The sequence below is a fragment of the Solea solea genome, chromosome 5 (assembly GCF_958295425.1).
Source record: "Solea solea chromosome 5, fSolSol10.1, whole genome shotgun sequence".
In the NCBI taxonomy this organism is placed as follows: Eukaryota; Metazoa; Chordata; class Actinopteri; order Pleuronectiformes; family Soleidae; genus Solea; species Solea solea.
Genome location: NC_081138.1, coordinates 25,257,034 through 25,514,808, shown reverse-complemented (window position 1 = coordinate 25,514,808; position 257,775 = coordinate 25,257,034). Strand labels below are relative to the sequence as shown.

General features: G+C 40.6%; 6 protein-coding genes across 12 annotated transcripts; 5 read left to right on the top strand and 1 right to left on the bottom strand.

Annotated features, from left to right (window-relative positions):
* The first annotated feature begins 906 nt into the window (after positions 1 to 906).
* qser1 (glutamine and serine rich 1) lies at positions 907 to 13,700 on the top strand. The gene is made up of 13 exons (XM_058629290.1): positions 907 to 1,350; positions 3,994 to 4,103; positions 4,379 to 4,516; positions 4,717 to 8,043; positions 8,346 to 8,662; positions 8,771 to 8,887; positions 8,983 to 9,116; positions 9,191 to 9,378; positions 9,932 to 10,069; positions 10,164 to 10,261; positions 10,425 to 10,571; positions 11,240 to 11,335; positions 12,370 to 13,700. The coding sequence occupies exons 1-13, from the start codon at positions 1,241 to 1,243 to the stop codon at positions 12,508 to 12,510; spliced, it is 5,061 nt and encodes a 1,686-aa protein (XP_058485273.1). The 5' UTR covers positions 907 to 1,240; the 3' UTR covers positions 12,511 to 13,700.
* A 4,486-nt stretch (positions 13,701 to 18,186) lies between these two features.
* depdc7a (DEP domain containing 7, paralog a) lies at positions 18,187 to 27,502 on the top strand. The gene is made up of 9 exons (XM_058629134.1): positions 18,187 to 18,287; positions 22,048 to 22,504; positions 24,256 to 24,383; positions 24,522 to 24,714; positions 25,053 to 25,273; positions 25,417 to 25,559; positions 25,638 to 25,763; positions 26,525 to 26,603; positions 26,701 to 27,502. The coding sequence occupies exons 2-9, from the start codon at positions 22,050 to 22,052 to the stop codon at positions 26,922 to 26,924; spliced, it is 1,569 nt and encodes a 522-aa protein (XP_058485117.1). The 5' UTR covers positions 18,187 to 18,287; positions 22,048 to 22,049; the 3' UTR covers positions 26,925 to 27,502.
* Positions 27,503 to 28,254: 752 nt separating this feature from the next.
* cstf3 (cleavage stimulation factor, 3' pre-RNA, subunit 3) lies at positions 28,255 to 38,623 on the bottom strand. Its single transcript, XM_058629133.1, has 20 exons — positions 38,412 to 38,623; positions 37,682 to 37,786; positions 37,431 to 37,526; positions 33,957 to 33,989; positions 33,364 to 33,461; positions 33,215 to 33,281; positions 33,086 to 33,120; positions 32,874 to 33,000; positions 32,695 to 32,772; positions 32,419 to 32,581; positions 31,763 to 31,872; positions 31,553 to 31,669; positions 31,243 to 31,461; positions 31,047 to 31,149; positions 30,889 to 30,958; positions 30,596 to 30,791; positions 30,354 to 30,504; positions 30,164 to 30,258; positions 29,978 to 30,038; positions 28,255 to 28,856 (listed from the first exon to the last, which is right to left on the bottom strand). Exons 1-20 carry the CDS (start codon positions 38,436 to 38,438, stop codon positions 28,651 to 28,653), a joined length of 2,157 nt encoding a protein of 718 aa, XP_058485116.1. The 5' UTR covers positions 38,439 to 38,623; the 3' UTR covers positions 28,255 to 28,650.
* A 3,562-nt stretch (positions 38,624 to 42,185) lies between these two features.
* On the top strand, positions 42,186 to 82,241 carry hipk3b (homeodomain interacting protein kinase 3b). Of its 3 annotated transcripts, none has more exons than XM_058628739.1 (16): positions 42,186 to 42,210; positions 53,236 to 54,547; positions 64,260 to 64,383; positions 69,242 to 69,361; positions 70,050 to 70,136; positions 70,900 to 71,084; positions 71,187 to 71,346; positions 72,625 to 72,748; positions 72,835 to 72,956; positions 73,103 to 73,227; positions 73,497 to 73,664; positions 73,846 to 74,172; positions 74,268 to 74,414; positions 74,741 to 75,000; positions 76,414 to 76,553; positions 77,219 to 82,241. In XM_058628739.1, the coding sequence occupies exons 1-16, from the start codon at positions 42,201 to 42,203 to the stop codon at positions 77,687 to 77,689; spliced, it is 3,882 nt and encodes a 1,293-aa protein (XP_058484722.1). In that variant the 5' UTR covers positions 42,186 to 42,200; the 3' UTR covers positions 77,690 to 82,241. The 3 variants fall into 3 exon arrangements, with proteins under 3 accessions (XP_058484722.1, XP_058484723.1, XP_058484721.1); XM_058628738.1 differs by lacking the exon at positions 42,186 to 42,210 and adding an exon at positions 42,741 to 43,093; XM_058628740.1 differs by lacking the exons at positions 42,186 to 42,210; positions 76,414 to 76,553; positions 77,219 to 82,241 and adding exons at positions 42,740 to 43,093; positions 75,224 to 75,454.
* Positions 82,242 to 84,333: 2,092 nt separating this feature from the next.
* kiaa1549lb (KIAA1549-like b) lies at positions 84,334 to 154,983 on the top strand. 4 transcript variants are annotated; one of them, XM_058629095.1, is made up of 23 exons: positions 84,334 to 84,722; positions 109,776 to 110,147; positions 113,283 to 113,798; positions 113,886 to 114,001; positions 119,011 to 119,230; positions 119,400 to 119,533; positions 120,215 to 120,383; positions 126,070 to 126,183; positions 126,631 to 126,690; positions 128,027 to 128,178; positions 129,564 to 129,735; positions 130,916 to 131,079; positions 132,356 to 132,391; positions 134,068 to 134,258; positions 137,419 to 137,549; positions 138,315 to 138,439; positions 139,422 to 139,651; positions 141,566 to 141,698; positions 149,590 to 149,964; positions 150,046 to 150,140; positions 150,653 to 150,801; positions 150,895 to 151,046; positions 152,206 to 154,983. In XM_058629095.1, the coding sequence occupies exons 1-23, from the start codon at positions 84,509 to 84,511 to the stop codon at positions 152,467 to 152,469; spliced, it is 4,284 nt and encodes a 1,427-aa protein (XP_058485078.1). In that variant the 5' UTR covers positions 84,334 to 84,508; the 3' UTR covers positions 152,470 to 154,983. The 4 variants fall into 4 exon arrangements, with proteins under 4 accessions (XP_058485078.1, XP_058485077.1, XP_058485080.1 ...); XM_058629094.1 differs by having other exon boundaries at positions 149,575 to 149,964; XM_058629097.1 differs by lacking the exon at positions 126,070 to 126,183.
* Positions 154,984 to 155,247: 264 nt separating this feature from the next.
* On the top strand, positions 155,248 to 249,815 carry spon1a (spondin 1a). Of its 2 annotated transcripts, XM_058630242.1 has the most exons (19): positions 155,248 to 155,348; positions 155,826 to 156,027; positions 156,260 to 156,349; positions 191,555 to 191,728; positions 193,442 to 193,548; positions 198,998 to 199,131; positions 207,851 to 207,924; positions 208,369 to 208,491; positions 212,138 to 212,286; positions 235,654 to 235,718; positions 238,890 to 239,091; positions 242,449 to 242,589; positions 243,879 to 243,954; positions 244,274 to 244,456; positions 245,329 to 245,499; positions 245,591 to 245,758; positions 246,579 to 246,743; positions 247,684 to 247,950; positions 248,863 to 249,815. In XM_058630242.1, the coding sequence occupies exons 4-19, from the start codon at positions 191,566 to 191,568 to the stop codon at positions 249,024 to 249,026; spliced, it is 2,352 nt and encodes a 783-aa protein (XP_058486225.1). In that variant the 5' UTR covers positions 155,248 to 155,348; positions 155,826 to 156,027; positions 156,260 to 156,349; positions 191,555 to 191,565; the 3' UTR covers positions 249,027 to 249,815. The 2 variants fall into 2 exon arrangements, with proteins under 2 accessions (XP_058486225.1, XP_058486224.1); XM_058630241.1 differs by lacking the exons at positions 155,248 to 155,348; positions 155,826 to 156,027; positions 156,260 to 156,349 and having other exon boundaries at positions 191,223 to 191,728.
* The last annotated feature ends 7,960 nt before the right edge of the window (positions 249,816 to 257,775 follow it).

Here is a 257,775-nt window from a genome sequence, read left to right as displayed (position 1 = left end):
CAGTGCCAAGTGACTCGTGTCTATATTACATCTACTGCTGTTAATAAATCAATTAGATGTTATAATTTTATTAGAATTATATACATTTCTACTAATACCAGACTATCCATGTCTTCATCTGATTATTGCTTATTCAGAATATGACCTTTTTCAGATTGATGATGGCAGTGTTTTATTATTTAATGTAATATTGTCTTACTGTGTCATCTTTGCTGCACATGTAGGAAAAACACATTACGATCATTTACGCAATGATTCCTTGATTAGATACTGTTCTGTATGTCTCAACATGTCTGTTTTAAACTGTTGAATTTTCTGCACTGATTTGAAGTGATTTGATTTTTTTTTTCACTATTCTGTTTCTATTCAGTTTCAATTTAATTTTACCATGAGATAAAAGTTAAAAAAAAATAACCTACTTATGATACATACAGTGCTTAACAACAAATATTTTAGAAATCTTCCACAAACTTGTTTAAAATATATTTTTTTTAAATGTGATTGTTATTTGTTTGGCAAACAAAACTGGCTTCGTCTGTTTTTTGTGAAGATAAGCAAAGATAAGATAAGAATACATTTGAGATCACATTTGTTGAATCATCTGTCGGGCCAGATACTGATGCTGGCGGGCCGCTTTTGGCCCACAACTGGCCACTTTCGGCCCACAGGCCACCCATTGCTGCCCACTTCTTTACCCCATCAGTCTGAATGTAGCCTTACTAAAGTGACACACAAGCCTGATTTGTGAATCAGAAGTGACAACTGGACTTCTGTGTTCACACAGGTTTTAACCAAAAAAATAAACAAATAAATCAAATAAAAACAGTCACATCAACGGAAAAATCGGATGTGAGTCACTTAAGCCTGCAAATGTGAACGCAGTGGTTTTTTGGTGGAGGGAAGGAAAAGTAGAAAACTTGCAGCCAAAGTCTGCGGTGCATCCTGGGAAACCAAATTAACATGGGTATGTGAAACCATGCAGGGCTTTCGCGGATCCATATGACGGGAGATGAACAAAAATTAACGGAGAAGCTCAGAGGGAGCGAAAAGGGGGGGCAGATTTTTATCACATAAATCGCAGTCTTAAGGTGGCTTTTGCCGAACTACTCCTGCTGCTGCGACAACGGGACTGACTGACTGACTACTCTGCTCGCTTGCTCGGTGGCTAGGACCCGGACCCTGCTACGATGTGTGCCCGCTGCTCCACGAAGCTCCGTCGTGGAAGTGGATCTTTCACCGGATGATGGACAGGACGTACCCGACTTCCAGCTTCGCGGACTCGCTGGCTCCACCAGCACAGACCGTCGCTTCTTGGGCCTATGACCGCAGCACAGCTAGTATCAAACCAAGGTAAGAGATGCAGGAGAGGGTGGGTCGCCTTCACAAGGAAATGTCGGTGATGTCGGGAAGGGCCTGTCTTTCCTCTTGGAGAAAAGTGCAGAATCTTCGTATAGTTGTTTGCGTGGAAATCTGATGGGAGTTGTCAGTGTTTTCTTAGCTCACTTGCTTGTCTCCCACCTTGCTAGTTTACGTTAGCACACCGTCTCCCCACCTAAGCATGGCCACGGACACTTAACTACGAACCACAGAGCCGTGTGGAATTGTGCCTGTAACCATTTTAACCAAATACTTAGTTAACAAGTACCACTTTACCGGCTAGTTTTCTCGACCCACAGGTGCTCACCAAAGCCAAAACAAAGATAGGTAACTGCTAGCTACCAAAGCTAATCACTTATCAATTCTCTGGAATTCAGCCACTGATATTGAGGCGACGTGTCGAAGTCTTTGCGTTTTCTGTGCCATGGTTTTTGTTTTAAAACTTCCAGGACGTAAAAGTAATTTTTAAAAACTAACAGCTGTAAGTAAGTGAGTGTGGTGTGTGTGTAATAGAAGGCTCCAACTGTGGCTAAGGCAAAGTTTGTGTTGTACTGTACTGTGTATTACAGTAATATATTGATAGATGGTTAGAATGCTCGCTTAAAATAACTTGTGAAAATGTACCCTCTGTATTAACCATGCCCAAATACTTATCCCTTTTAAAGCACCAAGATAAAAGATGGAGAAGCTAAATTAAATTAAGTCAACACACAGTATAGTCACTCAGTCGGTTCACTTGTTCCATGACCAAAGCAAATTTCCTATCCAAACAAAAATGTTTTCATATGCTGATCAGGTGGCAGCGATTAATATCATCATAATATCATATCATTTCTGTGCTGATTGCTGGTTCAAAAAAGCTAAGACTATCACAACCTAAATAAGTTGATTAATGTGGCGTTTGTAATAAATAAATCAGTGACTGACATTTCATCTGGAATATTTCACTGTTACCCTTTGACCCGAGGACTATATGAATTGGCTGCAGTCTGTCAATATTATGCTCGGTATTTACACTAGTTGCACTAGTTTTCACAATGTAATAATCGGTTAACAGAGCAGAGTTTAAAATAATTCAATTCATACTCACAAATGACACTTGTAGACTGTCATTCTGTGCAAGTCTTTTTAAGTCATTTTCTCTCCGGATGCCTAAAGAAAAAAGCCGGAGCAGTCAAATTAACTACACTACTGAAAGACAAAACACGTGCTATTATGAATAACAGTGGACAGTAATGATGTTTACTCGGGAAAATTAGATTGTTGCAGGTTGAGGACAAACTCATTAAGTCACAATTGTAGTCATTTAAATATCACTTGTGGCTCTTAATTGCGATTCATAAAAAAAAAAAAAAGCAAATAGATGTCAGATATTCAAAGACTGAGTGAAAGTTGGGGAAAAACATAATTGGTGGTTTAAACTAATTTATTGGTAGATCACAGCAAACACTGAAACAGGAACTGTCAGGTAATACACTTGAATTGCGTATTAGTATTTGATAAAATACGAAGTGCCAGCAGTCAGCAAATCTTAACCAAATTGAATTGATGCATTGTGCATGGTTAAATTAATTGCCGATTGTTGTTGTCACTTTTTTCAGCCTTCTTAACAACTTCCCCTTCAATGGAACAGGGAAGTGGTCTCAGACTTTGGACCACACTCTATTGTGCATATTGGGCTTTTGTTGTTGTATGATATGCTTTTTTTTTTTTTCAGCGCTTAACAGTTCATAGTTGCATAAGAGAAAATTACTGGTTCATGTGTCATTTGTAGGGACCAGAAATGAAGGCAGATGACTCCCTTTGGGCACCATGTTCTCCATCCGCAGATGTTTGACTTTTGGCTAAACACTCAAATGTTGTCCACTAACTTCAGAACTATCCCCAAGATTAAATCCTTTCATTCTTGGTCAAATCTGGAGAAAGTTATCCATGCTTTAATTTAATCTTATTTAGATTTCTGTAACTTCAGGGCTAAGCCAGAAAAACGTACGCCTTCAGCTAGTTTAAAACGCAGCTTTTAACCAAGACTAGTAGACATGACAATATTAGCCTCACTTCACTAGTTACCTATTCATCGTAGAATTGATTACTTTTTAAAGCCTTTATGGATTAGCTCCAAACTACATTCCTGATATGTTCCTCCTCTATGAGCCTGCATGCAGCCTCAGCTCCTTGGACAGGGATATTCTGATGATTCCATTGTCCCACTTCATGATAAATGGTGACCAGGCTTTAGCGGTCAGGGCCTCCCATCTATGGAACTCCCTGCCTAATGATCTGAGGCTTGCTTTTAAATCAACTCTGAAAACACATCTTTTATGAATAAGCATTTTATTATCAATAGCATATTGCCTTATTATCTAATTGTAAGCAGGCTTTATCTTGTTTTATTGTATTTATATGTGATTTTATTTATGTTTTTGAATTTCTTCCAGGAGAATATAATTCATTCATTGTCTATACCACTTTCCTTTTGTGCGAAAAAATAATTACATAAAGCATTTATAGTGTTATCTTGTTTACATGTTCATACATAGTTGTGTGTCCCTCTGCTTGTAAAGAAGAGTGCTTATGCATGTTCGCTCATGTGTGTTTGTGTGTGTGTTACTTCAGTCCCAGTTATGGCGCAGCACATCTTGATACAGAGGTTCTCCAGCGGCAAAGCTACACCTCCACCCACCAGCTTCCCACCTACACTACATCACACCCTTCTGCTGCAGCAGGTGAGTTATCATCCCTTCTTTGTTATTTGCACTGGCATCCAGTCTTGCAGATCTTTTTGGTTTTCTGTGCCATCACTCAGAAAGGCAGTGAATAAATTCAAGCTATTATGCATTTTCATGGAGTTACTTGGAGTGATCCAAAGATTTGGGCAGATATGTTAAACCATCACAAATTAAAACAAACCGTCTTCATGAGCACTGTAACATTAGGGGTTTAATTTATTTACGTGTGACAAAGGATCATTTGTCTGTTTCTGTGATCATCTCTTTATCAGGAACACTTGACTCAAACAGCAACAGTTCTGAGACCTCAATCATGAGCTTCCTGTCAGCCATGGAATCCAGAAGCCTTCAGGCTGGTCCTGTTAGTGCTTCGCTGCTCTCACCGTTCAGACCACCTTCATGGCCTGCTGGTGAGGACAAATCTACCCATTTACATCTTTGTCTGTCTTTACATACGTACATTACATAATGTATTAACAAATACATGATGTAAAATGAGCATAATGGTTTATCACAATTACTTGCATGCTGTGTTAACACATTTTTATTTTAGTTTATTTTTATTTTGGAGGATATGTAATTTATACTGTTTTTTTTCAATGCCACACAGGTACAAACTCCACCACCACAGAGCTGTACTTGACTGGTGCCCTGCCTTCTGCTGCCACTTTCCCCTCTCCTGCTTCTCTGTCGACCTATCAGCACACTGGTGCCTACCCCCCAAGGAGTTATGCTACCAACCCTTCCTTGGCTCTCCAGGATCCAGCCTTCAGCACTTCCACCAATGGCCTGTTTTCTCACCATGACCCTCTCCTGCATCTCAAATCTAGTCAGACTGTGCTTCCCACTGCCCTGGCCTTCAATCATTTGTCTGCCCCTGTTTTGGGCTCCACTTTGCCTGTCCAGTCCTCCACTTACCGCTCAGCCCAGGAGTCTGCCCCCCATCTCCTACAACCACAGTTCAGTCTGCTCCCTTCTACCTTGCCTGTCCCTCATGGTGCCCCGCAGCCCTACGCAGCAACAGTATTTTCAGGCTCTATTGAAAGAGCTCTTCAACGTGAATGTAGTGTGATCAAACACCACCAGAGGCCTTCTAGTAGCCACACAGCCTCAGAGCAGATGCCCAATTCAGAGCACTCCTTACCTGGGTACTTTGGCTCTGGCAGTGAAGCTGATGTGTCCTACCAACAGGACCCTTCCCATCAGACTCCAGTGTCTTGTAGTCCTTCCACAGGAATAGATTCATCTCAAGGGGTCAACGGTGCTCCACAACCCAAAACAGACTCAGTTACTCAAACATATTCGACCACTTCAGTGCCAAAGGCGAAAGACTGCCCTGCCAAACTACCTCCACATCAATCTGGGGGTGAAGAGAGTGGCAGTCACACTCAGATCCTAACAGGAGCGTCTCCTGAGCGGTATTCCTCCCCACAACAGAATCATAATTCAGTGATTTCTAATCAGCACTCCCTCCACTTGCCTAGCCTAATGTCCAGCAGTCTGTCCCAAACCTATGTCACTCCTCACACACAGTCTTCACCCTCTAGTTCCACCACAGACAAGCTGTCGTCCCTTTATAAGTCTCTGCCTTCTCTCTCTAGCCAGTCAGCGACTGTTAGTCAAACTCTTGTCTACTCCACCAGCTCCGGCCTGAGCCAGGAGCAAGAGGCCCAGTACAGAGCCCAAGTCCAGGGCTTGTGTCAGGGGAATCTCTCTAACAGTTACCCCACATCCCACTCTCAGGGTCCTCCAAATGTGACATTTACGTCTCAATCACAGGGGCAAGCCTCAGTGACTCAATCTCAGAGCTATGCCACAGGACAATCCCTTAACCAATCCCTCAACTCTGCTTACCCACCCACATGTGTTCGGAGTTTGCCTGCATCCAATTCTGCACAGAACTACAACCTCATGCAAGCCCCAGTGGGAGGTAAAACACATGATGCACTGCAACAGACACAGGCCCAAAAATATGTTTTCCCTGCACCACAGCCTACCTACTCTTCAGCTGCTCAAGCCTTACGAAACAATGCCCGATCCTCAATACAGGACATAAAGCCAACATATAGCAAACACAAACTAGAGGAGCTTCCCATGCAGGACCTAGAGGCTCTCCAGCAGGCGTCCATGGAGGCCTCTGCGGCAGATAATAACTTGGCGTCACACAATGTCATCTATGTTGTTTCGAAAATGGAAGAGCATCACAAAACACAAAGTGTTATCCGAAGCAATTCGCGTTCTGATGACCACCTCATGGGCCTGGCTCATACACAGACAGAACAGGTGAAGGATGAAAGAATGGGTTTGCTGAGCCAACAGCATATTCATCTAAGCGGTGCTAATGGTCTGGATATTGCAAGCATAAAACCGGCAAACTCCAATATTATATCTTCACATGTACCTCTGAGCTCAGAGCAGCTCAAGCAGCACCATCTCCAGCTCAAATCTCCTGAGCCGCATCAACAGAACCACCAGAATCACAGTCAGTCCCAGAGCCAGACCTCGGTACCCCACACTCAGTTTATCACCGTCCCGAGCACTCAGGTTCTCCTTGAGCCCAATCAGATGATTCTGCTTCAGCAGCCCATTATCCACCATGGTCAAAACCCTTCAAAGGTGGTGTCGGTGCAAAGTAGTCAACCGCCACATGGTCTGGGCCCTGCTAATGTCCAGTATCTTCAGATGGATCGGGAACTGCTTGGTCCCACTGTAACTGAGAACCACAGTCAGCATGGTGCAGTGGTGTCTGAACAGAGCTCAGGATGCACTGATTCTTCCAAACATCATTACAGCCACTCAGCAAATCAGCAGTCAAATGATGCCAAGAACCACTTCGCTCTCAACTCCATTTGCTTCCCCGAATCCATGCTACTTGGAGACGAGAGAAACATTTTGTCAAATGTCGATGACATTCTGGCGGCCACGGTCGCGGCCTGTGGCGTGACACCGCAAGACTTTGTCAAAGCTACATCTTCTGCCGAGGCTGAAATGGCTGTGATGGCAAGTCCTGTGGATTCTAAAGGGCACTTCCAAACTGTGGATATAAGCAACATCTCGCCCAATTTCTCCTCTCCACAGCAAATCATCACCAACACCAACTCCCACACCATGGTCATGACACTAAATGGACCTCAGATGGCCACAGACCATCAGGGTCAGTCTGTCCACCACAGCAGCAGTTCTGAAATCAACTCAAATGGAGATGGAGGACGCTCTGAGAATGATTATCACTTAGCTGGGCAGGTGTATGACCCCTCAGGTCTACAGAGCAGAGGCAAAGTGAATGCCAAGTGTATTAAAACAGAGGACAGCCTTATGGAGTGCCCTGATGGAGAAGACTTTCCCAAAAAAAAGGCTCGCTCCAAGTCCTTGACCAAACCAGGTGGTATTGAGGAGGACGGAGGGCAGGCCAGAGCAGCCAAACGCGGCACGCAAGTAAAACGGCTAAACTCCAGGGGTAGTGACGTCGGCTCGCCATCTGCATCACATGGTGTATATGATGGTTGTCCACAGCAAGAGAGAATGAGGCAGAAGATCCGTGAAGTGGAAGAGAAACAGCCAGAGGTCAAAACCGGCTTCATGGGCTCCTTCCTAGATTTCATCAAATCTGGCCCCAAACAGCAGTACTCTCCAAGTCCCACACGAACTATCAATCGACCCAAGAAGCTGATCAGCCCGTCCAGACCTCCGCCGTGTCCTTTGCCATCTTTGCCGCCCAAACTGCAGACTCTGCCAGGGCCCTTGATTTCCCAGGAGTGTCCGGGAGCGAGTTCTCAGCACAAACGTCTGGATGAAGACCTGCAAAAGAACTTGGAGACGCTGCCGACATTCAGCTCGGATGAAGAGGAGAACACTGGGAAGAACCAGGCCCTGAGGAACAGCATCAGCTCAGCTCTCTCAGCTCTGGACGAGGCTTCAGAAAGGAAAACCAGAACAGGTAACAACACACAGAGAGTGTTATCCCGCAGTTGTTGAAACTTGTGAGTCATTATCTAAAAATGAGTTTGTTATAAGAAAACAGGTTGTCTATTTGCACTCCTTGTCTTTTTCAGAGTGTTTTGTTTTTATTCTAAACTCAAAAGGCAAATTGTATGATTGGCTGCATCATAGTTTCATCATGTGTTTCCAATAACCCTTTTTCTGTCTTTGCCGTCTGATTTACTCTGTACATGTGCAAAATGAATTAGTCTTTCATCCAACACATTCATACTGTATACCACATCTGCAACCCTTCTCCAGATAACCCAATCCCTGGTTTGATGATGAAACAAGACCAAGTTGCCAACGTGCCACATGCTGTCAAAGAGACATGTTTCCCACAGGTGATCAATAATCCACAAACAACAGCGACAGCCACAGTCACGGTCACGGGAGGCTCTGTGTTTGCTTCCAAAGACAACTCCAAAGAGATCGCGCTAGGCCAGATGGCTATGCAGCTGATGAGTGTGGCCATCGAGGGACTGACTGACGAGGAGCTGTCTGACAGCGGAGGGGAGGGAATGTACCGGGAGAGGGACGAGTTTGTTGTCAGGAATGAGGACATTGAAAACTTAAAGGTACTACTCTGCTTTTTGTGTTGCTGTTTTAAAAAGCAAAATGTTCATTCGTGCACAAAAACATAAGCCACGTACGTACTGAAGCATCTTCTGTGCATGTGTGTCCAGGTGACGATGAGGACGGGGATTGAGCCTCCGGCCATCTGGAAAGTCCAGAAGGCTCTGCTGCAGAAGTTTGTGCCTGAAATTAGAGATGGAAAGAGAGTCTTCTCAGCCACAAACAGTGTGAGTAAAGGAAAACCAGTCAATACCCATGTATGTAGGATTTCAGGCATTTCTGTTAATTGTCAAAAAAGTTACGTTTTCACTTGTGTGTGTAGTATCTTGGATACTTTGGGGATGCGAAGACCATGTACCATCGGGTTTACGTGAAGTTCTTGGACACGGTCAACAAAAGGGAGTATGTACGAGTTTGTAGTCGGAAGCCACGATGCAAGCCCATGAACTCACTAAGGTACGCTAATAGACTTAAAGACACGGGTGCATTATGCATTCAGTGGTGTAACTCTTTTTGACTCTACCACTTAGGGGGGTTCAGGTGAAGACTTTGCTGGGTTTGACAGCCAACCCCTCGTCCGTCACCCCGAGTCAAAAGCCCCGACCCAAATACCTGAAGACGAGGGCTGAGCCGCCACCCAAGAAGAGGAGGAAATGGAAGGAGGAGTTCTCACCGACCGCCTCAGGATCATCTGCAGAGGAAGGTGGTGAAGAAAGTGGTAAAGAAGCCTTTTGACTTCCTCATTAAACAGTGTGTAAATTCTGCTGCGAGTCTCTCAACAGACCTAGTTTGATTATGTCATGGGATCACTGGTGTTGTTGTCATGTTCGGCTGTGAGTTTGTGCTTTGCCGTGAGAGAGACAGAACAATATTTCCTTGTTCACTTTTATGTCGAGTACTTTCCCCAGAGTTTATTAAAAGACAACTAAAATGAATTGGTCTGTCACCTTGTATAAAGGTCCTTTTTTATTGGATTTTAAGCATGTCTGAAATTCGGCTCTCTGGGTCAATTATAACTAAAATGCAACCCTGTTTTGTGAGTTTTCAAACTAAATCAGTGTTGTGAGTATTACTGAAAGTCCTTGTGTTGGAAGTTGATGTAGTTTAATACAATTTGAATTTGAAAATATTTGAATATATACAGTATATTCTTCTTCTAATCATTTCCAGTAGGACGTACCCTGAGAGGTGCAATGCTGCCCTCCACAGCTCACAGTTTTAAAGCTCTAAATGCTCTCTGAATCTTTAAATTCTCTGGTACGCCCTCCCAGATTTAAACCCTTCTGGGCCGTCTGCTTCGCGGTTCCTCAACACGCGGACCATGAAGGAGACGTTCAAGAGTTTTGTGGAACTGCTCATCAGCGTTGCCTTAGATGAAGATGTGATGACGGCACTTGAGAGGGCAAGCGGTGAGCGGATTTACTGTTTTTGGTCAATTACCTGCTCTCCTTTCGAGGGGCCTAACGATAACATCGGGGCTAAATCTGACTCGTCACATTTTAGATGAGTTGCTGCTACCACATATGAAACGAGTGGACGGGATGATCACTGACAACCGGAAGCGTCTGCTTCAAAAACTGCACATTGGTCAAGTCCTAAAGGTGGGTGTGCCTGAGTAACTATTAAATATATGAAATGTTTTTAAAAGAATCTCATTCATTTCTTTCTTTCAAATGCTTCCAACATTTTTAATCCTTTTTAATATGTTTACTGTAAGGATTTAAAGATGATGTTTGAAGCAATTTTTTTGATCTGGACCTTCAGACGGCTTTAGACAGCTTCCCAGAGATCTCGGTGGTCACTGAACTGAAGAAGGACGGAGAGACGCCAGCCTTCAAGGTGCGTCTCAGTGGGAAGGCCTACAACAAGAAGACCATGAAGCCCTACAAGATGAACAACAAAGTGCCACAAGTAAGTAATATCACGTAGTCGCCCGGTTTTAGAGCTGGGAATAATGCGTCTCATGTGTTCTCATCACAAGTTGTACTGCTCCCAGGATGTCAATTTGTATCTGGCATCGGAGTGTGCCTCTTTGTGGATTTTAAAGGGATAGTTTTAGCGTTGTTGTATGATCACGCTGCCAGCAGGCACTGCATAAAATCTGCACCTTTTTAAGTCTAAGATATCTTAAGAATGTTTGCTGCTCGACAGCCTTTTCCAGCTGGAAAGTGAACTTTATAAAACACTTGTTTTCCTGTGCCAAAGTCCATAGAGAAACTCAACATTGTTAGCTTGCAGGCACGAAGGAGCTGCTGATCTACTGTTGCCTTGATTGTGTTTGTGTCACTGAGGTGAAGTGAAATAACTTACTTAGAACCTGCTGATGAAGACAGCAGTGGATCAACAACTCTGTTGATCCACTGCTGTAAAAACACTTAAAAACCTGACCTACTCCTTTAATACCAGATGTGAACATGTCAGTGTTGTACTTTTCTGTCAGCAGAGGGTGCAGTTCCTCCACTTGTCCCTCTATGTGTTCAACACTGACATCACTGTCCCTTTTTCCTCTTTCAGTGTCAGTACTTCATTGACTGATTTTAAAGAAAGGTTTCTCAGACTTTGCTTTTCCCCTTTTTCAGGAGTACACAGTGGACCAGCAGAAAACTCAATGGTTCTCTCTGTACCACTCTTTGCAGCATTACAAGTACCACACATACCTCATGTGTAAGGACGAGGTGAGTGTTGCTTTGCAGCTACTACGTAAAGGAGCTGTGTGTACGATTTTTGATGCATTCATCGTTTAAAAATATGTTCGACACATTCGGTCACGTCGGTCCGTTGTGGCGGCGCGCTCAGTTCCAGCGACTCTCATCTGATCTACAATAAAGATCCTTTTCTTAATGACGCTGAGTGAATAGTGCACGTCACAGCAAAAACAAACCGTGAAAATGATCTCTCTTCACTGGTACAGCACATCTTGTTCATGTTTCAGTCAAAACACTGGAATAAAACACTAGTGTTTTATCCCAAAATACGGGCAGCACTGACAGATGTAATCTTTATACTGGAGAGTCCCAGTATTAGTTGAATACAGAGGAGAGTTTGAGTATTTTAAATGATGTTTTATGATAAATAAAAAAAGGAAAAAGGGAAACTATATAAAACATTGCAGAAGCTGCAGACACACACCTGCTCACACAGAGCTGTGTGAGACGCTGCAGATCTGCAGGTCTGATTTTATTTATTTTATTTTATTTTTTGCAAAAAAAGAAGGGATGAGACGTTATCCACCCACTGTTGTTACCGAAGCAGTGAGTAATGAGTGAGTTGTACTTTGCGTCAGAATGGAATCTGCTAGTATCAACAAACGACCGTCTGCCAGCACAACACAGACTCCCAACAATGCAATATAAAACATTCTATCAAGCGCAGCCTGCCAAGCTTGTTGCTTTAGTTACGTCTGTGTAGATTCTCATTCATCCAGGTCGTAATTGTCCAAAAGTCACTGAATCAGTTCAAGGAAACTACAAGTCAAATTGCTCCTGTTACAGTGATTTAGTTTTCTCTGTAATGTGCATCTTTGTCCATGAGTAAGATTCACCTGGTTGATTGTTTTTGCTGAAGACGGGATTCACGCTCACGGCTGTCAAGAGTAACCATGAGGCTGCGATTCATTTATTTCACATGTCTCATGGGAACAACTAAAAAAATGCTGTCTTTGTTGTATTAAAAGATAAATGCTTGACTCTCTGTGCTTCTGCCCTGGCAGATCGCATCTCTCCGTGTGCAGGCAGGTGATCTGGGGCAGGAGGAGACTGTACAGAAGTGTCTGCAGAACGGCGCTTGGGTAGAGGGGCTGTTTGATCGCTTCGGAGAGCTAATAAATCAGGTGCAGCAGGCCTGCCAATGATTCGTCCCTGTGTGGGCTGGTTTTAAAAGAAAACGAAAGGATAAAAACACTAAAAGAAAAATAATAATAATAATAATAAGAAGAAGATGCCTCCAGCTCAAAGTAGCAGCAGAACCATTGAATGAATGAACTCCTCCTTCCGGCCGTGCAGAGATTTCACTCGGCGACCTGTCGCTTGTCTCGTCTTGAGGACGTTGTGGGGGCTTGTGGTGTGAAAGTGACAACAGGCGAACAGTGGTACAGCGGTAAAGTCTTACCGGCTGTGCCGCTGCTTCCCAGCAGGGAAATCCTAACCTTAATAACAAAGAACAATGACTTGTCTGGGACATCTTCACGTCATGCTTCTCCTCGCCTTTGTGGCTTTTGTAGTTACAAGCCCACTTTTATGGGCCTTTTTCATAGATTTCTAAAAAAAAATAAATAATTAAATCTTTTTTGTTTTTAGTTAAATATCAGATTATAACCAGTGAGTATTCACCACTTAGAAAAAGCCATTGGCATAGAAAGTAGAGCACAGCAAATAAAAAAAAAAAATGCAGAAATCTACATTTATAACGAGCTGTCATCAATCATTTTGACACGTAGGTTAAAAGAGTCGATATAAAAACACAAACAAAAAAAGAAGTCTACACATATATATAACTGTAGTTGTATACTGTTTTATAAGCCATCCATTTTGTAATGGAATGACAACTTATATATATATATATATATAATGTACATTTTGTATAAAAAGACAGACATGGAGGTGTAAACTGCAGCAAAATGTATTAACTATATACTGTAACTATATTTTGGTTTAAAATTTTTATGCCTCAAACACCTCTTTGCTTATAAGAGGAGATCCTGAGAGAAAGGTGCAGATCCATTTCTGCTTTTTTTTATTAATCAAATATTATTACCATGATTTATCTGAGGGTAAGATCACGAAAAAAAAAACACTTACACTGTCTTTATACTCCTTTACAAACATAGCCCACATTTTTTGACAAATAGATATATATTTTTCACAGAAGTAAATATTATGCTCTCTTGTTAATTAGTTTTTAAAGACACTTTTCCATTCTTTCTTTTCTTTTTCACAGTGCTTAAAAATTTGACTCTTTGTAAGTCAGTTACCAGTTTTATGTAATCAAAAGTGATGTTTATCTAAAGATGCAGTTTGTAAATAAAGAGTCGCATGTATTTAACACTTGTTTTTGGCACGTTTTGTTGTCTGAAATGCGGAAATCTATTATGTTAAGTGTGTAAGGAAACGCGGTTTATTGAAATACTGGCACCAGTCATTTCACAAAGTACAAAGAACATCTGCTGGCTGTCGCCTCTGTTTATGTTTTGGTTTGGTCATTTGGTCTGTTGCACTGCCCACTAACACACCTACAGTAGTAGCACTGCTAACATTTCGGCTGCCAGCAGAGAGCAGCGTTGAGAATACTGAACAATATTGGACCTCATAGGCCTTGGTACTTTTAAAAATGTCTCAAAACAAAACAGAGAACACTGATGACACTCTTGTTAGTGTGGACATTTAACATGTATACTCTGTTTACGGTCCTTTATTGTCGCTCGTCGTCAATTCTCGTCATGTAAGAATTCTCGGGTGCTGCTCGAGAAGCAATCTCCACCTATTGCTGACGCACTAAAATGATCTAAATCCATGGTTCTCAAACTGTGGCGCCCCGGTGCTGATAATGATTCTCTATGATTTACGCCAAACGTTCTGAAAACACAGTGTTCCATCCAATATTGGAGATCATATATCCACTCTTTTCAAACTGCGGTACGTGTACTGCCAGTGGTACACGAGATTTCCTCTGGTGGTACTTGGAGGAAAATCAGAAAAAGTGTTCTACTGAATATCGGTGTAGAAAATGAAACAAATGACAATAAGTTGAGTAATAGAAATTAGAGTCCATCTTAATCTAATTTCACTATACCAGTGTGTGTGTGAAGCATATGTGAGGAAGAGTAGTGTGATGAGAGAGCAGATCTGCCTCCTGTGAAAAGTCTATAGCTGACTTTGCTTGGAACTATTTACACCACTGTATTTTAAAGTTGGTGATAACGGTGCTGGAGAATATTTTCTCAGGTGGTCCCTGGAGAACCACTGACCTAAATAGTTTCAATGTTCAGAAGAAAGTCATCACTCCATCATCACTCCATCACTAATGTTTCTCCTCCATGAGCCTTGATGATTTTGCCCTCGGACATCCCAGGAAAAACTCCACTCGGTGCTGATCAGATCAGTATTCACCGTCTTCCCCTCACATGCTCTGACATAATTTAACATCAGCTTTGCCGCTGATCTCAAGCATGTGATCCACAACTCAAAAATAGTGGCATCGTTCCAAAGAAACGCAGTGTGTCTGCTCTGCTCTGCTCACAGAGGCCAGGTCATGTTACACTTCACCTGCTTGTCGGAGTGTGCGGTTGATATTGGCCCTTGGTGCTTATGGGAGGCGAGAAACTTCGCCGTGACCGTCGCCTACCATGTTCTCATGGCCAAACTATTCACTCTGTGCCATCTGAAAGGGACTCGGGGCTGTGGAATAAAATATAATTGTCCCGCCAGACGAGTCACAATGCAAGACATCGCTGGACAAAAGTGTCTCTGTGCTGCGGCGACACTTCTCTGAGGAAAACCACTGTCCTCTTGTCCTTTGGCCATGGAGTGGTGTGGGGGTGGAGGACGACGACCAGTCAGGCAAGCGTTTGAGATTCCAGTACGGGCACGACTGCAGAAGACAGATACTGAGCGTCTGCCTCGCAGATGAGAAAGCATATGAATTTTAATGAGCTGCATTGTTCCATATGTGGGAGACGGAGAGGGCGCTTGAGGCAGCGTGAGAATGTGAGAAGGGCACAGACGCTAGATGACTAAAAATTGGCCCTTTTCAATTTGAAGTAGCCACCAGTAAACCTAATGTACAGTGTTATGTTATGATGGTGTAGATTTTAATGCTGTTATTATCAGTTATAGTATTATCCTTATTTAACTCATTATAAATCTTTATCTTTTTTTCAGTAGTATGTTTAAAGATACAATATGTAAGATTTCTGCATTAAAATTTCCAACGTTTCCATCACTTTTAAATCCACAGAAATCCTTGTTTATATCGAAGGCAACGTTCATTGTAATGACGTCATCCACTTTGCTGTCTCTGCTAAAACATCCACCTCCCAGCTGGCTCACTTCTCCCTCTGCAATGGTGTCAAGTATAATTCCCATGAGCCTTCACTGCTCCTTCACATCATCTAATTAGGTCTCTTGTTATTGTTTCGATTGAGACGGAGAAAGAGAGGAAGAGAGAGAGACACAGAAGAGAGGCATAAATGACATACTATGCCTTTAACAGGGTTACAGACCAGCAAATAGGAATAAAATGCCCAATACTAAAATACACCCCCATGAAATATTAGAGCATTCCAAACTACCAAGATTTGCATGTTGTAAATTAAAAAACAACACTAGAGTGGGCCATTTTCAGGGGCCCCCTGTCAGCTACAGGCCCCGGCCTGCAGGAGATTTCCCTGCTTCTCCTTCCCTGTTAAAACGGACCTGCTGGATTAAATTCTTTAATATATTTGTCATCGGAATTTATCGTCGGGTGTAAACAAACCAACGTCACATGATGATTAGTGCAGAGAGGAAAGGACTTTCCAGGCGATATGTGTGATACCGGGAAAAGTAAATATTGCTTTGACCTTGTGGAGTAGAATGTGTGCTTGTGTTACCTCGAGTCCTCTCTCCCGCTGTCTTTCTCTTGTTTCCTTTTTCTTTCTCTCTGTGTTGGTGTCGAGCTTTTCATTCTGAAATGACAGCTTCAGCTTTTTTTCATGCGTTTACAAAATAGCACCTGATCGCATGTGCTCTCGTCTGAGGAGTCGCTCGACCTGTTTCAACCAGAGGCCTCTGAGTGCAACTGAAACCTGAGGGCACTGTTACCTTTGTTTTGTACAGACACTGTAAACTATGACAGCGGTGACAGAAAAGAAACAAAACACTGGTGTTATATCTCAATTTCTGCCTCCACTTCACTCAATTTAAAGCAGAGGTCTCAAACTCGCGGCGCCCCCAATCTGACAAGTTATAATGAGTTATTTCTGTAGGTTTTTTTAATATGTAGATTCATTTTGCATCATAAACGCTTTTATTTTGTGGACTGTTTATCGTTCCGCATCAAAACAAACACTTTTATTTTGAAATAATGTGAAACATCATCATAAATGTTATAAAAATTATATGTTTTTTCTCAAGAAATGTGACTTTTTTTCACTGGACTGGCCCCCTACTGACCCCTGTCATAAAGGGATATTTCAACTCACGCAGTACAGATTCAAGATAGATACAGAATTGAGTGTGTAAATGTTCCTTTAAAGTTGTACACATGCAGGCAGATGTGCTGTTTCACAAGCGAAACCTGCTCAAGTGCAGTTGGACACTAAGGGACAAAGGAGAAGGATGTTTCTGTCTCCTTCTGCTCGCATGTTTTCACCTTCACTTGTTGGGAAACAGCATTTTTCAGACCGGTTTGTCCCATTCACAGGCCTCGCCCTTTGCATCGTGATTATAATCGCTGTCTTCCTTTCTGTTGTTCAGCAAGTGAGCAACAGTGTCTTCACAGTGTCAACATACTCCTTTTCCACTGTCAGATTAAACCTTAAGGAAGAAGAAGAAGCAGCAGGTTCACAGTATCTGTCCTGCTGCAGCTCACACACTAGTGTAAAGATGTGGGATATCATCAGGGCCAGTTTTGACAGCTGAAGTTATTTTCTTCTCTTCTCTTCTCTTCTCTTCATTGTGTGTTTTCAAGGTTGTAACTTAACAAATATTTACTTGAGATGAAAGGATAAATAATTAGGAACCTTGCTCGAGTTACATCACTGTATAGGTACTCCAGTATAATGTAGTATTATACAGCCACTGCAACTTTTAAAACCCATTTGTCAACAAGCCTTTAACTAAACCATTTCAATATCACTGTAATTTTAATACACATATAAATATATATATATATATAAACACACAATTCATTATGAAACATTTGAGAAGTTAATTTATATTTAATAATTTTCTTACTTGTTCATGTTCTCATGTCATCAATGTACCATGTGCATGCATTTTTATTTAGCTATCTTTTTTATTTTTTGGTTTTATTTGTTCTTGTTAAGTACAGAAGGGGATTAGGGCCATCTATGTATATATATATATATATATATATTTATATATATACGTTTGGTCCTAATCCTCTCAGCACTTTTTGACATTGTTCAGAAAAGTACCATACAAATAAAGTTTTATTGATGTTGTAAGTTAGCAAGAGTAGTATTTTTCATATACAGACACAACCTTTTGGTTGCTTCGGGTCTATTTTACTTTGTTCATATCATCGATTTTAATTGTTATCTTTTAAATGTCTCCTTATGATGTTGTTGTTTTGTCTCTGAGTTTATGAACGATGCTCTATAATGACAATAATGTTCATATAAATAGCCTCAGCTGTGTCCACTCTCAGATAAACAGTGATAGAGCCTCATTATTTCATCATTATTCTAATTATTAACACCTTGTTAAAGTCAGCAGCAGCATTAGCATTAGCATTAACGTTAGCGGTGGTGGGCGGTGATTGACATGAATAATGCAGGAAAGTGGGCGGGGACAGTTTCGGCTCTGACTCCGTGCGTCACGCTGTGAATTGGAGACCAAAGACCGGGACTGAGAGAGGATTCACTCTGTCCTCACTCAGTGGAGGAAGTCTTCCTGCACCGAGCACCAGGTAGGCGAAAAAACAATATAATCTGTACTATTATTATTATTATTATTATCACAAGTGCTGGAATACGGATGTTAATGTGTTGTGAAAATAATGGTTTTTGAAGTTAGAAGCTGAGGTTTTTCAAGCTCGTGTGGTGGAATTGTCTGAAACTATGTTTATGTTAATTACAAACAACCAGTTTGTTAAGGCTTTTCTGAAGTTCCCATTAAAATTAAGGGAGATAATGTAATCATTGTGTTTTATAAAAAACAAGTTTTTAAGTGACAAATATTATAAAGTCTTCATAAACTGTTAAAAGGATTGCTATAGGATTATAAGAGCACATGTGTGACAATGAGTGCAGAGTCAGCAGCCTGCATTACTGCTGTGTTTATGTTAAAACACAGTGGGATGGAATAATTGTGTATATATACAGTATATGCCACCACCATACAACAGTAATAGATAAAACATAATAAATAAATCACACAGGTTATGAGGGTTTGAATCCATACGTGACAACTACATGGTTTATGGAAGTTCCATCTATCATCTCACCAGTCTGAGCGTGTCAGAGGAATGAAGGTTCATGAATGTGTATGAGCCACAGGCATATTAACAACCTGCAACTACCACTTTTAATGGCTGGGAAGGATTGAACCTGTGCTACGGCTTTATTAGTTTCAGGATTCAAGATTTTCTTTTGCTTTACATCATTACATCATTAATTAGATTTAAAAAAAATACTGGATAACAGACTGCCATTGTGTGTGCAGGTTATCTCCAGGTTGAAACCTTTGTGCATATCTCGTCAGAGAGTTCACAGAGGGAAAGGTTCCCTTGGGAGTGTGAGTGTGAGTGTGTTTGTGTGTGTGTTGTCTGCCCTGCTCCCTCTGAGGTTATTTACCCACACCGATGTGTGCAAACACACTGTTGTCCTTGACTAGTAACGCACCAATGTGTCGTCCCACAGTGAGTTAACAGTGAAGGAGAGACATGGCCTCACTTTTGAAAAAGTGGCCTCACATCTCAGCGTGGCACAAGAAACAAGAGGCGACGGAGCAGAGCAGAGCAGGGTTCCCAGGATTTTTATGTGACCCTCACCTGACCTACTCCACTTTTTTTTAACTTTAAATAAGAATTAACGATATTGATCAGATCCGGATTTATTGTGAGTTCGGCTAATCCTGGACCCCTGATGGGATTCTCCAGATGGCCCAGTCCTAACAATTACATCAAGGATTTAGTTGTTTTTTTTTAAGTTCTAGTAATTGTTGAAAATGGTTTTATTTCTGTAGTATAGTATAGTACCTTTGCAGTTAGTTTTAGTGAGTGATGTTTATATAATATGAAGGATTTTAAGGCATTTTTTTAATGAATTGTATCATCAGCCTGGTACATTTTTGAAGTCTAGAAGTCGTGACATCTAATGATGACGGTGCAGATTGGAAAAAATGAAGGACTCAGCTCACCTTAACCTTTCCCAAGTGCGTTTAGGGAACTACGGTGACCTTCACATACCAGAAAGAACGTTGCTCTTCTTTGTAGGGCTGCAACTATCGATTATTTTTTTCAATAAATCAAGTAATTGTTTGGTCAAACCTGGAAATGAAGATGCTCTCAAATGTTTTAATGATTTCATTGTTATATGGAGCAAAGAAAACAGAAAATATTCACTTAAACATCAGAGAACTTGTTTTAATTCTTAGAAAAAGAATGAATCATGGCGTCACAAAATGGGGGCCTTCGTAAAAACAAGGCCCTTGCCTAAAGTCCATATAAAAGGCTATGAAAAAGGATTTAGTTTAAAGTGATTATACACATATACAAGCATACTTATGGGTAGAATCATCAATTTCTGCCAAAGAAAACCTATTGTTATGCACTGGAACTTGCAAACTGTTGAAATGTGTTTTCTTTGAACAACTGCTGTGGTCTCCGTTGTTCTTCCCTGATATGCAAATTCCCCGTTCAGGACAGTTTTCTTCTCCAGAGGGACGCACAGTTTGACTTAGAAGTATCTCATTAATCAGCAGATCTCCAAACAATCCTCCACACACTCATGTCTTCTCCCAGGGTGCTGTTGTTGTGTTTTTGTTGTTGTTTTTTTTTTTAAACGGAGTGGGTGAACATATGCCTGCTGCTCCAGTGTCTCCCCAGGTGTTTTGTTGTCCTGTTGTACAGATGGGTCAGTAATTGTATTTGTCATGTTGTGCTATCATAACACGGAGCCTTGCCGCCGCTGTCAGACTCTGATTTATGGCCCCTGGCCTCAGTGAAGCTCTCAGATCCTCCCCGAGCATTTGCTCAACAGGCTTTAAACGCCTCCTGTTGTGAGTTGAAAGCCACAGTAACATGTCGCTCTAAGGCCACGTCTGCTTTCCTTCGCTGGTCTGGCTTGCGGGCAAATGACACAAAAATTGAAATACACTGGGAAATGAGTGGATGGGGTGTTGACCGCATGAACCATGTATAGCTTTTTGTGGCTGTGCAGTATTACACAGCCCACTGGAGGAGAACACAGCAGGAACACATGAGGAAATCTCTTATGAGAGGAGGCTCACAATATGAGCATTGTCTCTGTTTCCTTGTGTGATCGAGTGTTGCAGGCTGTTGAGAGAGTACATGTCTGAATGGCCTGTGAATTGCATTGATTGAAGAGATATTAAACCTATCTGCAATCTGTAATTCTTACAGGGAACCACTGGCTTAGAAGATAGAACGGTCAAGTTGTCTGAAAACTACAACACAGAACATCTGTAGTCGTTACCATAGTGTTATAAACACGATTTATTATATTATTCTGACTGCTTGGAATGATTGACACCAAACAACCTTGCCTACCTGTGCACACTGGAGTCTTTGCAACAAGCCAAGACAGGCAAACACTACTAATGCACTACTACTACTACAGCGTCCACATATTTTACTGGGTGGAGTTTTACTGAGAAATTTCATGAAATTTAATCACAACAAGGGCCACACAGTCTTTTCTTTTGTATTTAAACGCGTAATCTAAGAAGACAAATGCATCCGTTTAACAACAAGCCTTAATGCTCCATATTTCGTCCTCTGCTGTTAAGACTGCAGCAGTTCTCATGTTAATTCAGTTAAATTCGGCTTATTAAGCGTCTGAATACTGTACACACATTAAGCATGTTTCAGAAGAGGATTTGGGTTTGGCTACTGCCCCCATGGGATGCACTGATGCAGGACCTTTGGTTGTTACGCCCACATACATTAATTCAAATTCACATTACAATTATGTGACATTACACAGAGGACAGGGAGTGTCTGTTTGCTCAGGGCGAAAAATGCAAGTCTCCAAAGTGTCTGAGAAAGCACTCGGACAAAAGACAAAGCCGAGCTAGTCTTTGTGAAATAACTAGTGGGTCAACATACGGATTAGTGTTGTACAGTTTTGTTTTTAAATTGTACATGTGATTATGTCATTTGAATAATGGTTTGATTTTAAAAACAAACAAACAGCTAATAGAAAAAGATCTATTAAAAAAAAATCTCATATCACCCGTGTGAAAGAAACCCCACAAATGTAGTAAATTTGAAAGCAAATAAGTAAATATTGGTTACTGATTATAAAATATGCAATAAAGCGTGATGTTGAATAGCTGATTGTGTATTCTTGCAGCAACTTGTAGGTAAACCTGACCAGTTTTTTCAGAATCTTTTTAATTGTTCATCTTGTTTATTGCCATTTTCATGGCTTCGGCTTTCTGCTCCCTTTTCAATCCACTGACTTGCTCTCTTCCTCCTCCATTAGGCATGGCTGGGAAGCCTTTCCGGGCCACCTACATCTGGAGGAGCATCATTTCTAATCTCCACACTCATGTCGAGGTCAAACGCAGGCGCCACAACCTCAAGTCCTACCAGGACTGCTTCTTGGGCTCCGAGGCCGTGGACGTGGTGTTGGCACACATCACACTGAACCGCTTCTTTGGCGACGATGCGGTTCCTCGCTACAAGGCCGCTCGCCTCTGTCAGGCCCTGATGGAATCGAGGGTGTTTGAGCCAGTGGGCGTTAAAGTCTTTGGGAAGGAAAAGAAGCGAGTGACATTTGAGGACAGTAGCTGCAGTTTGTACCGGTTCCTGAGCCCAACGACCGGCTCGTCGTCGTCACTGGCCGACACCAACTCCCAATCCACTAACACCATCGAAAGCGGCTATGACTCGCCGAGCATGAACAGGAACAAGAACAGTTACAGTCCGTCACGTGAAAGGTGCAGATTCATGTCACGGCATCTCCAGATCTCACTTTTGATTTACTTTGTTCTCCTTAATCCCAAATTCAACCTGGCTTTGCTGTGAGAGGCTCTGAAAACAAGTGAAGCATGACATGAGGCTCTTGAACCTCCAGCTTGTAGTCATATCTTTGCACCACAATGGTGGCATGGCTTGAAAAAAATCGGTGTTGATAATATGACCATACCCCATATTACCCCACATAAAACATAAAATACGAACTATCCCTTTAAAGTTAAAAGTCAACAGTAGTACCAAAATGAAGGTATTACAGACAGAAACTCCCTGAAGTACTTGCAATAACTTCATGGTTCTCAAACTGTGGTACACGAGCTTCCTCTGGTCAGAAATACTGTTCTCCTGTATATACTGGGATATACTGAGGAATTTTGACTAGAGTGAGAGGAAAATTAAACAAATGACTGACTTTCCGTAGCTGACTTTTGCTCGGCCTATTTACACCACTGTAATTTAACTTTAGTGATAATTGTGTTACTTCAAGAGCTCAATATTTTCTCAGGAGGTACTTGGTTTAAAAAGTTTGAAAAGCACTCCACTAACTTAAACTAACTTAAGTTAATTGGTGAGAGGAGTAACAACCACTCTGTTAGCACCAGCAGCTGGCTAGCCTAGCCTAGCCTGACCTAGCTTAGCTCAGCACAAAGACAGTCAGGAAAGAGCTTTGAACCAGCTTTCTAATTAAAGGGATAGTTTAATGTTTGTTGTATTAGCAGTGTGTAAGGTACACAATGCTGATAAGAGCATTGAAAAAGAACTTGAAAAATATCCCTTAAACACGAATGTAGAACAGATAAACATTCATTTGTGTTTTATTGTAAGTTATGTTTATTTTTTTAACATTGACAGCCTTAGTTATATAGTATTTGCTGAAGGAAAGGGCTGTCTGACAGCATGTTGAACTGCTGAAAATATTATGAATATAGTGCAAAGTTAGAATGTTATACTGTACATTTGTCCAGTAAGCGCTACCATATCTTTGCTCTGCTGTTCCTTTCTTCCTCTCTCAACAGTCAATACCACTTCAAAAACACTGAAATGTACCTTAAACTTATTTTATTTTGTTATTTTGTTATTTGTTTCTACGCCATATTGTGCTATAGAATATCTTAGACAATAATGTGTTGAACAATCCTTTTGAATTCCAGTTTAGTTTCTTTTCTAAGCGAAGCTTTCTGGCTGCTGGTTGCTCCCGATTAGACGCGACAATTGTACTGAAATCTTGTTTAACCCTCAGCAAGAAGGCGAATAGCAGTATTTCCCAAAAACGCCAAACTGTTCAGGTGGTTCTCCTTGACTTTTAGGCCGTTACGTAAAGTGAGGGAGGTCGTTGAGCACTTAGCAAAGACAGGCAGGATGCTCGACTGATGAGGTGCTAACATATGGCCAGCTCATTGAGCTTCTTCCCTTTTGATGCAGAGTTGTAGTGAGAGTGACGGCACCAGACTGCACCACGGAACAAGTCTGATGCCTGCAGTGGCAGATGGCAGAGAAGAGCCTCGTGCTCTAACAGTTTAGACGAGTAAAAGAGCAATAGGAACAGAAAAGACATCAGAATAATGTGCGCTTTGAACTGTTCTATTCTTAAAATGACGCATTTATTTGGCGCTTTGGATTATGAAACGACTGCAATCATAGCAGTACCTGAATCACAGGTACTAGAGAGCATCCTTAATTTTCCGCTGATTGCTGTTATTATGTGACTCTTCAGAAAAGAGGCGCTGAGCTACTCCACCCATTCCTTGGTGAAAAGAGAAAACTCACTGGACGACGTGCTGGGAAATCTCAACCTGAGCTCGACCATCACTCCTCAAATGAACCTCGGCCTCTCTCGGGAGCGTAAGTGCGGGAAAGTTACGTAAAAACAGGACAGGCTACATGTTTTCATGCCTGGTCACTCTTTATTCAGTATGTCTATGTTAACATATGTGTGTGTAACTGTGGCCCTTATGATATGTGTGTGTGTTATTATTCCAGTTGTGGATGAGGTGTGGCACCAGCAGGCAGTGTTCAGGCTGCTGCAGCTGATAGAGCTCCCCCTACTGGAGAACTTATTGGAGGGCAAGGACACATCGCGGCCTCCGCTGCACGGCATGGACAGCGACCCAGACCTTTTGTACACATCAAGCTACCTGGACCGAGAAGTCCTCAAAGCCTTCAGCGAAGCACAGTAAGGGATTGTTAATGGCTATCTAAGTTAATAATTAAAACAAGTGAATATTGTCTGATTTCTTTGCTCGATACAACTACTGACAAAACAAGAGACAAGCAACAGGTTTTAGAAAGACCTCATTTTGAAGTTTGGAAAACACTGGTAGACATTTTTAGCATTTTCTGGCCTAGTTTGAACCAAAAATATGCATACACTGTATATGATACATTTGGGAAATCAAAAAAGGTTCTCTTTAAATATCAAAAGCTTATCTGAAAGTCCTTGAGTTCTTCTTTCCGTCAGTCACAAGACTTAGTTCTGTGTTTAAAACAACTGCATTTTCCCTTTTACCCAAGGGCAGATGAGTGGCTGTCAAGGGCGGTGGACTGTCTGGAGTTGCTGCCTGATGAACTGGTGGTTGAAGTCAGTCGAGGATTGGCCGCTTGCACAAACGACTTAGAACAGTGCAAGAGGCTCCTTTATGAGGTCCTGGCACAGCATTACAGGCAGACACAACAACCGCCGCTGCTCAGCAACCACGTGTTCGACATTCACTCTGGCATCTCAGAGTTGCTCGGTAAGGGGTGATGTTGATGTTTCTGATGCACATAGTCAGGTTTTATAAGCTTTATTTACATACATACAGTTGCTGTTAATGTCATTTTTCCTTCCTCGAGTTCACCATTGTTCATTCTTGCGTTTTCCTTGGTCTGTTGTCAGTGAACGGCCATCAAGAGCAAGCTCTGGAAGCACTGCAGCTGAGCCTGAAGCTGCAGGACTCGCGCAGCAGGGAGGAGCTACGCAGACTTCTGAGATTCATGGCCACTGCAGCCAAGGTCCAGGAGGTGAAACTGCACAAAGAGGCGAGTACTCGTATGTGTGAGTGTGTGTGTGTTTGTGTGTATTTTCTCCTTGTTAACGCCAAATGCTTTCCTTTGCAGATTGAGAACAAAATGGCGGTGAAAAGGTCTTTCTCCAGTGCCATCGTCTACAGCAGACGACTCTCCAAAGGAAAGGTGGATCTGATGGTTTTGTTCATGGTGGATAATCACTGTGATCTTTTTAAGGTAAGTGTTCCGAATGTGAGCCAGGTTAAAGATTAGATTAAAGAGATAACAGACAACTGTGTTTCCATCAACTTTGATCCAGTTAAATTCCACTTTAATTTGTTAATTAAAGTGCATAACTTTTGCTGACCTGATTGAGGGAGCCAGTGTTGTAATGTAACATGTACAAATTTCACGTATCTGTACTTTACTTTTTTATTTATATTTCAAGAAGGTTTTACTTTTACTTTTACTCCACTACATTGACAGAGTTGGTAATGTCTGTATTTATATAGAGCTTTCTAGTCTTGATGACCTGCTTTAGTTTTGCCATTCACACACTTCAACATGGGGTAAAGTGTCTCGCTCAAGGACACATAGAGACTAGCAGGGCCAGTAATTGAACCCACAACCTTCCAGTTGAAAGACAACCTTCCCCCTACCACTTAACCACCGATGGTTCAATCCTAACTCCTCACGTTTTTAATACTTTTACTTTTACTTCTAAAAGTACATTTTATATATAAAAAAAAAATACTTTTGATACTTAAGTACTAATACTTGATACTTGGTACTTTTCACTTCAACTTCTACCAAAATCATTTCTGGTAAGATACTTTTACTCAAGTATCCATTTAAGGTGCTTTTTTTCAACAGTAGAGTGTGTGAACTCATTTGAAAATGGCTTGAATCTAACGGACATTTGTTTGTATTTAAAATGTCCCACACTTCACCTTTAAGTCAAAGAAAAATAACATCTTTTGTTGTCGTCTTCCAACCAGATTCCGGTTTCGTTGCACAAGTTGGTCAGCGACAGAATAATCAATATCACCAAAGGCAAAGATCCAGACATGATGACAGGTGTCCACTTTTGTTTCTTCCCTTTGTTAATAAACCCCTTTCCCGTAGATAACTTAAATTTGAATATCCATCTCGCTCTCTCTCGCCCTTACCGCAGGCTCGACATACTGCACACGATTGAGTGCCCAGGTCTACTCAGAAAATGCAGAAAAAACCACCAAAGAAGAACTTCGGTCACTTTTGCGCACGGTCTACGAGAACCCGACACTCTCCATTAGAGAGAAGAGGCGGCTGCTGGGACAGTTTTATAAAGGACACCCGGAGATTTTTGTCCAGTACTTTGGAAACAGATTGTCCACTATAAACATGTTACTACAGTAAAAAAAACTTGAATAATAATGTAAAAAAAGACAAAAGCTAATGTTGTGATTTGTGATATAGTATTTGCTCGTGTGCAAATATTTTAAACTACTGAAGAAGAATGTGAATTTTATTTGTAGAGGCTCTCGATAAGCTGCAATATTTAAGGACATGTTGTCATATTTGTTTGAAGGTATTTCTTTGGTGCAGGACACTAACATGAAATTTCAGTTGTATGTGAAACTTTTACACGTTGACAAAATGAATCATGTGTTATTGAGTTTTTATTATTATTATTATTATTATTAATATAATTATTATTATTATACGCTGGAGCCAGTGAGGTTACAGTAAGTCTGCGTAGTTAGTAGATCACAGACTGGGGAACAATGAAATGGATATTTGGACATTTCAAATCCTGATGATGTGCTGTCGTCGACAATCAGAGGGAAATCATGACAGTCTTCCTTCTGGGCTTTTTTGTTTGTTCTGGTTTTCTTTTCTTTTGACTGAAACCTTAGAATATTTGAGCTTCTGTTTTAAATAAGGTTTTTGTTACACCTAATCTGGGAATAAATGCCTCACAAGCTGTGAACGTGGCTGCTCTAATAGTCAGATACTGGTCCTTATGAATGGATTGGACATCAAATACAGAAGATGAAGTGTACTAGGTCTCATAGCCGCTCAGACTGTAGTTTTGTGAATAATCTTGAGCTCACTCCACTTTATCTTTTTCTCATGCTTCGTCGTTGTTCTCCAGCAAAAACACAGAGTAGGCTTTCATCCACACACGCTGAAAGCCTTCATTTATTCCCTAACAGCAACAAATCAGTCCAAATAAGAAAATGAGTTTTAGTGAGTGATGTTTATATAATATGAAGGATTTTAAGGCATTTTTTAATGAATTGTATCATCAGCCTGGTACATTTTCGAAGAAGGACACTGAAGGTACTTCTCTCTCTCTGAGATATTGTGTTCAGTTGGTATTGACGGTAGAAAGCGAAATGAGGGGAAAAAAAGCTGATTACTTTCCTTGATGGAAGCTTGACTACAAAATCATATTAAGGAAAGAATCAAGTTATTCTCTAATGTTTGTCATTCAGAAGCTATTACATAAAAGACATAAGACATCACTTGTTATAGTCTGGATGCTTTGTCTCTGATTGATTCAGACTTCATTATGTAACGTTGTGCATTTACTGTTCTCTGCCCAATGAATTGACTCGGAGTGGATCTGGACCAGTGTCCATATACTGCCACCTACTGGCAATGATAAGGCCCAACATTACTGCTACACAAGTCTTGTGAAGTGAAAACACACACACACACACACACAAAAAGACAAACATGCTTTGTTTTCTTTTCCACTTTTATTGAAATGAGCAGTTTTCCTCCAGATATCTAAAAAAAGCTTTAATTCCACTTTGCCACCGTTGGAAGATCACAAGGCCAAAACCGAGCTGATTGAATTACGTGAATTAAAACATTATCTTACAGTTTAATGGGCAGTCTTTAAAAATAAAAAACTGTAAACAAAACCAAAACCACAAGAACACATACAGTCTGTCTTGTACGTCTGTGTGAGCGCGTGTACTGTGTGTGTGTGTGTGTGTGTGTACGGTATAGAAATCAACAGACGCATAATCTGCGAGAAACACTCAGGAATATGGACACGCATGTTCAACACCGTATGACTGGCAGCTGTTGGGGATTACATTCTCGTGGGGTTCACTCGGGGGTGCTTTAGTTACGTTAACCGGATCCTCTTCTGTTGGCGCGCGCGGTAGATGTCGTGTATGGGCGGAGCGACGGCTCCTTTATCGTCCTCCTCGTCGGAGTCTGCGTTTGACCTCTTGACTGTCTTGGCAACAGCGTGGTTCTCCGTGGCTCCGTTGCCCTCGCCCGCTGCTTCCGGCAGTTTGCCAGTGATCAGCTCTACGGCAGCGTCGACGGCTACGGACACAAGAAATGCTTTCGTTAAATCTCATTTTAACACAGTGTGTCTACTTTGAACCACTGGTTTGCCAATTTGGGGGGCTTTACTGGCAGAAACTGAATATACTAGTCATACGTTTGTTAGTGTACGTGTATAATCGCTTTAAAATAGAACAATACAAGCCTTTTATATGTAGTTTAGGCCAGGGCCTTGCTTCATGAAGACAGCCATCTTGCGCTACCACGTTTCAGCAGTGTGTTTTTACGTGGAAATTAACGCTTGTGAAAGGGTAGGGGTGAGTGTAGGAGTCTCACCATTAGATGTCACTAATTCTTACACACAAGACCTTGGTTGCCAAGTCTGGAAAAGCTAGCAATAGCAGGCAACCGCCTCCACTTGTAGGACTTCGTATCAGCGCTTCAAAGCCAAAAAGTCGTCTTGAAAAGGAACTGTGAATTTTTAGGATGCGCTTTCTTCCCGCTAACTGCTGGCCGTCATCTCAGCCTCTTTGTCTTGGGCGCACACAGGTGGGCAGACCACTTAGTGACGATCAGAAAAGCCAGTCGATCGTTTGATGTAGTCGGACTTTCACATACTTATTCCTATATATTATATATATATATTATAATATATAGATTTTAACAAACTTATAACCTATTTTCAATGTTTTAATCCCGACGGGACGATCCAGTCGAGACATTAGCATTTAATCAAACCATTTCAGTGAGGAGATTGCAGGGATTTGGAATCTCACAGAAACCTTGCGTGTTTTAACGCAACTTCAGAATATAAACAGACATGGAGGCGGACTGTCAGCGGTGCCAATTATTAGCTGCGATGTTTTGTGCTGAGCAATCTGTGGACGAAGTCACAGCTGAGAAGACGGAATCAATTTAGCTTGTACAAGTTAATGGTTCTAAACAAACGTACGCAACATCTGTTTCCCGATCAACTCACTCTCATTGGTGATTGCGCCCCAATCGCTGTTTAAGTCATGACATAAAATATGACACCCACGATTGTTGGGAAGGGTCAGATCGGGACCGAAATCTGGCCAATTATCCTCTAATGTGAGGCAGACTTTAGACACAAATGATGGACACGTCTTTACACTTAAATGCTGACAAAAGCAACTTACTCTCAGGAAGTGTGCATCTCCTAAAGGATTCCATGAGCTCATCCACTTGAACAAAGGGACCCTGCAACAAACAGAGGTGAAACATATTAAAGTTATAACATGATTCTCTTTTTAATTTGAATTTCTGTTGTTTATTTACATGTATTGTTTTCATTTCTTGTGTACTTGTGAACTGCAGCTACTCACAGTAAAGCACGTAGGAGGAGGGAGGAGCTTCATGAGAATGACAGCAGCTGGGGGAACGGGGAAAACTCCACCAGGGACAGGGTGTAGACCTGGAGCTGTGGAGAGGAACACAAGCAGCTACATCAAAGATAAGTCCTACTATTTAATTCACACTGATAATCCTGTGTGATTTTCATGAGCTACTACATACGGGCAAGGTGACGTGGTTGGAAGGGGATCATCTGATTGGTGTCGGGTTTGGGGTACTCAGGTTTCCGGTCAGCTTCATCCTTCTGCGCAGGTGCAGAAGGCGTCACCACAGTCTCGGGGAGCAGAGCTGCCAGTTTGGAACGAGACACATCCTACAAAACACGCACGAGAAGAACGGTTCAAATATCAGTTTGTGGTTAAAGAAAAGCCCCACGTGTCCTCCATGTTGGGCCAAATACGCACCTTGTATCCCAGGGCCTTGAGTTCACTGCTCGAGCACGGATACAGGTCCATAAACTTGTACCTATCTACAAGCAAGGCCGTCTCCTTGCCTTCATACTCGTCCTTAAAGGCAGCAAAACGCCTGCGCTCCACTTTCAGGATACTAGCCAGATCTCCTATGTTGCTCTCGAAGGCCAGAAAGCGAGCCCAGATCTCACTGAAGGACCGAAAAAAGAAGAATGAGAAGTTGACAAACAATCGTTTACAGATGTCACATGATGACCAAAAAAATGAAAGCGATTAAGTGACGATACCCTGATTTTTCCGGTGACAAGCTTCCTGAGGTGAGGACACGTTCAAACAGAACCCTGGTGTTGTTGTCCTCTGGAGAGAGGAGACAGTAAAATTAAGAAAGGGTTTCGCTTTGAGTTTCTATTAAGACTCTTTCTAAATAAAAAAAAAAACAACCTACCATTAAGGTGAGAGAGGTAATCAATGTAAGCCAGTATGTACTCTGGAATGTCACCGTATTTCTTCAAACCCAGCTCAAAGATCTTGAAGGCCACAGATTTATCCTGTCGGGGAAAAAAAGGCGTTTGTACGACTGGTTTTTGTCACACAGATAGTACACGTATGACCATGTGTGTGTGTGTGTGTGTCTTCTTCACCTTGCTGCAGTAGTACTCCATCAGCGCCGCCGTCACGTACACATGGTGACGCGTGCGCAGGTCCTCGCGGGCCTTCTTGAAGATGGTACGACCCGACTTGATGCCCTCCGCCCTCCTCGCGAACTTCATGTACTGGATGTAGACCAGCGTGGGGTCAATGTCCTCAATGGCCAACAGCTTATTATAGATGCTGTGGACCTTCTCGTATTTCATGCGACTCTGTGGGGGACAGCAGAGATGGGAGGAGAAGCCACATTACACCCGAGCGTGAAGACAAACACGGCTGTTTCAGAGGCGACTGGTCACTCACTTCCTCATAGTCCGCGAATGAAAAGTACAGAAGCATATTCTTCTTCAGGAGTGTCCCGATGGCACGCTCGTAGATGTTGGCCGCCTCGTCGCTGAACAGCTTGGAATTATTCATATCCTGCAATTTGAGCAAAAATAGACTTGGTATAATTGAATTGATTCGCGAATGAAAGGACACAAAAATGTGAGTCTGACGCTTTTGATCTCTTACTCCTTTCTCTGCCAGTAGTTTGCTGGACTGCTCCAGGTACTGTGCGGCCTCGTACCATACGTCGGGATGGTGACCGAGAACCAGCAGGCACTGCTCGTAGGCGAACATCACTGCAACACGCGGAGCACAGCGGCAACAGGTGACATCGGATCTTCATGATAAGGAGAACCTCTGCCCTCTAGTGGCTGCAGTTCCACAGGAGCGAGGACTCTCTCCATTTATTATTATTATTACACCAACAATTAGATGTAATTGCTGCAATAATGAGCCGTTTGCCTTGACTTATTAGGAAAGCAGATGTGTGACTGGTCACATCAGCGATCAGTTCACGTGAATCAGGACAGCGGGACACCCTCAGCCATCGTTACTTTGTTTATTTACACCAGATTCTCTGACTCTGTTCTGTCAAAATGGCTGCTGGGCAAAGGGCCCGTTCATATTTCAATGTTTGATTACTATTAATAATAGTAATATTTATTATAATTTAATATAAGTTTAATGGGCTTTAACATCGACCTGGAACTCACTACGCCAAACCACCAGTGACTGTCTTTATCATTCTCGCGACTTTGAGTTTGAGCGCTATCTAAATAAATTGCATTATTAGATACACAGTCCAAGATAGAGTGACGTGTCTTTAGCACATTAGTAGTCACCTCTCTTCGTGATGAGAGTTTGGTCTTCTGTGCGCAGCGGGTTGCTCTTTTCCCACTGGATGTACTTCTTCCACATTTCCACTTGCTGGGCTTCCTGTGGCGAGTTCTGAGGCGGTACTGACGGCGCGTTCCTGTCCAACCCCTTCATCACAGTTTCGTACTCCTGAATCACACACACACACACACAACAGAGTCCACAGTCTCGTCGTTAAATATACAGCACACAGACTCACAATAGTGTGTAATCTTTGTGACTCAGTGTGTGGATGATCTCACTTTAGCGACTCTCCTGGCGTTCATGTAGTCCCTGCTTCGATCCTCAATCATCTTTTTGGCCAAGTGCACGTTGATCCCCTGGTTATGATGGAACAGAGGAGTCAGCCCGCCCACATCCTCATACATTGACACAGATACAACTCTACAAGACCTTTGAAGCCTGTGTGGGCACAGCTCACCTCCTCGTATTTGCTATAATCTCTCCAGAGCTGCTCGATATTGATCATGGGGTTCACGCAGCCTCTCTGGTAAACCCTCCGTACTGCGGTGATCCGCTGGTTCTCTGCGTATGAGCCCACAGCTTCACTGATAAAAAAAAAGACAAACGCGTTAATTGTAAGTCAGCAAACGGCTTTACAGTCTCACAACTATCACAAATATAAATACTTACACTCCTTTGAGGAAGTTGACATAGTCCACCCAAATCTGTCAAAGGAACGAGAGGCTTTTTTTTTTAGGTGACAGTCGATAAAAGAAGCTCACACACACAAGGACAAATGTATTGCTTAGATCTGCGTACCTGGTAAGACATTATTTCCATGCCAATTTTATCCAGGGCAAAGTCGTACGCCTGAGCCATCTTCTCTCTGAAGGTACAACACAATAACAAAGGTTATCATGTTTCAGTAGAGCAGGGGAGCCAACATACTTCACAGAATGTGCGCTTACTTGTAGCTGGGCAGCTTCCCTTTGGTCTCTCGGACGTATGAGAGGTAGCATTTCCACAGGTCAATGTGCAACACTTTCATTAGGCATCTCTGAAACAACTACAGGGCCGAGAGAAGGGAATAAGTTAAACAGAACCTTTCACTGTATATTATACACATCAGCCTCGCATCCCCAGTTCCAAAAATGATGGCTCAAATTTACCTGTAGATCATAAACAACAGATAAAAGATGCAGGGACGCCTATATGTACTTTTAAATACATATAATAGCATATGGGCAGCAGTATCCATAAGATAAATCAGATGGACCAGATTTTGGAGCTTATTTAAGCTTCAAATTTTACTTTTTAAGTTAAATAAATACATATAAGATATATGTGCATAGTTTGGCAAAAAAAGGAAAGAAAAACACAAAATATTTCAGTATGTTTAGGTTAAAAAATAAACAAATGTGTGAACAAAGCCTGTTATTAACTCCCATAATTGTAAGACATTTTTAAAACGTGTTGGCGAGTGTTTAAAATGGCTCCTCCTAACAAAATAGATTAAAGGTTAACAGTAAAGTCAGTTTTGGAGAGTGTGTTGGAAACTTACCTTTTCTACCTTGTCATAGTTTTTTGCCTTGATCTGCAAATAAGAGTGTAAACGCAACGTTAATTCAAAAGTCTCCTCCGCATTTTACGGCACATTTGTCAACATGCACTCATGCAAATGGCACCACTCATACACACAGTCACACACGTGTACAATCAACAAAGTGAAATTCACACAAGAATGACAAATTAACTTCAAATAAAGGGGGTTTATTTTCTTTGCAGGTTTTGCACCACAAGACTCAGTGAAGACACCAGTGACCACGTGTTACAGGATAAAGCACCAACTTAAAAAATATGATCAGAATGCAGAATTTAAATGTCAACTTTGAGGGGAAAAAAACAGCTGGAAAATTAACATCTGACACACAAATCACTTCCTGTGACTTAGCAAATGTTGCAGAATCATCATATATCCTAACGCTGATGGGTTAAAGCAACAGTCTAGCACAGTGTCCTGCAGTACAGACATTAATGGTAATTGTTTGTGTTTACCACCCGAGTCTATGCTTTGGTAACAGTGAGGAATAAACAACAGTAAACATGCAAAATCTCAGTTACAGTTGCCATGTTACAAAAATATCCCAATATCAGAGAAACGTATGTGTAAAAACATGGTAGGGTTGGTTCTTTTGGTAATTATTGAAGCAAATGAACAGACATGTGATAGTTTAAGGTGCCATTGTGTTGTCATGTCTCAAAGAGCCACATGACCTTATCTGTAAAATTTGGATAGGTGCTGTTTGTGTGAAACTAAAAAACAACTTGCATCTACAATTAGAAACACATATCAGATAATAGCTCAGAAACCAAAGTATTAAGTGACTATAGTTAATTTTTGGGGGGAGGATAAATACCAAACTGTGTCACACAGATGAACCTCCTAAAATGTCATTTTCAAGCTGTGATCTGAAAGTCAGGTCAGCTATTACAGCAAAAGCTGGACAGCAACAGAGGTATATCATGATTAAAATTTAAAAAGCTATAGATTCCTACCAGGAATAAAAACTCAACAACACACTTGTTATTGTGTTAGCACATTATGAAATGATTCTTTAATGTGATTTGAAAAAAAAGAACTTCACACAATTATGGCTAAACGTATGCAACTACATCCTGGGCGTGAAAAGCAGGAAAATGGAAAAAAAACATTCTCAGGCCAAATCAGTTTCTTAAGACTAATAGTAAACCCATCGAAGGAGATCCACTTTGTTAGGAAGTCTGATCAGAAAGTGATGTCCAAATTTCTTGCAAAGAGAAACACCTTTCTACACTACTGCTAAGTTTAAATAAGTGTGTATTATTCCTACATTCAGAGTGAGAGTATAGTTTAAATGTGTAGTAGGAATCACAATGTTGTATATTGAAGACCGCTCCTTTTTGGAATCTAAGCCGATTCGAGTCACTTCTCCTTTTCTCTTGTTTTTGTAAGACAACAGTGAAGTGGTCTGAAAGCCTGACTGCAAATGAAACTCACATTGCAACGAACAGGGCCCAAAATAAAGGCACCAGTAAACAAGTGCCATATCATTCACTCTTGTTAAAAATAACGTGAATAAAATGTAGTCACTCGTGCAACACTTCATGACATGACATACTAACACTGAACAGTTCAAATGGGGACCTATTAAAGGAGAAGCTCATCCACATACTTACCAGATAAGACATGTTAACCACTAGTTCCTCACTAACTCATGCCCATGATATTTTTACCCAGATGATAACCATCCGTTTCTAATCTCTACCACAATTTTGAAGGACACTAGGGGGTTGCGTCTTTCTGCAAACAGAAATATGCAGAGAAAATAAAATCACATCTTAGGTTGTTTGGGGGAATACATTGTGGTTTTAAGTTAAATGGGAAGGGATTATGGATAAAAAAGAGAATAGATTTTAAAAAAAGATTTTTGGTGATTTGGGATTAAGACTATTTACAATATATTTAGGGATTAAACTGTGATCCACATTATGTGATTTATTCACCAGTCATCAACTATTCCTAGCAGTGATCTGATCTACATTCATGAGCAAAATGTCAATTAAAAGGGACACAAACTCAGCAAAACACAATGTATGCACAACTCTTTAATTTGTTTGCACTACATATCAATCAGAATTACGGCTCTTAGCTCCCTGCGACATCACATCACCTAAAAAGCTTGCATGAGTGTGTCTTGAATGTCTTCAATTTGTATATTTTAACATTGTTAAAAGACATTGCACTGATTATAAAGGAAAAAAAATCATTCTTAATTAGGTAGACTGCTTTTAATCTGCCATTTAAAAAAAAAAAAAAAAAACTTGCCTGTAACACTGACGTTTTATATAATCCACACACTAATAGCTATAATAACTACCCTGTACTTCAATGCTTGGCATCATCTTTGTTAGTCACTTGGAGTCTGACACTGATGCCTCAATGGTACCATTACTGCCATCTGCAGACCAGAGGAAGTTATTGAGGGCTGTTCATGAGAAGCCTAATCCTTTTGAAAAGAGCCCAGTGTTTTCCTTTTTTTTTACTTAATTACGCACGTCTATGTTTTAAAATGTTAGACTGGAATTTGTCTTGCTCTGCGTCATCAAAGTAGGAAAAGGCTGGGGAGGGAACATGGCGACAGGGATTGATCCGCAACAAACAACAGCCAGTGAAACAAATCAACATGGAGGTAATCATTTTCCAGACAGAAGCTGGACGTTTACCAAGAAGCGCTATTCTGATGCTTGATGCAAGCAATGTGTTTAACACCGATTGCAAAATAGAAGTGTGGAAAGCATTAGAAATGCATAGAACCTGGGCTTCAGCAACAAAAATGATAATGTGCAAGGGACAAATAAGTCATCCCTTCAGAAGCTGACTGGATAACATCAAAGCCTGTGGGTGGCATCAAGGAAAATAGTTCACTGGTCATATATTTATGAGAAGAGGGGAGGGCTGTTTCAAGGAAAGAAAGGGCCACACAATAAAAGTATTTCTTTATAAAATTACCCGAAAGAAATGACACAGGAGGCAATAAATAGACACAACAAGTGAATAAAAGGCTAATGCACTCCAATACCATTAAAATAGTTTTAATACTGTTGCAGACCAAACATGCAACAAATTCACTTTACCTCATTTAAATATGGCGCAGAAAAAAAGTTGTTTTTTTTTTGTAAATCCTGGAAACAAGAATTTTCTGGAAAAAGAAATGGTTAGAGCTAAACCCCTTTGTGTGTGTGTGTTTAAAGGCACAATTCTTAGTGAATCAAACTGGAACCTTCCCATTCATTGTTCTCAACCATTGATATTAAACTGGCAACTGTGTCCAGGTTAAAGCGGAGTAGTCAGGTCCAGTGCTTCAAAGCAAGAATTGTGACATTAAACTTCATTTGAAGTAAGAGACATTTTGTTTGTGTGAAAATCACATTGTTGATCATTTAAGGAAAAAATTCCCAGCCATGCACACCAAAGACAAAAGAAAAAAGTTTTAACCTCAGCTTCAATGAATAGTTTCCAGAATCTGCCAGAACTTGGGAACTGCGTGACAAGGCGCTCATATGTCTTCCTTGCTTTATCTATGGGTTGGTTCTAAAGAAGGAAAACACATATATACATACCAAACTACTTTAAATATGAGGAAGCAACCAAGCAATGTTGTGTATTAGACTGTAAACATATCTAACCCTCCCACCCCTTATGCCCAGTTTACTTAACCCCAGGAAGGCAGCTCTGTGTCACTAAACCTGTGCTTCTCGAATCAGAATGCTCCACGCGTCAAGGTCATATGGGTTTTCTTCCAACTTCTTCTCTGCCTTCTTCACCTTCTCGGGGATGTATTCTGCTGCTGCCTGCAAACACACAGAGCCACAGGACAAAAGAGTTATGCTATTGGCTGCACACAATGTGTGCGGTGCTTAGGTTGTGGTCTACAGAGCGCCCACGCGTGCTAAAAACGTAAGGATTGATTTACTATAATGTAATTATCGGCGGTACCACTGCAGTACGTCTAAAAACAAAAACCACACGTGACTGTTTGATGGGTTATGTCTTCGAGGGCCACTAGGGTTTTTACAGCTAGCATGATCGAAAAGCAGCAATCGTCGATAATACTGCGATCGATTAAGGCACATGACTAACGTATAATGTGTGCTACCAAGCTGAAATGCTGCTCACGTTGTGTTGAATCATGGGTCGTAAAGCTTGTCGCATTGGACGCCAGAAAAGTAGCAACAATGCTACAACTACCCAGTCAATATGGCGCACGACAAGCTAAACTTTCAGCTTTGCGGGAACCCGAAACAAAACATGAATAGTACACATGACTGAATAGTGTTGGCCGATACGTAATAAAACCATTATATCAACCGTAGCACTATTTAGTTAGTAACATTACACGAGTACTGTATACATTTAATCGATACTCGCGTATCAATCAGAGTTAGCTTGCGCCCCATAAGAATCGCATGTAACTACCTGGTCGGCTGCTCCCTCGGTGGACATGGCTGGAAGAGTAATCTAGGTTAGAAATGTTATATCAAATGTGAAAACGATGAATATCAACGTGATAGTGGGGTTTTTTAAACGACTAAGTAATCGGCATAGCTTCAAAAGGGTCGATCACATTGCCCTCATCTGACTAGCTTCTCGATGGCTGCCGCTGGCCGATGCCTCAAAATGGCGTGAATCTCGACTTCCGCTCCGTTAGCCGCAAAAAACAATGACGCTTCCGGTGTCAGAACTTCAAAAATAAAACATCAGTCGCCTAAAAATATTATCATGACACATTCAATATCTATACCGTTACTGAGATGTATTTATTTTAATATTTAATATATATTTTATTTATATATATAAAACAATTAATTAAACGATATGTTGAATTTACACAAGTGGGTACGCACATTTACATTCGTCTGCGCGCACTCACCGATTGTTGAACCTACCTGTTGAAACACCTGTGGGCTATATATATATATATATATATATATATATATATATATATATATATATATTTATATTTATTTTTTTTGGCAAATATGCTACTGTTTACATTACCCATACAGGTTCATCACTTAAAAAAAACCTCAGTAAATCATTTTAATTACAGTAGTTCTCACGTATTATGCATAATCAAGGATATTAGACATACCAACCAAAGACATACCTTTGTTTCTACCACAGACATAACGTTTATTTGTACGTTACACGTCATATAAATCCCTCGAATGGCCTTTTCCTTTAGCTTTCCTGACAGTTCAGTAGCTTATCGCAGCTGGAGCCACATGTTGACCTCATAATTAAGACGCAATAAAGACATTCGGCCTTTCAACTTCCTCATTTAAAAATGACCTTGCCATTAAAGCGTTGAGGGTATCTTCTATATTTTATCTTATACAAGACAATTCACTGTCCTTACTTTATCATATCTATTATCTATAAATAACGGAAAAAAATAAATTCAATACGGAAAAAATGACAGTAAAATGTGTTGTACAATAGTGTTTAAGTCACTATTGGATTCATAAGTAACTGCATCTTTGTGAATGATGTTATCGTGTCTACAACCCCAGTTACCACAGAAAAAGACTACTCCAGTGGACTGCACAATGTTGGTCGCTATATTGGCCAACAGGGGGAGACAAATAACCTAAAGATGGCCACCGAGAGCGCGCGCTAGTAAGTATCAGGTCAACAACCCGAATCAGACAAGAGCAAAAGACCACAGAGCTGAGCCAATCTCTTTCTCATATAACCCCCTCTATGAAAATTAATGTGGATACTGTACTATTTCAGAACTCTGCTGATATCCTTTCCTTTGACAAATATGTCTACTGCTATTAAATGCATTATGTTTGCAATATATAGTGCAATATAACTGTAACATGTGCAATATACTCCCATGAACGCTGCAGTGCATACACATGTGTGTTTTATTTTGTTGTATTTTAGGGTTTTTTACTCTATATATTGTGTGTGTATAGACTTATTTCCTCATTATTTATTTTTATTGTGCTGACTCAAGCAAAACCTGCACAAAAAATCCTAGGCACATAACTATACTGCAACAGCATGCATACACATGGCAAATACAATCTTGAAGATTATTAAAGAATGTACCTGTCAATGTACCTGTCTAAAATGAAGGGGTGAAAGGACACACACACATACAAGCTCTCCAGGAAGCAAAAAAGAGTTCTGGGGGGGTGGGGAGGGGGTGATTTATGTGAGCTACACCTCTGCTTCCACTACCCCAGCTGTGTTTACTCACAGTGTTACAGGTTAGGTTCACACCTGCTTCACAACTGACCAGGACTGGTGATGTGTTGTGTGTAACTGAGGCGGGGGACTGTTAGGGATTAGGAAAGACAAAGGCTTTTTGCTGGATTAGGTTACAGCCAATCTTTTCACAGCAGGAGCATTTGAACAGCTTTCTTTGTCAGGTCGATGCCCCCTCAGTAGACTCTCTTGACCAATAATTTCCCTTAAAGAACACTGTGACACACATGGCTAAAGAAGAAAAGAAATGAACTGCTACAGATTGTATTTCTTGATGTAATTATGCAATTAGCAACTGGGCAACTATATAATTAAACTGCTGGTATTTTTTACACGTGTCAAGAGTTATATTTCATTTTGTGAACACCTTTGTTGAACCAATTAACACTTATCATCACTTTAGAAGCTATTTTCAGTTCTGCACATACCTGTGAAATACATTTCACAATTTCCTCATTACCTCCACCTGTAATGAGGGATTTCTTAATAATATCAAGCTTTGTCAACTCTGTATTCCTGTGCAGAAATATAAATTGTAATAAAAATAAATTATACAATATGTTGATTGCTGTTTTCCAAATCTCTAAATGACAGCCTAAAATATCCTCTTTATGTCCCCAACTAAGTATATTTTGTTTTATTTAACATAATAGCATTACTACAGTATTTTATCTTATTTAGTCTAATCAGTTCTGTATTCTAACATATTCTGTTTCCATTCTTATTTTGTTTTCATTATAATTTACTCTTCTGCTGCTATGCCAAATCAGAATTACCTCTTCAGGCGCTCATATGGGAGTATTTTTCAATTTAAATTTTAGGCTCAAAACAGATCATTTATTTTAATATAACAAAGCAAAACACTCAAAACAGTTAATCAATTCTCAAAAAAATTGGTTTTAGATTACCCAAAGAACGTTGTTGTGTTGTTTGTGTAATATCAGCTTTGCGACTCTAACTCCTCTGATCATAGCAACAATTCCTGTATATTTATTACCATTAATACACCTACTTTCACATTTGACAAATCTTTTCAAAATAAAAAATATTTTCACCACATGCTAAATATACAGCTTGTTACAGAGGATGTTTATAGAAGATACCAGGGGAATTTAAGATACCTTGAACTGGAACGAAATTAGGGATTGTCATAATTTAGTTTCAGATATTCGCAATGTGGGTGGTTAGCACTGTTGCCTTTGCAGCAAGAAGATCGAGGGCCAATGGTCTTTCTGCAGCTAGTATGCATGTTCTCCATGTCTCGTGTGTGTGTGGGTTTTCTCCAGGTTCTCCGGTTTCCTCCCACAGTCCATACACATGCATCTTTGGGGATTAGGCAAATTAGACACTCTAAATTGACCATAGCGCGAGTGTGAATGGTTGTTTGTCTATATGTGGCCCTGTGATGGACTGGCCACCTGTCCAGGGTGCACCCCGCCTTTCGCCCTATGTCAGCTGGGATTGGCACCAGCGAACCACACGACCCTTATGTGGAGGATGACGCAGTAGAAGGTGAATGAATGAATGAAGTGGAACAATGGCTATGGTCAGTGTAGGAGCCAGAGTTAAGTTAGTTTTAGTTCAGGGTTAGGTCGGGTGGTTGGTGTAAGATTGGACACTTTTGACACTCATTTATGAACAGTTGAAGTAGTTAACAGTTGGCCTTAAGCCTTTGATTAAATATTCTTACAAGGACTGGAACGTGGCGTTGTGGCCCTTCTGATATATTTTGTTCTTTAGATAAATGGACATTTTGATATCTTTGATGGCTATGATAGATAATGGGATTAGAAGATATGTACTGAAAAATATCTAGCAGTTAGATGGATGTGTCCATTGTAGAAGCTGTAAGTTTGGTGTAACAAGGTGGTTTTTCGACCTCTTGTCTTACTTTTGGAAGATCGTCATTCACAACCCGGAACATTCCCTTGATGTGTTGTTGATCCTTGAGAAGCTTGGATACATGTGGAGAGAAATGTAACTTGGATGTACGGATGTAAGTGGAAATAAATGTGCAAACCCTTCACACAACTCTCTCACCTTTGTGATTGATGAATTAAAACAATACCTACGAGTCAAGCCAGTTGGAAATAAGTGTACTTTCGCCATTACAGTCAGAGTTAAACTGCACAGAAATTGATGGATGTATCTCTAACTGGTAATACTTTAGTTGCAGTAATTCACAATGTGAATGTTCAGTATACAGTTGTATATATACATATACATATATACATATATGTGTATGTATGTATAAATAATAACAAGAAAGCAGGAAAACTGGGAAACTAATTTAAGATACCAGTAGTGACAAACCTAATTTTTAGACAAAATAACTGTTGATACATATTCAGACTTGTTATTAATTGTCATACAGTCTTAATTTATTTTAACAAAAGAATTGCTTGCCCACCAATTGGTGTTGCACATTAAGGTGTTGGTGCCTGTTCTGAGTCCTGAACCCTCGCTCGACGGATCGACTAGTCAAGTCTGGTCAATGCCGTCAGTTCACAAACATTTGCTCGCAGTTGTTAGAGAAAAAGGGACATGTTAGAGGCTGACAGGGCCGTACAACAGCACGTCTAGACAGGGTAACGGACACCCTTTCGGAGATGGGCCACATCGCCCTCAGAGGACGCAGACGCATGTGAAGAGTGAAGCCACAGCCTGGGCTCGGTGTGGTGTCCGTGGACGCTCATATGCGGGAGTTATTTAATGTTTGAAATGTGGGAGATGGTGGCGTTACCGAGAGCGAGCTCTCCCTTCCTGTCGTCTAGGACAAGATGGCAGCAATGCAGGCGAACTGTGCATGGTATGGATTTATAAGTCCGTAACATGTTCAGAGAAGCCCTGGATCTCACTTATAGTGACTCTACGTGAAGGTGAGTGGTCGCACGCAGGCTGTCAACGGTGTCGTTTATTTGGCTAAAACCCCATTACACGATAGTTTAACCGTGACGTAATATAAAGTCATAACTTGGTTACAAACTTAGCTAGCTCTCCCAGCCCGTAAATAATCCAGCAAGAGCTTCGTTTGTGGGAAGATATGTCAGCACATTGGTTAATTAAAACATTAAATACGATGTTGTATGCATTTGTCATGAGAACGAGAAGTGGCTAGGTTGGTGTTGATTCGTATCGCGAGTGTCTGTTGTGTTTGTTGGGTTAGTTGTTTTTCTGCTCGGCGACCAGTCTGTTTTTTTTGGTCAGCAAATGTCGCTTTAGGTTTGTTAAAAGTAAAAGAACATTAACCACAAATGAACAACATGGACCAAGTGGACTGAATTCATTCACTTGTGTTACTTTATATACAGTATGTCGGATAGCACTAGCTTCGTACGTGACTTCCGGGAGTGACTATAGCTTAACGAAACGTAGCGGAGGGACGAGCACAGCCTGCGAAAACTTAAATATGTTTGAATTAATACAAATAATAATTGTACCCGAGGAAGCACCAACGTTGCATTGTTTCAGAAACCATCAAAGTAAGATTTAAACGAGTAGCATAAGCACACAGGCAGGATTCTGTTGGTAAAAAAATATCAGAAAATGACCATTCAGTGGTCCCACGGGAAACACATTTACAGCATTGTATTCACAATATATATTCATTGTCATGGTTTGTATGGTGCAAACAGTATAAAGAATTGCACAGATGAATGCACTGTATTGCACTGTTTTGTGGATTAACATGAAATATAGTGCATGTGACTGGCTGAGATAATTGAAATGAAACTGATTACATTTGAGGGAACATATTCAGTGGCTCATCTACGTGTGTTTGTGGTGGTTATGTGAAAACGGCATTTTTAATGAGTTACCTTAAGGATCATACTCTCTGATTAAGCAAAAATCAGATGATGACATGTGGTCTGTTGTGATTTTGGATATATGTGCGTATTAATCTGATTGTAATGCCTAGGGCTGAAACAATTAATCGTTACTAAATTAATCTATAAAGTATTTGATAATCAATTACTTGGTTTTGGTGTTATTTTTTTAAAGAATTAAAACAAGTTTTCTGATTTTTTTTCCAGCTTCTTCTTTAATGTTTTCTGATTTCTTTGCTCCATATAACAAAGAAATCATTAAAACAGAATCATTTTGGTTTGTAATAATCGACAGGTTAATTGATGATGAAAATAATTGTCACTTGCAGCCCTAGTAAAGTCCTATTTGATTTTTCATAGCAGTTAATGAAGTCATAATCAGACTGTGCTCTGTCACATGTACAGGAAGGCTCCTTAATAAACTCATGACTTGTAAAAGTCATAATGAAAGTAAGGTAAATATATTGATTATTGGTTGCCATGTTAACATAGTCTGTGGTCTGAGTGCCTGTTGAAACATTGTCACCTGTTGTGGTCCCTGTGGCTGGTGTCACATGCTTTTAAAGTTCGACGAATGTCAAGTTAATCATACTAAATGTAGCAGTAATGGTCTTTTTCCACCATGAACATGCTGGTTTCCTGTTGAGGAGGAGCTACATGGTTAATAGTTGAGCTCCAATTTGAGGGTTTGGACATTACCCCCACCCACTAACAAAACAGAAGTCGACCATGCATAATTGTAGGTAATATAGTCTGCAGTACTGCAGTACCTGTTATTTTTACGTCGGACAACGGTTACTTTTGACTTCCTAATAAAGACCTACCAGCTTACATGTTTGCTATATGATTGTAGTGTATGCCTGAGTACACTATACTATATACAGTGTGTACCGTAATGTAGTTGCCATGACAGACTAGAATGGAATAGAATAAGCTTTATTGTCATTGTTGGCGCAGCATACAACAAATTAGATCACCCCCCCCCCCCCCCCCCCCCCCCAGACTAGCTGGTATTCAAATATCACTGCCCATTGTGTCAAAGAACATTCATGGTAGTAAAGGTATCTCCAGTTAGTAGTGTAAATACTGCGTAGCTTCAGAGACAACACCAGTGTGATTTACAGCACTGCTTAATTTGTGTAATTACTCTTGCGTATGCTGTGCGTCATCAGTGTTGGATCAGTAAAAAGGCCATGAAAGCAAGGTTGTGGGTTATATTGATTTGAGTAATGTCAGATGAACATCAGTGCAGTGAGGCAAATAAATGGACATTTATATTTTCCCCTCTACAGTGATATGGCATAATGGCAGTATAAGTGAGCAGTGCTGGACGTTGACTGAGGTGGGGAGGCAGCAGAACTTGTGAATGTGAAGTCATGTGGTGTCATGCTGGACAGATTTGCTATACTTGGGCCAGCTTGTTATCTGTGTTTTTCTGTGGCCAACTTAAAGACCAGTTTGGGAGTGTTGTCTTCTTGAGGCGTGCATACAGACATGAGACTGGAAACAAAATGCAATGACTGAGCGCTCATGGGAAGAACAACATGGTGAGAAAATATTGTGTGGTAATTTGCATTAATCACTGAATAGATGCGTGGAACGTTTTAATATACATCTGTTCTGGCACACAGCATACAGCAGTTCAGAAACTGGTGTGAAAAAATGATCTGCATTTAGATGAAAGGACGCATTCTGCTTCTGTTCATAACCTGTTTAATGAGAAATGTTGGTTTCTGCGAATGTGTAATCAAAGCTTCAATCAGTGTGTATATGCATGGAGTATTTCATTGTGTTTAACTTGGTGATAGCCGTTAAAACATGTGACAGATGTAATAGATTTGTGGCTTTTTGAGAGAAAATAAGTTATACAATGAATTCTATGTTATTTATTTGCCAACTACCAAATATTAAGCAACACACATATGTATATAAAGAATCAGAAGGTCTGAGAATAATTGGTTCTTATAAGTAGAATTCACTTCTGAATAATTGTCATCTTTAAGGCACAAAGACTAGCAAGTACATTTTTTTTTTTTCCTCGGGATAATGTAAAATATCCTAAATGGTTTTGTCTTTTGAATTCCTGTCGGGTCATAGTCACATGAAACACAAAATGGTTGTAAAGAAAAAAAATGTCAATGTCACACACACAAAACATGGACAAACAAATATTTATACATTATCTTTTTAAATACGGTGTCTCACTGTGTGAAGATATAGTTGCAGTCATTACAGCCGAGAACATGGAACTAAATTGGATGAGTTGCAAGAACAACTGCTTTTGGGCAAAGTTCACTCCTTGTTTTAGATTGACCACATTCTGACAGAGAGACAGCATCATGTGGCCACATTCTGTGCTTCATGAGCTAATAGCTATGAAGCTAAACGCCTCATTTAGAAAGGCCCATGCATTGCTGTTACCATCTCGCTTTAAAACAGCTTACCTACTTTAATTCTGACACAGTTGTTCTCAAGACTGACCAACCTAAAAATGGAAAAACACCCCATCATTGTCACTACCATCTGCTACAAGATGTCTACGCAAAGAGAAAAGCACTTCTGTCACATTTGATAGGTTAGGACATGGATATGGGTTTTTGCTAATTTAGTATCAGTAGAACTTGAAGGACGTTATAAAATTTGATGGGGAAAAAGTTTCCAGGCTGCTGTCTTAGAGGATAACCATAAATTCAGTTCGAAATAACACTTCATGCTTAAAAAAACAGCAGGCTTTTTTAATCTAACGGCATCAAACTCCTATTCACAAAACACAAGCGAAGCACAGAGGTTATTGGACTGTAATAATAAACATCCTCTGTGTCCCTTAGAATAATTAAAATTAAAATCATGTGACGGCAAAATGAGTTTGGTAGATGCTCTACCAAAAAGAGGTAGAGCATCTGCCCAGACTTTGTCTCGCAGTTAATTGAATGACCTAGTTTTGGTTGAGGCATAGTGAGACAGCTGAGATGCACAAAGAAGCATTCAAATCATTTGAAGTATTTACTTGATTGACTGGAATGGTGTTTATGAAGCACTCTGAATAGATAAGAGGGGGGGAAAAAAGCCATTTTAAAGTTTTGGGAACGTTTTATTTTACTAGCAAATTATAAAACATTGTTAGGTGGCTCCAGAAGTACTACAACGATTGATTTTTAAAGCATGTACATTGTGGATTAGCTGTTGCAACTAAGCTGTTATGCAGCCATGCTAATGCGTGGATGTTGTCATCCTAGAAAACCAACACTGTTCTTAAATGAATTATTAAATAATTCTAACTATGATTTGCCCCACTATAGAAGTGGCATGCACTTTGTGATGAATAAAGTAACGGCTTTATTGGTTCGGGTTCCATTGAACCCCCCATTGAATCAGTTTATGCACGCAGGGACTGTAAAAATGTATAGATTATGTTTCGTTGCTTCTCCTCTGATGGTCAAACTAATTATGACAGATGAGTCCATCTTGTGGGGCAAAGAGGGGCCGATTAAGTTAGTAAGTCATTAAGTCAGTGTTTAACCATGGGCCTATTCAAATAAGTGAATTCATGAGAATATCTTATTTTATTTGTAAGGCGGTGCTGACTGAAATTGAGCAAATCGTGATCTTAATTCTGACTCAAAACAAGTCATGGTTCTTCTTCTTCTTATTATTATTATTATTATTATTATTAGTATCAGTATCATGAGGCTTCAATTATGGTCAGATTTTTTTGGCACATTTGACGAAATCCTTTTTGAAGATTAGTATTTTTATTTTCAATCCACATGGATATTTTCTTGTATTTTCTATAGAATTTTCTTTTTCTATTTTTTACCAGAATTTCATGATGTGGGGTTTTCACTTGAGCTGGTTCAGACCTCTAACAATTGTGTGAATGCTTTATGCCTTTGTTATGCTGTAGAACACAGAACATTTATAGCTCACAAGTCCCAGAGTGTAAGCTGAACTGAGAATAACAACACTGTGTTTCTCTGTGAAGCCAAGTTACGTGGCCTTGACTCACTTACTTACATGTGTGGTGTTTATTTTATTTTCTATCTCTCACATTATCCATGCTTTGGCTTCACCCAAGAACTAATTAAACAAATTATGGAAAAACATATGCAGGCTACTATTTGTAAATTGTGAAATTATATTGATGTACATTTATTTTCTACATTGTCATCAACATGTAAATGGAAAGACTTGACTGTAGATTTAGATTTGCCTATTATGAATATTGAGGTGAATAATCTACTTAAAGCTGCTATCAGTAATGTTGTTTGTCTTATTTCTTATAATTTGCTGCTGTTAGCATTCGGCTCGCTCCCTCCTATCTACATCATCTAATTAATGCCAAATACCGCCGTTGCTGCTCCCCCTAATACTCCACGTACATCAGTTTTTATTACTGTGTTAACATACAGCACTGAATAGAGTAGAATGGACGCAAATAAACACTCCCTGAACAGGAAATCACTGGCAACAGGAGGAAGCTCCGACAGCTTTTAACTAAAATGTAATAATGTTACATTGGTTCTATGTTAAGCCATAATCAACCTAGTCAAAACAGGTTGACAGACTTAATTCCTAAGTCTGTCAACCTGTTTGGGATTGAGTGTGGCTCAGAGAGCACAGATGTCCCTGGTACACACAGATATTTATGAGCTAGCTTACAGAGAGCTTCAGTTACTTTGTGCAGCCCATGTCTCTCTACCATTGATGCAGCTTGCTATCGGCAGAGAGAAGTCTCCCTCATGTTCGCATGCATCTCCAAGATGCTGTCGCTGCTGTGGCTGCATCTTGGAGATGCCAAAGTCACCTGATTTGCACTGGTCCCCCTCTTGCACTGTCACTGTCATATGATATGATAGGAAACCTTACAAGCACTCCCGGCTGGATCTTAGGGGTGCTATTTCAAATGGTCTATGAGACGGCAGCATGATTTTCAAATAGGTCATTACAGCTTGACTGTGAACTTAACATGCCACATTTGAAAAAATACTAAATTTCGAATAAAAAGTGAGGGCCTAACCTCATAAGCACAGCTGAGTGCTTGTGCCTCTTTGTGGAGTTGTGGCCCTTGATAATATAAAATGTTGTGGGATACTTATTAAATATTTCCAAGATTTACTTGTAGACTCCTGCGACTGAGGGTCTGTACACATTAGAACAAGTTTAGTAGAATCTGCAAAAGTTTTTCATTGTATCAGCATTTTATCCGTACCGAACTGTCATTTTGGTAGCCCTAACATGCTATTTTTGTAAAATGGGTCCCAGAGTGAAAAATACATGCATACTACAGCGCTTGGAGTCATTTTGCTTTGTTTGTTTGTGTGAAGACATTACTTGTAACTCTAACTAACCTTGAATAACTTAAGTATTAAGTATTTAATTTACAGCTTCCTTAATTTTGTGTGTTTTCCCCTCTCCCACAACCTGCTGTGACTTTCCACACATTTGTCCTCTCACCTTTTACAATTATCTCTCTCTCTCTCTCTCTCTCTCTCTGTCTTTTGGTTCATCAGTCAGCACCATTTGCTCACTGTCAACAGGTGTATAGTGTTTATTTTCTTCTCAATTTAATTTTGAGTAGGCCAGGGTCAAAAGTTCAGCTGTGAGCAATTACTTAGCAGCTCAATGTTTCTGGAAAGGTTCTGCAGCTTTGAACAATGTAATGCAACACCGTGGCTGCAGCCTCGTGGTTGACCAAGGGAGTATCTGGCTCCAGTTGGTAATAATAGCAGCAGCTGCCATTCGTTTGGCTTTGGAACCACAAAGTCTGCCTCCTTCATATCAGACTGACAGACTTATACTTACCGTGTAGTTATTGTATTTAAATGACTACGGAAATTAACTGTTATACCAGTTAATTCTAGATAGGGCTCAGGCAGTGAAGCTGTGTGTCCCTCTGGTTTTCCTCAGTGTTGTTTTTCCTCTGAGGAAATCCAACTTTCCAAGCTTAAAAATAAACCAAACTTTGCACATAGGTCAAGTCTCTTGCTAAACTTTCTCAGCTGCAAACATCAGCCTGTGGTCCAAACCTTTTAAAAATTCACAAAAAATCATTGCTTTGTGTTACAGCTTTGCAAATTATGAAGTCCATCACGCTATATTTGTTGTACTGTACAAATATTTACACATTTTTATTTATTTTTACCTTGATTTACAACAGTAGTTTTCCATAACTGATAGTCATGCTTTTCACCAGTTAACATGCATCTGACTAACGGTCAAGTGCTCCACCCGAAGGTGCAGAGGCTGCTTAATTTTAGTTTCCCCCCTGCACTTTCACTACTTCTTCTGTATGTTTTCAATATGAAAATTGATTTTAATCTGTGTTTTGGAACAGAAATGTCTGTTCTGTCAACAACTGTCATCTCACAAATTAAAGCTACAGTGCATAACTTATGGTGTTTTTAAGTGTATGGAATTAACCCTAACCCTAACTCATTTCATCAACAGACCTTAATAATTCATAATGTTAAAATGCACATAGAAACGCAAATGCTCATTGCTTCTTCACAGCTTTACCAAATGGACTATGTGCAGATTTCTTATCCCTGAAGTAATATATTTAAGAAGTTTACTGGCTTAAGTTAAAGTTGTTTGAAACACACTAGCTCAACGATCAAAACAAAAATTGAGGTCATCCTGTTTATGAAACTCCTGTTTATTTTGACAAAGCAGGACATTCTCACATTCTGCTCATGATGAATAATACAGGCCTTTGCTTGGCTCTAAATTACAGGCAACGTGCCGTAATTGAAGGTTCGTAAACAGCTGCCCCAACAATAATTAACTGAATCCCAGCATTCACAGTGCAAGAGGTGGGCTACTGTCTAATTCAGTGCTTACAAAGTAAAGTAGACAAAGATTCACTAACATACTAACTAAGGTAATATAATGACTCTCCACTACATATAACCTAAATCTTTTTTGAGTATTGACTGTGTCCATGTTAGCAGGAAGAACATGCAAGGCCCACACAGAAAAGGCCCAAACAGCTACCATAACAGGAACATGAAAAAAGGGTTATTTTCTTCCATGCAGCATTAAATTGACATAAGGCATAAAGCACAAGGTAAAAATAGTAAAACACTTTGTGGGAATGTAGTAGCAGGGTTGTACAGGTCATTCAATCTTTTAACCAATAGTCAGTTAATCATGTATATAACAGAAACATCCATATTTTTCTCAGCTCAGGTTCAGAGCCAAGGCCGCTTCACTATCAGTCAATTCATATATTAATTTCTATTTGGTTCAATTCTTAACAGCAATTAACCCACTTATGATTAATAATCAAATCCCTGTGTGGAAGGCTTTTAGTTCAACTAATTTCAATTCAATACTGTTCAGTTTTAATTAACTTCCATTCAGAATACTTAATTTGTCCCCAAGGGTTAATTTAAGGCAAGCAGGTCTGCAAGCGGTACACAGAACACTCATACACATATGAAGACAAGAATATAATTCTAGCAAATGTGACTGGCTTTCAGGCCACCTCAGTATAACCAAGAATATGTCCCAACATGAAACATTGATTAATTGCTTCAAACCCCATTCCCATTGGTCAAAAAACGTGTTAAATACCTAGTTTAAACCGGTATTTAAGCAGTGGGAATGTGTTCACATGGCGTTAAAATAGTAGCCACTGTAGCTTTATCACCTAAAGCTATGGCTTCTCTTTTTCTTAAAAAGTGTACTCTGTTGAAGGAGAATCCACTGAGGCACTAACAGACCAGACCGGACTCACCTGTGGGTGCTTTTAGATAGAGTTTTAGAAACTCTGGCTTTTTTAATGAATTTGGTAAGTAAGGCATTAAAATGATGGTGGTATTATATAAGTAGGACCAACATAGCACAAAGAATGGTTACAGCATTCTAGATTTTTTTTTAGGTTGCTAAACTTGGTTGTGTAAATGCACTACTGATTGAACTATGGTGGTCTTTTGCGCTACTTGTATTTCAGTAATGAAAGAGGGTCATGTTCTCCGATATGGCAAACAGGTGGTGTGTCTGTTAACTTAAGTTTATTAAGAATTCTGAAATGTGTCGTCACTTCACTGATCCTTTTGCATTATATACAGTTCAGAGCATGGATCGTTTCATTCCACCCTCAAACACACAAGCACTAAGAGAAGAGGGAAGACTAAAGCACAGTTTCAGTAATAGGACAAGTGGGCCTGATGATGTTTTGTGTCTTTAATTTTCTTTCTCTATCTGTCTCTTTATCATCTCTCCATCTCTATTGGTTGCCTAGAGACCTGCAGTAGGATGCATGGAAATGGCAGGAAAAGGTCAGACAAACCTTTGAGAAGTTAGTCATCAGCTGTGTGGAGGTGTTGGTGGGATTGTAGAGGATAGGCCAGGATGGTGAAGGTTTTCACAGACACTCCACTGACCACGTGTGATCCATGTGACACACCATATGTCAGGGCGAGAGGTTGAGTGTTCGCAAAACACTACTAGCTCCGGTTTCGTCAAGATGGAATAATCAAAACAATAGCTTTGGTCGTGTCGGGTTGTGTTGTGTTGTCAGTCGTGCTCCAACTGGTTTGCAGCTGTCTTGCTTTACTAGTGCAATGTTGCTGTTAACTCTGTCTGGACATAAAACAAATCACTTCCTGTGTGCGGTGCACTAATCACCATTTTGTGAAATAATTTGATAAAGGATTAAATTGAACAGATATTTTTTATATTTAAAAGTTACACAGTACAGTTTTAAGCAAAATAATAGATTGATATGGTAAGAAAGTAATTAACAGTTTACAATGCAGTACTTTAACTGTAACACTATAGCATGGTTTCAGCCAGCAATTGGAGGATAGAGGATAGAGAACCATGTAAATGCACATTTGAAACCAGACATCCAGTAGGCAATAGTTAGGCCATCAAAATATGAAGTAAAATTATTCTAGCCACCTAGAGCTGGGTATTTAATTTTTTCAAATCTCAGGAAAAGCATCATATTTCTTAGCTAACAGGGTGCCAAAGATGCAGAAGGCATCCAAAGATGCAGAAGGCATCCAAAGAAACCATCATAGAGTTAGTGTACCTTGTAATCCTTGTTTCTTAAACTAGTAATTTAAGTCAAATGGCGTGACCACATTTTTGACCATATTTTTTATTAATGTCACCATTCTGTGTAATATGTTAAATGTTCCAGGATCCAGACTAATTATCTGTTTGTTTATTGTCTTTATATACAGGTATGGCCTCACAAGTCTTGGTCTACCCACCACACATTTATCAAACCCAGACAAGTGCCTTTAGCAGTGTGAAGAAACTCAAAGTTGAGCCCAGCAGCTGTGTGTACCATGACAGTGCACACCCGCGGACTTATCTGAACAGCAGAACCCTTGGCATCGTGCACCCAACAAAACAAACCCACCCATTTGTGAACCAAGACTTCGCAGTGGGTGTGAAAGTGCGTAGAGGACGAGAGTACCCTGTGCAGACGGTGGTGGTGCGTGGCGTACAAAGACAACAGCCTAGTAAAAGAGGAGGAGGAGGAGGACCAGGCCCAGCTGCAGCCCAGCAACGGCTGGACGCAAGGGTTGTCCGCTTCCAGGGCAAGGAGCAGCAGCAGACAGACGTAGCAAGTGGGGGCAGCAGTGGAGCAACAGGGGCAGGAGGAGGGGGACGGGGAGAGGGCTGCAGTGGAGGAGGCAAGGGAGGTGGGGAGGAGGAGAGTGACGGAGAAGAGAACTGTGGAGCTTTGAACTCAGCTGACAGCTCTCAGCGATGTGGGCTGAAACGTAAAAGTGAGGAGCTGGATAATCGAGGGAGCACCATGCAGATTGTGGAGGAACTGTCAATGTTGCCTGCCATGTTGCAAACGACCAATGTGGGGAACACAGCCGTGACTGCGCCTGCGGCTGTGGGGGCTGGAGGGGGCCCCTCCAAACAGGGCACAGGCCCTGGGGGTGTAGGTGCAGCAGGAGGCACAGGAGGAGGGGATGGGGACTATCAGGTAGTACCGCATGAAGTCCTTTGTTCTATAAAGAATACTTATGAGGTGCTGGATTTTTTGGGACGTGGCACATTTGGACAGGTTGTAAAGTGCTGGAAACGGGGCACAGGGGAGGTTGTGGCTGTGAAGATCCTGAAAAACCATCCTTCATACGCACGGCAGGGTCAAATCGAAGTCGGCATCCTTGCTCGTCTGAGTGGGGAGAATGCAGATGAGCACAACCTGGTGCGAGCCTTTGAATGCTTCCAGCACCGCAGTCACACCTGCCTGGTGTTTGAGATGCTTGAGCAGAACTTGTACGATTTCCTGAAACAGAATAAGTTCAGCCCCCTGTCCCTGAAAGTCATCAGACCCGTGCTACAGCAGGTGGCGACAGCTCTGAGAAAGCTGAAGAGTATGGGTCTAATTCATGCAGACCTCAAGCCAGAGAACATAATGCTGGTGGACCCAGTGAGGCAACCCTACAGGGTGAAGGTGATCGATTTTGGCTCTGCCAGTCACGTGTCCAAAGCGGTGTGCTCCACTTACCTCCAGTCTCGGTACTATAGGTGAGTACAAAAGAGGAGAAACCTCTGTTTTCTGTTTTTTTTTTTTTTTTTTTTTTTAGAAAGGCAAATTTGAGTTGTGTGCATGTCAAACAAATTTTACTTTCTGTTGGTGTCCAGACCTCCACGGTCAGGTTTAAAATAAATGTCCTTCCTCAAGCAAAAACAAGGGAATGTTTCCCATACTTCACAACATCCTGCCTAGTTAGAACCCACATACCACAGCATGATTCCGGCCCTGCAGTGTTTACTAGCAGGATGCACACTCACTGTTTTGCTTGGGAAAAATATTCTGTTTTACACCACTAAGAAAAACAAAGTTCATACATTATTCATGAATATTTTTGGTATGATATGCAAACAGGACAAACCTACTTTGGTCTTAGGACTTGAGATATTTTACAGATGAAATGGATAGACAAATGTAAGACTAAAGAAACCAACACCATGCCATTCCGCACACAAATGTACACAGTCTCTATATACAGATACAATACCTAATGGATGTGCACAAGCAAAACTTGCAGGATAGATTACATAGGTACTATGGTAGGAGTGTTCTCCTTTGTCTAACAAAACTGGCCTGAAATATTATCAGCTGTACAGTAAAAGACCGGAGTGATATGGTTCATTCTTCTGTTAGTATCTTTACTTATTCTGCATAGAGACTTGGAGATCAATAAAAGGTATAATATCATTTTGCATTTATAGACTCAATATACAATAATGGTTTGTGTGTTTGTGTATGTGTGTGTATATATATATATATATATATATATATATACACACACATATACACACAAACACTAAAATTTCCTTCATTAGAGTAGGTGTGAACATGCTCATAGTTGGTACAAACCTTGGGGTGTTGTAGTTCTTTTCCCTCATTGTGGTATTAAAATGTTATACATGAACCATTTCTAGTTAAACCAAGGGTTCATTTCTCATGGCAGTACAAGCTTGGCATAAAAATGGCATGACTATTAGTCAAATTCATCTCTAGCCAGCTGGCGAACCTTCACTTGAGTGAGTGACTCATGTTATAACCGACTCACAAGGCTCATATCGTTATTCCCCACTTGGACCTTTCCATAAACACAAGGAATAAACTGCAGTTGTCGATCTTTGTACCACAGAGATGCACTCATGATTCCCCTGCCACTTGATTTATTGTGAAAGGTTGAAATCCATGCAATCAGACAATGCCACATCTACACTGTGCTACATTGAGTTAATGGAAAAAGAACAATATTTAACTAACCAGTGTTTTTTTAGCTGGTTGCAGTGGTTGCATGGTTTCATTGAACTCTTCTGTCTGACGTAATGGATCGGATCCACTTCCCTTTTAACCAGACAGCCTGTTTACCCTCGGCCTGCTATGTCAACTGCGGTCATAGTGTCTCTTTTTCCTCATTCACGCCTATGTTGACACATAAAAAATTATATTGTGTGAGGCTGTGAGCCCTGTCAAAGTATCTTGGATTTGAATGTTAAGATAAATGCATTACTGTGGAGAGTATGCTACATCCTAAACATTTTAGTTTGGGCCGTGTTGGCTGTCAGCTTTATGACAGAAGGAATGAGAATAAGATATTTAAAAAAATGAACTGTTAAGTGATTAACAAACAACAATAGCATTACAAAAGAAATGGTGACAGCCAAAGTAAAGGAGAAATAGAAGTAAGCTTGTTTACAAGGGTGTCATGTTCCCATCACTGCAAGTTAAGAGCTTTAACTGATTAAAAGTTGGAAGTATTGACTTATCACTGTCATCAAGGTTAACCAGAAACCTTACATTTTCTTTACTGAAGATGTACACTGAGGTTTGGTCCTTCTCCTGAAATTGTCCGTAATTGAGAACGCACACAAGATGGTCTTAAAGGGCACAGAAAAAGGAAGTCACTCCCGATATTTTCTATAAATTCTCCTGCCAGCTCTGTAGTTAATTTCTGGATAATATCCAAGTGAACACACAAGGACATAGATGGGGAAAAATACTGATTATTCACAGGGAACGAATGCATGAGTTGTGTGCCTCGTGCATAGTGAAGAGACCCCTCATCTGGATGTTCTGGACCTTGTATATCTCCTGCTGTGTTCATTATATTTGAAAGGCAAACTCATGTCTTGTGTCTGAGTTTTGTAATGTCTGCAGATTAGTCACAGTTTGGTATGCTGCATGAAGAATATCAGACCTTAAAGGGTGAGAAGTTAAGACTTGGTTTTCTTGTACAAGTTGTATGATGATACCCGTTTCACTAAAAAGCATTTATATGGTGGTTGAATACTGCCTGTATGTTGAGCCAGTGAAGTGGTTTGGTCAACAGGAAATGAACATACTGTCCCTGAAAATGGACTAAACTACACAAACTGATGTGCTTCTCGATTTGCATGTGCTGCAGCTTTTTCCATGTATAATAGAAACCAATATCTGCTTTGACTCATAGCTATATGAAAACAATGGGAACACATTTGTTACATACTTCAGTTATTGTATCCTCTATTCACTCCACACATTCACCTACCAATATTGTTGTCAATTCACTTTGTTTGAGGAAGATGCTTAAAATAGCACTATCGTACTTTGTTCTAATTTAGTGGAGGAGGAAGTGAACAGCGCAGCTGCTTCTGCTCTTTGTCAGAACAGTGTGACATGAGCTTTGTTCACCGGCAGTGTCTAATAATGTTTGCATGTGTGAGTGTGTTTTATTAAAAATCAAACATCTCTGCAATTCCTGACATGTAAGTTCAGAAGCGGTAGGTATCTGAGTGGAAATTGTTTGTTTTTTCATTCTGGTCTTTTAATAAGCAAACAACTGAATAATGAAATGTGTGTTTATGTGATTTTAAAATTCTGGGCCCATGCTGATATATAAAAGAACTATTTTGCCGAGAGCAATACTGACATTTTATTTTTATTTTTATTTTGTTGCAGAAATCTTCATTATAAAAGAAAATAACTTTAAATAATCTTAGAAGTATTTTAGCCTGACACCATCTATAAATAATCACAAATTTAATCATACAAGTCTATGAAATGAGGTTTAATAACATAGTCCAGATAACCGTCAGTGTTTGTACTGTCATCTAATCTCATCTGTTTTGATGATAAACGGAAAGCGATGTTCAGCCACTAAATCCGTGCATCTCTTGTTTTTAACTTTTGCCTGGAACTGGTCACAGATGAGAAATAACATCCTAAACAAGGGGCAACACATTTGAACCTGAAGTCAAAATAAAGACATTATGTTTTTCATACTTTTCAGATGAACCTCAAAACAAAGGTTTTCACCATGCACCACTCTGGTTTCACACTGAATGCGTGTGCGGCACGTCTCTTTTTATTGAGGGACTTGTTTTAAGGATATTGTCCGCATGAGATGCAATTCTTAGGTGCGTCTCACGTGAGTGAGCTGCATGGCTTTTCTTGGGAATGGACCTCACGCAAATTCTCTGTCTTTACAGTTTCACTGTCTAGGTTTGTCACACATGTCACAAACGCAGCATGTTCTGTTCCTGTTTCAAAGTTACAAAAACACACTGGCATTTAATTTTCATGATTCCTTTTTCTTTCTTTCAAGAAAGATTTATTGCAAAATATTTGCAGGACAGAAGCGTCATATATCAGAAGCAGATGCAGAACTCACTTGTGTCCCACATACAGCAGCAGTAAACACATCCATTTCTTAATCCATATCTCCTAAAACTGTTTCATTTTACAATAATATTCTGAAAATGATAAAATATATACGGTTAGAAGTTAATATCTTGATGTATTTAATGTGTTTCTCTTGTCAGCACAAAGATTTGTTTACCAATTACTAATGAAATGGAAAAACCAAGTGCCAAAATGTAGTCCCTCTGTGGGTTGTAGCCCCTCACAGACCAGAGAATGCAAAGCATACAGTGTGGGGACAGCGTTGCTGAGGCTGACGGTCAGAGGTTGCCTAAAATAGCTCCTCGGAAACTGGCCAGTGTGCTTTGACTTCTATAGATGGTGAGGCAAATAGACAGCCAGAATGAAATAAGGATGGCTTGAAATACTAGGTCGCTCACACTTGTTCAAGGTCAACTAGCTCTCATGTCAGCTGTTTTGATTTTAAATGTCCATCAGTGTTTGTGTGCACTTGGTTATGTGCACAGCCTTGAATGTTGGTTGGGCAGCAGCCTCCATTGGCTGTTGGAAAGCCTCAATCAGCCACACAAATACGTTTGTCAGTAACGCCCTCTGCTTTCACACTTTAAAAGCATTTGGACAGTGGCCACATTTAATTTGCTGTCTGTATTTGCAAAGTCAGCTGGAAGTCTCTCTCTCTCTCTCTCTCTCTCTCTCTCTCTCTCTCTCTCTCTCTCTCTCTCTCTCTCTCTCTCTCTCTCTCTCTCTCTGCTATCAACTCCAACTCAACTTCATTTGCAAATGTTAAAATGTCAGGTTTCACGTCGGTGCATGTCAGCTACCTTACCAAAGCAGTTTACTTAATGCTCTGTTAACTCATAAAAAAAAATTATACAAACATGCTGTCAAATTAGATTTTTATTATATGCCATAGAAACATTACAGGTATTTGTTTGTTTTCATGCAGTTGAAAAATTTTGAAGGTTATTTCCCAGTTTGTTCAACTGGTCACAGACCTTTGATTAAATCATTAACTGTATCTTCTCTCCGCACAGGCAGCATTCAAAATGTTTGTTGCTGGTATGAAGCCAAGAAAGTTGGCTCACTTATTGATCATTCATGGAATGTCTTTATGACGGAGCATGTTGCCTCCTCCTCTCAAAGCTGTAAATATGTTCATACATTACATTAAAAGTGTTCAAATTGAACTCAGTGAGTGCTTGACTTTTGCCAGTTAGGAGGTACAAATAATATTAAGAAGAATACCAATACAATGGGCAGCTGCAGTTCAGGAATGTAGTGTGCTATGACATGATTTCTAGAGTGTAAATGAAGCCTGTCTGAATCCCTAACACTACCAAGCAGATCAAACCAAAAAAGGAAATCAAAAATGTAGAAAATCCCTCAAATGCATCAAATCTATGAGTCAGTATTTTGTCTTGGGGATGAAGTATTTAAGGAGTTCTTGAATGATCTCACCTTGAAAATGACCATAGACCATAGACCATAGACATTTTGTCGTGAAGGCTGTTAACACTGATTAACAGACTCAGATTCTGTTTTCTTTCTTTCATTTTTTTTTAATAAACTGAACCTAGCTAAACAGCCCATGCTCGGTGTTAACACATCAAGTGGATTACATCTGTAAATCGTGTCCAAAGCCTTGTATCATTAATCTGAGGTCCAGCCAGATCAGAGTGCAAGTGCTGCCTTTGTGTTCCACTGAATAATGCACGATGCTCTGAGAGTGTGAGGATTTACATTTCCTCGGAAGAGATGTATAGCAAGGCTCCAGTTTTCCAACATGGAGTCACCGTGTTGTCCGTCTGCCGTTGTGGCTGAGAGAACTGCAGTGTAGACCAGCCGTGTTTAGTAGGAGCTGACTGAAAGGACTTTTTAAAGACTGGTTTATACTTAAACTAACTTTTGCAGAGGGCCTACGCCGTCGTGAGCATCGAAACCATACTTGTGTGATGGTATGTCTGTTACTCTGCAATTAAGCAGTCAAAACCCTAATGGGTTGTGTAGTTTCCATGACACGGTGTACCTCACACAACAATGGCGCCTGAAACTGAGCTCATTGTGTTGAAGATGGAGCTAAAAATGTTGAGCAAGAACTTCTTGTTCTGAAATGACTACATTAAAGAAAAGAGAGAGACGCTAGTGTTTACATTTCAAGTGTAGGCTTGGGTGTGCAGAAGCCAGAATTGTAAATCCATTCTGGACACCTGCATATTAACAAACACTGACATTTTGGCAAACCTGTTTATCTTATCTGCAATCAGAGAATATAAATTTATCTCAATTGAACTGTACAGATTAAATGTTGACAATTTACTTATGCAGTACAGATTATATTATGGAGATTACAGTATCTATATAGGGTTTATTTATCCCAGTCCTGTCCGAGCAATGCCATGATAAAAGATATATTAAAGGAACCCAACTTGTTTCCAATTTTTGTTTACTGTCACCACGCAATGTCACACAATAGTACATTCTGTATGTAAAAGTCACCATGCTTCATCTTTGGCTCTAAATGTTCTGTATCTTAATTTCTTAATGGGTGATTAACAAAGAACAATAATGAGAAGGAACAAAATAGTGAGATGGATGGTAGCAAGACATCAGCTTGGTTGTACTTGCTTTCTTTGGTTAGTGCCCACCTACAGAGGTTTAGTAAAATGTCGTGGAGCACCTGTAAGTTAAAAAAAGGCAACCATATCTGCCTGTTAAGTTAGTAGTTTATGATTGTTGCTCCGCATAATACCTACAGTTTGAGAGAGTTGCACTTTGTAATTTGTAAGAGATAGAGTAGTTTAATTAAAGACAAGCCAGCAGCCAGTACAGTATGTTGTTCTCATCTCAGTCATATTGCTCTTGATTGGCCTTACTCAAATGTAAAGTTGCATGTTGCACGCTGTCCGTCTGTATCTGTGATTTAAAAAAAGCAGTGAGCAGTGAAATGGGGAATGTTTTGAAAAAGAATCTGACAATGGTGCCGGAAGGCAAAGAAAGCTCTTTGAAGATGTGTCATTTTTTTCTTCTCTCTTGCCTCTGAAGGTGCTTTTTTTTTTTCCAGCATTCACTAGTGAGGCTCTATAGAAACCTTTGAATATGGTGATGTTGTTGACAACTCATGTACGACTACTCATGGTAATTCATTTCCGACCTTTATAGAGTGATAGAGAGTATTGACACTCGACCATATTGTCTTGTGACTGAGGGAACAACATATTAAAGCACACACAAGGATTCAGTGAAGGGTGGAAATATTGATGTTCCATTGATATGCCTTGGTTGATGAGAAAAAGCACTGTTGTGGTACTTCCAGGAATCTAACTAGAGTCTTATTGAGATCTGATTATAGACCTCTCAACTCAGTGTGAACTGGCCCTAATCCTACCCCTTGAAAAATAGAACCTTTTATTTATTGTATTTAATAATTAAAACAAAACAAGCTTTGTAAATATGAATATATTCCTGTTTCTTTGCTCTGTATAACCAATAAATCATTAAAACTGAATCATTTTATCTTGTGGACAAAACAAGACATTTGGGAATGTCATAATGTTGCGGTTTGGGAAACACCCATTACCATTTTGTGGACCAAACAACTATTCAATCACTTGAGAAAATAATCAACAGATTAATTGATTATGGAAACAAAATCTTTTTTCCAGCCCTTATTTATTGTATTCCTGATAGTGTTTGAAGGAGTGGAGGAGTATACATGCACTGAGCAAGCACCAGAATACTAATCTGTCACCTTGTTTTTGTTGTACCTGTTTGTTTCCTGTGTAAGGCGTGCACGTGTCATCTGCCCAACATCATCTGTCTCACCCCGTACGTCATATCCTCAGAATGGAACATAGATTTGGTTTCACAGGAGGGCGGTGAGGCTTAAGTTGCGTTGATAAGGACAAAGCTGTGCAACTATGACAACCATTCCCCCCTCTGACCAAGCGAGAGAGACATGAGAGAGGCATGCTGTTTTCTGTTTGGCTTAATTTATCTACGTGTGTGTGGGTTGACATGTTGCCCTGCCACTGTGCAGGCAGCAGGTATGGACAGAAGCAGATAAAGAACACAACAGCATAACAGGCATCGCTGCATAGCTCCAACCATAGGATGGCTTTTCACTATATCCTATATCTCTATATCAGTCTTGTGACCTGATGAATATAGGATTGTGTCACGTGGCTTCACTCTCTCCCGTCACTTCACCAGGGGAAAAACCTGTTTCTTATAAATAGGACATGTTTGTGGGGCTGGAATGGTTAGCATAACTTCCTGGTTGGTTCTATGTTGCAATGTTGCCCACTGCACCAGCTGTTTTGACCATGTGATATAAATCGTCTTTAACTTATTTTAAACACGTCTATGCCTCGCTGTTGCTGTCCATATGTAGCTTCTGTCCCATTATGGCTCTTAAAAACACACACCATAATTTTACATACATCATATAGGAACATTTGAGGTTGCCTTAGTTGGGTATATCCAGCTTTGTGAATGGACATCCTTGATAGCTTATTTAGAGTCTGATGAGGAATTGGCCTGTGGGGCAGTGGCCAATATTTTGAGGCGTCAGTAGAAATCTGAATCAAGACTCATCCGTCTTCGATTGCTGTTGACTGTTTGGAATCTGACTCGCAACGTGAGGCACAAGAATGGATTTGGTATTGGGCTGTCGGTGCATATGAATACACAACTAAAAAAACGCGGATAGTCACTGCATTTTAGTAATTTTTTTTTTTTTTTTTTTTCCCTTTTTGCTGTCCACATAGACTGTTTAACTTTGTACAACAAAAACCTGCTGAAACAAGATGGGTCACAGAAGGTTCTTCAAAAGCTTGTCTTTTCTATAATAATAGTGAAAAGCTCCTCAATCTTCTAAGTTTCTTTGTAATTTTTGGCTTTAGCAGTGCTGGAATTGCAGATATATTACTATTTTAATAATACAGTATAATTAAAAAAACAGTCATCATTGTTGCAGTATCTAAATATTATTCAAACACGTTACATAAACTCACATGCCACATTTGCACTGTGGATGCCTTGCAAGTTGTTTCTTTAGCACATCCACTCATATTTTTTTTTTGTTCATGATGTGTTTTATTCAAAGTTTTTTTTCTTAACATACACATTAGGAGATAAAAGAAAAGGGGCCACAAGGGAAATTAACAAGAATCACAATAGTACATACATACAAACAAAAGACGCAAACAATAATTTTATGTTCCCGTTACTATGGCCGTTATGCATCAACACACCAAAGCAAAATTGTATGTTAAGACCTAGTTTGCAATCGATGTGAATCCAATTTAGACTTTCTTAAATCATTTCTGTCTTAAACTCTTTATGGCCATCTTTCACAATATTATTTAATTTCTCAATTATCTTATTGCTGCTTTAAGACATTTTTCTCCATTTGCAGCAGTCTGACACCCCATTGACTTTAATTAGCCTAGAGGCTGCTCCTGCACAGAAAGACTAGTTTCAGACAGAAGAACTGTGGATATTCGGTGCCGTCAAGACACTGACACCATTTATAGGCTGTGTGATGTGTTTTTGACACAAGTTGTTGGTACTCTTGTCAGAAAGACACGTCTTACCATTATTGGATTTGACAAGCCTGCGTCACCATTTGTCATCCCTGTGTCATGGTCTTACGGTGCTATTATAGGTGAAGAAATGGTGGCTGTGCTTGTTGTTCCCCATTTGGCCCAGAGCTCGTACAACAGCCTGTCAGAACTCTGATCCCCGCCTGGCTGACCTGCTTACCTAGTGAATCAGACTGCTGATGCTCGGTGACTCCAGTGGATGCACAACTTTGGCTTATTATAAGTCAATCAGCCCTTTTTGCACATGTACCACTCCATTCCATTGGAATGACTGGCTATCATCAGGAATTCCATGTATATCAAGTGGTAGAATTAAAAGAAATTGATTTAAATTGTTCTTGATGCAGTCATTTTGTGTCCAATTAATATAATCATCACATTTCAGATCAACATCACCTTTAATATACTTAAAAGCTAAATGCTGTAGTTCTCTTGCTGTTCTCTAACACTTATGTGTGTTTTATCTGTTCCACAGGGCTCCAGAGATTATTTTGGGATTGCCGTTTTGTGAAGCCATAGACATGTGGTCCCTAGGCTGTGTGATTGCAGAACTTTTTCTGGGCTGGCCCCTATACCCTGGGGCTCTGGAGTATGACCAGGTAAAGATGAAAACCTTTTCAACACTCGCTTTTGAGCTGCTTTTTTGGGGGGAGAATTCAACTCTCCTGTGTGCATCCTTCTATCCTTTCCTCTCAAGTCCACATTCTACTTCTAGCATTTTATAGTTCTTTCACTTTCTGTGACTCATTCTCTCCTCTCCACAACATTTCCACATCAAAAACATTTTTACAGTGGGCTTTCCCCTCATTTTGCAAGTTAAACTCTACCACCTCTTCTCTGTATATGTCATCCTTACACCATTTTCCTCATATCCTTCTTTATGCTGCCTATGTGAATGTGAAAGCAGCTTTAACACCTTCAAAGTTATTTTTCTGGCATTTGCTCTGTCTCTTTTCTCTCTCCTGTCTTTCGTTACCCCACCATTCTTTCCAATCACAGCAGCCCTCTGAGGAGAGTTTGCATGCAATCCAGCTTTCTAATACAGGCCTGCTTTACAGGCCACTGACTCAGACATTGCTCCCGCTGTTAAAGGTTTCAGGATTTGTCATTCATGGCTACTTCAGTCAACAGCTCCCAAAAGAAATGTTGCAAAAAAGTCGGTAGAAAACAGAAGCCGACAAAGGCAGCAGAATATATGCCAGGTGGCTTGAGGCACCAGGACAAGATTGCAACAGAAAAATCTGTTTTGTATTTTTAAACTGCCTAATGCCATCTAAAGGGTACTGAAGGGATTTTCTGTATGAGGCTAGCATTAAAAGCGGGAAGACAAAGCCTCTGAGGTTTAGGGAAAAAACATTTGGGTGTAATTACATGCAGATTGTTCGAATGAAAAGACAGACACTCAGCTGACTTACAGTAATAAATAAATGGAGTAGAATCTTTGGTGACATACCCACCCAGCTGGTGTCTACAGCAGCAGAAAGGCATGTACTTGTGATTGATGTAATGTCTATTAAGAACTATTGCATGCCTGCCCCTTCCCAGTGGAGCAGTGTCTTCCCTGGACTAGACTGATCTGGGCTTATGTTGAGTGGCTTTGCTCTGCCCTAAAGCCCTATCTACTCAAAGCCTGCCAAAAGAGCCTCAGTCAGATCCCCTGCTGTCCTATGCAACACCCCTACAATACAGTACCTAGCCCCTCTGCACACTCCACTCATACCAAAGTATTTTTACGGTCTGGCATCATTTTTCATCCTCACTAGTACTGAGACAGGGCAGATAATTCAACACCTCCGAAAGAGATTTGACTTGAGCTCTGCAACGCTGTTCTAAATTTAATAAATCTGTTATTGCGAGAGGCAGTCAGCATGTCGCAAAGGAGCTTTAAAGATATCTGGGGGGAGCCTCCTCAATTTAGAAAGAGTGTGACAGATGAACGGATGGGGTCAGAAGGGCAGAGGGGATAAAGTCTGTGTCTGAAACAAATGAATAAACAAATAAAAAAAGCTGTTCATTGTCATAACAATGAATGAAAAATGTACAGTTTTCTATGTCAAGACCCTGTCAAGAATAGTTCTATATTGATTAAAAAGAATCGGTTCATTATCATGCAATTGTACATTGAGATATTTTAGTGTATTAATATTTTCTTACATCCCTAATGTAGATGCTGCCTACTACTTACTACAGCTTTGAATAACTTGCTATCCAATATTGTGTGTTGACGAAAATACCTGTGGTGATTCATAAGCTCAGTATTTTATCTGCAATGACTGAACTTGTAGCACATCCTGGGCCCATCGTGGCCTTTATGGCTTGACAAATGTGAAATGACCTCACCTTTAACCACCAACACCGAGGTTCTCTATTAGAACTGTCCTATTTACTGGAAACCAGCTGGTGGGCACATGGCACCAATGTCATTTAGTTTCTGGTGCTTCCATTCTGATTTTGAGAAGCATTTCTGAACTCTGACTCAACATGTCCACTTATCTTCCCTCACTGCTACCCACTGAAAATAGGTTTCTCCCACAGAACTTCAAAACAGGAACCTTAAATTTTTCACCACCTCCGAATAAATAACCCAGCGACTGTATGCCGCTAAACAGCTAGGCGGCTAACTGTCGGTGTGTGGTGTCATCCAGGGGCCACAGGGTGATGTGGATGGAGCTGACTGAGCTCCTGCACAACACAACCCCCCCCCCCCCCCCCCCCTTTTCTTCTTCTTATCTTTCTGCATGGGGTCTTGTTCCATCCCACACAGCATATTGTATTTATAACCCTGGCTCTTGCTCTTCCCTCGCCTTACCTCATCCCCGGGTCACTTAATCTTTTTCTTCACTAGTGCAGCAGGAAGGTTGCTCCCCTCTTTGACGTGGCAATCTCGGCCAGTGTCTCCTTATTAGTGGCTATAATAGCTTTCAAGCCTTAGTCATAGCAGTGTCTCCACCCATTTTTTTTTTTTGGGGGGGGGGGGCCACTTTATAAGTGTTCGTCCCATTGACTTCGACTAAGCATCCATCATGAGAAATCTGATCACTAATGGAAAGCATTAAATAAGTATATGGCATTAATGTGCATCCTAGATGCATCTCACTTTCCACATTAAAACATTATTTTAGACGGAATCACCCTTCCATTTTCAGTGTTTTTGTGCATCCGTCCGTGTGTTATGTGTGTTATGATGTGAGCAAACTTAGTATGATTTGAGTGAGAGAGGAGCCTGGGAGGGAGCAAGTTGGAATAAGATGAATCGACTATGGGCCCAGAGATATTTAAAAATATTTTCGGTTAATCTTGAAATGTTAGTGGGTCAGAGGATGTCAGCTTTGCAGGTGGTCTTTAATGTGGCCTGGAGTCGCACATAAAAAATAACTTTGACCACTTTCCCAGACAAACTTGAATGTTTTAGCGATCGGAATTGGAGTTCACACCTGAACTTAGAGCTTTCCACTTGTGATAAGATCCTTCAGGATGGACATTTGAATAGTATAAAGGCAGTAAAGGCTGGTTGTGATGATAACCAAATCCTCTTTGAAGTATTTTTATGTTTGTTCACATTGGCTTGGCCAGTTTACTTGACAGTAAGTTGCTTTTATCTATTATGGCTACGTTCCGTACTCTGCTAGGGCTGATAATTTACACGACAACACATGAAAGCAACACTTGACACAGCTTTGTTTCGATCAGTAGAAAATTGGGGCAATGTTAGCCGAGCTAAGGATGGATGATGTGAACGCATCGGGTTCAAACGCCAAAGCCAGAATGTCTGTAGGGTTTGGGTCAAGTGTGGTTGATTTTCTCTGACTCAGTGAAGTTCAGACAGATGTCTTGAGCTGTGCTCTAGTTGATGGGATCAGTTGAACCCAAAAAGGTTAAAGGTTAGATGGAGTAAAAGATTAACAGAAGGAATTGTCCTGCTTGTGAGCTGATACAAACATTACAAACGTACATTATTTTTTAACCATATCTATACTTGTATCCGTCACATTAAAGGATAGCTTTAAATGCATGTTTTCTTATTTGGACTGCCATAAAATAAAGACCGTCCTCCCCTCCGCTTTGCTCTGAAGCAGGCCCAGGCTCGCTAGATGATTGTTTTGTGAAGCAGTAGCTTTGCACCAGTGATCTCAACAGTCTGCGAGACCCGCCTTCTAGGGTAAATAAGGGTTTTCCCATCACAAGAATTCTCCCACCCACACATTGGCTTCGCTTTTCTTGTTTATTGCTGTTTGTGTGTAGTTGTTGCTGAGTAGATATCGAAAAAGTGGTCGTTCAGGGTAAACCTTCTTGAAATTGTCCATAATGCTTGTCTACATAATGAATAGTAGTGAATGAATGAACAGATTCTGGTTCATATAAATCACTTTTATACAAGCAAAATGATCACATGTAATGCTTATACATTTAGGGATAAGGAGTAGACATAAGACAAACGCATGTCTGCTTTACATGTACACGTGTGCACTGTAAACGGAAGGGGAGTTATCTATTATCTACTCATGAATAATATTCATAGATAATATCAACTGGCTGCTCTCTCAGCGTGTGTGTGTGGGTCTTTTCTGTGTCTGCTTCTGTGTCCTTAACACTTGGGCGTGATTGACGTCAGCGAGGCCTTCTCACTGCTCTCCTCTCTCATAAACCTGTGTTTGACACTCCTGCCCTACAGCGTTTGACTGACATACAGCGTTTACCAAGGAAAGCACTTGGCATTGAGTCCACTGGAACACTGTTATCAGAGTTAATATGAGAAGACCCTGACACCTTGCATGGATCATAAACACAAGCTGTGCTCAGCACAAGGTCGTCGAGTCTTGCCGTTTGTCAGGAATGTGACATGTCTAAGGCATCTGTAGCCGTCCACACGGTGATCACGTTGATGCATATCCACACGCAGTAACCTGTTGGAGAGACGTCACTACAGAGAAGAGTGTCAAAACAATGTGGTGATATGATGCAGAAACTACAAGTAACTGTGAAGATGCGAAGATACACAATATCTGTCCTGAGCTCCTCTAATCAGATAAGCACAAACAGGTTCAGGAGATGACCCGAGGCCATCTCTCCACCTTTGAAACTCTGTAGATGTTGACATTTTTGTTGCGTTTATTGTCCAACGCTCTTTTAGTCTGAGCAAACTTTTAGGTTTCTTTTCAGTTAAGATGGATGGACCTGCAGCAGGGTGGATGTGGTGGAACTGCCAATAATGTAATCTGATTGGTCACCGCTTTCTGTCATGCCACAGATTTATTTGTAATGAGACCCCAGGGAAGGTGCAGAAATGTGGTTCCTCCCAGATCGCTTGATTTATATGATGCTGGAAGGCTATTTTGGCATTATTGATAAATAATGCCCAAAGATTAACCTTACACTCAGCCTTTTCCTTTACTTCATGTTTTTCGTCTTCTGTTAAATTTCTCTCTCCCTCCCCCTTTTCTCCTGTTTGTCGAACAGATTCGCTACATCTCTCAGACACAAGGTTCGCCAGGAGAACATTTACTGAATGCGGCGACAAAGACGGCACGGTTCTTCTGCAGAGAGTCTGATTCGCCTTACGCAGCATGGAGAATAAAGGTGAGCAGTAATTTCATACTGAAGAAAAAAAAAAAGAGGTTAAGAGTAACTCTAATCAACTAATCTTTGCCCCTTGTTTTGCTTCATTAAAACCTAACGTGAAAAGTCGTCGTCAACTCTAACTCAATCAACAAATCGATTTATGATTTATCGCCTAATGTTTTTTTTCTCGAGCCCGCTAGGCAATGCTGTATTAAACAGGACCTGTCTTTCCAGTGCTCTCTCCTCTTGGCCTCTTGTATTGTGTTTGCTGTGAGTTTTGACGGCAGACAAGAGGGGACAGAATTACTTGCTTGCGTCGGTTGTAGTGTAGCCTGTTGTTGAATGCTTTTCCAGACTGTATTTTTTTACTTCCCCCCCCAAATAATTTTTTCTTTGATGGCTATCCAGATGTGAAGAGGAGTTTAACATATACATAGAAAAGATTTTCAGGAAAACACACAGACCCTGAATAAAGTTGGATCAAGTCAAATAAAGAATTTAATCTGGAAAGTGCTTATTACAATGATTGGCTTGAGTTTTTACAGTGGCATTTTCTAATGAGCAAATCTACAAGCTGAGGCAATGCATTTTGCGAGTATGGGTTCTGTTAACGTTATGAAAATAAACTATTATTACTCTGCACTGGAACTGCTTTACTGAATTCATTTCTTGGCTCATCACTTATCTGTTTACTTTTTTTCTGTAGTCGACAGAGGAGCACGAGGCAGAGACAGGAATGAAATCAAAGGAAGCCAGGAAGTACATCTTCAGCTGCTTGGATGACGTAGCGCACGTATGTTTTATCCACTTGCACCACAGTTAACTTAACGTCACTTCAAAGGAAGTTCAACATCAGATTTTGAGAGGATGTAGTTTCCTAGGTCTTGAATGGAGCCTTTATGAACGTAACAGAACAGAAGTTACACAATTAATAACTGGGAAGGAAAATGGTGCGTGTATGCAAAGCCTCACCTTTAGTTAAATGCTAAACCTAAGCTAAAAAAAAAAAAGAGTCAGGTTTCACTCACTGTTGTCATGAAAAATGACCACAGGTGGAAATTCCCCAGTTAGCCACAAAAGCTGATTCAGGTCTGTACTTTTTGGAAGTGAGAAGAGATTCTTGGAAATTCATTATTCATGATGCAATTTCTTATAAAGTATAGGTGACACATTTTCATTATTTGACTATTGCACTCATGTATCATATACTGGGTCCATCAGTGAGCTTTTTTAAAGTGAGACTTCATTGTTTACGTTGGTCTTTAGCTGTGGTGCGCGTGAAGGCTCATAGTGGCTTCTTCTTTTTTTTGTGGATGGTGAGGTGGCATTTTTCTGTTAAAGGTCAGTCACTGCAGGAAGTGAACAAAATGCAGTTGTTGTGATTGCTTTTATCTTGAAAGTGTAATCCAAGCTGCTGAGAGGAAATCCGTGCATAGTTGTGTTCCCTCTTCAACAGGCGGCACACTAAAGACTGCCAACTGTTTGTACACACACTGACCATGCATAAATACCGTATACGTCAACAACCTCAAACTATAAAAATGTGTGTATTCCAGGTGAATTTGGTAATGAATCTGGAAGGTAGTGACTTGCTAGCAGAGAAGGCAGACCGCAGGGAGTTTGTGGGCCTGTTGAAGAGGATGCTGTTGATTGATGCGGAGGAGAGGATTGCACCCGCCGATGCGCTCAGCCACCCCTTTGTGACAATGCAACATCTTCTCGACTTCCCACACAGCAACCAGTGAGTCCAGTCTGCCACCCATTTTTTTTTTCCCCCCACAAGTTGTCGTCTTGACCTTCCCACATAACTCCAGTTGTCCATGCGTTTCTTTTCCGCCCACAGTGTGAAGTCATGTTTCCACATCATGGATGTGTGCTGGACTCGTCCCAGTGCATACGAGGCGGCCAACAGAAATAAAGGCCCTTTTGTCAGACCTGTGACTTCAAATGCTGCTGCCTCGGTCAACCATCCCTTCAGCAAGATGAGCGGAGTCCACGCTCAAGTAAGTGTTAGCTTCAACATCTTCAAGTTTTTATTACACTTTTAATGACCTGTTCCAAAAAAGAAAAAAAAGCTATTTTCAAAGAAATTCATTACATTTATTCTATTTCGTTCTCTGAACTTGAAATTGTAAAGATGAGAATAATCACAGCTCATGTAGGTCACTGACGTGTGCCTCGTGTTTTGTTCAGTTCATCTGCTCCTGTGATAAAGTGATCAAGTAGACAATTTCCTTGCCTTTATTGCTTTTGTGAATGCTGACTTCCCTGTCTTATTGTGTCTTAGTACTGCTGTCATGGCAACAAAATCACGTCATGTTTCTGAGGTCATGGCAACAGTGCATATATCAGCGTTGTTGCCGAGCAGAAAAAAGGGAGATGACCCTTTTTGGGGATTAGGTTCTTATAATGCAAAACCCCCTTTTGCATTGCAAAAGCCTTTTCAAAAGGATGAGAACATGACCGTGTGTGTATATAATAATATACTGCTGACCACATTTGTGTTTCATCAGTCCATATGTGAGGATAATGTCCAAAACATTGGCCTTGCACAATAAAATGGCTATAATTTCTGTTTCAAAGAAGTAGTATAGCAAAGGTTAAATTGTTCTGTTCTGAAGGGTTTTACAGGAAAGCAGCTTTTTTTTTTTTCAGTAATATCCTCTGAAGGGTTGCTTTGTGTTTACAGTTGTGTGTATGGCGCCAGGTCACATGCAGGAACTGTGGCAGAACAGTATAGCTCCACTTCTCATTATTTAATAAATGTGATTATTGCCGGACGGAAGAGCACGAGAAGCATCAGTGGTGCAATGGAGGCACATGCTTGGCTGTGCCTTGTTAATTCCACAGGCCTGTTTTCGAGACACTATTTGAGAACCGTTTTGTAATTCAGCTTTATGAAACATCTTATCTGGGTGAGCCCTGATAAATTCATCACTGGGAGGATGTTGTTTACCCAAGAGCTGCCGGGCGTGTTTGTACTAAAAAGGTGTCAAATCATATGTAACACCAGAGTGAGTTGATTAATGAGAAAGTGTGCTGTCAACATGTCTTTAGTCTGAACCTTGGACTTGTTCTAGAGCTCTAGAGTGTTCGAGATCACAGCTGATGATGAGCCAAGTGAGCTGCTCTTTTTCAGCCAGGGTTTTGTCTTAACTTAAGTGACTAACCCACATAACTCACTGCTCTCGTGGCACAGGTGTCGCCATCTGCTGGCTCTTTAAAGTCACTGCTGAGTTTTTTTCCCTCAACAATCAACTCTCTTTCTTGTTTTTTTTTAGGGTTTAGCCCCGCCAGCCCAGTCAGTGATGCACCCGGGGATAACACTGCAGACAGGAAATGGTCAGTTTGGATGCAATGACTCATTTCAACAAGCACTCATTCTGTGTCCCCCATCCCTTCAAGGTACGGCGTATTCATCTTGTCACTTAATTATCATTCATTCCGGTTGTCAGGACTTTAATTTAATGTCTTGTGCGTTTGCCTTGAAGGAATCCCCACCAACACAGCGAAACCAGCTGGCTACTCTGTTCGAATGGAGACCTCTGTGCCTCTGGTCACTCAAGCACCGCCCATCCAACCCATACAAATCAGACCTGGTGTCATCACACAGGTAGACATTTAAACAAGGATAGGAATGGTTCTGAAGAGGAAACAATGTACTATCACTGTGAATTGAATCTTTCCTGTACGAGCTGATGAAAGCATCACTCAGAGGGAAATTACCACATCTAATTACTTATTATGCACTCCCAACAGGCCTGGTCCAACCGTGCTCAGCAGATACTGGTGCCCACTTGGCAGCAGGTGACATCAGTGCCACCACCACCAACCACGTTGGCGTCTGACACAGTGACGGGCTCACAGAGATTGGGTGACTGGGGGTAAGCCTTTTGTTTATGTTTTTGTTGATAAGTTGTCTGTGTCCTGGCACAATATGGGTCTTTTTTATCTGTGCTTTATAACCTTCGTTATGCACACCCTGGGAAATGGCCGTAGCGCTCTGAGACAGTGCACAGCTTGCATGCTCCCGTGAATGTTAATGACAGATGACTCATACGTGTCCTTTGGGACCGGTGACTGAGGCCGTTTTTGCCAGTAATGGTGCGAAAGCTTTTGGCTCAATTGGCGCTGTTCTGTTTTCTTAATGCAGGAAAGTACGTCCCCATGGTAACCATTACAGCTCCATGATTGCACACCCTCAGCCATTCTTAACCAACCAAATGACCATGTCCACCCACCAGCCGATCAACATAGGCATTGCACATGTGGTGTGGCCGCAGCCAACTGCCAACAAGAGAGCCAAGCCTTGTGTGAACAGGTATGACACACCGGCTTTGCCTTATGCAACTAAGACAGATATCATTTTTAAAGCCAATTTTCAGATGAGTATTCGTTGTGTAATAGATTAATGGAGCATTACCTCATGACTGCATACTAATTGCACAGCCCTAAAATGCGTTTCCCCCTTTTTTCTGACCACGATGCTTTCTCTTCTGCAGGGGCAGCAACTTCTCCCAAAACACAAACATCCAAAATTTAACATGCCAGTCCCCAAAGATGGCTGATACAGCAAAGAATGTGGAGGTAGAGGAGGAGAAAGCCAGATGCCCAGATGAAGGGCGTGCTGTTGGAGTGGAGCAAGGAACAGAGCATGTGGATGAGGACGACGAGAACTGCTGTAAAGTTGAACCAGACTGTGAGGAGATTTCCGTTTCGCAGGAGCAGCGGCAAGCCATGGTGATCTCTGAACTTGCCAGCCCGACTGTTAGTGTCATCAGTATCAGCAGTGATGAGGAGGAGAGTGCACAAAGACACTCGATGGGAGAGTGAGTACTAAAGTTCCCTCAAGTGATATTTAAACTTGGCTCTCCAACACCAGTGTCTTATGCTTTGGTTTTATGTTCCTCTCTCCTGCACACAGATGTAAGGGTAGTGCAGATTGTGAGGCGTGTCAGAGCACTGTCAGTATGGAGAGAGTCTGCTCCCTCAGCAGTCCAGACAGCACGCTCAGCACCAGCTCTTCTGCCTCAGCTCAGTCCAGCGCCTCACCTTGCAAACACCCCAACAGGTACACTTAACATTTTAATTTGAACACATTGCGTTACCATTGCGTTCTTTTTTACTCAAGTTGTGACTGATAAGACCAGGAAGCATTATGCGTTACTAATTGTTTCCAAATATCCTGTTACTTTTTTAAATAAAACAGAGCCACCAGCGTTTCCAAACGTATTCGTTTTAGGAAGACAGCAGGCATAACTGTTGCAGATATGATGAGTTTTAAAATAAAACATTGCAGTGTGGCTGTACCCTCGTAAAAGTTTCCACATTAGTTGCTCCAGCACATTCAAAAGAGACATCTGTGACTTTCCCACTCACTGGTCTGCCCTCTTGCAGCATGTCAGACGATGAACAGGAGAGCGGTTGTGACACCGTGGACAGCTCGCCTGCCTCAAACGCCTCTGGCCATAGCAACAGTCCCTTCTCAGAGCGACGCTACATTGCTGACAACAACCAGAATTGTGAGCCCCGTGTTGCATGCGTTGCCCCGGAGACTGAGCCTGGCAAGCCGACAGTCCGCACCGTTGTGGTGCCACCGATGAGGGTGCAGAACAACATCAACAACGTTGCTGTCATCGAAATGCCTGGCAACACAGGTAAAGCCGAACATATGATACACAAATACATGCAAGTGTTGAATAGAGATTATAATTTGATCTTTGTTATACAATGATAGTGTTCAGCAACTTACTAGACCAAGGTTCACTCGAATCCTTTGCTCAGTTGTACACACTGGTGGTATTATCCTCTGAGAAGTGCATGGGTGGGTCATGCTAACGCAAAATCCAGTCACTGCTGCTGCTGCTGTATGCTCCACAGGTCACATGGTCTGGGATTACACTGTATTAGTAGGCCACAGAGGTTCTCACAGGTGATTATGGGTGACCTGCCCTAACATATCTGCTCTGATCTTTGGAGTGGATATGTGTTTGCTGTCAACACTTTTTTTGTTTACTCTGGCTCCAGACTCTGAGAGCATCTGCATCTGTGTGAATGTGCACTTCTTAAAGCTACCCTCACACATACGTAACTGCCCCGAGACCTTTCATGTCCGGAATAAAAAATGCCAAGCAAGGATGTAAATCACCTGGTTGACACATCTGAATTCCCCCCCCCCCCCCAGGTGTTTAAGGTGATTTATGTAAAAGATGTAGCTTTGTTTAAGTTGTCACTGCACTCTCAATTCAAAACATTGCATGAACGTGGTTTGAGTAAATTGTCAGATTTGACAAATTAGGTGAATAATAACGCTTTGCTGCTAGCTGCTCACTCTGCTGGCATCCAGTGTGTTTAGCTGCTACGAGCTGTACGAGCGATAACAAAACAAAAACAGATTTTGGTGAATATAGTGTCACAATGTCATGTCATCAGGGAGAAATCTCTGATGACATATCATGGGCATTTTATGTCTTAGTATGACACATTTCTTACATATGTCACCTTTAAAATGGGAGTTATGCATGCTGTACTTTACTCTGTTGTCAGTGGGAAACCACAGCAACTTTCTCAGCAACAGCGTCACTTAAGACCAACCTTTTTATAGGTCTTTTAAAGTGGAGGGGTTTAACTGAAAACCCTCCGAAAAATCATACAGTCATATTACCTTTCATGTTAAAGGCAGCGCCCTCCCCAACCCCCAAATGATTGCATTCAAAGCCTCACAAAGAAGGACACATCTTGCTATTATTGGGCTCCTGGCTGTATTTTTAGGAGATGGACTGACCCCACTATAAACCACCCTCCATGTCGTCCAAACATTTCTATTTATAATCTTTTAGATCATATTCACAGTTGCCATTATGTTCAAAGTTGTGGGTTTGATCAAATGCTGTTTAAATCACCGACAAGCCTACAAATCCCCCTGCCACAAATGTTACAATCTCTGCGAGTGTAGTTGGATCAGCTCTGTGGTTGCTTCCTTTTTTTCACCTGCTATTTATAAAGTGGTTGATAAATTGGACACCAAATGATCTCCCCCGTGACTCTCATCACATGACCTCCTTCCTCAGTCTTGGAATCGTCATGCCAGTTCAGAGGGCGAGGCATTCCTGGGCGACAACATCACCACTCCACCCCCCTCCTCAACCGACCGCAGAAGATCAACCCTGCATTCCAGCCCCAGCAACATCCGCCTTTAGGGTTTGGGCAGGTGAGCACATGAAGCCTCTCTCTCATGTCACACATGGCCACAAACAAGTACACAAGTGCACGTTAAGATACGCCACTTCCTGCACTCTGTTGCTGTTTATCGGTCTCTGCTCCACAGCAGAATATACAGTACAGTAAAAGTAAAGCATTATACTAATCTACTAATCTCTCAAGATAAAAAAGTTGAACCAGGTGTCGATTTCTTCAATTCTATAGTTCTACAATATTATTGGATTTAGGGATTGCCTTCAGAATTCCAAACATGGATGAATGAAGCTCGTTATCAAGTAAAGTCATTGTATTCTGAAGTTTCAAAACGTCTTCAAAGTCCAAAGAGCAATTGACAAAGTGATTGTGCAGCACAGCAGCAGCACAAATGCTCTACATTGAGCATAATTACTCGTGTTTGTTGCTCACAAATTTAACAGAAATGCACAAGAAAGTGTGTAGCCATGTTTAACGGTGAATACATTTTACTGCAATAAGACTAAGTTACAGTTACTGTGTTGACAGTAAAGATAAAAACATCATTTGTAATGTTATTCATACAAAAAGAAGAATTTTAAGATATGTAAACGTGGTGATTGTTCATTAGAGGTACAACATAGATGTGAAAATGATAAGTGTGATGAGCCAGAAGTTGTTTTTTTCTCCTCTCTCCTTCAGGTGCAACATTTCAGTTCCTGCCATCAGGAATGGAATGGCAATTTTGCCCATCGGAGGCCACAGGCCTACATCCCTCCCACCATGCATGGGCACACATTCACCCTGTCCCACAGCAGCCCAAACCACACTACGGGCCCCCATCCTCATCTTGGGGGCCACCCGCACTCCCAGCACACCTTACTGTCCTATCCCCCGTCTGGTCCTCTGGTCACAGCTGCGCCCATGGCCCACCTCCTGGCTTCGCCGGGGTCCTCTCGCCCCGTCCTTCAGCCCACCTACGGCATCTCCCACCCGGCAGGCATCGTGCATCAGGTTACAGTGGGCATCAACCCTCGGCTGCTATCCTCCCCCACCTTGCACCACCAGGGCCCATTCAAGCCCCTCTTTCCCCCGCACTCCTACATCGCCTCGCCTGCCTACGCCGGTTTCCCGCTCAGCCCCACCAAAATAAACCAGTACCCTTACATCTGAGCGTGTATGCCCAGGTTCCCTTCATATCACCCGAGGGCTAAGTTAGCAGGGGCGAATCCTATCTCAAACCACACAAACCGCATGGTTTTCATTTTCCAAAAACCATGGCACAACCACAGAGGAAAAAAAAAAAAAGAGCAAGCTATTTTTTGAATCATGTAGACTTGGGTGTAATTGAACTTCAAGCTTTAAAAATAAGAGTTCACATAGTGGAGATGATTTGGGCAAGAAAGAAAAAAAGAAAAAAAGGAAAAAGAAGGAAATAATGTATGAGTGATTGAATGGAAGGATGAATGGTAGTTAAACTCACACTTAATGTGTTTTGCACATTTGATATATCTTTGCATTGGATCTTCTACAAATACTCCTCAAAACAGGTAAATAATTGGGGTGGTGTTGAATAGTTAGACTTTGCACCCCGTGACCCAGCTATTTTTCTATATTGCCTTCTTACATGTGCAAGACACATCCATATTTGTAAAGCCATCCCAGTCGCTAGCTCTAGATCGACAGATGCACACATGTCCACGTATGTGTATGTTGTACTGCGTTTGAAGTATTTGTACCTTTTTCGGTGTCCTTTTCGGTGTGTTTTAGCAATGTCAAGTGAAGTTAAACCGATTTAAATCGGGTTCGTTCCTCACGCTGCATGTGGTCTTGCATGAGCAAAAAAAAAAAGAAACAAAAAAAAGAAAATGTACACGGAAAGATGCATCAACGTTGCTCTTATTGTTTGTGTCACAAGACTCGCTGCATTGTATAACTGTCCCCCCACCCAGCCATAGTGCCTTACATATTTGAGGTTGTTAATGTTACTACTTATATATGACTATATACATGACTATTAATGTACTGGACTGCAGCACTTGAAGTTCCAATCGGTCGATGCATTCTATGTGTGAGTATATATATGCACACGTGTATATGTTCCATGCATAGCCTGCATGGATGTGATGTATCGCGGATAGCGGTGCTTAATCTTTTCCGAGTCGGTGTATATTTCGGTGTGTAGTGAGTAAACTCCTCTGTTCTCCCTCAAGAAGAACAGCATGCTTTGCTGTCGCGAATGCTTGCTGTGTCATTTTACAAAAAGAAAAGTCGTTTTCCTTTTATCTCCCCCCCAACCTTCTCCCCCGAATGAACTAGTGTACAAAGTGCAAGTACTGAGTATTGCTTAATATTTGATAATCACTTTCTATTTAGTGAAACTCTTACTACTACTAACAGTATTTGTACTGTTTTATGAAACTGCAATACAATCTAAATAGTCATTAATTATTATTATTATTATGATTTTCTTTTTCTTTTCTCGTCTTTGTAATTTCATTTTTTTGAGTGTTTTCACTTTGTTTCTTAGGTGTTTTTTAGAAGTGTGGTGGGCATGGCTTTGATTAGGAAAGAGTGGGAGGGGCGAGGGGTGGGGCCTAAAAAAATGCAAAAGTTATGGTATGGAATTGTTTTTCTAAGCCTGAGCAAACCATGCAGTATTTGATATACACACATTATATGGACATATATTATAGAGGTAGACTATTTAGTACAGATGCTTGATAAGGTGTGAGTTAATTGTGTGCAATTCTCTCATTTATGCATGTGTGACAAAGTTAACTTTTTCCCTTTACATTATACCATTTGTTAAAGGCTTAAGACTTATCGGTGTCGACTGCTTATTTTATACATTCCGTCAGGGAGGATATATAGACGTATATATGTGTGTGTGTGTTTATATATATATATATATACGTATATATATTCTGTGTGTGCATTTTGTGTTCATTTGACTATAGTTCCGTGTGTTTTCAGTTTTCGTGTGCGTGTTTTTGATTTTTCAAATGAAGTTGCTTGTGCAGCACCAAAGACTGTAATTCATTTCCTGAGCAAGGTAGCTATTATTCTGTTTGCATAGACCTCAGTTATACTGTTAGTGATAGAGAATGGGGTTATATAAATTAAAAACAAAGCAACAGCAAAAATGTATTTGTATTTAAAAAAAAAAAAAAAAAAAACGAAAAAAAAAGGCTGAGGTTTTTTTTGTCTAGTTTGTCGGGCAATTAATAAAAAGTCGTACCATTTCTTTCTTGAATGTATCATAGATAAGCTGCTATATGATGATTGCCACTTCAATAGCTGTGAAATTAGGCGATTTCTCTTGAGTTTCGACTTTAGTGTTGCGATCTTTGTGTAGGTCCCTAATTATCTGAAATAGAAGTGGTTTTTTGATTTGTTTGTGTTTTGCGTTTTAAAACTTTTTCGGAGTGTCATTGTAACTACTGTATTGCTGACGATGAACTTTAGTTGCATTTGTTGTTTCTCGGGGTGTGTGTGTGTGTGTGTGTGTGTGTGTGTTCTTTTTGTTGTTTCTGCATCAGTATTTTATCCTTATTAACCTTTTGGGCTCATCACTGCATAATAATGATGTATCGATGTAACTTAATTTTTGTTTTTTTTTGTAAGTATGTATGTTTTCATATTGATGTTTTGTATACATCTAAAGCTGTAGCTTGCAGGATTGATTTAACTTTTTCCTCGTACGTTATACAACGCACCACCAGTACGTACTCTTTATTTCATGTGTTGTTAGGAGCACTGTGAGATGCCTGAAGAAAAAAAAAAAGAAAGAAAAGAATTGTATTCATTTGAAAACGTTGTCTGTAACGTTTTCACCAATCGCACATTAGCGCACTCGCCACTAAGCACCTCATACAGGAAGTTAGGCTTATTAAAGGGGTTTTGGCTCATTATTAGACTGTACGTCCAAATATAAATTAAGCCCAAATAGTTCTGTTTAATTGATACTTTCTTTTGTTCAATGTTATATCCGGCTACAATTTGAGTTTCCACAGTTTCTCACGCTAAACTGCCTTGTGTATCGGATCGCTCTCCCCTTTACGAGTGTCTCATATCGAAAACCGTTTGTCGCGATGCAAAGTTTCTTACCGAAGTGAAGACAGTGTGAGCAGCACTGTGTTGTACGTGCCTTGAGATTTCAGAAAGTGAGGATTGGAGACGGGGTGACCGTTTTAATTGGAGGAGGATAGGCATAGAGTCCGATTACAGTCCGTTATCGTGTCCTAGAAACACCCACTCAACTTAGAATTGAACAACACACACAGATATAGAAACACGGCTCGTATACACGATGGACACACACATACACACAAACTGATGATACGACACTCACTGATCTTTGGATAGTCAAGTCTGGCTGAACAGATGCAATACTTTACATTGTGCGGTCATTGCACCACCAAGTGTTCTTAGATGATCTCCACGCTTTTACGTTCAACTTGCATGTTCACACGTTCACAGGCTCGTGGGCAGGTTTTCCATTTTGTGCTGTTCAGAGTTTGAGCAGGAGTAACCGGAGCACAGTTGACAACACTGGCTTTTTCTTTTTTTTAACAAACACAAACAAACAAACACAAACAGAGGAGCCATGTTTTATACCAGTGGGTGTTGATCTGTTTTGCATGCTCGCTGCTCTGTCCAGGGGATTATCGTGGTTTCTCCGCACAGGTCAGTCACGAGTGCAAAAAACCACCACCACCACATTTAAACACTGACATTGATTAAATTATTGACATGTTTTTTTTATTCGATCGCTTTGTTCTCACCTGTATGCTTTACCGATCGTACTCGAGTATGAGTTGGGAAGAGGAAGCTTATGATGACAAGGCATGAACTTGGCAGATTAGTGCTTGAACTAGTTCCCCCAGTAATAAGCATGTGAAATGTAATCTGTGTTTGGATTCCTCCAAAGGTATTCACCAGCAATGCGCCTGCATAAACTCTCCAATTGCTTGTTATAGAGAAAAAAAAAGAATGGATGCAAGAAAAGAGATATCTTTAAACTGTTTTTCATTTAGTTTCTAAGGATCCGTGTAACATTTAACAGGTAAAAACGGTCATTTTGTCAAATGATTACGATTAAAGTTATGATTTTGTTAGAGAAAAGAGATTAAAAAAAATCCTCTGCTGCGGTATTATCCTTTTAGAGATGTTAATTCAGGGTCTGTATTATTCTACACGTGCTACTGTGTACTGCTCTTTGTTTTTTGGATTAGATGAGGTTTGTTTTTCGCTCGAGCGCTTGCTTTCGGTTCTGCGGTCATCTTTATCAATTTCCGAGTTAATTCACACTGCAAGTTATGGAATCGTCCCGTTGAGATTGCTCATCAAATAGACTTGATCATGAAATCTGAACTGTTACTGTTTTAATACCTGTAGATTTTGTGGCTTTTGTTTTGTTTTGTTAACTTTTTTTTTGCTTTTTTTATTTTGTGCTACACTAGTTTGCCATGTAGCAATTGCACTGTGCAATATTTACAGTATGAGGACTGGGAAAACTAACTCTATGGATGTGATGTCTCTTTACAGTTTGCGATAGTGTTTCCTCTCTAGTTCTCAGTGATTTAGGTGTGACCAAGCCTTCTCTACTTTGTCACATTAAGCGGGTTTTCCAGGTGACTCTTTTGGTGAGTGTCAAAATAAGACTTTATGGTGTATTATTGTTAAGATTCACTTTGAATTAAAAAAAAATCTATTGATGCAACTCTCTCTGACTTTGTCTCTTTTCATACTTCACTTTCACACAGGTGTGGTTCTTTTTCTTTCCTTCTGTGTTACGACAGATTGATTTGTAATGTTTACAATTATTATTCCAATATGTGAATGGTTCTAATAATCTTCCAGTTTTTCTGGATCCAGAACATGTCTTTTTTTTGTTTTACCACAAGCATGAGCATGTTTCCTGGTGATTTTCTGAGTCTGGAGTGACACCCTGTGGTGATGGAGAGGTACAGCAGCCACAGTTGTATTCACACAATGTGATATAATGTGTAAGTAGTCATTGATGTAACCTCAGTATTGTTCGAAGAGGTAAAATGCTGCACAACCGTGTTCCATTTTGAATTTCAATCCCAACAAGCCACCTCTACTTTTTGAGTTCACAAGTTTACATCCATTTGGAATGCAGTCTTGGATATTAAAGGGCCACTTCTCCCAAAAAATACAGTTTATTTTATTAATTTCCAGAGATAAATGTGTTATTCGGGTCTCATTCCCACAACAACGTAGGACATTGGGATTTAAAAAATAAATACAATTGACAAAGTCAAATTTGAAAAGTCAAAGTCACTTCCTCCAAAGAAAATAAACCTACTTACTGCGTTCCTGTCAAGTTTTATGAGTACAATTCAAACTATTACCACTAATAAACAGAGAGAAAACATCAAATCCGTTAAGATAATTATTTACTAATAATAATTATGAGTATAAAATGGTATATAAAATTGTACATTAAACCTGCTGGATTTTTCCAGATTTCCAGGTTTTTGTTTTTATTTGAATTACTACATGCAAGGCAATGAAATGAGGAAAAGGGTCATTTTTAAACGTAAAGTAAATATTGTATTGTCCTGTCTGTCAAAGAATTGATTTTAAAGTATTGCTGCTAGTCTATACTAACCCTAACCAGGAAACTGACCTGTTTGCCACTGCATTTAAATAAAAGTAGATAGATGAAACCACAAGATAAAGTAAGGTACTTTTTATTAATCCTCTTTAGCAGAAATGATATATTGACACAGCAGCAAAGTGCAATAAAAGATAAATAAGAAGCGACAGCAAATGAAAGGATAAATAATACCAACAAATTAATCAGGATAAATGTTTCCTGGGTTCATCATTTTCTGCAGAAGTGTAATGCTGCCCTCCACAGTTCCAAGTTCTTCATCACAGTTCTTCTCATCCTCTCATCTCCTTTCTCAGGTTCATCCTCTTCTCATTGTTCTTCATCGCAGCTCAAAGTCCTCCATCAAATTGCCGCCCAATGACAGAATTAAATTATTCTGACATAAATAGATTTAGATATATCTATCTATATATATATATATATATATATATATGTGTGTATATATATATATATATATATAAAACCTTATACAAGATGTAATCTTCATTTTATGGGTCAAGATTGAATTATATTTGGGTGGTGCGGGGTCAAAAAGTGTCTCTTCTGATACTAGAGGTTGCAGACCCCTAAGTTAAGGCTTAGGCACTTAGGGTAAGGAGTTAAGGAATGCATTATGTCAATGAAGTGTCCTCACTAAGATATAAAAACAAGTGTGTGTGTTCTTGAACGTGTGTAGGTACTATACAAAGCGGCCTGTGAGTGCAACTACACTTGCTTCATCAGTCGTCATGTGCTCTCCCTCCAGCAGGGGGCGCCCTGCGCACTGGTCGCTCGGCGTTGACAGTTTAATAGCAGAGGCTGATTCACTCACTTTGACCGCGAGGGAGGAAGGTTTCAGCAGCAGCAGCATCAGCAGCAGCAGTAGCAGCAGCAGCGGTATCAGCAGCAGCAGCAGCAGTGGTAAATCAGTCACTCAGCGTCACCTGAGGACATCACGTGTCTGTCCTCCACCTGGACAGAGACAGAGACAGCTCTGAATGAATAAATGTGTGTGTGTGCTGAATGTCAAACCTGTGGCACAGTGTGTGTGTGTGTGTGTGTGTGTGTGTGTGTGCGTGTGTGCGCGCCACGCATTGGTGATGATGGGTGGTTCGAGCCCAGCGGAGCGATAGGGCGCATTTCTTAATTTCCCCTTCAACGCCGCACCGAGGAGCCCCCTGCTCCTCCTCCTCTCCTCCCTCCTCCCACGCTCTTCCACTCCAGCTCTGGACACACGACGAGACCGCGGGACCTGCTGTGTTTCCCCCCCCTCCCGCACACACACCTCCCGCCGTCCCCCGTTCACGCACGAGGATTGATCCAATGTATTATTTACGACCGAAACTTCAGCAACTTATCCACTGGATATGGCTCCCGGTTTGAGGAGTGGATGCGCGGGTCGCCACAGAGCGGAGCCCGGCGGCGGCTGCGGCGGCGGCTGCACGGAGGATGCTGCCGCAGGAGAGTGGAGGTGTTTGAGGGGCAGGTGTCGGGCAGGAGCCGCCGTGGAGCTCAGACACTGTCTCCTCACTGTGGGGATGCTGTCGCTGCTTGTCCGGTGCGCGGTGGCCGCAGCTGAGGGTAAGAACGTCGAGGAGTGCAGTGTGTGTGTGTGTGTGTGTGTGTGTGCGCGTGGGTGCGCGCGCGCTGCAGAACCCCACACATAAACTATCTGGGATTTACTGTGAAGAGTTAGAGGCATTTTATTGCTGCTGTTTGTGTTGCACTGAGTCACAGGGTGGAAAGATGAAGCAGTGCATGAAAATCTTCATCTTTTTATAGAGAGGAAAAAAACACAGACCTGTGTGTGATTTATGTCCCATAATGACACTAATAATAATAATATAAAATGACACCTGGTATCTTTCTTTCATCTCACGTGACCACTGTAGTTTTGCAGACATGTGCATGCTCACTCTCTCTTAATTCTGCTCGTATGACATCATTTTCTTAAGGACACATTGGATCACATTGGACTCAGTAATGGACCAATAGTGTGGTTGATGATCACAGGGATGAGTGATAAGCCTCCGTGCATGTGCGTGTGTGTGTGTGTGTGTGTGTCCTTCCTGTGGCTGTTAAATGCAGGAGGGAGGCTGCATTGGAAAAATTGCGCAGCCTTTACTCCAGGATTAATTCCCACACTGACCTGCACTGACATGATTTGTTGATGATGGTGTTAAAGGCTGGAGTGTTCAGCGTTTGCTTCTGTGTGATGTAACTCTCTCTCTCTCTCTCACACACACACACACACACACTCACATCCACCTACTATAGTGTTTGCACCTGAGCCTGAAGCCAGTCCTCTCTTTTGTCTCTGCTTCTCTTCCTCATGCAGATGCTCTCTCATTATCGCTTACTGTTGGAGATTGTGTCGACATTACAACTGACCACGCAAAACAAAAGACTTTTGTGTCATTTAATCTTTCCCGTCGTGCATTTCCTTTCCTCGAGGTTGCATGCCCATGACATCATTACCATTATTATTAGTATTGGACCACGTTATTATTGTGTGTAATGAGCTGCAGTGACACATGGGGGAGTTTATTCTGGGAATGCAGTGGAACCGCGGGGCAGTCTGTGTTCCTGAGCATCTGGGTCAGCACAAATGACACACATATACTGTAGCTCACTGTAGGACGCTCTGTCTGTCTGTCTGTCTGTCTGTCTGTCTCTGCAGATGGGCCATGAGATTTTGGTCCAGCAAACTGTTCAGCCATGAACCCACGAGGATTCACGCTCGACTCAAAATTAGACATTTGGCTGCGGCGCCTACACCTCTAACAGATTTTTTTTACACCTAACACCTAACCATCGGCCCTCCAGTCAACACACGGTGGTGTAGTGGCTGTGTTGTCTCATCTCTGCTGATGCACTGCTGCTGTAGAGCAGAGTCTCCTCCTCTTCCTCCTATCAGCACATCCTAAACACACAAGCCGCAGCAGCAGCATCAGCAGCATCAGCACCTGAGCTGTAACATAGGACATATGCTGTGGATGAACCGCACCAGTAAACACAGGCTAATGCATTTGTTATTTGGTCAAAGGATCAGGAACTGTAAAAACCCCCAAAACATGACTGTAATCTGTTGTATAGAAAGAGGAACGGGTGCTTTTGGGGCTTTTAAATCACTACAGATGTAAAACCAAATGATTTAGATGAGTGTGAGTGATATTCAAAGGTTAGGTAAGATTGAATCAGTGTAAGGCTAATACAAAGAAGGGAATAAGTTCGACAGAGAATTGGATTAAATACAGAAAATTGGAGTAAGTCAATCAAAGCAAAATGGAAATGGAAAGGAGATGCCAGGAATTAGAGGTAAATGATATTAAAAAAGGGTCTACTTTTAAAAAAACTGCAGTGGACAGAGCTTTTATACAACCATCAAAAAAGAAACAGAAATGTAAACTAACTAGAGAAAGTACTCGGAGAGCGCAAACCTGCGAGACTGCTCAGTTTACCACAGAAATCACTTTAAAAGCAGTTTATCTGCGTCGTATACCCTAAAGAATTTTTCCGACGCACAATGAAAACACAAAGTGCTCAGTTACTTTTACTGACTGTTGCCATTGATTGCGTTTTTTACTGCCACCGCAATCCTCATCAACTTTAAATGAGTCCAGTGAGTCCTGTACAGTGGACTTTACATCTGTCTGAATCCTGATGTTTCACTCTTCTTCAGAAACTCTAATAGTATTTAATAAATTAAAACCTCATTCAGCCGTAAAAAAACATACTAGGGCTGAAACAGTTACTAATCGATTACTAAATGAATCGTATAACTCATGAGATAATCGATTAATCGGCTTCTTAAATGTGATTATTATTGTGCAAATATCACATTTCTATTAAAGTGTGTTTTTTTCTGCCAGGCAAGAAGTTTAAAACCACATTTAAAACTGGTTTCTTCTGCTTTTACCCAGGAGTAGCCGTGCTATAAATATGTCTTTGGTCACAGGTAAAACCAAAAACCACAAAAACATAGGAGTGTCATAAAATTGGTAATTCATGTAAAAAAAAAAAAAACCCGTAATTCTCTGTATAGACGTTTATCTCAAAACTCTGGACACTGTCTGTGTGTCTGTCCTGGAGATATCTGGCCTCACGACTGCATGTGAAATTATATAGAGAGATCATGACATCATCTCCAGGATAAAGAGAGAGAGAGAAGCACAATCAAATGTTGTTTTTTTCCTGTGACGTCAGCTCTGTTAATTGCTGCGACCAGAACCTGACGATGCTTCTGAGTGCTGACAGTGTTGTTTTGGTTGGTGTTAACCACACACACACACACACACACACACCTCGCTGTAGATTCTCTCCCTGGGCTTTAGCCCGTCATCACTCTCTGCTCCTCACTGACAGGAGTCGTGACTCTAAGATTCAAAAGCCGTCCCCTCTTGGCTGTGCAATCTCATAACATATGATGTTATATTTAATGTGCATTAAATGACCAGTGAGCTGCACTCGACCCCCGCTATCTTTTTTAGACTGCCTCTGTTTTTTTGTTGTTGTTTTTTTTCGGTATCCTGCAGTTTTCTTCCCCTCTGTCGAGGTCCGCCTTCTCCGGGGTCGCGGTGGTTAATGTTAAAAAACAACTTCCAGGAATTGGTTTTTAAAACCCACCAACAACCGTGACTCACCCTTGGTCTGATGACCTGTCTGCATCAGCTCTGGGTTTTTCGGGGAGGAAATTGAGGACATGAATTTTCTGTTTATTGTTTATTTGCCCCGTTTCACCTCACTGCGGAGATTTAATGTACCACAGTTAATTATGTTGTGGGTAACCGTGTCAGGAGGGCTTTGCCTCTGCGTGTGTGTGTGTGTGTACGTGTGGGTGTGCATTAGGTGATTTCTCCTAAGATGGAGCTCTAGCTCTGCCCGTTTGAATCTGGTCTTCAGGGGGAAAAAAACATTGACATTATACTTTTCTAGCACTCTTGTCTTTTTAGCAAGAAGCCCCCGGGTTCACGACCTGGTCTTTCTACATGACGGTCCAAAAAAATTTGCGCAGATTCACCTGTCCTCACCATTCGCTGCCAAAGTTCCCGCTGCATGAATTTAATACAAATAAACTTTTCTTTACTCAGTAACGGATGTGATTTAAAATGTAGCAAAGTACAAAAACACTCAAGTACACAAAAAACCTACTCAGTTACAGTAACGCGAGTTCATGTCATTCATGACTTTCCACGTCTGCGAACACGACACAACAGACAACACTACATTTGTAGAATTGTAAAATACCAAATGTTTTTCCTCTTGGTTTTTCTTTTTCACACCAATGAAATGGTGATTATCACCATTATATCATCTCAAAAGTGCTAAAAAAAATGCACCACGAGGCGTTAAAACGTGTCATTTTTGATTTGCACATATGTAGACATAAGTAGATATGTAACAGAATTGACAGAAACATGCGTCGGAATATGAATCCTGACGACTATTGCAATCTCGTCACTTAAGTCATGTGAACGCTCAGTCAGTCAGATGTTTTCGTTGATTATTACATAAATCTTCTATTCACAGCCCTCCATCTGTTTTCTGCTGCATGTCGTGCAGATGTTTCACAGGAAGACTGTGTGTCTGCTCTGTTCCACACTTTGATGTAGGTGACGGACGTGAGAGATCGCTAGCTGATAATTAAAATGATGTTTGTGCCTGGTAGTACACGAGCATCCGTTATTATATGCACACTTGCTATCATTCTACTCCTTTCAGTCACATGTTACAGGAAGTCAAAAGGTCCGCAGTCCTCTCTCCTTCCCCAGCGTCGACAACAGTGCGTCTAACAACACATACAGTAGATGCAGTGGATAGAAACCAGGCTTCTAATTAGTATCGTGGACCATCTGCCGCACATTATCGCTCACATAGCTCAGCGCAATCAGGGAATATTGTGTTTGTTGTCTTGTGTGCGCGCGTTTACGAGCTATATCTCCACGTTTCCCTCCAGTGTCGCTCTCTGCCTTTATGTCTCTGTTCCATCCTCCGTGGATGTAAGACTTTCTGCTGCTGCTGCTGCTGCTGCTGATTTATTGGGACACACTGTATATAACAACTGTTTATCATCACACTGCAGAGGAAAGTCACACGGGTGTCCAGTCTGAGGAGCAGCTCGGTGCTATACCTTCTTCTTTTAGAATGAAAACACGGGAGCGATTAGTGCTGTAAATCTCTCCAGAACGTGTTTGACCTTCCAAATAAAGATAAAATGTGACCCTGTCGGCTAATCTACTGGGTGACTTAATTAATGTTACATTTAATCTATCTGGACTGTGTACAACTTTTAACTACTTGAAAGTACACTTTGGTCAGTCGGACCCAAGCGTTCTCTCTGCCTCTTATAGAACCCCCCCACCCACCTGTGACCCTTGAAGGAAAATCAGTACAGCTCATAGGTGGATGAACAGATGAATTACTGGATGTGGCTCTCAGTGAGTTATTCCACAGATTCACCTTCAATGATTCACTAGGCTTTGACTCAAGAATAATTTCAATTATTTATGTGCAAGTTAAAAAATTCAAGATTTTTACCAGAAATGAGTGGGGTTTGGTGGTGGGGGGTGGGGGGGGGGGGCTTTTGATCCCTGCTGTGCATGAACAAGAGAGACATGAGGGTCAGGAGCAGGTTCTACAGTCTCTATTTAATGGCGTCCCTGTCCTTTAAAATGTTACATAATCATAAATGGCTCCTGATGATGTAATGCCGGTATATTTTAGCCATAGCCTGGTTTTAAAAAGAGGTCATTTTGAATGTAAATGACAAATTGCTTCATGTATGACGTCAGTTAAAGACTTTCCTGAGTCGTTTAAGTTTGAATCAGTAACCCACGTGTCCATTTTATAAACAATGATCCCATTTAGAGTGAAACAGACAAGTGCGGTATCCAAGCCCCATTTGTCCTCCCGGTTTTAATTGCACCGTTGTCATATACACATCTTTATATCATCACTGTGGCCTCCACTTCATTAAAAGACCACACTTAGTGGCAGCGAAACATGTCGTTTTACATTGTTGGTCGTCTGTGACCCCATTTTCTGTGACCACAACTACTTTTTTTTGTCATGTAAATGTGAGCAGAGAGAGAATGTTTTCAGAGCTCTAATTGGATTACACAGAAATAGAAGCCTGGCTATGGGATCAGTAATAATGCTTTGCTCTGACAATAATGGGATCAAACAAAGAGCCCTTGTTGCTAACTTTTTGTCGAGCGTGTGTATTTTTTCCTGCGGTGACATGATGAACAGATTAAATCAACGGCAGAGAAATATTCTTATTGATAATGTCATGTTAATTTGGGGCCATATCATCCGTCCCCATATTAATTTAACAAAGCGTTAGGGATGTCCTTAAGGCTCCAGAGGTCTAATGGTAATGAGCAGTGAATGACTGAAGCTTTGTCAGTGTTGGGCCGAGTGTAGTGTGTTTCAGACCAAATGTGTGTCACAGCCTTTGTTTTGTTATTACTTCATTTGAAAGGAATACTTCACCGATAATAGGGGTAGTATTTTTGAAAAACGGGGCTTCCCAACCTCAGATTCCCCTGAGTTAAGAAATATCTTCATTCTTTTCTTTGTTACGTGCCCACCAGTGACACTCGGTCCTGTTAGCGTAACTGTTAGCAAAGATGGCGGACACTGTTTACATTATGGAAAGTGGGTCTAAAAAGTTCAGAATTAGCGTTGCAGTTTCAAGCCTCGGACCAAGTGTCAGTGGTGGGCGCGTAACAAAAAAAAGAATGAAAATATTTCTCGACTCAGGGGAAACTGCGGTTGGGAAGCACCATTTTTCAAAAATGCTAACCAATACCCCTATTCTAGTAATTCTAGTAAAGCTAAATGAAAGTGTCTCCACAGAGAAAACCTGAGAGAAAGCTCACACTGACTGACTGCATCTTTGAAAAAGATGTTAATGTGCATAGACAATGTAAATACTTTCAATTTATTTTCTATATGGTATGACCAGTTTTGTATAAAGTACCTTAAAGGGATACTTGAGTAAAAGTATTATCAGAAAATGACTTGAGTTGAAGTTGAAGTCACTTTTTTGTAATATTACTTAAGTAAAAGTCTTTAAGTATAAGAAATTTACTATACTTCAGTATCAAAAGTAATTTTCTGGTATAAAATGTACTTAGGTTTTAAAGTAAAAGTAAAAATGAGGAGTTAATATTGAGCCATGGTAGCTCAGTGGTAGGGCGAGTTGTCTTTCAACTGGAAGGTTTCCTGGTTCTGCTAGAGTCTATATGTGTCCTTGAGCAAGACACTTGGAGCGTGTGAATGGCAAAACTATAGTGTAAAGCAGCTCATCAAGACTAGAAAAGCTCTCTCTCTCTCTATATATATATATATACTCTTCTTCTTCTGATTTTATTTGGTAGTAACGAGTAACAAAGATCGTTAGAGGAATACATACAGTAACGAAGTATTTGTACTTCATTCTATTACAACACTGGGCATGACATTGAAGAGCATTCATAAATCTGTATTATGTTGCGTTTGTTTGATTTATGCTCTTACTTGAAATGAGACGACGGGCGGTTCCCCACTGGCCAATTCATTACTGGGATGATCTGAGTGTTTAGCTCCGCTGCCTCTGGAGAGCTTATAGACCAATCTGTAGCTAAAGTCTATCCAAATTTCACAGCTATTTTTCCCTCCCTTTCATCCTCCTTAGATTTCCTTTTAATTTGTCCTCAGAGACTGTTCCAGCATGTGTGTGTGTGTATATATATATACGTATATATATATGTTACATTTGTGTGATCGAAAGTTGCCACTCTCAGCACTTGTGTAACCTGCCGCAGTGAAGGAACACCACTTTATGGATCTGCTGGGTGTCGGAGTTTGTTCCTTAAAATCAAGTTTGTTGAATCAATCACGACTGGACGGCGCAATAAATCACATTTTGCCGAGGTGACCCACAGAGCTCAATAATTAATTTATAACGAGGAATGAATGATGATGAAGTTTTTATTTATCACCAAACGAACAAACCGTATAAAAGCTTATTTTACTGCACACATAATAGCAGTGAAAATGTGTCAGTTTTCTGGCATAGACGCTGACTTTGTCAGGACCAGTAGTCCTCATGGAGACCAAAACCTGGTCCTAATGAGGCAGAGGTTAGGGTTAAGAATGAGCTAGTTATGGTTGGAATAGAGAATATCAGTGTATATGTGTTTCTGTGAGTGGTTGTTTCTTTGATGCCTGTGGCGACCCAAACGTTCGCTGGATAATGAAGGTCATGCATGTGTCCACATGATTAGATCACGGCACTTAGCGCTTTACATACGTCTCAGTAATATTATATATTGTCACCTAGGAGACTCCTAGTCTCTCCTTGACATTGGATGTCATTACAGGGACACGCATGACGACCATAATGATGTGCAAATACAGTCAAGTCAGAGTAGGGATGGGGAACATGCTGTTTATACAGAATACCCAAGAAGTTAGTCTGTAATACTCTGTATCAGTACATATGTGTGTGTAAAAAATATCATAAACATATAAAAATATACACACACAAAAAAGATTTTGCCCTTTAATATTTCAAAGCATATTGTGAAATTTACAATCTAGTACATGTAAGTAAAGTGTAATAGGGATAGGATGAGTCCCATGTACAGCCCTAATCTTCACCATACCACCTTATTTCACATTTCATTTTATGTAATGACCCTTTATCTTGTTTTGTAGCTATTATTTTCCCCACAAAAAACTTACAAAAGTGCGTTAATGGTGAATGATACAGTCGTTTTCGTCAAATCCCCAAAAATATAATATAAACAACTTTTATTTATGCTTGAGAAATCATTGAGCTTGTGACCTTTATTTACAAAGGTATTGAGTGAAAAATACTCAAGAATCAAGAATCAAGAATCAAGAAGTTTTATTGTCATTATGAGACATAATGAAATTTTTGCAGAGAATCCCGGCTTTAGGTACACATAAAATAGCAAAAATAACGAACGAAGGACTTGACATTTAAATAGACATAACGAAAGGCATTTAAATAGACACAACAAGAGACTTAACACTTAATGAGACACAACAAAATGGCTACAGATGTAGCTCCAGTATGTCAAACAAGCACTGATTGGGAATCGATATTGAATGTGTTCCCCTCCACTACACCAGGTGGCGATACATCCCCTTTCAGCTTGTTATCATTAGGCATTTTCTATCTTAGAGGTGATAGAGCATAAATTTGGTCTCCTCTTCAGTCCAACAAATGTACCAGGCTGATTCTCGACATGTTTTTGTCTTTTGTGGGACTGCGTCTTCTATTATTTCGGGGTCTAAATCGGGGTGGGAATTGTGGCACATGGTCAGAGCACTCAGGCTAATCTCTGGTATCTCTGGTTTGACTGAATGCATGGTTGAGGATTTTTCGGAGAGCTGTGGTGCCGGAAGTGACATACTGAGAGCCGGCCGCCAAAGAAAAGCCGGTGCCGGTGCCGGCAACTATTCCCCAAGCTAGAAGTCCCAAAGTTTTCACTACAGTAGAGGATTTTGAGAGAAATCTCAGAAAAGTGGAAGAAGACACTTATAAGAGGAAGTTGGAGAGGATAAGATCAACTTTTCTGAAATGTTCAAAGGGAAATTAATTTTAAGGCTGTGCTGTATTTTTTCCCCATGAGTCAGCTGTACTAAAGGAGAGAGCAGCTATACGGAATTCAGAGAGAACCCGTAATAATGTTTAACGGTGTGTGTTGTCTCTCATAAAAATAATTAATTACAAGAAGTTGACACACGGGGAGAATATATGACAAATTAAACCCCGCTGTCACAAAAGTCAATTATTTAAATTTCCTGTTACAGTTCCTTCTAAAGAAAAAGCCGAGAAAACAGAAGACGATATTAAATTTTTAATCCTGTTTTCTCGCGTAAAGACGGTACAGGACTTGTGTTTAGCGAAACACTTTAACTCGCATGGCACCATAGAGGCACATCAGCAACATTTCCCCATGTTGATATGAACGATTTTGATTATTTCTCAGTCGAAAAGAAACCTGCGTCCTCGCCAATCTGGATGAACCGCCACGACGGCACCCGTGGGGACATCCGTCCTCTTTAAAAGCATGTGTGTGCTCAACGTTAAGCTTAACACATCTGCAGCACTGCAGTGGGCCAACGTGAGTGGATTCATAATCGCAGCCAAAATACCAAATGAGGACTGTTAAGCTCTGGCGTTAAATTATGAATAGTTTGCCAATAAAATCTGAATTAGAGGACTTTTTTTATATAGCAGTCCGTACCGTCCTACAGTTTGCAAAAATGTGTCCACCCTCGTCTTGGATGCTGACCAGCAGAATCAGTGAACAAAATAAAAAAAAACCTGTGAAAAACACCCTCCCTTCTTTTCCCTACATTAAGCATTTAATTATCCTTTCAAAAGTACTCTCTGCAGATCCATCAAGTGCACTTGTAAACTTTGGGACTCAGCACAAGTGTTGATGTGCAGTTCTTTTTGTCCCATTCTGACACAGAGGAGGTGCACACTCACTAAAGGTCTGCATCACAGAGACACATCACAAGAAACGCAACACCAGCAAAACCGTTTGCTTTCCTATGATGGAGAGCAAGTGCCACATGCTCTAAAAAAATCGGACTTCTAACATGCATGTAAACGCACTGTATTGGCGCTTTTCCATTACACAGTCCCCACGTACCTCGCCTCGCCTCGACTCTACATGGTTTGCTATGGTTTTCCATTGGGCGGAGTCATCATAGCACGGCTACATGAGACTTCTGTGATGTTTTATACGCGACACACACACACACACACAAACTAGTGACTTGTAAAGCAGTTGTTTTCTGCCTACTGAATCATTGGAATCAGTTCATTAAAATACAGCGGAAAGGGTTGTGAGGAGGCTCGCTGCTCGCATATATATGCTATATTATTGAGACATTGCCTTGCTTAATGTAGGAGATTAACGCATTAACGTCCAGGATTTTTAAGTCTTTGTTACTGATCTACAATTCGGCATTGTTCGGTTGGATTCCAGCATCGCCCGTTGCGCTCATGATTCTTCCAGTCGTCTGCAGTTTCCCAACCTCACATATAGCATTGGCTCAACTTGCTTGGAATCTTGTCAGAGCAGTTACTTAAAAAAGGTACCAGGTACTATCCCTAATGGAAAAGTAAAAAAAAAACCTACCCAGTTGCGCCATGCCGGGACCTGCACGGCACAATAATTGTTTTTTTTTCTTTGTTTTCAGTCAGACGCCAACCATCGCACCATCTCAATAGAGCAATGTTTTGCACACTGCCGTTGCGGCCGTCTGCCTTGACATAATCACTTCCCGTGTGACATGACGTGAGATCATGTGGAGCCGATAGTCTTCATCTACACAGAATCTGAAGGTGCTATCCATGCTCCAGCCGTAAAAGCAGGCGAGTCGTGTGTTGCGGCACTAAGGTGTGGATGCAGTCACTTTTCTGTGTTTCTATGCAGAATCATACAGACTTTTAAATGAGTTCTCCCTGAGACAGTCGTGTGCATCAGCAGCATCATTCACTGGATCCCGTGGCCTTGGAAAGATGTATTAAAATGCAGCAACGTGCAGGTTTACACGCCGACACGTTTACATGGTCGGCAGCGTTCTCACATTAACCCGATTAAGACTCTGTTGCCGCATCAGCAGCATTTTCTATTGACTGTAATTGGAACAAGGTCATACTTTGAATACGCAATAATCAGATTGAGACATGTGGAGTATCTGATTTTAGTCACATCATATAAATCAGGTTAGAACTTGCTATCTTGAGTTTTCACAGCAGTGGACGTAATGTTTCCTCGTCTTTGTACATTTAATTCATACATAATCCTTTTGGGTTCATATAAAGTGTATTTATTTTTTTACTGTATTTATTCCCAATACCTTTTTGAATCTTGCACCTGGCGAATACTCCATATTACAAAAAAAAACTAACACTAAAACTAATAAAAAACTAGCAAACCCTCTCTAAAAAACAATTAAAACTAATCAAAATGTCTTCAGAACAAAGCTAATAGTCAGATTATTGGTGTTTTTGTGAACATAATCAAGGATTGGTTATGGTTTCACACTCAATCACGTGAATTGGACTGGGGGGCAATAGAATATTGTCTTTGTCTTTTACAGGCCCACACATCCCCCCCGAATGTCATCATAACGCCAGTGTTACCTTTAACTGAAGTAATCCCCGTCCACTATGCCTCAACAGATGCAGCTGTTGTTAAACCCCCGGGATTACGTCAACATCTCAATCATCACAAAATCTCATGATTGTCGTGACCCGCCACAGTTCATAAAGCTGTTTGTTCGCCACAATTCAAGACCGACGTTATTATTATTATTATTTATTTTTTTTGTTTGTCTCCTTTCAGGACAAAATTGGATCGTTCATTGATTTCGCCTCTTCCCATTACAGTAAGCTTCTCTGTGTGAAACTGTTATCAGAAAGAAAGAAAAAATCTGTTTTCATGTTTCACTCAGAGATTGATTCTTTAGTCTGTCAGGTCTCACCTTTGGTGCTATTTCCTCACACGTTTCCCAAACTTTTAATTCACTTAACGTCCCTGAAGTGATGACTGTATCTTTTTCCATTTGAATCCATTTTGCCTGATATTAATAGATACACCAAAAATAATGTGTCTAGATGTGATTCATTCAAGGGGGGGGGGGGGGGGGGAGTGGGGGGTTTTAAAGGATGTTGTTTCTTTTCACATTTGCAGATGTTGCAAGAAAGGTTGCCGCAAGAAAATGACGGGTACTTAACTGTTGTTATGATACACAAAATATAAAAAGTAAACGTGTCAGCATATAAGCAGCACAAGCCTGTTTACCTGAAGCCTGTCTGAGCTGCTGCGATCAATAAAGACATGAGTAAACGCATACTGTGCACACACCACAGAGCAAAAATGACTTTTCAAAAACGTATACAGTTACTGCACATTATTTAGCATCAGTCTCACTATTGTTCTTTTGTGATGTCTCCTCCACTGACTCGGGACGGAGCTAATAGCTAAGCTAACAGCTGAGTCGGCAGATTTGGTGATTACTTTTACATCTATGCATCAGATGCTTTGGTGTCAACACTTTTCACAGCAAAACAACATAATCATTATTTTGTTACTTTTCGGCCAAGAGGCCATTCAGAGTCAATCTAATGCTGCCTTCACGTGCTATCGGAATTATGGTAAATACGAGTTTCCCGACGTGCAAAATGCACATGAACGTCCCCTCATGTCGTGAGTTCTAGTGGGAAATTGGTGGATCATTTTAAATTTAATATGAGTGACACACAAGCTCCTGAGTGAGAATAACCTTTGACATTTCAAGATGGCGAAGAGTAAGATAAGATTTGTCATGAATGGTAAATGATTCTGGCAAATGATTTCTGATAGCATGTGAAGGCAGCATAAGGCCTAGTATTATTGATTTATTTATTATTTCTCAGGGTCTTTTATCTGTTCATCCTCTTGGAGATTCTGTTTGTTTATACAAGCAGCCTCTTACTTCAAACTGTCTGCTGTACATCTAGGGTTGCGTATTTTGAACTGGACTGAAATTTTGAGGTTTGATTTTGATTTTATCTCCATCAAGCTTGTACAGATATCTTCATTTTGGATAAAGAGTGTTACAGTTTGACTGTATAGCCTACACTCCTTACTAGAGCTCTTTGTTTTCTCAACTGTTTTCTACTCAAATGTACAGTATGTTTAGAAAATGACATGTAATTGCAAATAACTTTTAAAAAAGCAATTTTTTTTGATACATTTGAAGACAATTGAAATGAATGAAATCCCCCAATAAGCAGGGTTAGCGCTGTTGTATAGTTCTGGCAATCAGAAATGAACTGATTATAATATGCCACATAGTCTGAATATGTACAAATTGAGCGTTCTTTTCCTCTTTGAAAATGCAGTGGAAGGATGTTACATGGCCGCCGTCGCGCGGCAGCTGCAGTGTGCAGTGTGCAGTGTTGCTGTTGTGTTGTGGTGGATTTGGGAAATAGCAGAGGTCTTTGTCTGAGCGCTCATCCATCATTCTGCCTGCCGGAGCTGGTAGTGATGGCTGTGTTCGCTTCGTCTGTGTGGAATGTCAAGGTTGAATGTGTGATTCCGGGGACGTGTTTAACATGAACCGTGTCTGTGGTCTGTGGTGAAACTGTTTTCACCTGCACTCACTGTATGTGTAATACTTCCTTTACTCTTCTTCTTCTCTGTATACTGATGTTCCTACAACAGGAGATGCTTCAGCAGGTTTACAGTTCAGTTTGTATTGCAGTGTCTTAATCTTGGTTTCAGTCCAGAAAAAACGTTACCATTTCCAATTCTGCCCTGTATTTTGTCTTTATTTAGATTTAATTATGATAATAATGATACTATTCTAATAATTAGACTAAAGTAAATGCATACGCGAGATAACAATATTCTCAGCATAGCTGCTATTTGCGTTTTCCCTTGAATGCATGTCATTTTGCAGCAAATATTCATATCTTATTATGAATTATCTTCGAATTAATTATTTTCTTATCTGCCTTCCATGTTTATGACACAGTAAAATAACTACAATTATTGATTTATTTCCCTGTACACTAGTTGAGTGGAATGTGGGCGTCGAAGCTTAACAGGAGGATAAAGATCAGCTGTAGGAAGATCTTGTTTATAATTATTATTGTGGACAACTCTGCTGCAGTATGTCTTCATTGCGTCCTCGAAGAGACGAGCAGTTCGCGATCGTCTCCTTTTGCGTCACGTTTATGTTCTGTCATGTGCATCTTGTGACGACTTATGAATCATTTTTTGTTGTTACAGGGTTGGAGATGGAGGCGGGAGAATTTAGGTTAATTTGTTTTATCAACAAAAAAAAAAAATGAGATCATTAGCAGCTTCCTGTGTTTTAAATTGATGCTCTCTAGTGTTGAATTTTTCTAATGACTGAAAGAATAACAGACTAAAGGCCTTTTAAACTGTTTATATTTACAAATTAGTCAATGTAATTAGCTGATATCCTTCTTTGTCGGTGATATAATTAAAGGTCAGCATGTTTATTTATTAGTTTAGAGTTCATTTGTTCTGGTTTACATTTGCGATAGGAGGCAACAGAGGTTCCTGGTCTGAATGTTGCGTAAGCAGTTGTCGTTGAATGTATGTATATTAAAATACCACACAATTTGACAATAATGTTGTACTTTTAAAAAAGAAAATCACTCACTGCTGTGGGGTCAACGACAACTCACTCACAGTTACAGTCGACACGCTGTCACTCAGGATTAGTTTCCACTTTCTCTAAAGTTTCCCAGAGGGAACAATTAGGAAGTCAGAGGTGAAGACATGAACAGTTAGTTCCCACAGTGACAATAATATTAAGCCTGTTGTTTCCAGACTGACTCAGGCCGGACTTTCATGTTGGACAGTAACGCACTGTATTTACTAAAGGACTGTTTCGAGATTCAAGCCTAATTTACAGTATTACCAAAAAACAGCTGCTCAGTTTGACAAGGTATCGATTTGGAAGGTGATCCGTATTCATACGGCTACTGTTATGTGGTAATAACAACATCATCTTAATCTGGCATCAGCCTTTTCAGTTATGCTGCTCACAAACAGCCAGACAGACAAATCAAATACCAGCAAAAACAGAAAGAGTAATTACAGAGAAGTGATTTCCAGTCCAAAAATACATTTCAACTGAGTGAGCTCTAGTGTTACAGTGTTACCATCCAACTATATTAGATATTTGAAAGAGAAATCCTGGATATACAAATAGCATGAACTTAAAGTTAAATGACCTGATGATTGACATGAAAAAAAGCTTTTCTCATTAATGATGTCACACAGGAGCTCAGTGGCTTGGAAGGTCCAGTCATTGGACCATTGGAGATGCTTAACCCAGCGTTACTTATGTACGATCCCCATTATTGTCCATCTTCCAGATGTTTGGTCACTAAAATGTGGTTGATGGACATTGTTTTGTATTTTGTTTCAGGGATGATCAGGAATGTGCTTTAAAGAAATGTGAAAAAAGTGAAATGAAAACTAGGTCTGCAACTAATGATTCTATGTGATATATTATTGATTAATCTGTCCATTATTTTCTCAATTAATCCCAAAAACCCATTTACTGGCATAAATATGTACAGTATATAGTATCATCAGATGCAGAGATGAAACACGTGGTCTTAACTTGACGCAAAGACACATATAGGAGTGGACCTTCACTGACCTTGTATATGGTCCCATCTGCTGTCGCTATCACTGTGTGATGACCTCCTTTGACCCCCGCCTGTCACTCCGCACCCACCGTCATAATCCTGAGGCCCATCACGGCCGCAGCACGCAGCTAAACTCTTAACACTCATCCCTTACCTGTTCTGATTTGCACGGCCCCAGGAGACGGCAACAAGCTCCAGATTGAAATAGTCCATTCCCTCCTCTCCTTCTCTCCGTCTCCAACACACACACACACACACACACTGTGTCTGTACGTGTGTTAGGTTATACCAGGACAAAAAGTTACTTGAAGAAGCAATGGCATCTATACAATCCTTGCAGACAAAGATTAAAATATCAGTTAAATATGCATATATTTAAAGCTGTGGCGCCAATTATTTCGGTCTAATGACTTAATTCTGCCCTGTTTGTGCGTTGTCTGCAGTAATAATCTAACATTATTTGCTTCGTCGCTTTCTTTGTCTGAACTAAGCGATGATATCAAACCTGACTGAGGTAGCGTTTGTGTGTTTATCCCATCAAACTGCTTCACTTATCACTCAAAATCAACTCAAATGACCTTGGGGCCACTGAGAGCGTAGTCTGCTTAGGAGGGGCTGGTGAAGTGTGTAAAAAAACAACAACTAGGGCATAAAATGTAATAAAATCATAATAACGATTTTTCATAGGAATTTCAAAATCAAAGTGTATTTACGACACAAAATTCATCTGTAAATAAAGAAAGAGACGCTTGATATTAAGTGGAGGGCCGGGTGAAATTGATTGGTGGGCTGCAAGTGGCCTGCGGGCCGCAAGTTTGCCACCTTTGCCTTGTGTTTTGAGCAGTAGAATTCACCTCTGAGTCTTCTGAGGGTGCTTTTTTTCCCCCCCAACCTATTTGTGTCCGTCTTCCTCTTACTAACACAATGCTGCTGTCGCCTCTGTCGTTCTCAGCATAAAACAAATGACTTCCTGTGTGCAGCACGGGAATGTTGCCGGGGCAACCCAAGATTTTGAAAAAAAAACAAACCCCAAACCCTGCTGTACTGAGACGCACAGAGTGAGTCATGTGGAGCTTAATTGGCTTAATCAGCACTGCTGGAACTAATTGGACAGTGGTTTTGAATGTAATAGAAATTAATTTTTCATTTTTCAAAGGTCACACACAACAGTATTTTTGAATTTGTTGAGTTATAAACCCTTTTTTCCCGAAACGTGAATGATTGAAGACATTGTGCATGTGCTGTGTTGACATGTTTGTCTCCTTTTGGCCCTGACCGATCACTGACCATAGTTGCCTCTGGGAGAAGTGCCCAAGTGAAATATGACTTATTTGTGGTGATTTGTTTGTGATAACGTGCAGAAAAAACCCACTGAATCTCACCGCGTTTTTGTATTTCACATTCTAGAGAGTAGAGGGGGGGCAATTTCTCCAGAATGTACTAAAACATCTTTTTCAGGAAAAGGACGTGTTTAATGAATGATAACAGTTTTTTATTTAGCCGAGCCAGTTCCAGACTTGTGGTATGAGTCATGTTGGCTCAGTGGAATGATTTACTCAGACACATATTTAACTTTGCCAACGAGGTTATGTTTTTCTCCGGCTTTGTTTGTCCGTCTGATTGTGAGCGGCGGAACTCACAAAGTAAAGGACAGATTTTGATGAAATTTTCCGGGGGACAATTGGACTCTTATCAACACTGTGGGAAACTATCAGAAACTATCAGATGAATTATGGTTCGATTTTATTCAGCTGCTTTAGTTTCAGCGTCCAACTTTTCGTGGCTGGCTCAAAAAGTAAACACAGAAAAATTTAAAGTGGAGTAAAACGTTGCAGAGCCTCTATCGCCCCCCTGTGTACTTCTAAAGGAATTACCTGGCTGCTACTCAAGTGTTACTTATCCGACGGTTGTTTAGGGGAGTGGTGTTGGCAAGAGTACGCGCTTTCATTCTCACACCATGATGTCATGTTCGTGACAAGCTTAAAACTGTGATAGAAATACGAGTGTGAATGTCAAGGTTTATTTTTAGCACTTCTGAAACTTTTTTGTGGACTCGTCTCGGTGTTTTCAGCCACAGCAGCGCCGCGTGATGCTGTAAAACGCACGGCTCTGTGTGCAGGGAGCGAGAGCTGTGTGTACGAATGTCATTGTGGGACTATAAACACGTCGTAACTGCTCCAGAACCGTCCTGAATAATAATCTGATATCTAGAATCTGTCTACACCTCCCTCTTTCCCTTTCTGTGCCCCCTTTTTCCTTTCACCGCAACCGGTCTAGGCAGATGGCTGCACATTTTGGAGTCTGGTTGTGTCAGAGGTTTCTTCCTGTTAACCCTTAGTGCTCATGTGGCATGGATCTATGCCGCAGGTGCACCCATGGTGAATCGCCGTGGGAATAAGACACAACTCCTTATATGGACATCCTGTGTGTGTGTGTGTGTGTGTGTTCATGGGTCGCATATTCAGGCTTTAAAAAACATTTGTTTTTTTTCTGTTTTCTTCTGTGTTCTGAGTCCAAGTTATGATTCATTTTAGTAGTGATATAAAGTAGCAGTATTTGTGCAGAAGTCACAAAATAGACGTGTTTTTCTTTAATTTTTGTTCAAAAAAACAAGCCAAGCAAAGTTTGAACTGTGACGTATTTTTCAAATTTAAACATTTTTAGCACTTTTTGCTTTTTATGGGTGGTGAAAATGTTTTTTTTTTCATCAGATTGCCTAGGTTTGGCTGAAAAAAGGATATAAGACACTCTATATTTTCACATTCTTATACCCTCTGTATGTGTTTAAACATAGCAACATAGGTCTCTGCCTTGAGACAATGTATGTTGCGTGATTTGGCGCGACACAAATTGAACTGAATTAAATCGATCTTGCGTCCAGGTTTATATACGTATACAGTACATACATCCACATCCACTACTCATTCCACCGTGAGTGCTCGTGAAGTGGTTTCTGCCAGCTGTCATCAAACTCTTTCTCTCATCCCTTTAGTGTGTCGAACACTCTAAGGCAACAGACTGGTTTGGACACATTCTAGACACTTTCCGTCTTCCATGTGCATCCACGGTTTCATGTGCTTCTCTTCTGCGTGACATGACGGGAAATGTCATACACCTGTATGTCATCCGTTTTCATCATCTTATTCCTTGTTTTTCTAGCCCTGGGTGTTATTTTAATTCTGAAGGAGCAACTCAATCAATCCCCCCCCCCCCCAGGGATTTATATTCTGATTCTGATTTGTGCTGATGCATGCACCTCGTAGCCATAACCCAACAATTATGCTCCGACGGCGTAACAAATATTCTGATGAGGAAATAAATAGCCCAACAGAGTTTTTTTACCCCCCTAAACAGAATTACACTCTTTGTTTTTTTTTTGCTTAAACTACATCCACACAGCTGACGTGATTACTGCAGCACGGCAGACGTGCAGCTCTCACTCACATTCTGGTCACACTGCGGTGCGTCTCTCTCTCTCGCGCGCGCTCTGTCTCTTTTACAGCTTGTCGCCTGTGCTTCTGCTGAGCGTACACGACATTTAGCTTCACAGATCATATCACATTTTACTCTTTTCTTTTCCGCATCGAGTGATTTTGACCGACACTGGACCGATCACGGATATTAGGTTGTGAATCTGTGATGTTTTAACACGTTTTACTGTGAAGAAATCTTCGTTTTCACACCTGTTTCAAATGTTTCTCTAAGAAAAAATGAGCCAGCGTAAAAATCAGCAGCACAATAATAAATGTGGTGTTTCCTGACGTAGACGGGACATTTTGCACAGTAGGAGAAACGGATGTAAAAGAGTTATCACTTTAGATGATCTCTGCGGCTTCTTAAATGTATTAAATTCAGTGTTTTTGAGCCTTTATGTGACTGGAAATCATGAACATAGCACAGAGATATGTGAAAAGTGCTGACTTGTTGGAGTGCTCACATAAAATCAAAAAGAGACGACTGGTTCATGTGGTTCAGCAGAAAACTCCAGCGATATCCGTATTTGCTGAATTACTGCAGAAGGTTAATATCGGGGAGTTCATATGATGATGATGCTCGGGGAAATTAATTCGATTTGGCTCCTTTCCCATTTTCACCCAAAAGGGCTTGAGCCAGCAGTTATACGATCCCTCACATGGGAGTGGAGTGAACATGTCTCCTCTAACCTTCCAAAACAGCTCGCTAAAAGCCCCGAATGGTGGCTCTCTGGTGTGTTTTACCGTCTGCGGCGGCAAACATGGAAACACTTGATTAAAGCATTATCCTCATATACCATTGAGTGATGCGGATAATGTGAAGAAATATGTGATGTTGAGCCATTTAGAAATTGCAGGAGTGCCGTTCCTGTTTTTAGCCACATAGCACTCCATCAATATGAATCTTTTAAATCATTGCTCTTTTTAGCCTTAAAATGAAATCACTATAATCTAACATCACACTGTGGTTCATCCAGCTTATACACAGGTGCAAGGACAGCGGGAAAAAAGCCTCAGTGAGCAGTAATATGAGTGGACATCAGGCAATAACATACACACCACGACTGCGGCATCCGCAGCTGCGTCGGGACAGAAGTCGCCGTGTCATCATGTCCGGCTGAAATGGATGTAGAGCCGCGTAGTGTCATCAGAGACAGGAGGGAAGGACAGTGAAACGCTTCCAGTATTTTTGTTTATTTTTACTCCCCAGTTCTGGACGTCCTCGCCTATCTGTACATTTTCACATCCTTTTGGATTGAACGGTGTAGACTTACTCCAGATGCAATTACAGAGGTCACTTCCAACCCCACCGTACGAGCTGTCAGGCATACGGCGTCCACTCAAGTGTCGTGTGCTATTATCTATTTTCATCTTAATGGAAACACAACTTACAAAACTGACATTGTGGAAGAAGGAAGTAGGAAGTGATTGAGACCGTTAACTCCTCAGGAAAAGCTTATAGTGATTTGAAATGGATTAGAGGGGTTTGTATCTGCTGGGCCGTGTTCCAGACAGCTCATGCATGTTTCAGCCCACGAGACTTTTTAAATACATAAAGACATTTTAAAAAAACACTGTCCAATGGATGAATGTGACGTCCTCTTTTCCACCCAAGCTGTCATCTGAATGGTAGTTACATAGTAGTAGTTAATGTAGTTAATTAACACCTAAGCATCAAATTTGTTTTGCTGATTTTAACCATAAAAGGGCCAGAAAATTTCCTTTTTTCCAGAATAACTCTCAATATCTGGCATGTTAAAACAGTCTATTAACAATTTAAAATGAAGAAAAATATTATTGAGAAAAAAAACACTGTCGTACACGAACACCAGTTTTGGTGTGTCAAATTTGAAAGGTGAACAGTGTAAAACATATTTAATATAATGTTTGTTTGAGTCTCACTGTGTAAAAACAGGCCAAAAATAAAATGGAAACTATATACAGGCGTTTTTCCAACTTTTTCCTCTCGACAAAGATGCTGATTCGCCGCACCGTAACAACGACGGCTTTGATGCGCAACTTCTCAGCTGTCAGAAACGGGATGGGATTTTTTCCCGATAGCACAAACCATCGCGTAATTGCGGTAATGCAAAGTGTTGTAGTGCAAACGTGTTAAAGGGTTAATAATATAATTTATTTGCCTGAAAAAAGAGATTTCTCAATGTTAATGTCCAAGTCAAGCTGACAAACCAATAAAAACATGGTCTATAATGGGTCTATATTTGTTCATATAAGTAATTGTACTGTATATATAGTCATTTTGCTAAATATTTAAGCCTATTTCAAAAAACTGAAGACAATATTTTATATCAACTTAATGAATGCAGTCACATTTGCGTTAACACTGCTTAAGTCCAACTTGAGTTCCAAAAACAATCAGTATTTGTGTAAGATCAGAGTCTTCTGCAACACTGTGTACTGTGTGTGCAACACATGTGACCAAACACTCGTTTTAATGAAATGTCTGTCCTCTCAGACGTCTTTGAAACTTCCTACTGAAGCTCTGATTTATTCTTTTAATAGAACAACAACAGCTCGAAGCGGCTTTATGCGCATAAGCAGCCAAAAGCAGGAGGGACTTCTGAGGCTCTTCCCGAGGAGCCGGGGTCCAAGCGTCTCCAATTTGTTTGTCTGTGCCCAGGGATCCTTCCACCTCACTCCTGAAATGTGCTCCCTGTTTTTTACAAAGAGAAAACAAAAACAGCTCAAAGCAAAAAGGGGAGATACTGTGTATAATGTGAGAGCATCAGCAGCAGCAGCATCAGCAGCAGCAGCAGTGTCGTGTAGCTCAGAGATAGTTCTGGCTGCAGAGGCAAAAAACAAGTGTGGAAATGAGATCTTGCACAGTGATGTCACTTCATCATGTCTTCCACAAACCAAACATTACTGATCATACATGCTATCGGTTTCTAAAGGCAACTATATAATTGTTTTCATTTTATTATCCTGAGTCCAGTGTTTCTACCTTTGCATCCAACTTGACTGATGACAACATCATTTCAGATTACTCTCATAAAGGAGCAAAGAAACCTGAAAATATTCACAACTGAAGGAATTATACACTGTATGTTATCACAACAGTGCAATGTACAAACATTATATCAACATGCTGTATCTTGCATAGAGGTAGACAATGTAATTGGTAGGATTAATAATTAATATGGTCCATTATTGCAATTTTCTTTTAAATAATTGGCTTTTATTGTTTAATTAATCCACCAAATATTAATTATTTATGCAAGTTAACACATTTTGGTCTCGGGAATCTTGAGAAATGCTACTTGTTAAAACTTTATGAATAAATCGTTTATTATAAGTTTTATTTTTGGTTACTTGTTTCACCTTTTTAATATTGTTCTTACTTTAAATATGTAAGTGCACTACAAGTGCGGACCCAGATTGGATCTGGGTCGACTAAGAGTGGTTCTACTCTTTACTTAAATGAAGCAATTGTATGCATCGTTTGTTGGACGATGGATGGATGATGGATCAGATGAAGGACAAAAAATGAAAAGCAGTCAAACATATCGGCCAAAAATGTCAGCTGCCCTTCTTTTTAAAGAACAGTATTGGCATCGACTGTAGAAAAACCCACATCAGTCAACGTCTACTATTGAATTTCTGTAATATTTCTATTGAGGAAAATGATATTTCTACATTATATCTTCTCTCCTCTCTGTTTTTTACACCTTTCCCTCTCTCGTCCATGATTGAAATCACCTCCATATGCTCAGCTTTGTTAGAGCAGGTGGAAAACCGCAGGTGGACCCGAACCCCTCCCCCTCAGACTGGCCGTGGTCCCGCGCACTCAAATTCATGTCGCCACGCTAAGCAGCGGAGGGAGGGGGGGGCGCTCTGCAGGAAGTTATCTTTCATGTCTGTGACCAGGTGGTTTGCCTGAGTCACCTCACAGTGGCCTTGAAGCAGGACACAGATCCTTTGTTGTGTTGTGAAGCTCTTTTCTCCCCCCCCCCCCCCCCCCCAGCCTACTCATGGTTTCATATCGTCAGGTTTTTAGGAATGGATTAGGAAATGTTTGCGGTGCACTTTAGCACTTTGCTGATTTACCGAAAGGAGCTGAATGAAGTCGGAACACGAGGACGGCACAAAGGGGCTCTCTGTGAGGAACGAGTACTTGTTAAGAAAGAAAATCACCCGTTTGAAAACAAATTATACGGAGCTTAATTTCAGTGTTCTGGGATACTGGTGACATTTGAAGAGAACACGAGCCTCGATTGGATCCATAGGTGTTACATTCTGTTTCAGTTTTTCCATTTAGTGTTCTGCAAATATCTGCAGTCGGGTGCCTTCAGAATGCTTTACGGTGCCAGCTGTGTGAGCTCACTCTGCCCCGGGCTAGTCATCGTGTGTGCAGTTCAGAAAACACGGACTCAAGGGCCCTCACATTTCTGCAGAGTGTCCTGGACAAGTTTACAGCTTAGGATCCAATGTATCAAAGCAAAGAAAATGGTACAAGTAAATACTGTAGATATAGTCTGTGTGTGTGTGTGTGTGTGTGATTCCCTCGCCTCTTTAAGCTTAAACATACATAAGTTTCTCTTCTGTTGAAGGAGTTGTATATGAGAAGCACTAGATGCATGCGCTTCAGCAGCCGGGGGAACATGCCGAGGGGGAGGACGATGTGACACGACTGCAAAGTTTTTATAAATGGATAAAAGAAGCCCTTTATGGATGGCGTTGAGGACGTGCTGAGAATAAAAGGAAAGCAGAGCACATGACAAGACTCCTTGTTGGCTGTCTTGGTGCACAGACCTCCTCCACCATCTCGGTTACCTTCATGCTACCTTTTTTCGGGGAATCATAATCTCTGCAAAGGTCAAGGAAGCTTTAACGCGAGGCCATTGTGTTGCGTAGAAGTAGCGCTGCCTTCTCTGTCTCCTCTCTTATCTTCAGCACACAGCTGACGTCTCCTGAATAATTCCATTTGTCCTACTTTCAAGATTGTTCCTCTCTCTCTCTTTTGGGAATTCACGACTGTCTGCGCTGGTGTGCTATCAGAGAGATGTGTTTACACTCCTTTAACGTGGTGTCTGAAGAGTGTTTGTAATATGCTTTCACCTTGGCTAACAGAGGATGGGACATTAGCTGAGTAAAACTTTATGCCTCAAAGTAAAGTTGACGCAGAACAGGCAGGTGTGTATCAGGTGGACCTATACTTATAATCTAGCACGAGGCATCAGTGGAGAGAAAACAATATCTGACAGAACCAGATCTTGGGTTTCAACCAGGGTGCTTTTTAAGTTTCTCTTGATATACCTGACTCTCTGAATGTCATTCTGCCACTTTCCATCGCATTGCAACAGTAATTTGCCAGTGCTTAAATGCCAATGGGAATTAGTATTTTAAGCTCTAAGATGATGATTTCTTTTTCTTTTTTTTGAGTAGCATTGATATTAGAAGTGTCAATCCACTGTGACTTCACTCCCCTGGAGCTAAAATCACTCTTGTTCTCCGTAGTCTGTGGTGTGGGTTTTGAGTGTTTTACAAAGTGAAACAAACTGAAGTTTACTACGGGGAAAGGCTGTCTAAGTGTGCGACATACGGCACTATTCTAGCACTGGAACAGTATAAAAACCGGCTGCATTCATTTTATAGCAACAGAGCTAAGCAGAAGTGCTACGAGATGCATTAAACGGACCTCGTAACTCTCATCACTTCTGCAAACACACTTGCACTCCACCAACCGAACGCCTGCTTCTGTTGGTCAATATTTTTTATAGATTTTTATCTGTGGTCAACCTTGGTTGTTGCCATCTTGTGGTAATAGATGCACAATTGAAGAGGTAGTCATGAGCACAGTTCTGTATTTCCTAAATATTGCCTTGAATTTTTATTTTTTATTTATAGAGAAAACCACAATTTGAATTTTGAAAATAAGTTGCTAATCATGTCATGTCATCTCCCTGTGTTTTCCATTAACAGAAAAATCCACCTATGATGCCTCTGGCTCCTCGTCTCTCCTGAGTGACCCCGCTGCCACAGCTGCTCCTGCTCACCCATCGACTGGCCTGTCCGTGGCGGAGGAGGTGCCTTTCTTAGCCGCCCGCTCAGATGGTGACTCAGAGGTGGCGGGAGGAGGTTTATCAGGGCAGCCTGCCTTTTCTTCTGTCTTAACTGTCATGGCGGGAACTGTCAAACATCCTGTGATCCTTGATCAAAGTAGAACCTCGCCGACGATCACCAAGGACGAGACCCACACCACCAAATGGCCTTCACATAGTTCCAGCGGCTCCGGCTCAGAGATGTCTTCTTCTTCGTCGTCTTATGTGCGAGATAGAATCCCCGCCAGCTCAGGTCTGACTCCCAGCATGCCTCACCAGCACACTTCACCACGTCAGGCTGTTACTTTGTTGTCCCCATCACATGTGTCCGTCTTCATGGACATAAAAAAGAATGAGAATGTCTCATCCTTTTCATCATCAACAGCCTCCCCTCCTTCACTATCATTATTTCCATCACCAGCTCCATCAACCTCCTCCGTGTTATTATCTCTACTCTCTCTGTCACCTTCCACTGAGCTGATGAACAAAGCTCCGTCTTCTCAGGGTCAGAGGACTGTGTTGAGCGCTGCACGTCCAACAGAATCCGTTACATTCTCACCAGCAATGCCTCTTAGTAGCACAGACAGTTCGACAGCAACTGCAGAATACACAACTCATTCAGAACAGGGATGGCGACGCACATCAACCGAATCATCACACATCAGCAATAGATTAGCAGAACAACAACTTTACGCAGCCACTGATAAAATCCATGGAGTTGCATATTCAAAAGTAATGACGACACCGGCAATCAGCTCATACAGAACATCGTATTCTTCTTCTAACACTGTGCATGATCCTTTTAAGATTTTACTCAAACCCACTGAGATGCACAACTCGGGTATGAACTCTGTGTCAGCCAGTAATTTGAAAATTAGCACCTTGGTTCGCTCCAATCAAGAGAGTCAAGCTGTTGAAATGCAGCAGGAATTGTCACAGGAGCCCACGTCAGCACTGTCGTCTGCCCCTCCTAATGGCTATTCCGTTTCCAGTGATGTCGCACAGCAGATGGTAGATCGAACGGCACATGCAGAAAAGACGGATAGTCAGACTTTTGTTCACAAACGGGCCGGACATGCAGTCACATCACACACTGTAAATCCAACTGTATCACCAGCAATGACTCTCAAACCCACTGCATCTTTTTTAACAGTTTCCTCTGGTGCAACCGGACCCGGTGCAAAATCTCTCTCAGAAAGTGCAATCACAAACCCGACGCCTATCGACTCTGGCATGGTGTCCTTGGAGCATTCATCTAATCGTGGTGATTTACTGATGGCACCAGGTCACGGCCACCCTGCAGTTTCTGTCATCAATATAAAAAATAAACTAGCGGGAGCTGAGCTTAAATCTATTTCCACCCAAGCTCACCAGAATAACTCACTCTCGCACACGACGAAGACGCGGCCTGAATCCACCGCTGGTTTGATCGCCAGAGCGGGAACAACCTTCTTCACAACAGGGTCACTTAATGTGCAGAGTAATGTCACCGCAAACCTTCGACAATTTGTTACACAGAAAACGTCGCCCCGTGGCATAATTCCGAAGCATATAGGATGGACCGCGCTAAAAATATTCTCCTCTGACAGTGGGACTGTGTCTCTTTCTGGTTCAGCGTTGCCAGCTGGGTCAGCAAAATATATGACCTATAAAAGTGTGCATGGACATTTTTCACAGCCCTATCGACCTACATACCCATTGCCGTTGATTCGCAGCCACAGCCCGGATCACAGCGCAGGTGAAGGCCTGACTGGCAGTAGTGAGGTTAATTCTGCAGACCAGACTGAAGCGCCATTAACGTCTAAAAAACCTGTTCAAGCCACACCTTTTCTTAATTTCCTCCATGAATTTTATACAACATCTGGTCTAATGCCATACGACGATAAATCTCAGCAGACGCTGTCCTCAGGTGAAGTCTCTCCTTACGATAAAAAATCGGAGGGCGCCGGCCTCAGTAAACCTTTGACATTCAAGGTGCAAACTAATGCAGGGAATAATAAATCGTCTCCGTCCTCCACTCTTCACATGTTGTACGGAAAGAGCTCTGCAGAGACTTTAGTTTCTCCTTTATTTAACGGAAAGGAAGAGTCTCCTCTAATCAAAAGCACCGTGTTTTACACGAGGAGTGTTCCTTTAGGGCGGTCCACAACACAGTTCCCGTCTTTAATGACTACAGAAGATGCTTTAATGATGAATAAAGGTGGTTTGAACAAAGCATCTCCCACTGAACTCTCCCTTTCTCAAGTAACTTTTGATGGTGGATTAGGCGCTTCGATAAGTCTTTCCCGAAAAAACGGTGTGACAGTGATGGGCCCTCATGAGAGGTCTTCTTCTTCTTGGTCAGAAATCACCACAACACTGAGGACAAACTCCTCTCAGCGCGCTCAGGGACCCGCCGTCATTGTGAGTAGTAATAAATCAAAGCTTTATTTAGGCACAGAGACGGCCAGTCCTTCCACTGCTTCCTCTGCAGCAGCCACTTCCTCCAGTGATGGACAAAACAGCATTGAGACGGTGAGACCTATTCTCAGCTTTGGCACAAAATTAATGGCGCCATATAAAAGGTGGAAAGCCACCAAGCCGGCGTCTTTTCAAAGCAGCACTTTTGACTCAGGAATGACACCCAGTGGCTTTGATAGGGCAAATTCTAATTTAATACCAGATGGCACATCATATGAACACCCAAATCTGGAAGACAGACAAGAGCATAGAATGCATATATTGAATTCAAACGATCCAACACTCGTCGCCAGTGATCCCTATTCAGTTCATCCAACTGTTGGAGGATATCCATCGCTTACATATGGTAAAGGAACATCTGATTATAAAGAACAGAGCATGACGTTGTCACTAGCTGATTTAAAATTTGGTGCTGCTGTCAGTTTACGGCAAATAGGGACGGCAAACACTGGTGCTCCACCAGTTTGGGGTCCAGATACATCTGCTCCCCTCACTCACATATCTAGTGACTCTGTAACTTCTTCACGAGACGCTCTGCTTGCATTTGCGTACAAGAGCGTGGCCACGAGACTTCCAAACACACCTGTGCACAGTTTCACTGACACCGACCATGTGCGTGACACAAGGGATTCAGAACTGAACGAGTTCACCTCACCAAGAGAGCGGATGCTATCATCATCAGATGCTTCTTCACCATCACTCTTCTCCGCTTTTCACCTCACCACCTCTCAAGCTTCATCATTACTGTCTCCATCATCATCATCAACATCAAGTTCAGCTGATGTGACATTGTCATCCAAACCAACCGTCTTCTCTGCCATTGAATCAACTCCTCCACCACCCCCACCTGACTCCCTTTCATACAGTGTGATTTTAACAGATTCTGAGTGCCCAAAGTGTACGACTGACGTGTCTGTTGTCCTTACAGAGGCAGGGACAGACAAGCTTAACACGGGCACGTCCAGAGCAGTTGCACTCCCTTTCCTCAAAGAAAAAGAGGTCCATCTGTCCCCCTCTCAGTCAGCGAGAACAACACTTTCTGCTGGGCCCTCTGAAAGGACATCTCAGGTACCGCCTCTGCGACCGGACACCACAACAGCCTCCGTGAAGCTCGCCTCCACAAGCGTAGCTTCAACCGCTACAACTAAAAACACAACCACCTCCATGCCTTCCCTAAACGTTACCACTGGAAGCACGCAGTCCACCACCGCTACCACACAACCGCCAGCACCCGTGACCAGGAGGGTTATCACCACCACCACCACCACCACCACCACCACCACAAACATCAGGACTCAAACCAGCAGAAGAGCATTCACTCCTCTCATCTTCAGAACAAGCCCACCCAGGGCAGCCACGACTGCCTTCATCTCCCCGTTCACCACCACCACAGAGGCTCCGCCGCAGCAGTGCAACATCACAGAGAGACTGTGGGTGAAAACAGGTAAACCAGATGTTCTAATATCACCGTGAATGAAAAAAAGTGAACTTACATTATTTTAACGTCTTATTGTAACTGTGTATTTGTTAGTCGTCTCGATCTATGTGAGAAGAAACAGGCTGGACAGCATCCAGAGGCAGAACCTTCGGAGGGGACTCAGCCAGGGCCTCCGGAAAGCTCTGAATGACACTTCTGCTCAAGCACAGGTTAGACTTTATTATTACTGTTAAAGCGACAAGTTCTGTGGGTCTGGAAAAGCCAACAGTATCAGGCTACACTGATACATTCCACCTCCTCATGTTGGCCCTTTTGTCAAAGGCTCTGTCCCCAAAACACTACTAGTCATTGTCTATAATAAGACCAGGGATTTTGGCTGCACTTTTCTGACATTTTTCCGCGATTTGCTTGCTAACTTCTGGTCATCAGCTCTATTTCAGCAGTGAATGCTTTTCCAGCTTTTTACGTGCTATCACATTTTGGAAAGGATTCTCTTTGACAACTGCAGAACAGGAGAGGACGTGTTGGGAACTTGATTATCGGAGCTATCTATTCAATCTTAACCCGAGCAAGTGCCTACAGCTAATTACTGAAGATATCACAGTCATGGGCTGCAGGGTGTGTGCAGGTTGCCAGGTTAGTTAATGACAGACAGGTTCAACACCATCATTCTGGCTGTAATCACTGAAGAAAAAACATAATCTGTTTATCCATATGCATAGACCTAAAATGAGAACAACACTAAAACAGTTAATGGTCCGTAATGTAGTTTATCAGCGTGGGGTAAATTAGAAACTTAAACCAATAAGGACCCCCATGTAGGCTACATGAAAAGAGATGAGGACTAATATAGAAATTAGGTTGACTGAAAGTGTCCCAGAAAGCAGTGGGTGAAGTCACATATTTGTGAAACTCCAAAACTATAGACATAGGACTGTAGCTGTGAGTGTGTGTTCCTCCGTTTGCCTTGCGTTTACAATCAGCTTTGAAGTGAATCTGTACAAAGTCTTATCGCAGGAGTCAACACGACACATTTAATTGAACAAAAACTTAGGAAACCAATCTACTTTCAACATTCCCCCCCCTCCTAATAACACAAACACACCCTGTGCACACACACAAAAATAATCCTTGTGTCTGTAGATTTAGCCATTCTGTGCCAAAAATGGCTCCCACTGGGCCAAATCCATTCCGTAAGCCTCTCATACCTCTCAGTGTGCGTCAACAGCAGCTCTTACTTATAAGAAGATGTGAACGTACAGTCAATGTGATGTAGAAATGTACACGTGTTACTGTCTTAGACCGAGAAAGGAGGATTTCTTACACGGAGAGACGTTAGACTTGACGTAAATGGATGCTGCAGACAACTGAACTGAACTGAATTTGGTTGAAAAAGGACACATCTGACTGCTTTTGTTGAGAAATAAGAGAATCTCTCCTTATCTTAAGGGGCATGTAGTGTCTTCAGAGTGTTCCAATCATGAGCAAGTGTTTATTACTTGTGTGTGCGCATATTTCTGTGGATCTGTGTGTGTGTGTGTGTGTTTCCTTGCATGTTGGCGATTTAGTGAAACACCCCAACGTGTTTCATTTCCCAGTGTGGAAGCATCAAATAACAGGAGAGAGGGTGAGGTGTACTCGTCCTGCCTGTGTGAAGGTCAGTGATCTCACATGTTCAATGTGAGGCACTCTGTAGTCTCTGAAGGTGTCTTGCTTCAGTGCACTCCTGTCACCCGTTTCAACATCGCATGGGTTCCTTTTAGCAGCCCCGCACTCTCGTCCAATGGGGAGCAAGCTGTTCGCAAGGGTAATTGCTTCTGTGTTTAATTATAGGGTTATAAATGGTTGGGAGGAGAGTGATGTGCCACACTCATGCTTAAAAAGACGATGAGAAATGGACTAAATGAGCTGGAGCTGGAAGACAAACACAAGTTTGAACCTGTTAAAAAAATAATACATGTACTGCTGTAATGTTTTGTTTTTTTTACTTTGGGCTCTCCGGTGACTTTACGCTGTTTGAATGTCAAAGTGAGATCTGGTGGGCTAATCTGTTGGCAGTCTTTCATAGTGGGTCTGTTACCAATCTTTGGCTTGGTGGAAATGCAATCTCTTAATAACACCTTCACATGGGTGAAGCCTGAAGAGATAATAAAGGGCTCTTTTTACGGAGCTCATGAGAAGGCTGAATTGTGCTGAGGCAGAGCGGTGACTCGCAGCTACTCAGAGACTGTAGCCTCTCAGTTTGGCCATCGGACCCCTCGTCAACTTGGGCTTCTTCCTGATGGGTTTAGATAACAGACCTGAATAGTTTCATCCCTCTCTCACACCCACACCCACAGACACACGTGTGTATTATCTTTTTTTAAATTGTGAATACACGCTCCCAGAACAAACCTCGTATATGTAAGAGGTAATAGTAGGTTGCACTTGCAGATATACTGTACGTCCAACCCCACAACACAGCAGTCACAGTCAATTGTGGAACTGGGAATTTTGGCTGCACTTTCTCTGCCATTCACTTATTTCTGGCAAACGTCTCCGCTTCAGTGTTTAGCTGAATAATCGACCCCAATGGTATGTTTTAAAACCTATCAATATTGGTGGAACAGGCATGGTTGTTGCATAATAGCGTAAATTAAGGAACAATCGCTATATTTAACTCATTTTTCGTTTAACTACCATTAAACTAACCAAAACATTCCACTTTAATTTAAAACTTTTACTCATATTATTCATTTCATAGACCTAGATTTGTTTAGCCTAAAAGACAAAACTTGACCATAGAAAGTCACACACGCAGTTTAACCACATTTATTATCATTTTGTGGTTACAGTTCAACAAAATACACAGATTTCACATTTGTCCATGAAATTGAGAACTCAGGGAGACCGGACACCTTTGAGTCCAAAGTGAAGGAACACAAGCCTCTTTGTCCGAAACTCTCTGTCTGTCTGTCTCATGTCTCCTTCATCTCTTACTTTGCTCTCTTCTCTCTCTCTCTCCCTTTCTCTCTCACTGTATATCTGTGTTACACAATCACCATCTCCTGGTCCTTATGAACTCATTAGCAGATAGTAACACTAAGTGCTGCATCAATCTATTACAATTTAATTTAATGTCTTGTCGTTCAGCTCGTTTGAAATGATGACTGAGTGACACACCGTTAAAGGGATAGTTCAGGTTTTTTGACGTACTGACACATGGCTAAGTGATACATGTCACCTGGGCTGGGAATCAGCTTGAGACACAGACAAACATTCTCTCTGAACACTTAATACCGACTTTGTAAACAGAAAATTGTCTGATAGATACATGCTGTAGCCAGAATACAGCCCCAGTTGTAGAGAAATGTTTTTAAACGGCATCTACTGCAAATGATTAAGTCCATCTCTCAGAGTTTCTTAAAATATTATACACATTCAATTTATTTCCTCCCAAATGTTTTATTCGATTGAATCTAAGCTTGCTTCATTTCCACGTTACACTGCACACACGGGAAAGATTTTTGAAAGATCAGAAGTTAAGCCCAAAGTGCTTCAGCATAAATGATTTTAAACAGTAATCTAAACATGTATTGGAATTCAGTGCTAAATACAGCTTTCATCTTCATTAAAAAAATAAAATATCCTATCCATGGTTGATGAAGAGCAAATAATTAAACACAGAAAGGTTTTATGCCTTCATTTAATGCCTGTTTCTGTCCGACACTGCTGAGATGTGCTAAGCCAGCAACTTTTATTTATGTCCTCCTCCATCTTTTATTGATTGAGCTGCTGCCTTATTGAATTATGCAGAATAACAAACGGGATAACCAAATAAAACTCACAAAATTGCCACTAAATCAAAGTTTTAGCTAAAGCAATCTGTGCTGAAGTCACAAGCCATCTTCCACTTGAGCGTTTTACTTTAGCTATAACAGAGAGCACAGTGTGTGGCGAAGAGTGATTTCCATGCTGGAGAGCAGTGTCTTGGGCCGGACTGCAGTGTGAATGCAGAGATCATAAATACACAGCCATACAGTGTACAAACATACAGTGTTGTGTTTGTCAGGCTTGTTTTGTAGCTACAACCTGCATTAAAATACAAATTTTTACATTTTTTTTTGTTTTAAATAGAGGTATATGTTGAAGTTATGAATAGGCAGTGTGTTACAATGGGTTACAGATTTGGGGATTAGGCAAATTAGACACTCTAAATTGACCGTAGGTGTGGAAGTGGATGGTTGTTTATCTCTATATATGGCCCTGTGATGGACTGGCGACCTGTCCAGGGTGTACCCCGCCTTTCGCCCTATGTCAGCTTGGACTGGCACCAGCGCCCCTGTGACCCTCATGTGGAGGATAAAGTATAAAAATAGTGCCAACGAAAATGGCTCTTCAAATATGTTTGAAAACTTGTTTTCTCTGCTGTCCCCATTCACGGCTAAATGATACTTCAATCATGTTCTGGTTCTTCCATCTGAATATTTGTCCACTGTATGTCACACATTTTGTGACCCTCCACAAGCAAACTAACAAGTCAGCCCAGCACAAATGTGTATTTTTTTTTTTTACAGAATATGCAAGTTGTAATTTCAAAGAAGCCACTCAATGTTTCAAATCACAGTATTGGGGGTCTTAAAACATAAACTTTGTATTTGAAAGGCTACTGCTGCTGCTGGGAGGCTCCTCAGTGTTACTGCTGCCTGCCTCGAGAAGCTGCGTGTGTTTTCACTGTTGAGTGAACATGGAAAAGGAAAAAACGCATTGCTGAAGAACTAAATCGCGGCTGTTACAGCGCAAATCTTTGGCTGTACTCCTTAACGAAGACAGAGGCTTCTGGTCATGCCGACGCCTGCTATGCTAGCGGACTTTATCGCTAACACGTTAGCATTTAAGCTAGCAGACTTTATCGCTAACACGTTATCATTTAAGCTAAGCTAGCGGGCTTTATCGCTAATACGCTAGCATTTAAGCTAGTGGACGTTATCGCTAACACGTTAGCATTTAAGCTAAGCTAGCGGGCTTTATCGTTAATACGCTAGCATTTAAGCTAGCGGGGTTCATCGTTACAAACTTTCTCCAGAGCTTTACACAACAAACGGAAGGATTATTTAGCGGCCGAAAGAGCGGGAAGGACATGTTAGTTTTACCTAAATCACACCCATTACTCCACAACCGCCCCCCCCCCCAAATATCCCTTTACAAATACAAGTAATTATCTATTTTTACTCCTCAGGTGGAGACTGTGTTCGGCTCTCCCAACATGACTGTGGCTTATCACGTGACTGGAGGGGATATGGTCTACTACCCCTCAGTTGTGCTGGAAGGCTTGAACTCCTATGGCCGTGATAAGCTGATTGCTGACCTGCGACAGTATCTCCCCATGGTAACAGCCCTGCCCCTCCCAGCTGCATTATGGAGACCCAGCGCAGCTACAGGCTTCCAGCTGAAAACAGGTCAGCCATCCGTTGAGCTAAGATGGTGCAGGAGAAAAATTGAGTGGAAACTAGGTTTGAGATGTAAAAATAAAATAAAATGTAGCGACATCTGACGATGAAATGACAGTACTGCATTGCAAGTTAAGACAAAAAAAAAGAGAGGAACACACTTGTTCTTGTGTTGCAGTGCTGCAGTTTGTGGGAGCAGGTGATAATCCTCGCTCCTGTAGATTCTCTCAGATGATGGAACGGCGGCTGGAGAAGGTGTTTTCAGAAGCGCAGGCCAAAGTGCTCAGCACTAACAGCAGGCTCTCTGTTCAGGTACTGTCATGTTGGTCTTCGCCTTATTCTGGTGTCATTGTACTTCAATAGATTTCCATCAAAGCATTTAGCAGACTCTTTTATCCAAAGCGTAGTCTTGGAAAGAAATCCACTCGATAGGAACAGTGGAATGACAGAGGGTGCAGTAGTAGATCATGTATAAAAACAAAGCAACAAGTCACTTAGAGTTGAGGACAATAGGTCGACATTAGAATAGGTAGAACATCAACACATATGCTCCTCGACACGTCAACCCTGCCCTGTGTTTTTGACTTGACAGCTACAAATGGTTGCAAATCGTGTGCATTTTCCGTGTAAAACTCTCCCATCGGGCGTTTGGCTTTTAAACAAGACCTCCTTCCAGCGATGTTAATTAATTATGTTTAGTGAGGCAGTGTTTGTATTAATTTTAATCAGCTACCACTTCAAAGTGCACACTGTATTAAAGCTAATTCGACGGTTGTGCACGGGTGGAAGAAACAACAAAAAACTGATACTTTGATACTGCTTCTTGGTGAAGTCAGTCTTTAATAGTAACTGAGTTTCTTTCCATTTCATTTTGTTCCACAATATTTCCCCTATTATTACAGAGTTGCACATTACAGAAATGAAATGTGTTGTGTGTTTTTCTCTATTTTCTCATCTTTCTCTGAGCCTGTGCTCTACTTGTTTTTCTCCCAGATGCTGAGTGTCACCCAAGCAGCAGGCTCTCCTGCTGTGTCATTGGTCTACACTGTGAGTAATGGCACTGTCTTCCTTAATGGCACCACTGCCTCGAATCTCCTCGGTCAGCTGTCAGCTGAACTGGTCGGCTACTTCCTCTTTTATCCGCCACTTATCATCGCTGAGCGTAAGTAACAATTTGCATTCTGAAGTACATCTGTTAGTCAGGAATAATTGAACGACGTTACAAAGGGAGACAACAGAAGTAGATCTTGTGTCTCGGGAGTCATTTGTTTTGCCGGATACAAATTAGATTCAACAGACATTTTGTGTAATGCTTTTCTTTTTCTATTTATATTTTAAAGCGAAATAGAAACTTGGTACAATTTTCCATCTTTCCTTTTTACACACACAAAAAAGTGAATTATTTATTGGTTTTATGAGTGCAAAGTGAAAAAACCTTAATAACCGCGGTTGATTTGCGGTGAAAGTGGTTGTTTTATGAGCTTTTCTTTTTTGGTTTACATGGGCTGTGTTTTTAACAAAGCCGTCTGACTGATTTCCAGTCTCTCAGTTAGTTCAGCTGCTTTTATGATCACAGGACAATCAGACACAACCTGCTAAAGCACTTACATACTGTCATTCATGCAGTGTCAAGTCAATCATCATAATCTCAAAACATGCCTTTATTAATAATTTATTTTTCTCTAAATAGAACCAGAATTGACCAAATAGACGTCACGCTGCATTGAAGACCTAAAACTAGTGATAAAGACCATAAACTCTTCAGTAAATGTTTACTGATGCTATAATTCCAATCAGACTTTATAGACTTTAATATAAGCACTTCTTTCTTGAAGTGGAGTCAGTTCAGTCGGAGTGGGCAACATGATCTTAAAATAATATCATATTCCGTCATGATATCACAATAAAAATGTTAGTGATGATAGATAGTTCACAGAATTTCAAAATAAAAGTGTCTGCGTTGATATGGAACAATATACAGTTCATGATAAAAAATGTATTTGTGATGCAAAATTAATCTTTTACTCGAAGAAACATACAGAAATAACTCCCTTATAACTTGACATCATGTGGCCCGAGGGCCGTGGGTTTGAGACCACTAGTCTATGGATTCGATAGACCCCTTGACAACCTGACCAATAGCTACATATTCCAAAAAATAGGTACCAAAACCTGTATAATACCTTAATCATACACTTGTATATCAATTACACCATCTATATTGATACTGATCATGTCGCCCAGCTGTTGTTAAGCATTTTGCCACTATTGTTATCGTTTAATGACGGACCCATTCAAACATTATCAATTGAGCCAAGACAAAAGGGCGAGACGAAAGCCGTGTCTTTCGTCTCGCCCTCCTTTGCGGTTATGCGCAGTCTGAAGCTCCGTCTATGTTGGAGGTATCCTCCAAGAAAAAAAACAAATGAAAAGCGACAGCGAACCAGCAGGAGTCTAAAGAGCGAGCCCAGCTGTGTCCCAGTGTGCAGCCTGGTTCTATCCCCACCAGTGTATCTGGGGAAGGATGTGTATATACTGCTCAGCAGAGGGAAGACGTGGCAGATGCAGAACTCTGACTTATAATGAGGCGTCATTTGTATTGTGCTTCGCCGTTCCCTTGAGGGGAAGAGTCACAGATTGCTTGACCTTGTTCACAGTGCATTCAGAGTAAACATTCGGCAGCAGCTGAAATAGAGTTTCAAATGTCACATGAATCCGTTTGCTTACGCCGCCATGGTGGCGGGAAAAGCTGCTGCCGACAGTGCCAGCTCAAGCAATATATCGCAGATCTTAACAGAGTGAATATATCCAACCGGGTGCTTTTCACGAGTATGGAAACAGCCAGAGTGGACTTAATTCTGACCTTGTTTTCCCTCGTCTGACTCAGGAGAAGGCTTATATTTTGCAATAACAGCTTGTAAAATAAACAAGATATAGAAGTTCATTAGCTTTGGATTCTGTACCTTGTAGAATCTGTCACCTCTGGATTTCCATCGCTTCATCTTCTATGCTGGCTATCTTCATGTTTTTACGGCATTAATCCAACTCTACCTTCTCTTGGGATCTGTGGTGATTTGGTCAAATGTTTGCTTGTCTCTGGTATACTGGGGCACAACAGCAATGCACCACCTTTACTTTGCAATAGAAAAAGCTGGTGAGTAAACAAGTTGCCTGACAAATTGCTTTGTATATATCAGGCATGTCCATAGTCCGGCCAGCAGTCCAATCACAACCCTCGGTCAGATTTTGTATGGTCTGCTGCTTCAGTTTTATAATGCATTGTTTATGGCCTGCGAGAGAGTGGGGCAGACAATGTCTCATGTCATCTGCTTTAGCTCGGCTGGTAAAGAGTTGTGCTTTGAAACCCAGGCATAACAGACAGATACACGCATTCACACCTACTATTGTGTTATTTGACTCTAGATGTGAAAGAAAGGCAGAATCTTTTTGGCTTAGATTTGGTCACATTGCCATTTAGAAATGATTATGAAACAGTGCATTTGTATGTTACTTTTACTGTTAAAAAAAGGTCTGAAGGGACCATTGGTCCCTGGAAATCTTCACATTATCAAATCTGGCCCTGGTGTATACCTTACGTCTGTGGTTTTGAACAGCGCGGCTTCTTGCCAAAATTACAGTATTTTACTTCCGAGTGTTACATGATGGGATTGCGTGACGTCAGCTACCGGGGATCTGAAAAGGATTAACTCCATTTGCACACAGTATCCTCCCAGAAATGTCCTGGGAGCAGGATTGATGTCCAACAGGAACCAAACTACCCATTTAGTACATGTACTGTACAGTAGTTTCCTTGTGATTGTGAAAACAAAAGCCACAGGAACTTGACTTTCAGACGGGGACATTTATTTATCCGCCATTGTTTTAAAGCGATTGCAATCAACAGCGTCCATGTATTCACCCAAACAGAATGCAACGTTGATGTGTGATGTGATGTGATTGTCCTGAAGCTCCCACAGATAGTTGTCAGATTAAAATCAATCTGCCTTGTACAGTGGCCTTTCAGCGCGTTGACTCCGGTCATCTCTGCTGAGTTTGTTTCAGGGCACATCTGATGGAACAGATTAGATTGTATAATCAATATAGTTGTGTCCTTTCTTAAGATTTACCACACCGTGTGTGTGTGTGTGTGTGTTGAGCTCTGAATGATTCCAAAATGCAGCTGGGCTAAGGCATAATTTTGTGCCTGAATGCACCTGAAGCTGCTGATGTTGCTACGCTAATGTGCTGCTCATGCTATCCCTCCTAGGTAGACACGGCGTTCCATGTCACATTTTCGAAAGTGTCGTGAATAATAAAACCATGTGTACCATTGAGCACAAGGAGGCTAAATCAAAATCTCTAAAAAGATGCTTCAGGTCTAAGCGGCAGGCAGCCATTAGCCTGGTTGTGGGTTAAGAAATTGTTCTCAAACCAGCTGCAGTGCTTGAATTCCTCCAGAGGTTGATCTTCCGTGTTTGGTGGCTATGCTAAAATCCTGCTCAGGGTCAAAGCAGCTGCCAGATAAACCAGGCTTTTCCCTGGATCACAACATATTTTTCAAAGCAGTAGTTACGGCCAGAGGATTAACTGGATCTTATCAAACCCCGGGGTTCCTTTCCAGGACCGCATTCCGTGGAGTTTACAACCGGGGATTCATGTTCAGCCGAGGGCTGTTCACACAGGAGGAGGAGGAGGAGGAGGAGGATAGATAATATCTGTCTGACACACTCCACACAGTTTAAGCACCTGCTCAAAACAGAAATGTCTTTCCTCAGTTTGCTTCTGTTCATTGCAGCAAAAACTGCAATCGCAGCTGTTAGGATAATTTAAAGGTCTAGTTTGTAACTTAGCAACTTGTAACTTGTAGTTTAGGACAGTTTATTGCCAGAAAATAGCTTTAAAATAACAATGATTTGATTTTTATTGCCTTAAAATAAGTCTGTATTGTATGTATTTTAGGCAAGGGCCACAGTCTTGAGCTGACATTTCACTTTTTAGAAGAGTAAGCTACTCTTGGAGGAAGAACAGCCTCTCCAGTACATGAACGCTGTTGTAGTTCGATCATACAAAAGTCCTCAGTTTGTTACAGTCTGCACTTTCACCAGGAGAAGACTAACTTTGGACAGTGGATGAGTGTGATCTGTGTGTGTGTCTTGTTCAGCACCATGGACAGTGCCAAAGCACTTTGACTGGTCCTAGCAGCCAGTCCTGAACACAAGCCATTCTATGATTACACGTAACTCGATTGATTCATTGATTGGTTACACATGTTACAGGAGACTACTGTGATTATGCACAACAGGGCAGCAGTGGACCAGGTTAAGTCTTCATCGGGTGCGATTAATAGCAGCCACGTTATATGTGCATGAGATGCGTGGAGGGAAGTATTTCTTTGAAGAACACTGTTCTCTGTCAGGCCGAACAACGCCCCCTTAGCTGCGATATGATCACAACATATCACAGTCTGTCATAAGCTTTTGCTTAATTGACTGATAAACAGCGAGACCGAGTATATCTGACGACAGATTATCGCTCCTTCAGAGTCTGAGACGGCTCTGTTGTGCAGATACTGAGATCCACACATTTGTGTCTTCTATCTTAAAAGAAAAAAGGGAGGCTGCGTCTCTTAACTGAAGAACGCAGCTCCTGAGGGTGTCACCGAGGTCAGATCGCAGTTTTGTTTTACACACTGCTTAAGTCAGGATAAATAGATTCTCTGCCAGTGAACACTGAATTAAAGCTCACTCCGTTTTGTGATTGAATCAAATCAGAAAGTAGAGTTACCTTCGGGCTGCGGGATGATGTGGAAAACAAAGGAATATGACGAGATGCAAAGAGACTCCAGCAGAGAGCTAAAATCCCTCCACAGAAGACGACACAGAAGGACAGGAGAGAACCAGCGTGTGACGGTGATTCTGTTTGTTTTGTAGCCTCACCGCTGGTGATATTACACGTGAGGTGTAAGCATATGCCGGCAGCGGCTGTCTCCTCACTTCAAAGCCAATTACCTCAGTAAATAATTAACAGTGGGGGATTCTCGCGTCACCTTTAGCTCTGCTCTGACAGAAAAGGCCCGACATCTCACACCGCCACGGAGTGCCGGTTTGTAGCACTGACTTCCCCGTCTTCCTGTGGTGCCGGTGGAGGACGGACTGTGCTGACATCAGCTCTTTCACTCCGCCGCCTCCTCTGCTCTTCAACATTTTCTGCCGGGTGGATTATAAGTGAGGCTGCTGGCAAAGTCTCATTTTTAGACTTATAACAGCAATGGAAAAATACAACCTTAAACAAATGTGACGTAGGAAGTTTTGTTTTAATATAAGTTTGTGTGTTTGTGGCGCGGACGACAGGTGTTGTGAATGGTTCGGTTCAGATGCACGTCATGTGTAATACGTGACATTTTGATTGATTCGAACGCCTTGGAGAGAAAATGTTGTGTTTGCATTTCAATACTTTTGGCTGCATTTGTCTTTCTGTCAAATGCTTAGTTTGAGTTGAGCAGTGAGCGATGGGGACAGATGTGAGTAAAAAAAGCAGTGTTTTTTTTTTGTTTTTTGTTTTTTTACTTTACAGTAGAACAGTTTTACTAATGGAGGTGAGGAAAAAACAGACCCACAGCAGTAACTATGAGTCCTGTACCTTTTCTGTTGAGATCTGAAGGATGCGCCTGTGCACAGTTTGTAGAAAGAGGGGCTGGTCAGATCAGGTGGTTGATTAATGCACATTGATGCAGATTGACTCCCATAATGTGTTGCAAGGTCGATAGCCATGTTATTTTATTTGTTACCGCGTAAGATGTTAAATTGCAGGGCTGCTGCCTCCTTCCTGTGCTAAGGCTCTTTCTCTAGCTTGTCTGTTTTCAGGAGCCAGTAATACAGCATCTCTCTGCACTCTGCGCCAGCCTCCATTTAAAGCGCAAACAGCCAAATGTGAATTACACTGCATTTTGAAAACACGATCAGGTAAAATTTTGGATTCAAGTTTTTTTTTGTTTGTTTTTTTTTAAATGTAGAGAGAACTTGATTTATTTTTATTTTTTGTCTTTCGGCTGTTCTCTTTCACCTCAGTAGATGATTTGCACGTCAGATTTTTATCCAGACGCAACCCTTCCATTTATACACACTAGATGTTACCCCTCTGTGGCTGAGGTCAATTTACAGTGTTCAATTAACAAGGAACAATGGGGATTGGGTACCCCAGCCTTGACCTGGTGAGGACTTGAACCGGCTACCCTTCAGTCACCTTAACTTGGCTTCCCTAAATGTTGTATTCAACTGTTTAGTTTCAGCTTTCAATATTTTCTTTCAAACTGTAGTGTGGTGTGATCTCATTTTTCTTGCTACAGGAAAATAAAATGATGGTAGATACTGTTGATAAGAAAAATTGACGTTTTTTTGCTCTCTTTGCAGCACTGGAGTATCACAATCTGAACACCTCCGTTGCAACCCGAGACTTCTGGGTTATTACAGGTAGGATTGTATTCATTGGTAAAAGCGCTTGACCCTCTTGTGCTACAGTGACCTGCATATAAAGGAACAGTCTTGAACATATTTAGTGGTTAGTGTATGACAGACATGTTTTAAACCTATTCAGTTATGAATTGTATTTTTTAAATGCACAACACTGTCTTGTATCCTATATAATGACAAACAAAGCTGTTTTTCTATTTTATTCTAATCTCATACAGGGCACTGTGTTTTAATGCCTATATTCTACTATAAACTGTAGTGAGGAGTAGCTTTCAAAGTCACCCACTCTGCTGTGTTGTATAATGGATGGGCCTTTCACTTCAGGCCATGTAGCTCTTAACCCTGCACTCACCGCAATGAGAGGCCGAGTCAGTCCAAGGTCATCCCTTAATGAGATTTATTCACACAAAGCAAGACGTACAACCAGTACTTCTGTTTTTCAGCCGTTGATAAAAAACAGTTTAAGCTGCGCTGGGTGATGTTTGGCCACGGTGGGATAGAAAATTAATATACAGTAGTTGATCAACACTGAAGTTTTTTCTCTCACATATCCACCAGACACAAAGACCAACAATAGCAGCTTCTCTAAACATCATGCTTGGTTTACATGTGACATAGTAATCTTTTCTCATTCGGCAAAAATTGTCGATTCTTTTGTCTTTCCTCCAACAAAGTGACAATGTTTAAATGTAACTGTAGTTTGTAGTAATTTTCCTGAAAGTTTCCTGGAGATCAAAGACTGTGATTTGACCTCTGGGATTTTTTTTTAATCTTATCAGCATCAGCCAGCATCAGTGCACAGATGTGTAGTTGTGTGCTATCTAAAAAAAGGTAGAATGCAAATGTATGAGTACATGTTAGATCATTCAGAAAGATGAAAAACAGTTTTGTGCAGTTTTATAACGAAAGATACAAATAATATGTGCGTTTGTGCTGATATTCGATATCTTCAGTGTTGTATGCCTTGTATTTGTTACAGTATTATGAGGGCTTACAATGAGTAGGATATGAAGAGGAACTTCAAGCAAATAAGACAGTGGGCCATCTTAGCCCATGACGGCCTTTTGACGAAGGATGAAAAACACACTTCAAATATAATTAAACAGCCCTGTATGAACTAGTTAGCTTTAAACATACAATAGACAACACAGTACTATTTAAAATGACTGATATGCCGTTAATATCCATGCACACTTACTGTAGATTCTGTGTCCCCCTGCCACGTTTCTAATTCTGCCTCTCTCCTCTCTTTGTGTGCTCTCGTTCCTAGCGAATCATTTATCGTCCCTTTTTAACAGCCATCTGGCCGTCCTCTCTCTTTTGTCTACATTTGCAGTGATCCAGGATGTGGATAACGTCAGCCTGGAGGGACAATACCAGAGCTTTGCCAATTTAATGGAGCAGCGGCTGGCAGAGTTGTTTGTGTTGGCAGGCCAGCAGGGCACTCGCTTTAGACGAGCCACGGCCGTAGGAAGCTACACTGTCCAGGTAAGAAGTTCCCGTCAGGACATGCCAGATCTGAGAATTTGTGACAACAATCTCTCGTTTTAGATTCTTACGGAATGCTAGCCAGACGTCTTCTTAACACATTAGTCCAACTTATAATTGTTGGCGTGTTGATACACAGGCTTGTGTGATTAGTTGTGGTCACCCTGAGGTTGAATGTTTTTTTCTAAGTAACTAAGAAGGCACCATTATCCCCACAACACACCCCTGTGTGAATGCAAGTTATTGTACATTTGTACCTGCTTTTGTGGAGTCTAAAAACTGTGAAGTCTAGAAAGGCGACAGGAGCCTGTGTCGTTTACGGCTGCTTCATCAGCCTTCATCCTCAACAGAAGCTTTTACATCATGTAGTGCAGTGGTTCTCAAACGTTTTTATACCAAGTACCAACTGAGAATATCCTGAGCTCTCGAAGTCACACCATTATCGCCAACGTTAAAGTACAGTGGCGTAAATAGGCCGTGCAAAGTCAGCTACAGAGGATTCACAGGAGGCAGATTTATTCCCAATCAGATAATCCTCCTCTTCCTCCTCACATGTACTTCACACACTGGTATAGTGAAATTAGATAAGTGAAAAAGATGATTTTGTTGATGATTTGTTACTTATTTCACTCTCTATGCACTCTGGTCAAAGTTCAAGTTGTACCACCAGAGGAAGTTCAGTGGTTTACGTACCACAGGTTGAGAACCATGGATGTTGAGTGTTTTTCCGTGTACAACCTTACACTTAACACAGATTCTTAACAAGCTACTAGGTTACAGTAACACCTGTACAGTATGTTAAACATTAAGTTAATATATATATATATATATATATATATATATATATATATATATATATATATGTTAAAATAAATAACTATGTATATAAAAATGAATGTAGTCTTCCAGATGCAAAAGATGTTCACAGATGTCACCTGCAACCAGGCTCTTATTGGTGCTTTACATCTATTTTCTTCAAAACATGAACCCAATTTAAAAAAATCAAGTCCTGAAACTAGTTTACACACAGACTTCCATTCAAAATTGCAACCAGTAAAGTCACCCGCTGGTGACTAACTGCTATTTCCACCCTACTTTCTGTGGTTCACTTTTCAAACCAGAAGACTTTTATGTGTCACACAACTATTGATCTCTCAAAACATTGCTGTCCCTGTTCTCTGCCTGTGTACATTTGAACAATGCGATGATAACAAAGTGGTAAATCACTGGGTACCTTCATTAATAACTGACAATCACTGTCTAAGGCAGCAGGAGGCAGTGAGTCAGCACCGCTAGACGGTGTAACTAACAAATCGGCTGTCAGATATGTACATTGCACTGTCGTTTATGGAAACAATGTGTTCACTGTTTCTTCTCCCAATCAGATGGTGAGCATCCGGAGGGTGTCGGGGTTGAGGAATCCCGCAGAAATGACCTACTATGTTCAGCAACATGGTTTGCCTCTACTGGGGACGTCGGCTGCCAAGGTCCTGAACACGGTGGACTCTCAGACGATCGCCCTCACACTGGGATACTTTGTCCAACTGCAAGCGGAACGTAAGCACAGCATGCAAAGCAACAAAAAAAAAAAAAACGCACGATGGAACCGGTGAAGAGAAAAGAAGAAAAAGCTCTTTGCTCTCTCTGAAAATGCTCCCTGCTGCAGGACAGTGCTTGTTTGGGCTGCAGTGCTGCCCACTGCCTTTGTGAAGAGGGGAGAGAATGAGATGTTGAGGATGGGAGGGAGGGAGGGAGAGAGGGAGAGAGGGAGAGTGTGCTGCATTCTCTCACAGATTGTTTGCCTACAACAGCTGAATCAGGCTTGCAGTATATCAGGTGGATCTGTCGGTCGTGTCACACGGCGTGGGCGTAACGGATGCCTCTGCACATTTCAGCAGGACAAGCACATTATACTTCTGTAGAACAAGTCAACCGGCAATTAGTCTTTTTTAGAGTTAAAAGTTAGGGGTTGGTAATTCTATAAAAGCAATAGCAGCCGACACAAAAAGAACAATTGAGCTAGCCTGATCCCGTCAAAGCTTCATCCCCCGAAACACTGGAAGTCATTGTGTGCAGTGGAAATTGGAATTTTGGCCGCCCTTTTCGCTGCCGTTGTTCTGTGACTTGTTCTTAAATGTCTATCTGGCTATCGTGTGTCTCAGCAGAATGCCGCTCAGGTCAGGCCAGTTAGGGACAAACAGCAAATCAGTCAATGTGGTCCGAATGAAATGACGGATGTACTTATTACAGTTTGGCAAAGCTGCTATGGCCAGCACCATGGTTATTTAAGATATAATATATAACAATTCTAATAACACTAATGTTATTTTGATATTTGTGTACTGACATTAGCCAACGCTCTTGCATAGAAATCCATATCTCTATTCAAGGTAACAGATGATTTCATTTTAAACGCCTTTTAATGATGTCGTCCGATGAACCGTCTCTGCTGTAACGTCTACGCTAAACTCTACTAGGAAACATCCAGAAGGAATTCTTCAGTTCTACTATTTAGCCTCATTATTTTGTTTTTCTCTTTAAGTGTATTTGTCACTAATGTATCACAACTAATCGTAGTCGAACAACAGTTCCCATGGTCTTATGCTGCTTGTTATTGTTTTGCTTGAGAGACCCCTACTGGCAGAAATGGTGTATTGCGCTGTTAAGATAAAAGCTACAAACACTAGCTTTAGTTGGATGTTGTGAAATTCAAAAAAGGAAGTTGTTTGTTTTTCAGCTGTGGTCAAGAACCCTCCTAACAACCTCTGGATCATCGCTGCAGTGTTGGCCCCCATCTCTGTTGTGACACTCATCATCATCATCATCACAGCCGTGTTGTGCAGGAAGAACAAAAATGACTTCAAAGCTGATGCCATCGGAAACCTCAACCCCCGGGCAAAGGTTTGTGTCATTTTTTTTAATCTGCTTGCCCATCAGGAAGATGACAGTCATAAAGAGCTGTATAGATTATTCTGTTTTTCATATTAAAATGTAATGATTTGTTGGCTAGACAAAAATATTGTTCTCTTGTTTTCTGATTCTTTATTACATTATGAACTTTATGAAAATGATTATTAGTTGTTGCCTTGAAGTGGGCATATATATTTGCTTATTTTAACCATAAGAGGGCCAAAAAATGTCCTGTGAGTAAGTGCTATTGCTATTTCCAGAGTAAAAACAAAATGTTTTATTTAAATAAAAACTGAAGTACTACACGAACAAGCTAAATTAGAAATTTTGACATTTTTAAAATTGCATTTGTTTGAGTCTTTGTCTCAATGTCCAAAAACAGGCCAAAAAATGGAAACCATGTACGGGCGTTTTTCCAACTCTCTCCTCTCTGGTGACTAAGACACTGATTCTCTGGCATGAAATTACCGTAATAACCACATGTACAAACCATTGCATAATTACGGTAATGCAAAGGGATGTGGTACACTCGTTGTTAAAGGGTTAAAAATGCGCAAGTGAATTGTTATATGCAATTACAGTATCACTACTTTTCTTAACTTATAATAGTAATGGTTAATAGTTAATAGTAATGACTACGTTTCTGCAGTGACCACTGACTGAACAGATTCTTATCAACAGGTATGGGGGTTTATGGCACATAAGGAATTGAATACATCTGATTTTTTTTATAATATAAAAAATAAAATAATAATAATAAACAAACCGACAACTGCGTCTATGACGAGTAAGACGTTTTCAGTAGTAAACGAAAGATGAGTAGATATTGTGTTCGTTGAGACTGACGAAAGTGCAGCAATATCTGTGGGGAGTCATATACAATATAATTGTATCCATTTGTTTTCTTTTTATGTTCTGTATTTGCTAATTGCTCCTGTATGACCTGTTTTGATGCGCGGTAAGATTCATAGTCTGACAGAACAACACACACACACACAGTCAGGCTTACACAGCTATTCTTCTTAGGACTTGAAGTGTAACCTTGATCATAACCAGTTAACGCCTAACCCTAAACTCAAGCAGCTCCTCAGAAATCAGGTTCTGCCTCATTGTGACCAAGTTTTGGTCTCCATCAGGACTACTGGTCCTGACAAGGCCAGTGTTTATGCCAGAAAAGGTCCTAAAGAAGTGTCAAATACAAGAACGAACACACACACACATGCACTCACACTTTGTTTAAACCATTTCCCCTCTCTCTCTCTTTCAGATGGCGTATCGCAGAGATGTGGGCTATTATCACCAGGTATCTGCTGTATTCTCTCTGTTTCCTCTCATTAGCCGTCTCTGTTTTCATCCTCGGGGCTCAGCAGTGCCGACAGGAGGATTTAAAAAAAGGATTCTGTGCAAACATCACCTGCGACTTATTTCAATAAATCCCGCTGTGCAGATGGAAACGAAGGATACGAGGGCACTTTAGAGTGACAAACCTTTTCACAATGATTTCCGAGGATGAAGGGCTGGCATGAAAGGATCTCCTTATAGGTGTCTCCAGATAAAAAATTGATACGCTGGGGCTGTTTTGAATGTCAGCTTTTCAAGAAGAATGAGTGCGTGTCTGCGTGTGTGTGCGAAACTTTGTATTTATTGTATCACGGGCGTCACAAATGTCCCAATCAAAGTTATCTTTCCACCTCTGTGTCCACTGTTTTTTGTGCTCAGTGGTCTGCGGTCATACACCAGTGTGGGATAATGAAAATGCAGAGTATAGCACTCAGCATGCTCACTCACTGCTTTATTTAGTGAATATCATTAGAGTGGATTCTTCTGTGGAAGTGGAAGCAGCTTCAGTGCGAAGCTCTCACGGCTGTTAATATCATCGCAGGAACTCTCTCATCGTGTTAAAACCTTAATTTCGTCACGTCAGATGAAATTACTAATCTCAAAATCTCAAAAAAGAATTCTTAAAAGATATTGACTGCCTCAAAGTTGGGGGCGTGTTAATCAGAATTTCAGGCTTTTAATCCCAGCTACAACAGCCCACACTTCTGAGAATAATATTCCTAAACCTAACCTGTCCACGTCTATAGAACAAAGGAACAGAGGCATTTACAGCCACTGTAAATGCCTCACGTGTCATAATTTGCAAAATCTCCGTCAGTTATCTTTTTCTTGATGAGTTTGTGGTGTCAGTCACTAGTTTCAGGCGTTCTTAAATACAGCAGGATGTCCATTTTGTTAATTATGGTCCCATTAAGAGTCACGCTCACTTCTTCTCTTCCAAATATGTTTACATCTGTTTCTTCTCAAGGCTTGAAAATGGCACAAACCATTGGATTACATCACTGTGTGTTACTGCTTGGCGTATGCATAGTATCTATGTGTATGTGTGTGCGTGTGTGTTTTATAGGAAGAGTGAAGATGCATGTTCGTCAGGGGAGTTTCACATATTGATTTTTGCAATTTATGATACTGCATTCACAGTGGTCATAAATCTCTCTCTCTCTCGTTGTACGGGTTTTGAACTCGTTTGACCTCCGCGCTTTTTCTTATAAATATATGAACGTCTTTTTTAAGAGGAACAGGCTCAGAAAAAAAACACCATTAGACTTCTCTCTCCACCCCTCCCACACTCTAATGTGTCCTAACTTTTCATTGCAAGTCTGCAAATCACATCTGTCACCGCCCACTGTGCGTAATTGTTCTGACAAGAATTTGAAGGAGGATGAAAAAGCGCCTTGGTTAAATCTGTGCTTATCAATTTCAAAACGGAGCAGCACATCCATCCCAGTCCAGTTTGTTAAATCCTCTGGACATATCTTAAAGATATGCGCTTATAGAATTTTTTTTGAGATGTCTATTTAAGGAACAGTTATGTATATCTCATCTCTCTGGTATCAGTGTTGTCTCTTTGTAACTGCAGATATGTGAAAGTAAATTCATTTCTTTCTTTTTTCTCATTTTCTCTTCCGCCCCCATCAGCCAGTCCAGGGTTTTGACTATGCCAAGCAGCACCTGGGCCAACAGGGAGGAGACGAGGAGACCCTTCCCGTCAGTCAGGACACGTTAGTGATGTCGCTACAAATAAGGGACACGCCACTCTCACTGGAGAAGGCCTTGCATCAAGATGGAACCGCCCACAAGAAAAGCCTCAGCAATGACAAACACAAGAGGTATTTTCTCTGTCATTATATTCAATTTCATCTGTATTTGTGTAGCACCAAATCACAGCATACATTGTTTTAAGTACATAGTGAGGCAGAAACCTTAACAATAGTATAGTGAGAAGAGAAACACAACAGTGACCCTGTATCAAGTGATGTACCATAGATTGTTGATGTATATATATATATACGTCATCATTCGGTCTTAGGGTCTGACAGAAAGTCTAGGAGAAACTTTATACAACCAAGAGCCAAAAAGCGTCTCTCTCTCTAGGCTAATTACCAGGGAATAAATAAATGAGTGGAAATGAAGGGACTGGCAGCAATAGGCAGGAAGTTATCCAAAAGATGACACAGCACTGATTTTCATACATTTTTTTAATAATATATAATATAATTTAATAATATTTTTGCCTGACTCAAACCATGACTGACTCAAACCATTTTAAATCTTTTAAATTTTTTAGTATAATATGAGACATTCCCAAGCTACGCAGTGGGTTTTTTTTATGCCAAGACACTGCATGTGTTTTCAGAAGTGAAATCTACTGCTCATAGAAACTAAAAAAAAAAAAAACGGCTGTTCAGCAGTTTGAGGGGATAAATGCTGTTGTAAATACTTGAATATAAATATGTGACTGTTTGTTTTTTATTGTTGTGGCAGAGCAGTGTATGTCTGCGCCCTGTTTTCAAGTGTTTCAGTTGTCCTTCTTTTGCCCTCTGTAAAGGCTTTTCAAACTTAATTTAAACTTTCTTTTTTATTTCCATGGCTTTATGACTTAGCAAAGTCAAAAACACACCAAGTCAGCAACAATATCAAACCAGTCAGCAGTTTTATCGTTGTTGATAAGTTAAGTTAAGGTGTTCAAAGAAGGAATTACATTTTTCTCACAGATTTTTGAAAGCAAAAAAAAAAACCCAAAACATGCTATAATATTACTGCAGCTGTTGTTCATAACTGGGCTAGAGATATATCTTAGATCCTGTTGATGTAATGGTGAGGATAGTGCAGCGGTTCAGCAGTATTTGTCGTGGGTTATATCATGTTAGTGTGTCAGAGGGAAACATGTTTCCTCTTCAATCACTTGAGATAATCAGCGACACCATGACAGCAGAGATATTCTACAATATCACAGTAATATATTTGTTTAGAGTGTGTTTGTGTTTGCTTGAGGATTGTACAGCTGCCATGACAAATCTCCTGGGTCCTGTAGAGAGGTTTGGGCAATAAAACACAAACAAAATCCCTCCTGCCCTATCGTCTGTCCCTTGTTCTACCCTGATGCTGAATGATAGTCGTAAACCGCGTTTGCTGTGGGCACATGAGACCGACCGTCGTCGTCGTTTGACTGTCGGTGGCAGTGTTTCTGATATTAATTGCCACTTTTAATCATGCTAATTTAATAAATCAAGTATAGGCAAAAGGGCGTCATTTTTCAAAGCCGCGCTGGATAATGAGAACCGAGGAAATTTATGTGGCACAATCGGCAATCCATGGACCAAAGGTCCCGCAGTAATGGCTCCGGAGCCTCCTGAGACAGCAGTGGTTGTTCATGTATGGTTTACTGAACTATTGGTGATGAACGTCCCTATGATTTAATGAGATGAAATGTAGTCAGTGTTTCATCTTTAGCGTATTTTTTTATGTTTTTGTTTTTTTCTTCAATCAGCTACATGCTTTTCCCGTTTTTTCCCGAGTCAGACATACTAAGATCATACATGAAAACCAATCCAAAATGCTTTGTAATTGTATTCCTTTACTAGAAATCACGTCACATGAGCTCAGCAGGACTCTAAAACACCTTTAAAGCTGCATTATGTAACTTGTTTTTATTGATTTTTGTTTTTGTTTATTTTGTATCTGTTTGGTCTGCGTGAACAGATGTGATTTAACATTATTTGTGTGCGGCTAGCGGACCTTACTGAGGGAGTTGCGTGTATACAGCAGCAGAGCAGCGGTGGACGGGGCAACAAGTGTTTATCCCGTCAAACTGACGAATGACTTGTTTTTCTAAACAGTTTCATTTTATTCCTCTATGCTGAAACGTTTACTGCTGCAATGTTGCCACCGCCTGTGTGCGGCGTGGAATAATGTCACCGGGCGACACAAGATCTGAACTCCTCTATACTGAGAGAGTTGTTTGGAGCTGGTAGACTTAATTAGCATTGTGTAAACTCATCCAACAGACACACTGTAGTGTAGCATTGAGTATTAATGACCTCAGTTTTACATAAATATGATAAAATAACAATATGATATCAGCACATTTAGTGGCTGGATACGCCGATGCAATGTAAAGCCTAGAGCACACTGACGTTTAATTAACTTACTTTCAAATAAATTCTGGGTCTTTGACATTCATTCATTTATATCTGTCTTATTGTACACAAGTTTAACACTTTTATTATGCACTAAACAAAATAGCCATTTTAACTTGTTCAAACCTGCTTCATTTTTTACACATTACATGGAGCCGGCTCCCCGAAGCACCGCCTGACTGTTCCAGTGTGTCCTCGCGCTGTTATCATTTTTACCAGACAATTAGAGGATAGACCGTGGCGCTTTGATGTCACTGTAAGCCTCGTGGCCCTCTGAGCTGTGACTCGATCAGCTCTAATTCTTACTACAGTTCAGTGTTTGAAGCTCGCGAAACAGGAATTGGATAAAGCAGTTGTTTGTCCAATTAACGGAGGGAGCCGTCCTCCCGTAACCCAGGACATGATTGTCCTGGTTTTTGAAAAGAAGAATGTCACGACACGAGAAGTTCGGATGCAAATGTATAGATAAATATACAAATACTGTATATACACACACAATTCAGGAAGAAAATCACTTATTTTCCACATTATTGTCATAAAATCTGATGTGATTTTTCTTGCCTTTGCTACCTTCTCACTATAAAACCCGTGGGTATTAATTAACTATACTGAACAGTCTCAATTTCCACTCAAATTTACTTATATTAAAACAGGCAGTATGTAATTATGGTTTTAATATAAACACACACATAAAAAAAAAAAACAATATTATTATGTTATGTTTGCTGGAGGCTTAAGAGAGGGGGAGAGGAAGGTGAGGTTGTTAAAGGGAAGGAATGACATAACCTGGCTGTGTGCCCAGCCTTCTTGGGAGCTCACCGCCTTTTACTGTTGCTATGGTTACTTGCAGCAAGTTGCCGAGTGAGGATGGTTCCGTCATCAGCAACGAATCAGAGAAGCTGAATTCCGGCAGGGGCTTGACAGTGCCGAAAGTCACAGCACAGCAGAAACTGACAAAGGAGGAGACGCGCAAGAGGGACGGTGAGAGTCGTACACTGAAGCAAAAAATAAATATTATACAATATTTTACAGCTCCTTTGCAGGCAAGGTCAGGTGTGTCACAAAAAAGAACTGCTCACTGTTCCCTTCTGCTTGTCACATTCAGTTAAAGTTGGACCGTATGGATTCTCACATCACGACATGCTAATTGTTCAAAAGTGCGCCGGGGTCGCGAGTTAAAAGAATAAAATGAACATGCTCTGATTTGGACTTTAATCTCGAGATTATGAAGAAGAAGAATTGAAGAATTAAATTTTTATTAATCCCCTTAGGGAAAGTATTCCTCTGCATTTGACCCATCCTAGAATTAGGAGCAGTGGGCTGCCACACTGAGTAGCGTGTGGCATACATTTGTAATACAATTACAAATGTATGATTTCCTTAATGGACGGATTTGAATAATTCATCAGCTTGAGAGTTGAGATAATCCAGAATTGAATCTAGTTTCAGATTCTTGTGTCAGATAGGGAGTAAAAGTGCAAAGTCAGCTTCTGACATCCGTCACACCGATGCATCGCCACGACATTGGAAGCCAGAACCATTTTTGTGATCTATTGTCTCCACCACTTCATTTGCTGATGTAGGCGACTGATGTTTGACACAGTCGCACCACCGTGTGTCATTGATGAGAGTGACAGAGGGGACACACACACACACGCACACAGTATCTTCTGCTCCTGAATGACAATGTAATGATTAGACGTATTTGTAGTCCCTTTGTGAGTGAACTCCCTCTTTGTTCTTCAGATCCATATGACACCTCCTCTGGCTCCCTGCAGCTCATTTCCATAAAGCCGGTGGTGGCTCAGCCTAGTTACTCGCACCCTGCATCATCTGACCGCAGCCAGGACTCAGCCATAGTCAACGGAGAGGTGATGAACATGCACACATGCGTTTGTAGGGCTGTACGTACTGTAACATAAGTAAATTCACATGTGTGCACTAACCTCTTGTCATGACACTTGGCTTGTCGCCACTAAAAAGCAATTTTTATTCCTCTGTGCTGGTGACAGCTGTGGCTGAAGGTACCCTACTAAATTCATGAGGAAATTCTGGCAAAATAAAAATCCCTTGGACCCCAAGCATGAACAGATTAGTATTAGTGGCCAAAAAAGTTCAAGGTCAGTGTGGCCTATTTTTTTTTTTTTTTTGCTGTGTGAACACTTATTCACCATTAATTAGTTGCTTATTAGCATGCAAATTAGTAACATATTGGCACTTAATTAGTCATTAGTAAGTACTTATTAATGCCTTATAATGCATGGCCTTATTGTACAACCAGTAAGCCATTAACTAAGAGTTTTCCCTCAATAACCTTAGAATTATTGCTAATTAGTAGTAAGTTGTTGTATACGAATAACCACCTTATAAAGTCCATACTAAGCAAAGCATTTTGAGATCGTAATTCATATACAACAACTTCCTTACTTACTATATAAGTTATATTTAATGTAATATAAAAGGTATGATTTTATTTTCCATGTTTAAAAATGTGATTCTTTGCATTTATTTTGAACGTATTCTCTAGACAATCACACAAAGTGTGAAGGGCACTGTTTAAAGTGTATACACAGTTGGTTCAATAGCATGATGTAGCACATGTTTGTCGTTCTTTGTTGTTATTGTTCTTTCATTCCATCTCTAAATCTGAAGTCTTTTGTTCAACGTGTATTGAATCGATTGCATAACTTTTCAAGCCTTATATCCTCACACCCTCTGATCACACGCAACAGTGTAAGACAAGGACACGGCCAAAACACACACAGCATGGAGAACCTTGCGTCTGTTTCCGTCCCGATCACGCTCTCCACACGCTCCGCTGCATCCTGCGCTTTCTCTCTTCTCTCTCTGCAGGTGAACTTGGCTCTGAAGCAGAAGTCAGACATCGAGCACTACAGGAACAAGCTGAGGCTGAAGGCTAAGAGGAAGGGCTATTACGACTTCCCGTCCAACGACGGCAGCAGCGGCAGCCGGGCGCTGGCGCAGAGGCAGCGGCACAGCCATGAGAGGGCAGCCGGTGAGCATGGCAGACCACTGGAGCCTGATGATGAGCGAGGTTCCACTTATGTCAAGTCTCACAGGAGGTGAGGGGAGAGTGGGGAGAACAAAAAAAAAAAAGGTGGAACCTGCAGTTTGGCTGAGTGTAAACAGGAAGTAAAATGAATGCTTGCGTAAGGTTGTGAGGAGACTTCTATTACAAGGACACAGTTTGAAACATCGCAGTAGTGGCTCATGTCTTATTTAATTAGATAATTGATAAGAGAAACAGTTGCTTCTGACTTTGACTCTGACTCTTTATCCTTTCTTACTACTCAGTGATTAGTCGTGAGCTTCCATATGGAAGATAACAGGTTTGGCAAGTTGTTACATTGTCCTGCTTTTGTTGTGCGATGTCCACCAGATGTCTAGCCAAGCAACAGGCCACCATGGTTGGGGAAAATACAGAATTATTAAATTACCATAATCATCACTTTCCTTTACTCAAAACGCCAAAAGCACCACAAGCCGTTAAAACACAGTCATATTGATGTGCACGTCTGTAGACACATGTTCCTGATGAAATATAATTGAGTGTGCAGTTTATTTGTGTACGGGAATGTATTTTTGTCACAGGTTGCACACAAAAATGCAAATGACCACGTTTGGGTGATACAGATTTAGGTCAAGCACACAAACAGTCTTTTCCACACCAGATTAACACACACCAAATAAAGCTGCTACGCACACAGGAAGCAACTTTTGAATTGTGGCTTGAAGTGTACGTGGCGATGAGTCGTGCGGCTCTTCGTACTTATCTCCCACGCTGGTGAGCGCGATAAGGATTGTAGCAATTATTTATTGTGGGAAATAGTGTGCGGTTCGTCAGCCGCACAGACGACACAACATTCCCAAAGGCTGAAGTCATCACTTAAGAGCATGTTTGCTCTTATGTATCTTGTCATCAGTCAGTGATTTTGATTCTTACTGTGCAAAAACCTCAGGATTTCAAGAGAAATTCTCATGTATTACCTTTGATATGAGATTATGATGTTAAAACTGATTGCAGTGTATACTCACTCACACTCACTCCAGTCGCCTGTCCATCACAGGGCCGCATAGAGACAAACAACCATTCACTCTCACACTCACCAAATTAGTGATAATTAGTGTCCAATTTTGCACAGTATAATGACAATAGAAATACAACACCATCCACATTTAAATTGGTTCCCTGTAATTCTCGCCATCTTCTATTTTCCATAACCCAGTTTTGGCTGGCCTCTTTTTTTTTCCTTCTGTTTCATTCCAAGGTTAACCCCTCCAACTGGTGTTGCATTTAAGTACAATTTGCATTTCATTGTGCACACTTATATTATACACACAAATATTAATAGCATTTGGAACCCTTAGGGGCGCACGCGTTGTCACGTCTTGCATCTTTGAAGGTCCACTGTGTAAGAATTGGTGACATCTAACGGTGCGATTATAGAGTGCAACAAATGAAGATGCTTCTGCTCACGCTCTCCCTTCAAACGCACACCAGTGAATTACAGTGGTGTGTTTACATGAAGGTTATAAATGCTCTTTCACAATTCTCTCCACTCCTACACGTTACTACTATTCTGCTTTGTCCTTCTTCTTCCACCTTAGTTTATGCATCAGATGTGTGTCGGTGGAAATGCTCTTCTTCGTTTGTGTCGGTTAAACTTTTGCTTCAAAACGCCACATCGTGCTCTGGCTGATTCGTCTGTTCACACACTGTACCTTCAAATACACAGACCTTTTTTACTCAGTTTCATTACGAGATATCTCAAGTGACATAACTCTCTGAAAGGAGAGCAGATACCTCTATGAACTGTGTTCATCGTTTCTCATTCATTATACCACATCGCCCCCTCCGCCTCCCAGTCCCCTTTCACTGCGGGCACACTAAAACTCAGAAATAATTGAAATGTTTGAGTTTAATAAACACCTCAGGTCTAACTCTCTCTCTCTCTGCTCCCCGCTGTAATTGGCAGGCACTCCCAGGTAGGGCAGACGGCCTATCGCAGCAGACAGAGTCTCAGCAGTCCCAGTCCTGGGGGGACGGAGATGGACCTGCTTGTTATGAGGGAGAGACCAAGGAGAGGCATCCGCAACAGCGGCTATGACGTGAGTCACATTCCATCATCCACTCATCCCCCGTGTCCTGAGAAGATGGTCTGTATAGGTCATTTTACAGTATATTAAGGCTACGTCCAAACTACTATGTTTTCATTTGGCCATTCAGATACACCGGTCGTGCGTGTGCTGTTGTCGACAGGAAGAACATTTTCCTCCTCTGCAGTTGTAAGGGTTACTGTGTTGAGGCAGACAAAGAGGTGATTAGTTGAGGCTTTAATTCACAGCGGATTGTTGAGTAAGGACCAATCAGGAGGAGACCTGGTAACTGCATCATGATTTTCAAATGGCTCAGACTGAAACGCAGCCCTGTCTGCGTTTATAGGGTTAAAATATGCCGTAGTGTGGATAACCAGAGCAGAATTCATGTGAGTTTAACCCTTAGAAGGCAGAACATTTTGGCTGCTTTGTTCCGTTAATATGTTTAAACATACACTATATACAGAGGGTATAAGATATATCCTTTTTTCCAGCACAACCTAGGAAATCTGATGGAAAAAAATAATAATTTTCACCAACTGTATAAATACACCTGAGCAAAAAGTACTAACAATGTTTAAAATCGGATTGAATTTGTGAAACGTGGAAGTACATCACAGTTCAAAGTTCACTTGGCACATTTTTTACATTTTTTATGAACAAAAACAAAAGAAAAACTGTCTTTTTTTGTGACTCCTGCACAATTATTGCCACTTTATGTCACTACTAAAAATGCGATATGGAATGAATTATAACTTTGACTCAACAACACATAAGAACACATTTTTTAAAACCTCAATATGTGACCTATAGACGATTATTATTCGTTTATAGGTATTATTCACACGGCAATTTACCATTTTAAGGGGTTAAATAAAAATGGAGTAGTGTCGATGTAACCTTAGTAGGCTCATGCACAACAGATGCTCTAACTGTAACTTTCACTTGTTGGTTACAAATAAACTTTTTCTATGTTATATGTATTATAAATGGGGGACTGGAGCCATTACCTGTACTGAAAATCAAGAATACAAAGGATAGGTGGTATATAGTTAATGGATGGATGAGGATGTATGATTCAAAAGACGTTTAATCACGTACTTTATGGATTCTCACATTTATTAACAAATTCCGATGCGACTCTTTTCACTTAAGTAATTGCCCTGTTGAAGAGGCACTGCAGCAGCAGCAGAGTGAGAAATCAGATGTATTCTGCTCAGGTGTGGTTTCAAGTCAGCCAGAGTTAGCCAGAGGAGAAGTGGTTCATTCATATTTAAAGAGTTCAAATTTATAAGGTCCTGTCATCTTGATACATAATGCATCTCAGGGTGGCTGCTTTTATGCCTCCCCTTTTTGATTGCTCCATTATGGCTCTGTGTATGTCTCTTCCTGAGTCTGAAAGAAGAGCAGACCATTCCTTAAAAAAAGGATTTACATTCTGATCTGTCCTTTCAGTAAAGTGAGTAAGCAGGAGGTATGTTAATGCAGAAGTAGCTGCGGTGTACCTGCAAATTGTCGCAACGAGAAAAGCACAGTTGTAATTGGCTCTGGCATCATGCAAAACAGTCTCTTTGCTTTAAAATCAAATACAGGGAAATAAACCTGAAGGAGAACGTTAGGATGCTTACTTACCTGGGACAGAATAAATACACTGGCAACAAGGGGAAACACCAAGAATAAACACTAAAGGGAGGGGAATTAACGAGTCACAGGAAGTAAAACGAGACATGATACACACAGTCACAGTCAAGAGAACACATCACACCTGTGCTGTGCTCCCTCCACTGGCTTCCTATTTGTTTTTTTTAGGATTGATTTTGATTGATTGTATTGCTGTTTTTTTAAAGCTCTTAATGGTTTGGCACCATCTTACCTCTGTGAACTCCTTCTACCTCACCTCATCCCGAGCGCTGAGGTCTAGTAACAGGTTGCTTTTAGATGTGCCAAAAACTGGACTAAGAACTCAGGGCGATTGAGCCTTTTCTGTAGCTGCCCCTAAACTTTGGACCGATTTACCCATGGAAATTAAATCTGCCCCACCATTGAACCTTTTAAATCACTTAAACCACCTCTTCTCCCCGGCCTTCGCTTCAGGATGAGAATAGTCAACCTGGACACTTCTACCTAGATTTTCCCATGTCTTTTTTTTAATTGTTTTTATGTTTTATACCTTGTTGCTATTGCTATATTAAATAAAAGTAGATAATATGAGAATGAAATGATTGACATTGTAATTATAGGAGCCGAATGTGTGTTATGAGGTTTGGTGTAATTCACTCAATGTGTGTGTGGGGTCGCTGTGCTCCCAGAGGGGGGAGCTCAGGTGTATATAGGTGGCATTATCACTGTCATTGTCAGGTTTGTGAACCGGAAGGGCAAACGGTTTTCGACCGCTGTACCGCGGAGGCGCTACTCGTGAATGTTTTGGATTGTTTCATGGAATTTCATTATGCAAAGAAAACGCACAGCAATAAAACCAATATATTGCAACGAAACGAACAGCGTGGACATTCAATCAGAGTTCAAAAGAGCGATCGCCAAGGCAAAGCGCGTCAACCAGGTCATCCGGAGTCAGAAACCTCAGTAGCGGAAGTTTGAGGCTGAGCTGCTATAATATTAGTCGAAAACCTGCACCAGTTGGAACTTTGTGGGACACTTAAGGCACGTTTGGTACGGAACGAAGAGAACGCCGGAGGTCCAGATCCCGTGAACGCCGTCATCGTACCCGCTCACGAGAGCGCAAGACGGGGGGAGCTGCTGGAAGCGGTTTGGAATTTGAGGGAATTTGGAGAGCGTCTGGACGTGGATATCGAGACGCAAGACGGGCGGTGCTGGAGCTGAACCTGGCTGTGGAGCATCGGATCATCGGACCATTACCATCGGATCATCGGACCATCAGACCATGGAACTACCGCATGGCGCCCAACGCACGGAGGTATGTGTAGCGCTACACCGGTAAATGGCCATTGAAATTGTGTGCACACATCGCCGGGCATAAACCCAATGCATTGGTCGCCGAAGCGAGGGGGACAATAAACTTTGCGTCGCATCCGTTGATTGCTGCTGGCTGTTTATGAACTGACTATTCATCATAAGAAGAAGCAGCGCTATGTCGGACACAATTGAAGCTGCTGGGACTAATGTGCAAAATGTTATTACATCTAGTAGTGTGGCTGGCGGTATTGAAACGCAAACTCAAAAACGTGTGGTTAAACTCACTGCAAAGGCGCTTGTTAATGAATTAGACAGGTTGCAGTCTGGCAGAAAAGCTAAGTTAAATAAAACAGCCATCATAAGAAAATCAATACAAGATTTGATGCTAAAGAATGATAAAACAAAGGTACAGGATGCTCTTGATGAATTGTTGGAAGTCTGTTATGAAGCAAAATACATGCATAATAATTTGTTGGATTCTTTGCCATGTGAGGAAAAGGAAAAACATGAAATATGGTTCAAGGCAAAAATGTTGCCTATTAGTGAGTGTATTGCTAACACAAAAATGTGGGTATCAAATGATGACAGTGTTGCAAACGAAAATGGTAATGTTGTGGATGAAGTTAATCCTAATGACAGTGTTTCAAATATTAGTAAGCACTCGAGCCATAGGAGCCGTAGTAGTGTAAGATCAAGTACTGTATCCTCTGCAGCCATAATGGTTGAAGCAGAAAGGGCAGCGCTTGTTGCTCTGGCTGCAGCTTTAAAAGAAAAGCATGACTTGGAGGAACAGGAACAGCAGCTGAAAAGGAAAAGAGAACAGCTTGATTTACAAGCTGAAATAGCTGCATCCACTGCTAAGCTGGCTGTATTACAGGCTTCAGAGCGGAGAGGTTCTTCTCAAGCACACAGCAATGGCATGAATTCCTATTTGGAAAAGGAGAAAAGGAAAAGACTTGAAAACTCTGTCACCACGTTGAACCCTATGGCAAAGACGTACCATCCTGTTGCATGGAAATCAACACAAAATGAACTGTCAAAATGGTCACTACCACCCAAGGAAATCTTATTAAAGGATGTGCAACCCAAGGAAACTGAGCAATGGGTCCAAGCTGCTTCAATGCACCAGTGCAGCCAAAAAGAGCAGCAACAGGTCAACATATCTAAAACATTGCCGCATTTTCAACACCAGTCATCAACTGCTCAACCTATGCAACAACACCACATTGGCCAAAGTCCACCTGACATACTTACCATAATGCAAAGGCAAAATGAAATAACAGCAGCTCTGGTACAGCAACAGCGTATGATGACACTACCACCACGAGATATTCCCACATTTGAGGGGGACCCTCTCCATTACAGGACGTTCATCAAAGCCTTTGAGCAAGGAGTAGAGGAAAAGGCAGGACAAGTGGATTGTTTGTACTATCTGGAACAGTTCACAAGAGGACAGCCACGTGAACTGGTGCGAAGCTGCCAGCATATGGCTCCAGAGCGTGGTTATGCAGTGGCAAAGGAACTTCTCCAGAAACATTTTGGAAATCAGTACAAAATTGCAAGTGCTTATATGGAAAAGGCTCTGGCCTGGCAGACAGTTAAATCTGAGGACGTAAGAACTCTGCAAGCCTATTCATTATTTCTGCGTGGATGCTGCAATGTAATGGAAGAGCTTCAGTACATGCAGGAACTGAATATGCCAGTAAATATAAGAGCCATTGTGTCAAAGCTGCCATTCAGAATGAGGGAGCAATGGAGGACCATAGCCCATGACATAATGGAGACAACCAATCAACCAGCTTGCTTCATGGATATGGTCATGTTCATTGAGCGTCGTGTCAGGATTCTTTCTGACCCTTTGTTTGGTGAGATACAGGAGTCATCTGGTGTTGCTGGGATAAAGTCTGTCACTGGGTTTAAAGCACAACCTCGATACATTATGAAAGGAAATGTCATGGCCACCACCATAACATCTATGGAAGCGCCGGAAAAGGTTGAGGAGCCCACAGCAGGCCCAGAAAAGACTGAATGCCTTTGCTGTGCTCGTAGCCATTCTTTGGAGGACTGTAAACAGTTCAAGGGTTGGAAGCACAAGGAAAAGATTCAGATTCTGAGGCAAAGGGGGGTTTGTTTTGCATGTTTATGTGTGGGACACATGAGTCGTGACTGTGAAGATCGCTTGACATGTAAAATATGTAGTCAAACCCACCCCACTGTGCTTCATATTAAAAGGCAACCAGCCCCGGAAAAGTCTGAAACATCTCACCAGCCAACTTCACCTAAAACATGTGGATATACAGGGGCCGGTAAGGACCGCTGTGTGTTATCCATCCTGCCTGTGAAGGTCAAAAGTGCAAAGGGAAATCACATAATAAAAACGTATGCCTTTTTGGATCCAGGAAGTTCAGCCACATTCTGCTCAGAACAACTAATGCGGAAGCTAAACATCACGGGGAGAAAAACCAACTTCCTGTTGAGCACGATGGGGCAGAAAACAGTGGTTCCATCATATTCATTAATTGGCTTGGAGGTATCTACTCTGGACAGCAATGACTTTCATATTCTCCCAGAGGTTCTCACACAAACACAAATGCCAGTCAATGTTAATAACATGGTAAAATCTGAAGAACTGGCAAAGTGGCCATATTTGTCCAAGGTAAACATCCCAAACATAAAAGCAAACGTCGACCTGTTAATTGGAACCAACGCTCCCAGGATTTTAGAACCCTTGGAGGTCATTAACAGTAGCGGGAATGGCCCATATGCTATAAAGACAGTGCTTGGATGGGTTGTTAACGGACCACTGAATGGAAACAGTGGTGCTTCGGAGGTGGAGCTGCCCTTGGCGATGGTGAACAGGATTTCTGTGTGCAAGCTCGAAGAAACGCTGGACGACAGCAGGTACAGGCTACTTGAGTCTCGACTGGAGGAAACTGTCCAACAGTCAATGATAAAGGAGGAGAAAATCTCCACTCTCGATAAGAAGCTTCAGGAGAGCAAAGCACTCAATGTTGCACTGCGTGCCGAGCTAACCACTGCTCATAAGACAGTAAAGGCCTCTCTGCAGACAGAGAGCAGCCTGTTGAAGGACCAGATCAAGCAGTTGGAGAACCAGAACACTTCTCTTAACAACCATATGGTGGCACTGCAGCGACACACCACCACCCTACAGGAACAGAATTCTCTCAGAGGATGCTATGGCCTGGAACCTCTCATGGCTGCTTGGCAGGGTTCTGGAGGTTTTTCCAGATAAACAAGGGCTGGTGCGTTCCGTGAGGTTACAGACAAGGGCCAACATTATTGAAAGGCCAGTGACGAAACTTGGTTTGGTACATGGAATATAGATGTGTCTGTACTGCACTTTAATGTAACTGTATCAACACATTATTTGCTCCTGTCTTGTTGTGTTTGAATTGTTATGTCAGGCTGCCATTAACAATTAGGGGCCGGTGTATAGGAGCCGAATGTGTGTTATGAGGTTTGGTGTAATTCACTCAATGTGTGTGTGGGGTCGCTGTGCTCCCAGAGGGGGGAGCTCAGGTGTATATAGGTGGCATTATCACTGTCATTGTCAGGTTTGTGAACCGGAAGGGCAAACGGTTTTCGACCGCTGTACCGCGGAGGCGCTACTCGTGAATGTTTTGGATTGTTTCATGGAATTTCATTATGCAAAGAAAACGCACAGCAATAAAACCAATATATTGCAACGAAACGAACAGCGTGGACATTCAATCAGAGTTCAAAAGAGCGATCGCCAAGGCAAAGCGCGTCAACCAGGTCATCCGGAGTCAGAAACCTCAGTAGCGGAAGTTTGAGGCTGAGCTGCTATAATAGTAATAAAGCAAAGCAAGACTACATTTACCCACTGACATTTGCCAGTCTGCTACAAATATGGCTGAATAGGCAGTGCAAGCTCCACAGTGTGTTTTCAGAAGTCCTGGCCCGGTTGATTACGGTGGACCAGTGTGGCTGCAGGCCTCGTCTCTGCAGATGCAAGTCTCAGTCGTTTCATGTTGCAGGGGGGGGGGGGGGCTGATTTATGAGGTGCACTGAGCGAGGTCTCACGAGGCTACAGTCCATTCGTACAGGAAGTAGGGCAGCCACTACTCATATTAATTTATCACTCGATATAAGGACAGGATAAATGGAAACAAGATGGAGAAAGAGAGGATTTAAAAAAAATAAAATACAAGAACTTTGGAAAATGTGGGGGGAAAGGACCGGAAAGATCGAATGAAGGCGCAAGTAAATGATTCAAGGTAATGAATATGCAGGAGAGATGGAGAGGATAACGGCTGCACTGAATATATTCTTGAAGATGTAAAATTGATGACGCACCGGTGGTGAAATTCTTGGCCGATACGATAAAAACGTTTAAGATAACAATAGGTGAAACTGATATTTTTGTTTTCAAAGAAATCTTCAACTTAAAAAAGGCTTCTTTAAAGTCTCTTTCAGCTCTTCACATCAATCATATACGGTTTTATAAAATATCATATATCAAGAGTTTTAGAGCCTTTTCGGCTTCTTATTCAACTTCGTAGAATATCTTTTCACTATTACAAACATTGGTGTCTGTTTCATGGTCAATCAGAGCCAATGAGGTGAATACTGGCTGATACCAGTGCAGAGTTGATAGAGCTTTACATTCCTATGTATATTCCTTTTAGAAAACATACATTAGGCCTCCAGTAACTGTTCCTTGAATTGCGCCCTGGGGACAAATAAAGCTTTTTGAAATTTAAATTGAAACATTGCTAGACCACTGAGAGCCTCACTGAGCAGACCGACTGTAAATCAGGCCATTTTCCAGGTGGCTGCCGCTGCTACTGCTATATTCACATGTAAAATCTGTTTGTACTTTTATGATGACATGGTTTTTATGGTGTGTGTATATAAATCTTATGGTATAATAAAAAAAACTGTTGATAAGTATGAGGCAATGTGAGAATAGTTCTGTATGTTTCAGACTGAGCCTGAGTTGATTGAGGAGACGAACGTGGACCGCCTGATGGGGCCGCGGGGTTACATGTACGGCCGGGGCTTGAAAGGCCACTCGGAGACGTCCACCCTGAGCTCGCAGCCGTCGATCGATGAAGTGCGGCAGCAGATGCACCTGCTGCTGGAGGAGGCGTTCAGCCTGGCGTCGGGGGGCCAGTCCACATCTGGGAGGCAGTCCCACCACCACCAACTGCCTCCTGACCACTACAGCCCCGCACCGCCTCCCCTCCCTTATGCAGACGTGGTGACCAGTGCCCCAGGCACGATGAGCTGTGGGCGGGGAGGTCTGCAGTGGGTGCCATCTTACGGTACAGATGTGTATCAGTGCAGCCTGCCTAAACCAGTGAGTGGGATTAACCCTGAGTCCCTTCTCTACTGTGACAGAGTCGGCGTCACCTTAAATGCCTTTCATTCTCTGTTAAAGGCCTTTCGCTTCACGCAGCTTCCTGAGATGGCTATGGATTCCCCTCCACCTTTACCTCCTCGCACCGGACCTCCTCCTGGGAAATCCCTTAGACGGTAATGCAGAATATGATGTGCACATGTGCGCATGCACACACACACACACACACACACACACACACACAAACACACAATCATACATTATGCTGTCTGCAGCATCAGATATTCCACATTTATCCACGTTCAAATTCATATTCAGGGATTAGATATCCATCGGTAATGTGCTGTGGCCGGGGTGCTATTAGGCCTAGTATAAATTTTAATATTGAACAAGTGCATTGAGAGATGGCAAGAATGTTAATCAGGCACTCACTTTTTCACACAGAGCATGTCTGCCCTCTAGTGACGCTGGTGTGGTATTGCAGCAAGTCTATGTTTGTGCCTTTCCAATTACATTGTGCCTATTTGTTTGTATTATTTAATAGCATTTATGCCTTTGTTAGCTGTTGTGCCTTGTGTTGCAATGCAAATGGAGCTGCTGTGGCTAAAATACACTGGAAAAAATGAAGATATTGGTCCACCTAAATGAGTATTTATCTCAATTCTTTTTCCATCTCTGTACAACTCAGTTCCACTTCTGATTTGGGGCCTAAAGGACGGATCTCAGACACGTCTCTCACTGGAATGCAGAGTCACCATGATGGCAATCCATATGGGCCAACAACCAGAGCAGCACTTCCATCTATCACTGCAGACCAGCCTCTGTCCAACTACTCAGGTGACCATAAGAGGACCCGACTATGTGCGCCGACTGGTTTGAATAAATATAAATGAGTCGTCTTCATCGCTCTCTCTCTTCTCTTTTCTTCAGGAAACCCAATAACAGCTGTCTATGCCATCCCAGCCTCCAGGTCTGGCTACTCAGAATACTTTCTCTCCACACCACCGACCTCCTACCACAGTCCGTCATGGATGTCCTATCCACCTGAACCTGAGGATGTGCCACCGCAGTGGGCAGACTCTGTAAGGAAGATGAATTATTAGATATTGGTGATAATTTGACGTTACCTGTCCAGTCAGTAGCTAGGAAATGTGGAGCTGCATGAGGCAGGAACAGCAGGAACAGCAGTAGCTGAGCATAACCAGGCTCGACGTCAGTTAGTTTAGGCAGCACTTGATTTGCTTTGCGTTCTATTGGCAGAGCATGCATATTCAATATTGAAGAATGTCCAGGTACATTTTTAGCAGTAGAATCCCCCTCTAAATACCTCTTTTTGTGGACGCTTCTTAGCATTTTCAGCCCTAATCCCACTGTATATAGACATATTGCTTTACTAGCGCTATGTAAAACACCTGATAGGTTTAATCAGCATTGTGCCAACTAATTATTTTTTTCTAATGGTGAACATTTGGGTGGATTAAGTTTGAAAGTCAAGGTCACACAGAGGCCTCACAAAACATGTTTTATGGCCTCATGAACTATAAATTACAGATCAGTGCGACAGGTATTTTTATATAATAATACATAATACATAACTCCTTATATGAACATCCTGGGCTGTGTATTTATATATAGGTTTTTCAGGCTTTATAAAATACATTTTTTTTGTCTTATGCATTCTTTAGTCCAAATGTGTGGTGTGTTTATACAGTTGGTAAAAATGGAAAAAAACAAAATAATTTTCATCAGATTGCCTATAGGTTGTGCTGAAAAAAGGGATATATAACACTCTATATTGCACATTTTCATAGCCTCTGTGTATATGTTTCTAACATAGTAATGGGGAAAAAAAGTGGCCTAAATGCTCTGTGTTCTAAGGGTTCAAGCAACTGTGTTATCAGCTATTTTAATTAGTTTTAGAGATTATACTGAAAACAGCAAAATAAGACAAGCAAGTGGCAAGACTGATTCCATTTCATATTCAGTCTAAGATTCATTATATCAGTGTTTCCCAACCCTGGTCCTCAGGGAACGCTGCCCTGCAGGTTGATTCAGATGAACAGCTCGTTATCAGGCTTTCCTGACGAGCTGGCCATTTGAATCAGGTGTGTTGAAGCAGGTGTTGAGGACCAGGGTTGGGAAACGCTGCATTATTTACTTCTAGTATTCCTATTCCTTATTTTTTGTAAGAGATAATCATATGTACTTGGATTTATTTATTTTTTTTACCTTGTTTTCCAGTTGCCCCTGCCTGGTTATGTTGAGGCTTTTCCTCATCCCCGCTATCCACAGGGTAGCCCGACCAGGCTGCCCCTGGAGTATAAGCAGGCTCTGGAGCAGCCTTCTGTTGCCCCAAGCACAGCATCCCAGCAAAGCCTGCCACATGTGGGGAAGGACATGGACAGCATGCCCCTGAGCAGCCTCTCCACCTCTGCACTCGTGCAGGCCATTCGGCAGGAGGTGGCCAAGCTGGCGAAGAAACAGAATGAAATGTTTGAGTTTTAGTGTCTTCGGCAAAAAGGGAGGGAGGCACACAAAGGCAGTACTCATCTGGACTCATTTTTGATGTTTGTACTGTAAACTGGACTTCTTTACCCCCTTAATTACCCGCTGATTGATCTCTTTTCACATTCGATTGGTGTTTCTCAGCTGCTGATTTGAAAGAAACAACAAAGAAACAAGATTGTTTTCAGTTTTTTTAGAAAAAATAACACAACAAATATCCTCTACTGATGATGTCCCAAGTAACTACATGCATCCATCCTTTGTAGATTTGTCAACAGGATATGCTAATAACGGAAAATACAACAATTTCCACGTTTTTGTGACCCGGCATCGATTGAGGAGAGAACAAGGCAGTAGCATTATTGTCTGTACTGAGAGGACCAAATACTCCCTGTCAGATACTTAGTATCAACCACAGTGTATATACAGTATAAGGTAATCATGTATCTTATCTCTTTTTATAGACCATTATCTTCATTTAGGTGGACTACAGTTTATACCAAATCAAACTACGACATCGCTTTCCCACAACGCGTTGGTTTACTTTTAAATCACACATCGGCACTGTCACGGTAACAAACACTGACTCTCTTTGATCATCTAATATGTTTTTAACTGATTAATTAATTAAATAGATTTAGACTGTAGTTCTCATTAATTAACAAACCAACTCAATCCATCATATTTGTCTATTTATGATTAAGTGACATGAAGTTTTTATTGCATTTTGTTTGTTTGGGTGCACATAAGGTAGGTTTTTTTTTTAATCTTTTTTTCTTTTAAGAAAGCCATTTTTTTAAGAAGTTATGGCAGTTTTATTGTAACATGTAACATGTCTTTACTACCATACATACATACACTTGTGTTCTCTTTAAGAAGAAAATGACACAATGTCTTTGGCTTTCAGAGTCCCAGATGTTTTGAAGATACATTCAACCCCAGCATCTATAAAGGTGGACACAATATTTATTTACCACACCTGGTGGCATCATAATTGCATCATAAAAAACGAGTGCATTCGCAAATCAATCACGGAATTGATGTGGGTTTTTGAGCGACTCACAGGCCGTGTGTTGGTATGACGGAGCTTTAAATGAGTAAACAGTGGGAATGCCTTACTGAGCAGTGTGTTCAGTGTAAACATAAGAAACATCCAGTTTTTAAGGTAGATATTTACCTTCGGATACAGTAAAAAAAGAAATAAATCCATAATTCTATGTAACATTAGTAATACATTCACATTATACCATTAAAATGAACTGTTTTTCCAATGTTATTCAAACAGTGGGAATAAAGGAGTGTGCACTCAGTTTTTCTTTAATTTATTCTTTTAAGTAGAGCTCATTGCACTATACAGAATTATAATTTTTTTGTTCTTGTTTCTTTCTTTTTGGTCCAGTGTATAAGGTTTAGCTGATCTCATTTAATACTGAAGTTTGTTTTTTTTGCATGTGCGGTCACCTGATTGTATGAGTCATGTTTTCATTACCACAGAGTAATGAGCCCTTTATATTTACATCAGACCACCTTGTTTTTTAATAGACAATAATTAAATTATAACTGAAGGCTTGTAGTTCTCCTACAACATGCTTGGAAGGGAAGGGAAGGATGGGGTGACCAACAGGTGTGTAAGTCCTACACACTGTAACTTTAATTGATCACAAAGCAGGACATTAATCTAAAACAACGCAATACGACAAACTCATTAATCGTTACATGAAATTAATTTATATTTCTTGGGAAAAGACTAATTTTCACTGTGGAATAAAAGCCCCCAGCAGGTTTTGGTAAACTCTTAAGGCAGACTTGATTTTGATGAACAAAAGAACAGATGCTGCAATAAATGGTGAAATGCTGTACGTTGCTTATTATTATCATCGCAAATTATACGTACTTGCTTTGTTAATAACAATTTCAATCCCTTATGTCTTTGGGCAGTTGTCTTGGAGGAACGAGCTATGAGTGACAATGCCTTTAATATCATTTTCATAAAGACTTTTGAACAAACCCTCCCTCTTTTCCAAGGATTGTTCTTTTATATCTGTTGGTGTACGTGGGGCGAAGGAAAAACTGTTTGTCTTAAACTCAAAAAATGTTACTGTTGCTTGTTTTGTTTTTTTAAAATCAAGATTCCTTTTACCCATTATTCAGAAGAGCACTTCATGTCTTAAAAACTGTACTAAAAAATGAAAATCCATTTTACTGTACCAGAAGTGAACACCTTTCCACATCATGCTGGACAACTGCGGACATTTAGCGATAAATGAAAGGGTCGTAGATGGTTTATTGGTTTATTTATTCTATAAAAGGAGATATGAAGTGAGCTAAACCTTTTAAACATCAGTGTCTCTTTGTCTTCCCGGCTGGTTTCCTTCTTTCCTTTTCATCTGCTTGATCTTGATATATTTGGTGTTCCTCTGAGAATGATCTGACAGAGAGACCCTGAGACACATGGAAAATGAAAGAAATATTACCCTATACACAAATAAAATGAAATAAAAAAGTTTTATTAGAGGAACTGAGTAGATCATTGTCTTCTATGTCCATTTTCCTCCCTTCATTCATTTCCATTTTTGTGATTTTTATGATCATACAGTGCATTTTTAGATCCAAATCAACCCAAATCAACACAGGTGTTGTCAACTCATTCATAAAAACCGTAGCGATACAATACAGTTTGCTAATTTTGTGTTAAACCACTAGGAGCAGCACTGAGCACAAATGCGCACCTTCGTTGAGCTAGTAGCAACGAAGGTTGCCCCCCCCACCCCCCCTACTGTTTCAAATGGTATCTCCTGATTTCAAAAACCAAAATGGCGGCAGCCAATCTGCTAAACATGAACAGAAAACAGCAATTGACTGACAGAATGGACGTCATGGTAGGTTACCACTTTGGTAATAACATGTTTTACAGTATTTAAGTATTCATCATTAATAAAAAATGACGTATGGTTTGTTTATACCAGACGGCGTTAGTTAGTGAAGTCATGAAATTAAGAAAAGGCTAAAAAGGGCATTATAACGGAAGCTGTCACGTCAAGTATCCACTTTTTTAGCAGGTATTTTCCAGTTACGAGTTAATTACAATGAATTAACTTGTGTGTTAATGTCTTTCCCCGGAAGAATTTGACTGTAGTCTCTGTTTTGACAGTTTATGGTGACCACTGCTGTGTGCTAGTCAAGCTAGCTGATTTATTTGGGTCACTGCATATTAGGTTAGGTCAACGGCTGATTTGTTTGTCATAGTTATATTGTTTATTTATGCCTGAATGCTGTAAACAATGTTGCCAGTTTCAATTGTAAGCTGATTTTTAAGCAAAAATCAGCTCATTATGCACTTTGTCTTTCTTTTGTAGATAGGAAGTTATGAAACAAGGACAGAAACTGCCATCATCCATCCATCTATTATCTACCGCTTTATCCTCCACCGGAGGGTCGCTTGGGCTGCTCTGCCAATCTCAGAATTGTATAAATTAAGCTCAAATATCTGTCACTACCACTGGATTAAGACGTGAAAACTGATGACCATGTGATTGATAGTGCCATACCACTGCTCAGGTAACTGCTCAGGACTAATGAACAACATACAAACATGTTAAATCTTTTGAAATAAACAAGATAGTTCACTTTCACATTTACTTCAGTAACACATACAATATAATAATATATACCGTTTATGACTTTTTCCTACATCAATGTGATAAAAGCATACCTGGTGCTTTATATGCCTAGGAAGTATGTGTTTACTGCTGCACTTAAAATTCCTGTCTATATTTTTTTTTCTTCTAAGTTCTGGAATATTTTGATTATGGACCAGAGTTCCTGCAGATAACCTTCAGCTTGCTGGTACAACTGTCTTCAGTGGGTCATCTTTTGTAGGGTAAGTCACTGCTCACTGCTTCCCATTAATTACACATATAGACTGTGACAAGCCCACCACAGTATAATTTGTCTTGCCACAGTTTCGTAATGAACAGAACAATTTTTACATCTCTCATATTAACACAAAGATCCTTTAGCCTAATGTTTTGCACCAGTACTTCAGCAGAGCATCTCTCACCAGTGTTTCTCTGACAGTGATCTATGTGTGATGCTCCGCGGCTGCATGAACACTGGGTACGAATAAATCAATGCATAGCAAACACTGATAAGTGTGGAAGAAAATATGTTATTGCTTCATATAGCAAGCGTGAGTGTGTGCAGCCCTTCTAAGTGGCCTTAAGACATGTCTGGGTTCACACTGCCAAAATAAAGCCTTTCTCTCGCTCTCTGTCTCTCTGCAGTTTAGCATTTTTCCACCAGGGTTCAGCTTAGAGCCATGTAAGCAAATGTTCTCACTCAGGAAAAGGACATATCCTTACCTAACTGGTAAATTTACCAAGGCAGAGCAGCTTCTACTATTCTTCATACCATGTGTACCATAGAGTGGACCGCAGAACACAGAGGCAGCAATACAAATATTACTTAAACTGCTCAAAGTTAACTTTGGTGCCAACTCTGGAAAATGAATGAAAAAACTAGAAGAACAATATTTCAGTCTCCTTGCAGTGCATGCAGATACAGTGGCGTGGCTAATCTCTAATTATGCATACAGTCTTTTATGTGTGTATTCATTATATTTTAAATCAAATTTTATACTAATACTGCTGTTATTTATTATTTGCTTACATGTTGTATTCTTATTAAGTCTTTGATATCTTTGTGATTCTGTTTCATCAATAGTTTCTCACAGTGTTCAGCTCATAGCAAAGAAAGACTGTGTGTAACCTATTTAGTGTAGTTTTACTAAAAATGTACACATTCTTATAAACTTGGCCTCTGGCTAAAAAAAAGAAAGAATTCTCTTTCATCATTTCTCCCACTCGACAGCCGCCTTTTGTAAACATCAAGTATGAATGTGTCAAGTAAGATATACTGTATATATTGCTTCTTCAAATAAGAATAGTGCTGTGGTCTCGCAGCAAGAAGGTTGCCAGTTCACATCCCAGTTTGGGCCTTTCTGTGTGGAGTTTGCATGTTCTCCCCGTGTGTGTGAGAGTTATCGCAGAGTTTTCCGGCTTCCCCCCATTAGGTAAATTGGCCCTGTGATGCACTGGTGAACTGTCCAGAGTGTACCCCGCCTATCGCCCTATGTCAGCTAAGATTGGCACAACTCACCCACAGCTCACTCGACCCTCATGTGGAGGATAAAGCGGTAGAAGATGGATGGATGGATTTTTGATTCTCACTTCAACGTTGAAAGTACGATTGATACACAGATTTTTATGCTCCACTTCTATACACACTTTACTCCATTTTCATCAACTTGTAGGACACTTAAACACGTAAACCGACTCATCCTAATTGCTGATAATGTCTTCTCTCTCAGGTACGGTGTAGGCAGTTAAAGCCTAATTTGGACTCTGTAGCGAGGTGCAATCGAACTCTGAAGGTTCATTATCTTTAATAAAGGCTACTTAAAGTAATTATAATACAACCGTCTCAGCTGACATCAGCACACAGATGAGATAATTACCAATATGGTCTGTGCAAGGACAGGTCTAAGGAGGACATGGGTTAATAACCTATCAGATCTGTGAACCTAAAGGTGACATTTCCATCTTCTGATACACACTTCACATTACTCTTAGACTGAATGAATGAGATGGCATTGTTGCTGGGATACCTGAAATTCAGGCAGGCTCCACAAAACGAGCCCCAGCCATAGAGTGTCTGGCATTAGTATGAGTCAGAAGGGCTTAATAAATGAGACAAATGATGAATTACTTTGCTCTTACGTGATGGATAACCCACAAGGAATATGCAATTCTATCCATGGATTTAAATTACTTTGTTTTCCACTGACTGAACTCTTTCTCAGCGGTGTAAACTTAATGTGAATTTTAATGTGTGGGTGGTGGATTAAAAGCCAGGCTCAACAGATGCTGCAGTTCAAATGTATCATGCACATGTAGTAAATAAGGCTTTGCAACTTTCTCTGTCAGTGCAATTGAGCTGTAAATGGACAAGTCTCCAGTTTTTTTGTTGTTGTTGCTGCAGTCGAGTGTGGTTCTGGCTGCAATTTCAAATAGTTCTTTTGATTATTTCTCAACCTACTTTGGTCAGTGTATCACAGCAAATTCCAGTCCACTAAAATTGTCCACCTCCTCAAAAAAATGATCAGACCACTACCTGTGGTACCTGGTTTCAAAACGTGTACTCTTTCTCTCATTGTTAGTATCAATTGGGACTTTGGTTTCATATATCTTCCACCTGCTTTTGACTTGCATTTTAGTTATTTTGGACACTTGGATTCTTCTATTTGGTCTTTTGAAGACTTCACTTAGATTGAGGAGTTTTATTTCTGCTATGATATTGCCTGAATGCCCGGGTTGACATTGTAGTTCTTCCCTTGTGTATCTTGTCCTGTTTTACTTTGTAGTTCTCTCCCTTGTGTGTCTTCTCCCTACATTACCTCCATGTGCCCCAATTACCCAAACCAGTGCCATATAACTTTTACTCATTTCTCATGTGTATCACCTGTGTGCTCTTAAGATGCCCTTTGGTGTGTTTTGGTGGGTTTTTTTTAGTCCCTGTTTCTTTGTCCTTCACCAGTCGGTCTTGTTATCCTGCTTCTCATCTGCCCACTTTGTGTTTTTGTATTTTTACATATTTGCCAACTTCTTGTGTATCCTGCAGTTTAAGTACCGATAAAGTGTATCTTTCTAAGTCTGATATTTATGTTCTTGGGTGGCAAAACTATGGGAAAACCCACCTATCTCAAAACAATATTTTTTTAATTAATTCATACATGTATTCTTCATCTGCTTTGGTTTTTTATGTGTAACATTATGAAAATTACATTGCGTCATTTCAGTCAAATTTTTCCCCCTCAGGTCATTTGTATGTTTTGGTTTTCTTTTAAAGAAAGAGCCGATTAAGAAAGTAAATACTGATAAAAACAAGAGTTCAATTCCTAGTTTCTCGCTGGCACTTATCTGTGTTGTTTTAGAACAGAATAGTAATAATAATATTTAACATTGCTGAATATTGTTGATTCTGGCTACTCCAAATTTTCATTTATAAATTTACAGAAAATATCTAATTTGTCACATTTAAGCTTTAACCAAAGACAAAACTATTTGCATGAGTAGATACCACTAGAGGTACATAATGTTATTTCAGTGTGGTGAACTAATGCTTAATTCAATTCTGAATCTGTTGTATCAACATATTTTGTTGTGCCATATTGGAATACTGGCAATAGCAAAAAAACAAACAGAGAATTTTGAAGGAATGTATGGAATGGATGTATGAAACTATGAAATTTTTGTGAGGTATTTATACTTGTGCATAATACAAGCTGATTGGTGGATTTCATTTGTATCTTTAAAAAGTAAATGTAACAATTTTAACATACAATTACAGAAGACATAAATAGTTTTGCACCTTCACAATGGCAGTAAACCTTGGATGGAAATAAATAACTGTACAAAACAAACTTCAAAATTCATATGTGGGAAACTCAGAAATGCATTAAACATCAGCATTTATCATAAAATAGTAGGCTGCTTCATTTACAATTTGTGTATTTTTCTAGGATTGCTCACAATTAAGAAAATATAATTTCCACATTTTCACGTGAGTTAATCTTTCTTGTCTAAAAGCAGTCGTAAATGTGCAAGCCTTCCATGAGTGTTTTTTTTTTCTTTCCCTGTGTGTGTGTGTGCGCGTGTACCTCCGGGTACTCCCCTTTCCTCCCACAGTCCAAAAACATGCAGAGGTTTAATGAACTCTCTAAATTGCCCGTAGGTGTGAATGTAAGAGTGAATGGTTGTTCATCTCTGTGTGTTGGACTGGTGACCTGTCCAGGATACCCCACCTTTCGCCCTGTGTCAGTTGGAATTGGCTCCAGTGACCATTGAACCCCATTTGGTGGATAAAGCAGTAGATGGATGGAAGGATGTACCTTCAGTTGTAAGTGTTACCACTTCACAATGGCAGTAAACTGAACTGGTATTACTTCAATGTGCTGATGTTATTTTAACTAGAAAATTAATTAAAGAAAACTTTAAATTCTCTCCGTCTACAGATCCTGCCAACATGAGGAGCCCATTTTCCAGGAATGTCAGGTGTCCAGTTTGGTTCATTTAGTTCCCCCAGTGAAACTCAAATATAATGGTCATTTGACTTAAAATGTTGTGTCTTTGTAACTCCTCCTTTTTGGATCACCATCTGGCAACACCGCAAACATTAAAATGAGAAAATGTATAAAGAAATTAATGGCTGTAATTAGCGTCTGTGCTTATAGTTAAAATTGAGCACAGATTTATAGATCGCAGACCTGTGAGGTTAAATTTTGGATTCAAACATAGAATTAGATTGGAAGCTATTTTGTGGTGACTAGCAGGTTTGGGTTCCTCCCTTGTAACTTGGCCATTAAATTACAGCTCTGTCTTGGTAATTGGAGGCAACTGGAAGTTTTTGGCAGGATGGGATGTGTGTGGCTGGCATAGCTCTCTTATTTGAATTAATATCCCTAACACCTGTCTTTGGGGAAATTAATAGGTGTTACTCCAAGCAGCTTTTTTCTTCTTCCAACCTTTTTTTTTTGCTGATTTTTTACTTTCCTAACCCCATCTGCCAGCCTTTTCTCACCCTCTCTGTTGTCCTTCCCATTCTTTCCCTCTGTAGATTAATTGCTCAGTGATACTATATGTTAAAGACTGCTGTGAGTTTCCCCACCCAGCTGTTTGAAAAGAGTGAAGTCAGCAGGATTTCACTCCTCACTTACCACCTCTTAAGCTCTTCCCCCTTCCTTATCTAGTTCTCTTTCCCCCTCTTGTCCTTTACCCTTTTCATGTGTTGCTTTATGTGCACTTTTTTCCAGCTGACGGTGTCATGATGCAGCCAAATCTGAGTGGTGTTGTTGCTTTTTATGTTGCAGGTAGAGCACAGAGCATCATTTCTCAGATTATAATAGTGATGTGACGAGATTCTGTGCTGCATGGCTTCTATTCTTATGCTCCAAAACCGACTTGGTTTTGATTTAGATGAGGTGAAATCTCTTTATTGCATTCACTAGATCTAGTTACTGTAGCTAAATAGTGTGGTTGAACTATTACACCAGGGTAGACAAAGCAGGCAGATGCCCAGGGCCCTGAGATGTGAAAGAACAGCTGATGTGACAAGTCTACAATTATCACAATTTTGTGAGAAACTCCTTAAAGCTCCAGCATGTAATTTTGAATATGGCAACACAATGCTGATTGAGCTTCACATCCATACAATGCTCTCTGTGTTTCTCAGTATAGCAACATTTTGTTCTTTTGTTGCCGTGCAAAATTCCTACGCTGCACAAAGATAGAGGCAGCTGCAAACAGTTGCAGTACTGCTGAAAATGCCAAAAAAGGGCCCAGAAAAAGTTTAATACGTTTTATTTTACAACAACTTAAATATAATGAAATACAATACATTGCATGTAGTTCAGTAGTGAAATCGTTGGTTGGTTGGTTGGTTGGTGGTCCTCAATATGTGCAATTATCCCTCCAGAAGACCTGGAGGTATAATTTGGGAACCACTGTTTTAGGGCATGGCGATTAACATTAGATGTCAGGCACAGTAATCTTCCATTTGTCCCACTCTCACTAAGATTCACTTCTTGCTTCTTCCCCAGCTCCACCCTCTCATCCAAATATCTGGCGCTGACTAAATTACAAAACCAGAGGTTTCAGAAGGGCATTTCATGGTTGGGTTCCGCTTGAGCCCAAAGTAGTCTGACCAGGTCAATAATTCCTTTGTTCTTGCCACAACAGTAGCTGTTGCACCTTACTTTTCAGGTGTTTTCTGTTTCGTTTACATTGCGCTTTGCTTTACGCTGAAAGCTTTTTATATTATCTTAACCACTTTTAAACAGTGATACAAAGTGGTACAGGTACAAAGCAGCCATAGAAAACTGCTGTTTCAGCAGGAGCACGGAGCAGTTGTATTCTCACCTATTTAGGACACTTCACTTGGCAGATGGAGCTTTCAAAGCTGTGGCTTTTCCGACCCATGCTGTCAGGAATAAGTCAGCAAAGAAAAGAAGGAGAAGAAGAGAATGGAAGCCAGAGAGGCTTATTGGATACATAAATCACTTCTTGGATGGAGGATATGTTGTTTCATTGCTAATGGAGCTGTGCCACTGCTCCGTAAATCACCATACGTCTAACCAGATGTAGTACCACTTGGAGGCAGGACTCCTGTGCAGGCTGAAAAGAAAAGACATTATTCTATTGCTCACTGCTTCATTTTTTTCCCCTCTTCCCATTTCTCTCTTGAAAGGATTTGGAATTTGCACAGAATTGCAAGACAAGCTGTACGTAACTCCTGCCTTTGGCCTCTGCGGGTAAAGGGCTACTTACTCAGCGAGGTAGGGATGTGGGAGTGGCAGTAATCTTTGAGGCTGTGCAAAGTCACCAGAAGTTCATACCTGACCAGGCAGCTACAGTGTCCCAACTGCCCTTGTGAATTATTTGGGGAAATAAAGTTATTTTACCATTGAGCCCAAGTGTGGATCTAAAAAAAAAAATCATTAAAAAACACTTCACTACAGGTCAATCTGTTTTTTTTTATGATTGAAATGCAGGTGGCACAGATGTAGAGTGTTGAAGAGTGTTTCTTTTGTATGCTAATGTAATCAATGTGGCATTGTGTGTAATACCAACAAGTTCAGAAATTTGTATTCTACCGGCCCCGCACCTTCAAAAGAAAAGGTGACGTGTATATAATTCCTCTATCAATAATACCCAACAAGTTCACATAAAAATCAAATGCACATGGTTTGTAGTTGTGGGTGACGGTTGGGTGCACTGCAGTGCTGGTAATAAGAAGTGTAGCATTGATTTGAACTTGATTAGCCGAGGAAGTGAGCATAATGAAAAACCAAAGAGTACATGGGTTTACTGAAGTATTTATTATGGTAGCTGACAGGACAGACTTCAAGTGTTTCATATCTAACGGCACAGGTTCAAGCTTAAGTTTTCTTTTTCAAATCAGTCGTATTCATCGTATCCCTGACATGTTCTTTCATTCTTCATCTACCGCTTTATCCTCCACATGAGGGGTTTGTTTTGTTAGCTATAGGTCATGGTTGTCACTGCAGTAATGGATGTGAAATATCGAGTTGTGTTCAGTAAGATGTTCAGAGTCCCTTCCTGATACTGACCTAGTCTGTCTGCTCTTGTGAAGGGGGTGAGCTCCTAGGCTCCTGACTCCTCTTGCTTCTCTAACCTTGCTGCAGGAATTGATGAAATCCCTCAGCTGGAAAAAGCTTCATTAGAAGGAGGAGATAGATAATGAGCTCTCAATCTGGCACGGTGCCTTTGCTCACAATTTTCAGTAACCCTTTTCACATTGGATGAAATTCTTCCAACTCTTTCTGTAGACCATGGCTACTTAAGAAATTTGGTAGGTAAAATTGGTAGTTTTGACTTTTCTTAGATTGAAGAAAGGGAAATGGGCGATTGACCATGAGAGCAAGGGCTTTTGTTTCTGCGACACTTTATTTTATTTGTTGCAATCCAATTCAGGCCCAGAAGAAAGGCCCAGTCTAACATGATTATTTCATTCAGACCATGTGGAATGATTTGCTGGTGTACCTTGTGTCAGCAAACAACCTGCCAATTGTAGAATTAAACCAAAGTCTTCCCAACGAGATGAAGAGGCATACATGACCCAGAGGTGATAGCAAGAAGTTAACATTATAAAGTTATTAAATGAATCAACTTTTAATTATTAGACTAAAACACTGAAATATGCCAATCCAATTATTAACAATAAGATATGTTCATACTCAAAATGGATGGAGCAACATAACGCAGGCAAGTTAGTCGCAGGCACGTTTTTATATGATATGCCATGTTTGTAGTCGAGCTGTGATTTGCAAACTGTTGCTTGCAAACTTTGCATTTGACTTTTTTTTCCTGCCATCTATTTCTGTAAAATGCTGCCACACTGCCGATGTCTTTGACATGGATATTAAAAGAGGACTGACTGTAGTCTAAAATGAAACGCTTGAAATTAAATAAAATCACTGGACATTCTTTAATGTATCTGCCTCTTGTGGGTTGGGCTAATCCAAAATACTGAAAACAAGGGGGGGTGTTCTCTGAAGACACGCCGTTACCTGTGAAACAGGGGTGCAATGAAAAAAAAAACCATCAGCACTTGGTACATTCCTCCAGATGAAATCAAATTAACCATAGACTGTATGAAATTAACATGGCAAAAAGTCGTCAATCAGAATTTGAGTCGAGCCAGAACGTAATGACTCATAAATCAACCAGTCTAGTGGGACTTTACAGCCCTATTCACTACAGACACCTCCAGTGTTTTGGGGTGTGGAGCTTTGAAGACTGGGTAGAAAGACTCATACGCTAAATATATACACAAGATGGTGCAACCCGACAGCCTTCCACAGAAAAGTGCACTGTAACAATGTTTATGCATGGCTATTCTCTCATTGCATTAGTTATTGATGTCTCTGCAGAGCCTGGCACGTATTGGGGCAAAATGTTACACCTGAATTTTAATTGCAAATTAGTCATTATTTGTGACCTTGAATGAATAATGAAATTTCCTTACATTAATATTTAGAATTTTAACAATGATTAAATTAAGCCACCAAATTAACGACTCGGTCAGCAGCAGTGTTTTAATGATGAGGTGATTTGCTCGATGTGCTAGCAGTTTTCACAAGGTGTGAAGAACCTTCAGTCTACTATTTTTAATTAGGCTGATGGTAAACCACCGAGAGCTGGGCTTTAATATTAAAATATGTTTGATATGTACGACTGAACAGCAATTGGGGGTGCGAGCAGAATCCCGCAATAACCAATGAGAGTGAATTGACCAGGAAACGTATGTAGCGTACTTTTGTTTAGAACTGTAACTTGTACAAGCCAAGTTGATTCCGTCTTCTCAGCCGTGACTTCATCCACAGACAGTCCATCTTCAAGTCTGTGTATATTCTGAAGTCCCATTAAATCACGCAAGTTTCAGTGAGTTTCCAAATCCCTGGAATCTCTTCCCTGAAATTGTTTGATTAAACAGCAAGTGTGTGGTCCTGTGTCTAGTCTGTGGTCTCTTTTTTAAAATCAAGTCAGATTTAAAAATCCTCCAGTGTGGTGCAGGCTTTAGAAGTCTTTAGTAACTCATCCGTCATTACATAAATTATTTAACATCAGCGATTTGTACTTGGTTGGTTTTTCAGACAATTTCTGGGGGGGATTTCAACAAATGGATAGAAGAAATGCCTTAATACATGCAAATTGATGTATATTCTCAATCTGTGGAACATTTGACAGTGTTTTAGTTTAAGATAAGATAATCATTTATGAGTAGTCCACAGTATGTTGGTATGGTGTACGTATTAAAACAAGTGGTTTGTGATCACACGCTGTATATTAGGAAGTCTTTGAGTAAAACTGGAAAATAGTATGGGCAAGATCTCCAGATGACCATCCTCTGTCACTGGAGCAGAGCAATATGATTACAATGCTATAAATGTGTCCATTTTACAATTTTTTGGGTAATGTTAGTTTGTCGTGTGACAGGCAATTCCCTGCATGGCTGACTGCCTCTACTTCATGCACACCTTCCTTCATCCCTTATGAACACATTACATCTGTCTCAAGCTAATTCTTCAAAATCTGTTCCTTTTCTCTGTGTGTGGGAAAAAAATATCCAAGCTTAACAGCTGGCAGCCTGTGTTCCTCTCTGAATAGTTTTTAAATATCCATCCTCTCTCTGTAATAGCTTTTCAGCCAGCCCAGGTTTGTTGAGTGATTTGTACAATAGGTGGCCTCTTCCCAAAGGGGGAGGAATGATTTCTAATTTCGAGAGAGCCTACGGCCTGGAAATTGCAGTTCTGTCACACCACCACCTTTCCTGGTGAATACTGACAAGCCCATATCTTACACTCAGACAAACTCAAGTTGCTGAAAAGCAGAGAGGGGGAGGAATGTAGATGTGAGATTTGTTGTGCACTGTTGTATCAAAGAAATGGGAGGACACTACTTTGTCCTTGTGGAGCTCCTAAGGACTGCATATTAGAAATCATTGCTCCTTAATCATCCACTGCTTCCTGGCACTTGCTCCTTTATGTGCTGTCACTTTTTATCTGGGTACAATGGACTGTTTTAAAGTTCCCCTCAGCCACTGTGAAAGCATATGGTCCTGAATAGTGAGATGTCAGATTGAACCTAAACTGCTGCGTGTGGAGTACTTAAAGTTGAAACCATGACCCGGTTTTTATTGGTGCATAAAGGGACTGGCACATTGAAAAGTCTAGTAAAAAGTGCTGTCCTTTACCAAGAAATAGTCTAGTCTCTGTTTGGCACATTTAACATTTTTAACTACAAAGTACAACCAAGGCAATTACAACTGCCTTTTTCTAAACTAAAGCAGAACACCATGTACTCTGTGTTCTGACTTTGGACCACTTTGACGTCTTACTTTTAGTCTATCTTAGTCTACTATTTTTTTTACATTTCCAATATTTTATTTGTACGTTTGATATGCAGTGTTGTGACCAATGCAGGAGGCCAGAAGGCCGAATGCTGCCCCTGTCAACATGGGTTAAGACCAGCCAGGGGAGCGTGTACAGCCTCAGATACTAAGACCATTGGGGACGTTATGGTGAGTGGTGAGTTATTGGGCTGCTGTCACTGCAAGAGTGAAATATCCTTGGAATATACCATGGCAAAGGGTAGCAGTCTACCTTTCTGTTGCTTTATTGTTTAATATAAGTGTTTGATGAAGGCATAGACGAATCAGCTGTCTGTGTGTGTGTGAGAGAGAAGATGAATGAAAGGATGATGTGTTGCATTTTTGAATTGTCTATCACACACAGAACTTAGACTTAGACTATAAAGTCCCAGAAAGGTTATTTTAATCTTGCGCTAACGGGTGTTGTAAAGGCGAGTTGGCACATTTAATTTGAGCAATAGCTACTGTGGCAGTCATACTTTTATAAATGTTTTTATCTGTGTGCACACATCGGGACCGGAAGGGAGACACCACGGATCATAATATGATTACGGCTCTGACACCTCACCCGTGAGTCCACCTTATGTTGTGTTCAACAGGCAGCCACGGACATATGTTGAGGAAACTCTGCACAATGTTTTGTTGTCAAAGAAAAATGAGGTGCGTCTGTGGGACACATGGACACTGAGTTTGTTGCAGGCTTTTAGATTTGAGTGCATCAGAGACGCAGGGCTCTTACCGATCAACATCACTGCACAGATCAGCCAAATCATTACCCCTGATGGGTGAGGTGAATAAAACTCATTAACTTGTTAAAATGGCAGCTATCAGGGTGGAATATAAGAATTACAATCCGAGTAACTTTAGGATGTGTCATTAATGCTCATGTGTTTACAGTACAAGTGTAGGCTAACTCGTAAAACAACATGCTTTCCAAAAGGAGGGAATTAAAAGATTAAATAAAAGTAATCCAGTATTCCATTGAAAAAATATAGCAGTTCTGATGGGTGCCATGTTTCTAAATAACTGCATGTCGTCATAGATTGGTCTTGGATACAGTCACAGTATTTGTGTAACACCTACACCAGGTCATCATGGACATCTAATTTTCTATAAAAATGTAAGTTTTTTGTTAGTTCATGTAGCACAAAATGCCCCAGCTTTATTCAGCTGATTACAGTCTATCGTTCACATTCCGATCACAGCCATTCACTCACAGAGGAGGTCCATTTGAATGAGTCCTTCTTCACTCATTTCTTGCTTGGGCTCACTCTTGTACGGGGGTTTCCTGCACTGTGCTCCTTGTGTGTCTCAGCATGCTCCTGGGCCAATGCATCTAAAGAGCAGAGCCATTACCTCCAACTTTAACTGTATTTCCATTTGTTGCAATAAATTGCTTGGATATGACGAGTGTGCCGGACTGAACAGGACATTTATGATATGTTTACAGGCTGTCACATCTCTGGATTGAGCCATAAAAGACTTTGTGCAATCCAAAAAAAAAAATTGTTTTGTTTTTTTAATTAGGTTTGACAGCTGATTCCATATACTGATTGTAGCTGTGTTGTTCTGGCTAGACTACAATTGAAATTCAAGTTATGGCTCTCTGCCCATTCATTTAAAGATGTGTAAGAATAGTGGAATGGAATGGTGACACTGCACCTGACCTGTCCAGGGTGTATCGCTCTATGTCAGCTGAGTTTGTGCCACAGTGCCCCCTGTGACCCTCATGCTGAGGATTAAGTGGTAGAAGATGGATGGATGGATTTTGCACAGCAAAGTAAAGTTTTAAATAGTGAAATGCCTGTCCGTCTGTTTGGGCTGTTGTAGAAACATTATGGCACAAAATGGTTCTTATAAAGTAAAGCCCTTGGCTAAAGTACATATTAAAGGCTTATTTTAAACCTATAACAAACTGATGTTTAATTTGAAGTGATTATACACTTACACATACCTACTTACTGCTACTATATTCAATTTCTGCCAATAAACCCTCCATAATGTTACACATTAGACCTTTAAATGGGTACCCGGCCATGTTAGTCCAAAATGACTGCCTGGATTTTCTTTTTGATATTTTTTTTTTTTTTACCATTTAGACTGCCTAGGGCAAGAAAAAGTGGCTTAACTTTGCATCTCAAGTAAACACAATTTACATAATGTCCAATGAGTCCAATTATGTCAGAGGAGTCTGTTGTCTGTGTGTTTCGTTTGCAGTTGGTGCCTCCTGCCTTGAAAAAACACCAGTTACATTGTCACTAACATTGGTAACTAATTGAGGAATACATTGGGTTGGACACAAATTATTCAAAGACCATTTGCAGATATTCCCCTATATTCGCTCCAAGTCATTAATGGAAAAACTTTTCTGTAGGGTTACATTTTGCAGCTGCTGCATAAAAGAAAAGTCTGTGTTTCATTGCCTTGAAACATTGCAGCACTGAATAAATGGCTTGGCACTACAGAGAATACTTGAATTGAAAATTAGAAACTTTAGTCAAGGTCATTCTGTGATTGACATAGCCATCATGTTCTTTTAATTTGACTATGATCCACATATGTACTTGAGACCCAGAGTACAGGATCCCTGGTTAGCGCGGAACAGCTGCATACTTTGATTGCTTTGTCTGCCGCGCTCATTTTCTCATGAATCTAATTTACTATCTCTGTGGTGTGGAGGAAGGAGAAGGTTGTAGATGACAGTACACAGTAATGGGTCTTTTGAGGTGAATATGCTTTTCTTTTATGAGCTACGAAAGAGTTGTACAACATCTGTGACAAAATCTACATTTTTTTTTATCGGTAACCAATTATTCTTAGCACTGGCTGTTCCTATAGGCACATCCAAATATGCACTGTTGTACCTAGAAGTAGAAAAATACAAATAACCAAACAAAGTGGTGAGTTGCAGTATTGTAACAATGTCACTATTAGGGGTGTGTGGGAAATGTTGATACTGAAATATAATGTTGTCCACAGTCTTGAGATTCAATTATAGATACACTGGTGCCAAATATCTGTATTTTATTTAAACAATATTAGAAATAGATTTGACTCCCAGGGTAGCACTTATCATGTGAGCTTAAGTTAACTGGGGGGAAAACTCCCATAAATCCAGCACTTACAGTAAGATTTTGTGGAGCAAATATCAGGATGGATCATTATCTATTTGTCTTGCAACATCAATATATCATGGACCATATATTGCGTATTGTATTATGGGTTACCCTGCAAATCTCAAACCTACTATGCTTGAATTCTTGCTGCACCCCAGATTTACACTGCTGCTGTCAGTTTTTGGCATCCATGATCCAACACACCAAACACAAACAACAGGCCAACTCTTTCTCCTGTGGATAATGGATGTTGCTCCAGTAAAGTGCCAGCACTCCATGCTTTTTCATCACTGTTTTTGTTGACAGGAGTGACTGCCCAGCTCTGTCTCTTAACAGAAGAAGACGGGCCATGTTGGCCCTGTGTCATGTTGTTACTGACAGAGACAATAATTATGACAAAGCCAAGTTCACACCACGCGGCTTTGAAGGCAGTCTGCATGTCTAGTAGCTTCTTGACACCACTGCTGAACATTTTTTTGTCTGTGATGTTCAACGTGTTTCGCTGTTATTGGATTGTTGTGTGGCTACTTCTCCTCCTTCTCTCAGGTGGACCAGGGCTGTGTTCATTTTCTGGGTAGTTGGATTGGTCACAGACTTGGACTAGAGTTACAGCAGACTGCAATTCTGAATATTGTCAGAGACACAGTGACAACGCATCAATGTCTTTTAAAAGTTCACTGCATTGTAACTGCCGATTGGAGCCTTTTGTGGGTTAACTGGGCTATTAATCTAGATTATTCTGCAGGACATATGACCTGTTGGATGCATTAGCATTTGGTATCAGATCTAACATCAGTTTGATGTATTTTTTTTTAAATAATAATAATAATTTTAAATAATCTGCCTTTTCATGCACTGCAAATGGATTCACCCCCATTTAATATAATCATTTATCCTCTAGTGATTTATTTTTTGGTATTAATTACAATTTAACAAATTATGCACCGTGTATGTCAATTTGCATCTTTATAAATTGAATACAAATGTTGTCGCAACAACAAAACCAAATCATTTATTAATGCCCAACAGGGCAGTAATGTGAGCCTGTTAACTGAAACGTTCACTGAGAAGAGGCTAGCCTGCTAAATTGTTTGTTTGTCCCTGAAACGCTACTTAAGAAAAAAAGTACCAACCGTGTGTTGAGATATAAGATTGCGGGAAAATGTGATATATATAATAGTTACCACAGGACACAGTTCATGATGGAGTCATCAAAATAATCGGTTCACTGCAGTGCAGAGCTGCTGTATAGTTTTCAAATGTTGCCTTTCCCTCCCTCTCTGTTGGGGTAACCATTTAAACAGACAAACGATGCAAACAACATTTGCCATTAAGCTACTCTGATGGTAATAATAATAATATGTAAGATTCTAGTTAAAAACACCCATGTCCGCTTGTTTTCATTCATGTAAACCAAACAGGTCATTCCATTTCACTCCCTTAACTGCTGCCCTCCTGATGTTTGAATGAGCTTTGCCAACTGCAGACCCAGCTGGAACACAAAGCTCTGCATTAAAATGAGGTGTTCTAATGACCACTTAGCACTGCAAAAGAACTTTAAGTGACTCTGCTGCCGCTGTGACTGCAGCCACCATGTGCATGCACAAATAATTTAATACAAACTTTTCAAGCAAGTGAAAAAAAGAAATTATGGATGTGCTGTTCTGTTGAATATTTTAATATCTGGTGTTTTTAATGATGTTGTTGTTGTTTTTGTTTTATAAGGCCTGCGTAATTGTCAAATAAGCAGAGTGACTGAGTTATCCAGTCTCATTTAACATTACACTAAAAAAATCATTAACAGTGAATTTATTCTCGGAGCTACATGCATAATTGTTGAGCAAGCTTATCTGTGTATAATTATAATGAATGGCGTAGATTTAATTAGAGAGCGAGAGAGAGAGAAAATGTAAATATAAACATGTATTTTCTAAACTGGTGCAACACTGACGGGTCTTTAATTTAAAATATAACCATAACGGAACATATAGTACAGATAGGCTGAACTATGACAAATTTAGTCCTAGATACATTCTAGTGCTGTATTTTAACCCTTTAACACCGAGTATATTGCAGACAACACATTTGCACAAGTTCATTTTGCATTAACCTGAATATGCGATGGTTTGTATTGTCGGAGAAATTCCAACGGTTTCTGAAAGCTGAGAAGTTACAAGGCAACGTGTCGTTATAGCGGTAGTTTCACTCTCGCTGTTGCAGGAGGCCGGCGAATAAGCATCTTTGTCACCAGAGAGGAGCGAGTTGGAAACACGCCTGTACATAGTTTGCATTTTTTGGACATTGAGACAAAGACTCAAACAAATGTTATTTTAAATATGTTTTATACTGTTAAAATTTACAATTTACAATGTACAGTTACAGTGTTTTTTTGTTGTGTTTCTTCATTTTAAATTGTTAATACACTATTTTAAACATACAGTCATTTGTAAATAACTGCCAGATATTGAAAGTTATTCTGGAAATCTGGGCGGAAGCATTTACTCACAAGATAATTTTCTGTTAAATAAAATAAGCAAAAAAGTCCAGACGGACATTTTGAGGCTTAGGTGTGAAAGGGTTAAGCCATATTCTCTGTAACAGCTGTGTAGGAATTCTATTGTTCTCGTTTTATACAATCAGAGTCTCCTTCTTTAGTATGTGTGGCAGATACGGGGCAGATTGTGTATTACAGCTAAAATAGATCCTTTGCAGACATACAGAAACAATGCTTGACTCTGAGCACCACCAAGCATGTAGTAATATCTGTCACAGCTCTTGATAATTGGTCAGTAATTGGTAATTCAAATCATTACTTTTAGGAAGACAGTTGACATGGTTATATGACATAATAATAAATAGATGTCTATCCAGACAGGACAGAGTTCAGTGTGGGAGGACAGTTCCCAAAACTTTTCAACACTGTAGGAATCATTCCCTCAAATGTTTTGCCATTACCCAAGAAGTTTTTGGTAGGGGAAAAATATAAGTTTTAAGGCCCAGATAGTATTTGGTTATTTTTTAGCTGATAAATCTGTCATTAATTCATCTTCTACCTCTTTATCCTCCACATAAGGGTCACAGGGCGTCGCTGACACCAATTTTTAGATGTTATATGCAACATTTCTGCATTAAAATATCCTAAATCAACAAAAATAGTGTCATATATTTTTGAGTAGTATACTTAGATTAGATTAAATGTTTCTAACTCTTTAAATCTATAGAAATCTGTATTTCTGTTGAAGGTAAGAGACAGTTTCATGTGTTGCCTTTTAATGATGTCATCCACAATGCTTGACACGAGGTTTACTTTGAAAAATTTACACAAATGTACAGTACAGTCGGTTCAGTGTAAGTGTGCACCATGAGAAGGAGAAGTCTGCTGGAGTAGAGAATGAATATAGATGAATATACTGTATGTGTAGGTGAATCTGAGCGTGTCCTCCACTGAATGTGTTCTCTGGCACCTCATTATTTGACTCACCTCCACAACAAAGAGGGTTATCTGCTCTCTGAAAGTGCCGCCACATACTTGATTTAAGAGGGAAGAACTACCTCAAATGAAGCCCCTTAATTTCTCTCATTACCACCCATCTCACGCCTAACAGATGTGCCTTTGAAGGAAAAACGCTTTCATATTGAATCGCACTATAAGGTGATGTGAAGGACGCCGGCTTCCCACAGGGAAGTCCAGTCATTTGGACTTGGAGGTTGGCCTCTTTTCTCTCCTCCTGCGTTTTATCATAATGAACAGATACTGATGAGAATCCGCAGCATCTTACTTACTCTGGATTGTTTTGGCTTTGAAAACAAATGATGGGATACAATGGCTGCAGACACCGTGAACATTTTCATTTTTTCTAATAAATAAGATTAAGATTTAACAAGTTTACCTTTTGAAACCCTACACAATAAGTAGCGCTGGCTGTCATTTATCATGAAAGGCAAAATTAATGAATGTGTCTGTTTACGTGTGGTAGATGGTACAGTCATACAGTGGTGTTGTTGTTGAGTCACTAAACTTTGAGTCAACACAAGTCCTCATTACCTGAATCTGAGTCATCAAGTTTGAGTCTGAGTGTAAAATGGGTTGCAGAGGTCTTACTGCAATCTGATACAAATATACAGTAAAAGGCCTGTGTTACACAAATTACACACTCGTCAATATTGTCTGGTGTAATATCCATGTGTGTGCAAAAAACGATTCTGGACGACGTCTCAGGTAAAAATATGACTCCGCATCTCGACTTTGGATTCTGAGATTCTAATACTCATGTCTGACTCTTAAGTTCAAGCCATTGGTGCTTTAAGCTCCAGTGTGGACGGGGGCGACAGAAGCCCTGAGTTAGGGCTGCAACTAACGATTATTTTTTTTTAGAATCGAGTAATCTGTTGGATTTTTTTCTCGATTAATCGAGTATTCTTTTGTCCATGAAATGTAGGAAAATGTTGAAAATTGCAGATCGGTGTTCGCCAAACCTGGAAATCACAATGTTCTCAAATGTTTTTTTTTTTGTCAAAGGAGCAAAGAAGCCAGAAAATATTCACATTTAAGAAGATGAAAAATCAGAAGGCTTGTATTAATGGTTAAAAAAAACCCTCTAAACTCTGATTGATTATCAAAATAGTTGACGAGTAACTCAAGTCAGCGATTAACAATCGATTAATCGATGACTACTATACAACACTGCTATACTGAGAGAGACAGAGAGTCACAGTGAAAGAGTCGTGTGGTACTGATTAGTTTTATCAGCATTGTGTGAACTCAACTGGCAATGGCTTGAATGTAATTGCTTATATATTTAAAAGCCATCACCTCACAGTCGTAGGTCATCTCTGACGAGATGTAAACTCCTTTTCCTTTTCTATCTTCTGCCACGAGTGCTGCTCTGCTTAGCTAACATTTTGCCCTCCGGCCATCAGCCTCATTTATGAAAAACAGAGGTTGCTGGTGATAATGAATGTGAATTTCAAAGTATTGTAAGTGACAGGGAAAAAAATAAAAGGTTATTGATGGATGGAACAAAGTAGCGATTGCCTCAAGGTAAACTGGGAACTTGCTCTACAACAGTTGAAGAAAGTTTAATTTATTTCATTCTACAGAAAAGGCTCGCATGCCAAAAGGAGAAAAAAAAACATTGCATTATCAAATATTTAATTTCAGAGTTTAATGTTAATGAATTCATCACAGTCACGGCCTATATTTTTTAATTAAAATCAGAGGCAGAAAAATCTATAAAATTCAAAGTCAGTCAGTCAGTCAGTCAGTCTGGTGTCTGAGTGAGAGCGTCGATGTGAAAATAGGTTCTTCAGTCTTGATGAACGTCTTAGTGGGAAATGCTCTGAAGCTCATTAGTATTTTTAATGCATCACATGGTAAAACAACTGAATTGGTTTATTTCCACCGTAAATTATTTAACAATGTGAGAACATAGGGGGGTGTGTTCTGAGACACTCGAGATGTACACAGGCTACACGTCATTAAAGGAATAGTTTGGGTTTTTGGACATTAAGTTGTATCACATAGACACCAGGAGTATTGGGACTGGATGCAATGCTGTCGAAAAAACATTTAACGAGTCTCCGGTTTGGAGAGCTAGGGTCACAAAACTCTCTCTCTCTCTCTGCCTGTTCTCTCTATCTCTTTGATAAAGTTCCACCTCTGTGTAATCTGGTTGATAAGGTAATCCCGGTGGATCTTCATCGGTTTTGTAGTCAGACATGTTTGTTAAATTTCCTTCACACACTCTGATTAAAGCAGGTGATACAGCTGCCTGGTGTAGTGATACAGGCCTGAAAATAGTGCCAAATCGATGGCGTGTTCTGACCTACTGATGGACGGCGGCTTTATTGTTCAAATGATGCATGCTTGTTTCTGGTACAGAACTTGTTTGTTTTGTGACCCTGGCTCTTTACTGGAATGACTTTTCTTCTTCTTGGACCCGGGGAGAGATCTCCCAACAAGACACTTGTTAAATGTTTTTACAGCATCCACGCTAGAGCTTAGTCGAGTTATCGTTTGGTCCATAAAATTTTAGAAAACTGTCTTGTTTTGTCCACAGACCAAAATGATTCTGTTTGAAAGATTTCTTTGTTATATGGAGCAAAGAAATTAAGAAAATATTCACATTTAAGGAGCTGAAACAATCAGAAATTTAGTTTCAAAGCTTCAAACCGATTCATTGATTATCAAAATAGTTGAAGATTCATTTAGTAATCGATTAATGATCGATTAATCGAGCAATTGTATCAGTGTTGTACAACTTAATGTCCAAACATCCGGACATCTCTTTACGATCCTGGCACTGAAACATTGACTGCAAGAATGGACCTACTGTACGGTGTATAATATAATATTTGCTACTGGTCCTTCTGCTAAAATGCTCATCTGTTCAAGAGAAAAATGGGATGTAAAACACCTACACAAAGGTTTATTATTAATTATATTATATAATTATTATTATTTATTATACATTGTACACTGCCTCTTTCCGCCTTGTCTTAAAACTCAGATTTAGCTCTTGGACTACACGCCTCCCTGTCCTGTCTGCTCTGATTAGCCAGCCGAGCCACTCTAACTGAAGTGCTCCATATAGAGTTTGTAAGGACTGATTACAAAAGAAATATATATATGGGTGATTTAACAACTAAATGACTGTCTGCACACAGACCTGGTGTGAAAACTGGAAACATGCTGTGAATTATCAAAACTCGGCATGACCTTCAGACTTCTTCACGACCTGTACTTGTAAAAATGTAAATACTTGTTTTGAAAGATGTTTTTTTTCTTGACTCGGTGAAACTGCATACGTGTATGAAATTCCCAGTGCGACTCACTCTTGGAAGAATCTATCATTTTTGTTTTCCTGCCATGGTCTGGCATGTGCTTGTTATGGTGTGGGTTTGTGATTATTATTCACTGTTGCTGTCTGTGTATTAACATACTTAACTACAGGGTCATTTATCGGTTAGTGAAGCAAGCTATCCTATTTTTAACCCTCAGGATGTTCTGTAGCTCATAATTTATTGTTGTCTAGGTGTCATTCGGTTTATTGCTCACATACTCTTCTATCTGCTGCCAATCTTGGTTTATATATATATATATGTGGGTCATGCATGGCTGGTATATTCTGTGCATTTGATAAGGCATTGATGCTATCACCAGAAATGCCAAATCATGTAATCCTATACTAATTGCAATTTTCTCACTTGTGCAAAATACAAGATTCAGATGTTTTGTTTTTTTGTCATTCATTACCTCCATGTTTATGCACAAATGCGGCATCACAGCTTGATTTGGTCACCTGTGTAGATAAAATCCAAATGGGTCTGAGTAAAGAGACTTCATGTAAGATTATAGAGGTAAAATTGCACACTACACATATCCACACGCTTCTCAATCCCTCATTACACACTGCAGTGCCAGCTGCTTGTGAATATGTTGTTAATTAATGCCTTTCTAAATGTAAAATGTGGTTTGGATGGCTTTAGTAAGTATCTCATTCATTTTCTCCATCCAAAAATTATTAGCTACTTGCAACCATATGCCAAGTGAATAATACCAGATGTCACATTGCTGTCCTCTTATACTGTATGTGACATACTTTATTGCCTATTTTCCTCTAAATGGGATTATAATTTACAAATTTGATATCATGTGCCATTGTAAGAGACTTGAAAGTAGCGACTGAGACCAATAATTCCTCAGGAATATATTTACTGAAGTTATAAATCACCTCAGAATGGGCTCATAATCCCATAGTCCCCAAATTTATTTTTTTTGTCCCCCTGATGATTATTCACTATGTTCCTTCTTCCTGATAAGCTTCAACTGGCAAACCAGGAGCACACATCCACTTTTTATATACTGCTAAATAAAACATGTTTTTCTTAGAATGCTTTTGATGTTGCACAGTGTGCGTTTGTAGCTTCTGCAAGCGCATATAACACCTTCTTCTTATCTTCAGTCACAGTCATGTATCAAGTACAGAATTTATAATGTGCAGTGGCTTGTGTGTGTGTGTGTGTTTGTGTGTAACTATTTCTGTGAAAGTTATAGACCCTGAAAGTTAGATCCCACTGTTTGGCTCTGATTCTGTATTTTGTCAGGATTTTTGCTTGGGCTCATGACGTGATCCATTAGAAAGAAATTCACTCTGTTTAATTTGTTGAACTGAAGAAACAAAGTTCTCCTTTGGATTTAAACAACCACAAGTGAATGTCTCTTCTCTCACAAAATGCACAAACCCGTGACAGCTAAGTTTGATTAGGACATTATAAATGCAAATGTGGATCCCTGCCAAATTGTGTATCCTTGTAACATTTTGTTCATACTGGTAAGAACAGGGATTCGTCTCTAATTAAGATTAGAGCCTTGTCAAATAATGAGTAATATTTTATAGCAGCGAAACTGTGTAGGAGTCGGTGTGGTCAAGAATTGACATCCGCATCAAAAGACGACTAAAATATGTGCCGGCATGTTTCTAAGCAACACACAGATGCACGGACATACACACATATGCACAAGGGTTCAACCAGGAGTGGGAGGTGTTTTCTCTCACGGTGTACTTCAGCCTTTTCTGATCCATGATCATTTTTGTGTTTGCAGCTAAAAAACATCTTTAATGCTCCCCACAGAACCCTACGCCTCCAGTCTCTGGGGGGATCACTGCACACTTTCATTTCAGCATCTAGCACTCACCAAACTCCCCTCTCTACATTACTTATTGCAATAGGAAAGAAAAAAAAAAAGATGTAGTTAAATTGCTCTCAAAATATGGAGAGGATCAGATGCTTGCTCATCTGAGTGCACTTTAAGATAAAGATAATGAAAGTGAAACGTTTTAGGATGGTGTTCTGAGCAAACTGGCTACAGAGGGGATGAAATGCTCAAAGTAACATCACACGCCGGCAGCATCCACCTGCTCACATCACCTCGCTCTGCCCTCCGTTCTCTCTCCTGTTGATCCCGCACAGCTCGATGTCAGACCCCTGCATGTCTGCCTCTCAGACTAGAGAAGTGCTCGACATTGTCTCCACCTCTCTGTAGCCAAAGTCAGGTTAAGATCATAAGCTCGTCATTAGTATTCAGGTGTAGGTGTAGGACAGCTCGGTTGAGCTTAGTGGGCCTCAACTTGTAGCTCAGATAAAGAGCTATTCAAAACTGAGCAGCAACAAGCGTCAAGCGTCCTGATGCATTCACTTGAGTGCCAGTCTGTCGTATGTTTGGATTCTCGCACACCTTGTTAAACCTGCAGTATGCAGTGCACAAACACTATAACACACTGCTCACTCCAAAGTTCAGGGTGCTTTTGTGCACACTTGTCAGGTGTATGACACTCAGCAACAGGTGATAAATGTTTTCATGCTAGTTAATTATATGGCCAGGTGATGCGTATGTAAATTTGACAGAGTAGAATGCTGTGTTATGGTGATTATCTCTTCCACTTCCACCTGTGAGAACGCAGGTGGTCTCTCATCCTCCTCCACCTTCCAGACATGATTCAGGCACATGGTGTGGGCAAAATTGGAGCGAGATATACTGTTCTACACTCCAGCCAAAATAATTTGGGCTTCCACTCTGCGTGTTTTATATTTATGTATGTACTATATATATGTACTGTTTGTTGTCTATATACTGCACATCAATCGTTGACATTAATTTTATTTCTATGCTGGTGAAATTCTTTTCAGTTTTGGTGGAAACTGAGACTCAAATCTCAAAATCTCATTAGATAGAACAGAGGTACTTTGTATTTTGCTCACCCTTAAAAGTGGATAAATATCTTCTGGCAGAATTGGGTTACTTGGCCCTTTTTAAATGATAGGACATCGGCAGATACAATCTAGACGGAGGTAGTGAATGCACATCTTGGTGACGAAGATCCGCATCAGATCGAAATCTTGTGTCCTCAAGTAAAAACTTCTGTGGCAATTGAATGTCAACAAAATGTCTCGCATGTTGACCGCTCTTAATCTGTCTACCTTTTCTGTCTTGAGCCTGGTGATGTGATGTGAATACAGAAAACAGATTATTCGAGTAATCGCTTGGTCCATAAAATGTCAGAAAATGTTGGTAAGTGTTAATCAAAACCTGGAAAGGATGATGTCCTCAAATATCTTGTTTTGTCCAGAAACCAAAAATGATTTAGTTTTGTTTCATGGAGCAAAGAACCAGAAAATATTCATGTTTAAGAAGCGGAAAAATCCCAAAAAACTGTTTTAATTCCTTAAAAACACTCGAAAACCGATTAATCGATTCTAAAAAATAGTTGACAATTTATTTAGTAATCCAATTATAATCGATTAATCGAGTAATTATTTCAGCCCTAATTGCATGTGAGTAGAAGCAGTGAGATGTATATTGAGATTCCCAAATTTTACTTCAATTGTAACCACTATTCTATTGTAACAACAATGTATTATTTTCATATAATAGATAAATTGCTAAGAAATCAAGATTGATGGGATAATAGTGACATTTAGTCACTTTTCACTCTCTGACTGTGACTCTTTGTTTCACTCCTTCTATATCCTCTGCGTCTGAGCCACACAGAGTTTCATTCTTACCTTGTTATATGATTTTATTTTTCGTCCACCCTTCTTCCTCATCCTCATTCAGTTCAGCAATCACAGGGTGAGAAAACCATTGGAGCCGCACTGTATTAACGGATAAATCTTTTGTGAAGCGGCTGTAACATCTGCTCTCAGAGGTTGTCCGTCACTACTTTCCTTTTACTCTCCACTTCCCACTCACACAATTCTCTCTACAGTCTCTTTATACGGCATCTTTACACAGGATAGTCATTTCAAACTAATGATGCCTGGGATAGACATTTTCTCCCGAGTCTGTCATTCTCTTTTTTTTGTCTTTCTTATCTCTCTCTTACTGCCTCTTACATTAAACAACATGGGGGCTTAATGGTAATCTCTCTTTTGGTAAACCTGACATTTGGGTATGAAAAAAGGAGAAATGAATAAAGATTTCGCTCTCTTGCTTCCAGAGCAACAAACTGCATGTTTCTGCCCTGACAAATTACAGACACTGGGAGCTGTTGATGTGACTAGAAAGTTTGCCTGTCACCAATTCATATATGGATGGATGGATGAGATAAGTTGTGCTGTTGTCTCGTCTCTATGGTGTTGATGAGCTCATCCAAGTCTGACTGTTACTCCTTTCCTCTGAAAATGCTTATTTATCATGTCTTAAGGGAACATTGCTATGTAAATTGAGTGTTTTCACTAAGTAGAAGAACCTTAGTAGGCAGCTTATGCCCTGATGCACTTTATCACACTCCTTAGTCTGATTCACCAAACCCTCCTCAATCTGCTCTCTTCCCCCCCTGCTTACTCTCTTACCAAACAAATCCTATGTCTCTGTATTTGAAAGGGATGTTTGTGTTGATAGATAGTTTTAGGTAAGTTGCTGTAGAAGCTAGTGGCATGCGTTTCCACTAGCATATTACCTGCTACCAGGTACTTTTTCCAAGCGAGCTGAGGTGATACTTTGCGTGATGTCGCCAGACTGCCGGCCACTGATTGGTCTGATTGGTCTTCCTGTGATGGAGGAAGAAACGTCTGACACGAGAATCAAGCCGAACAATGCACAACTGTAGATCAGTTAAAAATACTTAACAATCCTAAAAACGTGGGTTAATCTCCAACAATTACCAGGGAAATGTCTAAAATCTCAATATTTAACACAAGGAGTCTGGTGTATTTAGCGACAGCACTGCTGATTGCGACCAGCGAGAGGCATCACAAACCCTGCCGCTGTATTTCAGTCCAGTGACTCAGTCAGGCGGTCATGGAGGAAGTACCGAACAAATGGTTTTAATTAACTGATTCTAATGATTAAGTTACACTGAAAACAACTGCTTTACAAGTCACTAATCACTTGTTTGTGCGTCGCGTTTTAAACAAATTCCTGGCAGTTTCATGCAGCCGTGCAGTGATGACTCCTCCCACCTTGAGTAGGTACTATTTTTGTAGTGGAAAACCAACCTGTGTCGTGTACAGTTGAGTGTTGTGTACAGTTGAGTTTTGCGCTTGCGAGAGATTATTTTAAAATGGTGTATTAGTCGATGGATATTGATGAATGGTGTCATTTGGGATACGCATACATACCTGTGTATGTTGGTTGTTGATTTTGTGGTTAAAAAAAATGTAGCAGAGTAAGAGAGAGAGGCCCTTTTTGTTTCACCTATTCAGCTAACCCTTACTGTTTTAAATTAGGTTAGCTGTTATTCCCTTATATTTACAGCAGATAAGATTAGGGTCATTTAGACATTTTGTTTATTATTTTGGCACGGCTTTTCTGCAAAGCTAATAATAATAAAAAAAAGCTTCTGTATTTCTTTGTAGAGAGAGAGAGGAGTTGGGAGTTGCACACATGTAATCCAGGGATATAGGGATATATCATAGACCCATACACACACACACACACACACACACACACACACACACACACACAATCAATGCCCCAGGCGGAGATTATATCAGGAACAAGGCGGCGATGGGATGAATAGTATCTTGTGCAGATATTGGTATTTGAGGGAGTGATGGGGTGATGGAGAGACACAGGGAAATCGTGCCCCGCTGTTGTGATGTTCTCGGAGATTAAGAGCTATCCTCACGGATAATAGAACTTAAATGTTAGAGAGAAAAACATGACTTTATTGCCTGGAGGCTGGTGTGAAATGTCTGTGTGGGTAGATGTGCTGGTTGGATGGGTGTGTGCTCGTCTCGGATCAGAAAGTGCACATAGCTTAGTAGCTTTGCCATAGCAGTGTGTACTTCATATAAAAGTCAGTGCGTTGCACAGACTACAGACTAGTTTACAGATGGAAGCAATGAAAAGGGAATCAGAGTTTTAAGCAGCCTGTGTCGGTGGTGAGTGCCAGTAACATATGCCACAAGCTTGTTTTTCTTAACTATTAATCTGGATGAAGTCAAGATGGTGGTTTAGGGAAGGTTGTGGTCGGGTGCTTGACATCAGTGCTACTTTTTATAGATTATAGCTGCCAGACAGGATTGCATTTTACAATGTTTTACTTTTTTTTTTTTTAGATTACACCAGAATTCATTTTACATCTTTTTACGTACCTCCAGAGAGAAAGTGCAGCCAGTGTCAACAGAATCTGTAGCTTCCTTTTATGCATAGATTGCATATGAGTATTATAAGTTATAATCTATTTGGGGTCAAACTTTGTATCCATGTGATCATCTCACCAGATTTGTTCACCAAAGGCTTTTTTTCTTATCACACCTTTAAAGTGAGCTTTGTTCAGAGATGGCTTTGAGAAGAAGAGTGTTATTATATGTTTAGATGAGGTATTGGACCGGTAGTACTTCAGAGCATCTTTAGCATCTTCTGCTATTTACTCACAAAAGGTCATCTGCAAGTGGAGTGCTGTATTGAGAAAAGGTCAAAGCCTCTTGAAAATGCTGCTAACAAAACGTTAAGAATCATAAACAAGTGAAAAAATTAAATTAATAAGGTTCCTGAAGTCATGATAGTACCATCAGTTTATGTAAAAGTGTGGTAACAGTTTGTGAATTGAGATTATTCACTGACGGACTATAGGAATGAATGGACTATTTAATTATTAATTAACTGAATGATGTGCTTATGAGAGCCTGTTGCACAGACCCATATTGGAGAAGGTCACATCACTTATGCCACGGACATTGTGAATGTTAATGTAACATTTAAAGATAGAGCACACAGTTGAATGCCTTGCCCTTCAACTTTATGTGGACATGATGTTCTACGGTCCTTTTAAGAAAGATAAACTCAATGTATGGTGTCACAAAGCATGACCTCACATGGTTGCTACTTGCATATTGTCATATATTTTGGCGGTGGTTTTCTTGTAATATCATGTCATGTTCTTGTTCAGATCTTCAAATGCCAATTACCTTTTAAAAAAAAAAAACTATATAAAAAAACAAATTGGTGTATGTAGACTAGACCTACACAATTAAAATTGTGTAAAAGAACAGGTGACACCTAAGGTGTAGTGACACCTAACAAGGCCCCATTTCACTAGAGTGCTGCCAGAAGCTTCATCATGTCAGAGCAGCAACATCCGAACAAAGAACAGGACGTTAACGAAGACAGCAAAATTTTGTCAGGAAATTGACAGTGGTTGCCTCAAATACATTTGTTCTACCAATGGTTTAAATTGTAGATGTTGGGGTGCTTCTGCTTAAACTGTTAATGGATGACCGAAAATATAGGCCAGGCATTCCCAAACTTAAGAATGCCGGGGCCCACTTTGAAATCTGAAAATCCTCTCAGGTCCACCTTAACCTTAAATCTCGACCCCTAACAACACACAAGACTAGGATCAATAATTCATACATGAATTATGGTTTTCATGTGAACATGAGGATCGAACAATTGATATCATGATACAATTTGATCTGACGTGTTTCTTGTGTGTGGGGTCACCAGGTTCCGCGCGCCTGGTGCCCACAAATTTCCGCAGAAATGCCACTCATCTTTTGCGAAATTATTTATGAGAGTTGTTTACATCAGGGTCTGATGTCTGCTTTCTCCACGATGGCTCTGTTTTTAGGGACTGTCCAAGAAAGACTTTCCACTAGAACTTATGGATACCTATATAGGATATTAGAATACTCATAATAGACAGTCATGTCCATGTTTTCTTTATCATTGTCCACACACATTAGGCCTCACCGAGTCAGACCTCAGCAGCTTTACTTCGCGTCATCTATTCCTGAGACAGAAACCTTAATAGTTTCCGACAGGGTGTGTGATTTCCTCAAAGCAATTTAGATACGGTCCTGTCTCCTAAGAGCTGATGACATAATTCAGTAAGTAATGCCTCAGAAGGCCCCAGTACCTGACAATCCCTGACACCCTCTGGCTGACTGTAATCATTTGTGATGGCACCCATATGTCCACTGGCCTCTCAGCTGCACATTTCACTCTGGCTTTTAGACGGACATCACAATGCATTTCCTCCACAGCACTAGATGGGGGGGCCAGGATGCGTGAAGTCATGGTGGAAATAAAGACATTAACTGCAGACTGAAAGGTGCTGAGTGACACTGAGCCTGTAGTACATATACATTTAGTCTCATTAAAGCTAAGTAGATGCAAGTCATTCTCTCTTTATTTGTTTTCAGTCTGCTGAACTCAAAGACATTGGCCTATATCTAAAATGCACTTGCAATTTAAGGGATATTTATCCAACCTGATAAGGGCATACACCTGAATGATGTTAATTATGCGACCTGTCCAGGATGTCACATGTCATATACAATAATTCCACAGATCACATTTCTCTCTGAGTTGATGCTGTTCGTGCCTGAGAGTCCACATGCTTGGATTAGGCAAAATCTCGCTGCACTTAAACTGAGCTGTGAGATAATTTTGCAATACACTTTCAAATAAATACATTCAGGTTCAAATTATGTTTTTCAAATGCAAATTTTAAAAGCAGTTATTAAAATTGTTTCATTAAGGTTCAAAATGAGTGAGTCCCATTCGGATGTAAAGATTTTTAATTTCATTTCCTATTGGCACAGAATTCTTCCTATAGATATCTTTCCCACTGGCCATATCTTGCTTTTATTACATAGTAACGCTGGTGTGTCTTGTTTGAAATACTTCCTGAAACTAAGCAAATTACTGCAGAGGAAAACATCAACTTTCTGTTTATACCAGGGTGCATTTGTCCATTGTACATGAATGGTGATATGATACACTTCTGTAGACATGTCCCTTCTTACAAGATCCTGGAACTCTGGACGCAGATACTTTTTACCTGCAAATGAAAATATAGTAGCTTAGATGTAGGTTCTCTGCATCTAATGCTATTGTTTGGTCTTGATGACTCTGTAGCAGGGGGCTTGACTGTTTCATCAGCAGTCTCCCCGGTCTCCACCACGATCAAATGAAAGCCTAATTTCATTTTCCCACTTGACCTATATGCCGCTCAGAAGACGGCATAACACAGGGGGATTTATCAAGTCGAGAGTCGAGAAATTTAGCCGTATGTGGAGAGAGGGGACTATTCATTTCAGATGGTGCTACCACACACAAAACGGACAGGTTTCAAGTGCAAAATTAGCAGCGTGTTTGAAGGAGTAATTTGATATTTCTGAATAGTTTGCCAAAACATATTCGCTTTGGCAAATAATAAGATGAGATGGTTGAAAATACCCATGTTATTTTTCCATTAAAAATATTTTTGAACAAAAAAATTGGATAAAGTTGCTGACTGCTTGCAGCCAAGAAATAATCTGGCAAAAAAGAAAACCTCTACGATGGTAAAGTTTGGATCAGTTTGGATTTTGCCTTCATTTGAACACAGACATACAGAACCACTTAAAGAACTCGAGCGGATTCTTCTGAATTTTTTTCTGTGTGCACGACCCACAAAAGTAAAAATTGGCAAAGGCTGTAAACCAAGCTCGGAGGAAGTGTAAATTAATGTTGCCTCTCTCAGATCACCTGATATACATAATGCTCAAAGGTTATGATGGAATTATTGAATAATAATGGAAACAAATCCTGCCTACTGAAGCAGGGGTTAGTATTTGATAATCAGTATCCTTACATGATCAACACCTGGTCCTGAGAACATCCAAACTTTAAGTATTGCTTTAAAAACTAAAACGTTGTGCTCTCTCAGCACCCCTCCGACTCCACCTTACTTGGTACCTTTCCCTGCAAACTGTTAACTTTTGCATCAATTATAGCATGTATTTTTTTTTTTGCTAGGAAAAACAAAACGGGTTAAAAAACAAATTAGAGACTTTTAAATGATATCTGAAAGCTTGCAGGTATTGGGTAGGGATTATAAGTAGTGTTCCTAGTGGATCTCCATCCTGCGTTTTAATCACTTCGATGTGGTGGCGGCAGAAGAGACCACTTCAGAAGAAACTGGCAGACCATGACGTCACTCACTGCAGAGGAACAAACACAGCGGGTGTCTAGACCAACTGTAATAACTTCACCACATCCACCGACCACATGTGTTCTGTCCAACTGTGTCGACAGCGAAAGACGTCCATCTGTGAACACAAGACATGAATCCTTAAACTTCATGCTCTCGGACGCTGGAATTGTAACTGTGGAACAATAGTGTTTTTGTTTTTATCTTAACTTTATTGGCGCAACAAAGATAAATTTGTTTTGGCGTATATGTGAGGCAGCATCGTGATGCCTTGGTCAGCACAGCAAGAGAGTTCTTGGTTGTAATCCCAGTTCAACCAGGGCCTTTCTATGTTAAATTTGCATGCTCCAGGGTGCTCATGGGTCCTTGAAATCCTTGAAAGTTTCTGAAAATTGCCCTAAATAGGCATGGGTCATTAAAAGTGCTTGAATTTTGTGCAAGAAAGACATTAAGTTAATATTTAGGTAAATGTCTCCCGCTGCTGATGTCCCCTTGTTTGTTACGACGCCACCTACTGTTTCATGCGCCCTACAACAAACATTGTAATTACTAGCGGTGCTGTGGACACTGTCCACTACCTCTCTGCTGTTGACGTGAGGTTCCATGCAGAACAATGCGCGAGCAAAGTTAAGCAAGAGAGAGCGAATTACATGAAATGACTGGGAAATGCAAATTTCAAGATCTCTGGCTCACTGAAGAAAATTACAAAGACTGGCTCGCACAAGATCCCAAGGACAAAAGGACGATCACTTGACGAGATGCAGAGCGTGCTGCAAATCAATAAAAGTGGACACCATGGGAAACGTGGCTCTTACAAGTTCTGCTTCCATCTTAATCTTTGTCAACACTTAGTCAATGAATTTGAGGGAATTGGTCCTGGAAAGTCCTTGAAAAGTCCTCGAATTTGATGTCAACCAAGGCACGGGAACCCTGATGTTCTCCCCATGTAGGTTTTCTTATGGTTCTCTGGCTTCCTCTGGGGGGTTAGTTGGAGCATGTTTGAAGGAGTCAGTTGGAGACTCTAAGTTGGTCACTGACAGTAAGTCTAAATCTGAGTGTGAGTGGTTGGCTGTCTCGAGCTGGGGGCATGTCCAGGTCCCCCTGAGACCCCTAAAGGATATGCAGCAATTGGAAAACAGTTTAAATGTTTGTACCTGCCACAAAAATCCTTTATTGTCTAGTTTTTTTTCTACAGACAATTTACTATAAACCTAATTTCATTATTAAACAACCCGACTATTAACCTGTTGTGTCCCTGAGGTATGTGCCACACACTGGATGCTGGTGCAGTGCATCTCCCTTGCAGAACATTTTTGTTTGTCATGTTATGGGAGTGAAGAATAGTCGTATGACAGCGACAAAGACGGTAAAAATGATCTTTGACTACAGATTCAACAAAAGTGCTCGAACCTTTTTGTTATATAAAAGTGTTACTTTTATTGTGACTGAAGTCTTGGATCATTTAGCTCCGCTAAATGATCCAAGACTTCAGTCACAATAAAAGTACTATTTTAACAATATAGGTGCATGAGAGGCATCAGATAAGCAATGCAACCACCACACCCTCCACATGTCTCCAGTGTGGCCCACCTGTGATGGTTTCTGTCCACAGTTACTGTGGACTGCCTGTCATGTAGTGGAATAGAAAACTAGAAATTGTTTTTGACTAGAAGAGGTCAGCTAAACGAGAATGTTCATCATTGCTTTCTCTGACATACTGCGCAAACATGTACCTGGTATAATGATGCAATACATTCACACTCCTACTTTTTTTCTCTCAGCAGCTCTGCTGGAGTTGTCTGGGGTAAAAGTGCACCACTTGAGGGAAGCTGAAGAACAGTCACTGCAGGTTCATAACTCATTCACCACTCAGATTCTGTTGACTTGTGGTTTTCAACATGTTCAGTTTGTTTCATTATTCACTGCGGGTTACTGAGTGAGTAAAGAATGATGTTTGCGAAACAAAAAAGGGTGTTCAATCATTTCTGTAATCTTTTTGTTTACAATGCGATAAACATCTTTTTAAATTACTCTTATGTGTAGTGCAGTTACAAGCCAGTATTCTTCCTCAGCTACTCTCATTGCTACCAGTGGCTTGCTGATGTTGTTGAATATTGTAGAATTGGGAAAGGGAGGGAGAATAACCTGAGGACCGAAGGTGGTGAAGAGATTCATCTCAGCAGGCCTGTGAGACGAAATGCTTTCATGACACCTGCTGGTGCAGCGTTCTGCTATTCACCCTCTGTTCCTCTCCTCCAGCATCATCCATCCATCAACCCCACAGGAGGTGCACAGAGCATAGCCTCTTTATTTGTCAGTGCCCATCAGAAGTGGTTACATTCTCATTACATGCCTGCTGACCTGTTTGAAAGCTGGAATAAACCAGAATTGTTGCAAGGAAATGTCATAACGTAGAAAATGTTGGCGTTTATCATTTCACATGCATGTCGTTGTGTTGTGAAACCGTCACATCGTGTCATTATTTCATCTAATGTTGAGAGACAATTTTCTGAAAGAGGATGGCAGAAAAAAGAAAAAGAGAGAAAACAGACGGGCAACTGATGAGGTAGACAGGACTGGAGGCAGCAAAGAACAAAGAGACCTAATTGGTCAAAATAAGGCAAATGACTGGACCTGGATGAAAAAAAATCTTTCTCCTGAACTGTGTTTTTCCTTTCATGGTCTCCATGTTCTGATTTCACTCGAGAAGCCAGGGTCAGTAATTGTGGAGAAGCTGGAAATAGCAGGCTATATTTTGAAAAATTGCAAAGATACAACCCACCCTCTTCTGTTGGCCTCCATGTCAAAGCTCCGCCCACAAAACACTGGACGTCTTTGTCTGTTGTGGACTGCGGATCGTGGCTCCACTTTTGCTGCCATTTTTCTGTGATTGCCTTGCTAACTCCTGGCTATCTTTTCTGCATTGTGTAGTACTGTATGTCTCTGCAGTATGTGGTAAAGACTCTTGATTTTGCACTGCAAGAGTAGGCAGATGGCTTCAGACATCGTCTTTATTTCTTTGGGACAAAACTTTATTGATGGCTATGTGGTTGTAAAAAGGACTTTATTTGATTTTAAAAAGATGCAAGCTTTATATGTGCTGCATTGTGTAAACGTTGGGTGAAATTCAGATGTTGAATCCAGCACTGAATCACCAAGCTGCTTCTACGGGGCTTCACAATGTATGCTTGATTTTAGTAGCTGTGAACGGCTGAAACTGTCAATCAATAAATCAGTACTGGATATGAAATAATGAAGACGGACAGCCGACGTGCATGAATGTCTTGATCAAATCATCACTTATCATGCTTCATGTCGTGGGAAGTTTTTGCTTAATGGTGAGTTCTTGGCCATAATCAGTTGTGTAGTTTTAGATTTCTAAGGTGCTCCTTCTGATTCTAAACAAGTTTATAAAGGTAAGTTGTGGCGTGTATGGATCACTAAGCAGAAAACTGAGAGAATAAAGAGAAGTAGAGCATTTCATCTGCGTTCTGTGTGAGTCAACAGCAACATTTATCACTGGTAATGTAGGATACTCTAACAATAAGGTCTGAAACCTCCATAATGAGGCCCCATGCCAATATGGCAAGCTACTAAAAGCTTCTTAAATTCAAAGCGACAATGTATGAACCATGAACTGCAATAGAAGAAAGCACTGTTTGATTTCATGTCGAGTCCCTAAGGGTCCCCTGTGCTTGCAGCCCCTTAAGTCCCTTAAGTCCCCGCTGCCTGTGATGACACTAGAAAGTAAAGTCAGGGGGAAAGTCTGTTAAAAAATATCACTACAACACATGGAGCAGATTTTGAGATACTAGTTCTATCTATCTATCTATCTATCTATCTATCTATCTATCATTGATGTGCTAAATCAGGTGCAAGCTCACACTCTGCACATGCAAATGTTGACATTTAATCAGCTGACGTGTGTGCAGTAAAGAGAGTAAAGCGGCTAATGAATTCCACATACTCATGTGACTGAAGGGATGTTTAATTAGTCGCCTAGACAACCGTTTAGCAAGCTTTATTAATTTCTTTGTTTGGGTTTGTGTCCACACACACGCGCACATATTTGTCAGACATGTTTCCCTCTCTCTGAGTCAGCAGCACTCATTGGTAGAAATGTGTGTGTGTGTGTGCGTGCGTGTTCAGTGTGTTTAAGAGTATTCTTCACTTCACTTGCTGTGGCCTTGGAGACAGAAACAGCACTCGCTCCTCGCTTGGCCATCCTGTTCAGTGCGCAGAGCGACTGCACAGCGGCGCATCAGCTCAGTCAGACCTCCTCCTCTTTCCCACTCTCTCTCCCTCCCTCTTTCATTCACACCAGGATGGATCTTCCCTCCTAGCAGAGCGCAAGTCCACTTCAGCAGTTTGCAAGTTGGGTTTTCATTTAGGGAGACGTTTCTCCTCCACATCAGACAAGATTTCTCATCTCATCGTATCGCAAAAAAGAAAGAAAAAAAAAGCCCTCCACGATGACTCCAACTGGGTTCCATTCACGCGCTGTGCTCCTGTTCTGCTTTATCTCCACCACAGCGGGCAGCAGCATGTTTGCGTCCACCGAGGAGCCATCCGAGAGAGTCGGGAAGGCGGACGGCTACTGTAGTCGGATATTACGGGCTCAGAACAGTCGCAGGGAGGACAACAACGAATTTCGCCTGCGCGTTGAGGGAGACCCCGACAGCTATCAGCCAGGGAGCACATACAGAGGTTGGTGTTTGTCTGACGGATTTACGCGCTGCGCTTTTGTTGGCACAGCGTGCGCTTTGTCAAACACTCGGTGGTCTGGAGACACTAAGCTGTTCAAACTCCACAATAAGTTTTGTCAGAGTCTACTTCTGACACTTTTTGGGTCTTGCATGTATGCCGGTAAGGGACATTTATTTTAAAAAATATTTCAAATCCGAACTCAGTTTGAACACACAAGTAATTAAATACTTTCCTACATATTATACAATCATTTAAGTTTTAAATTCTTTATCTAAAGCACATTTTTCCGTATTATTTAATAATAATATGGTAATAATTCAAAAAAACGACAGTCCCTGATTCCATTGTTTATGAAAAAAGATGTTATTGGGGACAGTGAATGACACATGGACATCTGCTTTGTCCATCTGAAAGGCTTCAGGTCCCAGCAAAATCATTGCACCTTGGTTGGACACCTCAATCACTCCCATTAGGCAACCTAAAGAAAGCGTTATTCTTGACCATTAACCAGGTAATGCATTTAACCTTAACCTGGTAAGGGTATCAGCGTTAAACTAGTTTGACCAGGTCAGTGATTGTGTCAGAGAAGGTCCTGAAGAGGTTACAAATGCAAGTATGCACGCACACTCCCATGCAACACACGCACACGCATTCTTGTACAGTGTTATTAATGAGGACACTCCTTAACCATCACAACTAAGCTAACCCTGAACCTAACCCTAGCCTAAGCCTAATTATTGACCCATAAACAGCCATTTTAAGGTATGACAGAATGTGATGACCAGCCAAATTGTCTTTACGTTCACAAAAATGTCCTCACTTCCTGTGGTTTATAAGTTTTTTGTAAACACACACACACAGAGACATTCTGCATTGTGTACACATAGAGTACACAAGTGAGTTAAGCAGCCAAGACTTAGTTAAATGAATGAAAAGGTCTGGTATATTACTTAACTAGTAACTTCAAGTGAAGTTGAAGTCAACAACAACAACATTTTACACTGTGACATTAGTTAATTAGGTGTGGTTCTACGTATGTTGCCGTTAAATTCACGGTTTGTTTCTATATCCAGTTATTAAATATCATATGTATACATTTTTATGTAGAATAACCCGAAGCACACACAAAAATATTCAAAAGGAAGCTATACACTGATAAGCCGCCAATGTAAAGCAGATAACATGGTGTGAAGGTGAGGGCTGATTGATGCATATATATATATATATATATTATAATATTATACAAACAGTTTATAAGCGTGTGAACTCAGAGGGAACCAGGAAGTTGCATCTTCTTTAATTAAAACCTTTATCACCAGGAAATGAGTTACTTTCGCGTCATATCTCCCGATGATGATAAAGTTGTCAAGTGCACAAAATTAATTTTCCTCCCAAAGTAAATGTAGAGGTTTTTTTTGTGTGCTCCACTGGATTTGCAAAGTGAGCAAAAAACACAATCTGTAAAAGCGTGTTGTCGAAATACTGTTAACGGTTGGAGAATGAGTCATTATAATTGCGCTTATCTGATCCTCGAGAGCCTGTGAAAACGTTTAATAGTGAACATTTCTATTTTATCCACCAGAGCTTAACAAATGTAGTGTTCTTTCTTTTCTAAATGCAACACTTCTCATGCAGATGATAAGTGAGGCCCATTAAAGTCTCCTGTTTCCACTTTTGACTGTTGATGGCTGCTCTCTGTTTACTTCCATCTAGTGAGTGTGACTGCCTCCAGCTCCTCCTACTTCAGAGGGTTCACACTTATTGCTCTGAAGGAGGGCAAGGAAGGAGACAAGGACGAGGACTATGCTGGAAATTTCCAGGTAAGATAGTGCTGGAGATAAAGATGTTGATGCAGTCTGTAATTATTGTGATTTTTTTAAGGTAAAAGGTTAACTAAGGTTATACTTCAAACCATGTTTTTCAGTGCATAAACATGACATTGATATACTGTATATTGAACTTTTTGTATTGTCCACGGTAATACCCGCCCCCTTTTCTAGTTTGAACCCATCCCATCTGTTGGGGACGCAATGCATTCTTTTTTTTATTTGTTTATTTTCAAACCCCTGTATTCACCAATGTAGTGTGTACAAACAAATGTACACGTTAAAACTTTAACACAGAACATAGCCGGGTAATGTGATCTAAGAGGAGAGAAATTGAGCAAAACATTGCAAGATAAAAATAAAAAACCCACAACGAAAGCAAGCAAAATAAGCCAGGTCCTTTATTGAAGTAAAACAAAACAAATGGACAAGAAAGGAAAGAAATACTAATCAAGTAGGAGAGTTTGGTCTGTTTATGTTTGGGTGTGTTTTAGTAGAATAAGGTTTGGAGAAAAATGTAATAAAAAACATAAACAAAGCAAAAATTGTTTTCTTTTCTGTACCTTTTTCCCCCACAATATTATGTTAATCAGTTTCCAGAGAGAGATGGGGAGATGTGCGGCTATGACATCATCATATATCGGTTGTAGATGAGAAAACGCAAGGTTGGCATTTCCCAGTCTGGGACCTGTTTTCAAATAATCCCTCAAAAACAAAACATTTAAATTCTCCCAAAATACTGGTTGCATATGGACGAAAAACAACACTATAAAAAAACACTTAAGCGGATTCTCCTGGACTTGTTTTTGTTTGTATGCGCCCAAAATCAGATTGAGGGGTCTTGACATTTTTTCCCCCCTTTCCTCTGCACCTTCCTCTCTTCACATGTCAAAGTGTGATTTTTCTCACCTCACCTCCTGTAATAGGCTTGGAATAGCATATGAAAAGAGCATATTCTCAGCTCAGCTGCACACAGTAGTGCTTTGCCGGGTCCCGAGAAGTGCTTCTTCAGAGACTGAGGAGTTGTGCTCTCACAAACAGGGGATGCAATTCATGTTTGTAGGAAGTGTTCAGTTTTAGGCTGATTTGCATTGCATAAAGGAAAGTCCAACTGGAGAAAGAGAGGGGGAGGAGGAGGACACAGTCTGTGAAAGGAAGAAGAGCAAGAAGGCAGCGAGAGTGGTGCTGTTACGCACATGTGATAAGGGCCAACTATGTGAAGTCTTTTGTAATTGTAATGCAGCGTGAGGAGCTGACAGGCAGGGAGACAGGGAATAGATTTGTGCATGTGGTATGTGTGTGTGTGAGTGCAGAGAGAGGAGGCATAATACTCGTATAATACAGTGATTAAAGTAATACACAGGTATTGTAGATCTGGTTTTGACACACGTCTTTAGAACTGGATTGTATAATGAGCAAAAAAAAAACTGAATTTTATTTTACATTCATAAGCTTTAAATAAATTCATCCTCACTGGTTCTTGTTTCGCCTCCATGCCTTTTCGCTTGCAATGTCCTGCCAATGTTTATTTCATCCAAGTAAAGACTCAAACTGCTTGATGAAATTCATACAGCTCCAGTGGATGAAATGATATCCTGTTTCCAAGGGATTTAAAAAAAAAAAAAAAACAAACTGGCAACTGATCACATATTCAAGTTCCCATGTATTAGAGAAATGCTTAAATACTTGTATTCTTAGTTAAAGTGAGCGTTTGCGATTTGTTTCTGAAACTCTCATTAAGTAATTTGTTAAAGATGTGTCCGATAATGTTCCAATAGCTGTCAACAAATAATAAAAAAAAAACACCCTGCCTATCTGTGAGCACTCTGCTTTTGACAGGAGTCTTCACAACAAGCAGAAGAGGAAAATACCACTGAAGCAGAGACAATAATTAGAAGTCAGCAAGTGAGTCACAGGAAAATGGCAAAGAAAGTGGAGCCAAAATTCACAGCAGTTTTAACACAGACAAGTGTTTCGGGGGTGAAGCTTTGAGGAGAGAGAGCTGATGGGAAGGGGTGGCACGTCATTTGTGTTTCTGCTTACCTTTCCAGACGAACACAATGTTTACTACATTGCGTTCGGGTATATCGGGTATGTCATGACGCAGCGTACCTAATAGGAAGATGACTTACAGGCGGCCAGTTTTAAATTAAGCCTAAATCCTGCTTTCTTCAACCAGATCCTGTGAAGGAGCAGTTGTTAAATAGGTTTGGCAGCATGTGTAGCGTTCTCTTTATCTGTCTCTTGTCAGTTTCACTTGCGTCCCACATAAAACTGGATTATGTTATTGAACCTGCATAGCGTACAGTTCAATGGGAGGTTTGCTTAGCTGCCCCCAGGCTGCTCTGATCATTGATATTGTCATACTGGCACTCTCTGTGAACCTGCACCTTGTGTGTGGGAAGACATAAACAAAGGGAACATTTTATTTTGTCCTGTGTGCACCTCACATCTCATTACCCGGCGTTAAAGCCTGCGAGGTATTTTTCCTGTTTTATTTGCCCTTGCAATTGATTTCCGTGCTGTTATTATTTAGTGCCAGCCTTGGATGCGATCCTCGGCTATACAGCAGAGCATTGTGCGGTTTGACAGGGTGCTAAACGTCAGGAGTCAAGAGGGGAAACACTACATCATTTAGTCTCATGAAGTCACTTTGCTCCACGCGGAGGAGATGGTATGATGAGCGCGCAGAGAACGCTCAGGCACGCAGATGTATGGCTATAGCCTTTCGACGTTTTTATGTCGGCATCAAATATAGAGAGAGTTGGTATGTCATTATCTGCCTTTGTTTGACTCCTGCTAACTTTCAGGACTCGGAGCAGGTCCCTTTGTCAGTTTTGGATCGTCACCTGTGTAGTGAAAAGCTGCACATGACAGAGTAGTGAGAAATAAACCGCCGTCCAAAGAGATATTCCTCTTTCATCACCTGCTCAGGCCTTTATATCAGCATGCACGCACGCATGCACACATGCCATTCCGCCATTCTGAAAGAGCTCCGGGTGGGCTGGCGTCCAGGCATTGAGAGAATAGAAAAAGAAAAGAAGCTGCAACAGAAGACGTCAGGCTTTATTTAACATACAGCTCATTGGAAATCTGCTGGTGTGCTACATCTCAGCCATTTCGGGGACAGATCCTGACTTGATGAAAAGCACTTTTATTGAGCTCTCTGGGGAGGTCAACTGCCTCTGTGTCCGTGTTTGTGTGAATGTGAGTTTTTGGGGGCGGCAATGCCTGCGATGTCTGATGAGACATTACTTCTCAAGTGTAGAATCAGACATCATGAGTGCAACCGACTCCACATTGTGATCCCGCACGCATAGTCTGCAACAAAAACAGCACTAGACGTCTGACATGTAGCTCACAGGGCCGGATAGGTCACGACCAACAGCTATTGTTGAGTCAGGCACTTACTCTGACACACACATTCATGCATAGAACCAGAAACCAAAAAAAAAAAAAACAGTTCTCAAGCACAGTTTTTTTCTTCTCTTTTTTGTACACTCTGTCTTTCTAAAACATGGAATTAGACATAAAAGAAGAAGAAATGGTTTATAGTTCATTGTGAGGCAATTGGGACGCTGCTTTTTGCAGATAGTACTTAACCCTAGGGTTAGTCATTTGTTTCTGAAAGTCCTGTTAACTGAAATACTCGTTCCAAAAAAACCCAAGCAAATGGTGGTGTCCGTAGCCCTCGCAGTGATTTCCTTCAGACCACATGGCGTACCTGAACTGACCTGCCTACCTGCGCTTACCCTGCCCGTGCCTGGAGGTTTGTGAGTGATGGAAATGAAATTCCCAGGTTTTCGGCGGACAACCTCTGGTGTTTTGGGATCAGGGCTTTGACGAGAGGGTGCATGGGGGTGTCAGGGTATAGACTGTTATTGCCAGCATTTCCAGACTTACATACCCTAGCTTTAATGTGAGACTTGATTTGTTGGAACGTGTGTAGTCCAGTCAGGTCGGCCTGTTAGAAACCATGGGAACATTGAGGAGGGGGTGGGTATAATCCGTCAAACACACACACACACAGACACACACACAGTCCACTTTCAGAGGAAACTCATTCATAACATGGCCTGACAAAGGAAATTCTCGGCTGACGGCTTTATGGAGTGAGAACGTTCCTATCAAACCGATCCCTGGCCTCATAGCAGAGAACATTAGCTTGCCGGCTGCAACCTGCTCCTCCTAATTTTCTGTCTAGTTAAAATCAATTAGGAACTTATTATCTCGGGTGTGTGTCTGAGTCGAGAGGCCACCGTTCCTCTGGGCTAAGTCTTTTCTAATCGAGTACCTGGATGTTAACTTCATCATTGATCTCATTATTGTAAGATTTGATTTTCAATGATTTGACCAGGATAATCCACACAGTGTCAGTTTGCAGCTCTGACCCTTTCTTATTCAACTCCCAATATGGAAAGTGGCAACAGAGTGAAACGTGTCACCCATTTACTACCTTGGATTTATCACCTGGCTGTTTGGCGTTAAATGTCCCTGAATCAGCTCTATTATACTGCGCTGGAAGGTTTGAAGAAGCTCAGCATAAAATGACGGTGACAGAGTTTCACTTCCAACCACAAGCATCTGACAAATGAATTTTCTTTATTCTCTGTCTGGTTCACAACCACTCTGACTGGTGAATCCATGAAAAGACGGTTTGTCTTCTTGCGACCGTTTGTCAGATTCTCTAGATTTATGAGCGGTTCTACAAAAGGAGGGTTTTCCCCTCTAAACTTTCATGTGAGCTGTTGCATTTGAATCAGACAGGGAAAGATAACAGCGCACCATTTATACACATCATTTCACATGAAATGAAGTTGCCAAAGCAGAACCTGTGTTTCCTTATCTCTCTTATCCAGTTAATCATTTCATGACCCACCAAATCTTTTGACCCATAAAGGGGATCTATACAGTGTATATGAGACACCTCAGTCCAGTATTGTACTTCACCGGTAACTGATCAGTATCACATAAAGACAAATGGCAACCAAATTTTGCATTACCGTTTTGTTTTAATTTATTATGTTCCGTTAAAACAAAGGTGTTATTGTCTTGTGCAAAAATACGCATGTGATGAAATGCTTCGCAAATGTCTGTCTTTCTAGTTGTAAAATAGTCTATGTAGACAATTACTAAAAAGAGGAATATATGAAATTAAAAATATAGAGAACAGTACCTGAAACAAATTGTTAGGAACATTAAAATAGATAACTCTTCTATTTGTATGGCACACACCAGCTTTAAACTGCAGTTGCTATTTCATTATTTTTATCTGTCCTCGATGTGTCCTGAAAATGTGTTGCCACTAATTGCAGTTTGTTTGAAGGGGCTTGAGCTGACAATGATCACCTAATGAATAGAATCACATTCAGGTCTTTTAAGAGCTCTCGAGGTGAAAGAGCTCTATCACTAATATCTGTGTGTGTGTTTATCTGCTGTACAGATAATTGATGAGGACGAAACACAGTATATGACCAACTGCCCCCCTGCAGTGACCGAGAGCACTCCCCGCCGACGCACCAGCATCCAGGTGTTTTGGACTGCTCCCCCGAGTGGCTCCGGCTGTGTCTTCCTCAAGTACGTACTGTAAACAGCAATTGATCCTGAGCCTGCGCTAGCAGAGGCAGGTCCTTAGGGCAAATGCTACACTTTATCCTCTTGGTGGTGGGTTAATAATATCAGTGGTGTTTGCTCTAAAACAGCGAAGTGAAGCTCAGCTTTCTCTAAAATGTCGTCAAATATGTACTGCGTTTTATTTACATTTCAATACCAAACGTGTCACTTATATTTCGTTCAGAATCAGCAGTTTATCATGCTGATGACGTGATTTTCGTATTCCCGTAGCAGCGTCTGCATTAAACCACTTGAAGCTCAGCTTCGACTGTTCTCTTTGGGACGGCACAGAATAGTTTTTTTCACTGCAGTGAGCTCAATGGTGATTGGACAAATGTGGCAAAAAAAATGTCACTTCCACGGAAGCTCATCTTCTGTGGGAGTCAGTGGAGCAGTAGGCTTTAGCCCCCATATTGACAAATGCTTTATTGAGCTTGTTATCCCTTCCTCAAGTCAAGGGCAGGAATTTACAGATACTTGAAAAAGAGTCTTGAGGTGGAGCCTCTCATGTTACTTAAATTACATTAAACTGAAAGGTTATTATTATGGAATTATTAATAACGCCAAAATATCTACCCCCAGCTTTAAATGGTAAATAACTGATATGCTCTGGAAAACACGGATGGCAACGTTGCAATCTCCTACTCCAACTAGTGCTGGGTGGTATGAAAGAAAATATATATCATGGTATTTTTCATAATTGCAGTGCTCCAGCGAGAGGCGCAGTTAAGTGTGTGTGTGTGTGTGTGTGTGTGTGCTTGTATTGAGTGAGTGGCAGAGCGAGAGAGGGAGCATACACAACTACATACATTAGTGCTACTCTCAGACGTATTTTGTGATTAGGCATTTGAGTAAATTGCTCACCGCTGCAATTACGACCACAGTAACTTCTTCAGCTAAGCCCTTACCTACTGGTCTTATACTGGCGGTATATGAAAAATCTATATCAGGTTTTCGGTATGAACCGTTATACCGCCCTGCACTAGCTCCAACTTTGCTGAACTTTCAAACACTAATGTAGTAGAGTTGACCCATGATGTTGTCATTGAGAGAGCTGTCGTTTAGGTAGTTCAATTTGAAAATGGTTCATAGTCGTTGGATTTATGAAGTTATTCATACACTGACAACACTGATACAGCTATAAATTAGTTTTAATATGAGACAGAGTTTCACATGGAGAAGTTTGTAACTTTTTAATTAAATCCTTTTTTAATTAAATGTTTTCTAATGAACTCCATTACCCAGAGGTTTAACGTATAGTGCTATGTTGCTCTGGAGTCGAGCTATGCTACCACTATATATGAAATCTATGCATACCCTATGTAACTCTGTTTCATCACACAGCCCCCAGCCATTAAATTCCAAATGTATTATCAATTTTTCATTCCCACTTGGCTTCATAAAGTATTCATTACCTTTATTATATATACTATTGACTGACACCAATCAATTCCTGTGCTGCATATCCTCTGGGCTTGCTTGTACACAGAAGGGAAGTCGTGTTGAGCCGAAGACACATCATGGAGGAAATCTGTTGATTAATCCGGCTCTGTTGGGAAATAATGAGGGTACAGGAGGTAGAGAGATACTGAGGAGCTGTGACTCACAAGACCTTCTGATCAATGCTTATGGAGTTTATTGCCAAGTGGCTTTCTTTGTTGCATCGTCTCTCAAGGTAGAGACAAAAAAAAGGCTGTGGTTTTGAGTAATGAATGCTGTTTTGGGATTGTTACAGTTTAGAATAGGGACTTAATGCTATACAAATGATACATGGCCCACAGTGACTGTAGCTCCTGTAGTTGTGAAGCATTCTTCAAAAAATGGAGATCGATAAATCCTATTTAGCTTTGTGGTGTATATTTTGAATACAAATTTAAAGTGGGCACAAAGTGAAGTTACGTATGGTCAAGCGGCTCCTCCAAAAATATGAACATAAATAAATAAATACATCACACATTGGCTAAAAATCAATTTTCTGTATCTATTTCATGAGACAGTGATTCTGCGGTCTTCTATACTTTGGTTTATCAGTTTTTGCTTCATGTTATGGTATGGTACGGTATATTGCTAGACATAGCAATATATCATGATATCTGTCTTACTGAAGAATATAAAGCCCCTCAAAAGGTTAAGAACACGATTTGGAGCTACATTGTTTTCACCACTGTCCATGGTTATTCTTCTTTAAGCCATTTAACTTCACATTACCGTCGTTGCTGCAATAACTGAGTTAAATTGGCATGGCAATCTCTTTAATTTGCTGCGTTTTAAAATAAAAATATCAATATTTGGTATCAGCGTTTCAGTAATTCGGTCTTACAATTTAGGAGGAGAACACATATCAGTGTTTTGCTGCAACCCCATTGAGGAAAATGATAAGTTTCCCTTTTCTTTGTCCCTGTGCTTTCCTTTCCCCTTGTCCTTATCTTTGTGATGTGTCTTCATGACCTGCCCTTTCAATAACCTTAGCTCTTCCATTCACTCTCTCTGTCAGTCTTTATGTCTGCTCCTTGCTCTCTCCTCCCTCTTTTCATCCCTCTCCTTTTTGTTTTCATCTTCCCTTTGGTGCTGCAGGGTTTTTTTTTTCCCCTGCCACAGCAGACCATGCCTTAACTCACATCTGCTCTCCTCATAGAGACCAGTGGAATGATGGCGATATTGTATTCAGTTAAGCACATGGATGGAGGGAAAAAATTGAGAGCGCACACAGCCTAGAAAGAGGCACATGAAAGTGCAGTAATATCAGCGCACGGACAATGACGGAGGGAGAGAAAGAGAAGCTCGGAGTTCATAGGTGATGCCTCTGAAACTCACAATTACAGGCTAACAGTGAGTGTTTGCTGCAGTTATTGGACTTACCTGGCAGTCATAAAGATGACATGGTATCGTATACCTCAGCTGCAACACAACAACAGTCTTAATATATTGTTATTGATTGAAGAGGTGCAACTCCTATAAATAATTGACAGATTTAGTGGGGTGTTTTTATTATCCCCTCAGCATTGTTTGAGGATTATAATGATCAGTATGTCTGTTACTGCATACTACATCTGTATATATATCTATTTATATAGATGTAGATACTGTATATAGGCTATCAACTCAGAGTTATTCACAAAGTAGAAGCAGAAAACCTCTGTATAGGACGGTGTTTATGACTTGATTATTATATATTATTACAGTATAATTGCTTTTCATATTCTTCGAATAATAAGCCTTTTATACATACTTTAGGCTGTCCTGCCAAGGTTCACCTGTCACCGTGTGAGACGTTCAACAAATAATGGAGCTCATCTCTGAGATTTGTCTCCCGATGCAACGCACCAATGAGGTCTAATGGAGAGTCCATAAAATCCTGTGGGCAAGAAGATTATCAACTCCTTTTTACTGACTATATTTATATTATTCTCATCTTGAATGACACAACATATTCCGTGTCTGTATGTGTGTTTGTGGTCTGGACACGGCACCGAAGGATCTGCTCTCTCATGTTTTGTGGGTGTTTGGGGATATGGCCTCCCCCTTTTTATAACTCTTGTTTTATGAAAACTCTTCAGAGGCAGAAGCACTGTTGTACACCGTGGCTGTGTTCTAAAGCCCATAGCATCAGTGAAACTACATATTGTCAACAAATATGGACATAAAAATATGATTGCTTATATTGTAGATTATTTTAGCGAGCACAATTTCCCGACCCCCACAGGCAGAGTAAATTATTTTCTTTTCTTTTCTTTTCCTTTTTCATTTCATAACCCCAGAAAAGCAGCATCACTGTAAAATAAAATGGTTTTTTTAAGAAAAAAAAGAAAAAAACATGTACAAATACACAACATTATTCCTTGAAATTAGAAGTGTGTTTGATGTGTGCTTCTGTCAGAAATCTCCTATGACTCACATTTTTGTCCCCGTGAATTCTGCTCTTTCCTAGTAGAGGTCAGCTGCAGTATAATTAATGGAAAGACTGGGCTTGGTGGTTTGGTTCAATCAAAGGTTGGTCTGTGATGATAGGGTCAGGCAACGATGCTCTTTCAAACCCCTGAACATAGAGTGCAGGCTCTGATGGTCACATCCAGTCATTTTCAGCATTATATGGTACAATCAAGCCTTGCCAAGGTCTGTTTCTGTGCCTGGTATCTCACTTTTTTTGTGAGATACCGTTTTTGTGAAATGTATTCTGTTCCTTGACATGTTGGTGGGTGTTGTTGATGGTGCCCCCTTGCACTAAACACTGATGCAACTCTAGCTGAAATTTGTTTAGGACTCGCTTTTGTGTAGTTGTCGGAAAAGTGGTATTGCACATTGGCTGTCTGAGTGAATAGGTAATACAAATATAATTAACTCATTATTGAATGTTTTTTTGCTTGTTTTGGCACATGACAAAGCTGCTTCACATGTAATTCTTTCTAACATTATTCTCAATCATTCTCAAACCATTTTTGGTGTTTAGCAAACATAAATTAATCTAGTGTAGTGACATTTGAGCAAGCAAACCTTTGGCCTTATTGATCAGTAATTCCGTTCTAACCTTTCAGCATATTGTTAATCGAATAATCCGAGAGAGAGAACTAGACTTTTGCATCCCCTCAAGACCCTGTTCACAGACTTTGGGAAATCTGGTCCGTGACGAAAGACTTGGACCAATCACAGTGCAGTGCTCATGCTGGTCGTTCTACACAGCAAGGAAAATGAGTCGAGTCAATGAAGACAGTGATAAATGTGTCAATAAGAGCGCAGTGTTTCAGAACCTGAGAGATCAGTCAGCCTGATCGATTCATCAGCCTACATCCAAAAAACGTTCACATTTAACAACGTTATATGGATGAAACTGTAAACCTGTTTACCACAGTTTCAAGTCAATACAATTAACACACTAAGAACATTTGTGATTGTAAAATATTGTTGCAACTGGTGTCGTGAACTCTTAAGTGTCTAGTCCTGAAAAAAATGTTTTCTTCTTTTCAGGCCAACACATTATCCTTCCGCCTCAGAGCTGTATGGTTGTTTTTCTTGTTCATTTGGCACAGGCACAGAGCAATAATACTTAGGTCTAAGTATTATTGCTCTGCAGTTTTATAATGGCTAGGGAACCCCAGCTCAGTACAGAGCAAGTTAACCAGCCAAAGAATTAATTTCTCTTGTTGATCTTTTTTAAATTTGCTACTTGGCTACAACTGGTACAATACAGTGTTGATTGAATTTACCTGACACAAGATGCAGCCAGTTCTGCCTAAAAAAAACAGAAAGAAAATTCCCTCAAAATGTCAAACTTGTTCAAATTTTTATTTCCCCAGCTTTCCTTCAACCTCCAACTGTTCTTCACACAAGGCCTAACAATTAAGGATTCATTTTTCACCTACCCCTGATCAAATGATTGGTTTTTGAAATAAGTGACTTCCTCTCTGCTCATCTGATAAAATCGTGTTCAGGCTGCAGTCATGACAAAAGAAGAAACTCTCATCAGCAGCTGCTGTGACAGCTGAATCCTAGTAGCTGGCAACGTCCTGGCTGTTCCACAGAGCCAGAGGGAGTCACATCAGAATACAATCCACACGTTGTTGTCACCTTTTATCTTTTATCTTTCCATTTGAAGCAAATCATTCGTCATTTACTGGATTGCGATATGAAGGGCAGCGCAGTGATGTTCTTTTTTTTTTGATGGGTTGCCTTGGTGAGCGAGTGTATCTGTGATCAGATTAGTGTCACAACCTTATGTAGCTGTCAGAACCTGTTTATTTCTGTCAGCGTAATAATGGAACAGATCGGGGCGGACTTTAGGATTCTGTAGTCAAGCTGACACACACAAATGAAATGTAAACACTTTTGATTTTTTGTTTTTTTGCAGTGATTTTATGCATTGTCTCTTTGTAATTTCTCTTTGAAGCAAGAGCAGACAGACAGGGGGAAACAAATGAATGAATTTAATCTGTGCTTGTTGCACGAGCAGAGAAAATGGAAATTATTAAATCTCCGGTTGTAGAGAGAGCAGCGAGAACAAAGAATGAACGAAAATCTATCTTGTTCTTTTCATTGTGCTTTTGTTGAGCCCCCCCCCCCCCACACACACACACACACACACCCTCAAATCACTGCCCTTTTGGGGTGATTGGGATCAGCACTGGTGTGGATCCGGTGAAGTGAGATAGAATTTAAATTGGATGTTAAATAAGCATTACTCTACTTGATTGTCTGGTCAGCCCAGGAAAGTGGGCAAGCAGCGAGGCAGTATGCTCCTCTCTTGCAGAGAGATATGAGGAATTGGGGTGAGATGGAATTAAATTGTGCACAATTAGAGATGCTGGTGCTGTTGCCGCCCACATTGAGTCATTTTATGCGATGAGAGACCATTTTGGAAAATGAAAATTGTGTTTGCTTTTACTCCACTGTTGAAAAAAAAAAAAAAAATCACAAATGCAAATGTGTAGCATAACTATAAAGGAAGGGGAAAAACACGAGAGTGGACAATTTTGTGTTTGAGTCAGACTGAAAATACAGTGTCTTCAAGATAGACGGTGTGCAAATGAATATGCTGTAGTTAATGCATTCAAAGTGTCAGTCACTGTGTAAAAAGTTTAATTACAGGTGTAAGAATATGTGGAAGAGAAAGTGTTTTTTTTTTGTAAAAGAATAACCTGCGTTATCATAGCTAGCTAGATACTTTATGTCCCCTGAGGGAAATTTGTTCACCAGGCATTTAAAACACTCAACTGCCACGTGCTAGATGCTACAGGCCAGCTACAGAAAAGCAGCACAAAACATAAACTTCCACCAGGAGGAGCCCCTAATTAATACGTCTACCCCCAAAAACACGCAAGAAGTGACACAGGAAAGGTTGCATGAAACCAGCCTTCTTCTGAGTTAATTGTCTACAGGTCACATGTTGATCTTCTTCTGTATTGCTCCCCCCATCCTCCTTTTCGCTCCTCTCTAATGGACCAGCCCACCTGTTCGTGTCTCCACTGCCATATCCCCGTCCTAGTCTCTCATTGGTCTTGGAATCCTTTATTGAACAATCCCCATGGAGACGAAAGACTGTAAATATGTCTTTTTTGCCTAGAATGCCCTACGTCATTTAGGAGAGATGTATTGGTGCCATTGACCAACTGGCTTATTGTATGTCCTCACAAATTTGGAAGTAAATAATGTCAATATGTTCTCTCTTTGTGGGTCCAGTTCTGGTATCAGCAACACAGCTCAGCTTGGTTTGATATTACAGAATAAGTGGTATTTGACAGTCCAGCTGGAAGGGGCCCACCTGGATCAGACCTTAGCCCAGTCTCCATCCAGCAACTCTTTGTTGGGTGTTATCCCCATGGAAACCCTCGGACAGTCATAGCTGGTGTAAAAAGCTGGCGTTTGTGGGAACGTAACAGGCCCAGAGGCTTGTTTTCTGTTGTTGTTTTCCTGTTTGCTGGCCTCTGAAAAGGTTTGCTTGTAACTGATTTACATGTCAAGGCCCCCTTTCAAACCAATGTTCCCTACCACCCAGAAGAACAAGCCTATCGAGCTACATGTACACTTGTACGTTGTCGTCTTTTGAGACAAAGTCAGTGTATTTTATCTTCATGTGAGACATGATCGATCTCTGCTCATACTAACAGACCTGAAAATGTATATCACAGGACCATTCGGGTACACTGCACAGTAGCTGTTAACTGTGGCCAGCGTTTTTTTCTTTTTTCACAGCTTGGCCTGAAAACTTAGCAAAAGTAATGCTTTTAACAAATAAACAGTGTGTATGTTGCCACACACCAGCTACACCAAAATTGGTGCCTATACACCGTTTTGATTTTAACCAAATGAACTCGCTAACAAGAACCAAAAGTAAACTGCTGTGACAGAAGCGGAAAATGCAACACACAAGAAATGACCACAGAGACCAGTGACAATTATAGTGCAACGACTGAACGATTTTAGAGGGCGCACCTCATAATATTGTGTTGTATAAGGTGTAGCGTCAGCTTCTACACAGCAGAGGTAAAGTCAATGATCTTTGCTGTCATTACCTGCTGTCATAACCAGTGGAAATGGAGCTTTTCGCAGATTATTCTAGCGCAAACCATCCCTCTACCTCACTATATGGGAAGGTTTTCTGTTCTGTCTATAAATCACTTCTTATCGGTTCAGTACAAAGTCTACTCTGTTGTGTGTCTGTGCATTTCTTTGAATACTCTGAGAGAACCTTGGGGACATTCTTCAATAAAAAGTTGCCAGGTTTTGCAATTTCAGCTCTCCCTAAGCTTTTCAACCTCATATTTGTATGTAGACAGTATGTGCATCTTAATGCTGGCGCATCTTTTGTGGTCTTTGTATGAGACACTGAATGCCTCTGCCTGAAATATGGCCCGATTTAGCTATTTCCCTGTGGGCTCTGATGCCTACTTTTAGGAGGCGTCTGAAGAGGAAAAAAAGAAAAACAAAAAAAACAGGGGGATGATTATGAATAAATCTGCACCTCTTCCATCTGCCACAAGACACTCGTTAGTATGTCAGATCTTAAAGGCCAATATTTTCCACATTTTCTCCCGCCTGTGTGTTTTTTTTACACCTCACGTCTCCTCCGACCGCTTCATTCTCTTCCTGTCATGACATTCAGTCTCACATTTTTCCCATTATGCCTACATTTCAACCGGGTGCTGTCCCCAAATATTCCTACTCCTCACTGCATCCATCTCTTCCTGTTCAGGGCCAGCATTGTGCAGAAGAGGATAATCTATTTCCAGGATGAGGGCTCACTTACCAAGCGGATGTGTGAGAGAGGTATGCTTCTTTTATTGACATGGAATCAATGACTTACCGTGGATTTCCTCAATCACATTGCAGGTGCTCCATTTCCTTTCCCTCCATCTCTGTTTTGTTCATGTTCTTTACTCTATTTTATTCTAGAATTTGAAATGTGGACATTCTCCATTTGCTATTACGCTCTGACAGTTTGATGGTTGTAAATAAACCTGACCCACTGGCTGCGCATGACATTGGATGCCATGCTGGGCAACAGATCAAAAGAATCATGCTGCACATCCTCCCCTTTCCCCTCCGTCTCCTCCTTACTCTTCCTTTTAAACCTGCCGTCTCCTGTTTGATGGGTGCCATTCTCATCTTTTTTTGTATAAGCAATCTCTCAATGCCTCCCTTGTTGTGTTCTTGTTGTCTCTGACTTATTTTTGTTTTTCACTCCTCTGCCCTTTCCTCGTTTCGCTGCAGAATCCCTGTACGGAAATGCCACAGAAAAACCTCTGCTGGACTGTTGTGCCTGTGGAACGGCCAAGTACAGAGTCACCTTCTTTGGGAACTGGTCAGAGAAAATTCATCCCAAAGACTATCCTCGTAAGCAGTAACCTTTTTGTCAACTCAGTGCCACCTGTCACACATTTGAAAGAGTAGGTCAGGTTAAATACTATTTTCTTTTTTGTTTGTCATAATCTATTTCTGCACAATTAAATCTTGATGTAGTTTATTCCAAAGACTATTCTCATAAGCATAAACTCCTCTGCTATTCCCTTTTGTCACCTCATCTCTATCACACATTGTTAAAATTACTTTGCTTAGATACATTATTCCTTATGGTATAAAACCCCATGGAAATACAGTATCTTAACCAGCAGTAAGTTAGTCTCACTAAAAGCCCCTGCATATTGTTTTATTTTGTGTACTTTCTTGTGAACTCTTTGCTAATCCAGGTGTGTCATTTTGCACTCAAGACAGCAGTAGCCAGTCATTTTTATTTCACCTTGCAAAAAAAATGTTGGCCTTTTAAACACAATATCCCAAGGACCTTCACTTGGATTGCACTGGATTGTCAACGTTTAAGGTAAAAGGTCAAAGTTTTTGTATTTTCAAACAACACTTTTTAAGAAGCAAATTAAATATCGATTGAATCATTCAAGAAGATTGTAGTTTATTGTTTGAAAACACACCGATTTGTTCTTTGCGCTCCCTGATGTGTTCTTTTCGTCAACTGTCAGTCTGGAACTTTATAATTTTAAGTGTTGTAACGTTTGTCAGATTATAAACGTTCGATACTTACAATTATTTTATCGGATGTCAAGTTCCAGACGGACAGCAAGTCCAAGCCTGTGACAACTTTACTCTCAAAACTTAGTAGCCAATCAGCAGGAAGCTTCCTAAGGCCCGCCCACAGTCAGAATCGCAAACAAAAAAACATGGCGCAAAGAACAAGTTTATTTTCAAACAATAAAATATAATATTTTTTAATGATTAAATTGACATCTTATTTGCGAAATTTGCTTATTTGCTTCGTGAAAAGCGCTGTTTGAAAATATTGACACAAATCTAATTCCATACAGCCTTTAATCTCGACTGTAGACTGCACTGTTTCCCACATGTGGGCGGTTTAGCCCTATAACATTACAATAGTTGTGTGGGTGGGTGGTGAGCGACAGTACCACTTCTTAGGTGTGATGTGCATATAACCTTGAGATATACTATCAGGATCTGAATAAACTTAAGGATTACACTGGCTCTTGTGTCTAACGCAGCCTCTTGCCGGTTCAATCAATTTAGTGATTAGAGTGGAGTAAGATAAATCCTGAGATCGAACAGAGCCCTAATTTACTGTCTCATGGAGGGAGTAGTTGGCTTGTGTTTGCACTCAAACACGCGCACACGCACAGTGGAGGTTGATGAACTTAAAAGACGATAGCAGAGATGTGTGCTTTTCCACCCTGACTCTAAAGACACTACAGTTGGATTTCTCCTTGCACAAAGTCATATCCTAGGAAACTATTTATTATTACACTACACAGATTGTACTCAACATTAATATTCATATAATACAATACAGTAAACACATGATAATATGTCCCAATTGTATGGTTTTGCAATTGTTGCAAGCAGTTCTAGGGCTTTTTTTATTATTAAGATCCATAATTTAGCCACTCTGTTACACGTCATTATTCTATTTTTAATATATGTCCTTCATATGCCGGAGCTATTGACCGCTTTAGAGACACACATTCTCAGACCAAAAATTCAGTGTAAAAGGGGCCAACTAGAACCTTGACAGTTCTATTTCCTCTCTCTCTTTTGTCCCCATTGTGAGCATTTTTATTCAACCCAAGCTATTTTTTTAGGATTTGTAGAAGCTAGTGCAGGGCGGTATGATCAAAAATCTCAATTTTAACAGTTTCACAGTATTCAACGGCAATTTGAGTGAGTGCTCCAGGCGAGAGAGAGGCACATTTGAGTATGTGTGTGTCACTTAACATGTTTTCTGCTAATTTGGAGTAAATTGCTCAATCCTGCAATTACTGCCACAGCTACTTATTCAGCCAAGCTCGAAGCATGTGTGGTGCGTCAGTGAAAAGGGTCCCTCATCAAACGGTGATTTGCTGCACTACATTCCATTTTTCATATACCTGTCTTGTGGTATACGCAAAATGAATATCATTCTGGTATGAACCGGTATATTGCCCAGCACTAGTAGAAGCAAGGGAGAGAAGCCTCTATAATGTTTCAAACAAAGATATACCCTGTCATATCTCATATCGGTCTATATCTAAACAAATAGAGCGCAGATTGAAATTATGCACCAAAATAACCGTGACCTTCCATCTTGTCTCCTTACCTTTTCCAACACCACATGATTGGACTAATTGGACTAGAACTGTGAGTCAAAAGACGTCATCTTCTACTTCTGTAACCTTTATCTTTTTCAAATCTGATTCTATACCTTCAAAGACTGATAAGTCTTTACAATTCAAATGTGGAAAACTGAAAAATATATAATATATAATTTTCTTAATCCTGGTCCTCGTTACATTTTCTGCTTTACGACAGACATGTTGGATTTGTACTGTTGACGTCACCTTCATTAATTTACTAACTATAAACCCCAGCTTTTTTCAGGTCTTGCAAATCTGTTCCATTGGAGTAGAAAACAGTTTGTTATGCCAGATTACAGCAACCTGCTATCAGCCACTTAGCTGACTGCATTCACGATCTCGCAGTTAAAAACACAGCCAGATCAGGTCATTGCCAGGGGTGGTGAACCTTTTTACCATTTATCACACACACACACCTCTAGTCCTCTGACTAAAGCTGCTTCTTTTCGGCAACGTATCTGATATAAGGTGCTAGTGTTTATGATGCTTCAAATAGATAAGCTAATTGGATTTCCAGCAGGCTGGAATTGGCACCAACTCTAGCCGATCAGAGACCAGGAAAGGGAGTGCATGGAAACCTATAACAGGATTACAACACAGGTCCATCTCAGGGCAAAAGAAGAAAAAGCAAAAAAAAGGGGAAGTAATTTCCTGTGCCACTTCTCATTTGTGTTTTCATGATACAACTTAGTTTGGAGACACCAGTCCGTCATGGAGTGGGAGCTCACAATAACTGCAACTGCACAGCGATCCTACAATTTTGAATGTGAACTTTTCATTAATGCATGTTTAATATTCGACAAATTCAAAAATGACTCAAAGCAGGTTTTTACACACAGTACACTACATTTTAATGAACCTTCACTGACATAGCCCACTTTGTTTAAAGAGATTTAAAATGGTGCAGTTGTAAATGTAAAAGATTTCATTACCTATAACGCAACGGTAATCTCTCAATTCAATCAGTGAATTTTATGACGTTAAAAGTGAAGATGTAGACTTGCCACCAGGAATCAAGTACATGTTTTATGTATATTGGAGCTGTAAAATCATCAGTGCTCTCAGGCTAACGAAGCTGGACGTCTTTCCATGTCCATGTACAAAATAACATATGAGGTAGGGGGATAATATGAAAGTGAGGGATAATAAAGGAGGCAACCAGTTTCTCTCACACCTTGAGCCCATTAGTGCTAATTGAGCAGCTGTACTCCATGTCTTATTATAACTGATGGACCAAAGAACTGATGTACAACATTTCCCTTTCCAGAGCTGCTGGAGTTGCAATAAATAGCTGATTAAATACTGATTAAGAGTGACAAAATAAGCATTTTGTTGTCTGTCCTCACCAGGTCGTGCCAATCACTGGTCCGCTATTATTGGCGCATCCCACTCTAAGAACTACGTGGTGTGGGAATACGGCGGCTTCTCCAGCGAAGGAGTGAAACAGGTGGCTGAGATGGGTTCTCCCGTCAAAATGGAGGAGGAGATAAGACAGAAGGTACGGTTTTCTACAGCTGAATGACTAAAGGAATATTTGACACCAGGATATTTACCAAATGCATGATCCTCGAGTCAAATAATATGAATAAAACTGGCGAGGAATGAGTTGCATAACACTACAGGAGCCTTGGAGGATGTTCCAGAGTGTGCACACCTGAATTTAGCATGGGATTGAATTGCTTTGACATTGTTGTCTAGCTTGATTAGTGCTTTCAAGCATCTATGCTATTCTTAGCCTTCCAGGTCTAAGAGTGCATTGCCACTACACAAGATCTGCGGGGCAGCGCTACCACTGCATGACCTGGTTTTGATGTTAAAAGAAGAGGATAGGTGTGTCGTAATATTGAGCTTTGTTGTTCCACCAAAAGGCTCAGGAGTACATTCTTACATGCCAGTTTATTTTTTGAATTATCTCTGATTGTGTCTCGATAAGACCCTCATTATATTCAGGAGGTACTTTGCTGGTAGCATTGTCTGAAAGTAGCTTTGTCTTCACTTGGTTAAATGGTAATTGATTCCAACAAGATTGCTGCCTAACAGATGTTTTCTTTGGACAAACTGTGCTGTGCCGTGTGGCAGTGGCATCCATCCATCACCTGAGTTTTTACATATATTCATTTTACTATCTTCTCAAGATCTCCCCCCGCTGCCTTAATTTATTCTGCAAACACTGTGGTGTGTTTTTTCTTCTTTGCTTCTTCTCCATGGCCGTCTCTCTCGATCTTAAAATAACCCATGCTGGCAGAGCAGATGTTCTTGGAGAGTGCTCATTGTTGGCTAATACTAAAGACCTAACATCACAGCAGAAAATGAGAGTATAGGGTGAGCAATGTGTCTTCCCACTGCTAATGCAGCACACACTGTATGTATATGAATATATATGAGTTGCATCTCTTTTGTCTTTAGACGTAAGAGTGAAACAGCGGCGTAGCTGAGTCAAGTCCACGGGGCAGGTGATGTCAACATAAAGCATTAATAGAGCAATATTTGAAAATGATATTCTAATCAGTATGTCCTGTTACAAAAAAAGTGGATGGAGTCAAGTTGGCATCATCCGTGCTCAAATTCAAGTCGAGTCCTGAAAATCAAAAATCGTTGAACAGGAATAAATGACACTTTTTTTTCACAACCACAAAGTGGGGCATGGCTCAAGTTGTCGAGAATAATTGTTCATTTGTGAAATGGGATAGGCTGACACAAGAATACAGGATGATGATTACACAAGCAAATCAATCAATACAAACCTTGATCGGTCCAATACTACGCTGAGTGGAATTATTCGCTGCCTGAAAAAAGCCAGACTACTCTCTCCTTGGCTAAAATAGACCCGTGTTTGGGTGACTGTAATGAAGTGGACATACAGTATGAATCGATGATGTCATTTTGCTTCACAGCGCATTCATTTTGCACGGCTGACATTCACCGCAGCTTTGATAACTATAATCAAAACAACAACTCAGTCCACACAACTCATCCAGGGAGCCCGTCAATGTCCCTCAGGGTGAGGAGGCTAGGTGAAGGAGGCTCCTTCTTTTGAGCCACGCAGAGCTTGATAGTAAATGCTGACACAAACAGAAAGCTGATTCACTTTTATGTCATGGACGGCAACGAGCGATTGATGCAAAATTGATATTCATAGCCAGGCTCCACTCCAGCCAAGAGGGACCATGATCACTGTGTTCATACAAAGTTCCATTTGCAGAAGTGAACTGGTATTCAGACTGTGCACGCCGACACTCAGAGCCCTCTTTATCCATCCCCTGTCAATTCACACTGTGACAGCTTTATTTTATACCATGGTTTGTCACCTGTTCCAAATTGGGGCATGGGCATGCTGCATCCTCTGTCTCCATGCTTCTACTCATCAGATTTGTGGCGACACAGGTAGTAAAGACAACTGTTTTTTTTTTTTATGTTCCTAGAGTTGTTGATAAACATTTTAGCAGAATTGTATTTGTCACAACAGAGAGATGTTACCAACATTCATACTATATAAATGAATAAGAAACAGCAATAACTTCTTAAAAAAAAAAAAGAGCTGTCAAATTGCAGCCACACAAAACAGTCCTGCAAAGCTGTGCCAACTGCATCAAACTAAATACATTTACATTACATTTAGTCATTTGTCAGACACTTTTATACAAAGCGAATGCAAGTGATCTTACTAAAATGCTATTTTGGAGCTTTGAAAAAGAAGGTTTCCAGTGGTGCAGCAGGTTGAAACTAATATGCACCAAAGCCTTGGTTTTGGATATGGCATTTTTGGCAGTTGTAGAGGCTTTTCCACTATGGGTATTGGTATTAGGACATCTGTAGTCTATCCCACATAAGCATGCTGCTTAGCCTGCCTACTCATTTGACTGGTGATGATGTGACTGCCTTGTAATAAAATATAATATGATTGCATGTCAGAGCCTTCTAAAAAAAATAGCTTCCACCCACACGGAGTCAGGACCTTCGCGCTATACACAAGCAATCATAGCACTCCATGCCACTCATCACAGTGCAACAGTGTGACCATTACTACCCTTTTAAGAATTTATGTATTGAAATGAAAGGCATTTGCATACACAGGAGAGGGTGCTTTGATATGAATTATGATAGCCTGCCACTAAAGATGCAAATCAAATTTGTATTAGTTTACTCTCTGGTCAGAAGTGACTTGAGTTTCAGTGCATACGTTATTTTCATGATGAGGTAGGAAACCCACCAACCCCCCCTTCCCCCACTAAATTGTCCTGCCAGACTGTAACCAGATGTGCAATACTGTTCAATTTGTTGAGTACAAATGGTCTTATCAGAGGACTTGGCAGCACAGGGGAAATGGCCGGAATCCATTGTTGTCCCTCCTTTCATGTCCGAGATGATTTGTATATGCATTCAGTCATTACAGAAGCTCAGTGTGTCACTAATGAGAAGTTTAATGAGACTGTCTCCATGGACCAGCGACCAGGGCCAAGGCCTCAGACGGATTATGAAATCTCCCATTTCCTCTCGCAGTATGGGGCGTTTTTCATTATTGCACAGTACAGACGCTTGTGGAATCCTTTATTAACCTCGGCTCCACAGCTGTGCCACAGAGCAAAACAACTCGGGATGGAGACGAAATGAGACATTACAGTAACAGGAAATACGTCGGTGTGTTTTAATACAGCCAGTGGTCCTTAATGTCCTTTCTTAATAGACAGATACATGCGCAGGTGATAACTTTAATGGATCATCGTAAGTCTATCCGGGGATACTGTAGGGTCCTTTTCAAATGCAGACAGTCAGTACATGGAATTTTGGACAATTTATACAAAGTTTTTCAAACTGTGTTGCTGATTGCTTTTGGTAAAAAATTGCCACTTTGAAATAGTGTAATTTCCCTGTCAATCTCTGAGCCTCACAGTTGACTCACTTTTAGTTAGCTAACTTTTTAGTTTGTTACTGTTTCGCCCACTGCTCGCCTTTTTATGTGCACCTTACAAGAATTAAAATGTCGGATTTAGTTGGTCATTCAGTTGTCATGAGAACAGCAAGGTCTGCCATTAGTAAGTGGGTGGCCTGCGGCATAGCTAGAGAATAATAGATATATGCAGGTTTCTTTGGATCCTTGACTTTCTTTAAATAAGCAGGAGAGAGCCCTAACTTCCACTTTCCCTGTGTTTTTTGTATGTTTTTCTTTCCTACAAAGGGCAGCACTAACTAGGTTTGATGCCTGCCAGAGTTTGAGTCTTCAACAACTAGAACTACTTCTCTATTGCATTGATCTTCTATTGAGAGGATGAATTATATTGCATTTATCTTATTGAGAGGATTGGCAGAAATAAAACAGGGAACAGACAACTTTTGTGTCATAAAACTTGTTAGAGTGCAGGCACTTTTCCTCACAGGAAGATGGGATTCTTTTACAAGTGCAAGGTCGAGTTGTTTTTGTCTGTCCCGCAGTCTTCCATTTCCACCAGGAGCAGAAAATAGTAGAATTGCAATTCTCTTCAGTGTTTTGGTTGTGGAATAGGTAATGCAGATCCTTTGTGCCGTAAATCAAGGCATCCTGTTTCTGCAAAACTTGTCCCAATTACCTAAAGAATAAAATAATGAAAACACGGCTAAGGGCTCAAATATTAGCGGTGATGACTGGTGTTGATTTTCCGTCACGTCGCACTGTGCAATATCGTAATGATAACTTAACTTTCAGCTACTGTCAAATGTTTGTTTGCTGTCTGTCATCGCAGAGTGCCTTTGAACACGGCATAGCTGGGTGTTTTTCTTGTCAGTGTCAAACCATCAGCAGAGTTAACACAACGTCTTAGAAAGAAGACATGGTGCAGCCCCAAAGTGTGTTCATGTGACATACGCACACATTTCACTCTAGGCTTTCCAATTAGTGCACAAATGAGGAAAAGGCACAATTTAGCTTCACAGTAAAAATAAAGAAAACTGTCTCCAAAGAAAGTAAACAATGTTGGCATTTTGATAATGAGCTATATTTTCTTTCTTCCACTGCACATGCCTCCAGTAAGTTCTGCATAAGATCAACAGATTAGAGAAGACTGACTGACTTGGACTCAGTTATTTTCTTGCATCATTAAGTTCTGTAATGTCTTTTTAACAGCCAGTCTTTCATCAAACTGCAAGCATTGTTTCCCACCTTGATGCCACTCAGAAATTGTGTTTCAACCCTCAGATTTGATTGATTCCTGGTAAAGTAATTATCCTGCATCTGGGTTTATTCAGGAATATCTAGTGGTTCATGTAACATCAAAGCCTAGTACATATATTGATGTGATTCAATGTTCCATAAAAGGGTCTTGTTCATGCACATCTGGATGGTGGAAATAGTTACAGGGAGATATAGATACGTATGCCTTGCTTATAGGATTAAAGTTATAGAAAGGCTTGGAATTTAAGTGCTTCGTTAAATCCTTCATCAATCATGTTGTAGTACAATGAAACGTGTGGTATGGTATTAAATGAGGCCATGTAATATTTCTAATTTAATGTGGTTAAATTGTATGTTATACAACATATACATATAATAATGCACTTAGCTTCCAGATCAGGAAAATTAAGCCATCGCTTAAGTGCCTGAAACCTGCATACTCTTGAATGGCCGTCAGGGAACGACTCAAATAGTTACAAAAAGAAGTCTGTGTTTAGGAAACTATGAGATAGGGATCATACGTCTCACTTAAATTCAGTTCACATTTTCCCGAAGGGTTTATGGTCTCAATCACTACGTACAGGACTCCAATAAACCATTGATGTCCATTTTGTAACGTTTGGTCCAATTTAGAGAAAAAATAGGCAATAAAGCCGTGCATGCTTTGCAGCATGGCTGTGGTGTGATGGACAATGGATGTCACACACAGTAAGCTGCCCATCCTCTTATGACAATTCCTTTAGGTAACTCTCTCTAGGTGGGAATCCGTTAGCCCTGTATACATGTCGATTTTCATCACAACTTTGTTTGAAGAGGCATGTTGAAGTTGCTCCTGATAACCACCTAGACACAGACTCTCTCTCTTTTTCCATTACAGGCTTAAGTCTCTGTGCTCTCGGCTTTGCAATTATCATGTTCGTTGGATTCCTTGTGTATCCTTCTTTGTGTGTGTGGCTGCATGAGGTCAGGTTTGCCTCAGTGGGATAGCAATTAGCTATAAGGGGACCTCCAAGCATTTGCATCCAACCTTGCCAGACCATGGCAGAGCATGCCAAACCCCAGTGGGTGTAGGAGCATGCAGGCATTCTTTTTGCTCTTCACTAACCCCCCATGGCCACTTCTCCCCCGCTATGCCACTCTTCTGTTTTGTTTTCTGTGTATCCTCTTGGTTCCTGTTTTTAAAAAAAGCAAACCTCTGTGTTAAGTAAGGAATAATTCTTTAATTTTGTCTGTCTGCCCTCTCTTGACCTGTCAAGTGCGCTTTATGGGTTCTTGCAGAGATATTCCTGTTTGGGAAAACAAAGCTCTCAAAAACCTTAATGCCTGCCTTGCTTCCCAAGACTGTTATTATGATTGCCAAAATCGAGTAGCACAGCCAGAGGCAAGTACATTTTGAAACACAATGAGGTTAGCCATGTGCTTTGAGTATGTCTCTGTCTGATGGAGCATGTGCACTCAGTGTGGGCATACGAGTTGGTCCTTTATCTTTCTGATAATGAAAAAGTCAGAGAAACATGTGACTGTATCATTAAAGGAGCACCAAAGTACAACAGTGTGTGTATTAGTCTGAAAATTGCAGCAGTCCTTGGTGCACCGACTGGCTCACAGTTCAGAGCTACTTACAGAGTGACAGGGATAAAAGCTGGATTATTCTGGCATCGCAGACATCTTGGCCACAGGCAGCTTTGATAAAGCCATTTCAGTGTCAGAGTACTGACTTGAATAAAAGAGTAGGATCATACAAAGCAGGGTGGACCAGACACTGACCTAGGTCTTTCTTTTCGTGCATCATCATATAATTCAGTGATTTAAGTATTTGCTCTCTTTTCTATCTTCTCCTGTGAGCGTAAAATGCCATTGTTATGGGAAATTAAAATTCTAATTTATGTTTTGAGTTTGAGGAAATCAATTTCCATTATAAATCATACATGTGTTTTTCATTATGTTTGTTTGTAAATTTGACATCAGAGTTCATATTTAAATTAAAAGACAAGCGCAAGAAATGAAGAGGAGGTAGAGAGGACATGTTACTACTGAGCACATATAATAACACTGAGCAGCACAGTGGTAAAGACATGACTAAATAGGCACCTCTGAAATGCTGACTCAACTGTAAATCAGTGTCTTCTATGAGAGCAAACGTTACTCAAGTGACAACCCACTCTTCTATCTGCATGTCCAAGGTGCTGTCACTGCTGCAGCTGCCTTTGCACAGTCACTGTCATGTGATGTGATAGAAAACCTCACAAGCACCCTCTACTGAATCCTAAGGAGTACTGCTTCAAATGTTTTTTTGTGTCACATTATCGAAAATTGCGTCTCTGCATTGACTTTGTATGTAAACTTGACACGTGACTAATTTGCGTCGCGTCCAGAGTGAACACAGCACAAATCTGAACAGGTCATTCCGGCTCAAACGAAATTTGCACCTCACGTTAGAAATAATATAAAAATAAAAAGTGACTCTAATCTATGGTTTTGATCATATAAACTGGCTTAACATGGTGCTTTCATGTTCGTCTGGTGAAAATAAATATGTGTATGTATGTATTTAGTTCCCGGGCATGTTATTTACATGTCTGCTTTGCATCTGGGTCAGGATTAGTTGATTTTCTCCTCAGGCTTAATCAGGTCTGGACAGACGCTCTAATTTGAATGGATGAAAGGCGAAAACTGTGGTGTAAAGCACTTTTGCGCAGATTTGCAAACATAGCGAAAACAGCGACTACACCAGGTCACATGTACTGCATGCTGTGCCTCTTCATTTATCATGGGATGTATTCTGTGTGTTATTAGTATACTGTATCATGTGGTCTGTGGTAAGCACGGTTGAGAGTGTGGATACTCCAGCCGAGCTTCTCAGGGCCCAACAGAGCTAGACAGGTTAGACAGATTAGACATATTATTGATTATTGATAATATTTTGATTCGGGGGTAGAATATATCTTTTATTTTACATCTTTGGCTTTTGTCTTTTTGTATATACCATGTTTTTCAGTGGTCCTCAAGATAGGTGCTAAATGCTATATAAACACAGACCCTTCACCAATATTGAGTCTATAATAGAGACTGTATGAAGACATTTAATCTACCAAATCTGATTTTCATGAATGAACTTCTTTGATTTGGGATTTAGACATCTCTAATTTTCTTAGCTCATGATATGATCAAGGCCATCTAAATACAGAAAACTCTCATTATCTGTGTGATCTTTTATTCATGAGGTGGCCTTGACAAATCTGTTTTCAGCAATCTCTCTACCTGTGATATTGTCCTGTGTAAATGAGACCATGGCTCTGAGGGGCCCTCCATTCACTGCAATCTCCATATCATTTGGTGGGTTGGTGACCTGCTGTCTGTCTTCCCAGGTGTGGGTTGAACACATGAAGGAGACAGAATGTGATGGACGGATTTAAAATACCTCCTCATACACATTTCTGATGCACAAATCAAACACATCAAGTACTCTACACTTCTGTATCTAATGAGATTCCTCTAAGTAGTCTGATGCAGCGTGTAAGTTTATTCTAACAAACCCTACATTATCATTTGTTACCATCACCATTATTTGTCTACAGAAGCTTTTCATAAGTGTCGGGGAGAGGGTAGTGATTTATTATCCAGAATCACAGTTTTTGTATTTGCTCCAGCTTTTGCTTATTCCAGGGTTATTGCTTATTCCATTAGCTTTAGTGCAGCATCTTTCATCTCTAATGTTGCATTATTTTGCCTCAAATGTATTAAAAAGCTCATTACTTTATGTTTGTGTGTGTGGGGGGGTGCACACAAAGAGTAATAATACTCTGTTGGAATAATTTGTCTGCTCACACATAAAGAAACAACAAAAGCAGATCATTTATATTTTCAGCTCAGACTGGCTTCTCAGTGGATGGTGATCCACAGCTAAGGCTGGAGTTAGAGAATACTTGCTGTTTAGCCATGTGTTCACATAGATACGCAGGTGCAGTGTATTTGTTCATAAACTTGCTTGCACTATGCTTTAACTATACTAGACTAGAGGCTTCCACCAGGGGGCTCACAATTTAACTCCATCCATCCATCCATTATGTCCTCCACATGAAGGTCGTGGGTGGTGCCAATCTCAGCTGACATAGCGATAGGCAGGGTACACCCTGGACAGATCTCCAGTTCTTCGCAGGGCCACATACAGACCAACAATCATCCACTCTCACACCTACGGTCAATTTAGAGTATCCAATTTACCTTATCCCCAAATCTGAATGTTTTTGTACTGTGGGAGGAAACCGGATAACCTGGAGAAAACTCACGCACACATACGGAGAACATGCAAACTCCATGCAGAAAGGCCCTTGTTCCGACTGGATCTCGAACCCGGATCTTCTTGCTGCAAAGCAAAATGCTTTCCGTATAAAAAGGAAAACAGAATAGGAATATAGAATAAAATAGAAAAGACATCACAATGGCATGTCCCCATCCCGCTGAATGACAAAACCAAAATTAGGAGAAAAAAGCTGAAAAATCAATCATTGTAGATTTTCCTTGAATCAATGCTATCATGGCAATGCCTGTATTGCCTCTGCTCTGCCCCTACTGTTAATGTGCGTATTGCGTCTTGCGAACACACTACCTAAGTGTGTAAGGTCGTGCCTGACACACATACCAAACATGAAGGACACATGAAGCAGCAGTGATGCGTTGCCGTTTGCCTCGTAGTGTAGTGCAAAGTTGTCCTATCAGTGGCTGTGCTAAATATGTAATTGCCTCTCCATGCTACTGTGTGATGTACCTTGTTTATTTTTTGACAGTATCTGTGGTCGCTGATCAAATCTTGGTTATTAAAAAATGATAATTCCCTCATATGCTTTCTGTTGGGGCATATTAATGCAAACATTCCTATTATATATTCTGCATACAGATGTCGCTTTATCAGTTTCTGTCATCTTGTACAGTGTGAATCTATGCAAAGCAATGTTTCGCCTTGAGCATGTTTTTATTTTTTGTTTTATTTTTGTCCCTCAGAGGTAATTCTGAGTTAACATCTCTTGCGAGTTTCAGAATTAATCATGCATTTGGTCGCCTACTTGTGTGATCCAGCTGTGTCTGACGTATGTACAGTATATACTTTACGATGAACCCACTGCATGGATTATATCCTGATGTAAATGTGAAGAATCCAGGGCTCAGTTCAGAGTTGATAAAGTTATTTCTTACTACCAGGTGTGCCTGTTTCAGGATCATCACACATGCTGCACTGCAGTACATCCAGCCTCACTGACCACTGACCCTCTTACAGAACACGTATTCAGAAAGTAAGAATGCAAGCAGGTAAAAATGTAATAAAAGCTTGGAAAGCGACAGGCAGCCTGAACTGGGTCATCAAAGGCAGTTACCTCAATTCATCTCTAATAATATCCCCTGCCCTGGGCCCAGGTCTGCTGAAGCCACGTGCATGATGGCTCAGCTTGCTTGATAAATGATTGTGCTGGGCAGTGCTCTGTGCTTCAAGACTGAACTGCGAGGCTCAGAGATTGCCGCCGAGGACGTCCACGGTCAGCAAATCAATTCACAGGCTCTCTAGAGCAGCAGTCTGCACTTACAAAAATTGTCCGCTTTGAGCATGGATGATTTTCTTGTCACTAAGTTTCTCCCCCCCCCCCCCCCCCACCTGTGGAATCCTCTCCTGTCCTGTTCTGAGCAAGATTGGTTTAACTGAGGCGTCTTCACCTATGCAGTATCTGAACTGTGGCTCGTTCTGCAGGGCAGGATATAGGAATGTCACTGGAGATTTAATTAACACCTGAAGGCATGTAAGCCTTTACGCTATGTGCTGATAACAGCTAGCTCACAGCCCATTGGAATTTCAAAGCATTTTTTTTTGTTATGTCTATTAATAGTGTGGGGTTTGTGACGGAACAAACAGATCAGAGATTCCTGAGCCTACCTTTGATTGCAACTTCAGAGGAGCTCCTATCTCGCACAGAGTAAAGGTTCTTTTAGACCAAGTGGGACTTGCAGGTGGAAAACAGTTCTTAATTTAACATAATTCTCATGTCCTTGGGAATAGTTTGACCAGTTTGAACAAATAATGAAGTATTCCAGTGTCATTAGGCTGAGAGGAGTCCTTCTCATACATATGAAAAGCAAAAATACAAGTAAGAGGAACTAGAGGGACCGAAATGGAACCAAGACAAAGGAAGATAGTGGCATTGGATTATTGGATTATTATTTAAATTTAAGAAGGTTCTTTCAAAACCAGTGTAATCAGCCCACCTTTCAGTTTAAAGCTATAGTAATGAGTAGTGCAAAAATCCTACTCATGAAATCACAGTAATTTTATTACTCTTACACACTCTAAATACTCACTTAATCCTATAATCGGCCATCCTCAGATTAATGTTGTATTGCTGTTTTGTCTGGATTATGCAGCAGCACGTGTGTAAACCAGGCTATGGAATCATAGGCAGCAGAAAAAAAAGAAATCGGAAGTCTTAGCTGTGCTGACAAGTGTCATGCCATAAAGTGGCATCTGCCAGAAACTGATGTTAGTGCCAATAGTGTGTGTTGCCTTGAGACTATACTCCCAACAGTTTATGTACAGTATGTCAACAGTTTCTTTTATATGGACCAAACAGTCATAACTATTGTGTTCTTGGGAAGAGCAAAGATATGTCTTTGTGAAGTTCTTTGAACCACATATTCTACATGACAATAGACAATAATATTGGTTTGATAGTCTATGTCTTACACCCTCGTTCATATGTTAGATTAATATGATTAGGATCATTTTAGGCATGACAGTGGCGATTACATCCCCAGGTGTACATGCTGCAGTGTCTGAATGCTGTGGAGAAAGAACATAAACACCAAATTCTGTGCGGGGAAAATCAAGTGAATGACTTTCTTGATTACAAGTTTTTGTGTAATAGTAGTCTTCCCAGGATGTCTGTGCAGCATTTGACGATGAGTACAAAAGTACAAAAAAAATCACGAGGTAGTCATTTCCTCATGTTTCCATGCACTGATCTTCAGTGTCAGTGTGCCTCTATTTATGAAAGTGGTGATAAACCTAATGAATGGCATATTTGCATAATTCTCAGCTCAGAGGAAATACATTTTACTGATAATATTAATGAGGTGAAAACACAACAGAGGTATTAGCATGGTAATTAGCCGTAATGATCTAAGGATGCACTGTGGCTGATGTTCCAAAGGGCCTTGAAAAGGCAGCATCTCCAGCTGTTCGTGCATCACATGCAGGTCCTGCTTCTTCTGCAGTGAGTGAAGGGACGTTACCTCCCTCATGTTGTTAGTATACCCAGGAGTTTGAATAGACATGAGTACATTTTCCACCAGAACTCTGGCGGTTCAGTGTCTGAGGAGCTTTGTTGGCATAAATGATGCTAGTTCAGTTTAATTTGCATAAGGAGCATGGTTATCTGCGGCACCTCATCTGTTTTCTGGAGCAAAAATCAGGGAAAACATCATCATCATCATCCTGGTCGTCATTGAAATCTCAACCCTAAAGAGTCTCTGTGTATAATAAATGTTTCATGGCCAGCAGATGCATTTCAAGGACCTTGTAAAATATAAATGCACACTTTCAATGATGTCACACACACTCCATCACAGCCACAAAGCCCGAGCTCTTGCTTGTAAATGTGCTGTAAACCGTAAACAAATGCCATGGAACAATTAATAATTAAAGCGGAGTCCACCAGTGTGAAAAGGCAGGCTGAACAACTAATATGGCTGACGTCCGCCCTCTGCCCCCAAAACACTGTTGAATTCTCTTATACAAGTGTTTCAGGGAATAAATTGTAGAACCTATAGCTTTAAAGTGCACTTGAAAACATTGTGTGAAGCAATTAATCAATTCGCCTATAATCACACAATACCAGAACTCACACAAAGACCTGCCACAAGCACTTATTCAGTGTTTAGCAGGTGAATACTTGCAAGAATTCTCTGCTCCCAACAGAGAAGCCTGAGAGAAAGATGGTAAAGTTAATGTGTGTGTGTGTGTATTTGGCTTATTGAGCGTTTGCTGTTATGTTCCATCCGTTTGTCTTGTATCTTGAAAACGTTGAAGGAATTTATGTAGCACCTAGATCTGCTTCATGGCCCCTGAAAGCAACACAGATGTGTTGGATGATGGGATGGGACCAGTGTTTGTACTTTTGTGCAGTATAGCAAGTGCATATACAGCTTTAAGACCGCTTTCTGACCTACATTCACATTAATCATTACCAAAGTCAGTCGAGCAAGCAGGCCGTATTAAACCGTATTAACACTGTGACACTATTCATAACCGATGCGTTCACAATGATGCCAGTTTAAATGCCGTTTATTGCCTAACAGGGAATTACAAATGCTAAATCAAGCATCACAAATGACGGTTCAGTGCGCTTGTCAGAACGGGATGCAAATTATTCATGGAATATGAATCTTTTCCCTTCAAGACAAGGGAGTATGTCATCGACGCCGCGTGACGAGCCTTCTCTAATGGATACAAACAGTCCTCTGTTATGGAAATTACTCATCTGATATTTGGGGCTTTGCAAGATAAGTCAGTTTACTGGAGGGAGCGCTTATTTAAAAATGGAGGAAGCTGGCCCACACAGTAGGTATATCAGTTAGTGATGTGTGTGAAGATGAGCTCTAGTTGTAAAAGAAAGAACTAGACTACATTTCTATAGGCTCTGTTTCCAGCCTTGAGGAAATCTGACCTGTGAGAGACTTTGGAGTGCAGGTCAGAGAGAGGGAGGCTCCTGTTGACTGTACGACTCAGCAGCAGAACGTAAGCGTCCCTTACTGTTTAACGACCTGGGTAGGAGACTCATCAAAAAACTAATTTTCTTTTGATCGTGCCTACTATAGTTTTAATTTGTAGCGGTGACACACACATCAACTGTGCATTAATTCACGGTTAATGAAGTGAATTACTGTAAGAAGAGAATTACTGCACCAAGTCTTTTCTCTTTACAGTACTGCAGTCTGTCACTGTTTTTTTTATGCCTGTTTCCAAAGTCCTGATCTTGCCCACCGTGCTCTGCTGTACTCTACTGTGCTATCAAGTCTCTCAGGTGCTGCAATCAGAGGTTTTTAGTGTCCAGAGGTTACAAGTGATGTATGAATAAGCTTTTGCTGTGGCTGCTCCTTTTCACTTTCATTTTTTTTTTTGCCTTTTTAAAAATAGCCCCACAGCCTGCTTTGTCATGAGATGTTCACAGTTTCTGAAATGCCTCTACTCTTTTTTTTTTTTGTGAACTCTTGTCCTAACTTTTATTGCTCTTTTCTGAACCTCACACCTTCATTTCTGCTCTAATGTTCATGCTCCATCACCACTTCTAATGCCTGCCAATTTATAAAAGCACTTAACTTGTCTTATTAGCCACATAAAATCACGTAAAGAGCTGTTTAGGGACAGCGTGTGGTAAGACGAGGAAGTCGAGCGCTCCTTTGGGCGGACTCTTTGAATGTACTTAAAGGAAAGCCATTGTGTAATTTTGTGGTACAGCTGTAATTAATGTCAAAAAGCTTGCTGTCTTACAGTGAATTTGTTTGGTGGGCTCTTTTCTTTTCTTTTTTTTTACACATACATTTTAAAACATTTAAAACACAGATATTTTCTCTTATAATAGATCGAAACTGAATTTGTCCACATGGATGTTAAAGGTCTCAATTTTAAAACTCTCAAGACCATTGACAATAAGAGACTGTATACATTTATAGTATATAATCTATAGTAATGATCTATTTGTATGCCTTTGTCTCTTGTCTTTTTCTGCAACAGGCATTTAGATGCATCTGTTTCTCTGCAGACCTAAGTCTTTTCTCTTTCACCAGTAAATACAAATGCTAAATATAATCAAAGGCAACATACTATGTTTGGCATTATTGATCAATTCCATCATAACTCTTCACCCTAAAATGTATAAATCAAGTCATCTAACAGAAAACTGGACTCCTGCACGCCCTAGTCTCTTGTCTTGTATATAAACTCAAGCTGATTTCAGACATGGTGACATAGCCTGTGATAATCTGTCTGTCCAAGCTAACATCCAAAAATGACTCAACTATTTTACACCTGTGAGTATTACCACTTTCATTTTTTTAAATTTAGAGACAGGGAAGTTAAGTTTGTACACAATGTGACAGAAATCTGTCACATCTGTCAAATCTGTAGGCTTGTGTCAAGAAAAGGGGGTTTAAAAGGGTTTGAAGTGGAAAAAGTTTGAAATTTTGACATACATTTACATGGATAATTAATTTTTATGACCTTTTAATTAGGGATGTCCGATAATATCGGCCCAGTATAAGTAATATAAGTAAGCGCTTTGTAGATAACACCCTAAAATTAATTTTTGGGGAAAAAAGCCTGTATATATCGGTATCGGTTGATATATCGGAATCGGAAAGTGTTGGACAATATCAACATATCGAATATGAGTAAAAAAGCCAATATCATCCATCCCTGCTTTTAATATAAAAGTTTTCCAATTATTATGAGGGCAAAAAGTCATGCACTTTATTAGAGAGGAAAAAGTGCAATGGTTGTTCTTTTTCTCAGTCATTTACCTCTGGTATCTTTCTGTCAGGCCGTAGAATAAAGGATTTTAGACACTACAGTATATCTGAGTGTCCCCTACAGGCTTTTTTGTCTTCTCAGGCAGCAGCTGCTGCTTTTTTTTAGTCAGCAAAACAATATATTACCTATCAGTGTTTCCTTTCACGTCATGTTTATGTTCTAGGTTCTGTAATAAAACAATTGAGAGACAACTGCCAAGTAGCTTTGCATTCATCGACACACACACACACACACACACACAAGATGTGTTTAATTAATATTATGCAGATGTCAATAAATTCAAGGTGCAAACACAAATGTTTTTGTTCAAAGGTGAACTGTGCAAAAAGTCCTGTAATATGTCCCATGTCCTGTGTTTAGATGCTCTACCGCGTCACTGAAGCAGAGAAATTCCTGAGAAGCACAACGTTTTCCCTTAGGGCATAAAGAACAACTACCCCGTAGTGTTGTGCTGGTAATGAAAGAGAAAGAAAAAAGACCAAGACCTTTTAATGCCAGTGTGAGAACCATGCGCTACGTGCTCCGTATTACCTTGCCGAGGCAGATTGTAAAGACAATACCTGCAGCTTGCCTTGAGCCAATTTAATGGGTGATCTCCTCAGTGTAAGGGACTACGACAGGTTAATTCCATCTCAGCATGATAGACTTGGCCTCTGAGGTGCAGTGGCCTCCGATAATGGCCTCATTTCCAGCACCAAGTGTTGCTATTTAATGGGTCAGGGGCAAAATAAAATACAAACCAAGGAGAACCCAAATAATACCTCACTGCACTGGCATATATTCATTAGGTTCCTCTGTGAGTTGTCTGCTCAGTAGAGAAATGTGCATTGATTCCTGAACGGCAGTGTTGATGAAAAAAGAGTGACAAAAATGTAGAAATGTTAACAGCAATAATACCAGATAGAACTCCCAATACTTTCTGTGTAAGACACTCTATGTTCACGGTCGTCTTTTGCCCCAATTCTTGTTGGAGAAACACTGTTTCTGAGCTGCAAACATCTCTATTATGCTCTTCTTAGACATGATTGTTGTTCAGATGACAATGCGTGACTATAAAAAATCACACTCACAGACCAAAAAAAGCATGCGAGTGGAGTGGAACGATAAAAATTTGGTGCTGTGCGGCCCCCGACACAGCACCAAATCGCTTTTTCCTGGACCTGTGAAAGAGCAAGTGGACCCCAAATCCTCTTCATCCGTAGATGCAGGGTGTGTGTGATATGGGAGGCGATATGTTGCATCACACTCTAGTTGAAACCCTCCCATGCTGCAGCTGCTCCACCCAGGCGCCCTGTCACAGACTCTCAGACTACATTCCAATAGCCTCCCAAAAGGAGGTACAACAACCCCCCCCCCCCCAATTTCCCCCATAAAACTATCATCTCAAAGTTTTGAGTGGCAGAGTCAAATGCACTTTTCTCATTGCCTCTCTGCCCGGATGTGAGGACACTCACGTTAGGCCCTGGCTGTGATTTTTTTACACTGTTTATCCCTTGACAACTTCAGGGGATAAAAGTAGTTAGGGCATGTAAGATTTCAACGACACAAAAAAAAACACGATAAAGTGTTTTGGAAACGGTATTGTTAACCCTAGCGTTAACACCTCTTGTTCATTAGAGTGGTTAGAGGACCATATACTTTTTCCCCAGTAATCTAATAATAGATCTGAGGCTTCGTTGGGCAAAGGATGACCCAGAGCTGAATGTCTGAAGACAGAGCCAGGATATGAAGAATATAGCCAGGTCTTATAAAGCCCAATTGCTGTGGAGTGTGGCAGATGGTAGTGTCGGAATTTGGCATCGACGGATGAGTTCATGGATCCAACATGCCTCGTGTAAACAGTCCAGACTGGTGGTGGTTGTGTGGGGAATGCTTTCTTGGCACAGTTTGTGTGTCCCATAAACCTAGAGCTTTGACAAGAACAAGAAATTTGCAGGATTCATGTGCGGCTGATAACTCTGCAGAAATACTGTGTGACCAGAATCATCATGTGGAATATGATGGTTGTATTAAGCAATAATCATCTGAGAGTGAAACATTGCATGCACATGGATCACTGTCAGTGGCAGCTGTGTTTCCTTTGAATAATTTACAATATTAAATGAAATCATGTTTGTGACTTTTAATATTGCCTTCAGTCATGTTGCCAATTAGTTTGTAGAAACAATATAGACGCCTTTATATTTAAAAGTGTAAATTATTAATGACCTACTGTATTTCAATTAACATAGAGTCAAATGCACCTAAATATTTACCTTTAATTATGACTGAACAGAGGCGATAATGGATCAACGTGTTTGTGTAGCAAATGACGTTTCTTGATAAAGACTAATGGCAGAAATAATGGGTTATAAACAAGGGAATCTTTCTGATCAACACAGTGGTTTACAATTTATGATTAGTCAGACTACATCCATCATTTTAACAAGACGGTGAACCACATAATTCTTCTGTCAACTCTCTCCTAACTGGAGTCAAACTGCGGTGTCTGTGCTGTGGTTTTAGATCATCAGTCCAATCAGCTGCAGTGGCGAATCATTACCTGTACAATTCTTTTAAAGGTATTTTCAGGGTTATTATTTTCATCAAAAACAGCAGTGGCCTAAGTGGATTTTTATCCGACTCCTAATTTCACCTCTTGATAAATCACCGACCACTGTGTTGCTTGTATAACTTATCAAGACTGAACAATAATGCATGTGGAGCAAATCACCCAGGTGATGTTGATGAATGTGCCTCTGAGTCATTGCACTCCGGTGAGATATTTGACTTTGAGCGGATATTGGGCGATTGTAAATAGTTTTTAATAACGTTAATATAATTTTTAATGAAGCACACATCACACACTGTGATTCATGCCACAGCTTTTGTCCGGTTGGGCAGATGTGCCGGCACGGCTGCTGTGGTCTGACAGTGATAAATGACAGGAGCATTGTGATGCACAAGATGATTCAGCAGCACAGCGTGATTGATTACAAAAGCCCATTTTCATTCTCTTTAGGACATTTTCAGGGGAAATAATTATGATTGTCAGTGAAATGACAACAAGAAGTTGAAAACCTTTTTAGAAAAGTAGACAAAATGTCCTGAACTCAAAGAAAAACATGACAAGAACAGCAGATTTGTTATTGTATTTATTGTTGTCTTCTAATTCTACTCTTTCATTTTATTCAATTCTTACTTTATTTCCAAACTGTTCAATCTGAGCAGTCCCTGCTCCTTTCTCATGCTGTCCCTCCTCGTGACTCCCAACAAAAATCTATGCTTCACTTAAAAATATCCAATCACAAGTGGATCATTTCCTTTGAATTATTCAGCACCAATTGTTATTCCACATTTATCTTCCTTGTTTTTTTGTGTGAGCATAAGCTCTTGCAAATTATTTGCCACCAATGGAATTAAGAAAGTTGTTTGAATTGTGTTCCAGCATTGGTTTTCATATGAGGCAGACAGGCACTCAAACAAGTGAATTAAAATATAAATTGGTAACTAGAAACTGGATTTTGGGAAAGTTGAAGCAGCGAGAAGCACAATTTTTTTTTATTTTTTTTCATGCAGTTTCATGGATAAAGCATATAAAAAAACAAGCCGTTTAATTTGAACTTCAGTGTGTCCCTGAAAGGTTGTCCCTTAGCTGCCGTCATACCTGATACTACAGAGTCACAGACCTGCTTTTTCCCCCCAGATGGAAATAACAGGCTCTCTGAAAAATCTAACTTCGGGAAGTGTTTGGCAGGAGAAGCATGGGGCACATTACATTAATAGGGTTCAGCTGTAGACATCCTTGTCATTGGTGAAAATGAACTCCATCTGAGCTGCAGAACGTCTGCATATGCTTTGAAAGTTTATCCCTAGCTCGTTCCACCTCTGACAAATGCATGACAAAAAAAGCAAGGAGTGGATTCTGACTTAAATTAGTGGTCCTGGTTCAGCTAAAATGAAAAAAGGAGTAAAATCGCAGTAAAATTTTTATAAGAAAGTGCTGCTTACAATCCCGTCGGTTGACACAAGTTGACACTTAACTCATGCTAATGGCGTAAGTTAATGAATGGATGCAGGCATAATTATACATGTTAATTTAGGGATTCTGTGCCAAGGTAATGATCTGGTTCCCATTTATTATTACGCCAATTAATCTTTATGCCACCAATCATTAAACTTGAGAGTTGTGTGAGTTTATTTATGACTGCATACTTTTATATTTGCTTCTAACGGATTGCCACTTCCAAACCACGCGTGACAGGAACACGAGAGGAGACCAATGCATAAAGATGCTGATTTAAAGCTTAATATGTGTCAAACTGTAAAGTCAGTTTTTGTTCATTTTGTTTTGTTTTATAAATTAAAAAATAATGACCATGCACATCAGACCACTGAGTGGCTATTTTACAGTAAGTATATGTTTTCTACTATAATTATGTTTCAAAATTTACCTTTAGGCTTATATTGCAATTATCCACAGCAACTGTCTCTCTCTGTGTGATTGCTACAAACTTTTTAATGAACCATAAACTAAATAAAGTTGTGTGAGAACCAGGATATATGCAGTTCTGGATGATACAACAGAGATATAGGGCAGCACCGTGTCTGTGTTACATGTTACTTGTTTTATAACTATCATAAAATATGTTGTAGTTGTCGTCATTAATCAGTGAGAGTTATTTGCTATATAATAATATAATTCTAAAATAATTTATGATGATTACAGAAGGAGAGTTGAGCGAACAGCCAGGCAAATGCAGGTGATGTAGACAAGGCTAATCAGCTTTATAACAGGTTCCTTGGTTGTACTATGACAGCTGCTCTTCCTGTAACTGCCCCTGTGGTTCCATCCAACACTTAAGACATGGTCTCCTCTCCTTGCAGTTCCTTGCCCCTGTCCTGGCTTCTCCTTGCCATCTCCTTTTACATTTGTGCACCTCCACCAATGCTGTAACGTCACATTCTTCAAACTCCTATTGCACTCCGTCTTTCACAGCGGAGTGTGCCCTCGGCTGCTCAAGAACATTCCTGCCCAACTGTGCAAACCCCCTAACTTGCCAGGCAATGGACCCTCTCCGACGTGGAGGATGCTGTCTTCTACATGCTCCTCTGGGCCTCTTTACACCTAGATTAATCTGGTGGGTATATGAGGATGATTTTATTGATTTCTCAAGTACATTTAATACCCTCAGACCCCCCCCGATACTCGAGAACAGCTTGGGAAGATTGCTGAATTAATTGACTGTCCTGGCCCCTTCCCAGTTCCCACTATACACATCTGACTCTGGGTCATGCCATGCTGAGAAATAAGTGGATGGAGTGACAAGAAGGATCTACTCCTGAATACATTAAAAATCACTGAAATGGTGGTGGATTTTCACAGTCCTGAGCCACCTCTTGAGCCAGTGAAAATCATCGCTGTCCACATTGAGATAAAGTTATATAAATACCTAGGTATACCTATAAGAGCAGAGCCGTCTGTTCGTCCTCAGGAGACTCCGGTCCTTCAAGGTCTGCAGTGAGATGCTCCACATATTTTTACCAGTCTGTGGTGGCCAGCAATCTTTTATATGCCGCAGTTTGCTGGTGAGACAGCATGAAGGACAAGGACAGCAGGAGGAACAAACTGGATAAAAAAAAAGAGGCTGCATCAGTGACTGGGTGGAGGCCGGACTCACTGGGCACTGTGGTGGAGAGATGCATGCTGAGGAAGGTGCAGGCATGTCGGACAGTAAAAAGCATCCTCTCCACAGTGTCCTGGCGTCTCAGAGAAGCAGTCGCTGTGGGTCGACTCATTTAGCTGTGCCGCCGAATTGAGCTGCTGTGAAGATCTTTGTCCCCTCTGTCATTATGTTGCACAAGCAATATCTATAAATTATGCAATAATAATGATCATAATGGTTGTCTTGTGAGCTGCGGAATACTTGAATTTACCCAAGTGGATGAATAAAGTGTCTGTCTACTGGATGGCATCTTTTGTTTTGAACCTACAGAGACTTTGTAAAGATGAGTTAAGACTGAGATTCTACTCTGTGCCCTGTAATACACAGAATTTCTGTTGGTGTCCTTTTACTGATGTACATATTACATAATATTCAGGAAAAAAATAGTAATTTTTTTATTTGGATATTCCCTTTTCACACATCATTGCAGAGAGTTTGAAACCTTTTTTAAAAATTTATTTATATTCATTTTCCTCATTTTTGGTATCGAATACAGCCAGTGTCTTTTTGAAACTGTGGTTTTGTTGGGGGTTTTGTACTTTGCCTTGCCTTGCTGTCCATTGGTAAATGTGTTGGACCCCCTTAAAAACTTGACGATTCATCTTATCTGTTTTATTTATTTTTATATATAGGATAGAGAGGGCCCATTGCCTGGTCAGGTTTCATCAGGTCTCACTCGCTTGGTTTGGAGATTCATGCTCTAAAAGGTAGAAAAGTACCTCAGAATTTCCAGGAGACTTCAAAATGACTTTAATGTCTGTTGCTAACAGGATTTTGGGTCCTATTTTGGAGTGTGCACATGGCATGCGTTCTTTCTGTGTACCTGCTGATATGAATGGTAAAGCTGGCATCAATTACATTCTATCACATCAGCATCCTGTGATCCCTTTCAAACCAGCATCACTTACTGACTCTTAAGTAAGTCTCTCCTGAGAAGAAACACACATTCTTATCAGGGAAGGACAGAGTTGCACCACTTCAACATCCACACGCCGCTCTCCACTTTGATATTTTATAATCACTGTATGGTAGAGAAACACATTTCCGTCACTTTCAGAGCGCAATCATGCACATTTTTACGTTTTAGGAGGTAGGTGGATTCAAAAGAGGCCTTTGCCAGGAAATATGGCCATTGTATGTTTGTGCACTCAGGTAGTTCAGTGTTGGATGACGAAGAAATAAATAGAGGATACTGAGAAGTGTATTATGTTGTTTGGGTGGTTGCAGGTGCAGAACATGAAATGTGCCCTTTTCAGTAGTTATGAGTCACATTCTGACATTTTTGGCTGTCAGAAGACTAAACTATGGGTTGGGGGCTTTTTTTTTGGCTCACTCACAAGAGGTTATTGTCACCATCACAAAAGCTGCTGTTGTGACTTATCTGTGTCTCCATCCAAAGGCCTTGCAGTTCTCATATTTCTACACTGTGTGTTGGGGATAGTGGATGGTGAAACCTCTGTCATGTTAAAGATAGGTGGTTGGGTTAACACAGAATAAGCAGCTCTTTGTTTACATATAAATGCTTTTACGTTTAAAATCCCCCCCGCTGCGCAGGAGTTTGAGTTAAAAAATTTAAAAACGTGCACATAAAAGCTTCAGAAGTGAATATTACTGTATCTTTTAGCAGTTTGACAGCATAACTGCAGTACTTGCCCCTGTCCACCCCTGCTTTGCCCATGTACTGTATACTAACAAAAGCATCCACAATCAGGTCTGGTAGTATTGCTTGACAATGCCTTGTTTTCAGAGGAAGAACACAGCACACAAGCTCACAAAGACTAAGCAGAGACAGAACAAAAATAACAACAACAACCAAAAAGTAAGCGCCACACAGTGTTGCCTAGTGAAAAACCCCACAAAGAGAGTTAAGTATATAACAGTTTAATTCATAGTGGCACACACACAGCCCATGAGTATCATCCTTGAACCTGAAAAAGTATTAGTTTGCCATGGCTGTTGTCAGCCTGTCAAATATGCTGTAATGAAATTATAGAGCAAGGGATCGGGATGCAGAGGGCAGCTGTTGCTCAAGAGGTAAGGCGGGTTGCCCACTAATTGGGAGTTTGGTGGTTAAATCCCCGAAGGAGGTTCAGTCCTCAAGTCCTGCATAACGACATGTCCTTGGGCTGTTTCCTCAATGTTTGAATGAACGAGCTATAGCGAAGTAGTGCTGTATTAATTATGTGAAATACGACCTGCAGTGTAAAGTGATTGAATATGGTTTGTAAATGCAGGCCATTAACATGTATGGATTTTTGCCGTAAACTGGTTTTCTTTTAATCCTTTTGTGCATTTTCAATCGGTCAGTCATTTGCACCTTTCATACAGGTTTGTGCAGTTCAAAGTTCTTATAGCTAGAAATAATAGCTAGAAATAATACTTTTTCAATGTATTATAATAATAATAATTTTTCTTCCTCTCTCTCTCTGTCTCTTTCTCTGTCAGGGTGACGATGTCCTGACCGTCATCAAAATGAAAGCGCAGTGGCCGGCCTGGCAACCACTTAATATGTAAGTAATGCCTTACCTTATCTGCCAAACTTTTTGGGATTTTGACATGAAAGTTCAACATCACCATTACATTTACTGGGCACAAGGACATATCCGGAGTATGGTAAACAGTATATACTATATCAACTGGCTATACCATCAATTGTTTGAAACTCTCATCCCTGCAGCAGATTTGTAATAGGCTTCCATTTAATTATTCTTAAGCAATTCTATAGGCTCTTTAATGGATCACTGCTACATGTTCCCGCATATTTAATTCAGTGGTTTCTCAGCACATTTTAACCCGAGATCTTAGTGAAGTAGCCTCTTATCTTTGAGACAACTTCTTCGTCTTTAAATTGTTGGACACAGACAGCGTGTGTATCAAGGTCTTTTTCACTGTGCAAAAGTCATTTTTCACAAGATTTTTTAATGTCTGCAGAGTGATTTTTACAGCAGTCTGTGCCAGCAAGCAAGGAAATCAATCTAGAAATATTATTGCCTTTACAGCACAGAGCATAGACCTTACTTGTAATTAAAGAGCTCAACCACTGGTAAAGACACTTAATGTAGTAATAAACTCACATACTGGCTTTAAGGCTTATGGAGTCAGACCATTCAGTTAGTTGGCAGTGTTGGATTTAGTGATAGCCCATCAGTGAAAACTCTGCTCTGTGGTGCCCTGAAACTGCCAGCTACTGTGTATTTACAGTGTGATTGCTCATTTAGTCCTAAATTCACTGAGGCCATCTCTTATTCATGAGAACAACAAGAAACTTCAGTGTAAGAGACGTGTTCTGTGTTGTTTTCCTCAGCCACAGGGTGCCAGCCAGGGCCATGTTTAGTCTCCAAAGGGGAGAACACAGCCAGGAATAGAAGTTGTGATATCTACATGGGCTAATTAGCTTATTCTGTGCTGTATACATGCAAACAGTTCATTTGTTTCACGCCCTGACTAAATACAGCACATCCAACTATGTCAAGGCAAATACGCTGGGAAAGGGTGATTTGTGTCCATTACATCATGGAAGAATCCTCTGATGAAAGTTTTTCTCACTTTGGAGCACAAATTGAAAACGGATAAATGCCAGTGATCCGGGATCGTCCCATAGCTCTCCTGATAGAGAAGAATAGAGAGGATATGTATGTATTCCCCTCTTATTCTCCCTCGTTCACTCTACATATGCTGTTGGCTACAGTGTGAACAGGTGAAGTTAAAGCAGCAAACATATGAAGTTTTTTTTCTGTTGAAACAACAAATGTCCACAATAGGAGTCAGACTGTAATCACCCAACAGCTACACCTTAATGCAACTGGTCATACTAGAGCATTTGCATATAAACCTGGAACTATGTCTTACTCGTTTCACTCACAACCAAATCACACCGTATACTACATATTTTCCCTTTTACTACTTGTTGTCTTCCCCGTTTTAATCCCTCTTGTCATAATTATTATGTCTTTGTCACTCTTGTCACGCGCTTATTTATTTTGCGTACACATCTGTTCCTGTAACTACAGTGCTATGTATAGGGTATATGGCATAATGAAAGATATAAAACATAATACTGTAGTTGATTATCTCACCCACTCTGCCCACAAAAACACATAAATCCAATAAAATCATAAACCTTGGCAGTCTGCAGTGATAAGCAGTGCAATAATGTATTATAAGCAACGCTCAAACTATCCCAAACACTTCCGAGGCCAGATCGAGACAACACAAGTTTGAACACAACTTAATGAAGGTGATCTCTCGCCTTAATCAAGTACTGTATTTCGGTGTCAACTCAACAGGACCTTGAGAATCAATAAATACTGATTGGCCACCCACACAGTTGCAAAAATAAGGAAAGAAATGATTAGTGCTGTGGATCCATGGAACAACACCATGAGACCTGCAAACGTTCACAGTAACACCTCTTGAAAAATACTCCTACGCGCACTCACAAACCATAAAAGAGTTTGGAATAGCCAGCATATTTCACCGGGGGTTAAAATATCAAGAGTGTTTTATGTCTCCCTGGTTCTTTTTTTTTTTTTTTTTTTTTTACCGAACTTGGTCTGGTTCTTTTCTTTTTTTCTTTTTTTTTTTCTGTCAGTTACGCTTCACTTATGTGTAGTGCCCAGGTGGCTGTGTGAGATAAACCTAAGACCTGCTGTACTCTGTGAGAAGACACGGGGGACGTGGAGTCGAGTTGTGTGTGCTCCCTGTGGATAAGGGCTATTTCCCATCCTCAGAGGCCATCATCAGTGGAGCGCACAAAGGGAAGACTGAGCTGGCTGAAGTCAAATGAGTGTATACGGGCATGATGACAGCGGAACAGGAATCACTGACTAATTGTCAGCGTGTCGACAAGAATCTAACCACTCCTAATTAATATTTTGTAGGCTGGAATAAAAATTCTTGTAATTGGTTGAGCCGTCAGTCATTGCTCACAACACAAATGCTGGCCAGAGGCATGTGTGTCTTTGTGGAGGAGAGATAAATGTGGGCTACAATTCTGTGTGGCAGTGAAACACATGCAGCTTCCATGAGTCAGTGACACAGGTTGAAACGCACTGTAGTTGCTCTGCAGCATGTGTGGAGATGTCCCAGCATCAATGCAAGTATCACCACCTGAGCTGATCCAAGTCCATTTTATTGAATCATCTCGAACACCTGCCCTGAAAAAAAAGACTAAGATACACTAAGATATTTATAAATGGTTTATAATAAGACTGTTAATTAGGTTGTTAACATATTTTAAATAACTAATAAGACATCTTTACACGTTCGATGGGCAACAGTGGCCTACGTGTATATGTACAGTAAAGTCTCATAATCTGTTCACAATTGTGTGTTGACAACTGAAAATGAATAACCTAAGTAATATATTATACATTGTATACATAACTGGAAATGCTGTGTATATATTTGCCTTGGTTCTGGTATTTATCCTACATTAATTACTATTAAAAGGTGATTTGGACCAGTCCTAGAAAAACCTGATCTAGATCTTTCATAAATCATTTGAAGCCGCTTAATGTTTTATAATTGGATTTGCAGTCTGAATCAATCACTATTCTCTGTTAACCTTGCACACTACCTGCAAAATATTAAACGTGACTTATTTTGTCTTTGCATGTAAGAAACAGGTGCAGCGAAGCATGTTCCTACTTTTTTTTTCATAACTTTTCTTTCTTCCTCAGACGAGCGGCTCCTTCAGCTCAATTCTCAGTGGACCGTACACGTCACCTCATGTCCTTCCTGACCATGTTGGGACCTAGTCCGGACTGGAATGTGGGTCTGTCCGCTGAGGACTTGTGTACTAAGGAGTGTGGCTGGGTCCAGAGGGTGATTCAGGACCTGATTCCCTGGGATGCAGGCACTGACAGTGGGGTGTCATATGAGGTGAGTAACAGCAATCAGACATTTAGATGCCATCACTACAGCAGCTGCCATATTTACAGTATATTGAGAAAATCTTCTTTGTTCCACCAAAACTCTAATTTACTCATAGAATCTCCTTTTTCCCCACCTGAAAGCCACTTTTCTAATCCTGCCCAAACCAGTATTTAATAGGGCTGCACAAGTAACATAGTAAATCATATGATTGATAATATCACTTGCGATAAATTAAGAGATACAAATTAAATGTTCAGCCTGGTATGTGTATATATATATACAATATATATATATATATATGTGTATATATATATATATGTACAGTACATGCACATATTCTAAGTCGCTTTGGATAAAAGTGTCTGCTAAATGTAGTGTAATGTAATGTAATGTAATGAGTCCGTCTTTTAACTCAGTAAATCAGACATACAGGGGACAGGAGACTGACCTCAGACTCAACTATAACACTGCTTTAAACTGTGTAAATCATTTTGAATGAAATGTAGCTTTTACAAATTGTCTGTCAACTGTTTGTTTCGGTGATAAATGACATGTGTTAATTTTGTTTTATTTGAGAAAATGGAAGGAAAAGGAACATTCACCCATATAACTCAGGTTACAACCCTGCAGACCTGTAGCTGTCGTAACCTTTTGCAACCTGATATTTCCCTCCACCTTTTACCCCCTGCGTGATCTTCTTCACTCTCATAACCTCCTGTTTGTCTGACATTACAACACCCTCTCATCTGCCTGCCTGCTTGCATTCACAATCACTCAGTCACTTACTTCTTCACACTCTTCCCATCTGCAACAATTCAAGTGTCATTACGCATCCAATCCTCAGATAACAGCCTTGAACGTTTGGAGCTCCCGTCTTCACCCTGAGGTGACATCTGCTGCGTGCTCACTGTCTTCAGTCCCTGTTAATAGATTAGGCTTTGTGTGTGTGTGTGTGTGTGTGTGTGTGTGTCTGTTTGACCAAACATGACTTTTATGTCAGTGAATCCTTTGGCTGTTTCCTCACTGCACGCAGGTGAAGCCACTGAGCCATGCTCTTGTGCTTGCTTTGGCTGGCTTCAGGAATAATTTCACTCTCTCTTTCTCTTTGTATGCCACACCTGTCTTCACTCACTTAGCCCATATGTATTAACTCAAACTGCACTTTAATGGCAGCATGGATATTAACAAGCTCTCTGTTAGCCGTGTGTTATATTGTGCCAAAAGTCTATTTTTACTTAATTCTTACTGTGTAGTCTGATGTATGGCTACAGCAATTGCTACTTTTTGAATGTGAATATTTTGCTCCTCTATGACTAATTATTCTAGGTTGAAAAATGTTTTCACTATTTTCTGACAGATGTGTCAGAAACAACGCAACTCATAAATTAACTGAGAAAATAATTGTAAAGTTGAGAGATAATGAAAAAACTCTACTATCTGCAGCTTGAGTGTGGTACAGTGAAGTTTGGACAACTCCATAATCCTGAAGAAGAGCAAAACTTGTGAGGAAGTCATCTGAGTGCAGAATGTGAATCATACACAGCAGATATTTTTGAGGCAAGTCACTGACACTGCACTGGAGTGCTCGCTGTGATAAACTAGATGTAAGGCAAACAAAAAAAAACTGCGAAAGGTAAAACAGGCAGGTTGTTCAAAAAACTGGAAATTAATTAGTGTCATTTGACCCTGTGATTTGTTCTATTTATCAACACACCGAGCAGATGGAGCTGCAGCAGTTAATGAAGGCAATTAAGGTTCTCTGAAACCCTCATCACTCAATTGCTGCAATCAGGGTCAAGATCGCACTTCTCAGAGTAAAAGAAAACACAACACAAAAAACAGGACACAAGAAAACATATTTTTGTGAGTTTGTGTTCTTTTTTATCCCACATGTCTATTGCATGTAGGCCATTCATTCATTCATTCATCCATTGTGGCTAGTAGAGCCAATCCCAGCTGACACAGGGTGAGGGTCGCTTACCGATCACAGGGCCAATGTACACAGAGCCACATAACATTTATGCTCACATTCTTACACTGTCACACACATCCACAAAGAAAGGCTCAAAAAAGCTCTGGTGAATCAGGGATGCTAACAACCTTTACACGATGATCTTAAATCCACTTAATAAACTCATTAAACCTCAGTCCTTGTGAGGTTTGAGTGAAAAACGTGAGATCCAAGTTTTATTAAAGCAGTTAACCTAAGCCAGTGATATTTGTCTGCAGCTGGTGAATAATAATTATGTCTACACACACGACCAGCAGTGTTGTAAAAGTAACTAGTAACTTTAACCCTTTAACACCTAAGCCTCAAAATGTCTGCCAGGACCCTTTCCCTTATCCAGAATACCTCTTAATATCTGGCAGTTATTCACAATTTACTGCATGCTAAAATAGTGTAGTAAACACACTTTTTCCCTTTCTGGCGACAAAGATTCGCCGCTGATAAAGTTCAAGTTAAATTACCGTAATAACCACATGTTGGCTTTGGCGTTTAACTTCTCAGCGTTCAAAAACCATCTGATTTTTTTCGATAGCACAAACCGTCGCATAATTACGGTAAGGCAAAGTGCACTTGCACAAACATGTCGGCTGCAGTGTTAAATGGTGGATAGATAGATAGATAGATAGATAGATAGATAGACAGATAGATAGATAGATAGATTTGGGTTTGGTTACTTGTCATATCAAAAAGCAATCTTTTGGACCGAAGACATGATTTCCATTTAAATAAAGCAACTTCTGCATGGCTTCAATCCCAAAGATGTAGAGGTTAAATTAAAATTAACATTCCCGAAATGACAGCTTAAATAAACAAGATCGATGTAAGACCTCATCTGCTCTAAAATAATAGTGCAGCGAGGAGGATAATGAAACTGTGGCTATTCCGGCGGTGGAGTGGGACTTTGTTACAAAGTTGTTAAAGGCACAGGCCTGTATCAGAGTAATGAGATCCATCCTCTGTGCCATTAGTTTTACTGTATCTTTTAATTAGTGGCCAGTCATTACTCCTGTCTATTTTCTCCCTGCTCTCACAAAAACAAACAGGATTGCTCTCTCCAGTGGTTTTGTATGGGTGGCCACAGTTGGGGGGGTGAAGGATGAGCAGGTCTTCTGCCTCCAGTCAGCCTCTGGCACTGGTGCTTCTATCAACCACATGCTGGCAGACCTTTACTGTTGACTAATAAGAGCATCTCCCATGTAAACTGCATCACTCCTCCACAGCTGCTCTCTGACTTTGGGACCTGTCCTCTGTCTGACTTGTGCTTTCACTAACTTTTTTAGTAACTTTAGTAACCACTTCATGACCTACATGCTATTATTTCAAAAATGTTTCCGTTCCTGTTTGTCTTCTTTTAGTCTCCCAACAAACTTGCTGTGCCCCCGGAAAAGATCCGCCCTCTGACCAGCCTGGATCATCCACAGAGCCCGTTTTATGATCCTGAGGGGGGCGCTATCACTCCTGTGGCCAGGGTGGTGGTGGAGCGCATCGCTAGAAAGGTCAGTCTCTTTTCACACCACTGCTGCAAATAGAAATAATTGGTAGATTTAATTGGGTAATGATAATAATTAGAGCTTTTCATCAGGTGAAAGCCAAGATTCAGACTGCCATACAGCATTTTAATTATTAACAGCGTCATGGAATGCAAAAGATAAAAACTAAAGGCCCTGAGAAGGGATCAAGGTCTTAAATATTTCTATGTGCTGTCCTCTTGATCCTTTTCATTCCCCCGTCTATATTTGTATTTCAAGGTGCTGTTCCTCTTCATCCTAGCTCTGTGCCTCGTCTTTCTGCATTCTGTGTTCGCACTCGGCTCTCATTGATTCTCTGCTATGCTGATAAATGAGTTGGATTTGACTGACATCAATTTTTAAATCAAAAGATGCTGATATTTCACAGAACGTTATTCTGAAGTTGATTCTGTGTGGTCGGTAGCTTGAAGTTTCTCTTGAAGACATTTCACCTCCCATCCGAGAGGACGTGAAGGAGCTTCTTGGTGAAACACTAACTTCAGTTGTTGCCATTGAAGAGCAGAAAGTGGGACCTCCTTTTTCACTTTAAAACAATGACTTTTATCAGCTGATACAATAATGACTGTCCATCAGTAGAGAATATTATGAATTCATGAGTAGGACTCAGTCAAATCTGCTGTTTTCCAAATTTTCAAAAACTTAAAATATAAATGGAACAAATAAAGAGCTGAAACAATTACTCGATTAATCGATTACTAAAGTAATTGTCAACTATTTTGATGATTGATTAATTGGTTTAAAGCTTTTTTCCATGATTGAAACAAGATTTCTGATGGTTTTAGCTTCTTAAATGTGAATATTTTCTTCATTTCTTTGCTCCACATAACAAAGAAATCATTAAAAACGGAATCAATTTGGTGTGTTTGGTACAAAACAAGACATGCAATTCAAGAAAACAAACAACTCAGTGAACACTTTCATGGCAAGTATTAAAATTCACTTTTGATGAAACAGAAACCAGGAGATGAAAGGTTCCCAATCCTCCAGTGACACCTAGAGGCAGATGTAGGGAACACGATGTTTTCTTTTAATCATTATTATTATTTTCCACTTTTACAAGAATCAATAGCACACACACGCATGTATAAACTTCCAAAGGAAGAGTGGTCATTTTCACTTTACACATTGGATTCTTGCCACAGTTTACGTTATACATACATCCTTCAGATGTGTATATTGTGCGTGTTCCTACATCAGTGCTGCCACTTAAGGATTATAGCAATGTGATACATCGTCGTGTATCTGTGTCTTCACAGGGCGAACAGTGCAACATTGTGCCCGACAATGTGGATGACATTGTAGCAGATATTGCACAGGAGGAGAAAGAGGAAGGTCTGAATGCTCTCTCTCTCTCTCTTGCTCTCTCTTGCTCTCTCTTTTAATTCTCTTGTTGTTAATGTCTGTTTGATGCAATTTAATGTCTTCTTGTTGTTTCACTTTAAAGTATTTTCTGCCTCTGCATTTTTAACTGCCTTGTTTTGTTTTTACGATGGCTTAAATGCATTTTTAATGTTTTCCTAATGTCTTATTTTTTAATGTATTTTCATGCCTCTTTAAAGCCTTTAAACTGCATTGTATGTGTGTGTGTGTGTGTGTGTGTGTGAATATAAATAAGCTTCCTTTGCCCTGACATGCATTAACTATCACACAGATGATACCCCTGAGACATGCATCTACTCCAACTGGTCGCCATGGTCGGCCTGCAGCTCTGCCACTTGTGAAAAGGGCAAGAGGATGAGGCAGAGGATGCTGAAAGCCCAGTTGGACCTCAGTGTTCCCTGCCCACACACCCAGGATTTTGAGCCTTGCATGGGGCCTGGGTGTAGTTATGAGGGTGAGTATCTGTCTAAAACTGTCATCCCCAAACTTAAAGATGCTGCTGCCTTATTTAAATACTGAAAATCTTATCTAATCAATGCACACTTTTTAATTTTTACACCTGTTCCTTCACAAAGTCAAGAGATATGTTTTATTGAGGGGTCAACTATCAGGTGATAGCTATTATATGTGGTCTACAGAATATATATGAGGATTAGAATTAGTTTTTATTTGCACACACACCAATTATTGATAGTGAACTGACCTCTGCATTCAACCCACCAGGGGCTCCCCAGCCCTTGACCTGTCCTGGCAGTTGAACCCTCCGGTCACGAGCCTAATTTCCTTCCACTAAAAGGTTAAATAATTAAAAAACACGTTGTTTGTTAATACTTGTTGTTTTATTTCTGATTCATTAACCTTAAACATCTTAAAGCCATTTGAGGCTTAATTGCATAACTTTATGTATGACTTTTTTTTCAGCCCACCTGCAGTACTGACATGGCTCACTAGGTGGCCATGACAGTACTGCACAGTGCACACTTTGGGAGTCAACTGCTCCAAAGACTGAAAGTTATTGTGTTTACTGGGGGAAAAAAACCTCTGTGTAATTACTGAGAGTTTTTAAAGCTCCGCCTCCACTGAAGACAGTCTATGAGCATTATTCAAAGGAACTGCAGGAATTGAATCAGAGCAGTTTACAATCAAAACACACTTTGGATTAGGCAGCATTAGGAAATAAAACATTTTTTATGTTAGGAGTAATTTACTAAGACCATTACTTTGTCTGTTTTTTCTAGGTTAATATTGGTCTCTTTATAAACACATTTGCCTGTGGCAGCATTTTGCGTGTCCGTGTCTAAACACGCTGACCTCATGTTTGTCTAGATGCGTCCACTTGTATGATGTCAGAGTGGATCACCTGGTCTCCGTGTAGTGCGTCGTGTGGAATGGCCACGCGTTCCCGAGAGCGTTACGTCAAGCAATTCCCTGAGGACGGCTCCCTTTGCACCCTGCCCACGGAGGAGACTGACAACTGTGTGGTCAATGAGGAATGCAGTAGGTTCATAATGTACCTTTAATACTATCCAGGTATATGTGACATAAGCTGCCCTGTAGGTTTAACCCTGCCTTCCTCTTCTGGCCGCAGCGCCCAGCAGTTGCCTGGTTACAGAGTGGGGTGAATGGGATGTCTGCAGTGCTACTTGTGGTCTTGGCATGAAGAGGCGAGAGCGCATGGTGAAGATGCCTCCTGAAGATGGCTCCATTTGTGGGGCAGAGGTGCTCGAAGTGGAGAAGTGCATGATGCCAGAGTGCCGTGAGTAGCGTTTTATCTCTGAAATCATTCACGCTGTTCTCGGGAAAACCACACAAAACTCATCCTCTGCTGAATCAGTATTGTGCAACACACCATTGTTATTTCTGTAAGTGCAAAATGTGCAATCCTTTACAATGTTTAAACTATGAATAATAAGCTCATGCTGTATATATTCTGGTAACTCACTGTCTACACTGCACATACTATTCCATTTTAGTTGACCTTGTAAAGAAAATACAGAGTTTCTCCTCTTCACACATTATATATGTTAGAAAATAGTGGTTAAGTTTCTCTTCAGGCAATTTAAGGCGTGTCTAAAAACCTAGCTGCATGATGCACAGGAGGTAACAATATAAAAACCCTTGGCACGTTTAATCACCAGTTTGCCTCGCTTCGCTGTGAGTAACTGCACCGGCAGGTGCTGCAATTTGTTGTTCCACAGCCACCAAAATGGTGAAAATGTTGCTTCTCTACATGTTATAAGAGCGTTTACGTTAATATTCTGTACAAACACTGATGAAAGTTTACGGAATCTGGTCCCCACTTGAGCAGGTAGACCAAAATAGTGTGTGTGTGCAATGGCTGTAGCGGCCACGCCCCCAGCATCTTAGATGATTTAAAACCTCATTTTTGAACACTTACCAACTCTTGTAATCACTCAAATTTGGTACGGTGGTTACTAACACATTTCCCCTTTGAGGTGACAAAGTCACAAGAGATATTTTTATCACTTTTACTTTTTACAAAAACAAATTTGACCTGATCCCTTTCATTATAACACCTCATCTGTTCTACAATTCACTTTAAATGTGTTACATAGACACCATCCCCTGCCTGCTGACTCCATGGTCTGACTGGAGTGACTGCAGCGTGACGTGTGGGAAAGGAATGAGGACGCGACAGCGCATGCTCAAGTCTCCCGTGGAGCTGGGAGAGTGTACAGAGGAGCTAGAACAGGTGGAGAAGTGCATGCTACCCGAGTGCCGTAAGTAATAAACCATTCCTATCTGCATACTCCAATACTGTGAATGTATGCAGATATGTAGATTATGGAAATGAATGATGAATTCATCTTCGTTATGCAATGTGGTTCCTTCATGCAGACGTACATACGACAGGGAGGGGACAGCCTCTGTCTCGTGAATCTATTACGAGCTGCCAGTCATTTGGAGATCACTGTGCCGGATTTGCATTTTTTGCTACAATTAAGGAGAAAATCACTAAACAAAGTAAAAAACTAAATTAAAGCTTAAAGTCAAACGTATTAAAATGTGCTTAAGCTCTGATACAATTACAACAATACTTAAAAACAACAAAACAAATGTTTACGTTAAAATATTTGAACTTATTTCTATTATACACATTCATTCACAATTGCTATAAGAAATCAGGGAATCGGTTTTGGTTTGGATAGACTTTTTATTCACAGACCCTTTTTTTCACTTGATTTTCCTTATTGGAATGTTATTCTTCATGTATTTTATAATACATTGTACCTTATATAATACATCTTATTTTACATTTATTTTTAAATTGCTTACAATTAAAGGAATACTTCACCGATTTGCATTTAGCTTTGTATTACTAAAATAGAGGTAGTATTTTTGAACAATTCTGCTAATTCTGCAATTTTTAGAGCCACTCGTAGGGGGGCGGGACCTCATTCCCAGAATGTAAACAGTGTCCGCCATCTTTGCTAACAGTTACGCTAACAGGACCAAGTGTCACTGTGGTGGCCACGTAACGAAGAAAAGAATGAAGCTATTTCTCGAATCAGGGGAAACTGAGGTTGGGAAGCACAATCTTTCAAAAGAACTACGTCTATTATCGCTGAAGATTTCCTTTAATCACTTTGAACTCAGACATTGGTTTTCTGCTCCGCCTGTTCTTCCTCCGTCTCACTGGGTTCACTTCTGTCTCCTCAGCCATCGACTGCATCATGTCAGATTGGACCGAGTGGTCCGAGTGTAACAAGTCGTGCGGGAAGGGTCACACGATCCGCACACGCATTGTAAAGATGGAGCCTCAGTTCGGAGGGAACCACTGTTCAGAAACCATCCAGAGAAAGAAGTGCAAGACCAGGAAGTGCTCCAGAGGACAAGCCGACAGTGACGAGAAGAAACGTCGCAAGGAACAGCGCGAGAAGAGGAGGAGCAAGCAGGTGCGAGCTGAGGTCACGTCTGAGCATCCAGGTTGGTGTCTGCTCTGCTTTCACCATGAAAATGTCACTCAAATAAAAACTAACCTTGTCTCCTAAAAACAAATGATGTTTCTTCATTATAGTACCTATACCACTATACTATAGTACCACTATAGTACCTATATTTAAATGTGATAGGGTTCTTTAATTGCGTATGGCACTTTTGGCCTAAATGAGGTTGATGATATCAATGTATGTGGTTATTTTTAGGCATCAAAAAGATCTCAGTTGTCATGGTCTGCTGCTGGGCATAAAGATGCACTAGAATATTTTGTGTGGCAGATGTCTCTCTTTTGTCAATAGTTGGGTTTCCATGACCCCTCGAAAATCGCAAAACCTAAAAATCTGATAGAAACATCTAAAGTTAAAAAAATCCCTCAAATATAACCCTTGTCTGCATTTAAACATCACCGTTGTGTCCCGGGCTCACTCTGAAATTCTGCATTCACAATTCATCTGTGAACACCTCATTCACAATCCTCTCCCAGAAATTGCTTATTCGTGACTGCTGCCTTTGAACGATCACCCGCTGCCATCGTCTTCTGTTGAAAACAATCACAGCAACAGCAGTAGCTGCAATCACTGTTCCAAAACCATGGAAACGCAAAATGCTTACCGCCATCTTCCTTAAATTTTCATGAAAAACACATTTTGTGAGACAATTTTGTCTCAAATTGGTCTCAAAGTGAGGCCTGACATTCTTCTCAGCTATATGAACTACTCTCTATTGGTTACACTGTATGTAAAACACCAAAGGATAACGATGACGTAACCTGGAAGAAAATATGTTCTCTATATAAAGTATTGGATAATATAAATATAATTTAAATGTCATTTTTGAGATATTAATACACATGTTATCCTGATGTATTTCTCCCTTTTTTTTTCTGATTCTTCTGTGCAGGGTGTAAAATGCGACCGTGGTCGTCCTGGACGGAATGTACCAAACTGTGCGGTGGAGGTATTCAAGAACGACTCGTAACAGTGAAGCAGAGGTTTAAGACTGCCCAGTTGTCCAGCTGCAGGGACAGGAGGGAGATCAGAGCTTGTAATGTGCACCCCTGCTAAAAAAAACAAAAAAAGAGTTGGGGAAACAAGGTTGATGTGGACAGCGGGTGGGGGTGGGCGGGGCCACTGTTTAACAATGATTCAGTGCTCTCTGTATAGGGCCGAAACGGCACATGCCTGAATCTGTTACCGGTTAAATCCAGAGCTGAGATCAGCTGTCAAACAAAGAGGAGATGAACTTCTCTGGAAAACTCTCTGGATTTAAACTCAGCCGATTCTTCTGTGCTTTTTCAAACTAGCTCTGACACACAAACAACTCTTTTGCAAGGTTACTGTAAACTTGTTGTGGTGTAATTCAATCTTGAAAATATAATTATTAAATATAAATTGATTTAATAATACAATAAAAATGTTATGATATCGTGGTTATCCCTCAGTAGAACAGCATATTCCAGATTTAAAAGCACAGGTGCCAAACCATTCCAGTGTTTTCTACAGTCTGCCTTTAATTGTTCATTTGTTTCCAGGACACACAAATGTCTGTTTGACTTTCTACTCAGCTATATTGTTGTACATGTAGACTCACCATGACCAGGATATATATATATATATATATATATATATTATATATATATATATATACATATATACATATATACATATGATTTTGGCGCATTTTTTTGCTGTGGAAATCTTTGATAAGAATGTTTCCCAAGATTCTTACCAAAGTCTTGTGTAGATGTTTTCTAGATGTTTCCCCCCCGTCTGTTACTTTATCTCTCTTCCTCTAACATATTAATATTTTGGAATAATATCACCTTTACAATAAAAGTAAATGTGGCAACTTGTCATCTGGATCTTTTTATTCGGGGGGGGGGGGGGGGGGGGGGCTGGAAATTAAATCAAAGGTGTACTCGTTGACGGCCACTAGATGGCAGTAGTTGTTTTAGAACCTAGAAGGCTGCTTCTCCATTTGCTGCTCCCCCTGTCTGTAGTTCTGTGTATTAACAACACGGGGGCAGTGTGGTGAATTGAGCGTACAATCCAAAGCTCCATAGGTGATGAAGTAATGCCTAAATACTGCCTGAAATTGAATGAGATAATATACAGTACCTTATTATTTAAAGAGACACACACACACACACACACACACACACCTCCTCTATGTTGTAGCACACGAGGGGGGGTGGGGTGTTAGTGTCAGTGTTTCCTCACTGTGAAGCTGAGGGGACAGGGGTGAAAAATTCAATGCACACATCACAATGCCACTCCTGTTTCCATGCCAACCACACACACACACACACACACACACAGTGGATGCTTACACACTTGGATAAAAAAATGAGGGAGGGATTATTACAGGCTTGACTGAGCAGTTAAAACATAAATACCTGTGGAGGCTGTGATAAGAGGTTCTCGGGGTTAATTAAAAGAAAATAAAGTAAATAGATGCGGGACGCGCGTGTTTGTGTGTAATCTGACCGCGATTGAGTTGTGCAGTGCAGATCAGACGCCGTTATGCAAGTAGACCTTCCATCTTCTGTCTTCTGTGATATTATAATGAGCTGCCTCCGTCTGTGGACGCGTTCATGAATATTTACGTTTGTGAGAGCAGGCCACACTGCTGCACATGGAAAAGTGAGCCCTCTAACCTGTTTCTCCATGGGCTTGCCGAGTTTCCAGTCTCGTGTGAGAAAATAACTTCAGGCCCGTGATAGAGTGACTCCAGCGAGACGCTGCCGCCAGGGACAGGCAGGCGTCTCGTGGCCTTACTCAGCAGATCCATCAGTCACTGACACACACACCGCTTCTATTTCTGTGTCTCGGAACCGTTTGTAAGAGAAGGTTCACGCACTGCAGGTTACAGCAGAAACCCTGTGCTCATTACAGAAATGATCCGCCACTGCTGAGTGGAAGCAGGGACACTTGACTTCTGCGACCAAACCTTTGCCATTAAGTTGCAAATACTGATTCATACAAATTATGCCCAACACAGTTTGGGTTAATAAGGATCAACTTTCCCCGCTTCAAGCCCTTCAACGGATGTTTGCTGATGTCATTTGTCTTATTGAACCGTTTCCCAGAGAGGAAAGAAGATGACTCTCTGGATTTCCTCAAGTTTTCCACCTTTTTTGTGTGTCTCTGTGTTGGTGTGAGCTGTGGACAGACCCTGTAGGGTCAGTGGGTGTCAGTAAAGGTTGGCGTGACCTCACAAAACAGTCGTCACATCAGTTGAAATGTTCATCTTCTTCAGTAGTTTGGCTGTGGACGACTGGACTTGCTTGAGTTGAGTTGAATACGTTTCACCTGTCCTCCAAGAGGCTTCTTCAGTTCTCACTCACGAGTGGGAAGAACCTGCTGTCCACCTACGTCAGAAGGACAGGGGACACTCTTTTGACATTCTATCCAGGGAAGGTTTGAAAGAGGAGTGAAGGAAGCCATCTATGTTAACCTGGAGAAACCATCAACAGAGGAGGTGGACTAAGACACCTACAATGCTGTCCTGAGCTCTTTTCACAACAACAGTGAAGTCCAGCACCCACACAGTGGTAGACTCTGTCTCTCAGGTACCTAACGACCCGTTCAGCTGGGTATCAGAGGTCAAACACCTGGTTCTTCCCACTAGTGAGTCAGAACTGAAGAAGCCTGTTGGATGAGAGGGTGAAACGTATTCAACTCAACTCAAACAAGTCCAGTCGCCCACAGCGAAACCGAACTGAAGAAGAGAATGACCTGGATGACTGAGAACCTTCACCGACATCTTCAAATGTTAATGACAAGTTTATTTGACGTGGGTAACATGGTTAGGATCAGTGCCTCACAATGAGAAGGTTCTGGATTGAATCTCACAAAAGCAGAATCTGATTGATCATCATTTTGGCTGGTGAAGTGTCAAAGTGTCATCTTTAAACACAGCCAAAAACCACGACTCGTGTCATGTGATGTTCTGTCATTACCTGTTTTGTTATCGCAGTTTACCTCGTCCACACATTGATGTGCTTCTTTCTGTAAACTGCTGTCTATGATGACTGAATCTGGTGGAACGGAGTGTGTTGTGTTTGTGGGAGCAAGACGTTTCATCTCGTGTTAATCAGTGTGATCACACAAGTCTGTTTGAATTTCATGATGAAGCAATTTAGCAATTTCATTGCTCGTCGGCACAGTCCATGTAACGTGATACAGCAGCAGGACGTTCCTCAGTCTTTCCACTGTCTTTTTAATCGTTGTCAATGTAGAGCTTTGTCTTGCTGCGTGACAGATAACGCGGGACGAGCTTCACACCGCCTTGACGTCTGTTTCTTGACGCGACAAGCTCTAATTTTTAACAAACACTTTAAACAATCGTCCGTCTCATCTCCCCGTAAAGGATTATGAATGGAGTGTTGTTTTGTTTTGTTTTTGACAGCTGACATTCTGTTTATCTTTGTACAGACTGTGAACAACGAGAAAATGACTGTGTGAAGTGCGGACGGCGGGTGAATGCGTTTGCTTATACATTCAATTTGTATTTGAGAGTAAATTGGACGAGGTCAGTCTATACATAACATAACATACAGCAGGAAAGAGAGAGAGAGAGAGAGAAAGCTGGGGGGGAAAACACAGGTACACAATTGCTTCCCTATTTATTAGCCTCACAGGCAGTTCTGCAGTCTGGACAGTGAGACACAGGAAATATTGGATTTCATAAACTAATAAACCTCGGAGAGGGAGAATCAATACGGCGGCCAGTCCTGCGGAGGCTCCTTTTCACAAATGTATATGCCCCCGCAACAATCAATGTCGGTTTACAACCTGTACGGAACAGAAGGAAGTTGTGAAATGTCAGTTAGCATTAGCTCACATTCATAATATTTAGCCGGATAAACAATTAGTCTGCAGACCTTTTTCTGTGTGAAGTTTGCAGCTCCGGGGCTGCAGAGATTGCCTCCCCGAGGGAACGGCTCATTATGTGGCTCCAGTGTTTATGCATGTTTAATTTCAAAAGTGAAATGGCTATTTGCCATTTTCCTGTTCATTATCCCCCCCCCCCATTGTTATACTGTCATCTCTTTCTATTGCTGGCAAAGAGCAGGAAAAACCCTTTCAACAGTGATAGAACGTGATGGCTTTCCTGTCATGTTACTTTCCCGTTGCTGGGGAAACACATTCTTGCTGGGATTGTTTAAGTCTCACTCTGTGGCTGCTCCTGATTATTGTTGTAAATTAAAGCTGCAGTCAGTCAGACAGAAAATGCCAAACAGAACATTGAATTATATAAAAACAATGTGTAACATACATGCGCCATAGTTATGGTGTTGTACTTCTCTGAATTATTTTACTAAAAGTCAAAGTCACTTCCTTCAAAGAAAATAAAAGCCCTACAACAGTGCTGCCCTTTACTGTTTGTTTCTGTCAAGTTTTTAATGACTAACAGATCTGAAAAACTGGTCAAATTGAATAGATATAGAATTGAACGTGAATTAAACAAACACAGTGGCCGCGTCATGACATTAAGTTTATTCTTCATTTGATCAAATGGAGAAAAAAAAGTGGGTTAAAACTGTCCTTTATGGGTTTATTTTGACGGGGTGTACGAATTCCTTTGCATAAAGTGTATATGAGATACTTTAATGTACTTTATAGTTCTCTGAGGGAAGGAGCTCAGCTGTGCTCACATAACAACTGTAAGTTAGAATAAAGAGAAAGAAACCAAATGAAACATGCAACATTACACATGGATATTTACTGTAATAAATACAACAGTGCATTGATGCACTATAAAGTACAAAAAAAAAGTGGAAACATATCCAATAACTCTTCAGAAAACTGCTGAAAAATCAACACAAAACCATGTGGGACACTAAACTCCTCCTGCTACGTCCGTTTAAAGCACATCAATCAAAAATTGTGCATAACCATAATATATCATGTGTAAAAGGTGTGTTGCTCTCAGTGCTTCCCCCCGTCACAGACACACACAACAATGGCTTTGTTGCCATGACAACACAGCATAGCCCTCCCAATAGCTATAAGTCGTAAATTACCCTATAATCTTTTAAAGGAAAAGCTGGCACATTTTCAGCCTTTCAGGTTTGCACGTGCAGCGCCGGAGACAACCTCGGACTGACAGTTAATAGTGTGTGTGTGTGTGTGTGTGTGTGTGTGTGTGTGTGTGTGTTGGGCTTAAAATCTATAATCCGCAACATTATAAAGACTGTTAGACTACCTGTTAGAATACTGACAACAAACCACATGTCTTCAAATCCCCGCATTTTACTGACCACATTAAAGCCCTGAATATCTTCACTCTCACAGATACCACTTTTACTGTCGTGTTAATTAAAAAAAAACAACAAAAAAATACTGAGCCACAGATCATGGTGCAGTATGATGTTCATTAAAAATGTAATGCCACCGCGTGTTACATAAGTAATTAAGTCTTGCTTTGGAGATGATTCCGCCATCCCATGTGGTGTCTGATTAAACAGACAAACTGCATTTGTTTTGACTCTATCCTCGCAGCAGCTTCCAAGTGGAGATTACGCTTTTGTTGAACTGTCGGTGTCTCAGTATGCCGCCGTGTGTTTAATGTATCTCTGCTGTATGTGGCTGCGTGCAGAGAAGAACCTTCAACCCTCCCAATCTCTCCATCCAGATCAGTCAGGGTCACAGTAAATCAGAGAAAGCATCACTAACATATTATCAAGCAATTAGGAGAGACCTCAGTGGTGTAAAGCCCAGCCAACGTTGGACAATTCTGCACCAACTGAGAGCTTTTTATTTTAAATAATGGGTTGAATATTGAATATTGAATATTGCTGACCTTGGAGACGTGACCTTGAGGATTACTGTTTCTATCTGTCGCTGCTAGTTTGGTGGCTGAAACCAACAGCTTTGATAGTCACGGCTAAAGAGGGTAATTGTCTCGGGATAGAAAATCCCAGATCCAGATCATCACAAAAATGGAATCAATTACTCCATCATTGCCGGAGGACTGGTCTGTCCACTGACTTTCATAGGAGTCTGCGTACAGTCTTGTGTATTTCTGCTATTGACCTGCACAGCTGAGGTGCTTGTTTGTGTGTCTGCATATTGTATGATTGAATCACTTGTGAAGTTATGCTTAATTGTGCGCTAATTTATTCTGCCTCAAATACTTAATTCAGTGCCAGGTGCAGAGACGCCAGTGTTGTCGTTTCTGTTTGAAAACTGCAGTTCCTTACCCAAAGAAAAGAGAATAATAATACACACAATGACACCATGTTTTAGTTCAAATGTTCATATGATACTATTCAGAAAGTAAACCTGTTTGAGAAAGCTACTGCCAAGAAAAACGCTGATGCAGAGCGATCCAAGACCATATGTATGTATATATATACATATACATATATATGTATATATACATATATATATATATACATATATATATATACAGTATATATATATATATACAGTATATATATACATTTTTATTTTTATTTATATACTCTGTGAAGCATGAAGCACTTGGCGAGTTCCCTCTGCGTTTCAACAAAAATCTCGTACACGTTGCTTGACATCTCAACTCGCTGTTGCTGCTTTATATATTATATTTATAAGCCTCTACAAAAAAAAAACAGAGCCAAAAGCAGGTTTGCATTTAGTTTCTCTGTCTCACTGGCCCTGTCTTGTGCGCTCTTATTTATTTATTTATTTTTAAAAATACAAAATTCACCATCTGTGGTTTCATTCATCTCGTGGAGGAGAAGGGCGGATCACCTCAATCAAAACACACACAAACAGACACACCTGCAAATGTTCTGCAATATGTAAGCGTTTCATCTTTTTCTCTGTGTGTGTCTGTGTGTGTGTGTGTGTGTGTGTGCGTGTGTGTGTGTGTGTGTGTGTGTGCGTGTGTGCGTGTGTGTGTGTGTGTGTGTGTGCGTGTGTGTGTGTGTGTGTGTGTGTGTGTGTGTGTGTGTGCTTTTCTGGCCTGAAGGCAGAAGAAAACACTGAGGAAATGGCCTCAGAGATCGTGTGTTGTGATGGTGCCATGGTTGCAGCTACGGTGAAGCTCTTTATCGCTTACATCATCATCATCATCACCATCATCCTCATCACTGGGGGATAATTGTTTTTCGAAGCCACTCTGGTACAACTTGTAATAACAAAAAAACACACACACACACACAGAGTGATACCAACACTGTGGCAGAAAGAATAAAGCGTTAAGTATGAAATCACGGGACAGTTATTATTATTTTTTTTTTTGTTTTGGTGTTGCTGGCAAAGCAAGGCAGACTGTGACCAATCAGTGTGAACAGTGGGAGCAAAGACACAATACCTGTAAATCAATGAGTAAAGCTCAGTGGAGGAATGACCTGTTTATACAAGCTAATGGCTCCCTGAACAACACCAGAGCACATAATGGTTCCTACTAATGTTTTATCACAACGCTCCCTCCCTCTCTCCCTCTCTCCCTCTCTCTGTCTCCCTCCCCCCCCCAAGGATTTCTTTATTGCAGGCAGTATAACTTGCTTCTTCAGATCCTGTTTATTTCCCTTGAATAGGCTCCTTATGTTATTCCCTTAAACCAAAAAAAAAGAAGAAAGAAGATTTAGGCTATTTATATTTTATGACTTGGCTGTCGCTTTTCGTCGTGGACTTGCACGGGGAAATGGAAAGCGCGTGTTTGTTTTCCATCTTAAGCGCAAACAGAGTCAAAGACATCATGCAAAGACGTGAAGAGCAGTCGCTGTCAGCAAACAGGTTTGAGCATCAAATGTCAATAGAATGGCGCAGGATAGTGCTGTATTGATGATATATGATGATATGCATATTAAAGCCAGGGTCTGTAACTCTCGTTGACAACTCAGTCTCTGCTTCACTGTTGTGTGCTTGTATGTACTCTTTTGTATTTACATTTTAAGACTAAACATTCGCTAGGACGAGATTAGTGTCACTAGTTTGTTCAGAATCGGGTTTTTTTATCATGTTTTAACGTGATTTTTGTATTCCCGTAGCAGCCTCCACAATAAAACCACTCAACTGTTCTCTATGGGACGGCACAGAATAGTTTGGACAAAATCGTCACTTCCATGGAAGCTCAGCTTCTCTGGGAGTCAGTGGAGCAGTGGGCGCTTGCGGACTCTTGGCTTCTGCATGATAAGTGGAGGAACCGTCTGACAGGCGGAACCAGTTTTTGAGTGACAGCGTTGCGGAAACATACACGACAACGGAGCCTTTTCTGCCTCAGTCCTGTGTGGGTTTTGTGTGGGAAGTCTGGAGACAAAAAGCTGGTCTTTGTGTGTTAATATATGCACTGTTCACCATTCAAAACACTTTCATAGCATTTCAGTTTTACATCATTTCTTTTCTTGTTCTAATTGTTCATAGGCAGAATGTATGTATAAATAACTGGGCCTGAAATTAGCTTCCCCTGTTTCAAAGACCAGCAACTGCCACTGGAATGTATACATTCCTGAAATACTTCCACACGTGGCTTGTCAGATGCTTTGTTGTCGTGATTGCTCAGGAGGACAGTTCAGCTGCCTTTGTGTCCTCCAATTACATAGGAAATCTAGATCACCATCTTGTTTTTCTGATGGCCCAAGAAGGCAATCAAAATGGAGCTAAAGCCAAGCTGCACTCACAGTGCCCTCTGCTGGACCACGCAGTACTTTCATCAGACGGCCTGAGTGCTTCTAGGCTGTATGTAAGTATATGTTTTTATGGTTTTGAGTTTGGACTTTGCCACTAAGTTTGAATGGATATCAGAATTTTGGATACACTCTCTTTATTTGACATTCTATTTCAGCTTTCTTTCAGGTCACTGTGCTCTTATGTGGCC

What these genes read in the sequence shown, in the direction of transcription:
- kiaa1549lb (XM_058629094.1), top strand. Translation starts at nt 84,509, where the DNA reads ATGGCTCCCGGTTTGAGGAGTGGATGCGCGGGTCGCCACAGAGCGGAG. An exon ending in TAGGAAGCTACACTGTCCAG is followed by an intron (nt 128,179 to 129,563) that starts GTAAGAAGTTCC and finishes TCTCCCAATCAG; the next exon opens with ATGGTGAGCATCCGGAGGGT. An exon ending in GGAGACGCGCAAGAGGGACG is followed by an intron (nt 137,550 to 138,314) that starts GTGAGAGTCGTA and finishes TTTGTTCTTCAG; the next exon opens with ATCCATATGACACCTCCTCT.
- cstf3 (XM_058629133.1), bottom strand. Translation starts at nt 38,438, where the DNA reads ATGTCCACCGAGGGAGCAGCCGACCAG. An exon ending in AACTCTCATCACGAAGAGAG is followed by an intron (nt 31,873 to 32,418) that starts GTGACTACTAAT and finishes CGCGTGTTGCAG; the next exon opens with TGATGTTCGCCTACGAGCAG. An exon ending in CCAACCACGTCACCTTGCCC is followed by an intron (nt 30,259 to 30,353) that starts GTATGTAGTAGC and finishes TCCTCTCCACAG; the next exon opens with CTCCAGGTCTACACCCTGTC.
- spon1a (XM_058630241.1), top strand. Translation starts at nt 191,494, where the DNA reads ATGACTCCAACTGGGTTCCATTCACGCGCTGTGCTCCTGTTCTGCTTT. An exon ending in TCATCCCAAAGACTATCCTC is followed by an intron (nt 208,492 to 212,137) that starts GTAAGCAGTAAC and finishes TGTCCTCACCAG; the next exon opens with GTCGTGCCAATCACTGGTCC. An exon ending in GCCTGGCAACCACTTAATAT is followed by an intron (nt 235,719 to 238,889) that starts GTAAGTAATGCC and finishes TTTCTTCCTCAG; the next exon opens with ACGAGCGGCTCCTTCAGCTC.
- hipk3b (XM_058628738.1), top strand. Translation starts at nt 43,021, where the DNA reads ATGGTATGGATTTATAAGTCCGTAACATGTTCAGAGAAGCCCTGGATC. An exon ending in CTCCAGTCTCGGTACTATAG is followed by an intron (nt 54,548 to 64,259) that starts GTGAGTACAAAA and finishes TCTGTTCCACAG; the next exon opens with GGCTCCAGAGATTATTTTGG. An exon ending in GACCTGGTGTCATCACACAG is followed by an intron (nt 72,957 to 73,102) that starts GTAGACATTTAA and finishes CACTCCCAACAG; the next exon opens with GCCTGGTCCAACCGTGCTCA.
- qser1 (XM_058629290.1), top strand. Translation starts at nt 1,241, where the DNA reads ATGATGGACAGGACGTACCCGACTTCCAGCTTCGCGGACTCGCTGGCT. An exon ending in TCTTCTCAGCCACAAACAGT is followed by an intron (nt 8,888 to 8,982) that starts GTGAGTAAAGGA and finishes TTGTGTGTGTAG; the next exon opens with TATCTTGGATACTTTGGGGA. An exon ending in TGAACAACAAAGTGCCACAA is followed by an intron (nt 10,572 to 11,239) that starts GTAAGTAATATC and finishes CCCCTTTTTCAG; the next exon opens with GAGTACACAGTGGACCAGCA.
- depdc7a (XM_058629134.1), top strand. Translation starts at nt 22,050, where the DNA reads ATGGCTGGGAAGCCTTTCCGGGCCACCTACATCTGGAGGAGCATCATT. An exon ending in TGGCATCTCAGAGTTGCTCG is followed by an intron (nt 25,274 to 25,416) that starts GTAAGGGGTGAT and finishes GTCTGTTGTCAG; the next exon opens with TGAACGGCCATCAAGAGCAA. An exon ending in AGGTGAAACTGCACAAAGAG is followed by an intron (nt 25,560 to 25,637) that starts GCGAGTACTCGT and finishes TTTCCTTTGCAG; the next exon opens with ATTGAGAACAAAATGGCGGT.